The sequence below is a fragment of the Rhipicephalus microplus genome, chromosome 4, assembly GCF_043290135.1.
Source record: "Rhipicephalus microplus isolate Deutch F79 chromosome 4, USDA_Rmic, whole genome shotgun sequence".
NCBI lineage: Eukaryota > Metazoa > Arthropoda > Arachnida > Ixodida > Ixodidae > Rhipicephalus > Rhipicephalus microplus.
Genome location: NC_134703.1, coordinates 51,164,005 through 51,381,504, shown reverse-complemented (window position 1 = coordinate 51,381,504; position 217,500 = coordinate 51,164,005). Strand labels below are relative to the sequence as shown.

Here is a 217,500-nt window from a genome sequence, read left to right as displayed (position 1 = left end):
GCGCCGACAAAGTTTTTACGAGAGACAGAACTTGACAAGAGTCTATAAATTGATCCCAAGTTTTGCTTCGCCACCACCTTCCTTCTCATCATCAACAAGGCTTTTTTTCATTTTTTCACCCTCTCCCTTTTCTAACAATGATCAGCAAGTCAGAAAATGGATTCAGGCTAACCTCTAAGCTTTTCTGCCACAGTTAACATTTTTTCAGTTATGAAATATTGAAGCTCCTCTCAAACAAGTATTCAACGAAAAAAACTGTATTTGTTAAATACTAGGTTGCCATTTGCCAAAATTAGTCGGAAATAGTTGGTATCTGCGTAAACACACAAATTACAAGAGGAGTAGGAATGTTGTTTGACAGATGAGTGTCCATAGCCTTTAAAGCTTATCGGCAGATAATTGGTCTGCTCACAGCCATCAGGCTAAAATATTGCCGTGTCTATACTATCAGCCGCGCCAACACCCATGTCTTGCGTTTAAAACGTTGCATCGTATCACCAAAATAATTTACTTACAAATGCGATAACCTTGATAGCTTCATTCATTGACGCAGTTGCGAGTGCCCTGTATGCATGGCCACAAACGCCCAGGGTTCGTTCGTTATGCATTCATTTAGGACGAGTCGAAAGCTAAAGTCATCTTCTTTTTTACTTTCAGTCGACGTATCAATGCTGCCCTGCCACGCTTGGAAAGCTCTCTGTCCTATAACGGGGTTTCACACGGCCTTTGACATCGTCGGCACCCCACCTGGTTTTTGCTGGTCTGCGTGATCAGACAACCTTTGATCAAGCTATGATACGATGTGATCACGTCATCCTGTGAAAATACGTCACGGGACCTGAATGTGACAGTATGGATAGATAACAAATTTGGTGATTTGTGGCATTATCATGACGTCATCTCACGATGATGACTTTTCGCAACACTCGTACCTGACGCCGGACGCTGATGGTCAAATGTCATGTTTGATGAGCCATCTGAGGCTTTCCTTAGAAATGCAACGTAAACTATACATACGGCATGATTACAGGGACGTCCCTGGAATGCGTATTCTTGGAACACACATCCCAGTGTTCTTAACTACGAAAGTATGGGAATTGTACGAGGGTCTCGTTTTCTGAACTATGCACAACTAATGAAATGGCAAACAGACATATACACAACAAATGAAATGGCAAACAGACAATTATGCCGAGCAAATCAAAAAAGACATTATTTGTGGTTTCTTAACTGTAGTCTACTCATTCTGTCTAGCAAAAAAATATCATGAAGAAAAATCATCCCCTTCGTCTGTCGGATCCGAGTCAAGAACCTTGAAATTACGCATCCGACGCAATTACAAAGTGTCATTCACTGACCGCATGTAATTAACAAATAACAGGCATACTTATCACTCTCTTTGACAACAGAACGTGGTGAGGAAAAGTAGATGTATAAATAAATATAACAGAACCCATAAAGAAAACACTCGCAATCGCATTGTAGAGTATATTCAATTCAATTCAAGATGAGCCGCGCCAATTCAACGAATGTGAGAAACTGAAACAAACAATCAAGCAAAAGAAACTCAGATCACTATCGGGAAAAAAATACCTAAACGTGGAATGAGCTGAAAAACAGAAAAAAATAAATAAATGGGTTTAATTATAAAAAAAAACTACGATGGAGTGAAAGAAAAAAGATCTTTAGAAGAACGTCTGCAGTGGCTTAAGGAGGTGTCGGTAAGTAATAAAATAAAATAAAATAAAAGGGTAAATAAAACGGTAATCTACCCATAGATGAAAAGAAAATTACATGTGAAATTCACATAGAACTGCATACCACACCATCGGCTCGTTCAAACTCCTGTCATCCTGCGGTTCTGGGTAGTGCGCTCTCTGTAATGACTGAATCGTCTTAAAGGCCCCCACATTCCCGCCTTTCCTCTAGACCCCACGAATTCTCTGGAGCACTGCCTTCACAGACGTGGCTGATGGAATGCAACCACTGCTCCCCCGCAGAGCCTGAATAACTTTATTGTTCCTTTATTGATTTTTTTTACTTACTCTCGCACCGGTGTCAGGGCTGAGGCTAAGGTACGCAAGACAAATTCCGAATAATGAGATAGGTCTTTCCTCGGAATTTGTCCTCCGCATTCGGCATTTGAATTTTCTGTTTAGCATTAGTACAGGACAAGTGAAAATAACAGTATTGGAAATGAGAAGTCCCAGATGGAAATGTACAAGTATTCGGCCATTCGTCTTTCTTTTGATGCGTTATTATGATCAACAGGCAAACTACGAGCTGTTGATTGTTTTTAATTCTTTACGTTTTTCACACCAAATGTAATTTGGACAAGGAACTAAGTAACTTTTTTTACCAGAGGACCAACTTCATTTTCAGTGATCTATGTTCAATCTCTCACTGTCGATGATTTTGAATAAAGAAGAGAATTCACATTAGGTCAGTCATACACAAACGACAAAGGCTCCTCAAGTTTACAAAACAGAATCATACATAGTTAAACGGCTGCGTGCTATGATAAACTGAACGGTCTCCGTGAATAAAGAATAACCTAGAAAATGGTCTACTGCATAAATAAAAAAATGACGGCATATTCACGGGGTGAATGATGATGAATGGGCGAAGCTCCGGAGGGATTCATCGGTAAACTGTGAATCTTCCGTGTAATTCGCCCAGTTGATCATCATGTAAAGACGTGAGAAACGCTGTGTGTGTATATACACAAATCAACTTTTATTTGTTCTTAGACGATGGATGGCTTGCGATGTCCCTTGCCTCACGCGCTCGCACATCGGGATTCTGTCTGCGAGCGCGCGCTGCTGCCGCCTTGCGCTCTCTCCGCTGTGCAGCCTTATCCATCCGGCGACTCCGAGCGCGCGCCAACAGCGAACGGATTTTATTACAACGCTCCCCCTAGCGTACGTCGCCGCACTAAATCGAACGATTGCCTTCAACCAATGACACGCGCCGTATGTGACATCATTCCTATTTTATAAGATCTCGCGTCTTTCATCAACTACAAGTACCGCTTTCTAGTTTATAACATCTTGCATCTTTTCATCATCAGCTACAAGTACCACCATCTAGTAAACACTACAAGAACTAAACGAGAGGTGGCTACATACAGGAGATGGTACCGCCATCTAGTGAACACTGCAAGAACTAAACTAGAGGTGGCTACATACAGGCTACAGGGGACGCACAGCCCACGCCCTAAGGAGCTTCGCCCCTAAAAAAAGCTTACGTGGTACCCGAAAGCTTTCGACACGCAAAGTGGCGTTGCATTGTCTCTGGGACCTAGAAATTGGAAGACCTGATCGCCACACGTGATTTTGCAGCGCCTCGGGATCAGCTTGACTTTGCGCAGCGACAATGTCAAGTGATGACGTCATCACGTGGCGTCAAGTCATGTGACGTCCCAATGGTTTCATGAAGATGTCGCGGATTTTGGCAATTTGGGACGTCACGTCATATACTGACTACGACGTCGCAACATGATTTTTTGCATCACTCGTGTCAAAGTGCCTTTAGGGGCAAAGTTCTTGAGAGCTTAGCCTTGACGACGTTCGTCATGCCACACAAACACGAAACCGAACCTAAACACATGCACAACAAAAAATGAAAACATCTGCCTAAAACACCGAGTTTATGTGCACGTCTAGCAAGTATACGACAACACAACACATGATTACCTGCGCCGTCCATGAACAGGTCCATCCGTGCGTCCGTACGTCCATGTATGCTTCCTTCTTTCGGTCCGTCCGTACATCTGTCTGTCCTTTATACAGGTCGGTGGCTTCAGTGTAGATATTATAGACCTTACAACCTAGCATCGCCCACTTGTCATCATTCACTTTGTACTTTGTCGAGATGCGCGGATGTTTGTGTACGATGAGTCATCGAAAGCTTTCTTTGACATTATGACCGGATGGCTGTTTCTCAGATACTGCTTTTGGGTCCCAGACTTCATAGAACTTTAATTGAAGCAAACTGCGCATTGGTTGTGCTTCCCTTTTGATGTTACTGAGAAATGCTTGAGCACGTCATTATCATCATGGCTGGTGTTGTTGCCATCATGATTGACAAAACCTTTTTATTATAATTCTCTATCATGTCAGCTGCGTTGCGGCTCCTAACACCATCCTGGGCACAAGTTTTTTGCCCCACCATATCCCATAGTTCTGTGCTATCACCCACATAACACACTACTCTTTGTCTTAAGGGCGTTAAACCGCAGATGTTATTATTATTATTATTATTATTATTATTATTATTATTATTATTATTATTCCTTGCCGCTAATATCTCAGGTTCTCAACCAAAGTTCTTCGTTCTAATGTTTTTTTGATGTCGTTTCGTATTATGTTAATTTTGATCGAACGCAATGACGTTTTGTGCTTAGTAATATAAACAAATGGCGATTCACTTCAGTATATGTTTCCACACCTTTCTCATTCAAACTCTGCCTCACTAAAAGAACTTTCCTGATTCTTGTCTCGCTATACCATTCTAAGACTTCCTTGAGAGCTTCAAAAATTCAATTATCTAGTTAAATTATTATTTAAAAGTTGCCTCAAAGTATTTTTATAAAGTGATAATAAAACAGCCATTTATTTCATAGCCTTAATGTTAAACGTCGCATAGCTCCAAGCTTGTAAAAATAGCGCTTCATGAGAACAGCAACTAAAAGAAAGCAGTACTTTACATTCCAGCCTCTATGACTGCTAGTGGCTCTGACTAATGCTCCTCGTGTCACATACACTGAAATACACAAGCATTTTAACGGAAAACGAACACCGTTGTAGCACAAGTGGCAGTGAGATGCACGCGTAATTCGGAGGTTGTAGATTTGGTTCATACGAGTGCCAAGCTGTTTTGACCTCGACTTTCCTTTTAATTTAGTGCATATTTACTTCACTTTAACTAAAAGCTAAAGATTATTTAATCTGATGCTTGCCCTAGTGTGATTATCTGCTGTCTTCGTATGAATTACCCCGTTCTCTACTTCGTTGAGACAGTCAATGTATGTCAAAGTTGGAACACGTAGTGTGAGGATACCTGTGCGCGAGTTATATGTTTGAAACGAGCGCTTGTAACTACTCGAACGAAAATGGGCAGCAAGTTCTGCGAACCTCTCCACTGTCATGCCATGGTGATTTGTAGGGACGGGCCTGTTAGGTTTGGCCTGGGGATTCATCTCTCAATCCCTTCGGCGCCCAGTCTTACCGACGCCGTCAAGTATTTGAGTGATTATTCCAGACCAGGCGGCGGGCAGAGGCGAGTTCGCGTCCTTCAAAAGCGGACCTTTTGTCGTCGCTTCAAGCAGAAGTGGTGACTAATGGACTCGGCGACTCATCGGGCGACGGCAAAGCTGTCGTGGCCGGCGCCGGAGCTGACAGAGGAGCGGTGCTCCCTTTTGATCCCCAATCACCCAGCCGACCGGCCGACTGCCTATGCTCGTCATGCATTGTACGTGCTAGCCGGAGGGCGAGACGTCGTGTCGCCAAGACGCCGCTAACCATTCGAGAGAGGCCAACAGAGACAGCACCTTCCTGGAGGAGACCAACGGCCACCGCAGATTACTCCGCTAATTGAGCGAACAAAGTCTGCGGACCCTTTGAAGTATGCTGCCAGGATCATGGGAACTCTCGAGTGGCGGCACACACACGACGCGGAAGAGCCCTGCTGGCGCCACCCATTGTGCAGTGTTCACGTGGACCTTGCATGCTCGCCTCCCTCACCTGTGTGTGCGTGATTGGTGTTCAACTCTGAGAGGAGGAGCCCGACAGGGCATAAAACGACGAGACAGAGTGCTGGACAGCGCTCTCTGAACCTGGCTCTGAACTATGTAGTGTTCAACCACCACGCTCGTGGTTTGTTAAACCACTATCCCGTCTTTCCTGTAAATATGTGTAAATAATGTTATAAACCTCTGTTATGTTTCTCGTGTCCTCTGGTCAGCGTTCAGTTCCTCCATCCGAATGCCATCACCTGCAACATCTTCCTTCCCACCTCTTACAGGCCCTGCTTGAGATTTTCTGTCAAAGTTTGTGTCGTTTTGTCAGATCAGAATAGAGGAAATAACAGCGGTGTGTAGCATCCCAGAGGGAAAAAGGTGCACGATGGCTCTTCTCTTTCTATGACAGCTCCGAAGTGACAGGAAAAAAGCTGTCCCTTTTCTCAATGTGTTTAATAAATAGAAGCAGGTCGAAGCGAAGCACTGGCACGGCCGATTTTTGGGAGGAGAAAAGTGTGACAGAATGACACCTTGTTACTTACGGCTCAGCGACAAAATACTGACGAATGCCGTGATCTTACTTTTCTTTTGTTATAATTAATACCTACAATGTCTGTACGTCGTTTTCGTTGGCTTCAATGAGAGGATTAAAAAAACAGGTATTGGTATCTGTTGTTGTTGGAGGCTATAAAGATGATTGTTTGCTAATTGTCTAGACCTATAAGGTCCAGCAGACAGAAACAAATTGTGAAGTGGCATCAAAAAACCTAAATATAGAAAAAAGAGCAAAGGTTCTCGCTCGTAAGACACAGGGCTGACAACGCCAGTGCAACGGGAGCAAATGCATACCACCACAAATATTGAGTGCGCCACCACAACTAAATAGGGCGCAGTGTCGTAGACACTGCACTGTATCAACGCAGTACAGTGCTGTGAAGTGCCGTATCATGCAGCGATCGTCAGCGGCGAAACATTATTAGCAATGACAGGAGCTCGATATAGACGTTGCCCGCTTGTTTAAGCAGAAATCACTGTAGCACAGACGTAGGGAACGCTGAGTGACATAAACGTCAGCATTATCTGGGTAACACGCCGGTTGCCTTAGATACTATCACACCGCAAATCAATCAAAGTGTGACAAATAAACGAGTACGCTTGACCTATTTCCCAGCTCATCACTACTTTGCGCGGCAAAGAAGTGTTGAACCAAAAAAGCATAATGACCGCTGACCACAGCTCTAGACAGGGGAGTTATGTCTGCAAGATATATACTGACATGTATAGTGGGGCGTGCATCAAAGCGAAACCCGAATGGACGCAAACAGAGGCGCCTCCTCATCGTGAAATTCCAATCTCTTCTATTTATTTATTAGGTGCAACGCAGACGGGCACAGCGTTTGTACGACAGATGCATCCTTGGAGTGTCCTTATTAATAGCCCGCCAGAATAGCGGCGACCTACTGAGCACAAAAGGAACGGCAAGCCGCTCCTTGGTTGCCCGGGCGACCTCGCACAATAGGACGCGACTACAGGGTCGTCGATAAATAACATTCTTCGGGTTCCCCGTCGGGTTTCGTCGAATAGAATGCCCGCTCCACCCTCATCCACACGTCGGTGGCATCCACACACATTGCCAACGTTTCCGTTGTAAGACTGTAGATATAGTTTTATACGAAATCAACACATAAGTGGGAACGACTAAAAAAAAGCGTAGTTCTGCTGAACATAGAAGACATATGTGACGCAGCCACCTTTAAAGAAATGGCTACAAAACCGTCAGCCTGTCGTAAACATCGCCAATGAGAATCTTGATTGCAGTGAGATAGAAAACAGAAAGGGTGAAAGCATCTATTCATCTCCAAAGATTCCTTCCAAAAGAGATGCGGGAATAAATCAAGAGCCAATTGAAATTACCATTACACACTAGATTTTGTGTTTTTCTATGCATGAACTATGTTCCACCAGTGTAATGGGCTGCCTTTCATTTGTATATTTGGTAACTTTATGGAAACTTGAAATAGCAATATATAGCTTTCGCGCGTCTTCAAAAGAGGGCCAGAAACGCATAGCATGTGACCCACAGAAATTGGTTTGGATATACTGGATCTACATGAAATAACGAAAGGAAACGTTTGTCTCAGGTACCTTCGCTCCACACTTTTATGCGTGCCTCTCAGCACTCATACAATTCGACGATCAAGCACTCTCTATGCAGATGCTACTCGAACACCGTCCTCGCCGGCTCAAAAAGCAGTAAAAGCCGCCTTGTGCTTTTTGAAAACTACAGGCCTATATATGTGAACAGCTTTAACTTTTGTGTAGTGCCACCGCTGCCCATGCGTCAGCCCATTGACTGACAATGCTTTTTTTATCTCTCTTTCTCTTTCCTCTCTCTCTCTCACCTTTGTGCCACCCTTCCCATTCTCCCAGCATAGGGTAGTGAACCGGGCATGTGCCTGGTTAACCTCCCTGCCTTCTTCTCTCTTGTTCTTGTCCTCCTCCTCCCAGCACTTATGTGTGCGTGTTTGCATGAGCTGGAACTGCCACGATGATAGGTAATATTTATCTTCTAAAGAAACGGAACTTTATTTTTTCAAACAACCGCTGTAGCATGTTTATGTACAAGGGTAATGATTTGGTCATTATTTATTATATTGGTGATGCCTTCATTCTGTTCATTTTTACTAAGGTTCCAAATTTTAAGGACGCTTTTTGAAAACGAAGTTTCTGAGCAGCTTGATAGACAAAGAAAAATATTGGGGTGGATTTCAATATCCACCGGCTGTCAGGCTGTCTTGTAGGACGTGGAACGGCACGTCCGGAATGAACGTTCTTTTAATGGATCATAATTGAATGAAAAAGAACGAATGGCTTCGTGTCCTCGATTAAACAGCTCGTGAGGGGCCATGACGACGATCATGAACGACGTGTTCTGCGCTAGTCAAGACAAAGTTGCAACAGATTTGTCGCGGTAAGAACTTTCATATTTGGGGAGCCATGGTAACTACACCACGTGGAAAAGTAAGTGCCTGTTTTCAATAACACCCTAAGTGAATTCAAAACAATACCATGGCCTAGAGAAAGAGATGGGTGAGCAACATTTATTGCATGACACTTAACTCACGCCAGTGCATTCCTTAGTGTTCAGCTGACTTGCACCACTGCACTCCATTGACGTGATCCGCGAAGGGAGACGACCCACTGATATACCGCGAAGGAAAGAGAAATTACTTGAATCCCTCAAGCGGGATCGCACAAAGCGTAAATGAACGGGGTCTCCCTCCTGATTGGACAAGACGTATTTCCTGCCTTTGGTGGAGCACTGTGCCGCAAACGCTACCGAAGAACATATGGACACAAGTACAGAAGAAAATGTGGCGGCAGCGGGAGCCCCGCAAACGTCTTGTTTATCTCCTGCAATAACCGCCGGCAGCCAGACGCGCCTCGCCAAGAAAGCGGGCGGCGACGGCTTACTGCTAATGGCGACATTCAGCCGCGACAATGACAACATTCGTGCTCCCCGGTGCCCGGTGGCCGCGTTCCGCAGAGTCGAGACGTAATCCCCTGAAAACGATCTTTTCTAAGCCTCGCGATGTCCCCAAGCACGCTATCGCTTCCTGCCGCCGCAGGAGGGCGCCACTAGAGCACCAATGTTCGCAGGGAGTTTTTTGATAGTACGAAGATAGAGAGAAAAGAGAGAGAGGGAGGAGTGATGATCCTATCTCAATTTCCTACCCCATCGGGTCGTGAACTAAAGACACTCGTATGTCTGTAACATTCTTTTGTGGGAGCTAAGATTTTCATTGGCGTGCTCTGAAAGCGCTGAGGGCAACACGGTGATGCGATCTTGCTTGTGGCAGTTGCGGCGGTGTCGCGTCATTTGATGCGCGCCCGCAGATAGTGTGAGATTACTGCATGCCGGCAAAAGGAAACGGCAAGCACCCGCTTACAGTTTGCACACTGCTGGCGGTGTTGATTTATGAGCGGTGGAGAAGTAAAGAGCGATGCAGGGTGTCTACTGGGCAAGACAACACTGTCATGTCGCTATACAGTGCGGCGCATTGTTCTTCGCATCGTAATGGAAACCGTGCTGAAAGAAGCTGCTCTCGCGTGGCGCTTTGGCGTAACACGGTTGGAAGCCGACATATTTGCTCTGCTTTGATTTCCTCACCCCAACGCTTTTATTCTACCCATAAATCATTCGCTTGCGGTCACGATAATGGACCATTCGTTTATAGGTTTGGGTAGTCTTGCGCACTGGCAGATTCGTGCTTCAGTGCCCCGTACAAGTCTACTCTATCAAGAGAGTTTGATATTTCCCTCGCCAGCCACGTTGCAAGGTTGATGGGGCTTATTCGAAACACAGGGCTGAGCTGCACGAATGTCAGCATTACGGGTACACCGTGATGCGTTGTTAGTAAAGCATCAGACGCACAGAAATAACAGAGGGAGAACATTAGTGCATGTAACTTGGTCGATCGCTTTGTTGTCGTCTATTAAAAATGTGAAGTGCGTAGGAAACGCTTTATTGTCTTACCACACATTTAAACTCACGATAGGCCGTGTCCTTCCGGCTCAAGCATCCTGGTGGTGCATATTAGAATTACAAGCTTGAGTAAAATACAGAAGCGACTGAATGTGCGAGATCATTGTAATCTAACGCATGAACCAAAATAGTCTGTAGAAAGAAAGCAAAGCACGTGGGGAGTAGAATATAAATTGAAGAGGAGCATTTATATCTGAAAGAAGCACGCGAAAGTTTATCACGAGGGAGTACTTTAAGATGGTGGTGGTGGTGGTGGTGGTGGTGATGGTGGTGCTGCTGCTGCTGCTGCTTCAGCCGGTGCGGTTAGCCTGGCCTGCATGGCCGGCAATTGTTCCGCCTGAGCATCTCCTGAATTTGGAAATTGTCACCACGTGTCAGACAGCCCAGTGTCTCGCAGAAAGACCAACAAATTTCGTAGCATGTTCCTCCTAGTTGCCGCGGGTCCTTCAGGAAAGATGATGTCATCAACTGTCCAGTGCCTATGACAGCCTTTTCGCAAGGTGCGGATCATCGCTGCTCTTTGCACATCAAACTGTGGGCAAAGACAAATGAAATGTTCAATATCCCCGATGCCACCACAGAAGGCGCAGAACAGGGAAGCGTATCGCCCAGTCTTGAATAACCAGGCCAGGGTGTATGCGGAGCCGGTTCTTATGCGGTACAACAGCGTCGCTTGTTCACGAGAAAGTCCATGAATTACACATGCTTGGTGTGGAAACTTGTAGATCGCCTTGAAATGATTGCGTATCACATCTTTGTTGTTCTGGTAAGTTTTGGGAGTTCTTAGTTTTGGAACAGATGTACGTGCTTCGCATGCAAGGGCATCAGCCTTTTCATTGCCTTCAATGCCAACGTGGGATGGGACCCACTGGAACTTTATATTAAAACTCTTGCCATTTAGGTGTTTGATTAGTGCCAGATATTGCTTGGTGAACTTTTCTTGAGGTAGGCTACGATGCAGTCTTTGTAGCGCCGATTTGGAGTGCGTTAGCACTACAACGTCTCGTGCAGAAAAGGATCGCAATTTTCGCAAAGCCGCCGTGATTGCAGCGCTTTCTACCTTTGTGGATGAAACCACACGATCCAGGCGGCCCGACCAAGACACGCCAAGGCAGGGTATGCAGAAAGCCGTTGCGCAGCTATCCGTTTGTGTGCACACTGATCCGTTGGTGTACACTTGTAGGTGGCTGCGGTACATGGTGCTCAAGTGGTCCAGCGCAAAAAAATTTGTTTCCACGGCTAGAACGGCGCGCTTCGCTGGTAGATTGGGTAAGCTGAAGTTACACGCAACATCCACAAACGACCATGATGGGTCCATAGGGCGCCGTTTAGGCAGTTTCAAGCCTAAATATTGAAATGTGTTTAGTGCCGCGTTGAAATGTGAGCCAGTTCTTGCTCTTAGCCGCCGGAGGAGCGCCGTGCCTGCGAAGGACTCGCCCAGTCTTGACAGCTGCGTCAATAAGGCCTGACACGGCAAAGGCGGAGCGGAAGAGACTCGGCTTCATTGGTGACCTTCGTGTTTGAAGCCGCCTGAGGGACTCCCATCGTCAAGCGAAGACCACTGCCAACCGTGCACTGCCTCTAGGCGTTCGAACTGGCTTGGTGATGGTGATATCAGGGGCACCTGATAAAGAATGCGGCTTGTTATAAGCGCATCATTCAATTTAAGCATGAACATAGGATTGTTGCCCCAACGGACCACTGCCATGCGACGAAGAGCGTTGATCCTTTGCACTGATGCAGTGACTATACCATCAACCGCACGTCGCCATGATAGCTTGTTGTCGATGGTAATTCCCAGGAAACGGACACTTGTTGCACAACGAATTGAGTGGCCTCGAATATTCAGCGACAGACGAGTTGACTTTCGTCGCGCTCCAGGAAAGAGCATGAAGGCCGATTTTTCCGCTGATAAAGATAGGCCAAGTGTCAACAAGTGACGCTCAACGATTTAAATAGCGCTCTGTGCTATCCGGGCCAAACATTTGAGCTGGTACCCTGAGATTCAAATGCAGATAACATCGGCGTAGATGGATATTTTAACTACTTTTAGAGCTAAGTGCAGAGTGTCAGGAAGGCTGGCCATGGCATCGTTAAAAAGCAAGGGAGATAGAACACTTCCTTGTGGGACGCCGAGGGAAACGCGTCTCTTCGCTCGTTACATTTCCAAGCTTAACACGGACACAGCGGTCTCTGAGAAATTCATGTATGAACTGTAGAGCATTTCCCGAGACACCCATGGCTTGGAGCCCGTTCGCGATGCATGATTGAAGCACACAATCATAATCCTTGGCAACGTCCATGAAGACGGCGAGTGTCGAGAGTCTGCTGACGTGGTGGTGCTCGATGTGGATTAATAGGTCCAAAACACTGTCCTGGGCACTCAATAGTGGGCGAAATCCGGTCAGACAGAATAGCCATCGTCTTCCTTGTTCAAGGTACTAAGTTATACTTGTACATATTAATCTTTCCATCAACTTAGATACGCATGATGTAAGAGATAGTGGTCGATATGATGCGAGGCTCGCAGGATCCTTTCCGGAATCTAGGACTGGCACCACGCATGCTGTCTCCCAAACAAATGGGATCTCTCCCGTGCTCCAGACATGAATAAATATGTCCAAAAGGGCCCTTTTTCGCTCATATGGTGGATTTGTCAGCATTTGATTGCTGATCAAATCGGGGCCCACGGCACAGCGTCTTCTTAATTTGCTAAGTGCCATATGCAGCTCTCGAAAGGTGAATGGCGTATCCATCGGGTGAAAAAACTGGGGTGACAGAGGAATCGCTGCTACCTGCTGATCTTCCAGATGTGCACAGGTCTGCGAAATCCTCTGCAAGGGTTTGCAAATCTATCCCTTGTTTCAAAGCGAGTGCTTCGAATGGCCTGTGTGAGCGGATCTTCCCAGAAAGACTATTTATTACTGCCCATATTCTTGTCAAGGACGTAAACGTTGATAAACTCTCACAGAGTACTTTAAGAGTCATTGTTGACATTCCTGCGTTTCCTAGCCCGGGAACACAATTTTTATTGTTACAGGTTCCAAAAGTTTAAAATACGGCTTTCTTGTTCGTGAACCATTCAGCAGTGCTACACCAGCACTTGCAGTCTATAGAGTCCATTAGCAGTTCAACATCATCAATTTGCAGTTACGAGTGCAGCAGAGGGAACTACGGCATGCGCCAAGTCCAACTAGTTCTGCCAAAAACATAGGGCTTACGTAGGTAACTATCATAAGCATTGACAAATACGACAGAACAAAGAAGGACGTTCAAATTTTGAGATCTTCTCACGCCTAGAACCAATGACCTAAACAAGGAGCGGGGGCTGAGAATTTAGTGTTTTCCACAATTTTTCACTTCTATACGTGCATATGTACTCAAACACACACAAAGGTACGTACAAACATACGTAATGTATAGTGAAAATCCCTGCCTACCCATGTCCCCCCCCCCCCCCCCAATTTTTTTTGCTAGGCTGTGTTTGCGAGAGCAAAATCTGTGTCATGTCACGGAAGTTTATAAGAATGGTGAATACTGGATCTTTTCAGGTGCGTTTTGATTATGCTATTCGAGCCGATCTCCCTGCACGTAGGCTGCATGCTTTCCTACAGATAGGCGTTGCGGATGGGCATCAGAGTCTATCTTGCTTGTTGAGAAAACGACAACAAAGACCAGAAAACGAATGTTTGCGAAATACTCGAGCACAGTGAACTACATACCGACACGTCCGTTTGAGAATGGTTTTTATTAAATACTGTGTAGTGTGCGTATCCAGCCATGAAGAAAGAGTTTCGCGTTCTGTTGAGACAATTTTGTTGGTCAGGAACCGGAGGCATCGCAAGTAGTCATGGGTCAGTGTTTACACAAATCCGACCATCCGCGACCACAAGTACTGTACGTCGGATTCGAACTTTGCTGCTTAAGCAACGCTCGGCCTACACCATCGAGGCAGGGCACATCAGGCGCAAAGGAGCATGGACAGCCAGGATTCACCCGAGAAGGGTGAATACTTTCGGTCTTTTTGTTGCCAAGCCAAGTCCCGAACGAATCGAGACGCCCAGTCCAATAACACCGTTCGGTGGCACGAGAACGGGCTGGGTCTCTGGAAAGGAAATGAGTATAGAAACCCGATTACTCGACCCAAGCTTCTTGTTGCTCGGTGGAAGCTAGGTTCGAGAGTGCGGGCCCCCATCGGCAGGCCTATTCATCCGTTAATGGGGCCCCAGCCGACGTCGCCAGTTTTCTCCCTTTCGGGTGGCCTTTTCATTCCCCCTCTGTGCTCTCGTTGCACATGCGGGAAGGCGAGACTCCGCTGCCCGGTTCCTGTCCACACGCTTAACCGGACGCCCGAGACGCGCCAGGCAGAAAAGAACGAGGCGCTCTCGTCCCAGAGCTTCGTTCGGCTTATATACTGGCTGCTGCTGGCTCTACTTTATGAACGTAGACGAAAAAAAAAAGTTCTACACCGAGCGAGAGTTTGTTCACCTCGGTCGGTGGGCTCTTCTGCCTCTCACTACGCCGTCTTTCGCTGTGTCAGTGTGCGCGCGTATGTGTAGGCATTGGCGTCCAAGGTATACGCCAGGGTCAATTCTACTGATTGCTTTTCGTGGCCCCACTCTTCACCTGTGTGCCCCGGAGAGTGACCACCGGCGCGAGAAACGCGAGGAATGCGGGTCATCGGATTAGTTATTGCTTTCGTCGGCCCTATACTTCTTGCCGTTCGGTACATGAGATAGCGGCCGTGTTCGAGCGAGGGATCACGTGGTCCAGCTATCGCTTGGCTCCCGTTGCTGTTTACTCAGGACTTCGTTAGGCAATGTCGTGTTTCGTGCAGACAAAATACTAAATAAGAAGCGAGTGAACGAGATATAGCGATACCCTGAAAACGCAAAAGAAAGGGCAGCAAGAGCGGCCACTTAAAAGTATTGAGCTCGCGAAGGAGACAAACCAAGGGCTCCTCCTGGAGAGGTTTTGCTCAGTTCTAGAATGATTGATTACTTATATGCAGGTTTCTATATTACCTTGAGAAGCAGCTATAGCGGAGTTTTCAATTTCATCGTATTTTACAAATTTTCGGTGTTGTGTGCGCGCACATACACACATAGAAGGTAGTTGTACCTCTGACTGGTTCAGCTCTCAGACCGAGTGAAGTTTCGAGTTCTTCAAGCACTGGCACGTATCGTCCAAATAGCCGGATGCAGTATGCATGTACTAATATTACGGTATATGGAAGTACAATAACAAAAACAAAACAAAACACAACAAATTAAAGTATGGCGAATGATTTCATTGAAATAGCTGTATACTCGTTTTCAAATAGAACCACAAAAATCAATAAGTATTCATTCACTCATCATACAAATAAAGTTTTCTTCGTTGTATTTCTTCAAGACCAGTAAAACCGTATAAAACTCTGGCATAAACTAGGTACACGATAAAAGAGCTCACTGCTAACGTTGTAACAGTACGTTTCTTTTTCGATATTCATTCAAGTTTATTTTTATATCTGACCCATATAGTTCGTGCAATATCCGTTCCATTCTTATCTACTACCGTTTTTACTGACTTTTCTAAACATCATATCATTTGAAAAAGTTATCTCTTCGTCACTTCCCCGCTTCTTCGTAGCAGCAAATCCCTCTCCGTGATTGCACCACACACCTCCTTGTACAGATGAAGCCTACACGGCCAGTATGTCTAAGACGGAGAAGGCTTAGGAAAGGCATTAACGCCCCGTGAAACCCTTTCATTTTTTACCCTGGCCATCTTTTTTTAACCTTGGGTAATTCTTCCCGTCCTCAGTCAAAGTAGGGGGAGCCAGGGATCACCGTTCCCTAAAAGACACATTGAACGAAATGGAAAGACAGACTGGCGTAGAGTAGATATGCCGCTGGAAGCAAACGGGGTGAGGAAAGCAAGGGAGGGGGTAATGTGGAAATGATGCCAAATTGGAGAGCGCAATTCATTCTATAGCCGAGGAACCCTTCGTGACGAACAAGAGGATGAGACGAGAACGAAGTGGTGAGACGGATTGGGAGGCCGTAGGCGAGTGAGGCGCAATTTGGCAACTGCTCAGTGGGAATAGTTACGGACGATCAACAGAAGAGCGCGATCAAAACTAGAAGAAGAGAAGAAAAAGAGGGGAGCCTGTGAGACCTACGCTTGGGTCCGTAGGGAAGGGGCTTGAGGAGATTGCGGAAAGGGCAGCACCACGAGCGAGAAGGAAGCGCGAACGACTCCATTGGGGCGCATTTCGGGCGAATGATTTGTGCGCTGTTTCCTCCCCTAGTTGCAACCACAAAGAGCTGGCCATAATGAGAGGCTCAAATACAGCCTAAGAAGAGAGGATCACGCTTGCAGGCCCTCAATAGAGCCAACGATGTCGATGGGGAGAAGTGGGGGGTCCCTTGGTTTTCGCAGTTTCTTTCGCTTGGTATACACGACGAGGAAAAAAAAGAAGCGTACACAAGTGTTGCAGTAGAGCTGAGAAGGAATAAATAGACCGGTTACTTCGTCTCGACTACACTGATGGGCACATTCAGTAAACATGGCTTTGAATGGGAGCGCGATTATAAGCCGAATGATATGTTCAATGAGGAACATTTGGAGCAGCTAAATGATCGCTTGGGCTCTTGCCAGCTCCTGGTGAGTGAAAGTGGCTAAGAGACATTTGCGACGTGGCCTTTATACCACAGGCTTGTTTATTTTTGCGTCTTTCTACAGGCGTTCAAGGCCATTCAAAAAATTCTTGCTTCTATATTTGCAACAAGGTCAAATGCAGTGAACGAATGCTCCATATGAAAGAACTTGAACAGAAATTGTTACAGTAGAAAGCTTTGATTGTATGTTGCCGTCATACTGTGAAAGATTGCTTATTTTTTTCTTTCGTAAACCTTATTCGAAAGGAACATTGAAGAGTATTCTGACATAATTCTTAACTTGGCTGAATACTGTAGTTTCCCGCTATAGAGTGAGACTGAAAAAACAACGTCAGCTGAGATATGAAGGAAGTATGTGTTCTGACAAAAGCGTGCGGGCCCGGGCTGTCATGCTTTCACCACGCCGACACACGCACACACACACACACACACACACACACACACACACACACACACACACACACACACACACACACACACACACACACACACACACACACACACACACACACGTGCGCGCACGCACAAACACTCATGCACACGCACAAATACACCCACAGAGGGCCAAAGAATGCTTATTCGTCATTACCTGCCTTTGTAATAATGACCACTTTATATGTTGACACAACATGATTTAATGGAAACACTCCAGCGTTATTAGGCCTGCGTAACACTTAACTGCTAAAAACAAACGATAAAAAGGACACCTTAGTTGTTCCTGTAAAGGGTGCATTGCCTTGCAGTCCAAAACTTGCGGAGAAGCACAACAAAAATTTTGAAGCTAAGTTTTGTTACAGTCGCCTATAGTACAGTCAGAAGCTTTATATCAAATAAAAAAAAACGAAAAATAAAAGCATGAATAAATATGCACTATGTACCCACCTATATGCACACAATCAATCGCTGACATATAAGGATGGTATTTGGGGACAGAATCAAACACATATTTACGGCCACTCGGGTGTTAGCATATTGCCTACACAATTACCTTTCCTGCATTCACCTACAAGATAACTCTGAGATATATTTGTAACAATTAAGATATTATAATGAAAATCTTACTATTTATCAAACGTGGTTCTTTAGATTAGTATGCACAATAAATTATGAAGCGCGTCCCTGGTATCAGTTCTTGCGCAACCTTACTGTGTTTGTGGAGGCCTAATAATTTTATGTTGATCGATGTGCATAAGTTTCGCGAGGGGAAATGTCATCTAGATGACCGCTCCAAGGGTTACTTACCTAGACGCCAAACTTTTGTGGTTCACAAAAGCATACAACAAATTAACGAAAATTAAAACAAATGATTGATGTAAACCACAGCGCAGCAACAGTTCTAAACGCTTCCCCCTGGTTCCACCCTAGCATGCTCACACATACGCACCACTAGGCAATAATTCCGCGTCATGTATATTTTGTACTACGTACTTTGGACGCGCTATTTTGTTTTGCTATAAGCTAATGGTTCACTCTTTCAGAAAGAGCTTGTGTACTAGCACACACGCAACTTCTTGTATGCCACTATCTTGAACCTCAATTTAATCTATCTCGTACAGTTCTAACGGATGATTTTTTTTTAAATCGCACGAACAAGTAGCTATCTATGTTTTGCAGAGTTGAATTGACGTAGTCGTAAAATCTTCTGCGCATTCACACACATTGATTTCCAATGAAACCTTAAGTGCTTCTTTTCTAGAATAAGATAGTGGAAAGGTTAAGTCGATGGTTGCCCAGTCTCTTATATGGGGCCCGTTGAGGTGTGAAGCAGTAGTTTCATAGACTGTGCCGTAAAATTTCAGCGGGAGGGTTCCAAGCAGCGCACCGCAACGGTTGTTGGTGATCTCCTAATCTGTATAGCTGCATTGTGATCAGCCGGTCTCGGAATCAGCTGACACTTGAAATTACAGAAGCTGAAGCCATAGCAGATGTGGGAGGCTTGTGTATGAGTACGCCATAATTTCACTGACGGATAAAGAATTGCCGTATCTCGGAATGAGACCACGGGCAAGATGAGCTGTGTTTTTCCGCATGTATAAGATGGATGTGATGGACATGAAATAAATAGTCGGGAGATTAACGCCTACCTTTATTGATGTCTGTGTCGTCTTCTTTTTCTTTTCTTTTTTAATACGTTTTTCTTTTTTTAATACGTTTTTTTGTACGTTTTTAATACGTGAGATACGCTCAATACCGCCGAAGTTCGCCTAGAAATGCTTCGCATTTAGTAAGCAGCCCTGAAAGGCACTGGTGGTATATATAACAGTTTAACACATTTGTGTGCTCAGCAAAACACAAAAACAGAATTTTAGTCCTTCTACCTTTTTTGATTTCAAGTTTAGTACCAGTTTCAGTCTTCAGAAATAGGTAGCCATTTTTCTCGCAGAAAGATTTCTGGATCATTGGTTTTGTTTTATTACAGATAGCAATGGGCAAATCATCAATGTATTCAAAAAGGTAGTTTTCTTATTTTTATAATTCTGAGAGGCTACATAAACAAATAAATAACGATAAGGCGAAATGACCTTCTATCTTGATAAACTCAAACAATGCCTTTATAAACTTATGTATTCTGAAACCACGTTGATATTTTCTCTCTCCCCCTCCCCCCTCTTCAGCACAGTGTAAAATCACTACGCACAAAACGTCTACCCATATTTATTTCTAAGAATAGGAAAAGGAATCGAAGCGCATGATATGTGTGCGAGTAAGATTGCAGTCATCTCATCCGCATTGCAGGTTTCTGGCGTTAAGGTTCGCCCGTGTCGTATTGCATTCGATTTTCGCCGTCATATCGTATGTCTCGGTAGGGCCATTTGATACACAGTGAATAATGCGCTGAGGAAATTAATGGCTTTGTGAAGATAGTATGTTTTTTTTATAAACTGAATCTCGCTGGCTAACTCTAGGCAGACAGTCAAGGAAGAATTGTGAAGTGTACACTATCTCGTAAACACGGCGCTCTAACAGTCCATCTCGTATCAAAAAAGGCAACTGATTTTCGGCATGCGTAAAACCTCCTTGCTCCAGATATTTTCGGCGTCGACTATGTAAGCCCATTCGGGTAATCGTTGCTTTATTATTCTTCTTTATCACGATTATTAGCCTTTCTGTCATACTTGGTTATCACCACTTCTTTCTGAAAAAATTTGATCCCTTGTTGTCACAAATGGTTCGAGAGCACGAATTAGAGTTCTGCATGCGTCATCACTAGCAGTGCCTATAGCTATTAGTTAAATTCTGTGCGTCAGCTTCAAATCGTATCAATTAAATTCCTTTGCGCATGCCATATGTTTCAAGGTACGTATTCATGCAGAATGTGAAGTGATGATTTACCACCCCTTCCTATTATAGGCAATCTGGTTCGCAGGGCTGTCTTTTGCTTCAACACTATTACGTTATGCCATGCCACCGCGTTATTGCCACTCGAATATTGGTGCAGGGCCACGACCCAATTGTTACCATTAGTCTAAAACATTGAAGTCGTGGTTATCACGAGTGATTACTCATAATAGTCGCTGTTGATTCTTGTTTGAAATGGCTGAAACAGTAAGTGAATATTTTCTTGCAGAACTCGGCAAAAACTGCAGAAAGTCATTCGTAAACGCAAAATTAATCTCTAATGCACTTTGCATCTTAGGTAAAAGTTTTGGGAAAATAAAGCAGCGCTAAGCTCAGTAGACTACATTTTGTGAAGTTATGACGAAAGTGGTACACCTCAAAACGATAGTGATCCCGGAATTTTCTTCCGCTTTCGCTGATAAGTCGACCCTAAAAGTGGAGTGAGCGCAGAGCTGGCGTTCAAAGGCAGGCGAATAAACTTATCTTCCACAAGTGGGTATCAAACTTTGTGGTCATTATGTACATAAAAAGACAGAGCGTGAAGCTAGGAAATAATATTCAAGTCAACCAAAAATTTCTTCAGTAATGACACTACTTATCAATGATTCTGTATAATCATTATCAAGAATACATGAAGATTGTACTATGCTGCGATTGTCATCCCTGTCCGGACAAGGCTGAATCCGGTAACCACTATCGTGTCGTAGAGGCTAACAAGAGCAGATAATAGATGAAAAGATAAAACAAAGTGTCCGGAAGGTGGGTTCGAGAGGGAAGAGAGAGGAATTCCAGACGGCATTATGAGGTGAGTCTGGCCCGTAATTAATCAGCTTTCTTTCGAGGCTCCTGGCAGCGCCTATGGTGCCCACTGGGATTGCTTGGACATCGCTGCTTAATCACACTAGCCCTAACGACGCCCCCTCCATCGCTTCCTTCCCATCCCAACCCAAACCCTCTTGTTCACGGTCGTTCGCTTGCCAAAGTGGCAATTACAGAGCACACTCCCGTAATTGCGAGTCTGTGCCTCCTGTTCAATTCGTCATTCCGCCGCCCCGTACATTGCAAGCAAAGAACTCCTTCGTCTTTCCGATCCGCTTGTTTGATAGTTTTCTGGCACGGTGTTCGAACACATTGCAATCTCTGAGATTTCGTTGCGTGTCCTACATTTCATGAACCGAGAATCTTGGTCATCTTGTGTGATAACGTGGCCCGAAAACCGCAAGCATAAGACTGAAGGAGCAAGTTGTGCAGCCGAGCGAAGGTGTAATAACTTCCTTGCACACTTTTAAACACAGCATAATTGAGCTTGTATTTAATTTTTCATCTGGATGTTTCTATTCCTGACTCCATCATTCTCTCTTTCACTCTCGTCTGCAGTCTTTGATGTTAATGGTCATCAGCTAAGCGATTCAGATTTCGTAGAATATATTGAAGGCATGCCTTTTATATATTCGCCATGGAAAGATAATTTTGAGAAAGTACATATAGCTCACTCTAGACCTATTATCACTTACTAGAGCGTGTTGTTGGGCTCGTTGGTTCAAGCTGAATAAAGATTAAAGCCACTGCCCAAGGGGAAGAAAGAAGCAGACAGGATAGAGCGTTATCACGTGTCCCCCTTTTGTTAAATGCGAATGAATTTCTTAGTCGGGCTATGCCAGGCATCCGGCGTTGTCCGCGGTGGTGTCGACATGCCGGCAGGCGTTATCTCTCCGCTCTCAGTCCCTCTCCTATAGCAACAGCTGTGGACACGCCCGCTTATTTCTGGAGAATGTGGTGCGAAAGGGTAGGTGGAGTGCTTTGCCGCTCCTTCTCTCACCGTTCGCTTTCCTCCCTGCTACCCACTCTCCCGTCCATTTGCCCCTCTCGACCATTCGCTGGCTGGGGGCCTCTTAAGAACATCTGGAAATGTGTGCTCGAGACATCACTTTGAAACGCCAACACCGAGGTGAGGACGCTGGCGCTCCACTCTCCCGCCCGCTCGCTCATCACTCTCGACCGTTCACTGGCTGGGCGCCTCTCAAGATGATGGGTGACGTCAGTGAAGGCGAATATCTGACGGCAATGGGATGCCCTCTCTCGGCGCAATATATGCATTTGAATTTCATTACAAATACATTCGGGGAGGTGGGGGCATTTTTTGTTCTACGTGGCTTGCATCAATAACCTATTGTTCCATGATTGTGGCCGTCAACAAACCAGGACGCAATGCGTAAGGATTTACTGGACTAACTTTTGCCCACTAAATGTAATAATAACTCTTTGGGTTAACGTCCCGAATACACCATATGATTACACGTGATGTCGTAGAGGAGGGCTACAAAATTTAGTACACTTGAGGAAAACATGCCCCTAAAATCAAGTGCACGGGTCTCAAACATTTTCACATCCACCGAAAATGTGTCCGCCGTGATCGGATTTCGATCCCGCAACTTTTGTGTTTAGTAAGAGACTCGCCGCGGTGGTGTAGTGGCTAAGACACTCAGCTGCTGATCCGCAGGTCGTGGGGTCGAATCCCGGTCATTGGGGCTGCATTTTTGATGGAGGCTGAAATGCTCGAGGTGCGTGTGCTTAGATTTACGTGCATGTTAAAAACCCCCAGGTGGTTGAAATTTTCGGAGCCCTCCACTACGGCGTCTCTCATACTCATATGGTGGCCTTGAGACGTTCAATCAGCTAAAATAATAAAAGAAAAATAAAAGTACAAGCAACAATCGCTGTACATAATAACAGTCTCTGCGTCGGGCATCGGCTTATCAGCTCGTCTGTGAAATGCACCAACCTTTATACATGTCTTATCGAGCCTTGCAGCGTTATCGCTAGTGCTCACGTTAAATGAAGTGCACTCGGTTACGTGTGCCGTCCGTTTAACCGTAACAGAATAGTCTAAAACAATCACGACGTTTCTAAACACTGCTTAATATGAGCACAGATAACACTTCTTGAGGTAAAACACGAACTCACTAAAAATAAAGGAACAAGCGTATATGAAATGTAATACGATATTTTCCAATGTATAGTGCTGATATTATGCTCCCTATATTGATGGACATGACACGCCAAGCTTACTGGTTCCTATCCCTTCATATAATCCCTGCAGCCTCGGTTCAACATTTCATCACAGTGCTGCTTTCTATCTAAAAAAAATAAAAGCAACTTCATGTGGCGATTTAAAAATGCCCTCTCTGTTCCTACGCGCACAGCGACGCACGACTGCCTCTTAGAAACAACGCATGCAAACAACGGTCTCGGGTCTTTCGCGCATCGTCCCGGCGTACCGCATTATACACGCGCACTCTAAAATTCTGTTGCTCCGCAAAACACGGTACTTTCCTTTGCTCTCTGCAAAGGCTCTCGGCGGCGCTACATCTCAGTGCCAAAACCAAATAACCCCTTATCTTTTTCTGCATATCACCCTGCTTCCCGCACACCAAGTCGCTTCGCAAATACAAAAAAAAAGGCCGCTGCGTGGCTTCGACAAGCGAGTTTCCCCACAATCCACAAAGCCACTGACGAAGACGCCGACAACGCCGCGTTGCCAGGGCAGCGACGCGGCTTAAGTCTCCCTCCTACGGGGCGCGCTGGCAAGCAGCGTCGCCCGCCTAGCTCCGAAGCCATATATCAATGTGCAAGATAATCCCCGGGGGGTTATTCCGCTTCCCGCAGTCGCCTTTACCGTCACTGCTCTCCTATTCTAAACCTCTCTCCGCACCCCAATCTCCTATCGGGAATTGAGGATAGGGGGTGCGCTATTCTTGCACTCCACTGGACGTGCTTAAACTTCTGCGACCGCTTCTCTGGTGGTCTCAGTTTCATAAAAAAACAGACAAAAAATAGATAACCGCTCCCTGTGGAGCCAAGATTCTGAGTTAGAAAAAAAGTGGTGAGGTTCAAGACAGGTTTCATAGGAAGAGTGTGAGTAGTTGAGGTTGTTGGTCGTTCACAATGAATCGACGATACTTGACTTTACGCCACAATAGGAAGATTAACTTGCAGAGAAGTAACTACAATGCAAACCGGATTGCAAGCGTTAAAGCAATGGCGAAAGAAGCCGCACAGGATAAATTTATTCTGAAGTTATGGTAGAAATGTACGCAGGTAAGTAGACGTTTATATGCACAAATTTCTTGGGATTTCATTGTACACCCGTTAGAATAAAAAGAACGGTTGATTTCTTCAATAAGAGATAGAAACGCAGCTGTACAATTATCTACCAAAGTACATGGGACTGTAGCGACTTGTATGCAGATTAAGTTCTGATCTCTGAATCGAGACTGCACTTGTTATATTCAATTAATCTTTACTAGAAATTTACGGATGTAAAACATGATGCCCGGAGATAAGCACAAAGCAAGGTAGGTCAGGAACTGCTTGGTTCCATGTTAATTAAGGCATGCATGGTCAATAAGGAGTGAGGGGGAGGTATAAAATTTATATGAACGCGTAAGTGTGTTCAAAGCATGCACCTAGACCTAAATACAGCTCTTGTAGGCTCACTGATCGGCACACTTCAGTTTATTTAGCTTCGTTCTAAATAGCCTCGTTTGCAAAAAAACAAAGCTTTTCTTTGTTCTTCAGCCACTTTCGCCATACAAGTTGTTTCTTTGCTCAATAAGCTATAGATAATATAATAATATACTAGAGAAAGCATGTCATTGTGCTAACAGTACTGTGCTGGTGCCTTGTCTCGATTTTGTTCTTTTCATCCTGTAACGCGCAATTCTTCATTAGTATAACTTCTTGTGTGTATGGGTGTCAGCGTTTATGACATGTCACTAAGAATATTACTGCAAAGGCAATAACTCAACTGGGTATTAGCATTTACATATCATTTACGTAGGTGCTCCTCCACCACCACGCTTGTTTCTTCCACAGTCGAACATTGCGTGATAAGAGGCCAAATAGGAGGCAGATGAAGTTCTTAAGGCGTAGGCTGTTTCTTAGCCAACAATAATCAGCGTACCAACAAGGTTGTTCTTGACTACCAATGCTCTGATGAATGCACTGAAGGGAGGCGCCTTCCATTTGCATCATGTCCTCCAGATGCCAGTAAATGCAAAACTAAACCTTAGGACCAAGCAGAACATGAACTATCGGAATGATCAACCATTCATAGTGAAGCAATGTTATTGATTGGGTGCTCTCATATATGTCGCTTTCTTCGTGCCCGTAGACTGCGAAAATGTATGCACAATATAAATTCCACTGACCTTTCTCTAGCATAAAAAGGGGTATCGTGAATCAATGATCAGGGTTCTGATGTCATTGCTGGTTGCTTCATGTATTCCAAAGGAAGCCTCCGGCTTTAACGTCGCAGCCAAAGGCTACTTGGCTGCGACGTTACTCATTACTCATTAAGTACTCATTACTTAACCGTTAAGAAGATGAATAATGTAAAGAAAGTATGAAAAAAAAGCTTTACAAGTTGTTTTGACATTTTCGGTCACACCCCATTATTTAATTGAAGTAACTTTTTATGCTATTGTTTCTGTCTTAGAACTCCAAAAAACGCAGCTGTTAGAACGCTGGCAGAGGGATGACAAAGACTCGTTATGTTTGGAAATGGTTTCCTCCAGTTGAAGAATAAACATAGTAAAAAGACGACAAAATTAGGTCGTTGATGATTGATTGATTGATTTGTGGGGTTTAACGTCCCAAAACCACCATATGATTTTGAGAGACGCCGTAGTGGAGGACTCCGGAAATTTTGACCACCTGGGGTTCTTTAACGTGCACCCAAATCTGAGCACACGGGCCTACTACATTTTCCCCTCCATCAAAAATGCAGCCATCGCAGCCGGGATTTAAACCCGCGACCTTCGGGTCAGCAGCCGAGTACCTTAGCCACTAGACCACCGCGGTGGGGCGACAGAACTAGGTCCTGAAGTAGGTCTTTAAGCAGGAACAATATGAAGACAAAGTTGAACATGGAACAAAAATGGCTGAGCTCTAAATATACATAAAGCGAATCGCGAACAGCTGCCCGAACTATTGCACAATGTTGGAGATGGATGAGAAAAAAAACGGCGTGTATCTTCCCATTTAGGCCTCTCAGCGATGCTAAATTTGCTTTCGCTCAAGTGTCCCACATAGGGCGGCTTGCATCGGCAGCTTTGCAGAGAGAGTTGCGCTGCTTGCAGTGTCAACAGCCCACAAGTTCAGTTAAAACAGGCGTGAAAAGTACTTGCTCCTGCATGGTGCTAAAACGGCAGTTTTGTCTGGTTTTATCCCTGAAGATTCTTTTTTTTTTGTTGTAGTTTGCCTTTGGTGGGGCGCCGCAGACACAAATAATAAACAAAAGAGAAATCAGAACGAACAATCAAGGTACTAAAAGGAAAAGATTGAGTGCAGAATACGGCGACTAAGCTTTTAGAAAAAAGCTTAGTTTTTTTTCTACTTGTTCGCGACGAAAAACACTTGCTTCACGAATAAGCGTGCAAAAGGGCGTGAAAGGAATGCGTCTGAGCTCGCGAAAAGTGTGGAGGATCACAGACGCAAGAGTTTCGAAAACTTGGCCTGATGTGAGTTGATGTTTGTGCTCAAGCAACAGCGATAAGGTCGTTGCTGCCTTCTGCGTGGAAAGCCGGTCAGGCATAGTTACACTGTAGAAACTTCCCAGCACGTTTACTTGTCCATCTTGACTAAAAGTAGGAATAGCGCTTTGTCTTAAATTGAATGATATTAAACAATGTAAGTTCAACGAAAGCTCATTCAAATGCTTAGGAGCAAAAGAGCAAAGACAGGCCGAGAAACTTTAACCACGCAATAAAATAAGTGGTGCGGTAGTTCTGCTACCACAAAAAACAAGAATGGGATTACGAAAAGGTAAGTCATGTATGTTATATTACTGTATTAAATAGTATTTAGATCGAAATCTAAAACTCTAGCATCAAACGAAATTTCAGGCAGTACTGGCAAAGCAAAGTGAGGACGGCGTGTGTGATCTTGTTAGACAGAGCACGCTTGGAAGCTCTCAGCAACACCAGTGGTGCAGGTTGGCGTACGATGCATTATGTTCTTCCAGTTATTTAATTTATTAGTCTGTTTGTTAATATAATTAGCATCTTGCAATTTCCTAGGTTCAATCGGTGGTTTATTAAGGCGATTGAGCGGCTCTATAGCATATAACTTGTAGCGTTTTCGCACTGCAAGTGCCGCAACTCTTTCTGAAAAGCTGCCAGTGGAAGTTGCCTTGTTTAGGACAGTTAAATTAAGCGACAAATAAAACATCGCTTAGAGGCCTAAATGAAAAGGCACATGCCGTTTTTTTTTCCTTCTCCATCTCTAGTATGGTGAAATAGTTCGGGTGGCTGTGCGTAGTGTATAATCGCTGTTGAAGCCCGCGTAGTACCAAATAAACGTGCACTTTGGAATTTTCAAGTCACTGCTAATCTCATGGTTTACCTACTATATTGTAGTTCTCCAATATTTACACCATGCTTCTTCATTTACACCATGTTTCTTCATTTAAGTTTCGCCATTCTGATGGGCTTACGTGAACGCGTATCTTTTTATGTAAAGGCATGTACATACAAATTTTAATCTGCTTGTTACTACACATTACTGCACTGTGTGCGTAAGTGGGCGTGCGTGCATAAGAGCTCACAGTCAAAGACAAAATACCACGCCTATAATTTATTTCTTGAAAGGCGATAAAGGCGTGAAACACTGCTTCATGTAAGATACAGGCGTCTCTTGGTAATCATAGCGTATTAATAGAAAGCTGAAAAAAATACACTGACTGAAACACGCCACTTCATGACGGCTGCTTTAATCGTATACACTATGAACAATATTTTGCTGTATTCAATCGAGCATCAGTTATGCGATATGTTGCTCGTTGATTTCTCTTGCTGATTGATGTTTCACCTTCACTTAATCATTATCTTTCACGATGAATGTTTTATGTGTGTTTACAGTGATTGAGTGTGAAAAATAGAGTTGTGAATTTTTAATCAATCTTCCACTTTTCGTGCTACTTTGTAGTTTCTAACGTGAAAATGAATAAAAATTTAAAAATACGATAAAACGTCAAAGTAGACGTCAGCATAGACGGGACTAACAGTTGATCTTTAACATCCTTATTATTTTGCTTCATTTTTTCAGACGAGAAAGAAAACAAAAAGAAAAGTTCTTTCATATTACAAACTGATAAAGTATGTACGCTATTTCGCTGCTCCTTAATAAATAATAATGAATGAATAACGATAATCACGCACATATAAATAATGTGTTCATTTTGACGGCGACATTTAGTAAATGAACTGCTCTACAGTAGTTTAGGTAAAACTTTCGAAGCTCTACCTTCAAACGTTCAACCGTGTTTATCTCAACCGTGATGGACGTTCAACAGACAAGTTCCTCGTTGTTCGTGACTTGAAAGCATCGCACATTCATTAGCCGTACCGAGGAAGGAAGCTTCCGCATAGAACTAAAAGAAAACAGCACTATCTCAAAAGGACTGCGCAATATTGAATTTTGAGAAAAAAATCAGGGAGCCGCTTGAGTTCAATCCAAGTTTAAACTCTCACGTAGCGAGATGGGACTCGCCGAGGAGACGCGAAAATGTAAAAAAAAGGAAAGGAAAACTATCAATCGAAGAAAAGACGGCTACGCTGTGTACTGACGCGACGGATGAGTTGTCGTGAATGTTTTATGGGCAGCCGTGAGCTACCTGCGTGTACATCCGGCTGCTCCCCCTCCTTTCTCTTGAGCAACAGAATTTCAAACATGGCACACGTGTTTCGCTTTGAGAAGTAGTCGCATGTAAGTGAATGAATAAAAGCGGTCCTTGGACGCGACGTGGCCCCACTGATAAAGCTGCTGGCCGTGTATTTTTCGGGCTTACTTTATCCATTGTTATGGAGAAGAATATCAGAAGTTTGCAGATTTTTATCTGACCTCTTATTATAAATATGTATGGGAAAATGGAAATATTGGCAAAAGGGAAATGTTTTCTGTATTAAATGCTTCTTATTAGCCTTCTTATTAGTCAATGTACACAACGGAATTCGGATGCATGAGAAAACTTGGCAAAATGAAGAAAGTGAAAACATGAATGGTTTCGTTCCTTGTGTCCACTACATTCTACGTAATATTGCAGGGACGCATTTAACGTTTCGCGGAAGACGACTCGTACTTGCATGACACTCGTCTCCGACGTAATGTTCTTTGTCAAAGAAGACCGAGTATTTGCCAACTATTCGACTTCAGCACAGGACACTAACGTGTGGCCTTTACAGTGGACTCAGTAAAATAAACGATATGCACGCACTCAAATCTTTGGCCAGGTTTGTAACCAGGTTTTGAGACGCAAGTTGACGGTCAAAACAAAGCTAATACCCAGACATTGTGGAGGATGTGAAGTTGCATACATGAAGTTAGATTTTTCTATTTTATTTTAGGTGACGGGTGACGTATTTTTCTGTACTTTAATAATAATAATTGTAGAGAGGTTAACGTCCCATAATCGCTATGTGACTATGAAAAACAACGTTGTGGAGGGCTGTGGTAACTTCGACTAGGTGGGGTTCTGTCACGTGCAACCTGAATCTAAGTTCACGGGCCTCCAGAATTTTCGCCTCCATCGGAAATGAGCGTGGCTACCACAGCATCCGCGATTTGATTCAGCAACCTGTGGTAACCGCCAGTGAACGAGCGTGATCTCACAAATGGACCTTCGTTCTATGAAGTGAACCACTAGACATATCGTTTCAGCGTTGTTTCTCTTGTATGATAATCACCTCACTGAAGCTTCAATTTATGGCACAACTATGAGCATTAACTAAGTTCCTTACGTTATAATAACCGCGTAGAGACAGAAGCAAGCTGCACTAGTGCTTACTATAGGCCTTGCCAGCCCTATCGTGACAACGATGTTAATCTTCTCAGTCTGTACTCCCAGCCCTTGTGTTTGGCAAAACTGCACGCACTTGTGAACTTTTCGCGGCCACGACGACAAGCCACTGCATTGGCGGAATAAAATACAATAGAATTCTAATTCAGCCCACAAAAGTGATATAGCGAGCGCCATCTTCGAAGCGTGGGACGTGTGCGGAGGGATACTCCGTTTAATAGCACGGCCGCCTTGACCGCAGGCAGGCATTTCGCGATAACCGCTTGCGATTTTAAGAAGAGCAGAGAGGTGAGTGCGAAAAGTGGGACAAAGCTGCATTTTTAGACAGCATTTATTATCACATATATCGAAAACGGTACTCCCTTATAACGCGGACGTTCGCTGGGGCGGCATATTTATTGCCTCGCGAAGCCGTAAATTTGTCCCAGAGCGGGGAGAACCAAGATTAAACTAGGTCCCCGCTTTTCAAAAAGCGGTTAGCGACAGATATGAAGATGAATTCTTAGAGTGGTGAGGTGAAGAATGTGCGTTTTTGAGAACGAAGGTCCTCGTGCTCACTGTCGAGAACGGAGACAGAGGAAAGAATGTAAAAAGAGGCCACCATATGTGCTTTCACACAGCAGACCAGCAGGCTGCACAGCTCGCTGGATGCCGTTGGTTGACTGCCTAGAAGCCTGACGGCAACGTTGTATCATGGGACTTTTATGCGTCCTAGTTTCGCTGTCAAAAGAACAGACAGATAGTTTGCAAGTACTTTGAGGGCCCAGCGTACTTCTTCTTTCTTTCTTTTTGCGCGGTGTTCCATCTTGCCTGTTCCCACTTATATGTACGAGAAGTGCATTTAGTTTTTTCTAAATTATTTGTCTCTTCTGCATCTACACAAGAATGTCTCGCGAGAGCAAATTTTTTCGTCAAAATTTTCTTCAGCGTGTACGAAAGCTTGGTTATTTAGTCATTGACATACTTTAAGAAAAAGATTGAGTTTGAAAACACGCTGCTTCACAACCCCGCTCTCACTACTTACAACACGTGTAGAATGCGCATTCACACTCCCCAATGGGTCACCCCTATGACTTCATTGATGACGTGCACGTGCGGCAGAAGGCGCGCAATATGGTTCAAGAAGTGCTCGTCATGGCTGAGCTTTACGTTCGTTGATGCTAAAACTAGCATTTTCGCTAAAAGGCCTGAAAACGTGTGAGCAATGGCCATCTCTATTCAAGGTTACGGAGTAGGATGGTCCACACGCACAACCATAAACTTGAGTGACACTATCTTCCTTTTCTCGCGTTGTCCCGTTTGCATATGCCCGCATAAGACAGAAGAAGTACGCAAGATAGAAGTTCAGAGGAACATGGAAGCTTGATGGCATGAGGAATCACTGAACAAGGAAAGACCACGGCGTCGACATTTTGACAACAGGACCCGTCGCAGCTTTGACAAAGTTGCTGCCTTGTCAAAGACATTTTCACTTCTGAAAGCGTTGGTTTCAGTGACATTTCCTACGCTAAGGAATACTCGAATACACCAACGTGCATGGGCGTTATCATGAGCTGTTATGTCTCCTAAAAATACTACCTTGTGTGTGGAAGTGGACGATGTGAGGTCGCTATGTATAGCCAGCAATAGACTGAAATGGTGTATATCAAATATTCATGACAGTGCACCTGTACAGACAGTTCTGTACCCCCTTGTATTTATTCTTTCATTGCCATTTCTCCGTAGCTAGTACCACGTGGTAAACTAATTGTCCTTCGGAAAACCTGCATGTATTTCATTTTAGCGCTTTTTTTTTCCAGTTTCGTACTGCTACTCGAAGTCACATTGAATAAGCGCGAACGAGAAAATACAGGCATGCACTCAAGAGCGCATTTTCACCCTCGAATGCAGTCATAGATACATGAATTTCTAATAGCCGATGTACTTTAATATTGCTCTTAACTAAGAACAGGCTAATGTCAAGGGGGGGGGGGGGGGGGGTCGAGTGTATAAGGTGCTATGGTTTTTTAAATGAGGGGCTCCATGCATAGCCAGTAGGGGTATGACGATCAAGACACCGGATGAAACCTTGTCCTTTCCATTAAATACAAGAAAAAAAAAGATCAGAGGTACAGATTGGTTGCGGAAGACAAACTTTCCTCGTCTGCCGAATTTGTGAGGCCCCTGAAATATTACATTGTTGGTTCATTGACATCTGAGAGAAATTGATGGCTGCTCTAGAGATATTAAGGTTGAGGATTGAACAAGTTGGTTTGTGAACTGATGCAACGCAACTAATAAAAAAAAGAAAGAAAGCCTAGCTGCCTACAAAGAACGCAGCGCTGTTAGTTTTGGCCGGCTTGGCTGTCTCTTTTACTACACTGTACTATAACCTAAGAGCGTTCTTGCGAAAATTTTAAGCTACTCTTCAGTAAAACGTTGAGTACAATCAAGAGTTGAGCAATCTAGGCCCATCAACAAGCAACTGAGAAAGACATCACAAAGCAAAAATTCAAAGGTTATTGCTAAGTAGTACATGTGCGCCATCCACATACACAGCTTTTCTCTGGCAGCAGCCACCATCCAAGACATTTCAGAAATGGACACTATCCTCATGATTACTCGGCATCCATATTTTAGCTTTTGAGGCATTATAGGGCAACAATCTATAGAAGCTGCCTGTCTTATGTGCTGAATGCTTCCTATAAAATATTACGGTCATTTCCTTTAGACTCACTTTTCTTCTATACAGATTTTTTTTATTGCAAACAGCCGAAATTGCAACCGAACTGCTCGCAGACATCTCGGCGCCGATGTGTCTTGTATATTTTCAGTGTTCAGTCAAAGAGAGAGTTCAACTTCACTTTCACTTGCTTACTGAATTTCGAGATTCAGTATTTGAATGGGTGCTATCTACCACTTCTTCAGTGGTAGCAATAAATTCTACTCGGCTATGCTAATTCAATCCTTAGCCTTACGAGCACCACAATTTATTGCGGAGAATGAGAGAACTTTTTATTTGGAGATATAATGCGTATCATAATAAAGTAGGATATGGGGAGCTCAGCTATCCATGTTCCACTTATTCGGGGCCTACGACAACTACTTCTGGCCTGAATGCGAGAGGCAGGCCATTTTATTTATGGGCCCTACTTAAATAAGTCCACCAGCAGTTTTACGTTCACACATATCGAGCAAGTTTCATCGGTACGTTATCACATCCGTTATTTCAATCACACAGCTGTGTTCTGCAGTCTCGTGATATTTTTTTATTCATTTGTGCATCTTTCAATTTTGAATATCTATATTTAACACTGTTGGATTTTTTTCCAAAAGGCGCCACCTACGAGCAGTAGTATAATTTGTAGAAAACTTCATGCTTTGCATACATTTTGCAATCGTACAGTCAAAATTTTAATAAGCTTGTGCTTCCTTTCTGAGCACTTGAAGTCATCATAGACATTGCAATCTGCTCAGTGGTTTTGTTTTGTGCCTTGAAATTTGTAAAGTCTCTGAAAAAAACTAACTTGGAAATAATGAGTTTGTCCATATAAACATTTTGATTTCGTTCAGCAATAATATTTATGCTCAGTATTTAGCTCACAACGTTCGCTAAGCTTCACATTACATTGAGCGCAGGTGTAGACATCTACACGGCACAACGCTGCAAATTATAGGCACAGCGAGATGGACGACGACACAGACACTAACTGGTGTTATCGTTCAGCATGTTTATTTGTTTACGGGGTGATTGCTACGTTTCTAAAATTTCAGATTTATTTATTGAGTCAAAAAACCATTACAATGGTGAGTACAAAACAGGTAACAATAAAAAAGAGAGAGAGCATTCAACAAGATGTCCTGCAACATGCCAATCCTTGAGGATCTCTTAATAATGAAGAGGAGATCAAGGAATACACCGCTCGTGCAACTTGACGTCTTCTTATCGATATAAAGCAGTGGTCCCACTGGTTCATCTGTACCTCTTTTTTTTTCATTCCTACACGGTGCTGCTGTATGCATTTGGTAGAATGTTCAACCTGGCGAAGATAGGTGGTGTACTGTGTGGGACCACTATGACGCACATAACAAAAAGTCCGCATTCCCTGTACACCCACACAGGCGTGCCATATCCGCATCCAATCATGCCAACCTGCTTTCTTGTTGATGACCATACTTCTATCAGGTTAATATGAAAGTGTCCTAGAAAACTCACTAAGCCGTGATGTTCTGCAAAGCGGCTAAGAAACATCGTCGTTCGATATAGACCGCATCCATCGAAAGTAGGCTTGGAGGCCAAGCCTCTGGGAGCTCCTACCAAGTATGACATTGACAAAGGCAATCTCATGACTTCCAAAGTATGGGTATACCAACAAAAGATTCTAGTTCGCATAAAATGAGAAATAAAGAAAGAAGGAAAGCAAGCAAGCAAGCAAGCAAGCAAGCAAGCAAGCAAAAAAGAAAGAAAGAAAGAGAGAAAGAAAGAAAGAGAGAGAGAGAGAGAGAGAGAGAGAAAGAAAGAAAGAAAGAAAGAAAGAAAGAAAGAAAGAAAGAAAGAAAGAAAGAACATTCAGATCAGGAGAAAGCACTGACACCATAAGAAAGAAAAGACGAAAATATTGTCGACAAAGAAGCTTCAAAGGTGTACATTGTATTCGCCCTCTTCAGCCGCTCGCACCGGAGGTTCTCACAAGACTAAACCACGCGTGCTGTCGGGAAGAGACAGAGCGGCACAGAGGGTAGGCAGCAAAAGATCGGATGTGCCTTGTCATAAGAGGGGGTCTCAGCGTGCTGGCGGGGGCGGGGCGCAAGCCGGGGGTCACGGATGTACATCGCTGCAGACACGCGATGCCTGGTCGGGCACACGCAAGAAGAAAGTACTCAGTACGAGTAAAGAGAGCGCGGACAACGTGGTTGACAGCATGACGCAGTGCTCTGGGGAGCCGTAAAGAAAACACACCGGCACTCGAGCAAAAGGAAAGGAGCAGCAACTAGTTTCGGTAGCTACGGCTGGAAGAAGATGAGAGGAAGAGGGCCCTCTTTCCAGACCGTTTGGCAGCTGGCAGACCCGAAGCGGCACAACACGGGTAGTACGTGTGAATGCTCACCTCTTTGTTCGCATGAAGAGGAAGAGCAGGGTCTAGATTCAAGCTGAACTACGAAGACCTTCCAAATTTATCTCTTCGCCAGTAAGCCCTCGTTGACTGTCTTGCCAAGTGCACGAGAACAACCGTGTATTCCTCTAAGCCCCGTAGCGACCGTTCGTGCTGAGACGAGCGTCAGCGTACTAGAGAGATAAGATCATATCTTCACGGGATCTTGACGTATACTTGTGTGCCTAGTGGTGTTGGCGGTTCGCACCAGAGACGCATACCAGAAGCTACTCACTTCTCAGTTTTCACTCTTGCTAGTGCAGAAGTTCTCTCAGAGCAGTAGGTGTCTCCACGTAGCAGCGAACGTATGCAGTGACAAAGCAGAAAAAGAAATCCACGTAAGAAATTGTAATAATCCTAGCGCTACAAAACACACTGATGCCGCCATTAGTATTCCTTTGGCATTTATCGCTGCTCTTTTCAAACAATATTATTAGTAATTAAACTGCGCCGGAGACGAGACACCAGAGTCGAAGGCAGGGTTAACGCAGAACAACAACTTTAGTCTGGTTTTGTGCTCTCTTATACTGTGGTGTCTCGTCTAGAGCACAGTTGAAGCCCTAAAAGCCTAACGAACTGGCCACCCAGCACACACTCCTCACTAACGCAGAGACTATCTTTGACAGTGGCGTACGGTTCCTACGTATACAGAAGTCATGGATGTAACTTGGCTAGCTGAGACCCTCTCACTGGTTCCTGGTGCGTGCAAAGACGAACAGGCCAAGTGATCCCCTGAAAGAATCTCGTCTCTTAGCTTGATAGCTGCACAGAAACTCCCCTGATATCTCAGCGATGCAATGAGATACGAAACATTTGAAAGCAGCAAGCACAGCCAACGATCGAACCATACTTTTTTGGAGCTGTTCTGCGAAATGGCGTTCGATCAGCACATTACCTTCATTACTTTAAGGTTTACGCAACGCGCCAGTCTTCGTAAAAGAAATGAGAATCCTTGCACTGATGGAGTCAGTGGCATCCATATTGTTGATGGAGTACACGTGTTTGCCATCATCACAGTGCTCGAATCTGAGCTTGATGGCGAAACAAAGAGATGACAATAGCAGATACAGCGAAGAAAAAAAGAACTTTGTGCACGATTATACCACGCATTTTCCTTTGGCTTCTATCGCAATGTTGAATTCTTCCAACCAGTGCATTCTGGGAACATGTAGCGAATGAACTCATATCCAACTGCTTTCCGGTTTTTTAGATATCGCCTGAGATATCGAGTTGTTTCGTAACATCGAGAAACTGCGTCGCGAAGATTACAGTAATAGTGCTTCTCAAATTTATATTGATGATGATGGTGCTGTGTTTCCTAATCTGACGAATGAAACGCATAACATGCACAGTGCATGGGAATGAGCAGTCGCTTTTTTATACGTTAGGAAATATCATCAATTTATTTACTAAACCCAGATTACCCTAGAACTCAGAAATTCTTATTCATGATTTTCGGCCTCATGTATAGCATATGAACACCCCCGTTGAAAGAAACAAATAATTGAACTATATTTAGTTAAAAGTATACAGTTTCAGTGAGGCTAACGATAGCTTGCATTTTTGTTTTTACTGCATAGCAGTCCTGCGAGGTTATTACGCACAGAAGCTAGATTTTCACCTTCAATATTGTACGACTAAATTTTAATATATCACAATGATGCCTATTGAAAAACTTTACATCTTTTTCTTGTGACAGGTCTTTGCTCTACACTGTGATAAACGCATTGAAGCATTGTGGTCCAAGCAATAGTGAAAAAGTTGTTCACTAATGTTTGCTCCAAAATGCATACTTTATGACTTATACTTTTGATACATGACGGCATATATATTATTGCAGAACAGCGTGCCGTCATTGCTACATGACTTTTACTTCTCTATGAAGGAGTCCACGCTATGATATTCAAAGAAAGGAAAGTGATAGGAAAGATAAGTGATATCGACAGAATCAAAACAAAACGCACACTGTTCGAGCTGTATGAGACAATCTTTTTTTTACAGACTTACTCTTTTGTGAACAGCGAAAGCCCGGGAAGAAGCTGTTATTAGCGGCCTCGTCAGTGAGCCTTGGCTTCTAATGCTTCGTGCATAAGCCTCTTTCTTTTAAACACAGAAAGGTGCTAATGAGCGAGTTCCCACTGAAGGCATATGAAAAATCATCTCAAGACCGCCAGCATTAGATGGGCCTCGAGAAGCAGCCGACTTTTCTCTGCGGCAGAGAACCTTATGAAGCTTGAAAGATTAAGGCTTCCCGTTTTTATTCATCCATGCCTTTCGCGCGCGGGCGTTTTTTATCAACACTACTGTAGCACACCGTTCAACATCTATGTTGAGGTTATTTTTCTAACACTAAAAAAATGTACTTAGGTGTACACTCCCGAAATTCATCAAGTATTTCATTTTCCGAATCGAGTGCTTGTTTCATTTTTTTTGATATTAGAAACGGAAGCTTTTTCTCTTTTTCTTTCTCTTCATATCAGTTCAGTGTAAGGTTACTTCGCGATGTCTTGGCTAAAATGAAAGGGCCAATCATTATCTGTGCTTCGTAATGCTTAGAACAGACAATTTCGGATTTATTAAAATGAAGGCACTGAATGCAAATAAAGACTGCGGCAAGTGTTGTCTTTTCCTTTTTGGCGGGACATTTCTTCAACAGCACATCATGCATACCAGCCTGAAAATGAGCCCTTTGGCATTCCTTCGAGTTGTGAGGAGACGCTGTGATGCCATGTCTCTGATCAACGACGTATCTACAAGACCAAGGCCCACTTCTTGCCCCTAAAAAGAGTTTTGAAAATTTTAAGCTTTGTTGACGATATTTTTATATGTGTTACTTGTGAAGATCTTGACAAAAGGTGTGTGTTCTTAGCAATCAGCTTCTTTTCAAATATGCACCTATGCCTCACAATGTTACCTTTAAAGTTATGTGGGCTAGGTATTTTTACCAATACTAACAGGCTATCTTTCTACATGTCTACCTATGGCGTAGTGCAGAAAGTCAGGAAAGTGATACGTGTTTAATTTCAAACAGCCGGTTGATTGAAGAGGAAAGTACTATGGTGATATAAGAAATCTGATAATGAAAAAGCATTGCTTTAATAATATACTAAATCAAACATGTCTCTCAACAGCTTGACAAAAGTGAGCTGTGCCACTTTGAATATATTATGCGCATGGTATGTCGGCATGCTATGAGAAGAAAATTTTGAAGCTGCTTCCTTCGAACGGGCGTGGTTCCTCTGAATTCACGCAAATTCGGATTTTGTACGTCTATACCCTATATACATTCACAGATACACGCGCCGATTGCCAGTATTTCTGTATATGAAATGCTTCTGAATGACAGCATAAAATCTCTTTCCTTCTCCTCTTCTTTCAGGCAGAACAGCAACAGAAACGACATAGTACACCACGTCCCCATTGTAACAGAACATTCATATATACGAAACCTCTATAGTAAACAAAGTGGACGTGTTTGGATTGACCGCCTGTTTTCCTTTCAGCTCAGTACGGGAATCCGCATACATAAAGCACCCTATTCAAAACGCCTCAGAAAGGCCGAGCCAGCTCAATACTTAAAAAAAAATCGGCTGTCTTTTACCGTACGGTCCATAGAACTTTGAGAACTTCTATGTAGGGTCTCGCAGTAGAAAAAAAAAGCATAGCCAACACCAAGTTCGGACAGTAATGAAAGTGTACGCTTTATGCATTGAATGCATTCAATACGTGTCCCCTATTGCTCGTGTTTGGACAAGCTAAAATAGCAGCAAAACTCAGAGTTGAGAACTCTTGAAAAAATCATACAATGCATGTTAAAAGGACACGGTGCATGTGTGCTGGCTTTCCTTTTGAATAGCAGAAGTACTCACCTGCTTGTAACCTATTTTTTGCGTAGAAGTACGTTTTGTTAAAAATTAATTACTTAAAGTCAGTTTTTGTTTTCACTCAATACATACTACTCGTGTCATGAGTTAAAAAGACAGCTTACGTTTCATCTAGTTCCTTCGTACGGTCCTCAATTATAAGCACCGTCGATTCATGAGCAACGACATAACATTACGAGAAGCAGTGGACTTATGACAAGATATCCTACCAAAACAGAAGCTCTTAAATAAACTCGATTCATAAAGGTATCACTGCGGCTTTCTGTTTTAGAAAGCCACGCCTTCCGAAATTACAAGAGTGCTTACAGGCACGCAAATCGGTTTGTTTTGTTCAGGTAATCACTCAGCGTTTGATGACAGGAATCATGTGTGAGTGTAGCTGTATAAACGGTAAGGATGGACGTCCTAGACGAATAATTATTCCTTCGCACAAATTAAGTGAAGTAGGGCTTCATATAAACCAGAGAAATTCTGTAGTGGTGCCTTCACCAGCCGATTTTGTTACAACAGACGTGTTGCAGGAGGTTGGCGGTTAAGGATCTGTTCTTGCTAACGAAAACATCAATGTCCTCATAAGCGCGGTCACAGAGTTCTTCATTTAAGTAGGTGGGGACGACGTTCACCGTGGCTCCCATAGTGTCTCCGCCTCCTGACCCCTCTTTTTTTTGGTCGAGTTCGAAGTGCAAGATAAGCCGAGCTGGATGCTATGGATGCATCGCGTAATGGGGCGAAAAACTCAGCGACACAGTTTGTAGAGTCAGTATCATCTGTCTAGCCCACGCCATTCTGTTTTTTGGGGTATTCGACAACACAAGCTCGAATGAATGCAAGGCTCAAGCTGTTACTCTCTGACTGCTTCAAACAAGAGCCTACCCGAGCCCTGCGGCACTGCACGCAATATACCCAGAACGGTTCTCAAGCCCGGATTGTCCATTCTGTGGCGCTTATGCGGACTTCCAGCATGTCCTGCGGGGCCGGGCCTTTGCCGGTCCCCGTTTCCGACAACAGGAAATAAACAAGCTGATTGAGGCCCAGGTCCTCACCTCTCGAATTCTGGCGGTCTATAGGATCTTTACAAGCTGAAGTGCAGCAAAGGTAACAATGGACTAAGGGAACAACGAGGAAAAGCGTTTCAGCTAGTAAAAACATTGAACACCAACTAGCCTGCTCCCACACCTTGCGTCCTGAGGGCCCGCGTAAGGGTGGTCAGGTTTCACGTGACCATTTCCGAGTGGGCCTAGCCCTGCAGGTGACGCTAAGTATATTGTGGACGTAATAAAGTCATTTCACTCACTTCTCAATAGACGGAAAACTCAAAATAAGGCAATTACACATTGACCACATTGATGGCGGTGATGGCGTAGTGCTTAGAGCATCCGCCTCGCATGCAAGAGGTCCGTGGTTCAAATCCCGGTGCCGTGAAGTTCCCAACCGGATTAAAAAAAATCCGCGTGTTGATGGAACTGCATTAAGAAGCCTGGGGTGCGGCCTCACCGGTAACCACCGCCGGGAACGCACTCCCTCCCCAGAGAAAGATTGGCCACCCTGGTGCAGTATTTGGCCACTACCTCCCCCATGCATACGTCAAATAACTCATGGCTCTCAGTCCCCGGCAGCTGCGAAGCAACTGACCACGGCGGCGGTCAGATCTGCAACGCAGCAGAGGGTGCTAAGAATCTCTGGATCTGGACAGGCCGCCATTGGAACCTGAACTTGGCAACATTTAACGCTAGAACCTTATCTAGTGAGGGAAGTCTAGCTGTACTATTAGAGGAGCTAGAGGGTGTTAAATGGGATATAATAGGGCTCAGTGAGGTTAGGAGGACAGATGAGGCCTATACTGTGCTACAGAATGGGCACGTCCTTTGCTATCGGGGCTTGGCAGACAGAAGAGAACTGGGAGTGGGGTTCTTAATTCACAGAAACATAGCTGGCAACATAGAGGAATACTATAGCATTAATGAAAGGGTGGTAGGTCTTGTAATTAAACTGAATAAAAGATACAAGATGAAGGTAGTACAGGCTTACGCGCCTACATCCAGCCATGATGACGCTTCAGTTGAAAGCTTCTATGAAGACGTAGAATCGGCAATGAGTAAGGTAAAAACACAGTATACTATAGTGATGGGCGACTTTAATGCAAAGGTAGGGAAGAAGCAGGCTGGAGACCAGGCAGTAGGAGATTATGGCATCGGCACTAGAAACGCCAGAGGAGAGGTACTAGTAGAATTCGCAGAACGCAATAATTTGCAGATTTCGAATACCTTCTACCGAAAATTGAAAACCGCAAGTGGACATGGAGGAGCCCTAATGGCGAAAATAAGAACGAAATAGACTTTATAATGACTGCACACCCAGGAATCGTGAAGGATGTGGAAGTGGTTGGCAAGGTACGATGCAGTGACCATAGAATGGTACTGTCTCGAATTCGCCTAGACTTGAAGAAGGAATGACAGAAACTGATACGCAAGAAGCCAATCAATGAGCTAGCACTGAGAGGGAAAGTACAGGAATTCAGAGAGTCGCTGCAGAACAGGCACTCGGCTCTTAGTGAGGAAACCAATCTTAGCGTAGATACAATGAATGATAATCCGACGAGTATCATTACGGAGTGTGCAGTGGAAGTTGGAGGCAGGGTAGTTAGACAGGACACCGGCAAGCTTTCCCAGGAAACGAAGAACCTAATTAAGAAGCGTCAAATCATGATAGTCTCAAGTACAACAGAAAAAATAGAACTGGCAGAGCTTTCGAAGTTGATTAATAGGCGTAAGGTATGCGATGTAAGAAGGTATAGCATGGAGAGAATTGAACACACTGTGAAAAACGGAGGAAGCGTCAAAGCAGTGAAGAGGAAACTTGGGATAGGCAAAAGTCGGATGTATGCACTAAGGGACAAAGAAGGCAAAATATCTACCAATATGGATAGGAAAGTTAAAATAGCGGAGGAGTTTTACAGAGATCTGTACAGTAGCCGAGATAACCACGACCTTGATACTATAAGAACTAGCAGTAACCCAGATGACACCCCACCAGTAATGATAGAAGAAGTCAGAAAAGCTTTGGAGAGCATGCAAAGAGGCAAAGATGCTGGTGAGGATCAGGTAACATCAGACCTGCTGAAAGATGGAGGACAGATTGTGTTAGAAAAACTAGCCACCCTGTTTACGAGGTGTCTCCTGACGGGAAGGGTACCAGAGTCTTGGAAGAACGCTAACATCATCTTAATACATAAGAAAGGAGATGACAAGGACTTGAAGAATTACAGGCCGATCAGCTTGCTCTTTGTAGTATACAAGCTATTTACAAAGGTGATTGCTAACAGAGTAAAGAAAACATTAGAATTCAATGAACCAAAGGAACAAGCAGGATTTAGAACAGGCTACTCAACAATTGACCACATTCATACTATCAATCAGGTTATAGAGAAATGCTCAGAGTATAACCAACCACTATACATAGCCTTCATAGATTACGAGAAGGCGTTTGATTCAGTAGAAATATCAGCCGTCATGCAGACACTGCGGAGTCAGGGCGTAGATGAAGTATATATAAACATTCTGGAAGAAATCTACAGGGGATCAACTGCTACCATAGTGCTTCATAAAGAAAGCAACAGAATACCAATCAAGAAGGGTGTAAGGCAGGGGGACACAATCTCCCCAATGCTATTTACCGCGTGCTTACAGGAGGTTTTCAGAAGCCTAGAATGGGAACAGGTAGGGATAAGAGTTAATGGAGAATACCTTAGTAACCTGCGCTTCGCCGATGACATTGCATTGCTGAGTAACTCAGGGTACGAATTGCAACTCATGATTACGGAGTTACACAGGGAGAGCAGAAAGGTGGGTCTTAAAATTAATCTGCAGAAAACGAAAGTAATGTACAACAACCTCGGAGAAGAGCAGCGCTTCGAGATAGGTAATAGTGCACTTGAAGTTGTAAAAGACTATGTCTACTTAGGGCAGGTAATAACCGCAGAGCCTAACCACGAGATTGCAGTAGTAACTGGAAGAATAAGAGTGGGGTGGAGCACATTTGGCAAGCACTCTCAAATTATGACAGGTAGATTGCCACTATCCCTCAAGAGGAAGGTATATACCAGCTGTATCTTGCCGGTACGTAGCTACGGAGCAGAAACCTGGAGACTTACAAAGAGGGTTCAGCTTAAATTGAGGATGACGCAGCGAGCAATGGAAAGAAAAATGGTAGGTGTAACCTTAAGAGACAAGAAGAGAGCAGAGTGGATTAGGGGACAAACGGGGGTTAAGGATATCATAGTTGAAATAAAGAAGAGGAAATGGACATGGGCCGGGCATGTAGCGCGTAGACAGGAAAACCGCTGGTCATTAAGGGTAACTAACTGGATTCTCAGAGAAGGGAAGCGGGTTAGGGGGAGACAGAAGGTTAGGTGGGCAGATGAGATTAAGAAGTTTGCGGGTATAAATTGGCAGCAGCAAGCACAGGACCGGGTTAACTGGCGGAACATGGGAGAGGCCTTTGTCCTGCAGTGGACGTAGTCAGGCTGATGATGATGATGATGATGATGACATTGCCCACAACGCGCTGCCTTTGTTCTCCGTCTTTCGGGCGTCGGGAACGGAAGTAAACCGCTATTTGAATGCGATATTAATACTACTTGATCAACCCCATTAGGAAGGAAAAAGATTGCATGAACATAGTGCGGCGCGATAATAAATGACAACCCATGTCCGACTGTGTAAAATTGGGCCCTACTTGGCACCTCCCCTCCCCCTGATGATTAAGAGGAGAAGGGACCCACCCCGGACTTGTTATTTTGTACGCATGCATGTGAGTGTGACCACTGCGTGAATGGAAAATTAGAGAACACGAGGTGTAGCTGAAGTGACACACCACATTCACAATTTTTTTTAATCTCTTCAAGCTTATACCTTTCCCTGAGCTCCTGCCTCCTTTCGGTTGACAATAGCGTGTACGTATTTATCCTGCATATGAAATGAAAATCTACGTATTCTTAGTGGAAATCTTGTAGTGAACGCGCTTGTAGACTGTACAGAAAACGAGCGCTTTTTTTTTTTTTACACTTCGGTGACAGGAGATTCTCAAAAAGCCCTATGAGCCGAAAGGGAGTCGACAGAGGATAGAGCGACAGAAAAGCAAATTTAAAGACTATCGGAAGTTTTGCGAGAATGTCAGTGCCAGTCATGAGGTCAGAAGAGCGAAAAGGGAGTTATGTTCTCACTTGCCGTGCCGGCTATTTGCTATTAAAGATGTGCGATAAGAATTATGAAGAAACAGTGCCGGGGTGTGCGAAAAAAAAATATCGTCGTAGCAGGCCAGCTGAGCACGTTTTTCAACAACAACAAAAAAAAACAACAACAAAAAACACGAGTGTTCACAGTCTTAAGCAGAGAGGGGCATAACAAAATTTATAGAAAATTCCGAACCACCTGGAACCAGCGAAGAAACAAAAAAGCAATAAAATAATATAGACACAAAAGACAGATCGTATTTAGTTTTCTCCGAGGTTCATTTGTCGACGAAGCATGAACGCAGCCATTCTCTATAGCTCGCTGATCTGATGAGCCAGGAAAAAATATGACTGCAGTGTGTCGCTTAAAAAGGCCCTCATGGCAGTGATGCGTAGAGATGAGAGGACGCGCCAGATAGAGGAGGGAACAAGTGAACTGAGACAACTCCTTCAAAGTGTCCCTGCTCGTTCAGCAGCAGCATCGGATACGAGCATGGCGGCGAAGTGATGAATTTCTCAGTTGACTGGGTATTCTGAAAAGGGTTATAATGATAATATGTGTAGTTCAACGTCCCAAAGCCCTGAAAAAACTGTTTATGATTATTTCAGTGCAAAACCGCATATCTTTTTACTAACACGCAGATAATTCATTTTTGACTGGAATGATGAAAGTGATGGCTTGGCTGCGGGCAAAAGTGAATAAAGCTTGTCTTTGCTTTAACAATGATTCCTCCCTTTTTATCAATGTCATATATATATATATATATATGTATATATATATATATATAGGTATAGGTATGGGATATGGCACAACGGGAGCGTTGTCAACAAGGATAAATAAATATATTTATCCTTGTTGACAATGCTCCCATTGTGCCATATCCCATACCTTCACGAAGACTAACTGGCACATTGAATTCTTTATTACTTCCTATATATATATATATATAAGGGAGAGAAGTGTATACCTAAGGGCTCGTATTTCCGTGTTTTATTACATTATTAATGAGATATAACAGACAGTAATGCCAAGGAATGTACAGGGGAAGTTATTAGAACCAATGAAATGTAAATAAGAAGAAAGAAGAAAGAAAAGTGGATGAAAAAATTACCAGCTGTCAGCAGGAAACGAACCTACGACCTTCGAATAACGCGTTCGATGCTCTAACCACTGAGCTATCACAGCGGCTGTCCCTCCATCTACTTTTTGGGGTTTATATGTGAATTTAGAAGTAGGAGTGACAGTCAGCGCCATCTATAAGCCAAAGAACGAGTGTGAAAACACTCTTATTCGCATGTTTGGCGTCACGTAGCACGTGAACTTATTATGAGCGGGCAGCTGAATAATTGTCCCTCTTATACAACCTAAACACACCAAGTCTGCCAGTACGAGACCCTCGTTCAATGAAATAAGGGAGAGAAGTGTATACCTAAGGGTTCATATTTCCGTGTTTTAACACAATATTAATAAGATGTAACAGACAGTAATGCCTAGGAATGTACAGGGGAAGTTATTAGAACCAATGGAATGTAAATAAGAAGAAAGAAGAAAGAAAAGTGGATGAAAAAATTACCAGCTGTGAGCAGGTGGTAATTTTTTCATCCACTTTTCTTTCTTCTTTCGTCTTACTTACATTCCATTGGTTCTAATAACTTCCCCTGTACATTCCTTGGCATTACTGTCTGTTATATCTCATTATTATTTTATATATATATATATATATATATATATATATATATATATATATATATATATATATATATATATATATATATATTTAGTGAACTTCTGGCGGACGCTCATCAATACTTAGGGAAGAGTAAAATAATGCTAGTAATTCATGGGAAAGGTTGTGTGCTTTCCGCCACAGCCCCACCATAATTTAATGCACAACCATTGTGGTGGCCGAGCCACAAGCGTGATGCACTTTGACATTGAGCATGATCAAGAGCGCCGCTAGGTAGCATTTACACAGGAGTGCAATACAATTAAATCTTCAGGACCCCCAGGTAGCGGAAGCTGCATTTAAATGCCCTGCTCCGATCCTCTAAGGCTGCCACGAAATTAATCTTCATGGCCTAGCTACGTCTTGGGAGACGTTGAAAAGAGAACTTTGATTTGGCTTTACGTCAAGACGCCAGTTCATATTGTAATTGTCCCGTAACAGAAAACGACCAACGTGCATACGACTCCACTCTTGGGAAGTAATGAGAAAGAAATAGCTTTGTGTAAAAGAAACGCTTGCGCTTCCAAGTCGAGAATACGCGGAAGCCCGGGGAGGCTGCTGCTGTGGAGGACAATGACCTCCGGGGGCCACTTGCTTAAATGACTTGACAATAAAGCGGGTAGGGGCGAAACACAAAGCTCAATCAGGCTGACGTATTGGATCACCAAATCGATGCTGCTTGTATTAAACAGATGTGCCTCTAAAAGCATTTCGCGTAATGCAAGTTGTGCACCTATTCACGAACAGAGACATTTAAGTTCCATTGCAGGGAGAAGAGTCCTGCCGCGGATATAAATTCTACATGATTGTGTTTGCATGCGGCTTTCTCAGAGTAGTGAAGGCTTAAATCTGGTACAGCTATCTTCACACTTTGGGGCAACACCGAAACATTGCGATGCTTAGTTTTAGTGTAAGGGAACATGTGAAATACCTTACAAAATAAAAATCGAAGTACCGGTCAAAGCTTATCAATATGTTTAACTGTTGTCTTGAAGAGTCGGGCAAAAGAGACAGGACACCACTGTTACAGCGTGAAGTCGACAAACCGTAAACAACAGAAGTTGCCTCTATGAAGTTATCCCGTTGAGTTCTTGGTTACGTAGGGAAAAAAACAAACCGTATTTGGAAAAGCAGCAAAGAAATGAGTTGAAGACGTAATGCTAAATAGGTAGTACAACAACCACCAGGATAAAAAAAAAACACATTGGAGAGTAGACGAGCACGACATCGATACGCGTTCTGCTGACGGGATGCACACGATACGCGAAGCTTACGTTCTAAAGAAATCGGGATACGTCAGAGGGATCCTACTGCAACACGTAATCCTGCTTTACATAATGCGAAAAAGAAGACAATTCACCCGAGACAATAGCTTGCCTTCTTTTTGCAATAAAGTGCACCTGGTGCACGAGGAAACGCAATCACGGCCATAGTGATTTTTATTAGTATTTTGCGTAATAATTGGTTTCTTTTGATTGTGATTTATCACTTACCTGTTTTTGTAGTGGCTAACGATGCTTGTAATATCACTCGGTAGATTTAGTTTATTGTACTTAGTTTAAAAATGATATCGAGAGAGAGAGAGAAACAAGAAAAAAAAAGGAAGGCAGGGAGGTTAACCAGATGCTAGTATCCGGTATGCTACTCTACACTGGGGTTGGGGAATAGGGGGTTGAAAGAGAAAGGGAGAGTTAAAAAACAAATAAGAGAAAAACACCGACACACACGCACACACAAAATCAGTCCACTCAGAGGCGTTCCGACAGGCCAGTAGTTCGTAAGAAGCCCAGTAGCGCTTGCACGGCTTTCTTCTGTGACGATGAGTCATGACGATGGCGCAGTATACATTCTTCTGACAGCGGCTGGTCATCTAACCTGTTTAGTTTATTAGAAAGGTGTTGTCTTTCCAGGTTGTATTTCGGGCAGTCACACAGGATATGTCAAATTGTTTTTTTCATCTCCGCAGTGTGCACAGTCGGCGGTGTCGGCCATACCTATGCGGAACGCGTACGCACGGCCTCGTAATGATATCGTACCTCGTTTATACACAAGGCGAAAGAAATTCACCGGGAGGACTTGTGCGGCGATTGCTGTGCGCAAGAGTGAAAGTGTGTGTTCAAGTAGAGCGACGATTATCAGCTCTGTTTATTCTCCCGTTGCAGTGATTGCAGCAAAGCAGATTTTGAGATAGAAACTCAGTTTTACGGTAGCACAAACGTACGTGCGGTGCCACAATAAATAAGCCGCACGAGTCGGAGCACAGATTTGGCCTGTGGTAATCAGATGAGCTCGGAAGCCTAAAAAAAAATAAAGCACTCCACCACAAAATCAAACAATCAAACAGACAATGTACCCCCCCCCCTCCCGTTGGCTAAGGCTGCATGCCCGTGTTGCGATTTTCACCGGCGAAAACAATGAATATTTAGGCGCATTGCAGGTGACTGTAAATAGTGTTTCCAGTGTGGGGACTACAACGCATGCGCTACTTTTAGATGCGGAGCATCTAATACTCGAGGCTTGTAGTGCGGCGCCGTCCGCAAGCTTCCTCCTCCTTCTTCCACCATCTGTGCATCCCTTCCTCCTCTACACACCGCGCGCGCTTCACTCCTCCACCATCTGTGCAACCTTCCTCCTCTACACACCGCGTGCGCTTCTCCTCTTCACGAACATTCGCTAGCTGTATAATGTAGCGCGCATGCGCCGTCACGCTTCGAGAACATCGGCAGCTGACGCGCGCGCATGCGCCGTCGCGCTTCGAGAACATCGGCAGCTGACGCGCGCGCATGCGCCGTTGCGCTTCTCCCCCTTCTCGAACATTCGACAGCTGACAGTGCATGCGCCGTCGCGCTGTATATATACTCAAGGTCGGTGCTCGCTCGCTCAGTTGCCGCTCGTCGGTTGGTTTGTACGGCGCGTCGACGTCCGAGGTCGCAATGATCGACGTCCCTTCGACCAGCGCCGGCCAAAGTGTTGGCGGAACCGCAACCAAGTCGTCGTCCGAAGACAAGGCAGCGCGGAGAAGAGCTCGCGACGCCGAACATAAACGTCGGCGTCGAGCGGAAGATGCTCAACTTAGAGAACGTGAAGCCGCTGAGAGACGTCAGCGTCGAGCAGCAGCACCGGATTCGTCCGCTTTGAAACGTAAGCGTCGACAAGAGGACCCGGACTTTCGAAAACGGGATACGTGTCGTACGTGTTCACTCATTTAACACCCCTCCTACAACCACGTTAACCAATTTAGCCAGCGACCCAAGTAAGTCGCAATTTAACACCCCATTTCACAACCACGTTAACCAATTTAGCCATCGACCCAAGTAAGTCGCACTTTAACACCCCGTTAACCAATTATATGCTCCGCATCCTCCTCAGTGTTCCCCCGAGGGAAGCTGCGGGCAATTTTTTTTTCGATACACTGTGTGTGCTTCTGGTCCCGTCTGTGAGACCATGGGTGCTTGCGCTTGCACATTCTGCTTGTTCTTTTGGTCTAGCTTGCACACGCATACTTCAGCTTGAACACTCGTGAATTGTGGGTGAGCGTGCTAGAGAAGTCCCAACAGTGTTAAACAAACCTATCTGACAGAGATAAGCGAGAAAGTTTAAAATATCCCACTCACCGCAATAACATGCCATTGCAGCTAACGTGCTTAATGAATGCCTACAGATGACTGAATTATATTGTAACAATTGTAACAATACTGATTTACTGACTGGATTAGTATACGTGTAACCGTGTTCATTATGCTGTGGCAAAAAATTCGCGTCTTCTGGTGAAAGATTGCAAGATGAATCCTGTGCTCTTTCTCTCATGCACCCTTGAACGTACAGTTGTTTGCGTCATTTAGATAATCTACGAAATTCAAAATAAGGCAATATATTGTGTGAAAGACGCTACAGACAAAAAAAAACTCAATCAAACACGTGTTTTGTTGTTTCTAGGACTGTTTCAGAGTCTACCATTACAAAGGGGCCAAGCGTAAGAGGCTTTTGCCGACGCAATTGATATCTTATTTGAAAGCCGAAGCTATTCCTCGATTAGTGCCCGTAACGGTACCAGAAGTAGCATGGCCACTCGCACAAATATCTCGTTTCGGAAGTATCTGGGACAACAAATACTGCCCTGAAAGGTTTTTGCGCAAAGGAAAGTTTGTGAAAGAAAAGGAGCTTCGCGAAATGAGACACCCAAAGTGGGTGCACCGAATGGAGTGCGGTAAGAGATGTCAATTAGAGCTCTCACTTTCACGAAGAGAAAAAAAAAAACATCAAAGAAGAATCCCGCTTGTTTGTGTAAGAAGCTCTGCCTTTCGATACTTTCCCGTTCGTGCCTGGTATCGCGTGACCGTGTGCAGACATCGCGCCTCCCACAACGAAACAAGCTTTTCTCGCACCGGCTCCACTCTTTCAACCTGCGGCGGCTCCTCAGGGAGCACCTGTAAACACAGGCGCACATCAAGGCGCCCCCTTGAGAGCGCTATCCATCAAGCCAGTGGGAAGCCAGCAATGAACACTGACGCCTTCGCGAGCTGCTGTCAGGTGCCTCAAGAAGCAGAGAACGTGTTACTAAGAAATACACGAAGCGTGACTTCCGCATTCTTTGGAACTAGATCGTCTTTATACGCGCGTTACGCAGACGCAAGGGAAGTGTATTTCAGCATTATGCAATTACGCCTTAGATTGCACGTGTGCAATTAGGTAGAGTCTATTGGAGTGCCTTCCAACTAAGCATTGTGGCTGTTGATGGGATGATCGGCAACTGTTTTCTCCTTAAATGCGCTTTACGTAACAGGCCCCGAAGGCCCTCTAAAATTGCAGTTACTATAAGACCCTGTTTATATGTAGCTCTAGAACCATTACTCTCGAAAGCGCATGTCTTTTGGGGAGGCAAATGTCAGTTCTTCAGATCGTACCTAACCTGGCAGGGCACTTATGTGCTGTGCATGTATTAGCTGCCATCTATCTATCTCTTTTTCTGTGCATGTGTGTGCCACAAGACATTCACTCATGAAGTACCTCCTGCCCAGATGATGCTTTCGACACTCTTAAATAGTGGTTTAGAAGATCTTCTATACATATTTAAAAATTACTGTGAAATCACACGTTTTTCTATTGATGAAAAGGAGTAACCCATGAAAAGTAAATTTTGCGAATTGAGCCTCTGAAATTTCCTGCACTTTATTAGGAGCCATTCTAAAGTTACCTACTGTTTTCCTGTAAATGCATTTGTTAATTTCTTCGTTAGTTATTGATTATTTGTGGTCAAATTTTTAACACATTTGAGTGACATCGAAAATATGAGTTGTGTCCTAGTTGGTGACGTGTGATTTGTATTGGTTGTCTTTAATTTTCTCAGTTTATGACCAGCATAAAAGTAGTGATTTCGCATTCCACTTTCACTCAGGCATGGACGCAATCCAATACAATTTTTGGTCACCAAAACATCGTAATTCTTTTGCTGGCAGTCACAAGGCGCATGACGATGCAACTAACCTTTATTATATATATGAAGCTTATGTTTGCTGAGGAACCTTTCAATGTATTTACACTGTACTTCATAGATCACCGCTCTAAAGCGCCTGTTCATGGGTATCGCCTTGTAACCGAGTGAATGATTGGCGCAGGACGGGAAGGAAAGGGCAAAAGTGATGAAGAATTGTGAATGCAGAGCACAGAGGTGATTTTATGACAATGATAGCGAAACTAATGAGAAAAGGAAAACAGTAGAACATGCAGCGCAAACATGAAATGAAGTATAGCATGGTGGTAACAATGGGCAGCGTGGGATTCGGATAAGTGCGTATGCACTGTCCCGCCTGCGCTGGCTAAGGGAAAACAGGCGCGTAAAGTTAAAGGGCTCGAACACTCACAAAAGCTGGGAGTGGCCATTTTATTGCAATAGCAATTATATGGACACTCTCGGCCCGTTTTTCCTGTCTCCGTCATCATGCCCCGGTATAAAGTCTAAACTGATAAAATTCTCTCGAGCATCGTACCTTCTACCCGATGGTGGGGGCGACGAACGCGGCTTAAGCAGAAATCAAACGAGTCGGCCCATCTCCATCGCTCAGAACACGCGTGTTATAAAATGATGGCACTCGGCAAGCCTGGCGGTGGATTACATAAGAAACTCCCCGACCGTCTTTAACGAGCATGCTTGAGAAGACGTGAGAAAAAAACTTGGCCCCATGTTTGCATGTTTCACTGAATGTCGTCGAAATACGATAGTCTACCGTCTGGAGAGAGTGAATAAAACGTTTATTCGATGTTCTGCGCGAGAACACCGGTGAATGGAATTCCGGAGGCGCTGCGTGTGACGTGAGCGCCATCTGGCAGTAATCTTGAAAAAAAAAAAAGGCAGCATATTCACGGAGTGAATGATGGCGGGTGGGGGGACGCATCTGTCCATCCATTCGTTCTTGCTTCCGTCCATCAATGCGTCTGTCTGTGTGGCCACCCGTGCGTCCATCCGCCCGTCCACGCGTGCGTCTGTTCGTGCGTCCGCACGTCCATCTGTGCGTCCGTCCCTGCGTTCATCCATGCAACCGCTCCTGCCTCCGTCCATGCGTCCATCTATTCAACACTCCGACTACCCCCTATCCCACATATTTTCATCATATATTCCCCATATAGAAGCACCGCCATCCAGCGGACATTCCAAGGACTAAACGAGAGATGGCACACGCACACTTTCTTACGGCTTGCGCTTCGTGTCTACTTCTCACCTTTAACCACCTCGAGTTTATGGTATATACTAGTTCACTGTATTCATGGCACTGCGGCCCGACGCTCGCTAAACCTTTCTAAAACCAAGGAGGTTATGCCCAGCGAGTATAACGTAGCAACCCTTTCTTGTCAGATAGTGCTCAATGTACATGACAGTGGCTGCTAAGGGGAAATGACAGACAGGAGGATTCGGCTTTTAGTTAACGCGCACGCTGCGAATTTTTTATTGTTCAACAACGCACAGAAGAGATCTCTCACCGGCACCACCTTGGAGGTCAAAATGTGAGACTGGTTACACACTACGACTACTACTACAACTACGAGGGACGAACAAGTGCCGCTATAAGGACCTTCGCCCCTAAAACGAGAGTATGGCCTCCGACAAAGCGAGTGCGTGGCGTGCGCGTGCCATCTTGGAGGGCTATATTTGTAGAATGCAAAACCACGGCTAAGCGACAGCACCGCATCGTCTTGGCGAAGCGTAGGAAACACCCGCCTTTTCATGTATAGCATCGCAATTTACGCGTACAGTATTAAATGCTACGGTCCTTTGAATTACTTATGAACACCTCTTCTAGAATAAAGAAACACACCACAAAATATTGAATTGCTGATATTTTACCTCAGATATGTGCAATATTTGTTTTTTAATCGACAATGCACACAAGTATGAACGTTGAAACCAGATCAAGATTCATGGGCGTTGAGAAAGTTATTAATCTTTAGCCTTGTTGCTGAATTGTTTTGATTAACAAATAGACTAGTCGAGTGGCGAACAGATAGAAGGGTTGTTCATTTTAGAGGGACGGCTCAGTGCTCTCCCATAGTTGAGTACGGAGTACTCGAAATCGTTAAGCATTTTTTCTAAACACAGACAGAGAGAAAACGTTTTTGCGTTGAGGTATATCAAGATAGACTACCATCTCTCAAAAAAGGAAAAAGAGGGGGAGTGGGGACCTCATGCAGCAACTGTTAACTTTGCGCGGTCTCTATCGTTTGTGCGCGTGCTGTCTTGATATATCGGCAGCCTTCAGTGGGCGACTCGTGTACCCTTCTACGTGCTACGCATTCAACGCGAAGAGTGTCTGCAAAAAGTACCCCTGTAGCGGTCGTATTCTCTTAGACCAGCGTTTTGTAGGTTTCCGTGAGACCGGATCCAAGAGATTTAGCTGCCAGCCTCATTTCGTATTATTACTACTTGTTGCTATCGCCTTCATTGCTGGAAAACTGACTTTTTTAATAATCTAAACCATAAACAGGGACCTTGGTGAGTCATCGCAAAGTGCGCCGCTGCACGCTTCGATTCCATTCACGGAGGGCAGCGTCTCGCACCTGGTTTGACTTCCGATAATGTGACGTGTTTCCAATCTTTTCCCGTCTTGTAACGGCGGCTTCTTAGCACTTTCACAAATTTCATCTTTCAAAGGCGGCATTGCAACTTACCAAGGTACGCGTTGTCTCTGTTTTTTTTTTCGGGGGGGGGGGGGGCGATCACCAGATCAAAATTATTTCTACCTGCGTGCCTCACTAATACTTTGCAGAATAGTCGAGGTTTGGTAGCTAAGATTTTAGCTCCACATATTACTGCGGGTCTCACGTTATCGTGTAATTGACCTGCAGTATTGGAGGGTTGACCAAAGTGTCTACGATGTGCAAGGCAGAGAACCGCAGCAATTTAGCGCACACAGTTGCCGCGGTACGGTACCTTTCACCGAAGCGAAAACTGCTTTGGTTGAATACTAAACGTAAACAGCTGTTGCTACCACGTATCAATGCCATCAAGCTTTTCCTCTTTTTGCTTTCTCTCCATGTCATTGATGAACTACGAAAAATGCCAAATTAGCGCATTTTAACTTGTGGGTTAGAGCAAGGTCGTAGCAGCAAAAAATGAAGACAAGCTTTTTCGAAAAAGAAAAATAAATAAAAAAATATCATGCCTAAGGGGAAATACAAAAAGGAACAAATGAATATAAGCATGATGCAACATCGCTGTATAAAGATAACATCAATTCGCAATAACAGAAACTCGTCGGTAGCGTAGTGCACGATTGCTTGTGCGGAGCTGTCGCAACAGTCTTCGCCGCAAACGTTGAGTAAACTCACCTATGCCAGCCGCAAATGGCGGCTACCGAGGAAACCATCGTTCACTCTCGGGGCATTGCGCATCCAGAACACGCACCTGCTAATGCGCTACGAGTCGGTGGAATGTGTCAGACTGAACGAGAAGTGAGTTTTCCGAGCACCTTGACGCCGTGCTCTGCGGAAGCCAAGGTGCTCGGAAAACTCACTAAGTTGCGGCGCAGACGCTCAGTCAGACCGTGACGATGAGCCGCGCCCACCTAGGTCCCGCCGCAAAAACCGTTCTGCGCGGACCGCCCGAGACAGCTCCGATTAATTATCGCGAAATTGGCGCCAGGAAGTCGCCATCCTTTCCGGGGAGGCACCGGCCGGGAATCCATCAGTGACTTCCGCCGCGTTGCTCCCCGTGCTTCGAAGCACTTAGCTGGAGTGCCCGGCGGCAGTCGCGTAAGAGCGGGTGACCCGTAATTATGACGACGAAGGCAGACGAAGCCGACGCCAGAGCATCGTTTAACCCGGTCGCCTCCTTGTTGAGGGGAGAGCGCGACGCCATCGGCCTCCTCCGCGACTTTACTTTCATAAACTTGCTTTCCGCACTCTAGTGACGCGATGCTTCGACGAGTCCGCGGAGACTGTCGAAGCCTATCTCCAGGCATGTCTTTCATCCTCTGGAAGCGTTACAATTTTATGCGTTATGCTCAATGATTGAGACAACACTGCCGCCCTGCCATGCACGAATGCTAGGCGTTGTCATGTTTTCGCGGTGTTTTATTTAGTGCATGTGGCCGTGACGTTGCACATGTCAAACAATAGACGACAGTTGGCCTTTGTGAGTGTTTTTTTTTACAAGTATACATGACGACAGGTGAACTTTTATTCAACAACTATTGCCGACAGTGAAGCCATGGAATCGTGAATATATTACGTCAACGTAGCATGTGAGAGTGTCCGAAGAGAAAGGGCCGTGAAGTGAGTGCGCGCACGTCGTCTTCATCGTCCCTCATGAAGATGTGGAGTCCTGTCAATGGGTATAGGGGTACAACTCAGATTGTAGGGAAGTGGTCGTTGAAAGGTGTGGAAAGCCTGTTGATCGAATGCCAGTACGACTCGATAACCAATGGCCCTGTGCAGAGCTAGATAGACGGCCCAGTGGTCGATTCTCGTGCAGGCATGACAAATTTGCTAGTGGAAGAAATACGCCTGTAGCGTAAAGGTTGGCTGTGAATGTGTGTATAGAGCCCAAACAGACCATACTACACCGTACTGCAATTATCTAATAATGGCTACTAATCTACTGGAGCGAGCACATGACAAAAACCGCAAATCCCTCACAAGATTTTTGTCAAGATGTCACACACAAAAAAAAAACCCGAAAAAGGCTTGGACAGATAGTTCTTCCCTTCTATTTGTGTTTCTTTTAGAATTCAATATATCAACGACACAGAAGGATAAAATATGTTGCATGAGGCACAATGCCGGTTAGTTGAACTATGAAGTAATAAGTGTACTTAAGTTAAAATATTGCACACGTTTTCATGTTTAATGACAGTTACCTTAACGCCAGTTACCAAAACGCCTCTGCTAAAATGCACTAATTTTTGGTAAAAAAACGCAACTTCCCGATGCCTTGCATGGCATGAATACAGTGGCCCCTGAGGCTTTGCTTATAGGGAAATTCAATTCAGCTTTCCCTAAGGCATCCTAAAATATCCTTTTTTAAAGAAACTTATCATTTACAAAAACTATGCTGCACATGTTCTCTACATGAATAAAGTGCTCAAAGTACACCGACAATCGTCACCTCGTAGCGTTCGCAGCTAATGAATTTGTTTAGTGACTCGTGTTCTGTATGCCACTTCCGCACATCATTCCCATTCGTGCCAACGAGCCTATGGTATAGTTGTCTGAGACGAGTCACACGGCCTCACATGGGCTGCGCAGAGTCCTCTAAGACTTGCATCGGGTGCCCCACTCACGGTGGAACGTGATGAGATGCACTAGTTTTTGTTCGAGACTTGAAACAAAGAGATTGGCCGGTGTGAAGCTTTCGTTGCACTGAAAAAAAGCGTGAGCGAAAGAGGGGAGATCACATGCACACACAAGGTCACACATCTCATAGCTAAGATATCGCAATCGGTTTGTTACCACCGGTGCGAGTTTGTTGAATCAAAATATTTTAGCAGTGCCTTCACTCTCTTCCTCCGCCATAACATCCTCCGCCATAACTTGCTCCCAACTTCCTCATTGATTTGACATGTCACTTCTAACGTCCTAAAACCACCATATGATGATGAGAGACGCCGTAGTGGAGGGCTCCCGAAATTTCCACCACCTGGGGTTATTTACCGTGCACAGAAATATGAGCACACGGGCTTACAGCAGCCGAGTAACTTAGCCACTATAGCCCACTGCGGCGAGGCACCACAACTTCCTCGATGTAATGTCAGCCTTTAAGTTTACGTGACCGTGTACGGCGTTACTGCTCATTTACCACTATTGCCATCGTCGTCGCTGTTTGTGGTGCACTCACGAACTGACATCATGCGATGCCGTTGCACATATACTGAGTGATGTCTGCACAAGAGACCAGTTCGTCCGGAGAAAGTAGCGGTGGTTGAAACTGGCGCAAATGCTGAAAACTGGCGACGCGATTTCAGCGTATTTAGGTACAGCTTAAGGAGAGGCTTCGCTTTTATCACCTTTCCTCGCCTACCCTCCCCCCTATCCCGTGTCTCCCAACCTTTCGTTCGCACGCACACACACGCAAGGCGCGTTCGCTCGCTAACGAGCAGTTCGCCTGAGAGTTGACAACTCTGCGGTATCGTGCCTGCGGCTTCGCTGTCACGCCAGTTTACGCTTCCCTGTGCGTAGTTTCTCCCTTTTCACCGATGAAATAGTGAAACTTCAAAGATAAGAGCCCCATCAGCGCAGTTTCAAAAGCATCTTCGCGTCTCTCCAAGCCAACGGTAACACACCGGAAGCGTTTCCACGTCTCTAGGTTAGAATGAGAGCGAGAGAGAGTTTTGTGTGGGTACCTCGAAGGCGTTGCGGTAGAGGGACGCTGAACACTCCTCCTGCCATGATTGCCGAAGATAGCGGAATCCTTTCCTCTTTCCCGGGAACCGCTGTATACCCTGTGAAAAACAGAAATTGAGAACGCCGTTGCAGATAGATTTCGAACGTTAAGAGATGAACAGAAGCACGTAGAAACTCACGCATGGTCCTAAGTTTACCTAAAGTGCTTAGATAGGCAGTCGATAAAGGCTGTCGCGAAAGCTAGACCAAAATAATTTCAAGAATGTTAGCTTTGAAACTTCAGCAAACAGCTAATTTTTTTTTTGCTACAGTGGTACCAGATATTTTTGCTGTGCAGAATTTTGTGTCCACAGAAACCAAGGCTGAGGTTGAAAAATAGTTTCAACATGTTTTAAGAGCAGCTTTATAGAGCTCTTTTCAGTGAGGCACAGTGTGGCCCTCAACTGAGACGTGTTGTTACAGCTTGGTTTTGTGGAAGGCATAGCGTTCTCTCTTACAGAGTACATAGAGCTCAAAATTGTGAATCATTTTTTCTAAACACAAAGCAGTTGTTCCTTTCCAAGATAGGGATGGCAGTCGTAATTACCATGCAGAGGCATTCTTTAGTATCTCATGACGACAGTCCATGCAAAGCCAGCGGCTACAAAAGATAAGATGTCACAATCTACTGCTAGCAATAGATGGGCAAGAAGCCGGGAATTGAGTGAGAAGTCAGTTTGCTGACGGTAACAAAGATAGTCGCGAAATTCACATAGTGATGAAAAGTGAGCATAGGGCGCTGCTCGTACACGTTTTAGAAGTGGTTATTTATGGATACACTCTCTGCGTGGGACGAGCGGCTGCAGATGAACCCAGAAAAACACTTTCAGTTTGGGCACCCTCGTGCGGGGAAGGAGAGTGTGTAGTTATTTTCTGTTATGAATGCGCTAGGAACGTCAGGCCACGATTTAGTGCACTGAGCATCCATCAGTCGTCGAATCATATTTATTGTCTCGTAAAGACGTCCATTGACGCTTGCATCAATTTTCTTTCGTACTGCATTTTGTTTTGCAGGTTGCTTAAAAAATACGAACCATGATATTGTCAACATGGTCTTCTTCCGTTGTTTTAAACCTTCCGTACTTTTTTGGCCACATATATATATTTTGGTAATCGTTTTTTTTTTCTAACCAACAGTATATATTCCTTCGTTAATCTCCTTATTCTTCCTTTGCTTTCATTTTTCTTTCACAGTTCCTAAGGTAAGATCGAAATGAGTCTCAGATACTCATACATACAGGGCAATCCACTTATCTAAAACGCGAATCGCAATGACCAAAATAAACGTGGGCCAGCGATGCCTTAGGATTGCTGTCGTGAAACTTGTATAACATACCTAAGCGCAGTACGATGATTAAGGAAAGTACTTGGGGAGTGTCCATCGTAAAGCCTACTAAACTTACAACTGCAATAGCGAAATAAAATCTCTGACAGTGTAATTGCAAAATCGAAACCTCGATACCGCACGGCTTCTCTAACGACTCCATGATCGCTTTCCAATGTCTATGGCTTTACCTCACGCTCAGTTTCTTTGGATTGGTTCTTTCTGCAGTCATGATAGCAGCCATCCACTGCGTAATAAAAGCTTTGCATTCTGTCTGCATTATCGCGTGGTTCACCGCAATAGTAGAATTATGGCATCTGTTCATTTCCATTTTTTTAATAACTACTGTAAAAACTGCATTTGTTTCCATCGAATCTGCGTAGTTGGTAAGGTATGTAACCTTGAAGCATAATGGTTGTGTGCATTTGAATAGAGCAGCACGTTACACGAAACCATCAAAAAATGTTCATTTATCTACATGCTCAGCTGGTGTATTGTGCTTTGAATATTTTAATAAAAATAAAGCAGCAACTGGCAACTTATGGGAAATAGCTTTACCACATATTTGAATACGTCATCTTGATTACTTTTGCTTCTGAACCAGAGAGAAAAATGATTCCTTATGTTTAGCGTACAAAATACACGCTACGGTTGTTAGCGACATCGTAGAGTATAGGGCTTCAGAGGGAGCATTCTGAAGCTCGCCTAAACATAAGGGCGTGTCTCTGATTGCACTTCATCTTCCTAGAATGCTGTCTGCTATACTCAGGCTCGCTACATGTACAGTGTTCCTGACATATAACTGAAACGGGAAGGGGAGGGTGGGGGGCTTGTAGCGAATATTGTAAACAGAACCTTCTAAAAACAACGCACCTGACGTTCTCGTGCTGCTTCAAAAAACACGCGTATTTTTTATTCTTATTTCTATGTCCCTTCTGTACGCTCGAACTGACGCGTTCGTATATTAGTGTATCCTAGCTGTGCGCAGTACTTCGTTATTTTGCAAGCAGTTTCTTCAGAGAAGTTGTTGAATTAGTGAAAGAATGTTCACACAAAGTATATGCAGCAGCCAAATGAAGTGAAGTAAGGGGAAGTATAGAAACAGATAAAGTGAAAGACAGATTGAAGGAAGAACTGCAATAGAAGCAGCACCTGTACATTTCTCGCAGTTCAACTGATGCAGGTAGCGCATGCTTCATTTCTTTACGTCAGGACTGGCAAACTACGAACCGCACTATATCTGTAGGGCGTCGAATGAATCTAAAAGCACAAAACTACCATTCGACGCTTGAAGCGATTGGCACGCATCGCAAATGAAACACCTGCCCGCTTATACGTTGAACCGTGCAATTTCCAAAGCAATTTCATATATATGCACTGAACCGCAATGTAATGTACCGTTGCTTATTGTACAAGATAAAACAGCTACCTCTAAACAAGAATGAAAGCAGGAAATAAAAAGTCAGTAAGCAGAACTCAGAAATGCCTACGACAAAAAAAAAAAAAAGAGCAATTCCGAGCGGTGTACTGGGTGACGCCCGTAATGCTTTCGCTTATAGAAAAGGCATTCCCGTGCGAGTAGAGTGCCCATAAGGTACTTAAGCGGCAATTCACACACACACACACACACACACACACACACACACACACACACACACACACACACATATATATATATATATATATATATATATATATATATATATATATATATATATATATATATATATATATATATATATATATATATATATATGAGCAGGAAAACAAGCAAGAGCAAGTACAAGAAACACGTAGACAAATAAACTGTCAAACTAGCTAGCGAGTAAACAAGCGCCATGACACTGCATTTACGTAGCATGAGATAGGAACGTTCTGCTTAGGACAGCCATCGGCCTCTAGAGAAAAACGGACCGAAATGGATTGTCGACACCTCCGAGACAACGAAGGCAACACGCCCGCCGGAAAACTAACGGATCTTCGGCTCCGAGGCAAAGCACTTGGCTGAAGTTGTTGGCGAAGTGTCAGCTGCTTCCGTCGCCTCCGGTCCGGGCGAGCTTTAGCGGTGTGTTTCCGTGGTTGCTTAGACGAGTGAGAGTCTAATGGTTTTGTAATCCGCGGTCAGTGAGCGTGCACCTTGGCCCAGCATTAAGCTAGTCTCTTCGCCCAAACTTTGTGCGAACAGGTAGTTGGAAGTGGAGCCGACTTTCGGGGGTGTCTGTCTGAATGACGTTGGTTACAGTGGCACCAAAAATCTTGGCGGAGAAATTAATGACTGACTACCAGTTATAGATATCTCCACTTTGTAACGTAGCGCCGGTGTGTTATCCCTTGTTTCTGTATTCTCTACTCTAGTTCAGCAGTACTGGTTTGTAAACAATGCATGTGCCTTTTACAGGTTTTGTCGAGTTAGGCTTGTGCTTCTTAATTATGATTCAATGTTTGCAGGAACTGCTGAAATTTGATCACTTATTATTAGCATTCTTGTATGTGTTGTGTTACACATCCAGATGCTTACCCAGTGTGAGAGTGTGTGTTCTTATGCTTCTTGCACGAGTATTTCCTTTTATTATGCTGAAATTATATTTCTACAGTAGTTAAATTGTACTTATTAACAACTTAAGTACCTTCCTGAGCGATTTAAACAAAATGTGGCACCTTGTATGGTGTAATGTAGGATGTCACTGTACGTTAAAACACGTAGTCAAATTTATCCGGACCACTATCCCACCCGATCCCACAACGGCTGGTCTCATTATCATATCGTGGTTTTGGCACATCAAAATTCAAAAACCGAATGGTATACCTCATCGCTGTCGAAATTGTATTTTCTAAGAATTTAATTTTTTGTGCGCATCATTCATGTCATGTGATGTTATGTTCTTGGTGATATAGGCGAGCGTGCGGTGGTAATAAACACTATGTTGGAAGTTAGCGCCTGTGCCGTGTGTCCTTCGTCTTGTGTCCCCGTTTCTTAGCGCTATTTTCAGTCGGTATACCTCATGTATTGTACACCGTACTGTACTTTTTAGGCAACATCAATAACTCTGTAGGCGGCAGTGTCAGCTTATATTGAGGGTACTTATGATCTTGGTTTAGCCCTCTCAAATGGGGTTGACTAATTCAAAAGTGCTCCAATCCGTCCTCCCACTCCCTTTTTTTATTGATAGCAGGGCAAAGCGATGAACAATAAGGGTAATTTAATTTATAGGCCGACGAAATAGACAAGAATAACGGTGAACGCTTAAAATACATATCCTAATGATGATGTGTGCGCTCTCATTGCCACGTGCATTAATTAACAAAAGCTCATTCTCTGGCTGATAGGAATTAGCAAGACGTAATTCTGCCGGATTAAAATAAAGCGAAACGAGTCGCTGTTGCACTTCACCTCAACCAAAAGTGTCCTTTAGATTGAGCAATATGGTGGATCGCGCATTTAGAATTAAAACGAGAATTTATGAATGAACACTTTTTCTTGTTCTCTTTTTTAGTTTTGTCATTCAATCTCTCTCGCTTTTTTTCGCCTTGTCTTGTTTTCCGGCATTTTGAACGCAGCCATCTACGCGAATCGAGAACGATGCAACTCGAAGCATAGTTTCTCCATGTTCACTTCTGATCGTCGGAATTAACGAAGCTTCAATGTCGCAGAATAAGCTCACCACAATTATTATTGCCTTTCATTCATGAGCGCACCTATCGCTACTGTGAGTAATAAACACACGCTCACAAGTTGCGGTGTTTTCAAAGGGTGCGTGCTCCTTCATAGTATACTGTGACCCCGAATAGTAATAGCTATTGATTGAAGCATTGTCATTCTGTGTGGTGTCGTTATTGATATGACAAACTAAAAAAAAAAACGCATGTGACCTGTAGTGGATACTTCCAAACTTGACAATAATTATGACTTAAGGCGTAGTGGGCACCTTGAAACTTTACTTGCAAGGTAGCCGCAAGAGAATTCACCGAGGGCTCTTGAAGTTCTGCTTTTCCAGCTTTCGCCGTGACTGTGCGGCCCTTCCCATGCAGGCTTGGAGTTTTGTAAACTACCTTGGTCATAAAACAAAAGAACCCGTCTGTTCTCTACAAATCTTGCAATAAGCAACACAGTCCAGCGTAGAGAAAAGAAATCTGACGTCCCCGCTGCGTACAACATCTAAAAATGCACGCTGAATGTCATTCATAAACAGCGCCGACACTATAGGACCAAGGAAGTCGAAGATTCCCGCACCTGACGAGCATGAACTGTTGTATTTAAAAATTTGGAGTCACTGTTTACACTGATGCCAAGTTTTCTCGCCTACAACCCGCGCCTGCAAATAGCCTGCCCTCACAAATACAAACTGCGAAAAAAAATTAGCTAAAAACATTCTCGCGTATTCAGATAAGCCCCTTTGCATTAATATAAAGCAGCGCCGTGAAACAAGCTTGTGCATCAAAACTCGCATCGAAAATCTGATAAATTCTTTAAAAGTGTTTTTTTTTTACCGTAAGCTACCCTGGATGAGGTTGAGTAGTTTGGCGTGGTTTACGGTGAGCAGTTTTGCGCAAGTGAGAGCAGCAGTGAAGTCACGCGACACACAGCTGGCGTGCCGGAGAAGGCCTGGAAGCTCCTAGAGTGATGTGACACTAATTAGCTGGCGCTTGACTCATGTGAGTTCACTCGCTCGTTTTCCCATCCATTAATCCATGCGTAGCTCACACTACGCATAAGCTGGCATAGCCGAGTGAAGCCACTGCTAAGTTTTTATCAAATTATAAGATTTATCTATTGCCTGTTTTTAGCGAGTTCGATATATGCCAGGTCCACTGTACTTAAGCAATCACTAATTAAAACATTCACGGTACATCTTACTGTGAGAGAATGCACTATGAATACTTATGTGTGCAACAAACAAATCAATAACACAAAATCTCTGTGTGCCAAATAGGTGGCCTTTTTTTAAATGTGTTTATCCCAAATTTTACTGTAGTTAGACTACAAAAAGAAACCAATAAATTGAATGCCAGATGGCCTGCACATAAAAATGACCAGAAAGGAGGACGTTGATCTCTTATCTACCAGGTGCAGCAGCAGTTACTGTAAATTCAGTTGGCTCTAATCTTGTATTCCATCAGATGAATAAACACTACAAAATAAAACCTAGAACACACAACACAAAAGATGACCCAAAAGGCTAAAATTCGTTGTATCAGACAATTTTCACAATGTAAGTGCTGGGATGGTTAGTGAAATGGCAAAGGAATATAAAATACACAAAAGAAATGTAGTGATTGCCATCTTAAAAGTGGTACCTTTACTTAATCTGCTTCCAACTTTTTTGTTACTGTTGTTCCTTTATACACTGTATTTTTCCTTTGCCCACAGGGAAGGGAATGAGAGACTGTCTGGCTATGTATTCGGGCAACAACAATTCTAGCCAAAAACTAAATATATATACAGAAACTCTTTGATGTGAAAGGGGGACGAAGAGGGAAATGATCTTGTCGCATAAAAGTACCAGACGGCTCTAGGAAATAGCCGATTAGAGAGGAGCTTTGTGTGAATTGTGGCGGCGCTAGTGTACAATTGAACAGGTGGACACAATGCGAACGATGCTCCCGCCCTGCGTCTGCACTTTCAATTGCCCCACGAGTAGCAAGAGGACATTGTTCTATTTCATTCTGTTGACGTCCTCTATCATTCCCCCAATCCGTGGTTCTTATCACGTGGCTCCGGGAGTCGCAACCACACTAAGTGGGTGGTTCGCGAACAGATGTGGGTGCACGTGCCAGCCCCCCCCCCCCCCCCCCAAAAAAAAACGAAAAAAAAAACAACCTGGGGCGATGTTCTCAGCTTTTGTGGAAAGCCCTGCTCTTTTGTCGCAGTCTTTCCCTGCCCTTGCTTATTTTAATGTTAGGTCTTATGTGCCTATTAACTCGTGCATGTGGTTTTTCAAGTGCAGATATAACATCTTTTTTTTTAGTCGTTAATCTTGAACGCATTTTGCCAAACAAACACAGCCATCGCCCAATGCGCAATCACTCAGATAGCTGTCTCGTCTCAGTGTCATTTTCCCACAAACACTTCTGACTAGCGCAGCCTTCAACCCTACAGTATTATTGCGCATACGTATGGTAGGCAGCGCTTCACAACAAATACACAAGTAACAAGAAGTGAAAAAGGCATACAGCGCTTGTCTTCTTCTCTTTCACAGTGTATTTTTTTGTCTAGCATTACCGTACTCGAACGTCAAACTCAAACCGATTTGGTAACCTTTCCGCTATCTTACAGCATACTATAGCGCCATCTTAAATATACGTACTGTTTACGGCCGTTAACAAAAGCATCGTTTGAATATATTGCCACGAACGTTTCTTATTTCGCTCTTGCTGAATTCGGTTTATGCCCGCAAAGACTGTCAGCGACCGTCAGCGCGAACCGGAACTCAATGTTCTAGAAGCTTCACCATTTTGGTAGGTTGTTTTGTCAAGATTATGCACACAACGCTAACATTGCAGATTCTTCTAGAACTTACGCGGCCGCTATAACGATAACGCTGGAATGTTCGAAGGCACATGTATAAAAGCAGACGAGCGTCACCGCTTCTCAGTTTATCCACAGCCGACTCCCTATTCGCTGCTATCAGTGCCAATGCGTAGGACTGTAATATGGCTTTTCGTTTATATAGAGGCCACAAGTTCAGCCGAATAAGCAGGTTCATTTTCAACAATCTGTGTCTGCCTTCATCAGCGTCACGACCCCGTGGCAATATTAGGTCACATTTCGGAAGACACTGTTCTTGAAAGCTTCCTTTGTGACAGTGAACCTGTATTTTCTTCAGTTTCTTGAAGCTGTAAAGGAAATGAGCTCTTATAAAAATGAAAGAAACCACGAAAAGAAAAGGTAGCTCAGTGGTTCAGCCTTTCGTGGCACAAACCCGAGTGCGAGTGAACTTAAAAGTGTATGAAGTTAGGACTCACCAAGTTCTTCGAGGACGCGGATTCCAATTCATGTGTCTTATTATTTCTGTTCAATTGGAGTTTGCATATGAAGCGGGAACTCCGACTATAAAACTCTCTATTTTCTTGTTTTTTTGTTTTGCAACACCTTTAGGATTTGCTGAGTAAACGAAGCGTATAGGCACACATTAGAGCTGTACAGTAGAAAATTGAGCCAAGGTTCAAGTGAGCGTAGTGCACTGCTCACTCCTCCAGTTGCGTTGTTAAGAGCTGCTCGGCGAAGAATGGAAATAGCAACGTTTCCGTCACGTCGCTGCTAGAAGCATTTTAGGCGCGCTCGCGAAAAAAGCTTTGTAAATATAGGCAGTGCTCGATTTTTTTTATGCACTAGGTATACCAGTGCACGCCCTTTCTATATTCTATTTCAAGGACTTCCTACTTAAAGCACAGCTGAGGAACAGCTTTCGCTTTTCAGAAACATCTTTGAAGACGAGGCCTGCTTATGAGCATTCCTCTCAATGTAAACCCGCTGGCATCTGCGCTATATCGACAAGCTTTAGCGATGGTGCAGAGCCAAGAATGACGACTTCGTGCATGCTTTAAACGAGGTAGTGCAGGTCTAACACTACAGAAAGCGGCGAGCAATCACTCTCGCTTTCTTTTTCATTTTGTTTTTCTTTCTTCTTTTTTTTGCGAAATCAGCCTTATGGAAGGCGAAGTGATACGAAGTTTCTGCCTAGCGATTGAGGGAATCAGAGTCACGTTGAAAAATCGTCAGTGCTTTGTCTTAGCGAGATCGAATTCGCTAGAAGGAATTTCAGTTAGGTTCTGTGCAGCGGGCACACACAGGCACTCGAACACGAAATAGTTATCAGCGAGCGTTCTACTCAGAAAACTTACTTAGAAGTATCACGAAGCCCATGTACGCCCGCACGTCACAGGTGTGGTACATTGCTAGAGCTTCAATGTTGCCGCTTCCAGAGGATTGCTCTGTACTAAGAACCAATATCTGGAGGCACATTTCGATCTGCAGAGAAACGTACCTCTATCGTGCCATGTATTGCATACGTTCTGCTACACTTGGTAAAAATTCTCTTTTTATCTCTCTTTATATTCCTTTCTCTCTTCTTCTGCATATACATACACGGAAACACTCTGTCAGCGTAGCTGTACTTAAGGCAAGGGGGGAGTTGCTGTGATTCAGGTTTCTAAGTTGTCGCCATCTTGGTCGGATTTGCTCCACATGCCAGTACAGCCATGTTTTTTCGCTATGCATAACACTATTGATAAACCACAGTGTAGTATAAAATGATCAACGAACCTGTCAATATAAAATGCATGAAAGTGCTGCAAAACAAAATATATTGATAGTTGGAGAATGTGATCCTCTCGGCTTGTATAAAGTTATAAGAAGACAGGGTAACCATGACAAGTTGGTGACAGAAGTCACAGCATCGTAAAAATGCAGCAAAAATCCAAAAAAAGAAACTTGTTGCCACTTTCCACGAGAAAATTCCTGCATCTATATGGTTCGAGAAGTACCTTTTGTTCCATTGCTCAATGACGACTTATATAAAGGAAATGAAAATTTGGTAGCACACCATCATGTTTGTAAAGACTTATCTTTTCTCGATCTTTTGAAGAGGATGTGTGTTTACTGACATCCTTGCGTCAACAAACGTGCTTATTTTATATAGATTTGATTCACGTAATTCTTTCTTTGATAGACTTCCTTTTTCGTTGCTTGCTATCTTCTAGTCACCACTGTTTGCTCTTCTCTTTTAAAATGATGCAATACCATTTCCAGAGACATTTCATAGATTAAGTAAACGAGGATAGATTGGGGAGGAGAGAACTGAGCGCTGGAGTTTTTTGCACAATAAGCCTTGCGCTTCAATACTACAGCGTGTCAACCTTAACTAACCCGTAAACTGAACTGCGCGCAGTGTCTTCAAAACCAAGTGAAACCGAGCTTTGTAAGCTCTTTTTCGTCCGAGTTCAATTCTTTCCACATCCTTCACGACACTTCAAACTACGTCACACGCTAGGATGAAGTTAGTAAAATTCAAGTTACACGTATGACAAAACGAATTCCCCTGAAATGGTGGGGCTGTTCGGATCGTTCTTGAATGCGGAAGCAATGACAGGTCTTCCTTCATTCATCATACTCGGCTGCACAGAGTACACGCACTCGCGCTCGGCTCCAGTTAAATCTCGGACATGACAAATGGAAGGCGTGAGGACGCGGAGTTTTTGTGAAAACGAAATGGATGGTATTGACGACTCGCGGTGGTGCCGGAACACCCCCGTTCGCTTTCGTTTCATTAGCCCGCTTGCTCGAGTCCCAGTAAGCAAATATACGCTTGATTAGTTCTCTTCGCGGCAGTTCACTTCGCGAAACCTTGAGGCGCAGCCAAACTGTCGTCCGGCTCCGATTTTAGGCTTAATAATATCGTTTTACAGTTTGTGGAGATAACGCGAACTTCAGCTTCTCGGGAGAGAGAGGTGATTTGCAGCCATTCAGAGAAAAAAAAATGCATCAATGTCTTCAGTAGGAGATTCAAAGATGAAAGGAACAAAATAAATTCTTGTCTTTGAGCCTGTAGGTAAAATGTTTATTGCATGAAGCAGTGATAACAAACGCGACGTGACAGACCAGATAAATGCTCATGTTTGTAGTCACTGTAAGTCTAATCAGCCTTTCTTGTCTCGTTTGCAACCGTTGTTTCTTTACTGATTCGATTGGGCGGCACTACACTCTGACTCAGATTGCAAAATTACAGAGCCTGCTCTTGATCTAAGCCAGAGAGCGGGTGTCCGAGCAGAACATTCTGCCACTCTCCAGAACAATCGGATGCCAGAAGAAGATACACGTCAACACATCTTCAGTTGCAAACAGGCGAGGACCAGAGAGTCACGGGATCATAATTCAATCCGAGGTCAAAGTGAGTGCATGTGCCTCAGAGCTCGCCGAGTCGGAGCGTGGGTCTCTGAATAAGCCAGCTGAACGTATTTAGAGTGCTTTATTGTGACCATCCGAACGTTACGTGCGTCACGAGAGAGCCCTTGAATTCTCCAAAATGACGATGACAAAAAATAGGAATCTTATAGCTCTTTTTCTCGGGACGAGACGTCATATCTTCGACTCTAGACAGACTGTATGCAGACACACCGAACCTGTGATAATTTGTGCATTTATTTGTATTCTATCTGTGCTTTGAAGACCTTGCGAGAGAAGTACACATTGTGTACTATTTTGCTCCCCGCGTAATAAATGTCATAATATTGTTAATATTTATTGCTGTGTTGATGATTTCGCTTTTTTTCTTGCTCCACGGTTTGGCACTAAAATCAACTAGCATGGCTACTTTTCAGTACTTTTAGCTTGAGTTGTGCTACTTTTTCAAATCAGAGCAGTCATTCCAAGCCAATCTGTGCTTTTTGATGCCGTATGAAAATCGCTTCCACCAAGGCAGAGTAGATAGCACTACCAAGAAAAAACACACACACACAAAAACAGATAAGCACGAAGAAGATCAATATGTCTTCATGGGCAAACAGCTTTTTCTCTGTAATAGGGGACCATCGATGGTATTACGGCAGTCGTGTCACTTCTCCTGGCGGCATTGCTATTAGGTACGAGGCTAAGAACTACGATAAATTATACATGCAATTTTTTATGTTTTCTGTGCGTGTAGAAGGAAGATGGAACGGGAAGCAGCAAAGGGACAGGCGGAAGCGGGGGCTAACAGGAGCCTATGATCCGGAAGGAAAACGGAAATCAATATAATGCTCCGAATTAGCCGGGCTTTCAATGAGGCCGGCGAATGGCTGGGCCTTATTTTCTCCGACAAGTCGCCAATGGCTAACGAGGGGCACAACTTGAGCACACTATGGGAGATCTTATCATCGGTCAAAAATGACCATCGACGGTCATTCATCTACTTCCAGCTGCGGCGTGTCTGGGTGACAGCATGACTTCTTTTCAAGGCACTGATGCCTAATTTGAGAGAAGATCATCAGAGGTTCTTCGCAGTGATATTCCTTTAGGTACCAGTCCAGGTGAGAGTGTTATATATTAGATTTACGCAACCACCGAATGACTGGTGACTAGTCACTGATGGTGAACAAAACATCACACTGATTTTCGAGATAGGGGACAGCCTTCGCAACGAAGGTTATTCGGGACTGGGAATAATGCTTTCGACAAAATCTATTGATGTATTCTGTTAAGCGTGATAGCTATTAGGAAAGCGTAAAGATGGCATTCCTTGAATGTATAAAGGCTTGCGTTAATGGGCCAGCCGATTTATTTAGGTTGATTATACCTAGTTAACTGACACTTTCGTACCATGAACGTCGTCTGTGCGTGTAGGATACTGCACAAAAATTGAGGTGGATGCAGCAGCCATGTTTTAAAGCCTATACTTGAAATTCACGCCATAATTTCATGTGCAGGACGCATTGCGGGAACACCACCTCGAAAATTTTCTGAAACAAGCAATTGACGAGAATGCGCCACCTTTACAGTTTTACGCCTGTTTTAGGTAGTTTGGTGCAGTGATCATTTAAGAAAACTGATACCACCCCTAATTCAGTTAATACCTCCATTCAAACATTTATGAAACGCTGGTAGTCGAGGAAAGCTCAATACTTAATGGGTATAGCAATATCTAAAACGTTTGGCGCTTACTTTCCCGCATCTGCGAACGTCACTTGCATATACGGCATGAAGCACCAAGTTAGAAACAATGACTGCTGTCTTTTTCGGACATGAGGATTAGTTGAGAGTTGTTCCGAAGTCGCTCACTTGAGCCACCTACTCTGTCATCGTCACCTTTGCGATGTCACCGTCAATTTATGTCGGCGATCTACTGATTTATTACTCGTGATGTGTTACCAAAGTAACGACGTTGTAGTTTTGTAAACTACCACATCAAGTTTCTTATGATGCCGGTTCAATAACGTCTTATGTGAGCGTTATTGCTTAGTTGAGACCTATGTATTAGACTAATTCAACCATTTGCTTGTGTTTCTATTGTATATCCCCAAATTAAAGGAGAAATCAACATATATGTGTGGTTAACATCCAAAGAGTATTAAGTGTATTTTTTCATGTCAAGTTCTCTAAACTCGACCAGCCAGAAGTTCTGCAGCCAAGAAGTTTGATGAGGTGGCCTAGACAGCTGTATCAAAACACCAATATTGTAGCCTAATGATGAACACGTCACACCACTTTCTTTGCTATGAAATCAACTCAGTACTACAGAAAGTTTGCCAATACTTACGTACAGAGCCAGCAAATGTATTCTTCGGCTGCTTCTTTAGCTGCCCGACAAAGCTTGTCGATAAAAGCGACTATCACTGTGAAACTTGGAAATTTTGCGGGATTCCTTGACCAGTGCTTCGTATGCTTGAGCAAAACAGGTAGCCAAAAGGGGCGGGTAAAACAAGCAATAATTACGACACCAATCAACCAAGTGCTTATCAATGACCAGTCAACTTATTGTACTCCTGCTCAGATGCATCCACCAGGTTCAGTCCCAGTCCAGCCCACTTCTGTGTGTAAAGGGAACAAGCAGCCGCGTTCGGTGTTGGGAACGACACCCTGTGGTGGTTCAGCATTTAGAAGTCGTATGCACTATGGCACGCGCGTCGTATGTCGTAATAGACACGTAGACCTGCTTTACAGAAGTGACAGCACTTGATAATAATAATAATAATAATAATAATAATAATAATAATAATAATAATAATAATAATAATAATAATAATAATAATAATAATAATAATAATAATAATAATAATAATAATAATAATAATAATAATAATAATAATAATAATAATAATAATAATAATAATAATAATAATATTATTATTATTATTATTATTAATATCTGGACTTTCAAGGCCCAAAACAACAATGTTGTCCCGACTGTCGTGACTTTCAAGAAGGCAGCACTCGGCGGGTTCAAGATGAGACTTCGTATTTAGGTTAACTACGGCTCGGAAAACAGAAAGTATAACTACAAAAGTAAAACATACTGATAGCAGTTAAGAGAGCATCCATTGTCGGTAACCTTGCAAGGGTGTAGAACACATCAGCTTTTAAACGTGTATTACCAAAGATTCCAAAGTTATCGCTGGTGGGTAAACATTTCCCGAACGAACTAGACTTTTCCCGTCCTGCACGCAACCTATAAAAATTCAAAACAACTCGAAGCTTCTCAAACAGTGTGGCCTTGTCAGTGGCGAGCGTCGCTATTTATCTCTGCGTGTAAAATCCGAATACACCAGTATTTTAAAAGACGCGTGAAACAATGCGATTATGAGTGATGCCGCAATGGAGGGCGCCGGAAATTTATACCATCTGGTGCTCTTTGACGTCCAGTGTCATCGTATAGTGCAAATATCTCTAGCACATCGCCTCTATCAAGATGCGATTTCCACTCCAGATTTGAACCCGCAACCTTTTCGAAAAAGTCGAAGCATCGTAACCGCTACACTTACCCCAACGGATGTTCGAATCGATTGATTGATTGATATGTGTGGTTTAACGTCCCAAAACCACCCTATGATTATGAGAGACGCCGTAGTGGAGGACTCCGGAAATTTCGACCACCTGGGGTTCTTTAACGTGCACCCAAATCTGAGCACACGGGCCTACAGCATTTCCGCCTCCATCGGAAATGCAGCCGCCGCAGCCGGCATTTGATCCCGCGACCTGCGGGTTAGTAGCCGAGTACCTTAGCCACTAGACCACCTCGGTGTGGCCCTTCGAATCGATTGAAATGCGTCCTCTGCAGTCGGTTTTCAATCGCGTGACGTTTGGATCAACATGCGAGGAGTACAAATTGGCCATTGTGGCCTGTTTGTATACACTGAGGTGGACAAGAGTGGACGTTAGCGGTAAGTACACGAGTGAAATCCAATAAAGCCCTCATGTGACTACATCCTTTGAGGAGAACTCAGCAAAAAAACCTCGCGTCGACGTTTTGTAGCCGTATACGCGAGAAAAAGAGCGACAGAAGCCTGCGCAATCCTGCGCAATGTTGGGTGGAAAAGCAAGCAACAAATGGAATTACCCCGTTCTCTTTTATCTTCTTTAGGCACGTCAGTCGTGTCTGGTCGGCAGCCTTATCTCGTGGCAAATGGTCGAGTCCAGCGAAGAAACCAAGAACCCCTGCCCATTTTCATCAATCTTTTCGCCAGCGTGACTTTACTCTCGAAGGGGAGAGAGCTTCCCTTCCCTTTTCTCAGCTCTTTCATGGTTGGTAGGAACCTCTGACTTCTCCTTGGAAGCAATGTATTTATTTTTGTTGTCTGAATTCACTGGTTCATTCAGCTAATCGTGGCCTTGTTTTATCTATGCCTCACTGAAAAGTTGTTGACGCAAGACATTATTGTGTTACTGCCATGCCGCCATGCCGGCTATCTCTCAATCACCAACATCTTTTTCTGCTGTTTTATTTCACCGTGAAGTCGCTTCTGGTTGACCATTCAAGATTCCTGCATCGCAATGTCGCACAACTTGTTTCTGAACCCCACGATGCGCTGCAGTCATTGCGTCAATTCACATAAAATGTTATTTATAAATCAAGGCATATTTTCGAATAAATTTGTTCACACTAGATTCTATTCCGATGTGTAAATTGCTCGTGCTGTTGTCGTGTACTTATTCAGAACGTAAAACCGTCATACGAAGCAGCTGAGGCGCCCACTTTCACGGTTCTTTTGAAGTTGCATGTCTGAGGTGAAGCCTTCCAGGTACAACTGCCTAATAGCTCCTTGTGCTTTGAAGGTGAGCTGCCTTGTCCGGCAATAGGTGGTAACAACTACAAAGATTTACCAAAACCAAACTGTGGAACGTGCAGTGAAATATACCAATCAGGTTCGCGGAACCATTTGATTGTAAAAGACTAAACAAAAACAAGAAAAAAATTCAAGTGACTCACTGTATGTTGAAGAAGTGCATACGGGAAAATACACGTGAAGAAAACAACTAGGAATTGGGTGAATGCGAAAATTCTAATGCTCCGGTGTCGTGCGAGCCCAACCACACTGCTCTTACATAAGCTGCACACACACACACACACACACACACACACACACACACACACACACACACACACACACACGCACACACACAGACACACACACACACACGAACTGATTGATAATGCATGACATTGATCGCCTTTGTGCTTTGAAGGCAATGATGGGATCCAGGCGCTGGGTTTCTGACTGAGCTTTTAAAGGGAGCCTGAAATGGATTTTGGAAGTTTTGGGAACGTTTTTGCTAGAGCAGCATGAAACCATTGGCACCACAAACTTAGCGACATGCCGAGTAGCAAGGCTGGTACGGACAATTACATCATACTCTCCTTCTCACTCCTGCTTTCTCGCCTCCGCTCGCGAGACCCACTGGCATCACTAGAGAACGCGTATAGCTCTCATCAACGCAATCGACGAGTCATGATCTCCAAGACTGCATGCCGACAAGCTGCGCACAGTCTCAGAGGCCATAGCCGAAAGCGCCCGGCAGCACGCACGCCATGGCGCGAACCAATGGCGCCAAGCTGTAACCGTTAGCTGAGTTAGCGTTCAAACTCGCAACGTTTTGCTAGCAATGCCAAGGTTTTTCTACAGACGTCAACTTTTGTCTAGACTTGGTTACAGTTGCCCTAGACACGTCACGTGAAGCTGCAATTTAGTCACGTCACGTGACTAGCAGTTTCGTTGGTTTCAGCGGTAACACGTCACGTGAGTCGCTGTTACACGCTTTATGGCGGAAACATGTCCCTAGACCAGCTATCACGCGATGTAGTGGGATTTCATTCGCATGACTAAATGTCGCGTGATCCTTAGAAACATGACTAGTTACATATTGTTACTTGAATTTTTAGCCACGTTAGTGTTACGCGAAAAATGGTTATGTAACAAACTCCACGATCACTACACTCCATGATGGACAAGATGGTGCTTGTCTCAATAAATTATACAATCAATTCCAGGCCGATCCCCCCGAGTGAGTATGATCCATGTTGGAGGATTCATCATCATCATCATCATCATCGTCGTCATCATCATTATCATCATCATCAAACGCGTAGTCATTCATGCGGTTCGCTTTCACCGGCGCAACGAAATGCTTCAAGAGCTACGCTCTTTGAAAAATACCGCCACAGCTTCTCTACATTACTGGACGTTGCTTCAAAACACACGAAGGCCTTAGCCTGTCGGGTGCTACTGGAGATCTTCCGAAAGCACCATAATTAAAGAGAAATGCGGAGGAGCGAAACATTGCTAAGAACAAAGCTGACACATTGTCATTATGTTCACTTGTCGGAGAAAAAAAAAAGACTGCGTATAACCAATAATAAATGTGTGCGTGTGTGAATTTGTGCATGCTACTTTTTTAAGAAAGGCAAGCTTCACGCTTCACGCTTGTCTTCGCTACAAGTAATACTTGTACTTGGTAAGAGTGAAATATGGCCACGTGTGCTGGCTGAGATAAGAAAACACGAAGCCTCTTTCTCGTGCGACACATTTTTTTACCCGCTTTGCCTGTGATTTCAGTTTTCTTTTTCGTTCCTTCGTGCATAATGTATTTTGGAAGCTCCCAACATTGCTGTCACATGCAGAATGCATTCGTCGATATGTCCTGTCGCTCCTGTTCGAGTACTCTCTTTTTTTTTTTGTTCTATCAAGTCCTTTACTTACCCTTCACATATTGCTCTGCCAAGCGTCTTCGTTCACTTTTTCTATATTTATATTATCACTTCCCTTTCTTTTATTCGTTACTTAATTTTATTTTCTCACACACACAAAGTACGCCAGGATGGCCACCACTAAAAAAACAAAAACAAAACAAACGTCGCACATTTTGTTACGTACCCTGAGCTCTCCTCCCTCTTTTTTTTCCACCAGTGAAACAGCCTTGTTTTGCTAGTCTGTTCATCACGTGCAGTTTTACTTTTATCATGGACTTTGTATCAAAACAGAGTTGAATAGAATGGAGGAGCATAGGAGTGTGTTGGGCAGCCTTCAAACTTACATGGGTATTCGTTAACTTTCCGGAGCATGTAACATGTTGTGGACTCGCATGCATCGGCTACGTTTGTTTATTTACTCAATAGATAGCGGGCAGTGTTTCGCGGCCTGGATTTCACGCTGATGCAGCGGTCTTCCACTATTCACGCACGCAAAATGGTACAAAATCAATGTTGTGCGCATACTCAAGGCGTCGTGCTTCTACGGAGGAAGAGCTCACGCAGTATAGAATACATAGAACATCTATAGTGATGTTTGGTTGTATGCGAAGAGAGAAACAGGACAATTCCATCTCGCTTAAGCACGTCCGGCCCAACGCAAGCATAGAAGTATTGCGAAAAAAAATTGAATAAATATATACCTCGAAATGAAAATCTCATGTTATCAGTTCATTTTCTCTCTTTCTTTCAGAGTTTTTTGCTATGATAACAATATGCTCAGTTTGTTTGTGGCGGAATGAAACAAACCCACGCATAGCGCTCCGCGAACTGAGCTTTGTCAGTGCATAGGGGCATCGACTCGATTTCATGCCAGGTTCATTCCCTGGCCGGATAGCTGTTTTGTGTATCAAAGTGGAGATGCATGTTGCATGAAGCTTGTAGCTCGCGTCTATGTTCGTGCATGTTTGTGCGTGCCATCGCGAGAGAATCGCAAAAAAAAGCAACCGAGCGTAGACTGGAACGAAGCGTGACCGGGTAGCAGCGACAGCGTATAGGGTACGTAATCGTAATCAATGAATACGCTTTCGGCTCAATATAAGCTGGATGACTAGGCTCGTGGCAAACAAAAAAAAAAGCAAGCAAGTAAAAGGGCTAGGCGTGCTTTCTCTGTCGAGAAACCGCATGGCGTCGCCCTGTTTGTGAGCTGTGTCCGGGCCGCGGAGGCTAAGTAAGATAAATGGAAGGGCACGCAATACGAACCACACAGTAGGCGAAGAAGAACAATAGCACAGATGCGGTTTGCCTGGATGGACTCTGCTCTATAGAAGGACCTCTTTTTTTGCTCACTTTGTGGTCGCAGATTGTGTAACGAAAGCCTTCGTTCTTGGAGCCGTTACATTTTGATCTGTTTTATGTATTAGATAATGCATGAATTTGTATATATTTTCGTTGTTGTCATTTGTTTTTTTGCTTGTCGACCCCTTAGAGGCATCCAAAAGAGCTTAAAAGGGTACGTCGCCTACAATAAGCATGACGAAGGAAAAGACATGTCATTCGTTGTAGGAAAAGTATTGCCCGTTCAAGGCAGATAGCAGTAGTTACAAAAACAACAGGAAGAAAACAATGACAAAAGGTAAGAGCAGCATGGTGAGCTTCATTTTTCACAGTAAATGCATTCATGAAGAAATGGAAATTTCAATAAAGAAAACTTTAAGAAACACTGATTACACAAAAGAAATGAAACACAGGCTCAGGAAGCACCGAGTAAACACAAATTTAATTGGCGGCCTTAGTCTATAGCATATATACACGTGCAACAGGCTCACGAAACAATCACTGTACAGTTTAGTTATTGTTACGGTGAATTCAACAAATAAACAGTGGCAGAATTGGGAACTTAATTTAATACCTTTTCACTGTAGTGTAATATATTAACCTAAGTTAAAAGAAATACAGAATTATTTTACGAGAAATTACCTTTTTAGGCGGTTGGTTCTAATCCCACCTCTTAAAAAGGCGATTTTTCTGGAGCTTCAATTCTTTCCAGCTTAGGTCAGAATCATCACACAACAGTGAAAAAAAAAACGACAAATAATGTCGGGGAAAGCAGTAGGCCAGGAAACAAAGATATCCGTTGTGGGGATCTAGTAATTATGGCGTTCGACTGCTAACCCGAATGTCATGAGAGCTACTCCCGCAAGCGGAGGCCGCGTTTTCGACGGAGGCGAAAATGTTAGAGGCCCATGAATTGAGATTTTGGTTCATCTTGAAGAACTTCTGGTGGTTGCTATTTACGGAGCCATTGGATCATATTGTCACTGGGTCGTGACGTTGATGAAAGCTGCCGTGGTTGTTTTCAAGAGCAAGCTTTACTTCTGGTTGACCTGTGCCTCGAAAATGAACGTCACTCTGCAAGCAATACACGTCTTAGACTGATGTCGGTGAACAGAGCGCCGGTCGTCTATAACCTGTCAAGCGGTGAAGCGCGTAGGCATTTACCATCTGCCACCGAAGATTCCAGCGTTATTGTTAGCGGTCTCATAAGCTCCAGAACAAACTTAATGTTCGCGCTTTGCGCGCAATCTCATAGGGAGGTTCTAAGGTCAACTAGATGGCTCCCAGTCGATCAGGCGAGGCTTGCACAATGCCGCTTTTACACGTGTAATAGGTGAGTAACATAATAAACGAAGAGAAACGAGCGCGTAAGGCACTTTTGTGGTTTTGGGGCGTTAAACTGCAGATACTAATATTATGAGAAAGAAAGAAAGAAAGAAAGAAAGAAAAAAAGAAACAGACAAACAAACAAAGAATGTGTCAAACTACCACGCCGAGCTTCGATTGCCCCCTTTCCCGGTAGGGCCACAGCTACTGAATTTTTTATACGTATATGTGACAAGCATAGAACGTGGCCCAGCATAACAAGTCCATTACCGTCCACGTGAAGAAGCTGCCCTATCTTCCCTCATACCGGTCGTGAGTGGTATTCGTTCGCGGTACAAAATAAAGCGAGCCACCAATCGATGTCGCTGTTCTTTCCCTTTGCTTTTTTTACTTTCATGTTCCAAAGAACTTTTGTGTCCCAGCACTAAGAACAAACCAGGCGCCGCGATGCCCGAAAAAGCTGTGCTACGCGGATATAATTGCGAAAGTCGTTCAACAGTGAGGTGAATGTTAGCTTTTCTTGCCCATGGCCCCACAGGTGAGCGGCACGAAAATGAGCGTCAGCACTGCGCTGTCAGTACCACACGCGAAGGAAGCTATGAATGTAAAAGTGTTCAATACTGATTTTGTTCAAGCATTCAGAATAAGGGGAAGTTTTGTGTGTAAGGTGTCATGTAGTTTGTTCGCGACAACAATTCAAGTGAAATGCGCGGCCTTGATTATTCCGCATATGCTCACAACATCGTTATTACTGCGTCAACAGTTTCTTCCAAAAGGGTTATGCTCTTTGCATTAGGATCTATTTCCTGTTATTTTATAATATTTAAAAAAATCAATAATTCATTTTATACAGCGGCGGACAGCTGGAGTTACGCTGAGCTTTCGTACTGACGTAATGAATTATCCCTTTTTATACTACGGATGTCTTGCCTGATTGCAAGGTTTTTCTATGTTGAAGCAACGAATACGAATGATTTATGACGTGTACAGTCACATAGACAAAATAAAGTTTCATTCAAGGGAATTGAAGTAGGCAGTCGGGCAGTTTACCAGGATATTGACCAATTAGTGGCGAAATTTACATGTAACACCACATTTTTCAGGTTAATTTGTTCATACTGAAAGATTAGGTCAGCATTACAACGCATGCCGGCATAAAAAGCAACGTAAACCTGTGTATTCCTTATTACAGTAAAAAAAACATCAATATGGCCCATGATGAGAAATCACTAACTGGTTATTGTTGCCCACGATTGATATTATACATGTATTGGGTCATGTTTTTGGACTAATTATACATGTATTGGCCATATATTGGACCAACTGGGCCATGTTTCGTATATATGGCAGCTTTACAAATGCAGACGCTTGTAAAACTAGTTGTACTATGTCAGAGGTATAAACGTTCGGTGAATAGCAGCTGATGGTAAGCAACAGCCTGAATAGTGGTCGCACAATTTAAAGTTGTTCCGCTGTACCTGTAGCCTCGCACTCTTTTTATAAATAGCATTATACTTATTTCTATTTTTAGGAAATTCTGGGACAATCATTGCTGTAGGGGAGAGTTCATTGATTATGCGTATGCATGGCAAAAGATGGAAGCGTGAAGGCTACAAAAAGTTTTTGCGTAGAGATAGTCAAAAATTTGGTAGCATGCGTGCTAACCAAAAAGAGTTGTATAAGCCACCATTTTTCATAAATTAAAAAACCGTAAACGGATGTCTTGCTTGAAAGCTCACCTGCATATAAATGGAGTGTTTTAGTCTGCTGTCAGCCTCAAATGAACTTCACATTTGTGCTTGCGACTCTTCATGAATTACCTACTCTCGTTGGAGATAATACCATAAATATATTAACACAACACTCATTTGACCACTTTTGCGTTGTACAGAGTTACTATGAAAGCGTTTCAGGTTACGGCCTGTGAGAAAGAGACTATTTATAGAGTATAACTAACTTTAACTTGTATAAAACATGTCGTACTTATTATGCGCAGTATCATATGACACCCGCCAATGTGTGGCGAAGTGAATGACGTGTCAACTGTTATGTACACACGAGCGAATACTTCTCCACAAGGACCAGACGTGTGCTCTGCTGTTGTGTGCTGGTTTGATCGAATGTTAATGGGGGACATTATCAGAGACTTCATTCGTTGACTTTCAAACATTTCCTTATTATTATTTTGTGGTATGTGCGTATAAGTGTTTTTGCATATGTTTGCTAGAGTGTTCTATTCTCCATGCAATGCTTTGTATGTTTTCTTTCAAAATATGTGTTAAACTTTTACTAGAGGGCTGAGGAGTAGCCGGCACCATACTTGTGCGGCAACATCTCCTTATATAACATATGAATAAAAAGGGATAAATGGATTTTTGCCGGCGTCTGTATAGCACTGGCCCGCTACAATATAGGCCCCATGCTTTGGCACTATTTAAGAACAGTACGCAACCTTGTTCTAAACTATTGCTCTCGATGCCGAAGTTACAGCTTAAAGCTCTGCCGCTGGATTTCTCCCGCCGACATCCTTTATAGAAGGAGCACCTCTCGCGAATATTGAGTAAATAAACATGCGCTACGTTTAGAGGCCAACAAGGAAGCCAAACATTGAAATAAATTACGGTGTACCTGAGGTTTGACATACCTGGAGAGCATTTGTGTCCTCATGCTTAGCTGCAAACAACTGCAGTATATATATTGTACTACGCGACGAGGCTGGGATCCAAAAAGGTGACGGCGATGATTAGCGCAGGTAAAGAGTTGGCTGTTCTCACCCCACGTTGCTTCGGCTATTTTAGGCTCTGTGTGTGTTACGAGCGCTGACGGAGACGAAGCCTATAAAAACAGATTGAATTATGTTTATTGCCGGAGAAGCAGGGTGCAGACGGATGATAATTGCATAGGCGCGGCTACAACATCCCTCGGCCTAGACTAATTACTCCTCCGTGTGATAAGTTTGTGCCTTTCATACGCATACACGGTGGTCCAGTGGTCGAAACGTCACTCCAACGGTGAGAACAAGATATTGAAGTACTAGTCGGGCAGCCTTTTCTGGCAGTGAACGACTGTTGCTTAAAGCCGTGCATACAGTACTCGTGTCTAAGAGGGAGTGACACAGTGAAGAAGAGCCTCTCGCCGAGTATTTGTTCCCCTTTCATCTAATTCTCATTATGGAATGGAAATCGGGTAGTCAATTCCGCAATGAAGGATTTTCTTCAGAAAGGGAAGGATTAGGCACGGCAGTACGTGACATTCGGCTTTCGACAGAGGGACCGTTGGAGCTTCCAGCTTTCTCGCTAGTCGAAGAGTGCACAGCATATATTTTGGAGCTACACTGAAGAAATGAAGTTGTAAGTAAAAGCCTGCGTTAGTATACCTACGCGATTATAAACGTTATACAAGAAGCCCGAGTTGCAGCAACAACTTAAAAATTCTGCCAACAGGTATACTTTGCAATCCAAATGCCGGGGTTTTGACATAGTGTATGACATCCGTTCACTGTGGCAAACAGGCTGGGACAAACGTTAGTCAGCTAGCAGAATTATCGCATTTAGTGGATCATACATCCTCAGTAATATACTGTAATTCGCCTGACATTACAAGAGGGAGCCATAATGCGGAACGAAGAAGCTCAGTGACGATAAAGGAATACCTGCAAACAACAAATGGGCAAGTAATATACAAAATTATAGGGTCTATGATGCCTACATACCTTTGATTTATATGTCTTGACATTAATGCACCTTTATAGATCCGTTTTGTTTAGTAAAGCAACAATGTAACACTTTACTGTTATACGTATTGCAGGCACATCTAAAGTCTAAAACTAAAAAATGATTAAGTTAATACAGCAATCATCTGCGATATCTCTATATATAAGCTCTTTTTCCGCGACAGCAGCTAACTAGTGCAGTAAAACCTCATAAGTAATTATTTCTGTCCAATATTCTTTATAAGATTTCTCATTTTCCCGCAACAATAACCATAACTATTGATGCTGGTGCGTGGTGATCGAGATTCAGCAATGTACGCTCGGTTGTTTACCAACATCCGCAGCACTGAAAACCAAGTGCTCGTGGTACATTATACTTACGCCAACTCAATAAAACAGGAGCTGGACATGAACGAATAATCAGAAGAAACGTTGACAAGGCATCGCTGAAAAATAACAGGTTGCGCATGCCTGGTCATTTTTCACTGGCATGTTCTCTATATTCCGCAGCTTAGACGCCCATTCTGCTGTGCTCTTCGCTTCCACGCATGGATGTAGGGGCAAAGAGTCGCATCAGCTGAGGCCTAAGTCTTCAACAGCGTCACTATACCAGAAAAGAAAGCGGTGATCATTTTCTTTGTTTCACTTGCACTGACATTTCTTAGTCTTTCAACCTGCACTAACACTTTCAGAACCTTCTGACTCAGACCGGATTCCGAAGTTCGAGTCAAGCGTGACTTATCACCACTGGACCCTTCTAGTGGTCGCCGGCTGCTGAATGGAAAGATGTCGTTAAATCATATACAGTGCACAGGCCGGATGCCATTCTTCGTCCAACAGTTCCTGCATCTCAACACGTGGCTTTGGGCGGACGCACTCACCAGAATAAAGAAAGATGGCGCGATGCGTGCACAATTTCGGAAACGTGCGCAGGCAATCAGGGAAAGAGAAGAGTAGGGCTCGAAAGCTAAATCCGCTCACTGGCCACGTGCTCTTTCGTTGATTATAAATGACGGGGTGATCGGTGGGCGTGCTTCAATCTCGACCGCGCTGCGCTGGTCAAGACGAGAAGGCGAGCAGAGAGGGCGCAGTGAAAGTGGCGGGGCACAGCAGCGGAAACGAGGCGACAGACCCTCTTCCATTGCTCAGCGATGAATGAGACCCTATTGTGCGAGTTGATGAACTGGTGTGCCTGATTGTGAGATGGTTAGAAGCCTCAACGAAGTTCAATCCACCAAAACCAAACTTTTGGGGATAGTAATGCAACTTCGGGTATATGGTGATTTCTCCGTAGACAAGAAATTGCATATTTTAAAAACAAATACAAGAATGTCTAGTCATATGGCTTTTGAAGTCAAAGTTAACAAAACGCTCACAGCATTTTTGATACCTTTGCTTAAGATGTGTAAAAAGCGAAAGACAGCTTCTCTTCCCCGTTTGTATGCTCAATCAAGCATATTGATCCCCCTGTCACAGTAAACATAGACTAACAGCTTCGTGGTTGTCCCGGTTCATTATTGCGAGGACGGGCAAAGTAAAGTTACCATTCCACCTGTACTACTCGGATCTTAGCTCACTATATGCATGTATTTTATGTGCAAAGATTTTTTGCTTTGTGGCATCATTTTTTTCAGAGGTGTAGGATTTAGACTAAGGAAGCGGGAGAAAAGGAATTTGTAAAAAAAAATATTGAAAAGCTTTGGTGTGTTCCAGTGCTACTTGTCCAAAAAGAAGCTTCGCAAATGGCCCCGCAAAGCCCTAACTAAACCAAAGTAGCTTTAATAGCCTATAGCACTGTGCGGATTACAATAGAACGCACTGTAAACTCTATTGCATCACGGATGTGCAAGCAATGAGGAGGAAGCCGATTCAGTAAGTAGTTTTCAAACTTTTAATGAAAGCACCCAAGAAGCACTTCTCTGCGCCTGCCTCTATGGAGTGCTTAAAGGAATAAGTCGACAACGAGGCCACCGATCAACGCATGTGGGCATAACTTGGTGAGTCAACGACACTGTGCAAGCTAGCGCAGCTTACTGCTTTCATAATGATTAGACTGGAGTAGAAGCGAAGTAAATTTCTCACACAAGTTAACTAAACGTGACGCAAGACTGGTCGATTCGTTGGTCAGAAAAAAATCACAAGAAAAAGTAGATTAATTATCGTGACAACAGCCATTAGGTGATGTAAACGAGAAACACACCGTTGCCAGTGAGTGGGGTGGGTGGCTTGGTTCAGGCGAATGCCAAGAAACTAAGACGCAGCCATGCTGGAGCAACTTAGCGGGAATCTAGCTTGACACAACGCAGTTTCTAAAATAGGTCTAAGGTAGCCTTTAGTGTTCCAAGTCTAAGTTACGTTTCATATTTTGCGACACGTACAGGGAAACGATCCGGTAACTTCATTGGGCAAGTCTTCCTGAGAAGGAAAATTTCTCAGTGTGCGAAGCTCTGGTAGTTTAAGGCCGGCTTGTAAGGTCAAATGATGAAAAGTAGCCTTCATTCCTCGGCTTCTTAAACATCGGTGTTTTTATTACATAGTCCTATTCAAGGGGGTCTCCTGCTATGCGCATTCATTGCTTCACATGGTGCTGCGTTTCTTTCTTTCTTTCTTTCTTTCTTTCTTTCTTTCTTTCTTTCTTTCTTTCTTTCTTTCTTTCTTTCTTTCTTTCTTTCTTTTTTTCTTTCTTTTATCTTTCTTTCTTTCCTTCTTTCTTTCTTTCTTTCTTTCTTAAGAAGGATGCCACCTATGCAACGACGCACGGGAATGATAAGGTCAATTACATATCATCATTGTATCAGGGGGCATCAAAGAACTCCAAAAAGTTTGAATCTGTCTGTGACGACACTGGTGCTGTGAATGGGCAAAAGCAAACTGTCTCATTTACTTATAATTACTCATAGTTTGTTTGCAGTATCGCGGTGTTTTACAAATTCTTTCAATAAATTGAGGTGTTTCTACGATTGCCCATTACATATGCAAAATTCAAGGTGCTTTACTGTTTAAGTAATGCTGAGGCTCAATCCTAATGAATAGTTAAAATCACATAACACAGTCATATATGTACTGGTGTAAGGTACTACACTAAATCTCATAAACACAAGAATGTTCCATGATAAAGGAGCATATATGAAAGACCATCATGGTCAGGGTGGAAAATACGTTAAACATCAAATGCTTCAAAGCTCGGTGATACATTGCAGAATGAATTCGACAAATCAGGTTTAAATTTGCCCTTAATAAAGACCCGCCTTCTTGGTGACACCCATTAGCCTGAATGGTTGTTGTTGAAGGTGGCAACATGTAATATGTTAGCTGCATTGTCTGTTGTTCATTACTTTGGCCACATCGGTCTACCCCTAAGCCATGTTGGTTTCATGTTTATTTCGTTGAGTGGTTTATATTTCAAGTCGTGGCAATGTTTGTTGAGTCGGTCCAAAAAGTTTGCCAGTTGATAGAGAATAGCAAGCGGATATGAAAGATGGTGAAGTACCACGCCCACCCGGTACGTATGTAAATCTGGCATGGTATTGAGAATTTCTCTAATACATGGCTGCAATACGCTGTGAAGCCCACTGTGCAGGCGCCCTAAGGTACACTGTACGTCACACATAATAAACCATGGCTGAGCATGTTGAACTAATTGTTTCAAACCTCATTTTGTACACCACAGTAAATCATCGGAAATTATTCAAACATGCGTGGCTAAACAATATAGTCGAGCGTTGGGTGTGTTTTGCACAGAAAATTCTACAGGCTTTGGTATTTCGCGGTATTTTTAGTGAGTAGCAAAAGAAGCAGCGTTGCTGATTACTGTGACTCAGTTGAGACAATTTGTCCTAAATTGTTTCTAGCGCCGAGTCACAGAGATCGCAATGGACACAGGCTACCACTGAGCAACCGTCGCTTTCAATTTCTTTTCGTTTTCAACAGGAATCCGCGAAAGTAAAGAAAACTGTCAGAGTAGATTACCCTAGCTGGGTCATTCACCCTAAGATCGCAGTTGCGTGAAAAAAAATGGAATATTGAACGGCAACGACTAATTTGCGGCACATTCCACTCTCGCGGCCAAGCGCCTAACTTAGGCGGTCGTAGTGGACGACTTTTCCCCAGAAAGCTAGGCGCAGACACTCGGCGCCTGGTGGAATTGACCCAATCGAAAAAGCTCGTTTAGAAATTTAATATCTCACCACTCTTCTCCACTTTATAGCGCGGAATCCAGCCGTTATTCAGGAGTTATTAATTACGGCAAATCCTTGAGACATATTAGACCCAATTTGTTCTTACCTTCTCTTTTTTCCTTATTTTTGTCTTTGTTCCACTTGTTCGGCATCGGCTTGCCAGAGAGACCAAGTGGAGCAAGCGCAATTAAGGCCTGACGTGTAGGGCGGACTTCTTGACAGCTTCTACCACGACAAACCCGACTGGGCTGTTCTCGCTCATTTGCACAGATAATTTCGTAATATTATTTTCTTGAAGGTGTTTTTTTTGTATGGAGAACGTCTCAGGCGGCTGAGATAAATTGAGGGGAGGGGGGCTGAAAGTTGCACAAGTATGCATTCCACCATTGCACTGAGGCACGTTTCTGACCAATGTTTATATTTTGTGTTCGTTGAAATAATGTCCATTATGTATGCTAACACTCAATGTGAAGGTTATTTACAGCAGCCGAAAGTTCTACATCTGATTAGAAATTTCAAGTTAGTGCCACCACAATGAGAATTTAGCAGAAGAAATGTGTTGTCCATTGCGAAGAATAATACACTGCTTGCGTTAAAAAAAAAGAAAAGAGTGGCAGTAGGTGGTGTACTTTTAACCACAATTGACATCATATATATTGCCTCTCGAGGAAATTAGAGTTACATGCTGTTAGGATGATGCTTTAAGAGGCAGGTCCAGAGCATCGTACACAGAACAATGGAAGGAAGAGTACTGTACATGCACGATAGGCTACAATGACTTTAGCTTCATTAAAGCATCCCGTAAGAGAAGGTTTGAGTGCACAGAGAATGCAAAGCTGCCGAATCCACTGACACACAGATCTCGAGAACCTACGCAGCTACAAGACTTCGTTCGCTTGTACGTAACATCACACTGGCATAGTGATACTTGATGTAATTCATGAACTGTCGCCCGAATAACTGAGATCTAGATCTCAAGCCTCGTCTTCCGTGAGGAGTATTCAAGCTGAAGAGGCTTTCAGTTCCACCTGCGGCTTGGCGTGGCCTTCACGAATGCACACTTTTTTTCTTATTGGATTGGTCAGCACCTCTACGTCCAATAACTGCAGCTGCGAAAAAACGATCGCCCACCTTCGGTGTGAGTGAGCCTGTTTCAATGCGTCAAGACAAAAACTCACCGAAGCACTAGATAGACTCCATTATTGCCCTTTGTCGAAAAAAAAAAGATTCTGGGAATTAACGCAGTCCATCCTCGGCCCAGAAAGCTTTGAAAGCATTGTCACGCTTTTTTTGTGTGAAAAAATAGCCTTAAACACAGACATTTAGGCACTCTCGTATAAACCTTTCTTTTATTTTTTCATTCTTTCGCAGTCTTTTTAATTTTTTTTTGTAACATCTCTTTTCTATGATGTTTTACCTCTCTTACCATCTTCTCCAGCACAAGGTAGCCACTCGGTTTAAGTACTGGCTAACCTCACAGTACTTCCTCTTAATTCTTTCTCCTCCTAAGCTAGGTTTGAAAGAAATGCAAGCATTTTAGTTTGGTCTATCAAACCTTCGAGGAACACGTGGTAAGTCACTTGATTTATAGCCATGATGCAGCTACCTAGGAAGTATATTTGCTTAGAACACAAAGCATGTTTTATAAATGCGAGTGCGATGTCGTATATATATATATATATATATATATATATATATATATATATATATATATATATATATATATATATATATATATATATATATATATATATATATATATATATATATATATATATATATATATATATATATATATATATATATATATATACCGTCGAGTTTCACAAAGCATCTTGGCTCGAAATATCATCTGAAACCTGCCGATTTTCTCTGGCAACTCATGTTATAACTTGGCTATATTTAAGCACATAATTCTTTGTTTGTTATTAACGTGAGATTAACAAAAGATATATTCGGACATATGTACATCCATGGAGTTCAGGTAACATAGCTGACAACACTAGTGGGTTGTATACAAAGCCGTCATAGCCTCCAAGGAAGTAGCGCTTTATTGTCAAACACTTACTTATATCTTCATTGCGTGAGTGGTTTTGTTAAGCGCAAGGCAAGGACCATGGCTGCCATCGACTGAATTTCGATTTGTGGTTGCATGGTCGGTTCGGTCGATCTCAAGGCAGAGGGGACTCTTTGTCGTTGGCTTGGTGCAGCATTACAAGTCTAGTCATTTCTAACTGACCGGTTCAGTTTGATCAAAAGTCTTCTCTCAAAGTAATTTCCTTTCCCACTTCAGCTTGTTCGAAACTTTGCCCACAGCGCTGTTTAAAACACTCTCCATGCCCTTGCTATTTAGAGTCAGCTGAAAAAAAAAGAAACAAAGTCTTCAGGAGAATCTGCGTTTACGTTCAGGCAAGTGCGCTTGTTTTGGAATAACTGGCAAACGTTGACACCTCTTAAGGCGAAACCCTTAGGAGTCTTGTCGAGCGGTAATATTGAGCGAAATGCGGCAGGCGAGTCAAGTAACACGAAACATCCAAGTGACATTCTCTGAGCCAGAGGCGAGTAGAGCGGGAATCGATGACGTTCCATCGTGACCTAATTGTAATGTAATTGCAGCGAGATGGTAAGTTGGTTCAGTTGGATTGCGTTTATAATTGGTACTTCGTTGAAGTGCACCAAAAAGACATGGGCAGAAGAGCACGGTCCTTGTCAGTCTCTTCTGTCCGTGTGTTTTCTGTGTACTTCATCAAAATCCCAATTATGCATGTATTATCATTGATTGCCAAAGATGTGGAGGTTATCTGGACGTCATGTCATGACGTAATCAGAACACAATGTCGCCTGGTCAAAGGAAACCCGATTCAGGAGGTAAGGGGAATGCCACGTGAAGTGCGAAAACATTAAGGCAGCCGAATGAACAACGAGATCAACTGGGAATAGCCGTGTAATTGTACGCGCGTACTTCACACTCTTATTCCTTATGTCTTACGAAAAGTCTGGTATGAATTATTGCATTACGAGGTGTATCATACAGTACAAGGAGTAAGCTCTAACCTCAAAGTATTCAGGATCATCATCTTCATCCTGACTACGTCCACTGCAGGACAAAGGCCTCTCCCATGTTCCGCCAATCAACTCGGTCCTGTGCTTGCCGCTGCCACTGCATACCCGCAATCTTCCTAATCTCGATCGCCCCCCTAACTTTCTGTCTCCCCCTAATCCACTTGCCTTCTCTCAAAGTATACAGAAAGTTTAACATGATAACATGAGCCCTAACTTTTTCTTCATTCGAAAGTTTTTTTCTGCTGGCTTAACATAAAGATACTGGCATTACAGAGTGCGCGATCTATCGAGCCCGGAGTTCTGTATGATTCACAAGCAAATGATGTTGCCAATATTTGCATGTACGCTGCTTTCAAATATTTTTTTTTGATAACAGAAGTCGTTGAGAAAGCTTTCTAAGCTTATGAGCAGCAGCTAAGGCTCCTTAGGTGCCCATCAACTGCAGTTTCTCTTTAACACTGCGCCTTCATTGCAAGCTACAATGTTTTTTTCCCCTTCTAGTCATGCATAGTTGCAAGAAAAGAACTACGCCTTGTTCGATTAGCTTGCTTTTTAATTACGCGCCATTCATTTACCCATCTATTCATCTATCTAAAAACGCCTTATTAACACAATCTTTATGTATAACAACTTATTAACATTATTATCCAATTTCTTTGTAACACAATCATCATGCCACCACCTAGTAAGGAAGCAAAAGCTGTTGTGTGTACGAGGGGCACCCTGCTATTTCCCTTCCGCATGTTGTGGCGGCCATTCCTTAAACCTAAGCAACAGCTGAGTTCTGTTCGGGAACCAGCGAAGCCTTTTTCGCCCATCTATACCCACAGCCGGATAAGCCCACGAGACGGGACCTCGTTTGCGGGGTCACGCGCATGTCGACTTGGCGCCTTGACGCTAGAAAGCCAATAGAACGAAAAGCTAGGCTTAGCCCTTCGCGTAGGACATCCCTCGGGGCGCAAAAGCAGTAGTGGAAGTAACCCGCACGTATTTCGCCTGCGCGGCCGAAAATGAGACGGCATGCCATGTTCGAGAGCAGAAAAGCAAAAGCGATGTGATTGGTGAAGCAAGGAATTAGGAAGAAATGAGAGAACCATTCCGAATATTTGCTTTTTTACGTGACCAAGACTTTCCTTGGTTTGGCTCGTAAGGAAAGAACAAAAATAACCTTTCTCGCTTCTTTATTCGTTTCAGATATGCTGTGCAAGCAAGTGCAGTACCAGTTTGTCGCATAGTAAAGGAATATGCCCAAGGCTTTACATTCATTAGAGAAGACCGTCTTTTATCGACCATATTTTCAAGGCTTGGCGTAAGAACATGCAAACGTTTTCGCTGAAGATGAATTTATATAGCACTGCATCTAAAAAAAAACGCATTAGCGCTATTGAACACCGCTTTAAATACTCTTAAGTATAAAGGGAGCTTACACACACCTCTGTGTGGAAAGAGTACATCGTATTGAACGCTAATTTTTCTCGTCCTAGAAATCTTATAATCGCACTACTATTACTATAAGATATTAACTTATTGCAGCACATGGTGCCAGAGAACACGAGAGAAAGAATACAAACATGAAAAATAGGGGGACCCTTAAACTTCGCCTTCAAGAGTTGAACGCGAAAGCGATATTCTGTTCCTAGTGCATGCTTCAAACACTTTGTGTTTAAAATCTTTTCGATCTTGGTATGAACCCACTACGTAGCCTTAAGGGTGCAGTAACGTGTGTGCTTTTGTAGTGGGTGAATAGCTTTGAACTATGAGGCTATTATGATGATCCCAGGCTGTGACACCCGATCGAAATGTAAGCCGCATTATTACGCCAATACTTCATGTTGTATTGTGAAGCATGTATACAAGACGCATGTGTATGTATAAAGCGTGAAGGTTACTTTCATTGCATTTCCAAGAAGAGAAAGTTATTTTCACTGGTCTCACAAACAGAGGCGTGGCTGTGTTGCAGAACACCCGCTTGCAACGCTAAAAACCCGGGTTCAATTCCCACTTAGACACAGAAATGTTTTCATTATGATTTTAGTTTGCATCTTTCGCAATTTTTCGGTCACACAAAGGTGATGGTTTTTCGCTCACAACCACCGACAACGACAACGACACTTACGCCAAAAATTCTACGAAACGGTCTTCTAACGCTGTAGCGTTAAAACTGTCATGTACCTAGTGGTTTTCCCAACAGCTATACATGTAACTTATTTCTGTGACCACGTTTACTGCTGCAATGGATAGCAGAGGCCCTGTTCGTATTCCAGCCATTCGATGGGGAAAATGGAGCACATACACTGGTTTATTCATAAATATAGGCACACGTTAAAAACGGCAGATGGTCAAAATTAATTCGGAGTTCTTCGAAATAACGTTTCTCATAATCATATTGCGGTTTTGGCACATAAAATTGCAATTGCTCATAACTTTGTTTTATCAGTCAACTTCAATAATGCAAAAATGTTCAAGAACAGGCTATGATAAAAACTCATAACAGCTCTTTCAGCAAAAAATGTCGCTAGAGCCGACGAATGTAGGCATGTGTGCTCATGTTCCTCAAGGCAGCAACCTTCCAACCTGGAGTTGGACGAGCCCTTGTGTAGAAACGTCGGCATTAGCATCAGTCCCCATTTAAAGCTTTTCATAAGTTCAAGCTCCCATCTTCACTTGAACTTATATCGAGTTTGTATTTACAAGGAAGATTGTTGTACGCCCTCGCGAGTGACCATTGACGCTAATAAACGTTTCTTTAATATATGGGCGTTTCCATCATCAACACGCAAATAAAATAAGACTGACGACCAGCCCTCAGTCGTGACTTTGTGAAGGATGCATAGGTTGTTACCATCGTAATTAGTTTACCAGAGAATTGTGAAAAATTCACATGGTCTCCTTTGCAATCACAGAAGACGACTCGAAGACGACTAGTGTTGCTACTCAGTAGTTGTATTGATGCCTCCCAGCCACCCGTCAAAAGCTTGATGCACATAGCGTGGTTTAGCGCTGCCTCCAATATCGCAGGTACCTGACTTGGTTTTGCGTTGCCTCTGTTGTCGGATCACCTTTGACTAAGCTACGATGATCTATGAAGGCTTCATCATGTGACGTGACGTCATGTGACGTCGCTGTTACGTCATAATCACGATGTAACGAAGTCACGAATTTCGACGAACTGTGAATTAATATGATGACGTCATCTCGTGACGATCACTTTTTGCGTCGCTTGTTGGCGACGCCACCATACGCGAGGTGCCGCTGTCAGATTTCACGTTTGGCGAAGCACGAACGGTGTTCGCCTTAATACGCTGCTCCGACACGGCATGAACCTGGACTCGTGAAGGAACTAAAATTTAAACACTATATTTGTAAATGGGGAAAATGTAGCGAATAATAAAGAGCGCATGCCGATTGGCACACGAATCACCATGTGGCAAGACTTTCAACACACATTTTGCGTGGATAACACGGCTACAACAAAGACAGGAACATGATCAATGGCGGAGCATGGGAGCGACCTTTCCCCTATAATGGGCTACTCAAGCTGATGATATTGATGGTACTATATTTATATTTCCGCGTTATTCCGAAGGAAGCATGCTGAGAAATTTGTTAATCATATCTGTATAAATTTACTGCTTTTTTTGCAGATTATTATTTCAAGATGTTTACGTCTTCTAGGCTTCACAAATATGAATAAATCTCATCCGTTTTTCCGTTCCACTGTCCTTATGCCTTCTGAAATAGGCTGTGTATAAGCAAATGTAAGTTCAAGGTGACATTGGGAAAACCTAACACAGTAAACTTTAATAATTTGAGAATCTACGCGAGCGTCTAAAGTTGACTCAGTGAATTCCGTCGGCGTTTAAGCCACGCTTCTGGAAGCTTCACCGCGCGTCATGACCCACTTATGAAAAAGTTGCACAGTTCAAACTGTTTGCTGCATATTGGAAATTTTTACTGTGCTTGAGAGCTTGCAAACAGCACTGTTCATGTTTTATTACAACATACAATCTTCGAAAAGCTTTCGCCTTTTCTAGGGCTGATTGCGGGACCTCACACCACTTCGATACTTCTAACTCTTTTTATAATAGTGCTATGATTGATACATGACTTAAACACGGATGTAAGCGCAGGCTTTCCTTTGAACGCGCTTCCGTCACAGCAACTAGGGAATGCGAACTCAGCTGTTCTGAAAAGAAACTGTTAGAATAAAGTCAACCGATGCGCTGATTGCAAACGAAACATAAAATCTTTAGCGTTCTCCAGAACTTTTTGTAAGTTACAACCTTGTCTAACATGAGCCATACGCCTTATTTATTTATATATACTGCCACCTCGTTGCGAGACATTGCAAGGGCTCCATTGCATGTTTTTATCTTTTATTTGTGTAGAAAAAAACTTCAAAATAGCATCACATTTCCATAGGTCCTAAGCAACCCGTTATAATCCCACTACTTTAGCTGGTTCTATAGTCTTCAGCCAGCATCACAATACTCACTTACTAAACATGTCCCCAATTATGCGGCGATTTCTAGGACAGTCAACATTTCTTTGAGCTGAAAAAACAAATATTGCCGGCATATTTTAAGGTATAGTATCAGTGGTACAAGGGGGATCATAGAAAATCGGTACGAGGAAAAAAGGTCACAGCTGAAATAAACAACAAAGAAACCGACTGAATCCTGAAGCGCATTGGAATGGTACACCTAGGGTCCAGAGGGAGCGACCAATATGATTGAACGATTCGTACTTGTTTTTTTATTCTGAAATGGCATTTATTTCATTCTTATTCTACAGCGTTGTGCGGAAGGCTGTTTTTAAACAGAGTCTCAAAAATTTGCATTGGGAGCAGCGACGAATCTGAATCACAAAACATTTTTTGCAAGCTCCTGGTTGCTGTTCCTCAAGCGCTCTTTTTTTTTTTTTTTTGCAGCCGTGGCAGAGACAATACCTTGTATCAGACTGGGGCCAAAAATATAGAAACAGTGTAATGTTGGTTTCACAGAAATAAGCTGGGGCAACGGAACACAGTACGAGTGTTGTTTTTGCTGCTCGTGTGAAGTGACCTGTTTAAATATACTGGCATGCTGGGTGGTTTCACACAGAGAGTGCCTGGGGTGTGTTCGTTGCAGTTATGAGTTCTGGCTTTCAATCTCCAGATGTCAATCTCCAGAGATCTAGGCTCCCGATTCGGTATCTCGGTAGCACACGCAGGCAACTGGTCACTTGTTGTGAATGATTTTTAGAAAAAAATAAGAAAGGGAGGTATTGCGGGATACAAAAGAGGAATTACCCTGTAGAAATACCAGTGAGAAACTCAGACAGAACATTGGTCCGTTCAAGTAGCAATATCTGACGTACCAGGAAAGTAACGTAAGTAAATCTGTTGCGGGACTTTCGAGACGCACCATAATATGTAACGCAACAACGTCTCAGCTTATATACGACACTATGGACGAATAGTTTAGCTTGCGTGTACTTACCAGGTGGTTGCGAAGTTGAATTTGTGAGTGCAGCGCTATAAAGAGAAATTATGTTGGTTTGACAGTGGAGTTGGGAATTATACAAAGAAAAAAATTACTGTCAAAGCACTCCGTACAAGTAGTTAACCAGCAAAAGCTGAAACGGGCGGCCCCTGTGTTGAGCAGTGGGTTCACTCGACGTGGCACTGAAGCTTTTCACAATTATTTGTTAGATGTTCCTGCTTTTTAATGAAGTTAGACACACGTTTGACTTGGGTCTACCATAGTCCTAATTTCACTTGCCCCACATTGTGTCTCGCATGATCATGGTCATGGAGTACTGTAATGAGCTGTTAAATACATTTCGCAACACTCACAAAATTTGAGCGAGTACTGCAAGAGCAGAGGAACTGTGTTACTCTCCTCAGAATTTTTTTACTTCGTGGGGGAGTAGGGCAGAGTTGGCCGCAGAACTTAATCTTTCTTTGAAGTGAGAGTAAAAGAGACTGTAACGCCCTGCTACTCAGGTGGAGTTCCCAACCTTTGCGACTCTCATGCAGAAGAGGTGTGAATGGGGTCTGGCACTCCGTCCTTGCTGACGGAGTAAAATATAGCACTTGCTAGATTGTAGAATCTAGCACTTATCACCGACGCCGCAAAGCAATATAACCGTCTCTTAACCATACGCCTCTGAGCATAGGTGCCCCAGATGTAATTTTAATGCGTCAAGTAATAGGATAACATTTAGTGATAACAAAAGCATGGTTGTGAGATAATGAGCATTTCGTTCCGGAAGTGTCAAACAGCAACACCTTCGAAGCAAGAAACAGCAGCAACATCTAAATCGTCGCCGAAAATTAGTTTATGGCACGAACAAATTGCTACTAGAGTAAGGTAGAGGCTTGACACATATAGTTAAAAAAATACAAAAGAAACTAATAGCGGGGTTCAAACTCGACGAGTCGGGTACTCTATCATTACGGCACGTCGCGCCATGCTCGCTCCTTAGTATTTTATAATGGCATTTACCAACATATATTTTTGAGATCATGCGTGACCTTGGGCCGCTAGAAAGACGACTTCTTCAACAGCGCAGCATCAAGCAGAGGTCGACTGAATTCATGTTTTAAAAAAAAAGGCTCCATTTTGCTTTATCGAAATCAGCCACTAATAGTGCCCTATTATCCAAGCATTATTCTGGTACTTTGCGAAAAATAAATAAAAAGAGAAAATAGCGTAGCTTGCACAGGAGGCGCAATGTTAAAATGACAGTAGAGCTGATGGACACTGTGTAGTATTGGTTTTTGCGGGTTTTCAGACGTTGGGAATCTTTTTTATGGGCGAAGCTTCGTAGAGTGCGGGTCGTTTCCTCCTCTGTAGTAATATGTTGTAGTAGCCGCTTCTAGTTATTTTTAAGGACTGCTCACTAGATGGCGTTGTGTGTATATGTCTTAGCAATTATTATCACTAGGGAGCTTTAGTGTTTTTCGCATAGAGGACAAATAAAGAGGATAGATGGCACTGTTATAATAAGAAATTCACAGCATACTCACGGAGTGAATGATGAGTGGGGCATCCGTAGTCCATTCGTCTGTCGTCTGATGCGTGCTCTAGCATGATAGGAGTGTACGGACGGACTGATGGACGGACGAATGGACAGACAAGCAGACAGACAGACAGCAGACACGCAGACAGACGGATGGTTGGGAGGACGGACAGACGACGGACACTTCGCCGCACCTATCATTAACTACGTGGGTATGATGTGAATTTATTTTTCTCTTCAGCTATTTGTTTTTTCTTCCTCTTCGCTCTTTTTAAAATGTATTTTTGTCTTTTTTTCTGTTTATGTGTTTTTGAATTTTTTCTTTCGAACACTCAATCTTTTTTTATTCTCTCTATTTCTATTTTTTCTATACTTCTTTCGTCTATCTTTATCTTTCTCCATCTTTCTATGCTAGGCTTAACTTTCCCCCTCCCCTTTTGCTCCTTCCTCTTTCACATAACCTCCTTAGGCTCAAATCGCTTTCCCACTCTTTTGCTACACTATATTAGAAAAGGCTATGTCCCGCTAGCGTGCCTCGACAGTCGAATGATTAGGGCGCACGCCTTCAGATGGAACGTGCGCGGGTTTCAATGCCGCCTCGTTAGGAATTTTTTCCACCAGGAACGTCTCTCTTTCTGTTTCTTTTCTTCTATATCTCTTCCTCACTCTCTGCACTCTCTGTACTCTTCCTCTCATTCTTCATGGTTATTGCAGGCCGAACCAGAGAAATCGACGCGCGTGTTCTTTGTGCATAGCTGAATAGTACGAAGTTCAAGTAGTGGATGCGCGGAGCACTTGTCGGTTTATTGTGATGATCATGTCTGCTTGCGACAGGCAAATACGGTGAGCTTAGACGACTTTGCTGTTAAAGAGCAGCCTTTGTGCCGTATACTTTGCTTAAAAGGTAGAATGTCTAATTAACGATGCTTCGGTGTAACGAAGGAACTTACTCATTTTAGCGACATAGTTGAACACCGCGGTCATCTAATGATGACGGTACTCGACTGAAGATCCGAAGGTCGCGGGATGGAATCCCGACCGCGGTGTACGAATTTCGGTAGAAGCTACAAAGAGGTCAAAATTTCCGGATCACTCCACTACAGGATTTCTCGTAATTACACCGGGGTTTCAGGACGTTAAATCGCAACAATTACTATTATTGTTGTAAGCGACCAGATCATGTCATGGTTCAACTGGATATTATTTAATGTGCTTGGGATATTTCTTCTTGGTCCGCGATATCGTGCCTCATTACGCAGTGGATAGGAGTGAGTGCTAACGCAAAAACACGAAGCGTAAATTAGTTTTGGTTTAGTTCTGCAGTTCAGGCTATCGCGAGCGATGACTCAAAATATTTGCATTTTATGCCAACTGTTATTCATTACGTGGGCCTCATGGAGATCGCACTTTTTCATTGAAACATTTCAAGTGCTGAAATTTCCGGGAACAGTTTTTTTTTACGTTTGTTATACGCGCCTATTGGCAGCTGCTTATTCTGGCAGCTGGCATATTTGTATAGTGGGACAGTTTCTTTTATTTATCATTTATTCTAACAAACGTATACAGTGACATGGGCGCATACATAGTCAAGCAGTCGCAGCGGAATGGCCCGCGGGCGAAATGAGATTGGCAGAAATGAGTCCCAGCTTCTGGCTGTCTGTCAATACTTATGTCACGATGCCAGATGGTAATCGCGCAAACAGAGGTGGTAACAAAAAAATAAATAGATATAGTGAGAATATGGCCCCACTATACGACACGAATGACAGTTTTGTTCTGACAGCGGGACAGACGTTCATTTTCTCATTGCCATTAATGGAAGCAAGTCGGTGGCACGTTGGCTTGTCAGTTATATCGGATGAGAGGAAACTGACAGAATGACACTTCGTCGCTGTACGGAAGCGAGCACCCAATCGCACGCCGCCACGACTTGTTTCAGCACCGCCCTACGAGCGATTTCAATGATTGGGTGTGCTTCGACAAAATTCGTGAGTAGGAGCAAGAAAGTCGTTTCAAATGGAATACATATCTGAAAACAGCTCTCCGATTTCAATTTCAATATCTACACAAAATATGTCCCAATAATTTAAGTTTGTTGAACTTATCAACGTTTCGACAATTGTTTCTGTTGTTCAACGTATCGGAAGCATAAAGTTTGTCCATCAGTTTAGATAGGTCGTAGAGGCGGTTGTTAGCAAACGTGCAAGTTCCAAGCTGCATTAACGCGGGCGGGAAATCAATAACGTATTTCGATGAACAGTTTCTGGCCTGGTGATCTTACTCTAAGCTAACCATCATTCGCTATAAGATATCAATGATGGGTACCGATCTTACCATCGTGGTTTGAGAGAAAGGAACTCGATTTTTTATCTGAAAGCCATATTGCGGTACGTCGCATGTGTTTGTAAGATTTTGGGCGTTGAATAAATGCATTCAATCAAGAGAGCAAGCCCTTTTTCTAATGCAAAAATTGAGTTTCAATTTACATTTCATTCCGTTGCGTCGTGGCGTTACTTAGCACTTTGATAAGCAACCTCCTACCTGCCGTTCCATTCGAGAATCCCATTCGTGGCGGCGTACCTTGGATCTCCGCAGGTAATCTGTAATGGAAGTAAAATCGAATACGAAAATGTCAATGCATGACAAATATGCTATTGTGCAGAGCGAGCGAAAAATGAATAAATGTCTTAAGACGCGTTGAAATGGCACCTTACCTAAAACAGCACTCACGGTGCGCAAGACCCCATCGGACTGCTTTCTTTGAATATTAACACTGACGTTTCCATTATCGATCCTCGCCAGAGGCAACGTGGGCTGACATGGCATTTCAGTGAAATCGAAATGCATGGGATGCTGCACGCTTCTATTTTATTTCCATCATTTATATTTTGGTGCCTTCTTGATTAAAAAAAAGTAGAGAACCTGCTGAACATACTCGATCAAAACGCTTTGATATTTTTTTCATCTACAGATCCTGAACGCTCATTCAAATCAATTACTTTTTTTAGCTGATAGACAGATGCAACATTCCTGAACTTTCGTTTCATTGCTGGTTTAGAAGTTCTTATTTATTTATCTATTCAGCCATATACATTTACATTTTTCAGACTTTGTAAGTCACTGCCTATATATACTTTTTTTAAATGTGATAGCAAAATTAATGAATAAAATTCACCTACGATTATTACAGCATAATGCGAATTCCAGTCACAGTTTCGTTTTGCGGCAAGGCACACTGTGTTTTGAAGTTCTGGCTTTCCACGAGGTATCGACTACACCATTAATTTTAATATATGTGTAGTAGGACCACGCCCACCGCGCCATTATTCGTCATTCTTTGGATAAGCGAGCCACTCGCTACACATGTCATCTCTAAAGTAATATGTGCGATTTGTTGATACTGCGTCTGGCTGATGACGCCGATAAATTATGGCTGGGCACTATGTAGTGTGGGAGGCGTCAATCCATATGCCCGTTTCTTAATTAACATTTTGTGCCAACGGTTGGTTTTATGTTGCCCTTCAGCTGCGACATATCACATAGGTTAACGCGATTCTTCGCCCGACGTGACAGCTGTATTGTTTTTTTTTGCGAATGAGTTTCGAGCGTTAGAATACTCGGCTGCCACACATAGCACCACAGTTAAAATTCTACTCGATAGTAGGCATTCACTCTATTTTTTTTTCTCATGTGTATTGGCTACACCACCGACAGTGATGGTGTTGGCAACGGCCACGAGGACTCCGTCCGACGCAGGAACATGCACCTAAGAGCTGTTCCTTTAGAACCTAGAACCCCAGACTCACAGACATGACCGAATAATGAAGGCAGATATTGTACACAACATTATAAACACAATAGTTCAAAGAGCAAGGAATAAAACGACGTGAGAATAATTGAAACGCTTATAATGCATTTTTGATTGGAAGTGGTAGTTTTAGAAAGCAAGTACAGATACTCTTGAGACATGAAATTCTGTTCTTGTTGGTTCATACAATTTTCGAAGGCTGGCACAACGTGAAGTGTTGGACAATTCATATTCAAATAATGTCATTTCCAGTATATGAGACTACCACGAAAGCACTGAGACGCATGTGGTTAGACAGGTAGACAGTTAGAAACGGCCAAGCTATATTAGGTTAAAAAAAAAAAAACCGACATCACTATCTCACCCTCTGCAGGTACATATATTCATGAGCTGCAGCCGCAGCTTCATACGTTTACTACAGGGCAAGTGCCTCTTTCGTGTTCCGTCAATCTACCCGGTACTGTACTTGCTGCGGCCACGATAAACTCGAAAACTTCCTAGTCTCATCTACCCCCCTAACAATCAGTCTACCTTTGACGTGTTTGCAGAATACAGTGTGTTACTCGTAATGACAGCGGTTATCTTGCCGAACTACATGCCCTTCCCATGTCCACTTTGTCTTTTTGACTTCAACTGATATGTCCTTCACATCCCTGTTTTTTTTTGTCTCCCCCTGCTCGTTTCTACTTTTTCAAGAATACACGTGTCATTTTCATTCTCATTGCCTGCTGCATTGTCTTCAATTTAAGTTCAACCATCTTTGCAAGCCTCCTGGTTTCTGCTCTGTAGCATTCAAGCTAGAAGAACTACAGTTCTATTCAATGTACAGGCAGGTAGCATTACGTGCAGTCCACTTCATGCACCCTAGTTTGTTTATTTATGTATATCATCTACACTGAGCTAACTAAAATATTGTTAGAGAAAATAAATAATATGTGGAAGGCATGTAGAATAAATATATAGTTTGATAGCCTACTAGAATTTGATGACTCTGCCATGAGGTGAGGGCAAACACTAAACCACGAGCTGAAACGTACAAGATGCGACAAGGGTGACTTCTAAGTGACGCCCTAAAGAAATTGGAACCCTCCCAGGAGAGAAAGTGTTCTGCAACGAAGAAAAAGATGGCGTACAAACTAACTGGGCGAAAAAACTGCATCCGCTGACAACACGAAATATCCGCTGTTACCAAATCGAAGAAGCTAGGGAACAAGTGTGGTAACAACATAAAACGAAGTGAAAGTTCTGCGAGACTGATCTGCCTGTCGGTCTCGTTGAACATACAAAAACAAAATGAACGATAGAAGGCTGCGAACACAGTGTGAGGAAGTGAAGAAACTGTGAAAGGCAATGACAAGCAAAGAACTGAGTTGGGATGCACTTTGACGATTGATTTACGCACTGCTTCTATATTCTTAGCCTTACGCGTCAAAGAAGACCCGTGATGAGCAGCTCAAATATGATCCACATGAAGGTCCTCACGATTCGTTTTCATAGACAGAAGTAGCGAGAAAAGTTGACCGTCGGGTTTTCCTTTTCGCTTTTTTTTTTACATGCCGCTCTTCAATTCAGCAGTCGAGGTACCCACGGGAGGGATAAACAACAAGAGGGAAGGCAGGGAGGTTAACCAGGCACATGCCCGGTATGCTACCCTATGCTGGGGGAATGGGAAGGGGGCATAAAGATGAGAGAGAGAGGAAAGAGAAGAGAACGAGAGAGAGAAAAAACAAAAAGGAGGATTGTCAGTCAATCGGCTGGCGCATATGCAGCGGTGGCACTACACAAAAGTTAAAGGTGGTCACGTAGGCCTGTAGTCCTCAAAAAGCACAAAACAGCTTTGACTGCCTTTTGAGCCGACGAAAGGCGATGACGGTGTTCCAGTAGCATCTGCACAGAGAGTGGCCGATCGTCCAATTGTCGCAATGCGTCCGAAAGCTTCTGTCTTTCAGAGGCAAATCGAGGGCAATGGCATATCAGATGGTCGATGTCTTCTTGGTGCAGCAGACGTCGCATTCCGCATTGTCGGTTAATCTGATGAGGGTTCTATATGATTTTGTGAAGGCAACCCCCAAACAAAGGCGACAAAGAAGTGAAGCTTCACGTCGACGAAGTCCGGATGGAGGTCGAAGTTCCAGTCGAGGGTTTATTTGGTATAGTCTCGTATGTAATATGCTTGGGGTGTTCCACTCCTGCAGACTCAGACTACGTGCCAGATGACGAAGTTGCACTGCAGCGTCAGTCCTTGACAAAGGAATCGGAAGGGTGTGCTCTTCTTGGTGTGATGTGCGAGCCGCGTTGTCTGCGGAATCATTGCCACTGATCCCACAATGGCCAGGAAGCCACTGAAACTTGACCTCGTGGCCTGTTTCTGTGACGTGGTGAACAAGCTTGACAACTTCGTAAGTTAATTGTTCATGGCAACCTCGTCGAAGGACTGACTGCATGCTCTGTAGGGCTGGTTTTGAGTCGGAAAACACAGCCCATTTACTCGGTCTTTGGGATTTGATGTACTCTAGGGCGCCACGCAAAGCCGCAAGTTCTGCCGCCGTAGACGTAGTGACATGTGACAGTTTGATTCGCATAGTGATTCCTCTAGCTGGAATCACCACCGCACCACCAGAACCAGATGCTGTGGTTGAACCATCGGTGTATATGTGCACGTGGTTGTTGTACATTTCGTGCAGACAGCTCAAGCTCAATTGTACCCACGCCTAAACATAAAAGAAAAGAGACAAGGCTGGGACAATATCCGCGGCCCACTTCGTCTTTGTGACATTAATCTAATGCATTTAGCAAACACATTCATGAACTGGGCAGAATTCGTGATACCAGTTCTCTGTGAAGGAATGATATTCGACTCCACTCACACTCTCTCTTAGGTATATGTCAACTCGTCAGTTACTGAGTAGGGCGCATACATATATGAACTTTCTGTTATGTTTCTCTCCGTCCCGCTTTCATCAAACTTGGTGTTCGTGGACAGTCTCGAGACCTTGTGCTATGTCATTTGTTTTTTTTTTCTGTTGTACTTAGTGTAGCGGATGTATACGCAGAAGTCATAGCTTATCCCTGTCGTACATACAAATGGGTGCCACAGAAAAACTCATAGTGTAACTTTGTATAAAATTTATAGTGTGATAGTTTTGAATATAAACTCAACAAACATGTTCCGTTCGTTAAAACATGAATTCTTATGAGGGCTTTTTCGTGCCAAACCTACGATGTGATCACGAGGCACACCATATTGGCGGATTTGAAATTATTTTCTACCCCGTCTTTTTCCTGTCCACGATGTGTTATTCGTTCACTGTTAACTTTAAGTAACTCTTAGAGCCAGTAAAAGTAAAAAGTGGAATGTCAGTAAAAGTGGAATGTCAGGACGAAATAAGAGATATATCAACCAAAAATTGAATAGATCTGTTAGTTTCCTTCGCAAATACATGCCCTATCGTCCTGAGAAAATGCTGTTCAAGTCTTCTAACGTTTTTAACTTGAAAAAAAAACAACTTTGGATTTCACCATATGATTCAAACAAGCATCAAGCTCTTCTAAAAGCTAGGGCGAATAGTATGACTCAATATTTATTATTCAGTGCCTAAATGAAACTATATTCGATATTACCATATTTATTACAGCTCTCTGTCATTACATTATCCTACACAAAATATCCTTACTTGCTTGCAGCCCCTGCAAAGTGTGCACAGCCTTTGAATTGGCATTTTTGGTGATGCCTACTGATGGCAGCTTGTTAAACTTTCATTTTGTTTAGGCTAGTTGGTACAATGTTCTTTTTAGGGCGATAGCCACGATACCATATATTACAAAGGTCACCGCTAGAGTCAGATGGGGATTTTGATAATTCGGCGTGTCGAACAGAAACTGCTGCTGCACCCTGTTGTCAAAAATCGCGGGTTGGGGGGTGGGAACTTGGTTGATTTTGCCATGTCAACACGACCTCACAGGTCACCTAAATTGTTGACGTTAGTTATCAAGACATGATGTCGTCTTCAGATAATATTGTCACTTGGTCAAAGTCGATCGATCCCGAATGCCGTGCAGGACCACACGAGGGGCAGGAAGAGTGAGAATGGGTTGCGGCTTGGACCCGAAGAAGAGTGATTGAATGGACAGAACGAAAACAAAACGCAAGATTCAAGTAAACATTATATGTGGCGTGGGTGAGGAAAACGTTGAAAGACGGGTTCAATAAAGGTCCAAGAAAGGTGAAAAGGCTTTCGCTTTGTTTATTAAAGGGCCAGTAAACAACCCCAAGGTTCAAAATATGTTATAAAGAGAAATATGTGCACTTTTACTTCGTGACCATGCTACCGCAAGAATAATGCTTATACGTGCTATAATAAAGAAGTTACAGGGGTAAACACATAGCTTTCAGCTGGTTTCAAATTTTCGTGTAGCCTTGCCACCCTTCTCCCTTACATGGAGGGGAAGGCACAGTCCGTTGTAATGACACTGCCCACTTCAGCGACGTGACACGACGTCAGCAATTCACGACATCGGCAAACTCAATCAGTCGCTATGCAGTTCCGCTTGCTGCGATCTCTGGTTGTTTACTGTTTACCAGGTGCCGATGGTTCCCTCAGCCGAGTCACCCGATCTGCAGCCGCAACGGAGCAACGCTTTTCCCCGTGTTGCTCGTGTCGAGGATGATGCACGTGCGTGCAGGCGCCATGCTGAGCTCTAGTTGAGCGACGCGCGACAACTGCGAGGCCTAAACTGTATGACCACAGTGCTAAGAAACAAGGGCCAGTTTCGTAGATGCAGAGTTATTTAATCACACCAGCTGCGAAACAGCGTTCCAAAACCCGGAATGGAGTTGGTCCGAATTTTCTGGAGTTAGTGATGTGTCGCCCCATCTGGGAGAAACAACAAAAAACACAAACAATGCGTTTCATTGTGGGTGTGCTGATCAACAGGAGGCGCGACAATCTGCGCACTCCCAAAAACTGGGCCAGTGACGTGGCTGGATTGTGATACACGGGGCCTATACAGAGCTGTGCAACTACTATGAATGAATAACGCTGTCGTAGCTGTGGATGGGAACAAGAACAGTCGTTGACTTCACTACTGTTTGTTTATACCTGATTTAGACGAATGGACAATCTGCCTGCTGCGTCAAGTCGCCCATCACCGACTTTGCATCGCTGCGCTTGGAAGAAGGATTGGTCAGGCGTAGGAAAGAAGCGCGGGAACTGTTTTTTGAAATGGAGGCCTTGCGCGGCGCGCGCCGCTGTAAATTTTGAAAACGTGATTGCTGCTGTCTACTCTACGGATTACCGAGCTTGTTTGGAATTAAAAAAAAAAAAGCCGGAGCCTGTTGACGGGCCCTTTAAGAAGGACGCTAATAATCAACTTTTTATATCAATGAATAATATTCATGCTGTATCAGCGTACACGCATATATATTTCACTGTACGTCAGATCACTCACGCATCATATATGCCGCTAAATACTCGTATCTCATTGGAATGGCCAGCTCTCCTACATGCACTTACTGTAGCTGCGAAGAAACCATCGCGCACCTTCCGTGTGAGTGCACCCATTTCAACGCGCAAAGATAAGAACTCACTGCAGCTCTGGATAGACTGGACGATTGGCCTTTGTCGGAACAAATGATTCTGGGTCATTGGCCGAGCCCATCCTCAGCCCAGAAGGCTTTGAAAGCTTTGCTGCGCTTTTTGCGGACAACTGGCCTCATAGACAGACTTTAGTGTCTTACACTCTTTGATGTTGCCTTTCCTCTGCCGCATTTTTTTTGTAATTTCTCTCTCCGTTCGCAACATTTCTTTTTAACATCTTTCATTCCCCTCACCCCTTTCCCAAGCACAGGGTAGCCAGCTGGTCTAAGAACTGGCTAACCTCCCTGCCTTTCCGCTTAAACTTTCTTCCTCCTCCTCCACTTGTATCAAGCTCTCCTTACTGTATTCTGGTGCTCCCTGTAAAATACTGATTGGAACCAAAAATCACTTGAATGTTTTGAATAGTTTCGCATGTTCCAAGGTGTACCGCACGTTCCTCAGCACAAGGAATTTGAGCTGGACACAGTTTAGAAATCAAGGCAACGATTTGGGATGGGTCAATTCCAGCCGTCCATGCGTGAGCCCAAGTAATTTCTGCACAAATAACACAAAAACGTCTCTTTGCTAATTGCAGCGAAAAAGGGTAAGACCTTAGCGATATGGTTGTACGCACTTATATACTATAATGTAACAATAGGTCATAGCAGTTGGGAAAAACAGAAAAAAAAGTTCAACATATAAAAGTTCTCCATCTGGTGGCAATAAATGTAAGACTTTACTTGGATGCTGACAGAACTTGCTTGCTAAATCCTTGCACGACATAATTCTTTGACCATGTTTTCTTTCCGTTGGGCTAGTGAGGCAGTCGATGACATCAGCACGAACAAAAGAAAAAAGAAAACCGCTTTCACTGATCAGCAGAGCAGGGGCTTAGGTTTCCCATGCGGCATTATGAAGTTGCTCTAGACCGCGATTACTTTTTCTTTTCTGGTGTCCTTACGGCGAATACGCTGTCACCTGGGATTGCACTAACATGGCTGTGTAATCGCGCTAGGCTACACGTCCCATCGTCTTCTAATCTCTTAAACTCTCTCTCATTATACTTGGCTAATTACACAGTGTCTCACTAATTGTCAGTAACATCCAATTCAATCCATAATTCCTGAATTTTCGAAATTGCCTGCAATGAGTGCTATCAGGCACTTTCTCTAGCTATCCTCTTTTTCTCACGAGGATCTCCAAAAACTGAGAGAAACCACCCACATAGTTTACGATGTTTCACGTTATCATTTTCTATACCTTTTCATGACGTAGACATACCACTGATGGCAATATAATAGGGCCATGATATCGAAGTACACTCGCAAGACATCTGAAAAATTAGCCGTTGCACTTGCGACACCCTTCTAATAAATCATACGAAATGTCCGCCGGCATTGTGGTTCAGCACTCTTCAGAAATGTACACAGCTTGCGTGCAGCAATTGTTTCTTGATGTCGGCCACGTCATGTATTTCCCATCAGCACATATGACACACCAGTTACCGATCGAGCCCGCCTAACAGTGGCATTTATTAAGCTCACCTCTCCTCTTGACGCCTTTGTTGCACTATTTTGCGTGCTCTCGTCATGAATACTGACACCTAGCAGCAAGCACTCGTAACATAACGCAACGGCTAATGTAGGAGATGAAAGGGTGCAAGCCAACTAATGTGCCCCCGTCGCGGGCAATTCTTCTGATAAAATTCTGCCTGTGTTAGGGTTCTGTGACATGACACAGCATAAAATACGATTGAAAGCAGTCGGTATTTGGGTGCGCCTAATGAAACTTTAATTCGCTCCCTTGTACAATGTCCATTAGAAAGCACCCTGATGTGTTCCCAATCTGCTTATTGGAGGCTGTAGTTTTTTTAATCCGCAATCATAAAACATCATTGCACACAATTTTACATCTGACGCTTGACAATAATGAATCAAGTCCATGGCGGTAACTATTGAGCATTTATTTTTGGCTCACTTCAAGACTGCACTTTAAATATGAAGGTTACATATTAACAGATTACGAAGTAAGAATACTTGGTTAAATAGGACCTTTCTCGCTATTGAGTATACTGCGCACGCACAGCACTCGGTGTCTCAATAACATCAAACAATTGATAGCAGGAACATAAATTAGAGCACGGTCTAAAACAGGAAGACCAGAGCACGTCGAATTCCAGCGCTTATTATACTCCCGGTCATGTATGCACAAAGCAATGTTCTTTGATGACTTAGCGATTGATATTCTAAGCTAATTTTAGAGACGTGCAACTTTAAGCAGAAAATTCGAGCTGCACAAAACTCATCAACCATAGCTGATGATCGCCCATGTAGTCAAAGCCGCCTCTGTGCTGTACTGCCGTAGATGTCCCGGGTTTGTTTAAAAGACGCGTTTGCCGGTTTTCCAAAGGGTCTGAAGTGGAAAATAGAAAAAATGAAGAACTCATCAGTGCACGTGCACTCAAGCTTAAGTCAATGCACTCACACTCTAGAACACAAGCCAAGCTTAAGCACAGTGCACTAGCATAAAATTGAGTGCTTAAGCACTCAATATAAGCTAAAGAGAACCCATGTGTTTAAAAAGTTAACCCGAACCTCTCCAATGACGCTTCTATCACAGCCATATGTTTGCTTTGAGGTGTATGTAAAGCTCCAGGAATAATTGAAGAAGTGATAGTTATGCGTGAGTTGGCTAGCAGTTTGCCAGCAGATTAAGCATACAACTTTTATTGCATGACGCAAGATATGAAAACCAGACCATTTTGTTATTTGTCAAGAAGAAGCTAATTTGAACGAATATTAGTCAACCCCTACCATCATTTATCACGCACTAGAGACCACGGGGAAAATTTTAGTTAACGTTAGGCAGCATTAGGCATCATTTAACGAACATTATCAAATAAAAATTCTAATCAGTGAGGCTGTAGTATGCGAGATTTGAAGTTACATTACGGCATCTCTGTTTAGAAACATCTTGCCATATTTGGGGGAGTGGGGGGCGGAGGGAGTTACTGATATATAAAGCTAAAGAAACAGCATACCTAAGTGATTCTTTCAACCTTGAACTCAATATGACTGTGATGTTCATCGATAATCAAAGTCATTCTGTCAAGTCACTCATTCCCCGAATCGTTCCTGACCTACTACGGGTGGGACGTATTGAGCAGGCGGAAAATGTAATCAAACGCAAAAGAAGAAGAAAATAGTCAATAAGGCCAGGTCGCGCAAATGGCTTTCTCCAATCGCAGTAAAGGGCGAGAATTGATTTCGGCTCCAAGGCGAGTCGTCAACGCCAAGTCTTTCTAATGACCACGCCGACGCAATGTTGCGCCAATATTCTTACGAAGACCACTGGGGACCTGCACAGGAGTGGGACAGTGCTTGCGCAATGCCACACTAACAAGGCTGACATCGACTACGCTAATAACAGCGCCTGTCCACCGTCTTCTGCTGCTCATGTCCTGCTTGACTTTCGGCTTGGAGTGTCGAAAGAACGTTCTTCACGCAAAGTGCAGCTTTTTATTTTTCACGACGCTATATTTTGCTTTTACTAATGACATCCCCTCGCGTAGGCTGAAGAGAAGGTAAAGCAATCTAGCTTCACGTTTCTTTGTCTATTACATTTGTCCCGACGTTGTGACTTTTCTTATTATTATCCCCGTCGTCGTTGCCTCTTTTCATGCGTGTGGTGGTATTTAGATAAGGGAATCACTAGGCGCTATCTAAGATCATGCCATTTTACATTTATATGTGCGTACGCGAACATAGCAAAGCGTACATAGCAGAACCGTGGCCTCAGCTGGTTATGTATATTAAACACGACTGAACACCTTCAGGGTCTCATTGACTTACGGCACATCATTGACTTACGGCACATCCACATCACGCAGCTTTTCAATACAGATAGATGAATGTACAATAAAAGTGCGGTAATTCACATATGCTATTGGAATACTTTTTATGCAGAGCTGCATAAAAAAGTATTTTTGTACCATACGTTTTCGCAGAATACTTTGCACTGTCTTATAAAAGCAAGTGGTTTTTTTTCTTCTTTCTAAGTGAGGCTTGAGAAAGCCAAACTGGACGATTTTGAAACCTTATATGATTGCGTCTAGGTTGTTTTTATAGGCCCTAGCTAAGTTATGCATGTCGTTTCTTCGTTCATTCTCAGCGTGGAGAACGAAAGGAAGGGAAATAGGAGGAAAAGAACGGCAGGGAGGTTAACCAACCTATAGGCAGCCGGTTTTCTACCCTGCGCATGGGATGGGGATGGGGGAGATGAAATATAGAGAAGAAAGAGGGAAGAGATATAAACATAGAACATTCGGCAGCACACGCGCGCTCAGTCAGTCATAGTCCAGTCTTGTCTTTCGCGGTGTGTAACATTGCTGTTACAAACGCTTGTTCAAGTCCGTGTCGCGTAGAAATTTCGACAGAGCTTTTGTCGCCTTCTGTTGCAATGTCTCCTCTCGGGCACTTGAAAGAATAGTGTACACAGCCATTTGGCTGTTGTCGATGCGTGCAAGAACGGACGCCAGTGACTGTCTCTGGATGTCATACACCGGACAGTCGCACAGGATGTGGTGTAGCGTCTCTTCGCTACGAAAGGCATCGTAGAGAGCGTTTTCGACCATTCGTAAGACAAAGGAATAAGATTTTGTAAATGCCACTCCTAGCCATAAGCGATGATGAATTGTGGCTTCTCTTCGGTCGAGTCCGGTGGGCATGCAGAGAGCCATCAAAGAGGACAGGTGGTGTTGACGAATCGTCTCGTTGTTTGGTGGGTACCATAGTGAAAACGTGATGCCACGCGCAAGTCGTCGAAAATGACTGGCAGCATCGGTCCGCGAAAGTGGCATGGCTTCTTCTCGTGTTTTTTCAAGAGCTGCCCGCGTGGAAGTATCGGGCTGTTCGTTCCATATGACGCCGCAGTGACTTGACAGCCACTGAAACGTCACATGATGTCCTTTCTCGTGTGAAGTGTGGAGAAAACATCGAATTTCAAAAACAAGCTGTTCGTACGGCCCGCGACACAGTGCTGAGAGCACAGATTGTAGGGCAGCCCTTGAATCACTGAAAATTGACCATTGTTGAGGTGGTTCCCGATTGACCACACAAAGTGCAGCGCGCAAAGCAGCTAGTTCCGCTGCTGTAGATGCCGTGGAGTGGTCAGTCCTAAAGCTGACGGTAACACCTCTTGCTTGGACAACTACTGCCCCTGACGAACACTGGTGGTTCATGGAGCCATCGATATGTACACTGTCTAAATATTTCTCGTGCAAAACAAGAAGAGACAGTTGTTTCAGCATGGGCGATGCAAGCTCAGATTTCCTCCGGATCCCTGGTACACTAAGATTCACTGTGGGTCTAATAAGGCATCAAGGGGGTATCGATGGTTTAGAGGCAGGAGTGAAGCCCAAGGGAAGTTTCTCGCTGTACTTCACAATCATTTTAGCGAACGATGCTTGGCGCCTCTCTGAAGGCAACAGTGCAAGGTGGTGACAGGGAGCACGTGCAAAGTTTCGGATGCTCAGCGCGGACAGGTTTCAATTGAACCACTGAGAGTCAGAGTCTGGCACAGACGCCCGATTTCCAGTGACAGAAATTCACACTGAAACCAAACTTTCGCACTTATCAAAGCTCTATGGACGCGTCGTCGTTGACGTAGGCCTTTCATCGCTTCGAAGTCTATACAATAGCAGCCTTCATAGCCTTTACTGTTCCCTAGAATCCTCTCGTTGTATACCCAAGTGCTCGCGGTCTCCGTCTCTTCCGTGGCACTTTTGATTGGGCTCACTGTGGCCCTCTTCAGTTTTAGTGAACCTGTGTCGAGTGGTGGGATTCATCCAATTTTTGTGACACATACCCGTTCATGATGATGGTTTTCTGATAGCGCGCACACACGCATTATGACTAGCTTTCACAGCGTTGCTGTTAAAATGCTATGCGACGTATATAATACGCATCAACCTTGCACGCCTTATGCAAGCCTAAACAAGCGATCACTCTGATCATAAGTAACGTTCAATGAGGCGTAACATTTACTTCACAAGCATGTCATAAATGGTGAAAAGACAATATTTTCATCCAAACAGAAGAAAAGAGCCCGCAAAATAAACAAAAAAGCAACTTCTTCATGTTATTGTTGGGTTGCATGCCAACTTCAACGTGGTTTTTGCATTGGCAACCAGCCCAATTCTATGCCTTCTCGAGGGTTCAGCATCTTCACATCTAATGAGACAACATTGCTATGGCGCAGCGATACATCACGTATTATTGACGAATACTTTATTATCGAAGCACCACGCGCTTACACCTTCAAAGTCTGTACAGACGCTGATATCCTACAAAACAGCAGGAGGACCTTCATTTTTAGTACTATACGCATAATTTTCTCAATAGTCAGCCACGTTATATGCTTGTGAAGCTAGTCAGAAGCTAGTCCTCTTATAAGACAGAAGCTAGTCCTCTTATAAGAGATCTTCAAGCTATTCATCACGCAGTGCGGCATTCCACCTCTAAGCTACCTACTAATGAACAAATTGACTTATCCAATCATTTCTTAGGAGCTATCTTGGTGCTGGACAAAGTTCACAAGGCTATGAAAGCCTGCGAGGCGATTCATAAGATGAACAGCAATACAGCTACTTGCGTCAGTGTAAACTAGATTCAAGACCATAATGTTAAGCTTCAATATAATGCTGCTGACCAGCATACACAATGCCCCCTATTACAAGCCTGCCATTTATTCCCCCTCTACCTGAACCCCTAAAATCACTCCGTGCCCGTAAAAATATTCTCCAGCTGGATACACGTGCTCTTATTCCACCGTGCGTCTGCACTCTTCCCCTCCACCATACTAGGCAGAGGAAGCCGCGCTTGGGAGGTTTCAGGCAGCGGTGGCCCTTACACCGGCTGTTACGTTTACCAGTTGGTGATAAGTGTTCATACTGTACCGCTTCAGGTATGTCAGCAGATGCATTCTATCTTTTATGAACATGCGGCAGGTTACTGTCGGGACTGTTTCGTCCCATCTTGCAAGCCAGCCTTTGCTACAACAACACAACGAGTTATGACCGCTGGATAAACGACAACAGATTCTAGAAGACACTTCTTCACTTCAAACACACCACTGGTCTTACAGTGAACACTTAATACACATATCCGCGCAAAATAATTGGTCTCAGGAGCAAGTCTATGTCGCAATAAAAATAATTAGGAAACGATGCTTTCCCGGGTGTTTCATTGCGTTTGCGTTGCTTCCGAAATGAATAACCGGTATTTTCGACACACTAGTACGCGGAAAATCCATGCAGATGTTGTATTAACCTGAAAAAAAATATTCGCTATAGAATAAGGAACCGGCCATAAACTGGAAACGCCGGGGAAAACGGGGCATGGTGGAAGTGAAACAAAAAAAAGAAAGGAAGTCGTTTATGTGTTCTCTAGAGACATTTCACCGTTGTTTCATTGGGCGTTCTACGTTCGCTACGTGACTCCTGCGTGTTAGTTGTCAAAGTGTTTCATTAAAAAGAAAGTTTGAGGAGATGGCACACACAGCAATCAGAGGGTGTTCGAGTACAATATCATGCAACTCACGTCCGCCACAGCAGTTCTCAAAAAAAAAAAAAACTGAGTACCTCATTGATGCGCCCATGCCAAGTTTTATAACGTTGTCTTTTTAATTCAACGTTCGTAGTTCTATTGTTCCCAACAAAGCTATTAATTGTTGGTTTTTTACTAGTTTTTCTTTCCCGGGCGGCATTTCTACAGTGTATTTTCAATTCTACTTAGTTAGTTTTAGAAAAGAGAGGAATAAAAAGAGATATGAGAAAGAGACCAAAAATAAACGTATAGGAACAAGAGTACAAGAGCTCTTCATCGGAAGCAATGCACCACTCACTGTCACACTTATAGCGTCTCCACATGTTGTGGCTTTCGAGAGCGAACAGGATAAATATTGAAAGAAAATGAGTGTTTTCGTTTTATTTTCCTTGCGAAATACAAAATACGTTTGTTAACACAGAGTGAGAGACGTTATGCCTGCGTGGCTGTAAGGACAAGGTATAAAAGTCTATCGCACATTGCGTTTCAGTGCAACATGCAACTGCACATTACGCCGGTAGTTTATTTGTGTTAACGAAGCTTTCCAGTGTAAGTTCTGTTGTTGGCTAGACTTGTCGACGTAAAACTTAATGTATTCAAAGAACATTGTTGCATAGTGCGCATTGTAATACATGAACACCAGCGAACGATGAGAATAGTAGAACGGTTTGAAGCATTAACAAAACCCCCTTGAAGCATCATCTGCCATGGCGAAAATCCAATCAGTCTAATATAGCAACATGGGTTACCAAACCGTACAGATAAAGCAAAATTAAAACGTTTGATGTTCTAGTCCTCTCACTGGTACTGTTCATCATTTTGTCAGTTGTGCCTGCCATTGTACGCCATGCTTTTCTGCACGCCGACACAAACAATTAGGCAAGCAATCCGCCGCATATTACAGGGCATGGTCAAACTGAGCATACAGTACGTTTCAGATATACGTTCCCACCGGCAGAGTTATTGGGAAATATTCCTATGCATAGAAGTTTTATGCATTATCGCAGTTTTTCCGCGCGCGCCATAGATGACAGCTTTCAACTTTGTCTTGTGAGATTCGAACCATACAACATGAACGGCAAAGACCGATTCTCGGGAGTATCTGGATGCTGAAATTATGGCTGGCTTTGATATCAACATGGTAAATTAAAGTATATTGCTCACATCTTCTCAGAAAGTTCATGTGCTTTGTTAAAATATTTTAGACGCACGTGGATTGGTTCGCTGAATCTGTCCTACTATTCGTTGATCCACTTTTTTGATTTATATTTCTCTCTAGCAGTGTTGTCTTCGCAGTAATATTCTCCAAATTCATTTTTGCATTGCTATTTTGAATCGCAAGCCTGCTCACACTCTGCAGAATTGCAATGCCATACACGCAGTCTTTTTTTTTTCCTGCTGGGACTGCTTGTTCCATAATATACATAAGCTAAACGTAAATTGGAGCAACCTTTTATTTCTCGAGTAACACAGCCACGTTTAATTTACCAAATAAAAGGGCTGCGTTGCACAAAGCGTAAATCCTACAGACAGCGTTCCACGGAGTCTGTTGCTCACAGTCGTAAAGGCAACAGCTTTCGCGAAGGAAGTTAAACCTTTCCACTGGCGCCAACTCGCAACACACTTCGCGTGATAGGAACAGTATACATGTCACGTCACAAGCATAAGCTTTCCACGCCATTGCAAGGCCGTAGCGCTATAACGAAGCAACGCGAAGTAGAATTCCCGAGGAAACGAAAAGAGAAAAGCCATACCAGTTATTTTTATCAATCAAGGAGTCTTTTACGCTGCGGACATTTTATGCTTTCCGCTATGAACAATAAGAACATTGAGAAGGAACGACAGGGACGTGCTCGACACCAAATAGGAGGGAGTGCGCTGCTTTAAACTCTCGGTGCTGTTTGCAATGTCCTGATCACAAAGGTAAACAGGCTAAGGGCTTTAATACTGATTGTTGGCCTAGTTGGTATTTACTTAATGGCATGATTTGGCCGCAAAAGAGACACACACAAGAAAAGGAACACTCAAACGACAAGCACAGGCGGCTTGTCTTGTCGTTTGAGTGTTCCTTTTCTTGTGTGTGTCTCTTTTGCGGCCAAATCATGCCATTAACTAAGGGCTTTAACCTCCGTTTTAATTACTATCGTTTCATATTTATCTTTCCTACACTATTTTACGCTCACTCCGTCACTGTGTCTATCTCTCACTCTCTCTCTTTCTCTCTCTCAAACACGCCACGTGTATTCTGGCTGCTCTGTCTCCTTGTCGAAAGTTTTCGTTTAAACAAAGTGGTGAAGACTTGGAGAAATCAAAAGAAGACCACAGATAAGGGTCAGGCCACGGGTCTGTATGTTTCTTTTTTTACTATGCGCCTCAATATATGTGATGGCCCGGAAGCAGACAGACCACCACAGTATTTCCCTGCGGCTTGCCGTTACCATGGCGACTGCTTCTTTATTCCCGTTTAGCCTTTTTCTCTTTGCCCATTCTTCGATCCAGTTTACTTTTCTGACCAGGGTCATTCCACGTCAGCCCGCGACGATGTAAACCCGGAAGTCTCCCAGGCACCAGCGACATCCACGAGAATGGTAAAATGCGCCAACACATCGGTCGACAGTAAATTTCTCCGCCACTGAGCTATTATCGTTGCGAGGCGTAAAACACGCCCATCTCCAGCGATCGCTTGATGATCTCGAGGTTCCTTTGTGCATTCAATGCTACCTTTTCATTGCTGTTGTGTAACTGGAACTCGCTCTGTTTCTATCATTCGAAACCCCGTCCAAAACAATGGTAAAAAAACACGTTGTTTGATCGGTATCCTTCGAATCAGCCTTGTGTTACTGTGAGAACGTTATGGCATTTTTCACCCCATATGTTTTATCTTCAACTGATTCAAGAGCTAAGGAGTAGCCGGTGTTTCTGTCGTGCAACAACATCTGTGGAGTGCAACATCACATCCATAGGCATGCACATGGAAGAACAAATGAGGAAGACAGGGGACTAGTCACACAACAGGATGTCCTGAAGGTCTGTCCCATAGTTTTATCTAATAAGCGGAAGAAGGGGGGGAGGTAAGGTGTAGCCGGTGTTTCTTTCGTGCAACAACATCTGTGGAGTGCGACATCACATTCATAGGCATGCGCATGGACGAACAATGGGGGCCGAGGAGGGGACTAGTCACATAAAAGTGGGTCATCAAGATCTGCCCCATAGATTGATATGATAAGGGAGACGGTAAACCTTGCCCCTCACTCCTGAAAGGAAACCCTCTGCACTACTGAAAAAGAAGGCCAACGTGCGTCTTTATTATGGATGTTTGCCATGATGTTTAACGTCGAAACCATCAGTTAGGTAAAATACGTTGCCACTCGACACTACAAGCTGATCTAACTAGAAAACTCGCTAATTGAAGGAGAAGGCTTTAATTGAGGACATATGACTTGTGCGTGTGCACTGAAACCTTGATCAGATCGTCTGTTTAACACAGCAGTGGTCGAGGTTTGAATATATAGTTTTTTTTTCACGATTGAAATACTAAACTATAAGAAAACAATACGTACACCCTCACAACACCTCTTCTTCCCACCACATACAAATAACTCCCCAAAAACAGCATACATTTTTATAGCGTAAGTAGACATAGCAAAGGGCAACGAATACAAGTAGAAGGGACATAAATTAAGCCTACTACGCACCGTAGCTTGGGAGCTTCCTTAACAGGAGATGTTTAATGATGCCGCTTTTGATTAATTAAGGCAGCTCGAAGTCATTCAGAGCTATTGTGTATTTGGGCGCACTACTCATTTGTTTCTTGCGAACAAATAACTGGAGTCAAACCCATCATGAAGAAGGAGATCATTGGCCACAGTCCTGAGCACAACCGGACGTAAGATTGCAGGAAAGAGAACAAAAAAACAACAAATGAGACACGTACACGCACCTCATATAAGGAAATAATTACTGTGAAGAGATAACGCTGCTGCTGCTGTTCCCTGAAAGATTAAACAAAACTCCTCGAGGCATCTTGAGGCATCTCGGACTGTACGCGGTGTGCATAGCCGACCCCGAAAGAGGACTCTTCTTAATGTAAGCACGTAGAACCGAGCCAGAGAGTAAATTACTCAGCTCGTCACCGGCCCGAAAATCACAATTAACCGTGCTAACCCCCTCACGCTGCTTTTCTTCCTCTCGGCGCTGTCTCACCATCGACTGCTTCTGCTTGAATAGCGCCGGCACGAAGCAGGGTGTACTTTGGTCCTGTGATAAAGAAGAGCAGGGGAAAGGGAATGTTGGACACTGATGACACGTCGTTGCCGCGCCCTGTCCTCGTTAGGTAGCACCGAGTACGGGAAAATCAGTTCAGTGATGGGCAAGCAAAAGTACGAGAAGAGAGAGAGAGAAAAAAAAACGGAAGTCCTGCTTTGCTCGACCAGTCTAGCAGTGCGTTAAGCAATGACAATCTTCTTCAGTCGAGCACTTTCTTGGTGCCTAAACGAACAAGATAAATAAGTCCGAAGTGCTAATTTTTTTTTCTCTCGCTTTTTTTAGACTTCGTTGTACAGCCACAAGGCGTTAAGGTCGGATAGAATCGCAATAATTATTGGGGTTTTACATTCCAAAATCATGGCATCATTATGAGTGACACCGTGGAAGAATGGCCCGAAACTGTTGTAGCCCTTGATGGTCGTCCTGGATTCGGTAGTATTGTAGGTGCCCAAGTGAAGTGGACCAGCGAACGACCTTACGTTTCAGCCGAGAACCAGCCTTCGTGAGGGCATACACGCGTACGGCTGTAATGTAGCAGACTGTAATGCGTACGTCTTAAATAAGTACATGTCCTTATTTATGACGGTATGTGCGTGTACGTCCTGACGATGGCTGGTCCTCGGCCGCAAAGTAGGCAATGAAGAATCGTTTTTCTTTCCCTTGTGCACTTCACTTGAGCATGTTTATGCGTAAAATTTAGGATACGTGAAAGTATAACATAGGTGGTGATTGTGATGGAAAGCTAGTCTTCAGAAAGTAAGCCGCCATTAGGCTACTGTGGCGAGCATCTACCAGTAAACGTACTTCGGTATAATATTATATCTAGAAGATATTAAGTCTGGAAGTATTAGCAAAATGCCCTTACGGTCAAACCAGAGTGTCTTCATTCCAACTTGTTTTTGTCATGCTTGTTTTCGTGCGCTGCTAGAAGAAGATTGTTAGCCTAATTCATTCTCACGCCCCATTCTTTCTTCCTAGCTTTTAGCCTTACCGAACGTTCCCTCAGTACAAGAAACTGCGGCCACTTCAGCGAACTTCTCTCTGCACCTACTTTCTCAAGACACGTCACTGTTTCGTGACGCGTGCAAGAAAGAATGGCTTCGGAGATTGCTGGCGGGAATGCTACTTCGTGTGGGCACCGATGGTCTGGACAAGGAGAAAAGGCACTGAGATTTCGAGAGCTTCGATCTTACATACAGTGCCTCCTGAGGCAATGGCCCAGGAGTGGGCTTGCGAGAGTGGGTTATTTTGCGAAATAGCCCTCGATCAGCACGATCACCCCATTTCTTGGGTTGCACAAGGCAGGGACGATAGTCTGTCGTAGAACGAAATAGCCTTGCGGTTGAATCGCACAAATTCGTCCCCAGGAGAAGTACACGTGCCCTGCACCATATAGCTCTGGATATATAGAATGACATCATATACAACAGTGGTCTTGTGCTTCTCCTCTTCTGTTCTGTTTTGAACAGAATACGCTTAAACTTCAGATAAATAGAAGCGGCATAGAAGACACTATCGAATTTGTGAATAATTATTTTGATGCTACCGGGTGTTTTTCAAGGCCCTTTGAACCAATATAATAAAAAGGACAGAAAGTACAAAGAAAAGTCAGCCCCGCAACTATCTGCAGCCGAGTGTGACAACTCAGCAGTAACTCACAAGGAAGGGGATAAAGAGAGATTAAAAGTGTGTCTGAGAGAAGTAAAGTTTGAGAGAAAAAAAATGGCAGCATATCCACGGAGTGAATGATGGAGAGTGGGGTGAAGCATCCATCCGTCCATTCGTTGTTGCTTCCGTCCGTCCATGCGTGCGTCTGTGTGGCCGCCCGTGCGTCCATCCGCCCGTCCGTGCGTGCATCTGTTCGTGCGTCCGCACGTCCATCTGTGCGTCCATCCCTGCGGCCGTCCATGCGTCCATTCGTCCGTGCAGCCATCCGTGCGTCCGTCCATGCATCTGTCTGTGTGTCCATTCGTCCACCTATTCAACACTCCAAGTACCACCATCTCGCATCTTTTCATCATATATTCCTCATATAGAAGCACCGCCATTTAGCGGACATTCCAAGGACTGAACGAGAGGAGGCACACGCACACTTTCTTACGGCTTGCGCTTCGTGTCTACTTCCCACCTTTAACCACCTGGAGTTCATGGGATATACTAGTTCACTGTATTTATGGCACTGCGGCCCAACGCTCGCTAAACCTCTGTAAAACCAAGGAGGTTACACCCAGCGAGTATAACGTAGCAACCCTTTCTTGTCAGATAGGGCTCAATGTACACGCCAATGGCTGCTAAGGGAGAATGAGAGACAGGAGAATTCGGCTTTTAGTTGACGCGCACGCTGCGAATTTTTTATTGTTCAACAACGCACAGAAGAAATCTCTCACCGGCACCACCTTGGAGGTCAAAATGCAAGACTGGTTACACACTACTACTACTACGACTACGAGGAACGAACAGGTGCCGCTATAAGAAGCTTCGTCTCTAAAAAGGTGGGGACACGGTTGAAGGAGTCAGATGACGGGGCACCGATAGGCGAGAGCTACATGGCGCCAGGCGATCGCGGACGCCAGCCACAATCGTTAAACGGAAAATCCACCGAGCGAGTAAAAAATCGGTGTGTATTGAGGTGCCGAATTTGTCTTTCATATCTTCTGAACATAGGCGGCAGTAGGATTTTGTCTTGGGGGGTGCAAATTCGTCATGCATCACAGCCTGAGAAGTGTTGAAAAGCGTGCAACACTGGTGTAGCGTGGGTATGAGCAAGTAGAGTTACTGTATATGACACTTTTACGTAGCATATACAGTAAGGGAGCATATACAGTAACTCTAGGAGAAAGTGGGCATGTGGCTTGAGGGGGCCCCTCTCCTTTTGCAGCCACCTTTCAACACCCATGTAACCAAAAATTTAATCTTACAATCCAAGGACAACACGAGTCCTGCAAATGTATGCTGGCGTATGCTCGAGAAGTGTTAGAAAGATACTTTTTTAAAACAGTTGCGTCCAACACTGGCACCCAACCAGTCTGCAGCAACGTACCGCATGTGCGGTCACGTATAGCTCGTTTAGAAAATTGTGAAATTGGGTAACTGCGAACACATCGTATGCGTGCATGCCTCATTGTACAGACAAGAAAAGACGGTGAATAAATCAAATTTCAGCGGCATTGATTACAAAATCGAAGGTCTCAAATGAGGTACGTTCTGTCTCACTAACGAGATCGTGACTGGTTTTTGATGTCCTGTGTCAGACTTCTCGTTCGAGCTCGGTACTTCATTTTGGCAGATGTAGGCTGGCCGCCACGAAGATGGTGTATGTCTCTAATGGCTGCTTCCGCGATTCAGATTTCTTTGTGTTCGTATGAAAAGATAGATTTTATCATTTTAAACTGGAATAGGTGGATACAATTTGCACAAGGGACATACATTCGCAGAAACCAAGAATCATTTTTTTTTCATTGAAGCTGAGAAAATCTTTGACATTTGCATGGCTTTTTTTTTTTCACTCTAGAAGAATAATTTTTCTGTCCGCAGCGCTTTTCTTTTTTGTCTCTCCGAAGAATCCAACCCACCGTTTTCTCACTATTTTTTTCAAATATAAATTTTTAGAGATTCGCTATCTGTATTTTTCTTTGTCTTTCACGTAAGTGTTCTAACAAAGCTGGCGCACTCTACCCTGTCTATAATTATGATTTCCCCTTTGTCTCTGTGCCCTGTAACGTTCTTTTTGTTCACTCCTAACTCTCTATAAAGGTTGATGAAGCGAAGCCCAAAGTTTCTGTGTCATTCGACACCTCTGCAATCAGTCAAACTCTGCTTCTCTTTCTGTTAGGAATCTGTTATTAAGAATAAGATTGTTGTACATAATGCCCATCTTCCGGGATGCTTTCTTCGCTGGCATTCTATATATCACATTGTTTAAATTTGATATTTCTCACGGCGCATAACTCTCAATATTAGTTTTACGTCATCGCCTTCCCGCATATTTTTTCAATACCAGTACTTTGCAAAGAACAAATATGCTACGTTATCGAGAATAAACGGGAGCCCCAGGATGAAGAACGAAAGAGGCATTACGGTTCATTCATCGCCCAGAAAACAATAAACATCCATTGTGTATTCACCACGTTGGGCTGTCATCTGACTGCTGTGCATTAAAAATGCAGTCATGATAAATGGAAGTCGCATGAATGGCGGCGCCAGGGCGACCATAATTAATAGCATGGCCGTGTCATGCCTTACCCACCTTTCTGTTGGTCCTGATTTAGTACGTTTTTTAAGTTCATTTCTATCGCATCAAGCGGTACGACAGTTGAACTTCGGTCTACAGGATCTTATAACGCGTTAGTAGTTTCGGGCAGAACATTTACATATATATCAAAAACAGTAAAGAACAAAAAAATGTAAAGGCTTGTTTTTTTTAGATCCCGAATAAAGTGTTCGATGAATACTGTGCGAGATTGCAACATTTCCTTCTTAAGAAATACTAGTCTCACCTATATTCGGGAAAGTTTTATGGACATGTGCCAGCATCAATCAGGTGGGCTTCCACGTTCAGATAACCACTTCTTTTGCCATAACTCACATATGACAAAGCATGACATAGTGCATCCCTTTCTTGCTTGTTTCCTGCATTTATAATGCGGTTCATTTGCCCAATGAGCAAATATATCTTAAAGTACAATTAAGTGTAGAAGACTGACAGGTGTAAAAATAGGACGAAATTGACGCTGGTAATTACCCTTTGAGGTGAGAATGAATTCATCAAATAGATAACCTTAAGTGAAATGGGTGCTTACTAAAGTTACCCATGACTTCATCGGTGGGTGACAAGCTCCTTCACATATTGTTTAATAAACCAAAAAGTACTCCAAAATGCAGCACAAAATGTAAATTGTCGTTTCGGCAATAATGAGCCCTTTCTGTGTCAGATGTAATGATTCTAATGACTTGTTTACTTACAGCTATGTTGCGTTCCTGTGTTGTGATAGATTGTTTGAACTCTAGGCTTATAATAGCTCGTAAAAGTTCGGAAATGAGTTAGGGGACTGTTGTCTTTGTCACTTCTAGTTTTACCCTTTCTCACTGCTCTAAAACACGCATGCTTGAATGATGCTACAGTCAACATTTTATAATCACATTTTAACGTCGACGAGAGAACTTTTCGCCAAACCAGCTGAAGCTAGAGAGCATGTTAAAGATTTGATTGCTGCTTGCTTTACCTTTGTTTTTTTATTTTACCTTTGTTATGCGTACATGCCTGCTAAACATCGCATGGTCGTAACACGACATAAGAATAAGTAATAACAATTTCTGGTCAAATGTCTTGCCTCCTCAAACAAACCCTGTATTAATTTCCCCCGTTGCGTATGTTCTCAAGCCAATGTACCGTGCGCGAATTCACCATTCTACCAGTTCTGATTTCATGCCTGTGGTGACATAGCAGCAACACACGAAGCTCATAGGTAACAGGAAAACAAGAAGTTGAACCAAACCAACGGTTATGAACTACGTAAGATTTGGCAACCATCAGCACTTCGCACTTGCTCCGCTGCAGATAACTACCAGTTCGTCAGCACATACCTGGAACAAGGGAGCTGTGATAGGCAACCATGGATACAAAATAATATATAGCCATTTATGCATGTTGGTGAAGCGAATGAACACAAATGTGACAGCTGAAAAGATAAAAAATGGCAGCATATCCACGGGGTGAATGATGGAGAGTGGGGCGAAGCATTCGTCAGTCCATTTGTTCTTGCTTCCATCCGTCCATGCGTCCGTCTGTGAGACCATCCGTGCGTCTGTTCGTGCGTCCGCACGTCCATCCATGCGTCCGTCCCTGCCTTCGCCCGTCCATGCGTCCATCCGTCCGTGCAGCCATCCATGCGTCCGTCCATGCATCTGCCTGTGTGTCCGTTCGTCCATCTAGTCAACACTCCAAGTACCACCATCTCGCATCTTTTCATCATATATTACGCATATAGAAGCATCGCCATCCAGCGGGCATTCCAAGGACTAAACGAGAGGTGGCACATGCACACTTTCTTATGGCTTGCACCTCGTGTCTACTTCCCACCTTTAACCACCTTTTGTTCATGGTATATACTAGTTCACTGTATTCATGGCCCTGCGGCTCAACACTCGCTAAACCTTTCTAAAACCAAGGAGGTTACGCCCAGCGAGTATAACCTAGCAACCCTTTCTTGTCAGATAGTGCTCAATGTACATACCAATGGCTACTAATGGAACATGAGAGACAAGAGAATTCGGCTTTTAGTTAACGCGCACGCTGCGAATTTTTTATTGTTCAACAACGCACAGGAGAAGTCTCCCACCGGCACCACCTTGCAGGTCAAAGCGTAAGACATGTTACGCATTACTACGAGGGACGAACGGGTGCGGCAGCTTCGACCCTAAAGAAAGTAAGATGATGCAAGAGCTACCTAAATGTTCGAAGAACTGGCCAGGCTCTGTTCATCTTCGTTAGTCACGTCTGAACGGAATCAATGTCTTCAGGCCAAGCTCAGTGGAAAAATGAGTGTGACTTCCTATTTTGTTTCAACTCCGGACTGACTTCTTTCGTGCCTACAAGATACGTTAAGTACTTGATATCTCTCTTCTGCAGCTGCCCGCTGAACAGACCAGCTGAGACCACTCGCAACTAGTTGCCATATGCATAGGTGTCCGCAGAAATCTCCAATACGTGAAGTTTTAGTTTTTTTTTCCGTCTATTTCCCCTTAAACGGAGGCTCTTACAATCGCAACGCAATGCAAAGATGAGATACTGTGGTCGACCCCTTTAATGCGCGTGTATCAGGCGTTTCCTCATCCGCTTTTGCATCTTCCCTGTAATGTCTCAATTATTTTCGTTAACTCCCCGAATGTATCACCCGTACCTTCTTGGTCAAGGCACGCAACCATATCATTACGTCTTTCTTTTTGTGTTGCTATAAACAAAACTGCTAAACCTTGTTTCGATCCTTTCTAATAAACTGCACTGCACCAAACCCAATGGTTCGTCCACGCCATTCTTTTGCCAACCGGCAGTACCGGCGAGTGATGCGCAAAAAAGAGAGAACACAGAGTGCTTTAGTATCCTGTGTGCTTGTATGACCTTCCCGGCACTTGCTCGCAGCAACATTCTTTATGAATGAGGCAGGAACAACATCCGAACGATGAGACCGGGACAGGCTAGCGTCCCTGAACGTGCATATGTTGTCATGTTATCACGTATATATGGTCATTGCTTCCTACACACCCCATAGACCCATGACACGGGCTGTGTAAACAAGTTTATAAGGCTACATGTCAGACGTATCTTGTACTCGGCCAGCAGCTGCTGTTTGTTTTTGCTGGCACCGGCAACGCTCGTAGCTAGAAAGCAAGAATAAAAATAAGGGCACCAGAATATAACATGAACACTTTGTCTATCCGCGTATGTGTTCTTAACAGGGACGTACGATATAGTTTGTCAGTATATGAGCTTAGTAACTACATCGTATACAAAGTTTTGCAATTACTCTCAATACACACATATAGAAACAGTGGCCTTCTTCGGCGATTTACTATACGCAGGCAGGCAGGCAGGCACAGAACTTTTTTTTTACTTTAGGAATTGTTGTTGGTTGGGTAGACAACGCAATTATAAAAATTAGGCATCTTCGCAGTCAATGTTCTTTAGGTGTTTGTCTACACTTGGTAGGTCTGTGTTCACTTGTTCTGGGACGTCGACGCACTACAATTCAGGTTTCATTTGCTGCACAAGGCCAGCCCATTTTCAAGTTTTTCTAAGCTATGCTTCCAAATTTCTAATTCTGTAAAACGTCATTATGACTACTCCTTGAAACAAAATGCCAATGGCACGTTTAATTCAGTGTAAAATATCCATATCTGCGTCGTACTTAAGTCATATTGGAGACGATGCCTTCCGAGGCCTCTTCCACTCACAATGTATAAAGGTACACATGAGTGACGTACAGTGTTCCAGATCTGACCAACTTATACAGCGATAAAAGGCAAAAAACTGCAAAGTACTGCAAAACTAGCACAATGAATCACTTCTTGTCTGCTCTGTTCTTTTGGTTTCTACTTTTGAGCTTCTATTTTACTAAAGCTTTGTACTTTCTGTCCTTTATTTCACTTCGTTTTTTTTCGCTTCCGGTTTCCACTAACGTTCTCCTAATTAGAAATACGGTGCAAATGAAGTGCAAAAAAAAAAAGAAATACAACATTGCCTTCGTTTACGTTTCGACCCAGTTATTCACCCGTTCGACCCAGTTATTATGAAAATGCACATGCAAATAATGAAAACAAACAAACAATAATGCCAGGTATATACGATGTTCTTGGTAGTGATCATGAAGTAAATGAAAATGAACTAAAATGTACGAAAAGCTTACTTGACGTTGGCTGGGACCCAACCTGCGACTTTCGAATACCACGTCCGATGATCCACCGCCTGAGCTACAGCTGTGATCATCCCCCATCCGCTTAGTAGGGTATACATGTGCCCTAAAACCTGGAAGTGCTAGTCAGCGCCACTAGTATCTAGGACGGCGTGCGTGGGACATTTTCTTTTTCCAGCCTGCTGGCGTCACGAAGCACATGATCTTTTTACGACCTGGCTGCTGACTTATGAACTATCACGTACTTCATGCAAACACAAAGTCTGCCAGCATGGAACCCTCGCTATAAATGAATAAAAGTAAGGATAACTCCGTAGATACAGCATAAGATGCGTTATTCGTAGGTCAGAGGTTCGGCCTCTGCCACCATCAAGTTACCTTTTCCTCCACACCACTTTTTTTCTCATTTACATCATAATTACTACAAAAAAGAACATCATCGGCACTTAGCTTCGTATACCTGTCTGATATTTTATTACTGTATCTAACAAAGAATAATGAGCCCTTAAAATATCATTTCTTTTCATCAGTTAAAACAGACCTAAAGCATTTCTAATAAGGTGTTACTTGCATGTACCCGCTGCGTAATGAATTTATGTACAGCATTTGACTTAACTTTTGTCTCTTCTTGGACTCCGCGTTGCAACATATTAATGTGTTAAAAGTTCACGTACACCAGACGGCCTCATGTATTGTCAATACTTGTCCCAGCCCGAAAAAAAAAACTCTGCTCATAATTTCCTCAAGATATGACTGATTAATGTTCACTTGAAGTGCTTTCAATGTATTTTTACATGCACAAGCTTAAAAGGATCAAAACTCAACATTTGAAAGCTTATGAAAAACTTCAATGTTCTTACACGATTTGCCAAGATGTTGTGATCGCACAAACTTTTATTTTTAATTGACGGCATGATATCGAAAGGACTAGATGTTTTATGAGTACCACGATTTTTATTCATTGTTGCTGTTAAGACATCGTAGCAGACAAGCTTCCTGGAAGCATAGTTTTAGATATTCATGTATCTACTCTGTACATGAATGTGTGTACTGTGTGTAAATGTACTTTTAGTGTGAGGTAACTTCTGCGTTGGCTGCGTAATTATAGTCCGAGCCCTCGAGTAGGTTTCGCTTGCAGTGTAAGTAGAAGTGTGGGTGAATATGTGGTACTCTGCAAGTTTGAAATATAGATTGTATGATCCGCGAACCCTAATCCGTCCTTTAGTTTAGGGCTGTACCTAGGTATATTGAGTACCATCGCTTCTTAAACACCTCTTTCGTGGTCCTCTTTCGTTAGCAAACACGTGTCTATCCACATCTATTAAAATGTACCAGCCTATTAACAATTGCTGATATACTGGCTTTGTGTCGTCGCTAATCTCTTTCTGAGATAGTGCTCTTGAGCAGTGCTAATTAGAACACTCCTTTGACTAGCTTCTTTCCTAGCCAGCAACCTTGGAACGCCGGAAGTTTAGACCTTAACCCATCACACAAATTGAAAGGAGAAGGGTTCAACAACAGCAATATTATACATCGCCTAATATCCACAAAAGGGGTTGGCAAAGAATTTGTTTATTATTATTATTATTATTATTATTATTATTATTATTATTAATATTATTCGTAACGTTAGTAAAAACGGGATGGGTAGGTAGTGACATAAAGGCCCTAACCAGCTTTCGCACACGTTCTTATCCTCAAACTTCCAACGCTTGTTCTTACATAAATGGTTTCCTTTATAAGCATTTAAAAAGCATACACCACGAGATGGCGTGTTCTTAACAAAACAAGTCTCACGACAGGAATTTCATTGTAATAGAGCTCGTGGATTTAAGGCTCTCAAACCACTCTGACGCCGCACCAAGAGAAGCATGCCAGTCTTCGCATCAGTATACGTGGACTCGGGGACGAAACTGACACTGCCTTGGGGGACTAAACCATTGAAGCGGAGAGAGAGAAGCGGACGCAGCGTTAGACAAAGGCGTAATCGTGAAAGGAGAGACGGGCACGCCGCGTGGGAATGCTGAGCTCATTTGCACGTGACTCACACAATGGACCCCCTCTTCCTATTTCTCTATCACGAACAGACGCCGCTCTCAAGCTGGAGCAGCGCGCTCGGGTGCGGGGCACATTCAATCCGGTTGCCACGGCCGCTACCAGGAAGCGCTTACCACGAGCCTGAAGAAGCGGCGCTGGTGTCGCAATCCCACGAAATGACGAATACTTCTTCGTTCATTCCCTAACACTCTGTTCCTCATGTGTTACTGTGCAAGCGTGTCCTATAGTTTCCATTTGCAGAACATCTCGTTACTAGAGCGACACATTTTGCAACAGATTAAGCCGATTCTCTAAACTGACAGAAGACTATAGGAGCAAGCCGAAACTCAGAATTACGACTAACGTTGCAACTCGAGGATTCGTATGAACATTGGCGAGTCTACAACGGAGTTCCCCCTAGATTATATATTGCGTAACAAGGGCTCTCGACAGCCTTTAGCGAGTTCCTCTCGAGACACGCGAGTAATGGTGTGTAAATGCAGCCAAAGTTCCTGGGGACTACATTGCAACTTTACAATTCCTAAATAGCGTAATCGAATAATGCTACATCTTCATGTGAGGTGTGATGGCATTATAGACGTGAATAAGCAGTTGATACGAAAACACTTGTTAAATATGGTCTGCATCAGCCACATCGACATTGTGCGCATGAATTGACAGCTGTTTTTCAGCGGCTTACATCACTGTTCTAGCGAAATGCAATCAACTGCGAGTTGTATAGCTGTTGTATAGCTGTGTGAGCAAGTGTGCGTGTGCGCGAAGGTGCACACGCAATTTAGGGGAAGGAAGGAAGCAACAAAAGGGAGAATGCAGGGAGGTTAACCAGAAAGACATCCGGTTGGCTACGCTACACTGGGGATAAGGGAAGGGGACAAGAAAGATGAGAAAGAGGGGAGAGAATGGAAATAAAGGAGAGACTGACAGTAATTTCACTGCAGCGTGTAGACGTTCACCGCAAATCAGAGGCGTTCACACAAACCAGTCTTTCTCAAGAAACACAATAGGGCTTTCACTGCCTTGTGGGCTGTCGAGGGATGTGGACGCTGCTGTAATAGTGCCTGCACAGAAAGAGGCCGATCATCCAGTCTCCGCATTGCGTTGGCAAGTACTTGTCTGTCTGAGGCAAATCGAGGACAGTGGCACAACAGGTGTTCAATAATAGTATTAAAAATGGTCCCCATATCTGAATGCCTCAAGTTATCCTTATATTGCTCAAAAAGGATCAAGAAGCTCAGGATGAGCAAGGGCACAGTAGGGCGCGAGTGTTCCAAGCTTTTTTTTTTTGTTTCATTACGACTTTTAAGCGACCCGTCCGTTAACCTGTACAGAACGGAAAGCAGCTTTCCGGCAAGTTTTCTTCGATGTGAGGTGACCCTGAATCATTTGCCTTTTTTCTTTAACGTTTTACCCTTTCAATGTGACATTTAAACATGTTTATGGAAGCAGATTCAAGAACAAACAATAACTACTTATAGTTTGCGCTCTTTTCTGTCTACATCGTTCTTTCTGTGTTTGTTCGTTCTTTGCGCAATGTATCTTACAATAAGACATGCATCAACTCACCCAGCAAGAAGTTCTAATTTGTAATACGACTTGTAGTGCAGAAGTTGTATTTGTTGATGATGTATTTATTCTATTCTTGTCAGTGTTACCAGAGGTCTATGTGTGCGTAACCCATGCCGTTGCTAGTGCACCTATCGTGTTTCACGCTTCTCGTGAACTTACACATGCCTTTCAGGCATCCATCAAGCACCACAGAAAGCGTGCTGAACAATTCTTTTTGTACAACTAGAATGCTTAAAAGAAAGGTATCTTTGCACAAGTTCTCTTTTGCGATAAATGCTCTTGCATGTTGCCTTATTGCTTTACCCGACTGTACCATCACTGCAACAAGCCTATCGTGTTGTTTGTGTAGAATGACGTGTAGTTGTTGAGCATGTTGGCTTTATCATATCAGTCATCGCACATTCGCGCTGAGCGTCCCGTGTAGGGAAACGCTCATTTTCTTTAGCGGAAGAATGTGAGAAAAATAGTGCAATCAATTTCAGGCGTTTTTCTTTACGCGAAAATTTCAGCCTCTGTTTAAACTGACATAGGCCTTCATATGCACTATCGAACAACATAAGCTCTCCGCTTACGCTAACACGCATGACAATTGTGGTAAACATAGTCATGTGGCCTTCAACTGAACGTGAGTTAGACGAATTCTACACATTCTATGGCCCGGAATCCCGTTTACAGGCAAACTATAATACTTGTGTATGTTTCTTAAGTGCTATCACGTAGTCAGGGTCTGATTCAATCCTGCATGACTGCTGATCCTCAGCATAATTACGAAGAAACCTGGCAAGGAGCACGTCGCCTGTGAACGGCACTATAGAGTACACCGATCACTTGGGATCCAAAAAGGGCTGCAGTGAGCAATTGTCCCTAATCCTGCATTATCTGCTCATTAGATGTGACAGAGACTGTAGACGCCTTGTGCAAACGGTACTAAGGCGTCACCTTTAGCAAGAAAAAGAAAAACCGCACGAAAGTTGAAATGCATAGTGCACCTAAACTGGAGAGCAAACAAAACAGCCCAAAGTTACCGGAGAAGCGAGCTTAAAGAAAACGTAATACGGCCGCTCACAGAAACTGCTTTCTATGAGTACCTGCACTTTCTGGTTCCCCTGTCATCATTATGAAACAGTTGGTTGCTACATTCTATCAGCGAAGTTTTGAGATTTCCAGAATTTATGAGACACCTGAATATACTGGCCTGAGGACCTCCTTAAGCTCGAATACCGTGTTGTGATCCACGAGATTAAGTGACGGCGCACGTATACAGAATATCCCTTTCTAATCATAGCAAAAGTGCCCCCTCAATCGCTGCAAAGTCCGACATAAGCTGTAGCTGAGTGCTGCTGTTGGCGCAACAGGGCGGTGTTATGTTTCATTCAGGTAAAATGAGCTTTACGAGCTTGAAGATTCTACTTCTACTGCTAGAAATGCGCTTAAGGTTGGTTGTCAATCGACTCTTACAATATTTAGCTGCAGTGAAGAAAAAACAAAAAAGAAACACAATTCAGCGACAGAACATGCACTGTTGGAAAACGAGATATTGTTATATTGTTAAAGAATAATGAAGAACCAAACAACGAGAGAGAACTTTATTCATAAGTGTAGGGGACAAGTTTGATGGGTTGGGCCCCCTGCCCAGGGCTCCACCGGCTACCGCCGTCTGTCGGACGTGACCCAGGAACTCAAGCTGTACCTCAGAGTCAGAGCTGGCAAGCTGCGCCTCCTATTCGGAAGTATTAGAGAGATGGTACTGACCTAAAAGGGCATCTAAGTTTGCTGGTCGAATTGTGATAGCGAAATGTGATATAGCGATGACGAGTCGTGACGCCATGAAAAAGCGCGCTCATACACGTGTAAAAACTTCGTTTTTTCTTTCCTAAACGAAGAGTATGCAATAATGTACGAGTGGAACAATTCATAATGAAAAGACTTGCACATACCAGACCATAAACTAAAAAAAGGCAGAGCGACGTCGCAGCAGTGCGTTGTTCCTTTTCTGCTTTCTCTTGAATGGATAACAAAGCATACGTGAAGATAGCACCCTTCAATTACGTTTGCTAGTGCATGGTGGTACCTACAGTAGTCAATAGAGACGCAGATAGAGGTAGGGAAAACACACCGTACTTGAGGCAATCTAAGTTCTTGCATACAATATATTTCAGTAGTCTGTTGGAAGGCAACAGCGTAGGTACTAAGAATAGAACGAGGTGCTGTTAGCCATAAACGACATGATAGCTGTGGCAACTTCATTATTCTTGCAATGGATGAGCCGCAGACCTCTCTTACTACCTTTTGCTCTGTGTGTGTTCAAAATAAATCCCGAGTTTCTCACTCAACGACTTGCTTCACAATCATGATGCGGTTGGTTCAACTGATTTTTTTTCATTTTTTAACACTACTATTTTCGCACCACAGCCCCAATCATGGCCACAATGAATTCAGATACTGAATCGGAAATTTTGAATTCTTCGGCAGCAAACATAAAAGAAGATAATTGTGCTTTGCGATCTGCACACAGTAACTTGGAATTGATTAATAATTGTAGTACTCTTGTTGGCGTGCATGTATTTCATTGCTCTTTTGTCAGTGTAGCAGGACATTCACATGTAACAAATAAAACGTTATCTTCACTATAAACACTCCTACTTCGGCGACCAAAAGGTTGTTGGCAGTACTAAACAACTTGAAAAACACGCTCTTTACCATGAAGCCGAATAGAAACTATAAACGCGCATAGCACTCACGAATATCTGGGCGAGTTTCATTAGATTCACATTGCTCGTCATCCATACCCCCGTTGTGTTCTGGTTGTCATCAGCATCAAAATGCATGCACCTGCACAATCGTTATTGATTGTGGCAGGTATTAGGCGGCCGAGGCAAAGTTTGAACGAAGCCTATTCCTGTCTGCAAACAAACACGAGAACTCGGGTTTCTTTACGAAGCCGCTATCTAAACACAGCAGCGTGATAACACTGCTACGAACCATTACACGAATTGCCTGAGTCGTGTCAAAGAACAATATTTCTTCCTAGATGACTAAGTTCGGCTTATCTGGGCGTTTTCACTTTGCTAAATTGAGAAGGAGGACTGAAAAACAGTGTAGATAAAAACATAATACATAAAACCGAAGAATAAAGTTTTGAGCGCAGTCATTTTTCATGTCAGGTCCTATCGATCTCCTTGTCCACCAACTTGTGGAGATTTAATGGACTATAATATTGATCGAAACGGGCTTTACCACGGAGGTAATCATCTCTCAGGCCAGTAAGCTCACAACTCCGGCTGCGAGTTCTTTTAGGAGTCAAATCAAAATAGGAGTTTCAAGTAGGTAAAGTGCATCGTGCCTCTTACAGTTGTTATGGACCATTCTGAAGCTGTTGCCAGAATCAAGGCAAACGCTTGCAGAGAGCCTACGGAGTCGCTTGTGAATGAACTCTTTTTCTGTTGTGTAGATTCACTGTTCACATTGGGGTATAGTACATATATCATTTTAATGGGTTAACATCCTGCAAGATGCATTCACCTGAAAACAATGGGGCTAGAACTTAATTCAAATGCGTGCACATAGTTAAGCGGAAGGAAAGCAACACATTGGACGAAAAGCAACTTTTTGCGAAACAGTAGCAGTGTGACATACGCTTGTTTGAGAGTACTTATAGCGGATTACAAAAATGTACGGGGTCTAGCATAAGTTTAAACTTTCGTGTAGCACTGGCTACTCCTTACCAGGATAATGCTACACGCATAATGACAGTCTCTGGGACAATGCGCATGCGCATGTGTAAAACTCAATTTTAAAATATATCTGGTGTACAGGCATCTCGCAGCAGTGAAAAAAATATACATAAAGGAGCAGCTAGGCAGAATACTTGCAAGTCTAGTCAGAAAACAACTCGAAAAAAGGGGCACTCTTGGAAGTTAATGACAGAACCTTTTAGGCTGACTTCATGATCATAATTTGTCCTGATCATGCAACGTTTAGTGTCACTTCATACGAGAACTCATATTGCGTCCCCGTGACTTGACATCGCCGGTTTCATTGTTGGAACGTGCCTGGAGCTTATATAGTGCTATGTACAGTATATACGGTACTCATCTAACTGCATTTTAGGTTAACTATAGTGCCATGTGACTTATAGTGGATTCAGATAACAGGAGCCAAAAATACCATAACTTGTCGCAGTTTACATCGTCGTAAAAAGCAGAGCGGGGAAAAATATAATTGATGGAGAAACAATATTTTTTTATATTAGCTACAAGAAAAATGGCCACCTAGTGATGAGCATGAAGGAAAAGAAGCTTGCCAATAAACTTCAATGACAAAACACGGAGGTCAAGCTCGTTGATGCCTGGAACAAGCATCAACGCCAGCCTGCAAAGCCAGTCTACAAAGCCAGCCTGCATTGCTAAACTGTGATCTTTGATGACCTAAAATAGCTATTCAAGGCTCGAGGTTACAATCTCACAGGAAACAATTCAGCTTCCTCCATTCTCGTGTTGGATCCTCGTGCGCTAGGACCCCAGGTGGTCTAAATTTCTGGAGTCCTCCACCACGGCGTCTCTCATAATCGTATGGTGACTTTGAGAAGTTAAACCCTGCGTTTTTTTTATTCCTTCATTTGTGCAACAATGCCAGATTGTCATGGTGCTGATGGCAAAAGGTGACGTTAGAAGGAACATCACCTGACTAGGCCTACAGCACCATACACGCACTCACTGCACAGAATAATCCCGTGTGTCACGTGCGTGTGGTGAATAATTAACCAAAGTACTAGCACGCATAAACAGTAGAAATTACATGTAGACAGTGGCGGAATTGAATAAAAAAAAGAAGTGCGGCTGTAACTTAGTACGAGATATATCACATACACAATAATATAGACGGAATGGTAGGAAAACAGACTTACAGACATATCGACACAATTTATAATAGCATTGCAATGCACAAATTACAAAGAAAGAATAAAGAAAAATATAAACGTTAACTAAATGAAGCTCTTAATGAGTAATTATTGTTTACGAAAATTCACGAGCGTCACCGTCAAGGAAACATTTCTTTGACTGTTTGCGGAATTTCGCCAGCGTCTGATGTGTAGTGATAAGGGACATATCAATCAAATCCTCATGCACTATCTGCGTCAAGTGATAACCGAACAGCGGCATGCCTTCGAGATGGTATAGTGCACGCCGTCCACTTATCACCAAGGACAGGCACGCATATATGCACAGAGCTACCAAACAGGATGCACACCATGGCCAGGCATATGCGAAGGCTTGCTGCTCCAGGGTATTTTTTTTTGACGCTGACAGTACGTAGCCTCCTCATTTTAACGATGTGTATGTGGTTCAAGGAGCTTCTAGTATGTCTCTGAAACTCCTTGATGTGGTCCCAGAAAGCGTTCCCTTTTACATTGTCGTATGTAATCATCTGGTGCTTCGTAAGAAGGAGTCTTCAATAATTTCAAACAGAGATGCCAAACTGTTTATAAAACTTTTATTAGAATTTTCCGCGCTCTTGACAAGCATGGACACAGGCAAGTGTGCTTTGCAACGACTCTATTAACGTCGCAAAGCGGTATGCGTGTCACTATTATCATGTGCACCCAGTACTTCAAAAGGAAAAGATTGAATACGAGATACGAGTTACCTTAAGAAAATGAGTGCAATTCATAACAGACATACAGACAGAAACACAGACAGACAGACAGACAGACAGACAGACAGACAGACAGACAGACACACACACAGACACACAGACACACACACAGACAGACACACAGACAGACAGACAGACAGACAGACAGACAGACAGACAGACAGACAGACAGACAGACAGACAGACAGACAGACAGACAGAAGGACCATCAACTTTAATCGATCCATAACAGAGGGGGGTTTCTTCTGGATAATTAAATTGATGCATGTTTTTTTTCTTGTCCCATAACAACAATTATATTATTTGTGGTTTTACGCCCCAAAACCACGATATGATTATGAGGGACAGCGTAGGGGAGGGCTCCGGAAATTTCGATCATCTGGTGTTCTTTAACATTCGCTGACATTACACAGCACATGCTCTTCTACTATGACGTCTCCATGGAAATGTTACCGCACCAGCCGGGATCAAAACCATGACCTTCGGATCAGCAGCCGAACACCTTAACCACTGCTCCACCTCGGCGGACATCCTAATGTGCCTTGATTCCCAACAACCTGACGAGATTATGTTATTCCCGAAAAAGACACAATTTTTTCTCCTTCCAAGAAGTGTTCATACGGTAGACTCCTGGTTCTGGCCATCGAGTGATGAACTGCTCGTTTTCTCAATTTTTTCTTCCTTGGTTACAAAGCTTGTAATCTCGTTCTTCTTTTATACCTTTTATATAATGCACGCGTGAACTCAATTAAAACACTTACTAGCATCATTACAAAAGTAGCTGCCCAACCTATCTTCCTCGTTCTTGCACTGTACAGAATTAGTGAAGCAGTGAGTGATTTACTTTTGAATATGTGGCGACAAATACAAAATGAGGACAGTTGGCGTCAGTGTTAATTTGGTCAGCTGAGCTTTCTTAGGCCAAAGATAAGCATATATATTTTACTCAAACTGCAGAACACTTAAAACACATGATCTTTATTGGTAGCTTTATTCATAAAAGTATTTTGCTAAGAGCACCAAAAATATCAGAAGGTGCTCTTCTTATAGCTTTCTTGCTGAGCAACATGTATTTTATTTATTATCATCTAATCCACACGGGCTTATTTATAGCATAGTGAACGTTGGTTGAAAAGAAAGCTGTTGCTGTTACACCAGTCACGTCACCACCCCAGCCAGTGAACATCCAATAATGCAATGCCAAGAAAGAGCTGCGAAAAAATTAAAAAAAATTGTGTCAGCAATTTTGCTAGTATCCATCTTTGGAGTACAACATAATTATTTTGACACCTCCGCTCTCTGTTTCAGACAGGTGGTACTCCTGCAGGCTAACGAGATAGCGGACGACAAGACAGTGAGCGAGAAAGGAACACGTTGAGATTAAGAGGTTAGGAGACGGGGGCATTTTCGACCAGCCTTCTTATGAGGTTCGTCTGGTCGTAATTAATGACTCCTTCACATTCCCAGCAACGCTTGCCGGGTAAGTACTGCGATTGCTCAGACACGCCCACTTAATCACACCGCAATCCTCTTCCTTCGCTTGCTTTCATTCGAGCCCGTCCCATACAGTCAGCCTCCTCCACCAGTCCACTCGCTAGCTGCTGCAGAAGTCGCGATGCGGCATCCTAATTGTCTGCCCCCTCTGTCCATCTCTACGCCATCACCAAAATTTACTGAAGCTCTCGTCGGCCTCTTCTCAGCCGGCTCCATTCTGGGTGACACAATCTGAACTCATTGCGAGTGAGCCCAATCTTGAGTGGGTCCTGTGGTATAAAGACGGCGAACTTGTTCTTGCGTAGAAACGGAGTAGAAAAACTGAAATGCTCTCTCGTAGGAGTTTATTCAGTTTAGAAACACCAGTTCTAAAGCAAGAATTCTTCACCAATTGCGAAAATCACCCTTTGTGCTAGCGGCACCATCACAGCTGACAGAAAAAGTCCCGTGGTCAGTAATTACAGCTTGATTACGTTATTATGGCGTCATCGTTACAAAACAGAGCACCAGCACCAAGGAGATGGACGAAAATGACGAAAAAGCAGGATGGCCAATCAGACACGCTTCTGGTTTGCCATCTTGCATACTCTCCAAAAGGGAGATTCCGCAATAAAAAATGTAGGAAATAAAAAGAAGTGTGCATACAAAATTCCAATTAGAAACTTGAGCAACTTTACTGCGATTTATAGTAACGGACTCAAGATCTACAGCGGAACGTGCAACAGGTCACCGAAATTTGTGACTTCGTTATGACATAGTTACACCATTACTATGACCTCAGACAACATGACGCTATGTGATCATATCATCACACAAAATCTTCACATGGTCGAAGAAGAACTGATCTCGGAGGCAATGCAGAAGCAGGTAGCGCGCAGAAAGCTCATAAAGTCTCTGATATTAGAGGTATTGCAAAACCATCTAAAGCTTAGAGAGATTCGGGGGTGATGGGGAGCATCAATTATCTAATGAGAAGCAAAAAAAATTGATGGCTTTCGTCTGTCTTCGACTCGTCTGAGGAGAATTCTTAAGAGGCCCGGTAAGTTTTTTACCAGTTGCAACATGTTGCTAAGTCAGTTCACGTAGGAAACAGCACTTTTAAATAAGAAGTATGTGAGCCCGGCGCAGTGGTTAGCGTGCCCGGCATCGGTTGTTGTTAACCGAGGGGTCATGTGTTCGTCTACATTTTTTTATCATGTGTAATATTTGAACTCATTTCTGTGACGGAAATACATCACTCAAGCCTTGGTGTATCCCTGCGTAAAACACTTTCCTGTTAAAACAAGGAGCAGTTTTACCATCTTTGTCATTCACCTTGTGGACAACGCAAGTGCCATGGTATAGTGTAGTGGCTACGGCATCGCACTATATAAGAAGAAAGTGCGTGTTTGACTCCAGAATACGAAGATCGCATATCGAAGGGCATCAAATTCAATAACACCAGTGTGCTTGTTGGTGCTCTTTAATGTAATATGAAATCATTAAGCCCTAATGTACCAAAACCACCTTGCGATTATTAGGGATACCATACTTTAGGGTTCCGGTATTCTTTACTATCCGACGTTCTTTTACGACCACCTAAATCTCTTTAAGGTTGATTCGAATTTACTTCTCATAATGATAGTGTCATTTTGACACTTCACGATACAAACTTTGTGTTAAATATTATCGTAAAGAAATCACTTCGATTAATCTACTTTCCGTGCGAGTAAAGATAGGACACGACGTTGTTTATAGGTTTTCACCTAATGGCTACATTGTGCAAATTGTCTTGGTAACTTATGGATTGCTTGAACTTACGGTTTTGTACGCGTTGCACATCCAAAAGATAGCAAAAACGTCAAAATGAAGAACGTTTAACCTTTATTTTATAATTTACTCGCATCTAAAAGTGACAATACAGGTTACAGAGTTTTGAGTGTACATACAGACGTGAGGATAGAGAAAATCGCATATGACATTCGATCTGCTCTTCCGAAAGTTCCGTGAAGAAAGTTACCTACATATTAAAGTTGGCTCTAATAACCAACCAAAGGAGACACGTTCTAAGTCTTTATGAAGTAGCAGGCAAAAAAAAAAGATTGTCATAAAGTACAAATAAGCATTTGACCCATGTCTGCAAATTGAACTTTCCCACACATATTCTTCGATGAGCCCGAGGAGGTGCATAACGGACTGTTCCACGTCCGAAAGGATATCATCATTCACACACTGATGCAGAGCCAACTCTTTGCTCATATAAGAAGGCTATGCCATGGCGAAGCAATACGTGACCACAAATATGAGAAGAGAAGAATTTGCTCGCGCCACGCTGGTCGGGGTACTTCTTTAAAAAATGTCCGCCGATCAAAAGGCGAGTGTTGTCAAACTGGCATGAAATTTCTTGGCAGTCACAATTGTGGGCACATCTTGAAGCGGATGATCGGCCACTTCACTCCCGGCAATACGCACATGGGAAGGTATTCACTGGCAAATTAGGGACGCTCCACAAGAAATAATCTTTGCGGCAAATTTTGCGATACTGCATGTAAGGAGGCCTTAATAAGCTAACCACCAAAATCTAGGTAGTGTTATGCCTTGGAGTCACAATCGAACTTAATTGCTTCTGCAAACGCAACCAGGGTCAACACCAGCGAGTGAGCCAGGCTGACGCAAGGGCCAACGGCGTTCCTGATCGGAGGCTGCGGACGTTAGGGATCCCAAGGGCCTAGAGAAGAACGAAGTGGCGCGACTACGAGCCTCCGACGATAGCGTCAGAGCAGATGATAGCACCAGAGCGTCCGAAGACTTCTAGGCTCTTCGAGTTTTTCTAAGCTGTCGGCCCCAGTGCCGGATATGTAACACCTCTGTTTATGCTGTACATAAATCTTGCCTTAACTCACCGTCCGTTTGTTCACTCCACCTATCAGCTATGCGCAGAAGCAGCCGCGAGTTTAGACAGGTGATACTTCTACCTCGGTATGCATTAGGTGGGCCGGCCCTTGCAGGTACATATTTAACACGCTAATAGGGGTTAATCGTCTTAATATTCCGGCTCAGGTACAACTTGTGAAACGGATCCCCTGAATGTCAGTGCAAGAACATTCTTGAAGATCCAAACTGAAAACCTTTCTTGTAGGCGTGAACCACTCCTTCACAGCGAATGGCTCGTTGAAGTCGCTAACATAAAAGAAAGACGCAGCTTTGCCGCAAAGGCGATGCGATGAACGCGATAGCAACAAATTGGAAAGTCACCTCAAGAATGGAAAGCAGATCACAACGTTCCCCACGTTTCTCGCGCACAAATGACGCACAAAACGTACTATGAGGTACAGATGAACGCGAATAAGCGCCTCAGTTGTTAAAGTGCGGCCGTTTCGATCTGCTTGCCTTTCTCAGCGTCACATTCCAAGTTTTTGCAATCGCATTCATCGCTTCGCCCTAGCGGCGAAACTGTGATTGTTTCTTTCTTGCGTTTATATATATATATATATATATATATATATATATATATATATATATATATATATATATATATATATATATATATATATATATATATATATATATATATATATATATATATATATATATATATATATATAAGGTGCACGTGAACACATACGGTAAATGACGCCGACGTTGCAAAATTCAGCCGAGAGTGTTCATATAATCGCAATAAAAAAAAGCTTTAAAAACAGGCACCCTTCACGATTTTGAGATAGAATGCTATTGCGTGTTCACGCTTCACATTTATTTCACAGATAGGAAATATTACGGTGTTGCGAAAGATGCAGCACAGTATGTTGTCCCTGTGAATGCTTAAGTGCGCATTTTTAATTCTTTTTCAAGGAGCCTATGTAAGAAACAGTGTGCCACCGGCTTGACCCTTACTTTTCGTTGCTTGCAAAATGCTCCACCGGTCGTTGCATTATAATGGAGCGCTGGCGTCGGATTGAGTCGTGATTTCTCGTATTATTACGAATAAAAATAACTACAATGAAGGCGCATTTCAACAACTATTTCAAACTCAGAACACCCACAACTGAGTCGAAACAAGCAAAAAAATATGATAATCAAGGATTCTCCTAAAGCTGGGCATTCGCATCTGTGATGGCTCAAAAAAAAAGGGGGGGGGGGGTACAGAAGTGTGGTATACAGCCGACTCTCGTTTCATGGCCGATCCCCCGTGGTGCGCCGCACCACTTTGATAAGGACCGACCAACCGACCGATCGATCAAGCAACCAACCAGTCAAATTCTGACAAACAATGTAAGGCAGGTTAAATTTTCTTTTCTTTAGTCACATGTTGTCAGCGCACTTGTTCCCCAGTACTGAAACGATAAGTGGAGTTTTTTCTTGTTTTATCTATGTGAATTGAGGCGCCTTGCAAATTTCTCTATATCTTGAAAAGACTACCAATTGCATATTTCTTTTTTTCTGCATGGCGCTTCTATCTATCTATCTATCTACTATCTATCTATCTATCTATCTATCTATCTATCTATCTATCTATCTATCTATCTATCTATCTATCTATCTATCTATCTATCTATCTATCTATCTATCTATCTATCTATCTATCTATCTATCTATCTATCTATCTATCTATCTATCTATCTATCTATCTATCTATCTATCTATCTATCTATCTATCTATCTATCTATCTATCTATCTATCTATCTATCTATCTATCTATCTATCTATCTATCTATCTATCTATCTATCTAGTTGCCTTCGTCTCGATCATCTCGTGATCACCTCCTTAACTTGGGGTACACTAAAGTTAGTATGGGAAGGTGAGAGGGTCTCCCTATTATGAGTCGCTTGTCGTGACATGAATAATGCCGCAATCCCGTCGCTTACGTCGCCAAAACATTTTCGTCAAACGTGTGGCACATACCCACGGGTGGTTATGTGCCTCGGATATGCGTATATGTACCAAAGATGGTCGACATTTTATATATAGCCAGCAATGGTGAGAAGAGACATGGGTCTTTTCAAGGCGTGAGCGTTAAGAACACAAATCACAGCATATCTACGGAGGGAATGATAAATTGTGGGGCGAGGCTTCGAAGGGTATTATCGGTAAACAGTGAATCATCCGCTGGCTGCGTCCATCCGTCCATCCGACTGTCTGTCTGTGTGTCTGTCCGTTCATCCGTCTGTCCATTCATCCGTCTGTCTGTCCGCATGTCCATCAGTGTGTATGTCTGTCCGTTCGTCCATCTAGTGAGCACTCCGACGACCGCCATCTCACATCTTTTCTTCACATATGCATCGTATACAAGTACCGCCATCCAGGTGACATTCCAAGGTCTAAAACGAGAAGTGGCTATTACATACAGGAGACGCACGACCCACGCCTTGAGGAGCTTCGCCCCTAAAAACTGACATCGGCAGCGTTAACCTGACGAATGCAAAATTGCGGCGAAGGCGGTTCGGAAAGTGCCGCTAGCAGAGAAAGTTCGAATTCCCTCATTTTGTTCTGTATAGCTGTAGGTTTGTAGAGCTGTTGTAAATTCGAGCCCAGGCAGCGTTTTGCTGCCTTGGCTCGAATTCACGTGACTGTGCATATATTCACCCATAACGTCAAGAAAAACTTTACATTCATGTAGGCTCCATGATTCGAGGTTGCATCAATATAGCATGTTCTAAACGATCCACCACCTGCAAAAAAAAAAAGGATTGCATTACAGTCGTATTCCAAGCGACATGCACTCACGGCAGGCGCCCTGCAAATGAGTCCTCGCTTTGATCGTGCAGGTATTTTTTTTGTAAGCGTTGCACTGTAAACACGTGCGTGCCGCATACGCAGAAATAATTCTCGTGTGTCTAAAATTCAGCTCGTTTTAGGCTTTATTTTGTCGGCTTCCTAGCATTAGACATTCAGCATTTGAAGAAAAGTTTGAGTGGACATAAAAAAGCTTATGTACGGAACCAACACTGAAAGGATGAGATGTTTAATTTTCTTTAATTTATCTATGAAGAAACATGTAAAGGTAAGCTGTATTTCATCCGGATATTTCATCAACATTATTGTAGTATTACACAAGCACACAAAAAGAAGAAAAACAGGAAAGTATAAAAGCACTAGGAAAGAGAAAAATAATCAGAAGCAGCCCTTTACATATTGATTGATTTGTGGGGTTTAACGTGCCAAAACCACCATTTTGATTATGAGAGACGCCGTAGTGGAGGACTCCGGAAATTTTGACCACCTGGGGTTCTTTAACGTGCACCCAAATCTGAGTACACGGGCCTACAACATTTCCGCCTCCATCGGAAATGCAGCCGCCGCAGCCGGGAATCGAACCCGCGACCTGCGGGTCAGCAGCCGAGTGCCTTAGCCACTAGACCACCGCGGCGGGGCGGCCCTTTACATATTGAATGGCGTTATGCTGAAAAGAAAAGAGCTGAACCGACGTTTAACCTCATAGCACAGATGAAACTTGAAGTTCAAGGAAATGACTCGGTCCTCTGAAGCTTCAGATATCTGCCAAACTACCGAAATGACTGCTCTTCAATAAATGCTTTCTACCCCACTGAATGGGAGTGTTGGCGCAATCCATCACTACCACCCATCATAGAGCCGGGCGTCGAGCGGTGTGAGGCCCAGCTAACACACTCAACCCTTAAAGACCAGCGACGTGCGGTGAACACGGCTTTGCTGTCAGCTCAGGCCAACGACCTTTTTAAATATGAACGCCGCCCACCTTGGACGACTCAACCAACGCGAAAAGCAAATAAATATCTAGTTCATACTCTGAAGTGAGCTGTGGGGCCTACAACACCTTTTCGATTCCCTCCGGGCACGGCGACAATAGAAAACGTGGTACGAGATCGATTTCTGAAACAACCTTTAGGCATGAATGGTCGAGTATGTACACCAATAGACTGACCCCCACCAAATTTCTGAGATTGAGCGGAGAAAAGAAATTTCGCGCTCCACTGCGTAACCATTCGAGTCCACAAAAGAGCAGTCATGCCAGAAACGAGCTTTAGGCGAAGGGCTAGATCCACGATATTGACGCTTGTGTCGATGTGGCCGTAGAGCGGTCACTTTCCCGGTAGCCACTATTGCGCGTCCGTCTGTCGGAGGGTAGCACCTTCCATTTATTTTCTTTTTGGTTTGAGATAACTCAACCGGCCGTTGAAATATAAAAGCCTCTTCAAAGCCTCAAAGTCTTTTCAAGTTTTTGAGGAAGAAAGCCAGCTAAACTTAATCATATATGCATTGCTGCCTGAAGTACACTACACTCTATAAAATGTGGAAAGCCGGACTTGATAGAAAGCAAGCACTTGTTGATTTCACAGTTGATTTATTTCTTTCGCTTGAGTTGCGATGATTGGATCAGCTTTCGTTTATTCGCTTTTTTAGGAGCGAAGCTCCTTAAGGCGTGGGCTGTGCGTCCCCTGTATGTAGCCACCTCTCGTGGCTACATACAGGGGACTACATACAGTGGCTACATATAGTGGCTAGCGTAGTATTACGCTAGCCACCGCCCGATCTAAAGGGTACAGCCATATCCATCCGTCCATCCGTCCATCCGTCCGTCCATCCATCCACCCATCCATCCATCCGTCCGTCCGTCCGTCCGTCCGTCCGTCCGTCCGTCCGTCCATCCATCCATCCATCCGTCCATCCATCCATCCGTCCATCCGTCCGTCCATCCGTCCGTCCATCCGTCCGTCCGTCCATCCGTCCGTCCGTCCGTCCGTCCGTCCGTCCATCCATCCTTCCGTCCGTCCGTCCGTCCGTCCGTCCATCCGTCCATCCGTCCGTCCGTCCGTCCGTCCGTCCATCCGTCCATCCGTCCATCCATCCGTCCGTCCGTCCGTCCGTCCGTCCGTCCGTCCAAAAGATGCAAGATGTTATAAACTAGACGGCGGTACGTGTAGTTGATTATGAAAGATGCGAGGTGTTATAAAATAGGAATGATGCCACATATGGCACGTGTCATCGTTCGATATAGTGCGGCGACGTACGCTATGGGGAGCGTTGCAATAAAATCGAGTGGGCAAAATGTACGGAGGATTCATGGTTTACCAGGTTTACCTCCGGAGCTTCGCCCACTCATCATCATTCACTTCGTGGATATGGCGGCATTTTTTTCTCTTTATTTTGAACCTCTAAATATAAATAATAAACTTGAGAGCGTTGGACGTGCATGGCAAAAAACAATCAAAAATAATCTCTGAGTGCGTGTTTTTTCTATGACGCTGCCGATAATACTTCTGGTGTGCTCACAAACTTCAAATAAAACTTGAACAACTCACTTGAAATACTACTGTTAAAGTGCAAACATCTGGAAGCGAGTATAGAGAGAATGAAATAAAGGACGCTAATATCATGTCGTTCGACTTTCATATAGAAAACATGAAGGACGAAAGCCTGCTTGGTGAAGAGTCATAACCAGTCGTGAACTCCAGCTAATATGTCTCCATTCTGCGACCCAGTAAGTCAGAAGTGTCGCTTTTTTTTTTCTTGCAGAAGATTACATCCTCTTTCGGCCTTTGTTCCGATTGGAAAAGGCGAGTTCTGCAAGAAAATATGTTTCAATGCAGTTGACACCACCAGTTTGATCAGAGGCGTTCAGTATAGGCGCAAAAATTGTCGGAAAATATATATACCCCACACAGAAAAATATTTCCTTTTCCTTTCCCAGGTCATGGTCTCGCTTTCAAATTCTGACGCGCCACACACGTCGCAATTATACGTGGGCTATTATAGTTTGTCAGCTCAGATTCATTTAATGTAACTCATGTTAGCTCACGCTTAAACGTGAAAACCCGCTGGTTCTGCGAATTTTTAAAACAATAGAAAATTCTTATCAATAACAATAGTTCACATGTGAGCTTAAGAGATGCGACATTCGTGAACACGAGGTGTCGCCTCAGCGAGCGTTTATGTAAGCGGACTTTCCTTTTTCATGACTGCAATTTGAAGAATACAAGCCCAATTGTCGAAACGACAGTTCCTGCGACAAGCAGTGTTCACGAAGTTTGCGTCTTTTGTAACACGGGGTATTGTTGCACACTTTTTATGGCCTATACTATGTAAAACCCCCCAAAAATACCAAACTTCTGCCATGCCACATAATTCAGTGGCAGAGTTCACATTTGAGGAGTAGACATTTTGCACTTTTCAAGAAAGCTGAGAAAGCTTGAAAGGATAAATTAAGTTTGCTCCACGGGACTATACGAGTCGACCTTACACAAAACTCTGGCTGCTTGCTGCTGATGGTCGACCGCACTTCAAAATGAGCAATCGACCTCTACTAACATATTCTTGACTTCTCTCGTAAAAGTTCACTGCATATTTGTGTTTTCTTGCGAGTTGTAGACCTTGAGATCCATAAACATTGCCAGCAACATAAACCGCGGAGAACATACTTGCAGTTTTACCGGGTGCGCTAACCAGACTTTCTTTACTAAGTACGACAGATTCGAATGCTTATTTCTCTTTTCTGAAAAAACTTCAAGCTTTATAGGGTTAACGTCCAAATGACTCAACTATTAACAGCAAAGTTGTTCAGCAAATTGTTCTCCGTACCATCACCCCATACCAAAAAACTTTCATCATAAGCGACTATGCGCCACAAAAAAACTGTACTTCTCACAACATACTACCGGTCCACTGAAAATGAAGAAGGCAACGGGAAGGTCAAAAAGGGTTATGTGCCACATAAATTAAGCAAATCCCACTAATTACAACTTTCACTAACAAAAAGAAGACAAGAGTTAGACAAAAAAGAATGACTGCGAAGCAATGGCGGTGAGCCGAGGACCCCAAGCACATACAACGAAAGCGTATACTAGAGAACAAGAGAGGCAACAGTGGCTGCAACACGACACCGAAGCGATAGAAGACTTATGTCAATTACGACATGCTCGTGTCATGTCTGCGATTGTCTGTGCTCTAATTCGAACTTATCTGCGTTTAAAATACACGTTTTAACAATCCAGCATCACCAAGCTAAAGTCTAGCAGCGATGTAGAAGCAAACTAGAAACAATCTGCGTTGCATAGCTATGACCTAAGAACAAAGTATAGAAGTAACGAGCCATACTCTTCAGAATTGTCCAGTTTCGCAGTTTCAGAGCTTTGGCGGATTAGTGCGGGTTCCGCTTTTTTTTTTAGTTCCCTAAATGTTTCCAAAAACCAACCAAACATTTCTTTCTGAAACCACTCACTGAAAGGCTACTGCGAAGAATCTGAGTTATGTCCACCGAAGATGCCACTTACACCACTTATATCAAGCCCCAACTAATATTCTAGGGGAACGGTGGTCTGAAGAAGGGTAGGAGTGGAATCCAGCAGTCACAGCACGTCTCTGCTAATGGAATGCATGCATATAAAACACCATAGCTGAGAAGGCTAAATGTTACTTTTGGTAGCACCTTATGCCGTGCTGGTAGCCGTGGAAAGTTGTTGGCGATTACAGCTTATCTGCTAGGTCCAAGGAAGCTCGCCCCTAGATGAAGTTACTTCATCACGCCCCGTGAGCTTTTTATGTACGCGTGCATACTTTGCCAACAAACTGCTCGGGAGCACTCTGCTTTCATTTAGGCAGGAACTTACCTCGATTAGTTATTGCCGTGAGTAGAGTTAGGGCCCGTAGCGGTGAGGGAGTTGAAGGAGTAAAGTTTCTAGTACAAGCAAGGGTTACCCATGATCCTGAGAACACATGAAGCAAGCGTCACAGAAGAACATAAACAGGGTAGCGCATATCCGGTTCAGGGCGAGGCGTTCGTAATGTTGCTGTCGTCTATCCTTCAGCATCGCGAAACGTCATTTCGGTGATTGCACAAAGATGGCAGGAACATGTAGCCATCGTGCACACTTGAAGGACGCATTCTTAGTTAAAGGTAATTTTTGGCAAAAGTGCAACACCGGAATAAGCTTAGATATCAAATCGCTATTGCAGCAGAAATAGGGGGGCGAGTTAAGATAAGATCAAAACCTAGGTCATGGTCACCATTCCCTAGTGGGATTAAACTTACTGTGGGCCTAGGCAACAAAGCCTTAATAGTGGTTTCGAAGTTAACTTTGTGGAAAAAAACTATTCGCCTGATATATATATATATATATATATATATATATATATAAATATATATACATATATATATATATATATATATATATATATATATATATATATATATATATATATATATATATATATATATTAGCGGTGAAAAATGCTTTTCAGTCAACGTCATCATTTCTTACCTTTGAACGCGCTTAAGTAGAAAACAGTGCGTTACTTAATAACTGTGTTTGTTGCCCTCGAAGAACGAGTGATAATAAATTTTATATATGAATGATATTCTTTACTAGTTTGAAATCTTTAGAAGAAATAAATCCCAAACACGGTAAACCACACAAAACACCTGTATTCCAGGAATTTATTGTGACAAACCCCAGATAGAACTTTTTTTCACATAACTAACTTCGAAACCTTTATTCTGGCTCTATTGTCCAGGCCCACAGTGAACTTCATCACAATCGGAATTGGTTATCAAGACCATGGTGTTCGATCTTATCTGGGCACGCACTGTCGCACTATTTAACCACTTGGTTCATATTAAACTCTCTCCTATTCTTTACAGCCAAACTTTTTTTCTTTATTTAACAAGCTCGTGCAATAGGTTCGTACGTATTTTTTCCTAGTAGCACAAGTGACCTCATAAAAAGAAAGTGTCTGGTCAGTAGTGGAATAACTACTTCATCATAGAGCAGCTCAGGCCAGCGTTCTAAAGCTATACGCAGTACTATTCATCAAAACTTCGAAACACTTGGCGAGACGATCACTCACGTTCATCGTATGCATATGACACCCATAGTGAAGGAGAGAATGCACGTGATTCAACCGAGCCTCCTTGCAATCCGTGATAACTTTCTCCATAGGCTGCAAAAACAAGCTTATCGTTCTGTACGTTATTATTCCCAGCAACCACCTTCGTATTCCCTGAAAGAAAGAAAACGCGCGTTTCTTCAGCAGGCACGCTCGTCACCCGCAGACTCTCGAAGGAACTAGGAATATCTCGCGTCGGATAACTCTCGTCATCGGGATCTGCTACCATCTGACAGTGAACGCGTCTCTGGTGATCAGTGGCGCACGCCAAGAATGGAGAAGGCGAAAAGGCGTGCGCGCGCTGGTGTAGTTGCTCGTTTGCGCCAGACATGCGAAAACACGCGTACACGCACCCCTCATTTTCCAGAAGCGCGGTGCGCCGCGGATATGAGCACAATGAAGTGAGGCGTCGGAAAGGCGCGGCACGAGATGCAGCCGGGCGTCCGCGCCACCTGATCAGCATCGCAAATACAGCGCGCGCGGCGCGCCCATTCCATCGTGGATTCAGCTTCGTTGCATCCTCGCCGAGCTGGGCGTCTTAATGCGCAGCTGTCGGCTGGAACGGAGTGAGAACAACTCGGAAGCAAAGAGCGAAGCAGAGGACGGCCGGCACGTAAAGAGAGCAGAAGCGCCAGCAGCAGGAGAACCTACAGGAACGGCGGTTTATGGTTTAGCACAGAAACGCCCTGATGAGGTGCCGCGAATAGACGAAAAAGAGAGGATGCTAATGCGGCGTGCCCTGCTGGCGATGCCCTCCGCGCCCAGTGGCGTAAATGCTACGCGCAGAGACCTCTTCACGAGGGCAGGCCGAAATGTCTTGAGCAGAGTTCCGCGGCGACAAAGCAAACACGTCCGCGGGTCGTATAAGAAGATATAGGCGAAGACGCGGAGGCATCGGGAAAGTGGCCGCCGCCAGCCGATCAAGCCGTAACCGATATACGGCGTGGTGAGCGTGTTTGCGCCAATGGGCTCTCCTGCAGAGGGCCTGGACCAAATTGAATACTAATGCTTTTATTATCCGGGGCCCCGCGAGCCTGACACTGGTGTCTACGACCCCTGCGCCTCGGTGATAGGGCTCGCTTGCAGGCGCTGGTGGAGCCGGTTGCCAGAAACGTGCGAAAGGTGCAGCGTTCTCCCTTCGCGACGTGTTAACGAGAGCCACCAGAAATTACCCTCTTCACCATCTTTCGTGAATGACTAGGAAGGCGGACGCTGTTAACGAGTGCCGGAGTAATGGCTTCTCACGAAACGAAAATCGACACTGCGGCCCGCTTTCACCGAGTTGAAAAGGCTGGCGTTCGACTGACGAGGGTAAAGGAAGACTCACTGTGCAGCTGTAGGGTGGTCGCCGTGGTTCCCTGTTCCGTAAAGGATCATCAACGAGATCTAATCCTCCGTAAATTCTGCGGAAATGGATAAGAAGCAGTTTTGTTTCGCAGTATAATAACATGTAGTTTCATTGTCTGTTGTTAGGGACTTGGGAATCAACTTTATGAGACACTTTACATCGTCGAACTAGCTTTGGTGAACCTGTAGAGACAAATGGCTCTACAGGTTCACAGGCTCTACAGGCATTTAAACTCCACCTGAGTTTAAATGCGATTCCTTCATGCTCATATATTCTCTCTAATATTCACACCTCCGGAGTCTTAAGGCTACAATGTTCCGCTTTATCTCCATTTAACATATATGTCTTGCAATCTTCTACTTTACACATTATTGTAGTCTGCTAATAATATTTGAGCTTTACCTTTCATTCGCTTGTGCTAGTGAAATTGAGCTTTATCTACTACCATGGTTTTATAAGGGGAAGCTCCGAGGATGCTCAAGTTCTTCAGTGATACGGTGCTTCATGGTGCAAAAATAAGTCACGAGGTCAGTGTGCGAAAGCGAAATAAGATGGATGTCTCGTTACATTTCGCACGAACGTTCAAAGCCAGCCCTGTTGTAATGCTTCGATCATTGAGTTGCGATGCATTCCGAGGCGTAACGTCTACGGGCAGCCTTTGTAGGGCTAGTTCAGTGCGCAACTGGATTACACGTTGCTTCAGAGGTTCTGATAACTTGTGGTGCTTTCGATGCAATTGCTCTTTGCTCGTTTTTTTACATGACTTCGGAATAAAAATTACAAATCTAATTTTCTTTCAGTCTGTGGTGGGCAAGTGCAGACGTACTTACTAAACTGTTCTTCATAATAAACCACGCATTTGGCGCCATCGCTTTCTTGGCCCACGCTCATCAAGAGCTCACGTGACCCTTTATAGTTTCGCCTAAAGCGACTTAGATGCGAAAACCACCTTCCCTGAGTCGATTGTATACTGAGGCTTTATCACTCTGAGCTTTGTGCACAATCATTTGTACTGCCACCAAGATTAGAGGCATCGCAGTTTTGTGCCCCTCACGTGGTTTCGTAGCACTGCCTCCGAGATTGTGGTCTATTCTTGCCAAGCGATGATGTCGCGCGATAACGTCATAGGGACGTCATGCTGACCCTCATTGTTACTGCACACATTTTGGCGATCGGTAACGTCACAAAACAGTAATGGGTCTTTTCTTTTGCCATTTCAAGCAGTTCGCGTTGATGCCGACGCCCGCGACGGTTTCTATTTGTATTCGATGAGGCGTCAAACGCCTTCAATTATTAAATATCGTCACGTTATATCGAAACAAAGACCTTGAACTAAATGTACAGCAGGACGTCTGGCTGGTCTGATCACTGGCGATACGACTTTGTCGTCTTCTTCGCAAACTGGTCTTGATCATTATTTTTCAACAGCGGCACATACAAGCCTGCCGGTAACAATAGCGACAATACTAAGCGATTCTATACTAGTGATCTATACTAGTGGTCTATACTAGTGATCATAGTTTCAGTCACCTCCTTTCACAGCGTTGTACCAAGAACGTGCAGGCAGCGGTATCCACTAGGTTTAAAAAACAAAAACCTTAGCCCAATGGTGTCGCTTGGTTACTTTGATTGTAAACACAGGTCGAAGCACGTTGTTAAAATTGAGTGTATGCGAACCCGGCTATACAACAAACGCTGTGTTACTCCCAGGCATTCTGTGAATCGACGGTTGGCTTATGCCACTAACTAGCTGTTTTCCTGCGAAACGTTTCTTGCTTCTTTAACAATGCATGCCAGAATCGATTACTACACCAACTTTTCTTTATTTTGTTTTATCTCAGCGTCTCCCCTACTCGCATAGTCGTCATAAGAACGCAGCAATAGATCGCGTACAAAGGCAGTGACGTGATAAATAGTTCGTATCAACTGGTTGCTGTGAACATCACAATGGCGACGAGGTCAGTGCCCTAGCGCATTATTAATGCAAGACCGAAGGTCTCAAACTACATCCACGCGTTTGCAACGCTGTTCTTATACACTTCGCAATAAGAGTTGTTTTATGTGGCGTGCACGTATTGATTATCGCTAGTATTATAAGTTATTCACTTCATCAATATTTCCGAGACTGTATTTAGACGTGAAAGTATCAAAGCGACGAACAGATTTTATACAGTTCTTTTGCTCAGCACTTAGATCTTGCTACACCAGTTTTTTTTTTTGCTTGCTTCAATCAAGCGTTCTTTGATACTCTAGAATAGTTGCTATTTTTCTATTTTATCAATTTGCTTGGTACTTACATTTTAAATGACTTGCAACTAAAGCCAGAGGACACACATTAGCACTCATTTTTTGCTTGCTTCCTTGTTCTTGTGTTCTGGCGTTTACCCACTAAGAGGGATTGGCCAAGAAGTCGGCGGAAATTCAAGTGAACATAAAGACAATTATAGCAGGATAAAAGAAAAGGGGTTACTTTGTTTTTAACAGCGGTCTTTTTTTAAGGAAACCATGTCTTCTTTTCTTTTATTGAAAACGTCAAGCCATTCCTTCACGCCGAAGTAATATTTAAAATTTCAAAAATGCGAAAAAAAATCTACCAGTTGAGGATGTGTACTGTCCATCTTAGAAACATATCACGCTTTCCAAAATGACCTAGGCTAACTAGAAAACTTCTGCCACCTATTTTCCACTCCTTAATATATAGGTGTATTTAGGAGGCTGAATCATCCGTGAAATCATGACGAAGCTGTCAGGTGGGGTCAGTGCACATCTTTCGAAAAACATGAAAAGAACCACTAGAAGTTCTAAAAATTGTCAGCTCTGTGTTTTGTCGAATGTGTTTTCTTTTGTCCTTTGTCTTTGTCCTTAGCTTGCGATACCAAACCAACAAACCTGAATTGGTGCCCTCAACCAAGAAGATGCCTATGAGAAGTTTACTATCTAAAAGTTCTGGCACATTTCATATAAATGAGCGAATTTTGTCATAAAAGGCAGTGAAGAAAGAAAACTAGAAAAAAAGGCAGGACAATTACGGGAAGACCGACGACTTTCGAGTATCCGGTAAGTCGAAGAAACAGCGGTTGGAAAGATGAAAGAGAAAGAGAAAAAGAAGCGTAAGTGTACAAACCTTTCTTACTACATGTCCGACCTCATAGCACCTATATGTCGACAGACAGGCAAACAATTGCGTCTATTTCTCTGCTCGTTATTTTGACATACGTCAAAATAACGAGCAGAGAAATAGACGCAAATAGACGCAAAGATAACCCAATTTTGTGCTTGTTATTTTGACATATGTCAAAATAACGAGCACAAAATTGGGTTATCTGGCCACGATAAACAATGCGATAACGTAGGTAATCATTCTGGCCGCGAGTTTCTCATAGCACATCTTCCTGTACGAAAACCCTTGCACTTTTATCGCGCGCACATTGAAGTACCTTACGCAGTCAGAATCCACGCGGAATGTTTTAATGTTTCTTGCATCACATTAATAACGTGATTTGAACGTAAAAACTGAGAAATCTCATATTGACACAAAATTGTTTGGGTCGTGCCCGCGAAAAATTCAGTGGAGTGAATTCCATCACAGAAGTCACACCAATAGCCACCAGAACGTTCTGAACTGATCGATGGCGTCAGATAAGGAGGATACAATAAATAGTGTTGCACGCAAGACGGGACAAAGGAAGGGACACGATGGCACACAGCAATGTCTTGACGGTGCTCTAGCCAGTGGCCCAGTTTGTGTGCCTACATGTCTTTACATAAAGTCAAACAAAAATAATAGGGTACGTCTTATTGCGACGTCACCATGACGTCACCGGTCACGAAAGCTGTGCACTCATCCTGAAGCTATCTTGATGTCGTCACCTGTCTTCTTCGATCGGTCAAAGGTGGGCCGATCCTGGAGGCAATGTGCAACGTCAAGGGACGGGCAGAAAGCTTCACTGAATTGGTACGAGATTTCGCGAATGTTTTGTTACACAATTCGAGTCCAAGCGCTTTGTTGGCTTAGCAGTACGTGGCAAGTATGGGTCGATCACGCATCGTGAGTACCTACGACTAGCAGCCAGTACTTAGCTCGCCAATACTTTGGGCAAGTTTAAGTCCGAGTGAGTCCAGTTAAGGCAAAACACAGAGAGCTTGCGCCCGAGTATGTCTGCTGGGGTAAAATTTTGGTGAGCTTGACCTATGGCTGTGACAGTCCAAAAAAGACACTGCGTATCTACGAAGTGAATGATGATCAGTGAGGCGAATCGTTCGTCTGTCCTTCCGTCCATCCATCCGTCTGCCCGTCCGTCTGCCTCTCTTCTTGTCTGTCTGCCCGCCCGCTCCTATCACACTAGCGAACGCACCAGACGGATGGATGCTTCGTCCCACTCATCATTATTCACTTTGTGGATATGCTGGCTACGCAGGGCGGAAGGACGACCGACCAGGTAATGCTATAAGGAGCTTCGCCCCTTAAAACCAATGCCTTTCGTGGCGTGGTATTTAAGGGCCTGGACATGTTTTGCACCCAAGGCCGTATCCAGGAAAAGAGAGGAATTGAATGTGCTTGGTCTGCATCTGCCTTCGTGAAACACCGGATGCATATTTTTTCAACAGAGGTGTAATTTTCAGTCTGTCCTTAGTTCATTTAGGTAGGCTGGCTGTCTGTCTGGAACAATCCGTTGCGCTCGAGCCCCAAGTGCTCCACGATTTTCCTTCCAGTTCTACTTCTCAAAAGCATTTATCGCTGTGGCACATTGGTAGCTTCTATGACCTCATCCAAAGTATTGGAGACGCTCAACCCAAAAAGCTTTACTGTAGAGGTGTTTGAGGGAAGCCGTAGAATGTAGTTTTGATGTTTTTCTTATAATGGCTTTAGTTTTGTCTTCATCTGCTCTGCCCAATTCAAGATAAGGGACAACGTATAGTACACGGCTTATCACGAAAGCTTGAACGAACCTCAAAAGCTTGGCTTCTTTCGTCCGGCATTCTTGGTAGAAATGCGCTTAAGCAGGCGGCACGTCTGCTTCTCACCAGCTTCGAGTCTCTGGATTGCTATGGACTTGTATAGCCAACCCTTAGATTATAGTACTGTTTACGGTTGTAATTGCATCGCCAATCACAACCCCTTCCGTTGGGATTGTTTTTTTTTTGTGATGGGAGAAATTTCACGAGTGCAAATAGTAATCAACTTTCTGCAAGCTATTGTGCCAGTCATCGTCTGCATGCCTTCTCGTAGTTCTTTATGCTCAGATATGCGATCGTGCTTCCAGCTAACATGGTTTACCAACTCATCCATGATATGTGGCGCTAACGTCTAAAAACCACCGTATGAATATGAGAGACGCCGAAGTGGAAGGCTCCGGAAATTTCGACCACCTGGGGTTCTTAAACGCGCCCCCAAATTTGAGCACACGGGCCTACAAGGTTTTTGCCTCCATGGAAAATGCAGCCACCGCAGCCGGGATTCGATCCCGCGACCTGCGAGTCAGCATCCGAGTATCATATTCACTATAGGCCACCGCAGCGGTGCGACCAACTCATCTACACTTTAGGCATCTTATTGGCAGAGATTGATACCCTCCATTTGACAACTCATTATTGTGCGTAACCGGTTATTAGACCCGTAGAAACAACGGAAAAAAAAGAGTGCGTAATTATTCAGCATTTTATCTTATATGCTTGCGCAAGTATATGTTTAATGATATACCTACGCAGAAAAGGTTACTTCACGACATATCACAGACAGCACTAAATGCCTTGAACAGAACCATTTCCCCTTTCTCCACGGTATCTTGGACAGTGTCACAGTATCTAGCAAGCGAAGATCCTGCCATCAAAGTCAGTGAGATTCAGCACGCGCAACCGAACAACAATCGCAGCGCACGTCTTCCGTTTGGCAACAAAGCGACATACTTCTACATTACTACCAAAAAGTTGCGCCGTTAGCAGTTAGCTGCGCAGCAAGACAGGTCTTCTTTTCTTCTTTTTTTGCTGTTTTTTGCTGAAGATGTGTTGAGCAATGCCAAGAAATAACTGCACTGAAGGTCGTGCACTTATGCGCGACACTTTCCATGGGCACTGCGATGCTAGAGATGCCTGCATGGGTGACGATCTTGACACCACGATATGCTGGTTGATTGGCGATTCAGATTCTACGCGTTAGGATCACGCGTCCGGCAACGGAAGTGTGTGAGGTCTGAGAGGTAACTTTTTTATTAGCACAGAAAGCACAAGCCCGAATTGGCAGGATAAACCTCCACAACGAGTAACTTCTTAAGCTCTATGACGACGGTTTGATTGCCGGCCACAGCAACCTCCTTTCGATAGGAACGAAATTATGCAATGCTTTTTTGACCAGATTCATTATATCTGCACGATAAATACCTCCATGTGGTCGACATTAATCCAGAGTCAACCCTCTCTTCTCCCCCCTCCCCTCATACACAGCTTGCTGATAATCACATCAGTATTTCGGCAAGCGAAGCTGGAGATTTCAAATTTAGTTAAGCGAGGAACTCCTCAGGAAGTTGCTTGGTTCATCACTGACTTCCAGCCGTCGTTCAACTTTACAAGCTTTTTATCGGAGCAAAATGTTTATATGTGCTATCTCCTTCAAATATTCTGGTCCACAGCGCTGAACCTTTAAGTCGTCTATGCGCATCTGAAAACAGCACCATTACCTCCATTCATTTTGTTGCACTACCGTTTTACTACTACACTGTGGCACTTGAAGCACGAGCATGCAGTATAAGCAGAGCCCACATAACCACATTTGAAATGACAACATTGAAATGTACAATGCGTAGACAGGAACAGCACTCGCTTTTAACAACCTATTCAGATGCGACTGAGGACGCTGTTATCCGGTGTGTTACCAGGCTATGTTAAGTTTAAGTTTGTATGCATCGGAGATTCGGGGACTGGACAATGATCGTTATTGATTGCACTAGACCGGATCACGCGTACATGCTTCTGACGCTCCAACGGCAGGCATTAAGCAGAGGCCAGCGAAAACTGCGTTTGTATGTAGCAACCACTTTTTTTATTCGGGCTATTATCATGATGGTGGGACAATACAACCAGTGTACCATCTCCACTTATCGAGACAAAAGCTGGCGAACTCGTCGCTTTAACAAGTGTACCGAAGCTATAGGAGTTCACTCAGACAATCATTGCGCAGAGGCGGATACAGCCTCTCTGAGAGCTTGACGTTATCTCCTGTCCATTAATTTACGCGCGCAGCGTTTTTCGTTGAAACGCTCGAACCTACAGTAAGCGCAAAAATTAAACCGACGCGGCGGTATTTGTGAGTGAGAAAAACAATATACCTCGAACGTTGAATGGAAGGTTCGCGCAAGCGGACAGCACAGCAGATGTGAAAAGCATTGTAATGGATTTGGGGCCCTCTCATTTCCGTATCCTCGTATAGAACGGAAATTGTGCCGTCGCTTCGGAGAACTCTGCAGCCTTTTCAGAGCGAGTGGTTGGATTCCACCTGACAGTGCAGGACGAAAGCTTGGCTCCTTGATTGAGGGCCTTCCGGAAATTTAAGCTGTTTCACCCCTCTTCCGTGGAGCGCGCTCTCCAGGGCAACTAGTCTTGCAATAGAAGCAAACGATTGCGCGGGCGGGTGCGAAGGAGAAGGTGGCACGACGAATGTATGCGGGAAGACAATGGAGCTCGGCATTTTGGGGCTTGTGCAGCTTTGAACGTAAACTAAGCCCTTCAGAAAGAGCGGCTATTTATATATTAATAACGTGGTTTTCCCGAGGCAAGTGGCATTTAACTATTTATTTTATCATTTATGTAGGAATGTGTAGGAGATACCCTAAGAAATAATCGAAAAATCGGCGAGTCTTTTCACGAAACGTGGTGACCTACTGTGACACTTATACTGTTCAATAAGTAATATATGAGTTATTGTTCTTAAACAAGGGCGGCGCCACTTCTCGTGTACATAAAATTACCATCATCATCATCGTCATCATTATCATCTTAATAATAATAATCATCATCAGTCTAGGGCAAAGTTCTTGTTACGCCAGTTAGCCTGGTCAGGTGAGTGCGGCGGCTACCTCACACTGCCACACCACTTAATAATCAATATCACAGACGTAGCGCCACGGAAAGTGCGCCCCTGTACGATTCCTCTACTTTCCCCTCAAAGTTGCTTGATCAGGTTGGTCTACATGGCTTACTCTTTCAAAGCAGCTCAGGTAATGACAGACGCTGTAGAGGAGTGTTCTGCATAATTTCGATCACTTAGGGTTCTGTGAAGTGCACTAACATCGCACGAAACCCAAACCTATAGCATTTCACCTCCGTCAAAACGTGACCGCCATGGCTGAGATAGTATGTTTTCGGTGAGCAGCTCAGCCCCGTAAGCATCTGGACAACGCGGTCGCTTTCCTTAATGACTCTAAATCAAAATTTTGTTTATTTATTTACAAATACTGCTGTCTCAAGTTGAAGAATTCGCAGGAGTGCACAGAATTGCTCAGCACAATGAAAAAAACATGGAACGTTCAACACAATCAGGCAAAAGTACAGTTTAACGAAATGCATGATTACGCAATCTTTTTCAAATTACTAAGCATTGAGTCTGTGCAGAGACGCATCCGGCTCATTTCATAGATCCAAGGTCTGTGAAAAAAAAAAGAAAAACTTCAAACAATCAAGATGCAACTCTAAAGCGCATAACATCTAAAGGATCGAAATGTCCTGTACGGCGTGCAGTAGATGCAACGAAAGCCCCGCTGCGGTGGTCTAGTGGCTAAGGTACTCAGCTGCTAACCCGCAGGTCGCGGGATCGAATCCCGGCTGCGGCGGCTGCATTTCCGATGGAGGTGGAAATGTTGTAGGCCTGTGTGCTCAGATTTGGGTGCATGTTAAAGAACCCCAGGAGGTCGAAATTTCCGGAGCCCTCCACTATACGGCGTCTCTCATAATCATATGGTGGTTTTTGGACGTTAAACCCCACATATCAATCATCAAGATGCAACGAAAGAAGTGGGCGCTAGAACACTCAAGCTGGTGTGAAGTATCATATACAGGAGGATCGATTGATTGATATGTGGGGTTTAACGGCCCAAAATCACCATATGATTATAAGGGACGCCGTAGTGGAGGGCTCTGGAAATTTCGACCACCTGGGATTCTTGAACGTGCACCCTAATCTGAGCAAACGGGCCAACAGCATCTTCACCTCCACCGAAAATGCAGCCGCCACAGCCGGGATTCGGTCTCGCGACCTGCGGGTCAGCAGCCGAGTACCTTAGCCACTAGACCACCAGGGTGGGGATATGCAAGAGGATGACACGGTCGCACCGACGTTCGAGAAACTGCAGTAATAAATCATACCCACGTGAACTAGGCGTAAAGTACACAATGATGTAGTTCATCGTTGTATATACTTTTCTTTCAAATAAAAAAATACCTTACAGTAGTAAACCTCATCACCAGCACGTCTTAATCGGCAATAATCTATAGCAAACGTGGCGAAAGTTACTGACCCTAATGTTAAAAAAAATAAAAGTGTGTGTGTGTGTGTGTGTGTGTGTGTTTTGCTATTATTAATTGGTTCAACAGAAGAGAAGCATTAGAATTAGTGAACTCATACAAGTCCACGTAATTTGCGTTTTATAGCCTGTTTGAAGGGCACTTGCATTGTCAGTTACGCAGACGAGGTTCCTGAATGAATTGCCCGCAGTCGTTTAATTAAAACTCCTCTCAAACGTCGACGTCCTTCGCATTTTCTCCGCAAGGTAAACAAAACGAGGAAAAGATACAGAATAACGTTTGCATAAATTGCATGCATGCACCTATTAATTAGTGAGCCTCACTCTGCAAAATGTTAAAGAACAGTGATTCTCGCTTGCGCACAGTTTAGGCAGCCAGTAATACGAGCGAACGCGAAATCTCGACGCTGCCACATCTTTACTAAATGTTGCGCAAGTCAGATTTCGCAATGAATGGCACTGCTCCGGAAAGAGTGGGAGCCGAGGCAACAGCCGCGCAACAAAACCATAAAATATAACGGTAATTCAGCAGAAATAAAATGCGTGTGGTGCAACCAACAGACAGCTGCTGCCTCAGTTTTTTTATTCTGTCACTCCCTACTTCCCTAGGACTGCCAAGCATATAAATCTATACATACGCACTTTAAACCATGCGTGACACCTACGCTTGACGACTAATTGAACGTCGTTTATCACGACCACGCGGCACGCACTAGTTAAATTTAATGGCTTCCGCTTAAGCCGAGTTGCTATGGGTACACCGGAAAAAACGAAGCAAAATATTGTCAAGCTGACAAGTGATATTTTTGCGTGAAAATGCACTACCGGGTAAGGAAATTGAAATTCCTTAGGTTCATAAGAAGGAAAACTAGTTTATTTTGCTTTCGCTGCTTCTGAATATTGTTCTGCCGCTTAGGCCGAACCAATGCGTTGAAAAAGTCTCCAACTTCGCTGCTACCGTTTCTTATACTCTTTGTTTCACTTGCATTTTGTGGCGTCTGAAACGTATACGTGCGTACGTGGTGTGAACAGCACACGAGGAATTCATGAAGCTTGTATTGTTTCGGCGAGAAACCGAGTAATGAACAGCGCTATGAATTGAAAAAAATTTAAAAAGCCCACTGGCAGCAGTGATTAAAGAAAAAACCAAGCATGCCATTAAATTGCTCGCATGCTGCTGAGTTCCCTGTGGTCACCGATTTGTCGTTGTCGATTAATTTTGAAAGTGTGGACATTTTAAAAGTAGGATTTCTATTTATTTGAAACTCCGGAAAGCCGCCAACATCTGGCACCGAGAAGTTTTCAAAGACCAATTTTATACTTTAAGTACAAATTACCAATTAGGAAGTATTAGCGAGCGTAATCGAACAATGTACATTGTGTTCTTGAGTTACTTAGCTTTTTTTAACATGAAAGTGTTTTATTCCGGGGATCTGATGGATCAGACAGTGCATCCAAAGATAGGAGCCTCCCTTGCCACAGAGATATGTGTACGGGCGTGCGCTACATAGCACGGCTACAAAGAAAGGAGTAGTTATCATATTCAAGATAGAGTCGCACTGGAGAGCTCTCGACATATAACATATTTGATATCTCAATAACGATCAATGTGAACGTCTAATTTAATTATTAATAGAGATTCCTGAAAAAGCAAGGTCAGCATTTTTTGCTAGATAGCACCCTTTGAAACCTCTATTAGGCGTCGAGTAACTTCATTAGGGGCGTGCAAATATTTCTGGTTCTGATGACTCTGGTGAAGATTAATTGCAGGAGTTTACTTTTAGGGACCGCTATGCTCTTTGCCGATGGTCTAATGAGTTTGTGCCTCGGTTAATTAGGTCAGCCTTCTACATATATAGATGACTATGTTATTGTTTGTGTTATAGTCACAAAGCAGCATTTGTCCGCAGTGCCTACCTATTTATCAGTAAACCGATTTGATCAATTTTATATTCATTTTATTTCACAAAATATCAACAACCTATAGGGCTTTTCAATATATATATATTCCCTGATTATTTGTTCTGGAAACTGGAGGAAACTGTTTTAATGAAAGGTAGTGGCCTAAATGTTTTTCGTACATGCTTACATGCTTAAAAGTAGACCTTCCAAAAAAATTAGTTTTTATAAATTTAGAGGACACGAATATCTCGAAGAAACGGTAAATGTTAGTGTGTCTTGAAATATACCTAGACGCTGTAAATTTCGCTATGTCTTCAATTATTATACCTGTTGTGATGACACGTGGTTTACATAATCAGTAACTTTCTTAATGTTGTATAATTATTATGAATTATAGATAATTTATTATGACTGTTTAAAAGCATATGTATACTTGTGGACTTATACTTGGGACTAATAACCTGGCTGTTTGTTTGGCGATATATAAATTTTACGACAGCCTTTGCAACCAACCTTCTTATCGCACCAGGTGTACCGCATCTGTTTTTTTTTGTTGTTCTTGAAATGTTAAACTTGCTTCGTTGGGTCGTTATCAATGCCAAAAACTTCGATGTACTTCCGTCTGTTTGGAGCGTTCAGTGCGTCAAATATACTATTCGATTTCGAATACTTCACTTTGAAAGGAGCTTTTCTTTTCTCCAACGATGCTAAATTGTCCGCTGTTTATTAAAAAAACACAACGCTGTTTTTCTTCTCGCGTTATGAAGTCCAGCAGCTGGCACGCGCATCCCCACGCCTATTAGGCATGCGTCATTCGTCGAACAACGTGGCGACCGGATAACCCCTGTTGCATACTCATATATCATCGTGCTCTTCCTCTCTACGTGCTCCATTCTGCCCGTTAGCGGTGCCCTGCAACGTTGTGTCAGCGATACGTAGAGAATGCGGCTCTTTTTACATTGCGTGCATGTTTTGTTGTCTCCACCCTATGGCATCAGCCTCCGTTCCGCATCATCGTATAATGACTTGTTGCAAAGCCAGGCCATAGGCTTGCGGTAACAGCCAACACAGAACATGCTGTTCCGGGAGCTGCGAGTTTTGCTTGAAAAAGAAGCGGGTGCAATTCAACGCTTTTTAGAAAAAATGAAAAGAAAAAAAAGAACAGAAAAAAATGTTGCACGTAAAGCGTGCGCGGCTGCGTGTGCGGTTTCGCGGAGCGGGTGCATAAATCAATGTTTAGGAAGAGTGCTGTTTTCCGTATACCTCGCCGCAGCCGCGTCCTTTTGCGCCCGAATTCGTCGCGTTTTGCTTCTTTCCGCGCCATTAAATATGCTATACGGTGTCTCCTCCATAGTTTCTTTTTGTTGCAATCTTCAGTGTGTCTTTTGTACTCGGGCGTTCAACATAATTCACTTCGGCTGAAACACACGCGCAGCACGTAGTGCGTTCAACTCGGCTCCTCATCGCTACTCTTGCTCTGCACAGACGCGGGTACGCACGTAAAACTTAGCTCCTGTTTTCCCTAGCTTGGCTCCTGTTTTCCCTACTTTCGCTGGAAAATGTTTCTTCCTGCCCAGGCACACGAAAAAAGCTGCTCTTCATCGCCAAAAAAAAAAAATGGGTGTAAAAATAGAAAAACACTTTGTTATCCAAACACAAGACACAAGAGACGTTTGTTATCCAAACACTACGACACAAGAGACGTTTGAATTGACCCGAAATAGAATTGATTGATTGATATGTGGGGTTTAACGTCCCAAAACCACCATTTGATTATGAGAGACGCCGTAGTGGAGGGCTCCGGAAATTTTGACCACCTGGGGTTCTTTAACGTGCACCCAAATCTGAGTACACGGGCCTACAACATTTCCGCCTCCATCGGAAATGCAGCTGCCGCAGCCGGGAATCGAACCCGCGACCTGCGGGTCAGCAGCCGAGTACCTTAGCCATTAGACGACCGTGGCGGGGTGACCCGAAATAGAAGAAAAAATAAATGGCTCCTGCAATCATTTGCCCAACTATTTTTACCAACAGCTAAACCATCGTATATTGAGATATGCCGCAATTTGTGACTCTCGCACTGTTGCCCTGAAACGTAAATTGGTACTCTGAAGTTGTACACGAGGGCGCAGTATGAAATGCGGGTAAGCGGAATGTGTGCAAATTGTACACGTGAACACAGCGGGAAAAAAAAATATAAACCACCAAATTTGTGCGTGTTTTTTTTTTCTCCGTGCTTCAATATTTCTTTTACTGTGCCCTTGTGCACAATTTTCGCATACCTGCGCGACAGCGCGGAGTGCAATGAGTGCGCCGTCGATGAGACTATTGAACACCTCATATGTTACTGCCCGACATACACAACCGAGAGGCTTCACCTGCGCAGTGTCTTAAATCAACTGGACAGAAGTGATTTCACTGTCGAGAAAGTATTGGGACCATGGCACTGCCCATCCCAATTCCGAAAAGGAACGAAAGCACTGTTGCGTTTTCTCAAAGACACCGGCCTGTTTTACCGTTTGTGATGTGAAACTGTTACGCGTCGGCCCAGTCGGTGACCTTTTTTTCTCCTCCTCTATAACTTTCCTTCCCTCTCTCCCCTTCCCCAGTGCAGGGTAGCCTACCGGGGCTCAGCCCTGGTGAACCTCCCCGCCTTTCTCGTTCTGTTCTCTCTCTCTCTCATACCTATTCTGCCTTTAAAGTACAAACCAAATGGGCCAGCGACGAGTTTTATTGAACCTTTGTTGCTTTGTTGGGTGCGGGCACTGGTGCAGGGCTTAACTTAGCTTTGTGAACAGAATAAGGCTAAGGCGGGTGCGGAATACGCATCGCGATGTAAGCTCGGAGCTAGTGAACCACGTATTCCTTCACACCAGCTGAAAGCTAGCAATATTTTCAAAGGTCAGCAACCCCTAATAATTTTATTTGAGACAACACCCAACGTTTGCAAATGTTGTAGTTGAGCCTCTGGCTTTTGTAAAAAAAAACTCTAGTGGATGTTGCAGTGTGTTACATTATTCAGTACTGCAGAATAACGATGATAGATTCATCGAATATTTACCAAGTGCACCTAAATGTTCCAATAAGAAACTGCCAAGCAGCTCAAAATCGTGATCACCACCGAAACATACACGTATTTTCCTTCTGTCTTTGCCGCTAGCAAAGCGCAATCAATGGTTCGGCCCGCAGGCCTACAGAAGACAGCGACGAAGAGTTGGCGGATACATAAAACAAAGATCGATATGTAGAAGCCACACCCAATTCGATTAGTACAGGCGGCAACAAAGGAGCCTGGGTGCGCGCGTATGGGATGTGGTACGTGAGTCAGAGCTATGTCGATTAAAAGAACAAGAAATAAGGCGAACCGATCCCTCTAGGAACTTGCAACATAAAAGCAAGAACGTGACCAAGAAAGGTAACTGAGTGGTAGTACCAGAAATAGAGAGAGGCTGTGGCGAGAAAGGCTGAGGGCTCAGAGAGCGGGAAAAGACGAAAGTAAGCCTCAGGAGGGCTTCCCAGATGAACATGCCACCCGCACAGTCGAAGAGGAGATTGGCGGCCGCGGTGCCTCCCAGTCGGCTCAGACGATCTCCTGTCAGCCTGTGGTTCTTGCTTGGTGCACTCTTACTAACGGCTGGATCACCTCAAAAGACGGCCCGATTTACCGATGCCCGAGGCACCTGACACACGAAGCCGCTGGCAAACGAGCACCACTCCCATTTGCTCCACTTGCCACACAGACTGGCAAGTGATTATCCCTCAGTATCACACCGCTACGGAAACATGTCTGAAAAGATCTGAAGACGTGCAGCCCTGGTCAAAATTTCGCAGGCCACGCTTCCGTAGAAATACATTGGTTAGTGGCCTGGAAACTTTTGATCCCCCCCCCCCCCCTGTGCATAAAGAATTGGACAATATAATGCCACGTACATTACAGCAGAGGTGCAAATGACACCTGCTTAATTCTTCAGAGTCCTTTCGCATTCATCCGCGTCCATTCGCGGACACAAAAAAATACAAACTACGAGACCTTCTCCAGGCGAGCAATGACGCCACATAATAACATCATAGTGTGACGTCATAATGACGCCAAAGAATACCAATATTGCTACCGTCATTGCGGCGTCACTACATGAAGTCACATGTCAACTTCGTCAATAGAGCTCTCCCTGTTTGCAAACAGCGTGACGTCACTGCCCCGTCCACCATCCCCTCCGTCGGAGCAGGTGCTGGTTGGCAAGAAAGTTCCGTCGGCGGGATCCTTCTGCATGACAGCGCTGCATGTGTATGCATTCCTTCGACAGAAATTTCTGTGATTTGCTATTCTCTCATGAGTGAATGAATGAAAAAACTTTATTTCTCTCTATTCTCTGAAGTAACATCTTTTAAAAAAGAAGCGTTGCTGCATATCGTGCACAATTCTGTTAGGTTTACATGTGCAAATTTGCGCGTCGTATTTGGCAGCACTACGCATAGTACAGCTAATGTTGCCACTGTGACATGACGTTCAAGCTTTGAAAAAGAAAAGTAAACTAGCTCCAAACACCGCGCTACTGTACCACGCTCAGCCACCAGTGAAACTGTCTTGCCAACCACCGCCTTCATGTGCACCGGTGACGTCATGCTGTGACGCACCCCGGTAGAGGTCTGTTGACGTCGGGGACCGGTAAAAGGTAGGTATAATATTATTACCGCTATGGGATTAAAAAGAACAGAAACAATTTGTAATACCACATATCGTAGTGCCAGTGGACTGCCAGTGCTATAATCGTAGTGGTTGATACGTTACAATTTTCAGATGGTACAATATAGTACCTTCAGTAATGGTATAGGCGTAGTGGTCAGTTTCCTTAACATGGACGAAGTGTATTTCTGCCGAACGCTGCCTATTTCGTTTGGTGTTTTTTGTGTGAATTTACGTTCTATCCGAGGATCATCGCTCTCCTGCGGGCAGTGATGGATCCAGGCCCCACCGTACGCAATCCGGACTTGGCGTCACCTTCGACGTCAACCTCAAGGAAGCGCAACAGCCGGGAGGACGACAGCACCAGTGACAGCACTGAACTGTACACGGCGAGTAGTGAAGACAGCGACGAAGATTTCATCCCTGCAGTGAAGCGTAAAGCTAAAAGAAGAATGGTCGGCGCGTCTTCGCCAGCTAGCGTCTCTACCGTGAAGGCGGCGTGCAGTTCTGAACGCCATACCATACTTTTTGTTCCTGTCGACTCTTCGATTAACCTGAAGAACATGAACAGGCAAGTGGTATCAGCGCGTCTCGAAGCTATCGTGCCTAATGAGATAAAGGATATTAGGCTCAACCCACGGAAGAATATCCTGGCCATAGACGTTGAGCACCCGGCTGCGCTACATACCCTGCGAACTGTCACTGAGCTTGGAGGCATCTATCTCAGAACTTACATTCCGCAGGATAGTGACACGACGACAGGCGTCATTTATGACGTTGATGTTTCCATACCGAACGCAGACCTTCCTGTACTGATAAAGCCAGCTACTGGGGCAACGGACATATTGCAAGTATGCCGGCTTGGCAAATCCCGTTGCATCAAGGTGACCTTCAGAGGTGATTGCATCCCATCACATGTAAAGGTCGGTCATTTTCGTCACGTTGTCCGACCATACATCCCAAGACCACTACAGTGCCACAACTGTCTAAAACTGGGTCATGTTAGTGCTGTGTGCAACAACAAGCAAGCATGCCCACGTTGTGCCGGACCCCACAAAGCAGAGGCTTGCCAAGCAACTCTCCTAAAATGCAGCAACTGCAACGGGAACCATGAGACCTCGTCCAAAGACTGCCCAGTACTGAAGAAAGAGAGGAGCATTCTGAGACAAATGGTTAAAGACGGATCATGACGAAAGGAAGCGGTAACGGTTGTTCAACGACGGCGTTCCCGTCGACGGCGGTGCTCAAAGAAAAGAAAAAGCAGTCCTGTGCCGAAGGTGCCTTCACTAACGCCGCCACCGCCACCACCACCGCCGCCACGACCACAGAGACCTCCCCCGCCCCCGCCACCAGGTGGGGTACGTCCAGAGGTGCCGGAAGACACTGTGGCGCTACAGAGAACATCCGGCTCTGACTGGCCCACTTTACCGCGGGTACACGTGTCTACGGAACCACAATATCGACAGACAACAACGAATATTCCCCCAGCAGGCAGTCTGTCCGCCCAAGAGGTACAAGTCTTTTCTGTATTGAGGTCGTTCATGAGTGTTATTCGCACTCTATTGGATAGTCTACAGATCCCTGCCGCTAAATGCGCGCTGCAAATCTTGGACACACTAGAACCAGTTCTTGCCGGACTTCAGTAACAAGATGGCGCACCATAGACCGCATCAGCCTTTCCGAGAAAAAGTCAAGCGTGCTTCCATAATTCAGTGGAACGCAAGAGGTCTACAGTCAAGAATGCCTGAGTTCCGACAATTCATTTTCGAAAATAAGTTTCCCCTCATCATCATTTGTGAACAGCATTTTTCAAAAATACCTCGTCTGTCGGGCTATGAATCGTTCGTTTCTTCAACGTGCATTGAGCGAAGTCAAGTTGCTGTGTACATCCGTAAAGAACTCACTTACGTTCTCCAAAGAGTAGAGTCTCACAATGAAAATCACTACGTCTGTCTATATGTTAAAAAGAAGAAGTTGTCGTTTACGCTGATAGGCGCATATATAGCGCCGTCAGGTCGACTAGATCAACAGACATTGAATGGTGTATTTGCAACGACTCCAGCACCTTGGATATTGATGAGTGACTTCAACGCCCATCATCCATTGTGGGGAAGCATCAGGACAAATCGAAAAGGCAAAGACCTAGTTGATCTCACATCAGAGCACGGGCTTCAGGTGCTAAACGACGGCAGCCCTACTTATCTCCGAGGAGTAACTTACAGCAGTTGCCTGGACTTGACATTAGTGTCGCATAGCATTGTCACGAAAGTCCAATGGTTCACAGATATTGAAACACATGGCAGTGACCATATCCCCACGTACGTGACAGTCAGAGGTTTGGACGATTCTCCTTCCCCTGGACATTCAAGACTTATTGACTGGGAAGAGTTTCAGATATCAGTGGAGAGCAAGTGCATACACGAACCACCGGAATCCATTGAAGAAGTGATTAGTTATGCAATGGAGACTTCCACGAAGATATGTTCGAAAGAATCGAGGCGCACGGCACTCGACCAAGAGTTGGAACAACTTCGAGCGGTCCGCCGACGTGCCGAAAGACGATACAGACGCACGAAATCTATCTCTGACCTCAGAGAATCCAGACGCATTCAGAAAAAAATCCAGCGTCGAATGCACAAACTTCATGAACAACGGTGGAAGAATTTTTGTGACTCGCTAGACCCTCGAAAACCCTTGTCTCCCGTATGGAGGACTCTTCGAGGTATTCACTCGCATCCACAACAGCGTCACCCCTTCGCCGCTCTGGCGCTACATCAACGTCGCTCACAGCTTGATGTTTCTGGGGAATTTTGTGCAAAGATCGCCGGCGACATCTCTATACCGATCGATCTAATGCCACAGGATGTTCCAGTCGCACGAGATCAGCAAATGGAGGTTGCATTCACCATGGAAGAACTTCATGCGGCATTGAACACATGCAGACGCTCATCGTCCCCAGGTCCGGATGGAGTGACCTATACTGCCCTACGTCACCTAGGCCCGAAGGCACAGCGCTGTCTCCTGGACATTTTCAATAAGCCTTGGCATGATGGAATGGTGCCTGATGAGTGGAAGTGTAGTCGCCTGGTGCCTTTGCTGAAGCCCGGAAAGTCTCCATTCGACTTGGCATCATACCGGCCTATAGCACTAGCAAGCTGCGTTGGTAAGGTCATGGAGAGGATGCTGCTTACACGCATGGAATGGTACCTGGAACATTATAACATCTATCCTGATGCTATGGCTGGTTTCCGACGAGGTCGGTCCTCAGTTGATAGCGTTATTGACTTAGTGACCTCTGTTCAGCATCAGAAAGCTCAGAAGCGGCTGTCGGTAGCTCTGTTCTTAGACGTGAAGGGTGCCTATGACAATGTGACCCACGAGGCTGTTCTCAATGCTCTTGAAGCAGCTGAACTTGGAGGTCGTGTCTTTCGATGGGTAAGAAGCTACCTCACAAAGAGATCCATGTTCGTTTTAACTGAAGATGGGTCTACGAATAAGTATTTCACAAGTCGTGGGGTGCCACAAGGCGGTGTTTTGAGTCCAACACTTTTCAACCTGGTCCTCGTGGGGCTCACTGAAATGCTGCCACAGACGGCTTATATATCTCTCTACGCTGACGATATCTGCATTTGGGTGTCCGGCATGACACGCCCTCAAGTACGCGCAAGAATGCAGAAAGCGGCAACAATGACATCGACATACCTTCGCCAGCAAGGTTTGACTATCGCCACAGAAAAATGCGCAGCGGTGGCGTTTACACGCAAACCGATGTCTTTCTACTCATTGTGCATCGATGGCAGATCAATCCCATATAAGAGCACTCATAGATTCTTAGGCGTCATCGTAGATCGTGACCTAACCTGGAGCCCGCATGTCACATACCTAAAGAAAAAGCTCATTGGCATTGTGAATGTATTCAAGTTCGTCGCCGGAAAGTCATGGGGCCCATCCGTGCACTCCATGTTGCAGCTTTATACAGCCCTCTTTCTCGGAACTCTCCGGTACAGCCTTCCTGTCCTGTAAACACGTGCAAGACTAACATCCGTGCACTGCAAAGCGTACAAGCCCAAGCACTTCGGACATGCCTTGGCCTTCCAAGATGCTCATCGACAGTGTCAACTATTGTTATTGCACAAGAACAACCGGTCACAACGCACATCATTGTCGAGACGCTGAGAGCGCACATTCGGCATTTATCACGGCTACCGTCACATCATTTAGCGTGTTTGACAGCTCGGAGGCCCCATTCTTCGTACTGCGGTATCGTGACAAAACATCAGGACATACTACCGCCTGGCTTCAAACTTGCGATGCATCCAGCAACTGCGCCATGGAGTCTTCGTCAACCTGACGTGCGCTTATCAGTTCCTGGAATCTTTAAGAAGGCACGCATGTCAACGCTAGCCCTGAAGCAATTGACTTTGCGTCTGTTGGACGAAAGATACTTCGACCGCATACATGTTTACACCGATGGCTCCACTAATCCCAACAGCTCCACAGGAGCAGTGGTTGTTCCATCTGAAAATGTGTTGCTTCAGTACAAGTTTTCTCACACCACGACGTCGACAGCAGTAGAGCTCGCAGCACTTCAAGGTGCAGTAAAGTACATTATTCGCCAGCAACCTAACCAATGGGCCATCTTTTGCGACTCCAGGTCAGCCTTACAGTCACTACGGTTTGTTATGCAGCACGGGCTACATGAACAATCAGTATATCAGATAAGGCACGACTACCACGAAGTGGTCGCGGAAGGTCACGATATTGTATTTCAGTGGTTGCCGAGTCATTGCGGAATCGTCGGCAATGACCGCGCGGATGAAGCTGCTCGATCGGCTCATGACCAAGACCAGCGCACGCCCATACAACTCTTGAGAACGGACGCTGCAAGGCTACTACAATCACTTGCTCGCCGTATATCTCTCCTACAATGGAATACGCAGGGTTTCTCCAACACGCACCTGTACTCGATCGACCCAAACTTGCAACTTCGTTTGCCATCCGGGTTCCCACGATGCGCTGAAACTTTGCTGTGTCGCATGAGGTTGGGCGTGGCATTTACGAATTCGTACTCTCGTCTCCTTGGAATGGCGAGCACTTCGGCATGCAACATCTGCGCCTGCGAGGAAACGCTTGAGCACATTCTATGTCATTGCCCAGCATACCAGACTGAACGACGTATTATGGAAGCCAAGCTCTGTCAGCTGGATTCACGGCCGCTTACAGAAGAGAAGATCCTGGGACCTTGGCCGACGGCTTCCCATACGCGCAAAGCCACGAAAGCCCTCTTGTACTTTTTAAGGACCACCAAACTTCACGACCGCTTGTGAAAGAACTGTGCGAGGCCGTGCTGTGTAGTCTCGAGCTGACTATTTATGCTTCTCTTTCTTACTCATTTTCTTTTCTGTCTCTTTCCGTTCTATTATTCCCCTTTTCCCCCACCCCAAGTGTAGGGTAGCCAACCGAGCCAAGCTTGGTTAACCTCCCTGCCTTTCCTCTCTATTTATCTCTCTCTCTCTCTCTCTCTCTCTCTTCCCTAACATATTTTGAGTAATTATTGTACAATCTGATAATTATTTAAGTACCGCAGCGGCATTTTATTCACTGCATAATAACTTTTTTCTGATGCTCTTGATGAAAAAGAAACCACACTTGTATACGATCGTTCAAGCATAATGGCTATATTGGCTGTCAAATAACCTGTCCCTGTTATATCAGACCAATTTGAGAACCATCAATGCACGCGCAGCCAAACTCATTATGTCATACCATTTCATTGCAGTTCCCGTTTCGTCTACCGAGCTTTACTATATTGCAGGAAGATGAGCAAGCCATACCTGCCTTACTAGGAGAGCAAGTACTACGACATTTCATGGATTAGCATTTTTCTTACGACTGTATTCGGAGATTCTAGAACGAAATGCAGATCAGATATGTGCAAGTGACGTTTCTTATTACAGTTTCATTTTTCTCACACGAGCATGTCATTATTCTGGCGCAAACGTCCAACGACATGTGAAACCCAGAGAACAATGAGCAAAGCATCTGTAGCTCGATTTCGCACGACAGAGAGTCTACAGACTACCAAGCTATGTCCGTGTGTTCAGTGGTCTTGCGGTAGCGGCTTGAGTTACAACCAGCGGAAAATACAAGACATACATATTGCAGTAGCACGGCATGCCGGGCGAGTTCGTTAGAAGAAAATGAAAGGACGCGTGTAAAAATGCAGCACCCCCATGGCTGTCCCAGTTGGGGTGATGTGAGCACCGTGCAATTTATTTGGCACGTGCTGCAGAACATAGACGATGCTATCATAGAAAGGAAGTGAAGTGGACTGTCACCGTTCATTTTTTTTATTTCCGGGATATTACGTAATTTTGTGCGGGCAAGAGTGGGTTGTGGTAACAACTTGACAATAGAAGCGATTTTTAAACTCGCAAGTTCTCATGACACGCTACGTAAATTACACGCTCAATGGCTGCAGTAATGAAGCCTCGCGGACTTTCAAGTTAATTTTTGCGTCTAATGGCATCTGGGCCTGGGCCTCCTGTCGGTGAAGGACATTTATCTCCATTAGAAATTCTCTATATGACAAATAAGTCTTGTTTTATAGCGTCTACGTGATGTCGTGAATCGCTAGTATTATGACATAAGTCACAATTACGAGGCGTTTTTACCGCGACGGGTGATCTTTCCCCCTTTTAAACAGAAGCTGCGAAACACGACATCGAATACGCGCACACGCTCACTGAAACGTTATTGCTAGTAGCTTTGTGATGCTTGATTAAGGGAAAGCTTCTGATGTATATTTGTGCAAATAGGGTATAGGTATTTTACCTCGTTCTTGTACAATAAACTAAAACACATATTTTACATGAAGATAAATAAAATTATGCGACCAAAAAAAGTGTTTCGGTATTTTTTTCATTTTAAGCTGTGAGATATATTACTAGAAGTACTTTAGTTCAAATAATGTACAAAGAAATACAAAAGCCTAGGAATTTACCGACGGCCAAAATTTGAATAGTCAGGACTGGATAGACTATAATTAGCTAGTACTTTAGAAAAAAAAAGAGCGCCGTAAGCTTTAGATTTTCAACAGCAATGCGTTTAACAAAAATACAACATTACACGCTGCACAAATAGTGACATTTGAGCATGAGGTTTAACATTTTCGAAAATGGTTCGGCAAGGAATTGCATAAATTAGCACGTTAATTATCCAAAAGAGCTCACAAAAGTGAATAATTGTAACGCATATGGCACCAATACTGTGTTTCATATAAGAAAATTTTAAATAAGCTAGTCTCGCGAGCCAATTCAAAGTCATGTTGGTAACTTCGGAGCCTTTTTGGAACGGAGAATCATATGAGAAATTCTAATACATAAAACGTGTGAATTTCCTATGTTTCCAGCACTGGCAGCATTGCGCTACTAAATTTTCATTTTCTCATGTTAATTGCACTGACTGAGATCACCAGAGTAAATAAGAAAAACAGATGACACTACACATGTGCATGACATGTGCGCTTCATCGGTCATCTTGTCGTTAGGATCAGAATTTTGTCCAATAAAGGTTGAGCGACGTTCATGCTTACTTAATTTTTGAAGAAGTCGAAATCGTACGGGCATCTTCACTCTCAAAGCTTCTGGCATAACAACTGTAGGAAACTTTCTTGGCTTCAAGCGATCTGGCATGCCACCACTAATGTGCGCCCCTTATGACATTTGAGGATTGAAACTTCATATCGTAGTATTTTGTTATTTTGGGGGGGGGGGGGGGTTATAAAGTGCTATCAAGATTCGCTCGGTAACTGTGTCATGTCGCTGCAAACATTGCTATATAATATCATAATAATATCTTGAGTTCAACGTCCCAATCCCACGATATGTTTATGAGAAACGCCGTAGTGAAGGGCTCCGGAAATTTTGACCACCCGGGGTTATTTCACATGCACTTATATTCAAGTACATGAGCCTCGAACATTTCACCTGCATGCAAATTAGACGCTGAAGGTAATGTTCGCTATGGTGTAAGTGCTGCATTAAGCGTTCAGCCGATATTGCCCGAACTGTAGGCGTAGCAAATGAAACTGCGTGCATTAAATATACTTATCCATAAATTATCACGTTTCAAATCGTGACAACTCTACCTACAATGTTTTATCAACTACCCGCTAAATTATGCCGTCTCTCACGTGTGCAAGGCTGCACGGGGAGGCGATTATATGCCCTTTTGCTAACACGTATGCGCTACATTGTGCGACTATGTTCGGCGCGTCCTTCAGTAAGCTTGATAAAACAAACAAAAAAACAGAGCTATGGCCACGGCTACTTACCAGTGACGCCTTTTCTTCTGGGAGGTACTGATATGGCTTTGTTCTCTGCATTATGGCGATGGACGGCCTGATAACATTTCAGAGACCCCTTTGCTTTCAGTGCGAAACTCCGCTGTGACATGCTTTTTCAACTAGAACGCATACAGTCATGAGCGAAATTCTCTAGACCATGGGATCGCTCTGAGAACTGCTTCGCTGAACCTTCTGACAGCTTCACAACTAACATCAAGAGTGTGCACTGCGCACGCGCGTCCTTCCGTGTCTTCCGTGCCTTCTAGTGCGCGCTCGCTTCAACCGCGATAACACCGTAGCACATAAGACGATGAGCACGGTGTTATTTTCGCAGTGACGTGAAGTGCCCCAGCAATGATGTCTTGACGAAATCGTCTCGTTTGTACGAATTAGAAGCCTCTATGGTCATCACTCGGCGCTTCCGCATCGACCGCAGAAACGACAGCTCTTCCGCTCTCCGTTACGTGAGCGCTCGAAGAAAAAAACTGAGAAGACTATCGTGTAATAAAAGAAGGCGTGCGTGCAGTTGTTTTGATTGATATGTGTGGTTTAACGTCCCAAAACCACCATATCATTATGAGAGACGTCGTAGTGAAGGGTTCCGGGAATCTCGACCACCTGTGGTTCTTTAAACATGCGCCCAAATCTGAGCACACGGGCCTACAGCATTTTCACCTCCATCGAAAATTCAACCGTCGCAGCCGGGATTCGATCCCGCGACCAGCGGGTTAGTAGCCGAGTACCGTAGTCACTAGACCACTGCGCTGGTGCACGTGTGCGCTGTACATGCTTTCGTATTTAACTCATGGTGAAATCATATCGGTCGTGAAACTTGGAATCAATAGCTTTCGAAAAGCTGTTGCCACAGACATCAGCGCCCGCCGTAGGATTGAAGCACGACTATGTGAAGAGGGGGAAAATTAGAGAAACTGACAACTCAAGGCAATTTTCTAGTGCGCAAATTTTTATATATGCCAATTTAAACTAGATATTTGGTTTACGGATTCTGACACTTGGATAAATAGTTGATTGCCTCAATTTTCGGTCAAGTGCTATAAGTTGGGGGCCCATATAGACAGGCAGTCTGCCATCAGGGCTGGTGTTAGGTGCATTGTCGTGTCAACGAGCCATCGCTAAATTTTGCGTGGGGATTTTGTGCGTACCTTCAATAGTTTACTTATTCGCCGTTGTTCTGTTTACTGGCGTGGTATTTCAAAGCTTGACTATCTCACAAAATGAAGTCGAAAATTGGACGAAATTTCATCTGGTCGGAAAGTAAGGACATTGTAGAAAGAAAAAGACAGGAGGCCGACCAAGAGGGTGCAAAAAATATTAAAAGACATTTCGGCTTCCCCACGGAAGGCTTCTAACTAAGCTGAGAGGCCGAATCTTCCAGCTTAAATCCGCTAAAATAATCGATTGGTGCATCTTGCATACGTCAGAGGTAGATTGCCGGCGCTGAGGTTAAGCGTGTTCCTCATTGTCTGGATAATCAAAGATTCCAGATAGTGCCGTTTTGTCCAGTTCTTTCCTCGGGCGATAACTTTGACTTTCCAGACAACGAGGAACATGCTTAACTGCAGCACCGGCAATCAACGTCTGACGTATGCAAAATGCCCCAAGCGATTATTTCAGCGGATTCAAGCTGCAAGCTTCGTCGCTTCCGCTTAGTGAACAAGACTTCGTGGAAGCCGAAACGTCCTTTATTATATTTTTATCTCACAGAATATTTAGATAGCTGCTCCCCTGACTGCCGACTGACTCTTGCTGGCGCAGGTCTGGCGTGCCCTCGCCTCTACTGACGATTAATGAGACAAGCTAAGCAGTACAACGCTGTACTCTAACATTGGCAAAGTGATAATCTGAGTGCTGCATACTCGCTGCTCTGGTTTTCCATGATTGGGCGACGTGAGCTTTCGAACTATTGGGCTATTGTGCTCGTGACCAGATGTAAAATAGGGTGGGGTAGAATGAGACACGGGGCAAAACGTTGCATTTCGACTTTGCCGGCTTCTGTAGCTTGCACAAAAAGTACTTTTCTTTGTTTCTCTTTGCCAGTGATAAGTGCTGGTACTTGGCTACTTGATGATCGCTCGCAGCGTTCGTGCGGGAAAATTTACGCGGCTAGCGGTGGTGCGTTAGTGACTCGTCGAAAAGGAGTGGAATTATGAGCAACCAAACTTTCGAATCCATGTATAAAGCTGCTTCAGGTCAGTACAATGAGGTGTTTATTTTGTTCAATCATATATCTAGCTACTCGGCACGCAGGTACGTGAGATTTGCCGAAGTTTTTCGAATTCAGGCATGTGAGAAGAGCAAAAGGTGACAAAAAAAGACATCAAGTTACCTCGGAGAGCGTCTCATTAAGTGAACCATTTACTTGCAACAATTTACTTGCACCAAGTAACAGGTAAAATGAAAATATACATTCACTATTTTCAATCTTTGTGTCATTTTATTCCATTCAATATTAACGCAATTTTCTCATCTACCAAGTTTTTGGTGCAGGTTGCACGTACATAATGTGGCTAATAAAACAATCTTGATTCCTCAGAATTTCAGATTAGTTTTCCTATTCTCTCGCGCACTCAATCGGGAGTCATAAAACTGCAATAAAAGCGCTGATTTATCGAAAGGCATGTGAAAGGTCAAAAATTTAGAAAAATGGTCATTTCGCCACCTGTAGAGCAAATGCGCGCCGCCATTACTGCTTCTGAATGTGACATAATATATATATATATATATATATATATATATATATATATATATATATATATATATATATATATATATATATATATATATATATATATATATATATATATATATTCGTAATGTTAGCTGTCACTTTCCTACGTAGGTGGTAAAGGTGGCAACGAGCCGCCAACTACTGGATACATGGGCTTCTATTAAAGTTACGCTACCAATTTACATACAACTCGCTCCTCGTACTTTCAATTTTCAAAAATGCGCTGTGATGCCATTGGGCGCACGCATCCGTGGTGTCTAGAATTTTCTTCGTGACTGTACGAACATCACCAACTATACGCCCACTGCAAGAGCCAGAGCATTCAGTTTAGCTTTCCCACCCACGCGATCCAATAAATTGTAAATATATGAAGTATTCCCCGCTGGCCATCAAACTACGTCACTTGAGGAGGCCCAATGAACAATACCGTTGCTTCCCAGTAACGCAAACTATACAATGGGCCTATTGTTCTCGGTAGCAATATGCCGAAACTGCGAGCCGCATCCTACCGAAGCGAGCCTGTTCTAGAGATCGATTCATCGAAGTTACACCACCGTCTTTTAGATCATCCACTCATTCGAAGCTAGTCGTGCTAGCTAAAGAAATACCATCTGCCTTTAAAGTTTGTTTGCAAAGTTTAGCGCCCAAAACTACTCAGGCTACGAGAAACACCATTCGCATTTAAAAGACAGTGTAAAGTCACAATTTTTAGCATACAATGGGCTGTGACTGCCGGCTCATCTTTATCTTTTTGTAGCTTTCGCAATGAAGCCCACGTCTCGGCTAATCCATACTACTATTCCGTACTACTAATCCGTACTGCCACATATCATGGTAATGCATGGCCTTCTAGTTAACAAATATAGGTCCACCAAAGACAAATGTTTCACGTCGAACGCAGCTGCGGACACTGCGGAGACATGCTCATGTGTTTACACACTGTCCACGTGTCCAGATACTAGCAAAGTAAAACAAAATCAATGCAACTGAATTCCGCGTAGACGTATAAGACTCCGCGCAAACGCTAAACAGTGGGAATGCAGATAAGAAACAAGAATTCCCGGTGTAAAATGCATGGGTTCGCTGAGGACGAGGCTAAGGATGTGCGTAGGCCATCTTGCTGCAAAGCACGCGCTTTAGCGTACGTCCGTACGACCGTGGATGATGGAACGACAGTCACGTACGAGGCGGTAGCCAAGAAAGGCAAAGGAAGTACAACGCACTGTTTCCTCGGGGCGGCCGAGAAACGAAGCCACAGAGACGGCAAACAAACATAGCGGACCCAGCCCGCTATTCATGTTATTGCACGCAATCTCCTTGGGTGGCTCCAGAGCACGCCACGCGGATACGACACGGGGCTATCGGAAGATGTGATCCTATCTTTGTAACTCCGTTTGCAAAACGCATTCGATAAACAGGGGGAACAAGAGGCAGGAAATCGGGGGGCATATTTCACTGTTTGCTTCATTGAACCTATCTCTCTTTCAGCTTGAACAAACGTTAAGTGTAAAAGCAGAATTTTACGAGAAAAAAAAAGCAAGAATAACAACCAATTCTTGGCAGAAGCTTTCATTTTACCCAGCGCCGTATCCCTATCCTCGAGAGAGTGTATTGAGAAGACGATCTCGCATTCCCTGCAGCCGTTTTTCTCTGCTTTATACCCACGTGCCACGCGGGTTGGTAGAGCGCATTGTTCAGCGGAGGGACTTAACGTCCTTGGAAGTCACGATCGCTGCGCTCTTTTCGACAATGTTGTTCCCGTTTTTTTTGTGTGTGTTTCTGCACACCGAAGTTTGCTGTTGTTGTCTTCTGTATGATTTTTTTCTACTCGACACCACCGTAATTCGAGAAGAGGACACTTCACTGACGTCCCCAAAGGTCCCAGATGCCACCGACGCTGTCTGCAGCGTTGTAAACCCTTCAGCTGGCAATAAAAAGGGATCACGGCGCCTGTTTTCCCGCTGTCAAGTTGCGCGTCGTTGTTTGGCGTGTCGCGGCCTGAGACATTCACTCACTTGTTTCACGGTAGTGTTCGCACGGGCTCCCACTATTGCGGCCCAGTGCTTCAAGCGGCATCAGCGCATGCACATGGCTGGAGGCAAAAACTATTAAAAATAAATGAAATTAAATATACGGGTTTCACTTAAGAGTACAAACAAGATTTACAAAAGACACAACTTAAGGGTAAAGAAAGGTGGTAGAATGAGGTAGACGTTTCAATATACAGCCAGTGTTTCCAAGAAAGCATGCCAGGGAAGGTTCTGAGACGCTCTCTTTTTTTTTTGGTAACGCTTCTCAAATGAATATGATCACTCGAGATCTCTGGATGCGATCTGAGGTTTGGAACTACAATGTGTTCGTTAGAAAGTCCCATATTTAACGAAGAGACAATGTTTAGCTTAAAGTACTTTTTGTTTACCTTGAATACAGCCAGTAAATATACGCAAGCAACACTATTATTGCCAACCAGTGAAAGCATACATCATTTTCATAACCTTACACATAGTCATTCTAACAAGCCAACCAATTTTTTTTTTGAAATTATAAATAATTAATGAAAAATTTCTCTTTTTTTCGCCAATGGCCTTCTGGAGCTCTATTTCTACACAAATATTGCGTCATCTCGTGGGCTGTGTAAATATTAGTATTGCTCCTTTCAATTCTGGGGCCGGATTCACAAAACTCACTTACGAAAACATTTTTGGGCAAGAGAAATTTTGTTGCGTAAGTCGATTCACGAAACGAAAAAACGTCGTAAGAGGCCATCGTTGTCACATCGGCCGCTGCAAATAAAGCGCGCTGTGACTGCCCGGGAACATGTCAGCGATGGTGATGCAGTTGCTATATTTGCTTACGTCACCGAAAAGTGCTCGTAAGTGGATTCACGAAGCGAAATTGTGCGTAAAAACAGCATGGCTGAGAGAAAATCCTAAGAGTGGTCCGGACCACTCTTAGGAACAATGTGGCTACTTAGAACCTGCTGCCGCGGCGGTATACTTTGGCGCCCTGGCTGGTTTTGAGTAAAATCACGTTCATTAAGGGCTGCCTGATGACTGCTGGTGCGTTTTTAATTCTTTCGGCGCTTTGAGCTTCGCGTGTTGTTTCCCCTGCACGCAGTGGATGGTGTTGACAACCACCATCGTCCAATAAGTTTGAAGTCGCAGTAATTGAAGAATTCTATTGGGCGTCAATGGCATAAAACTACGCATGTAAAGATTTGTGGTTGGATGAAAACCAATGTGATACGTGAATGGTCGGTGCATTCGAACGCGGCATGGCATAGGATCAACCTTATCTGTTATGTTGTTGTGTTGCGCCCCATCTCATCCAATTAAAAGTGCGACTCGAGATCCTTGCCTCATTGGTGGAAATTACCACCAAAGAGGTTAATGGGAGCACATTCGTTGCACGCTATTGAAAATAAAAATGAGAGGAAGTTTTCAGTAAGTGGTTCATAAAGTTTGTGCTCTAGTGTACTTTCATTGGCTCTAACTGTTCAATGGTTGCGATCTCTGAAATACAGCTGTCGATACACTTTGGGACGATCTGGAACAAAGCGTACTTTGTAAACCAAAGCGTATTAGGGGTGCGCGTGATTACGCAAGGAACTACAAACAAATCATGCATCTTCACCCTCACTGTTCAGACACCGATATGGACCGTGATAATATGGCAAGCAATCGGAATGAAATGACCCTAGTAACTTTGTATGACTCCGAAAATATGCAATTCCTCATGATTCTGGAGCAAACCTTGGCTGAATTCATCCCTGCGTCAATTACCAGCCATTTAACTTGGCGCACGAACATCATTCAAAGGTAGAGCGAGCCACTGACATGTATTTTGTGCGACGCAGCGGCCACTTGACCTGAGAATAATAGCGTTGCAAATGCGAATCCCCTGTCGCATGCTCTGATCGAAGCAGACGACAAACGCGAGCAGACGACGGCATGGCCGACAGGCACAGCTTGTGATTGGTTGTGAAGCAATACCCTCTACATCAGCTCACTCCGTGACGTTGCCAAAACACTTCTTTCATCTGGCACGCCTGTCCTGTTCGTCATATCACCCCCCTCGCACATAAGAGAAATTTTTTTTACGCCGTGAAAATAGTGCAAGAACTTTCTAAGAGCTCTCTTACGTGCGGTGCAGTTGTCGAAAACAACATGGCGTCGTAAACAGCATATCGGTCGGTGCGACTTTCAGCAAATGCTTCTCGCATGAGTTACTTCAGCATTTGACCGGATGTGTTGTGATTACAGCAGCTCTTTCGGTGCGTGTAAGCAGGGCGGGAAGCTGTGGCAGTGCAATGGTGTACGGTGAAGCGCAGCGAAGCCTGTGCGTCGGTGTGGTTATCCAGCGGGGATCGGCGTCGATGTATCGACGGCAACTAGCACTCGAGAAGCCTGCAATGTGTGTTTGTGTGCCGGTAACAGCTCGTTCGCTTGACTTTCCAGTCTCTCAGTTGGGTACTGTGCGACATATCGGATTGACAGCGTTTTGACGCGTTACTTGAGTGACCCCAAGTACGTACGGAAACGTATGAACTACGCGCTCGGTTCTTGCTTCGCCACTAGTTAGCCCGTACGCTTCTATTTACTTGAGAGCAATGTACTGTTCGGGAGTGAAACGATGTTCGTTGTAAACAGTGGTGCTGCGTTGACGTTCCAAGACTTGTGAACAAGCTGTGCTCGTGTGACCAAAAATTGAAAGACAGCGTTGATAACTGTTTTGCCCTGCAAAGTTGTGGTGGGGAAGCTTGGCGCTTTTGTTTATTAAGTCGTCACTTCTCCTTTTTGTGATAACCATAGTCCTAGCGCTGTGATGTGATCAACCAAAACTGTGAGATGCTACATTCTGTTGTGGATCGTGTTACTTTGGAAGCGCGCCTAGACTGCTCTTCGGTAACAACTTGAGAGTTCTATGTGGCAGCGAGAGCCCGTGAACGTCAAGCTTCCCTCCGGCCCCCAGACCTAGCGCTGTGATGTGATCAACCAAAGCTGCGAGATGCTACATTCTGTTGTGGATCGTGTTACTTTGGAAGCGCGCCTAGGCTGTTCTTCGGTAACAACTTGAGAGTTCTATGTGGCAGTGAGAGCCCGTGAACGTCAAGCTTCCCTTCGGCCCCCATAAAAAGCAAAGATTTCACCGGTGCCTTGCTTTGGATGAAGTTGTAGGCCAATATCGCCTAACTACAGGTTTCCGAGTTCGTCTGGCCATCGTTTTGCACGGCACTAGAGCCTTGACAACAGCCGGTCATGGCCAGTTCTTACACTTTATCAATGGACGTGCATGCCTGGCCAGCCCTTCATTTTTTTATTTTATTTATTTATTTATTGTACCCTCAGGGAATACAGCATTATAGAGGGGAGTGGGTATAGAAGACAAAAAATACAATTGAAACGTGAAAAACAAATCACATTCAGTACATGCGTACAACACTCGAGAACAACGTGTAAATGACAACGCTTACACAATATCTAAAAAAAGAAAAAAAAAGGAAGCACCGCGACAAATCAAACAAGGAATCAAAAAATCAAACAAGGAAGCACCGCGACAAAAAAAAATACCGTAATCATTGCTGTCATTGGCAGCTTCCAGTCTGCGGATGCCCTTTGCCTGTTGGCCGTACTTGGTTCCTCATGACACCGACGGCTACTAAATGCTGCCATCGGTGAGTTCACCTTGCAGAACTAAATTTCACCGGTACTATAATTCACGCAGTTCTATAACGTGTGCAAGTTTTTAAGCCCATCGGATGTAATGTTTCTCTATGGTAAGTTGAAGCATGAAAAATTTACTACTACTGTTATATACTACATATATTATGGAGCAAATACATAAAACGTTTTTTTGTGATTTGATACAAGTGAGCTCTTGTTTGATTATGAGGTTGGGCCTGTCGATTGACTACGTTTGATAGTTGGAAATTAATGTGAATTTATTTTTCAGGAGCCAGGTTGCACTTAAAAAATTTATGTTATTTTGGAAAATTAGTTCTTTAGACGATTACCACTGTGGTAGTACTATACTTCAGTAGGACATATATATTGCGGTACGTAAATTTTACATGAGGCTTCAGTTTATTTCAAAGTGATTATAGCAGATTTTGGTCACTTTAACGAAGTGATAGCTTCCTCAAATAAGTATTAGAAGTGAGTGCTTTTAATGATTCTTTTTAAATATCTCGTTTTTGGCTCTTCACACATCGCAGAGATTGGTTTGTTATGGTCCTGTGATGCATCGGTTGCACATTCTGGCACATCAATCCTCATCATTACTTGGAGCACCTGTACAAAAATAGGAAGGACACGTTCTCCCTAACTATGCAAGCCTATGTCACTGCCGGGACTGTTATTATTCCGCGGATGTGGCGTGGAAGCATGCATGGCAGCCTCATCTGGAAGGACTGCGATCTGCTTGGGAGCTTCGAGGGCACAAAACTGCCTAACGGCTGGCTGCAAGGTTAGTTTTTCTTTAATACATACGATTACGTGAACACCACTTACTGTGCACAGCACAAATTGAAAACCCAAGCATGGTTGCTTTCAGTGGATACCTGTAATATTCTTACACATAGTTCTTATTCAACATTTATAGAACTAAATTGCAAGATAATTGAGAATGTTTAAAGCTGAAAGCCTGCAGCTTATGAATGAAACTCCAATAATCTGAGACTCAAAAGCTTGTGCTTTGAAACGAGCACAAATACTTTGATTCCTTATTGAGCTCTCGAGCTTGTCACTCCCTCTGTGGATCAAGTGCTCTGGAAAGAAATAGCAAGTGGGGGAAAATTGCCTGGCTGTTCACAACTTGCAAGGAGAAAGACCTATTGAAGAAGCCTCAGATGACATAGAGCCAGTAACTGCATCTTTTACCTAATGTAGCTTTTTCTCTCTCTGTGCTGTTGCTTGTGTTTCAGCCGAACATGTTCACCACGATTGCATAGTGATATATATTCTTCTACAAATTTTACCTGACCTAAGTATGCATTATTGATCTCTAAAGGTGACGTTCAGTGTGTTTCAAAGCCATGGCTTCTCATTTATCTGTCTGTGGCTAGCCTATTTCAGCAGCAGAGCGATGCAGCTAGCACACAGGCAATCCAAGTCATGGAGCGCTCCTTTGGTGTTCTGTGCAGGACGCAGCATATCCATCCGGCAAGACACTGGTATCAACAATAAGGGTGAGTGTTGGTGGCACCTGTAGGAGCCCGTTGTGTTTGTTGCGTATGATTATTTCCCCTGATGAAGTGCATTTTTGAAAGGTTTTCTTCATTTAGAATAATAGATGTCAGCAACAAGCACACTCATAATCCACAAGTTCTTTGTGTCTTCTAGACTGCCCGTTTGCTCCTATACGCAGTACGGTGAGCTGGCTATGTTAGACAGCCTTAAAGTTATGAACATTGTCTGTTGTGTTGTAATGCAGTCTAACTTGTGTTTCTTAGTGAACTTAATTGTGGTCTGCTTCTCGCACCTAGTGTAAAGTCAAAATAGAAGAAACTTTATTGGCTTTTTATGTCTGGCAGAAGTTTCATGCCTTCATCTATAACATTGTAGTTTGGCTCTTGTATCATATTAAATATATTTTCAGTCTTCACTGTTTGTGTGTGTGTGTGTTGAGGCTTGTCATTGGCTTCTGAAAATACAATATCTGTAAATATGAGCACATAATTGACAACTAAACACTCTTGCATGTAGCATGGTTGTAACAATGATCTGTATTTTTCTAAGTTCTAGCAGTAACAAGGGGTTTGGTGCTCCACGGTCAAGTACAGTGTATCAAGAACAGAGCACAGAAGACCAACAAGTATAAAGGGACTGCCAGTGACTGTTCTCCTGCTCAAAGTTTACAACAGCAGAAAGAGCACATTGTGATGTCAGGAGCAGCTGCTGCTTAACACTTAGCAGTGCATTTTTCAGCAGTTCATTTGCTTGCATTCGAAATTATTTAAATTTTGCATGGAAGATACCTAACTATGACACTAATTTAAAGGCTGCTGTAGTGTTAGTGGGCAAATATTTTTGAGCTGAAGTTTTAACATGTGTGTTAAGTGCCTGCGTGCCTCTACATTTACATGCCAGAAATCACAGCATCCATGGTCGCCAATGGTAACTGTGTTTGCATTCTTTGTAGTACAAGAAGTAAAGCCATGGATGCAGTAATCATGTACTTAGTCGATGTAATCCTTCAGTGTACACTCATTTGTATAGCACCAATGATGCCATGAGTGTATAAGCTCTGGGAAGTGAATCTATGTGGATTATTTTATTTGGAAGGAAGAGGATCATCACTACTCCTAGTATATCTTAACAGTAGATTTTAGTGCTTGGGTATTATCCCACTGCCTGTCCGTCCTTCAACAGTCTACTTATCTACTGTGTAAGTGTAACTTTTTAAATGTATACTTTGCTCGGATAGGTTTGTTCATAATGTAATGCAAGTGACTTATCATCTATGCAGCTCTACTCAGACTAGAAATAAAAGTATTTATTTTTATATGTATCTATAGCATGCATTCAATTGTGTTTTTCTAGGTGCCTGTACAATTGTTTAGCCCTACAAAAGTGCTGGTATACACTAATATTGAATCTGGCATCTTAAAATAGCTTGTTAGTGGAAGTAAGAATGTGTTCACAACCAATATTACTATCCTCAGATGAACTGTGAAAGCTCTGTGGAAATTTATTTACATTTTTTGAACTTTGTGAAGGCAAATGTTGTTATGTTCTTTTATTGTGGTCCCTGTTTCATGCAAATGGCACATAATTACTTTGCAGTGGCATAGTATTAGTTGTTATTTTACACATATGTGCTGAGCAACATCGCAGTTGAGGCCAGCAGCAAGACATACATGCAGTGCACTGGAGCATCACCTCACATAGTGTACAGTCTTTGCCCACCAGTAAACTCAATATTTTTCAAGCAGACTAATAGACAGCTGTATGGGAACTGTGTTGATGTGCAAACTTTGAAGTCTTCTTGAGGAGTGTTTTTCATCATTTTTGTCCAAGTGAAGTAGCTACCCAAGGCCACAACTGGTGGGAATGTGGTGGTTTCCTCTCTCCAAAGGCACTCTTACCAGCTGCCTCAATGTTAGGATGGGGTGAATTCACGAACTGGAAAAATAATTGGTCATTGTTTTCTTGGCCGAAAGAGTCGCTTCCACCGTTGAGCCACCACGACGCGCCAGAATAGAAACTTTTAGCTAAATAAAGTTGATTCTACTTTTGAGAAGTGTTTTGGGGAAACGAAATGGCACCTATAGCTGTCAATATAAACACTGTTTGCACCAAGGAGCTTAGTAGCTTACAATTGTATTATTCATGTTTTGTCTAGAATTTACTCGCGCTGTGCCAACTTTCAGCCCAAGTGTCCTAACATGCTTTGTTAGTGGGTTGTGAATGAGCCAAGCTATGTAAATAAACAGAGTGATATTGCAGACATGTACAAAATATTGATGCACAGCCCTTTTCTTTAGCATGACATTGTCAAGGGCTTTATTCTTGTGTTTTTTATAAAAACTGCTTGTCACTGGGCAGCAGCGGAAAACTATGCATCAAGCTTTTGCGAGATGGTTCGAGAAACACCGTGTTCAGACATAACAGTGCCGGTGGATTTCTCTCGTATGTTACTTTCTGTAGTATATTCAAAATGAGTGTATTAGAATTGTTGTTTTATAGTCATTCATTTTAATATTTACACCTGAGTGTATGTATGTATGTATGGGTGTGCATATGTATATGTGTGTGTGCGTGTATGTATGTATGTATGTATGTATGTATGTATGTATGTATGTATGTATGTATGTATGTATGTATGTATGTATGTATGTATGTATGTATGTATGTATGTATGTACGTACGTACGTACGCACGCACGCACGCACGCACGCACGCACGTACGTACGTACGTACGTACGTACGTATGTATGTATGTATGTATGTATGTATGTATGTATGTATGTATGTATGTATGTATGTATGTATGTATCTTTTAAATGAGAATTCGTTTATCATTGGTGAGTAAGTTTGGTTATGATTTGGCTGAATTTGTTTGTAGTTATTTCTCTTTTGAGCCATTATACATTTCAATTTGTTTTGTACTGCATAAAAATAAATGTAAGCTTACACAGAATATGTGTGTTCGAAGAAGTTGTTTCATTTACCAACCTACAGTCATGGGCAAGAAATTGGGTAAAATGGAACGAACCTGCGAAGATTAGTTTGGAGCATAGCTACTCTACATGGCATATCTCATACACATTGCGTTGGTTGAATATGTCGATTTCAACCTTTCAATTTTAATCAGAATAAGCAAGCTTATCACAAGTGGTTGTATATGTGTGTGATATTTATGCATACTGTGATACCGGTTCGCGATTACAATTAAGGTCACAAACCTAGTCAAGCTGAATACACGAATTTTGTCCATGCACCTTTCATCTGCACTGGAACTGTTGTTAATAAAAAATAAACTTCAGTTTAGAAATTTATTCTAGTAACCAAAAGCAGGGTATCTCTTTATCACACAAATCAAATTGCCATTGTTCTGTTCCATTCTGGACAATAGGGGACCCTCTCAGCAGAACTCGATTAACTGCTATAGTTCAATTTAACCATTGACAGCGACATTACACTGAAGCGCGCAGCATGGCAGATAGCGAGAGAGAAGGCACAAACTAATCACTCTTTTTGTGTCTGCTCTAACTGTCCATGCTCTTTGGTCTTGCTGCATGTGGTGATGCCCACCAAATTAGCACGAAAGCGTGTCCCTACAAAGGCAGTCAACATGGCTGCAAGCAGTTAGCTCACTGCATGTGTAGATTTTCTTCAAAACACCGTGAATACTGATTGCTGGTTGAATATGCAAACACGTGAAAAGTAATATACCAGGTATGATATTGGTATTTCAGCACTGGACACTTTTGCGATAAGAGAGGATGGAGGAGAAAATTATGAACCCTGAATTGTTTAATTTTTGAAGGAGCACAGTACAGCGCTTTTGGGTCAAAAGGGGAGTGAAAGAAGCAAGTGCGAAAGCCTACTTCTCAAAAAATTAGTACCCGCCACCACGCATAATGTCAGGCCGGGCAACCTCTTGAAAAAAAAAGTGCTAAGTGATTCTGCGAATCGAACCAAGTACCTCCTAGATTGTAGTTGAGCGCTGTAACCGCTTGTCCGCTGCAGCGGTGCTTGCATTCGCCCTATTGCTGATATATCGTAATTCCTTCGAATGAAGCCAAATGCAAAAACGTCCGGTAACACTTTGTCAAAAATAGAAAAAATAGTTAGAATGCGTTTGCCCAAGGTTACTAGAAGATAGAAACCGCCACGTGTGACTGTATAACCGTGCGCTATTTATTCTTGTACATTACTGCCATGACGTTGGGATAGCCGGCTCTAACGTAGGCTACCTTCTCATAGTTTGCCAAATATAAATAAGAAAATAAAAATATATATCGGCCTGTGACAACGCTACTCAACTATTATGAGTTCACTGTCACTAGTGTCACTTTCACTAGATGAATGCTCAGTTTGCTTCCATTATCGTTATTTAGGAAAGTTTTGGCTCATTAACTCAACTCTCCTAATTAGCATTGATTCTCACATCTAAGGACAGTCACACTTCATCTCGCTTTCTGAGTAGCTATCGCTCCCATAGAACGCGTACTCCACTTTTTCATGCTCTCCGAGCATCTGACGCTGGTTTGCGGAGACTTTCCCTGACGTCTGCTGGGCCAGAAAATTGTCTTTGTTATCTATCAATTTCAAGCTTTCGCGAAGGCGAAACGAGAGTCTCTCTCTCTCTCTTCATTCTTTTCGCACGTGTGATAACGTCTATCGACCTCAAGACTCGTATACACGTCCCTTGCTTTGTTTGCGCACTAAAACAACGCTGGACCAAATATTTGCACCGTGTTTTGTGAAAAGCATTAGCACTGAGACACCTCCCGACGAGTCTCCCTCATTTTACGTAGACATATACCTAAGCGTAAGTGTATGCACGTTCTCGCATTCCGGCTTTACAAAAATGCTGCAGTGCATGGAACCAGCGAAATTGCGCTCACAATTTCATTTGATTACTGCTGTTATCTATTTCCGCACAATTCGTCTGCAGGCACCAAAGTCGCTCATGTGTCTTGTAATAAGAATATTGTAACAAAGGCTACCTTTGACTATAGCTACAAAACACCCTTACGTTCACCACTATACCGTGCTAGATTGCACCGAATTAGTTAAGTAGCAGCGCAGCTTCAGTGAAATGTAAGGTAACTGGTCGCGTTAAATAGGGGAAGACATTCGAGGCACATTTTCAAACATTGCATGCATCGAGTTATGTGTGGTTTCATTTATGTGGTGCACCTGGAGTGTTGTTTACTTGTACTTGGCGAAATAGTGCATAGATTGCTCGGTGGCTTAAGGCCATCGAGCAATTATTTTTTTCAGCTACAGTCGTTGATTAAAGGCGAGTGCTTGGCTTTGCACAGCCCACCAAAACGTCTATTACAACGTTCGCGGCATCCCGTAAGCGCAGTAGCAGACGCTCGCGGAACTGAAATTTAGATGCAGCAAATCATTCGCTGTCGTCGTATACTCTCGATGCTAGACGCTTTGCGTGCTACCTTGATATTATCGGCACACACTTCTTTCTTTCCTTGTCGTTTCATCGGCTATCGTGTGTTCTCCTTGCCCTCTTAAGTGCCGAATAAGTTAAATTCATACCCGCGCTATAGTAATCCCTCCAGATAAGAGAATTTTTGGCTAAGAAAATGCGTAGCCAAAGAGAAAGCTTTGTGAATTCGGCCCCTGATTACGTGTGAACGCACAATCACGAAAATGCCTTCAAAGCTTTATATATACCAGTTGAAATCAACAGCCCACTACAACCTCATTTGCTTACTGCGTTCTCTTGTCTTTTGTTTGTAGCCCCCAATAACGTTATCGTTTAGCCGCATTTGGTTCAGCGTCTGTTATATGCTAATGAATGAATGAATGAATGAATGAATGAATGAAATTGCTCAGCTAACTGGCTTTGACTCGCGAATATGAGCATACAGCAAAATTTTAGACTAATAGCAAATCTGCGATTACGCTTCGCAAAACTAGTTCACTCGAGGCACTCCTTTTTTGAGGATGATATCTTAGATAGCTTTATACGTCAGAAGTTTTGCGTGAAGCTGCGATAAGTCCGACCTCAAGAATAAGGTGAGAGCAGTGAAGGATTATCACAGTTTTTTGTATCTGTCTTACAATTAGATGAATATTTATAAGAAGACCTTTAAACTACCATTTTTTTGTGTCAATTTCACACACCTAAACGACGGATTCTCCCGTCCAAACGTTTTCTAAAGTCACAACATAATGAAGGATTGAGCTCCACTAAGACATTGTGGCATATGTCGTATACACTCTTCTGTGTTTCTTTTTCTAAGTGAAATTTCTTATCATTCCTTCGAGTAAATGAACATTAACAGCACATGATTAGACCAGAGACATTTTGGAACATATTTGCATATAAGCAATCCGTGAGCGGAGTCCTGCGTATCGATCACTTTCGCTTATGTTGGATAAGGAATAAGTGAGAAATATTACGCCAGGTTAAACGTTTCTGAAAGAATATTGAACCCTCTCTATCCCTGCTTAAGGTGATTCTTCGCTTGTGCCAATTTCTTTTATGAATGGCTCTTCAAAATTTTTGGTGAGACTTCGGCTTCACGCACACACACAAAAAAAAATACGATTCCTGGAAGCCCCATTACAAAAAACAGTGGTAAATGTTGCAGTAATTTCAGTACTCGGCCACACTTCGTTAGGTTACTGCCACAGAAATGTTTGTTCTACTGGGTTTGACTACATCAAAGCAACAAAAAGAGAACCGTGTTAGTCTATTTTTATTTATTCATATTCTTAGTTTGTGATTCGTCGTTATTGCTATCAGGAAACAGAGATGGTCTGGCCGCTTGCTCAGTGAGCATTTTTATTCATTGAAAGTTTCATCTCTGAACTGATTTTTCATGTTGAATTTAGTTTCACAGTTTATTACTCTAGGCATCTTGCCGCCCGGTTCTTGACCCCTGCACATTTGTGCGTGAGTGCCACCCCTCTGAAGTCACCATCATCATCAAAGCCTAGACATCGTGCGAAATTCCGCAGTGTATCCGCATCGGTGGATCAGTAGCTAGGGTGCTCGGCTGCTCACCCGAAGGTCGCGGGCTCGATCCCAGTCAGGATGATTGCATTCAGATGGACGCAAAACAATAGAGGCTCGTTTACCATGCGGTGTCACTGCACGTAAAACAACACCTGATGGTCGCAATTGCTGGAGTCTTTCACTACGGCGTCACTGAACTCATGCCATAGTTTAGGGAAGTAAAGCCCCATATTGTTATCAAATTCCGCAGCGTTTCTACGTTTCTGTTTGCGTTTTATCTTCCTCACCCAACCAAAAAAAAAAGTGGCTGAATCTTGAAGACTATTGTCAATAACAGAATAAGACATTACAAAGTAGCACTTCTAGCTTGGATGTATAAATGAGCGCTGAATGGTGACTAGTAAATTTTCTAAAGATTAACCTGCGAAGTGTTTTTAAAAAAGTGCTTAAAGACTTAGGCTCGTATTCACAAACGCTCCTTCACTCAAGGGCTCCCCTCGACTTGACGAAGTCAAGTTGGAGCGTGCTCCTCCACTCAAGGAGCCGCTGCATTTCATGAACGCTCCTCCACACTTTCTTCGCCAAGGGAGGCCTCGGAAATGCTCCCTCCACTTGAGTGAACTGCATGAGCCGAGAAAAGCGCCTGATAACGAGAGTATTCGCAGTTGCGGTTAAGAAATGCCTATCTTTGTATAATAAATGAACGCTTTTTTTACTCATTCTTTTTTTATAAATTGACATTACAGGAAAGTACATGCATTTAGAGTGGTAGCATGGTTTCTCTAAGCCTTGAGCCGGTAGAGTTAGCGAAGCCCCCACTTCAAATCTGGCAACAGTTGCGCCCATGCAGCAGCTGATGGCGTTTCGTCTGCTGCTGAACGTTTCTACGTACTTAGTTTATTTCGTCTCGTGTGCGTCTAATAATTGCAGATTATATTTACGGTAGTGTCTGAGTGGGTGTTTGAGGCCCTGTTTTCGTCGGGGTGACTAACGAACTACGTGAGTGATGGCAGGAAGCAGAACATATGGTTTGTTGCTTTGTTTACTTTCGCTTTGCTGAGAGCCTTCTGATCACTAGTGTAGCCACCGAACGTGTAACGCGGTGGAGTGAGTAATTTTTACTTTATATAACATTAAATTGGTGTGCTTTCAGAATTCACCTCCGACAAAGATTACTTGTACGTGAATTTGTTTTCGCTGCGGGAGTACGTGAAGAGTTCCTGATTTTAGGGGACCGTGTTATGTTCATTTTTCTCATTTACTGCGAATTTTAACGTGGCACTTTCCTAATTATTCTTCTGCATGTAATAGAAATTTTGGAAGACAATGCTCGCAACTTCTATTCAAGGTTACACTAGAGTAGCGTTGATTTGATTGATTTGTGGGATTCAACGTCCCATAACCACCATTTGATTATGAGAGACGCAGGGTAGCGTTAAAAAGTAGGCATGGTACACTTGTGGCTGAGCGTTTGAATTAGACTGCTATGCAAATTAAGAAAAGCGCTCGTGTGCCTTTCTTCAACTAATGGCGAAAACATCATTTTAAAGTTGTCGTTATCTTCAATTAGCAGCATATATTGTCGGTTAACAATGCGGGTTTGTGTTTTTGTGTTTCAATTTTAACATTTCAATCTTCCAAGGATGCCTGAGTTAGCAGTTATTTTTTTCCGTCTTCTTTTCGCCCTGCATTTGTGGATGCTCTAATATGACAGACTCGAATAGACGTAACCTTTAAATCTCTGTAGCTTCCGTCTCTAAGTTCACACAGCGGCCCCGTTTTAAAATTGTTGTCCTGTCTTCTTTACCTGCAAGCTCAGAACCACATTCGTTAATGCAGGAATGACCTTTGCACTTATGTTTTGGCTGATATTTTTAGAATATTATTGCCGGGAATACCTCTTGAAAATGATCGTGTTTTCTGTGCTTCATTCTAAAGCCTCGGCAGTGCATAATTTATAGGAGATGTTTTATTCTTTTGGAAATAATAAATTGAAGGCGCTTCTGACTTTTGGCGTTGTTCTGTCTTAAAAACGACCGTGGTGCTTCACTGAACCTTGGATAAGGTGTCGTGAAGAAGCAGAGTATTTTACTCTGCTGATTTAACGAATACCAGTGCAACAAAGTGGTAAAAAATGCTCAAGAGTATCGGAGACATCGCGGATATATCTGGTCAAACCCCTGTAAATAAAATATCCGCTATTGTTGCAAGATTAGCATGTCTACACGCTGGAACCACGCCATCTCAGGTTCATGGAAGGGGAGTGGTGCTGGTGTATATAAAACAAGCTTGATTTTTGTGGAACTGCTCTCCTGTAGAATTGGAGAAGAGGTTTTTGTGATTCTGCCTCATCTTGAAAAGACGAACATGACGGTAATTATGTATTCAGAAGTGAACAAAGTAGAAATTGCGAATGGCAAAACAAACCTTTATTACATTTGGCTGATGAAGAGCCATGTGGCGAACACAAGCATGCAACTGCAAAGTGTGCATCAATTAAGCATATGCAGCTGACACACTGTCGAAATAAATTTCAAGATCATAGGATATCATAAATAAGATCAAGGTAGTAGACACCATGGCGTGTCTTATGCAGTGCAGCCACACGCATTCACTGCAGATTTTGTCCTTTTGTAAACAGTCGTCCAAACTCTGCAATGCATTGGGAATACGGCACGTTTTAGGAAACCTTTCCTCTCTGTTCTTCCGTCGGCAGCCTGGCCCCTGCACAAAAGAGGCAATACATATTAGAAAAACGTAATAGCTAGAACACCAAAGCCGCATTTTTTTATTTCTTGGGATGCACCCATTCATTTTATTTTTTGCGTTGAAGAGCCGACATGGTTGAGTTATTGAGCTTTGCCTATTTTGACACATGTTTGGCTCAGGCACTTGGGCAGCTCACCAGGCATATGGTTATGTAATTCGATAACCTGATTGCACGAATCAATGGCGTAGCCAATAATACCTCTTCGGAGGGAGGGGGGGTTCAACCATAAAAAACAATCTTATAATGTATCTGCTGTATTTCTATTTCATATGTTTGCGTTTTTATACGACACTCCATGCATTCTTGAGTGCGTGTGCACGTTTCACAGAGCACGAGCCTCTGCTTGATTCAGTAAAGCTGGGTGTGGTTGTACATTGGTATTGTGAGCTGCATAGACACTGTATATTGAAGCTATGTTTCAGGCGTAGTAGCAACAACAGCACACTCATTGGGCCCAATTGCATTGTGTTTTCTTCTGTCCCTTGTGTTTTGAACTGTCCCTAATAGTGATCTGACCTGAGCAGGGGGGGAAAATGAACAAAAAAAAAGAAAAAAAGGAGAACTTACCTTCTCGTAGATACAGACTATCACCTAACCAAAGTGTGCTTCGCTGTATATTTCGGCTAGGGTAGCAAAGGTTCACCGGAGAGGAAGCCACTCAGGAGTACGGTGAATGCAGCACATCGAAAGTTTGCTATTACGTTTCCTCTCAGCTTGTTTGTCAAGCTTTCGAGCCACGCTTGAAATGGTGTGGTGTGCAAGCTTCATCGAAACACTTGAAAGCACTGGCATCCGCAGTAAGTCTTGGAGCACTCGCACGACGAGTATACGCACGCCCGAAGGCAGGTAATCATCTGGCTCATGCACGAAACACAACACATCATGGCACTGGTGAGCGCTCCGATTGACACCCCGCCCGCCTGTCCCGGCGCCACAGTAGCCGTTGTCGAACCGCTACAAGGCATTCCGTAGTGAACGTGCACCGTCACTGTTGAAAGAACGCGGCGGTGGCAGCCAAATTGATCGATAAACAGTGTCAAAGCGAGACAGGCTCCGCCATGGACGCGATGTTGGCGCAGAAACTTCACTCGAGGGACGATTCAAGGTAGCACGATCACTTCCTTGACAATCTCGAGGAAACGCTCGAGATTTTCTCAAGTGAAGGAATCGTTTCAAGTGAAGGGCAGTTTGTGAATGGGAAAACGCCACTCAAGGAGCGTTTCGAGTGAAGGGTCGAGTCGAGGAGCGTTTGTGAATACGGGAGTTAGAGTACTTCGTACTTTACTTAAAGGAGAGCTTAAAGCAGTCCCGTGGGCTTTAACGATGTGGACAAGTTAATGGTCGATCGATTGGTCGTAGAACACGGCATGTCGTGTCAACTGTCTCTTCACAACTACTTCTATTATAGCTGTGGAAATGAACAAGTTGGAAAGTTATACGTTCAGAAGCAAACAAACCTAGAGTGATGACTGTAGTCAACTATTATTCCTAAATGGCTCAACGACGCAGTATACGTGCACTTTTATATTGGACAAACGGCTAGTCGGCATCCCTCATTTCCATCTTGGAGTAATAGGCTGAGTATCTGAGCATGACGGCAATTATAAGGATAGTGTGCACATTTAGCATTTGTTTCGTACAAACCAACCGCCACCCAGTATATCTGGCCGAATTCAAATTCCTTTGAAATGAAGCTTATACACCTAATCTCTTCCCGGCACATGTGAACTTTTGAGATTGCGAATGTTTATTGCACACTTTAGATTCAAGACACTGAATGTGTCATTTCTGCAGTGCCTTTCTTTTTTAAAGCAAAACAGGAATATTGGCCGCGAGGGCCTCTACTAGAGAGGCCAGTGATGCGATCGTTTGGAAGTCACAAATAGGATGCGTAGTTGTGGATTACGGCATCTTTGTGTTCGCCACACCACTTGCATCGGCCCCCATGGCTGCAACCGTTCCTAAACACGATTTTACGATGCTAATTAGACACTAGAGTGACACCGAGGACAACGATTGGTAGATTGATTGCCCGTATTATCAGGTCATACATCTTCTTTAAGCACTGAGCTTCAAAACAAAAAGAAGCACGCACGGTGTCCACAAAAGAACTGCAAGAAATGCGGTGTTCTAGCAAACAAAGTCAACCCGGCATCCTATGAGTGACGTCATCACGTAGGTGGCGCCACGGTATATCCTCGAGGCCAATAGACAAGCTGCACAGGGTGTTAAACGTTCATGACAAAAAAAAAAAAAAGAAGAAGAAGAAGACGGAGAAGAAGAAAACGAGTAGTTCCTGAATAGCAGGTTGGGTAAAAATATGGGAAACAAAATCTGTAATGCCGATTTATTCCACGAAAAAAAAATGGCAGCATATCCACGGAGTGAATGATGGAGAGTGGGGCGAAGAATTCGTCCGTCCATTCGTTCTTGCTTCCGTCCGTCCATGCGTCCGTCAGTGTTACCGTTCATGCGTCCATCAGCCCGTCCGCGCGTGCGTCTGTTCGTGCTTCCATCCCTGCGTTCGTCCATGCAGCCGCCCCTGCGTCCGTTCATGCGTCCATCCATGCATCTGTCTATGTGTCCGTTCGTCCATCTATTCAACACTCCAAGTACCACCATCTCGTATCTTTTCATCATACATTCCCCATATAGAAGCACCGCCATCCAGCGGACATTCCAAGGACTAAACGAGAGGTGGCATACGCACACTTACTTACGGCTTGCGCTTCGGGTCCACTTCCCACCTTTAACCACCTCGAGTTCATGGTATATACTAGTTCACTGTATTCATGGCACTGCTGCTGAACGCTCGCTAAACCTTTCGAAAACCAAGGAGGTTACGCCCAGCGAGTATGACGTAGCAAACTTTTTCAGTCAGATAATGCTCAATGTACATGCCAATGGCTGCAAATGGGAAATTAGAGGCGGAGAATTCGGCTTTTACTTTCTTACGGCTTGCGCTTCGTATCTACTTCCCATTTTTAACCACCTCGAGTTCATTCATGGTATATACAAGTTCATTGTATTCATGGCACTGCGGCTCAACGCTCGCTAAAGCTTTCTAAAGCTAGATCGGCCGCTAGGGGGCCACGGTGTGCGGACGCGCGTCGCATCGGCTCCGCAGATTTTCTATGGTTTTTCGGCGATTTCTGGTTGTTTGAAGTGCATCGGATTCGTGAAAGTACAGCGAACAGTGAACGTCGAATTTCAGCGGTGAGTGGCTGTTTTTCGGTTTTCTGCAAGCTGAAAACTTCGAGGCAGCGACCGTCGCGCCCGGCCAGACGCACCGCCGCATAGCGGCTTCTGCGTCGTGGTCGCGTCTCAAGCGTCGGCGGATGGACGCTCTTCAGGAAACACCGAGGTCTCCTCAGGAGCAGCCACTGATTCACACAGATGAGGAGTCTGCTACAGAAACCACTCAAATGGACGTTCAGACCTGGTCACCGCAGGGTTCGTCCGAAGAAGTCGACAATGTGTCTGCAGGGGAACGCCACGATGGTGCCGCATGGACGGAGGATGGCTGGCACACGGTTTTGACACGCCGGCAAAAGAAGAACCAGAAGAAAAACCAGAAAAACGCGTCAGAAGCTGTGGAGTGCAACGCCTCGTCAAGCAGCCCACCGAAGCAGGGAAGTCAGGTGAAGCGCCGACGTCGTACGAGAAGTCGCCGTCCGCTCCCGCCCCTGCCAAAGGACGACATAAAGATCATCCTTAGGCCTCACAAAGGCCTCGCCGTAAAAGACATACTCGGCTACGAACTTTCCACCGCTGTAATAGACGCTTGCCACCGACACTTCGACGGTGGTAGCTTCATGCTGCGCGTCCACCCGGGCTCGAATATTATCATCGTATCGACGCCCCACGAGCATGTAGCCAAAGAGCTGCGAGAGATCACGCATCTGAATATCAGGGGACGAGTGCACTCATTCAACTCGTATGTGGCGGATCCTGAGGACGTCCTACGAGGCATAGTCCATGGTATTCCGTCGGGGACTTCTCAAGCAGAACTCATGGCGAATCTCCGTGTGAGAACACAGGGGGTCAAGATTGAGCGGGCACGCATGCTCGGATCTACGAAGACCGCCATCATTACCTTCACGGGCAGCACACTGCCTAGGTGCGTCTATTTCATGGGAGCGGAAGCCATCTGTTATCCCCACAAGCCTACGAGGCAGGCTTGCAAGGTATGCCACTCCACAGGGCATCGAACTGACGTGTGCCCAACGCCCGACGCCAATGTATGCTCCACGTGTGGAACACGTGAACCCGCACAAGGACACGCGTGTACCCCTAAGTGCGTGATATGTGGTGAGGACCATATGACAGGTGACAAAATGTGCAAGAAGAAGCTTAAACACGTTCCGCCTAGGAGGTCCCGAGTGGATCAGCCAAAACGGAGGCACCATCCACGCTGGTTCAGCTCCGAGCGGGACTCGTCAGTGGAATCACGCTCACGTTCAAGATCCAAGTCACGGGCTTCCTCAAAGGGTCGAGCCCAGTCTGCGTCCAGAAAACGACTCAACAAACAGCCGCATCAGCAGCAGCACCAACAGCAGCAACAGCAGCAGCAACAACAACAGCAGCAGCAGCAGCAACAGCAGCAACAGCAACAGCAACAGCAGCAGCAGCAACAGCAGCAGCATCAGCAGCAGAAGAAGACAGCGCTGGTACAAATCTTGACGCCGCCCAAAGAGGGGACGGAGGCAGCCGCCTGCCAGCCAGCAAACACGGTGAGCTGGGCGAGGATTGTGTCTCCATCTGCTCCCTTAATTGAGAATCCCGAATATCAGAAAATGGTTGCCGAGAATAAGCAGCTTGCTTTAGAAAACGAGAAACTTCGATGCCAGATTAAGGAGGAACGCCGGGAGTTCCACAAAATCATATCATCTTTAGAAACCAAACTTGAAGCCAGGCTTAACGCCTTAGAGGCGAACAACAACGCCACTCATGCTATCTCCAGGGCAACCGTAGCCCACTCTTTGGAGGGAGGAACGGCGAAAGTAGACATACCTCAGAGGTTTAGCGAGGAGGCCCACGTTAGCCAGTTACAGATGGGGGAACAGTTGCAGAGCTTGCGGAACTTAATGCGAGAACTCCAATCACAACAGCAACGAGCAGCGTCTGAACTCCGAGAGCAGATGATGCAGCAAATGCATCAAATGTTTTCGGAGTACAGGAAAGAGTTTGCAGCAGAAACGGAACAACAAAGACGATACGTTAATGACTCAGTTGTAGGCATTCAGCGTGCCATCAACAAGCGGGTCAGTGTTACCTCCGCGAGCAGTCCACTACCGAAGGACCGTCGAATCACGGAGAAAGCAGACACCCCCCAATAAAGGCAGTAGTCACCATGGCGCGAACTAATTCCACGCAAAACTCCGACCACCTAGAAATCTGGCAGTGGAATTGTCGCACGTTCCACAAACGAGCGGCGGCATTGCAGAATTACATCCATTCGGCACTAATCCCACCTGATGTAATATGCCTGCAAGAAGTTGGGAACCGTCCCGTCAAATTGCAGGGATATTACACATTATACGATCCAAAATACCCCCGCGTTGCAGCGCTGGTGAGTAACTTCATGACAGTCGCGCTAGACCATTACGATCAGACTGACATTAATCACCAAATTATCGATGTCTTCCCACAAAAACGAGGAAAAGTACGAACGAAAATTTTAAACATATACAGTCCTCCCAAAAACCGGAAAGACGACTTCGGCCCACTCCTAAACGAGGCAGTTCGAGCCGTTGGCACCAGAGATCAATTAGTGGTGGTGGGCGACTTTAATGCTCCGAGCACCGCTTGGGGCTACGTCCGGGATTCACCCAAGGGAGTGTTATTAGAGAACACCACGTCTAAATTAGGTTTTACCCTTATCACTCTGCCAACAGCACCCACCAGGCTTGGTAATAGCATTAGCAGGGACACGTACCCTGATTTGACCTTCACCTTCAACATTAAAAATGCCACGTGGTCAAACCTCGATGAAAACCTTGGTAGTGACCATTATATTCTTAGCACCTCTATAGCATCACCAAAAGTTCGTCGTGTCGCTGGTGACGTTGTGATGACAGACTGGGTGACCTTTCGAAAGCGCCCTCTGCCGGAGCAAACGCCCTGTGATGTCAGTGGGTGGGTTGCTTTCATTCGAGAAACGCATGATGCCACCTCTAAGAAAATAGCGCGCACAGTTGAGGCGCCTGCGATAGACCGGCACCTATTGCACATGTGGGATAGTAGGCGACGCCTGATCAAGAGATGGAAAAAACAACGCCTCAACCGCTGCCTCTACAGGCGAATCGCTGCTCTGTCGGAGGAAGCGAATGAATACGCAACGAAACTTGCCACCGATGGTTGGGTGCAGTTTTGCGGTTCTCTCCGCGGTACACTAGGGACTAGCCAGACGTGGGCGATACTGAGGTCCATGCTGGAGCCGGACAAATCTAAGTCCTCCATGAACCGCATTCTTCAAAGAATAGTACACAGCTACCCCGGCACCGACGGAGAGTTGATCCAGGCGCTTAAAGACCGTTATATCGGTACTGATGTGGTTCCGCCATGTACATTAGAGTACATCGGCAGCGAGAATGCCACATTAGACGCCGCAATCACGAAAGAAGAGGTTTTCGCGGCAGCCCAGGCAGCCAATCGGAACTCTGCGCCGGGGTCGGATGGTATAACAAACGCTATGATAAGAAACCTCAGCACTGAGGTTCTTGAGCAGATAACGCAATTTCTTAACGACCACTGCTGGTCCCAAGGTCACGTTCCTCCGGAGTGGAAGGAAGCCAAAATAATAACTATACCAAAGCCCGGTAAAGCACCATCGCTCGGAGCCCTGCGGCCCATTTCGCTTACTTCGTGCATGGGCAAGCTCTACGAGCGAGTAGTACAGACACGGCTTCAAAATTACATTGAAAAAGAAAATCTGTTTCCCGCTACCATGATTGGTTTTCGCTCCGGACTCTCAACCCAGGATGCCTTCCTCCTTTTAAAAGAAGAGGTCATGAGTTGCGTACCCAGGGGAGGCGAACATTTGGTCTTGGCCCTCGACCTCAAAGGGGCCTTTGATAATGTTTCGCACGAGGCCATTCTCTCTGAACTCAACACAATCGGCTGCGGAAAGCGTACATTTAACTACATTAAATCCTTCCTCTCTGGGCGGACGGCAACTATTGGGATAGGCGACACGAGGTCGGTGCCGTTCTCGATGCCAAATAAAGGCACACCGCAAGGGGCAGTCATCTCCCCCTTGCTCTTTAACATAGCTATGCGCAGACTTGCTCACGAGCTCGAAGCAATCCCGCACCTTGGATATACATTGTATGCGGACGACATCACACTCTGGGCTACGAAGGGTTCACTGGCGCTGAAAGAGCAGACCCTCCAGGCTGCTGCGACAGCTGTGGCAGAGTTCGCAAGAAAAAGTGGGCTGAGCTGTGCGCCTGAAAAATCTGAACTCATAAGAATACACAGTAAGTATTACAAAAGTAACGGTGACATAAACTTACAGGTAGACGGCCATGCCATAGCCGAGGTTACTCAGGCCCGTATACTTGGCTTCTGGGTCCAAAGCAATGGCAAAGCCAGTCACACGATAACCACCTTAAAGACTACGGTTAAACAGATAGCTAGAATGATCCGTCGCATCACTTATCATAAAAAAGGCATGAAAGAAAAGGATACTCTCCGGCTTGTCCAGGCCTTAGTTTTGAGCAGAGTGACGTATGGCCTACCGTACCACTCACTCGACAGAAGTGAGGAGAGCCAGGTGGATGTGCTCATTAGAAGCGCTTTTAAGGCAGCACTTGGTCTACCCACCAGCACACCGACCGAGCGGCTCCTAGCTCTCGGTATACATAACACTTATGCTGAGCTCAGTGCCGCAGTCCTCATGTCTCAGAGGAATCGTCTAAGTGAAACTTCAGCAGGCAGGGCGATACTCACTAGAATAGGAATTTCGCCCCACCCACAGCACATTGATGAGGAGCTGGTCGACGTAGCCCAAGAGGTCCGCAGGCGAATCTCAATCGCACCGGTGCCCAAAAATATGCATCACGACTTTCACGCTGAGCGACGTACTGCGAGGGTAAACTGGCTTCGAAAGCAATTCGGCTCAGCTTCAAATGTCGCGTACGTCGATGCGGCCAGTTTCGATTGGCAGAGACACATAATTACTGTTGTCGACAACAACATGACGCTGCTAACGAGTGCCTCCGTACGCACGACCTCGGCTACAAAGGCGGAGACGATGGCCATAGCCTTAGCCTTAAGGTTTCAGGAGCGTAGAGGGGAGCCATCAGTTATTTTATCCGACTCCCAGGAAGCCTGCCGGCTCTTTTTAAGGGGCCGCCTTCCAGCAATGGGGCTGAGGCTGCTAGGATCCAAACTCACTCACCACCATCGCTTGATCTGGTGCCCGGGACACGCAGGTCTCGAAGGCAATGAAAGGGCGGACGCTCTAGCTCGTGCGTTTTGTAACCGAGCGGAGAATCCATCTCTTTCATTGACCATGCCAATTTTACCTAGGGAGATTCTAGCTCACCAGCGCTTCACGCGTCAAAAATGTGGAACACCTCACAGATCCCTTAATGGGGAAGAGGCCACTGACCTTAGAAAAATTCAAACGGATGTATTTCCGCACCTACTGAAGTTACACGCGATACATCCAACTCTTTACCCGGCTGTATGTCCGTGGTGCGGCGGAAGACCGACTCTCTACCACATATCGTGGGGGTGCGATCGTAAACCAAGCGACATAACCAATTTTCTCGGCGAACCTTTAACACCTAGTATGGAGCAGTGGGAGGCACACCTCGCTAGCTCGGACCCAGGAGTGCAGCTCGCACTACTGGATCAAGTCCGGCGGGCGGCTAAGGCCAGTGGAGCCCTGGACGTAGGGCCCCAACCATAAAGGCTCTAAAACGCCCCTCTCCCTTTCCCCTTCAATAAAGTTTTACTCTCTCTCTCTCTAAAGCTAAGGAGGTTACACCCAGCGAGTATAACGTAGCAACCCTTTCTTGTCAGATAGTGCTCAATGTACATGCCAATGGCTGCTAATGGTGATCGCAGCCTGCGCGTTAACTAAAAGCCGAATGCTCCTGTCTCTCATTCCCCATTAGCAGCCATTGACATGTACATTGAGCACTATTTTTTATAGTTCAACAACGCACAGAAGAAGTCTCTCACCGGCACCACCTTGGAGGTCAAAATGTTATACTCGTTACATACTACGGGGGACGAACGGGTGCCGCTATAAGGAGCTTTGCCCCTAAAAAAAAAGGAAACGCTGGTGCTTCAGCTACGATTTCTTTCATTTCGACGTCACCCCAGCCATTGCGAGATCTCGTGCCGTTTTCTTGGTGCTGCCAATTGTTTTTTCTGCGTGCTTCGAGAAACGCAACAACAGTAAAAAAAAGGCTCTGTCATTTCTACAAACATCACTGCGAATGTCCTTATAAAAACATTTTTTGTTTATCTCTTTAGAGCTCGATCCTTTTAGCACGTTCCTTACGGCAATATCCTACGGTGGGAGTTTGAGAATGACGGTGTCCTGAATCTGCAAGTAAGAGACACTTTACGCTCTTCATGGCTTACTTCTTTCCCAGTTCTTTCGTTTCTGCTAGATACGATAACTTAGCTTGGAAAAGGGGTACTTGCGTCCAAGAAGAAAACAGAGCCGTGGCGACAGAATAAATATTTGCCTAGACTGGGAGAATAAGTTCTCTGTCAGAGATGCTGCCTCTCGCTCGTCTTCATCGGGCACTTCACTCTTCAGTATGGAAAGCCAGAGTTCGTACGTACAGGCGAATGTGTCTACTCTTTCGCTCAATTGATTCTCCCAGATGCGAGCATTTTCACCGCGGCTCCAACGCTATCTGCACGTCTGCAGTAGGCGCTTTCTTTCTTGCTCATTTACGGATGTAACACTTTCATTAATCGATATTAACGCTGCAGTTAGATGGGCGCAACAGATATTTAGGAAAACAATTGAAGCTTGGAGTGATCAGAAGCCACGGAATAACTCATCTTCTTTTTCGCCATAAAGATACAAACAAACTAACACATGTCACCGGAGTCAACATCTATAGTCAATTAATAACCACGTGAACCCACTGCTTCTTGCCTAAACGATGAATACAGCGGCACTCACTGTTCGACGATTTCTAAGACAAATATTTAGTTACACCCGGGGCTAATTATGTCCGCTCAGAATTCCCCCTCCCTTACCAAATCTGCAAAGAACGGTGGTGCACTTGGTTCAACATCGCTGATTTCTTTAGGGGCGAAGTTCTTTAAAGCGGCACCCGTTCGTCCCTCGTAGTAGTGCGTAACATGTCGTATGCTTTGACCTGCAAGGAGCTGCCGGTGAGAGATTTCTCCTCTGCGTTGTTTAACAATTAAAAATTCGCAGCGTGCGCGTTAACTAAAAGCCGAATTCTCCTGACTCTCATTCTCCCTTAGCAGCCATTGGCATGTACATTGAGCACTATCTGACAAGAAAGGGTTGCAACGTTATACTCGCTGGGCGTAACCTCCTTGGTTTTAGAAAGGTTTAGCGTGCGTTGGGCCACAGTGCCATGAATACAGTGAACTAGTATATACCATGAACTCGAGGTGGTTAAAGGTGGGAAGTATAAGCGCAAGTCGTAAGAAAGTGTGCGTGTGCCACCTCTCATTTAGTCTTTGGAATGTCTGCTGTATGGCGGTGCTTCTATATCGGGAATATATGATGAAAAGATGCGAGATGGGGGTACTTGGAGTGTTGAATAGATGGACGAATGGACACACAGACAGATGAATGGATGGACGCATGAACAGACACAGGGGTGGATGCATGGACGAACGCAGGGATGGACGCACGAACAGACGCACGCACGGACGGGCGTATGGACGAACAGATGGTCACACAGACGGACGCATGGAAGGATGGAAGCAAGAACGAATGAACGGACGGATGCTTCGCCCCACTCTCCATCATTCACCCCGTGGATATGCTGCCTTTTTTTTTGCTAACCTAGCATAAGCTTTTTAAGGCTACATCAGATTTCTTTTTTTAACGTTGAGACTGTACGTCAATTGTATACGATGCAACTGTATGGGACAATTTCACCGTATTGTCTTAGGGGCCTGAGACAATACGGTAGGGGCCTAAGACAATCCAACTTCAAAAGCTCGAAGAGCTTGAACAGGAGGGCATCGCACTCATGTTGTAAATTCCATGAACAGCTTAATTTTATCCGCATTTCAGCTCATATATTCTATCCCGCCTTAATGTGTCGTCGTCAAGCTTTTCGTCATTACGCATGGAGTGACAGGAAAGCTATCACCGTCGTGAAACCGTGCGTGCTCTCTTCGTCCTCATCTGCTGCTTTGCTTCCAGGACAGGTGCACCGACTCGCCTGGCGTGCAATGCAGCAGCTGTGATGGGTGAGAGAACAAATACAGCGAGAGAGAGAAAAATGGATAGGAAGACAGGGAGAAAAAACGAGAAAAATGAAGAGAAAAAAATTGAGAAAGGAAGAAAAATAAAACAGGAAGATAATTACAGAGAGGAAGATAAAAGAAAAAAAAAGATGGAGAGATAAAAACTGTGGCAGAGAATGGAATAAGTAGAGATAGAAAAAGATTGAAGCAGGCACAGAAGATAAATCTAAAGAGAGAGAGAGCTAGTGAAGGACAACAAGAGGTGGGAAATGAAAGTGTTAGTGAGAAGAAGAAATTGGGAGTGGATAGGGCGAAGCATGGCATAACAATGCACAGTGTACAGTAGAACCTCACGAATCTCACGGGGCACCGATAATAGTTGTATCACCCAAAATCCGTGTCCCCACAAAACAGGGAAAATTAATACGCAACAAAAGAAAGCTGCCTCATGTTTGCATTTAGGGCAGCAGCGACGTCATGAACAGTTCTAAATTAATTGCCAGTAAGGCATTTAGATGTAAACGATCACATTTGTACTTGTACGTATGCGGTGCCTGCTCTGCCTTGTAAGTAATGAACTTGCTGTGCTGTGACTCGCGACCGCTAGTAGCCCCTTCTAAATGTAAGTACTTTCTTTTCTTTTTTTTAGGGGCAAAGCTTTTCCGGTTTTTGCCGCATCATCGGGAGGTTGGCTGACCATTTGGAAATCTGCCGTGCCAGTCGTAGAGTTGGAAGGTGTGAGCGCCCCCAACAGACGTGCACGTAGAAGCTGCTAGGCTTAGCTCCTTGTCCAAGACTGTCAGGTCCCTCTTTCGGTCCTTGACCACCTGTGCTAGTCCTGGCCTTGCATCTACCTGGCAGGTTCATGGAAACACAGCCCTACGACACCGCTTCAAGCGCAGCAGCAAGCGTCGATGTGCTAAAAAATGCGATGCCAATAACATTTGTAATCTAAACGTGAAAGTACACGAATACGCAATAAGGCCTTCCGAATTAGTGCGTGTAATCCACGAAACCACGACATGCTGCTGATGTTCTATAAACTGGCGGCGCGGTGCACATGCCCGCACCTGATTGTCCTGTCTTTTACGACAGCGCGGGCAGTGTCTGTTCGTGCCTGTGGTTTGTGCGTTCGTATCGAACGTGACGGGTTGAAAATTAGTTGCCAACAACCGTAGTTCATTAAAATGCTGGTTGATGGGTCTTGGTCAGGATAATAGAAAAAATCGTATCACAACAAAATTCATAGTGTTGCCCACAGTTTTTTTTTAGTAGTGACACTGAAGTTGGTAGCTACATTGAAAATTAGTTTTCAAAGACAGAATTTCAAAGACAGAATAGGGAACATGAAAGACATAAGAATGGGAAGACAAAGTGTTCCAGTATTTGCATCACAGGAGGGTTGACTCACAGTTGGTCAAAAGAACTATAGGAGACTGATCAGGAAGTGTACGGAAGGTAGTGCAAGCCATATGGTGACAAAGAGCGTTAAGCGATACAACAGAGAGGTGAAAAATATATTGCACGGCAGTTATGAAAAGAAATCCAGTCCTGAGTGACGACCGAAAAGCTAAAGGTAAAAAAAGCAAGGATACACTTTACGATAATTCAAAGGAAGGTGCTTTGCCGTTCGAAGTAATGTCGGGTTGCCTTAGTAGCAGAGTTTCAAAGCAAGACTTTGAGAGAACAAGAGAAATGGGCATGCGTGGGGAAGGTGAAAAAAAGACAGATCGCATTTAACAGAATGTGAAGACATAGTTCACGTACGTGTCAGGGCACTAGCCTGCCTCAACTCTTCGGTGTTAGGGTGACTGTAATGATTGTAAATGTAATCAGGTTGACTATAGAAATAGGTAAAAGATGACGGGAAGATTGCTGGCGGAAAGTAGGTAGATAACAATAAGGAAACAAGTAAACTAACGTTAATGAATCAGCGCCAAGACCCAGAACGTCAGTCTGTAAATTTATATGGTTTATTATAAGATCGCAGCCGTAATTAATCTCAAAAGTTTATGCCGTAATATATTACTACTACTACTACTACTACTACTACTACTACTACTACTACTACTACTACTACTACAACTACTACTTTTACTACTACTACTACAAATAATAATAATAACAAATAATAATGATATTATTATTATTATTATTATTATTATTATTATTATTATTATTATTATTATTATTATTATTATTATTATTATTATTATTATTATTATTATTATTATTATTATTATTATTATTATTATATTAAGCTTCATGCAGCGCAGGCCCCAATGTAAAAGGGACGCTTCTTCACTTACTTACACTGCCATTGATATAACTCCCATGGTCTCTTTGCACTCACCTAAGGTCACTGGAAGGCAAGAACAACTTTTTCATTTTCTCCATCTATTGAATTAATTGCCCCGCACTCGAAAAATTGTCGCATTATTTTTAGCGATTGCCCTATGATGATGACAGACGAATTAGGACATCTCGAGGTTTTCTCCTTTTTTTTTTCAGTGAAATATATACTTTTCTGATGTGCTTAGGAACGACATCGGGAATGTCGTCCAAACTGTCCACATTTTTTCACTGATTGATGACGAGCGAAAGTTGAAAATTATTTTACGCTTACAACAACGAACTTGTATTACTATCCTACTACAATACGATGCGCGAAAATTTCCGAAAATTGTAGTGTAATTAGCCTACGGTTGGTAACCCAGAATTTGGCGAGCCGTAATCGTATCACCGAGGTTCAACTGTAATATGACAAAATCTGGAAAAGGATTTGAGGGGTTAAAGAAAGGAGGGCATCGCAATCAGCTCTGCTGTCTCTTCAGTCTTTGCGCCAATAATAGCACCTAGCTGCCGTATTCTGGCAACTCTCTCCGTATCTTTGTCATTTATGCACCAAGCAAAACATTCAGCATGTGCTCTTTCTTTGCATACTTGTCGACTTGACAGCTTTTCCATCTGCTTGTTCGCTTTTTCTGGTAGTACAACCTTCATCTATTTAAAACATCCATCAATGCATGTCCGTGGCAATAAGCAGCAGATAATAGAGAATATGATATTACTTTCGTGTTGCTCGTAAAATTTTGTAGTCGCAAGAGAAACTATGTATTTCAAAAGCGTAGTCACGATTAGCATATACATCGTGATTGAGCACCTGCCTCCTTTACTAAGTAGTGTGAAAAGTCTTTCAACGTTTACAAATCATTTCTCCATGGTAGCGCCAGATATTTAAGCAGCATGCAAAAACAATGACTTCACCGGTGTCTTCAGCGTGCACCCAGAAACGTTGTAACCAACATGTCAGTGGAAATTTTGCTATGATTCAATATAGTCTTTCTTCTTTTGGTACGGCACTTCGAGGCGGGGCAGACATGTTGCAAAAGTTCCTATTGCTACACATCCTTCAGAGAAGACATCCGCAATGTGCATTCGGTAAGCTGGTTTAGGGTTCAGCCGCGAAGACATCAATGTGTTCACGGGGTTGCGACGTGACTTAAGCCTTCCTTTTTCGTAGCTTGGGACTCGCTCCCATCACATCGTTACCATAGATTCGAAGAGGTCGTATGTCAGTGCGGGAGATAATCCTGAAAAGGAAACGAGGTCATAGGGGAGGGCTCTGGCGTTGCCTGCTCCCGCAGCAGCACTCTCGATTCCTCTTAGTATTTTTTTTTACACCGCGATTCCTTCCCAGCTGGAGTTCGGGAATCAGTAATCCTTGCGGGATGGCGAACACGTCGTGTGCCAACTGCGCTCGCCAGACGGCATTGCGCAGCTCTCCTTGGGTGGGCATGTCACAGGGAAGACGGTGCAGTGAGAAAACAGGGGCACGCTGTTGCACGCTTCGAAGACACCATGGTGCCGAATGCTACTGCGGTGATGTCCTAATGCAGGGAACGTGGACATTACTTATAATGAACGGTACGTGCGCAGAAAGTGAACAGAACGCGCTCGAACGCACACACAAACACACACAGAGACACACACACTCACACGGACACACACACCACAGACAGACAAAGAGAAAAAGAACAAAAGCAAAGTACACAAGCAGTAATAGAATTGGGAGGGTTCCTGAAGTATCTATGTTTAGTCTGGTACACTTGATGGTTCCCCTTGTCCACAGAATATTGTTAAATGAAGTGCCATTCACATTCACTTTCCTTTTTAGATAATATGGATCTGACACAAGATGTATGTATATGGCCACGCTGTTGTCTGCTTCAACATTAGTTTAGGCTGAGCTGACTGACGACCGCACTCTGTGAGCAGGGTCGCAACCGGCATCAATTTGAAATTTTCGCTCATTTTCATTTCCTTCATGTTACTATATTTCCATTAAAAAGGGGGGGGGGGGAGAGCAGAAGGCGAATGAAAAGCAGAGAGGTTAATTATATTGTACCTGGTTTGTTACCCCACACTGAGGTAGGGAGAAAAATAAAAATTGACCAATACTTTGTGAATTGCAAAGTGTGTTCTGTGAAAGCCTGTGCCCGTTCAGACGGGGTCGGTAACAATGAATCGCGGTGCACGCTTCTCCCTTCTTGCATGAGTGGACCGATTGTGGTCAAGTTATAGGGGACACGCGTGTGCGTGGGAGCCATCACATTACCTCGGCTTCTGCTAAGAGACACCTGACGAAGGAGCGTTGCCGCGCACACCGCTATGCCGTCACGTGATTGCTAAGAAACGGTAAGGGGTTAAGAGCCGGAATACCCTCAGCGCCCGAGCATTAACATTACTACCGCTGAGAACGGGACCTTTTCTACCCCTACCCTTGCTGCCGGACTGCTGTTCGTGCCGAAGACGTCTGTGCCACTCCACCTCTAACTTTTTTCTCTCATATGCCATCTTCTACCATTTCCCCTTCCCACAGGCACTGCGCCAGGCTCCCTACCGGGGCTGCTGAAATTAGGTGCCTCCTGCTTCTTCTTCTAATCGAAACCACCGCCACCATTAACATGTGGCCCCAGTCATAGGGGCGAAGCACCTAAAGGTACCTCAAGAGCGAGTCTTATCCGGTGCACGGCTTAATAATATGGGACAACGTTCAAGTATCGAAACATAAGTGAGACAAAAATTTAACAGTACGATAATATCAATCATACTTGTGACAGAAGAATATATAGCATCAACAAGCACAGACTCTTTATACTGGTGGGTGACTTCAACCTACAGGCTGTGGACCTTAGGACCTACCTTTTCGTCGACTCTTTATGTAAATGTGTCACTTTGTGTCACTTTATGTATATAAGTTTACATTATATGAAGCAACGCTCGGCTAACATACGGTATACTGAAAAGATAATCGAGACACAATAAAGGATTTACTAAAAGACTAATATCAATCATAATTGTGACATATAAATAGAAAACACAAGAAAAAACCATTTTAATAGTCGGCGACTTCCACGTAAACACTATGGACTGTAGCACTTAGCTTTGCCGTCGACTCTCTTTCCCTTAATGTCACTACTTTACATAATACGGGGCAGCACTCAGGTAAGATACTTGACAAAAAAAAAGAGGTTTAACTAATACCAATTATAACTTCCCAGAACAATGTAAAACAACTCTACAAGCACAAACCTTTCATATTATAGTCGATGACTTCAACGTAGACATTATACGCCTTAAGACCTATGTTCGCCCAGTCGTCATGATTTTGTTCGTGAAGATGCGTGAATTTTGTTATCACGGCCCGCGATTTACCGAATCGCCTTCTGTTGGAGCTTTTGATTTTCTCCTCACTATCTTCAAGAAATGTGTGTTTTACACTCTGCGTTTGGTGACGTTAAGTTAGAGGATATCAAGCCCATCTAAAAACTGTTTATGGGTGATGCTTCATGATGCGGTTCGTAACATCCCAGCCTATACGTGCTGACAAAAACTACCGAGAAGTTATAGAGCAAGTGCGGATACATTTAGAGGCCGCGCAGGCTAGCATTTAGGGCACGTACGGACGTACGGACGCAGCCGGTCACCGCGAGTATGATGCAGTGAAGGTTTTTTTTTTAATAGAGAAGGAAGGGAAGAAACAGAGAACAGGCGATGCTATTATCGCGAGAGAGGGTGACATGAGACGATGCCTTGAAGGCGGCCGACGGGGCGGTGCCGATCTCGCCTCTTAGTTCGTATATAGGGCAGAAGCGGAGCGGTGGCGGCTTCCAGCGGCCCGCCAGGCGTGTGAAGTGGTTCTGTTGCTCGCGCAGCTAGGCAGGAGCTGTGCGAGAAGCGTGGTGTGATGACTGAGGAAGGATGATGATAATGAATGGCGATAATGATGATGCTACAAATATATATGGTAATACGTGCACACGCATATCGACGTTCATCGCACACGCCCAGACCATCACAACCAACCTTTGTGGTCACAACCAAGAAATATTTGAGATCGGTTCCTCTGTGATTCTCTAAAAGCGGGCTGCATACCAAGATGTTAAATATGGTTTTGAATAACTGATTATATATAAAGCTCGCCATAAGGTTTCCTTGTTTTAGCCTCATTATCTGCAGGAAGGAATAAGACGCAAATGAGACGAACCTCCAAAGTGACATGGACGAAGGCGTTCATTCATGTCACTGTTGTGTTCAACTCATTTGTACACGTTATTCGTTTTGTTAAATATGTACCAACTAGCCCAACAAAAAGGCAACTTATCTGTTCGCTTTGTGTCATTCTATTTAGCAAAAAGGCCACATCGATGGATTTTCTATTTTTCGTTCGTCAAATTAACGGTTTTTCTAGCAGATGCATTGTCACTATTTAATAGCGCAATGGAAACGGGCTTTGCCGTGAACACGGGCTTTGCCGTGAAGCCACAATTGATTTCCTGAGTGTATCAGCCTTGCGAAGTTTCTGTATCACATCATTCGACAAAAAACCGAGAAATAGACAGAAACACCAATGCCCCGGTCAAAAAATAAAGACAGAAAAAAAATTATAATCTCTACACTCGCGACTTGACCACAATGCGTATTGCGTGGCTATCTCAGCCTCCAGGCGGGCTGCATTTTCACACTTTGGCAAACGGCTTAAAATGAGGAAAGCCTGGTATATTTCTTCCCTATGATTTTATTATTTCAAGTTGTCTCGTATACAGTCTCGCTTGGGTCTCCAAGAATGATAGCGAACCACACTATGCGCCTACATTACAATGCGGCTTCTGTGAACGATTTATCTGTCTTATACTGGAGCACCGCTTTCCTTCTATGTTCTCGAGAAAATTTTGAGGCTCACAGAAGCTAGGTTAAAAATTGAGCGAGTTTTGAACGGCAGTGGAAATCCACAACGTAGCTGAAGAATAATGCCGTGCTTAAAATGCAGAGTAGCGCCTTAAAAAAGCGGGCTTCCGGGAGCGACTTTTCATATTCTAGCTTCACATTATAGTACTAAAAACACTGATCAAACGGCTACAATGCATTCATATATTCCGCGTTTTCTTTATGGCAGTTCTCTGAGCCCAGCTTAAGAGCCAATCCATGGTTATTTTTTTAGCTGAGGAGCACTTGCCGGAAGCGCTTGGCGAGCACGCAAGACACGATACGTGGAATAAAGAATCGTTGAGAATTCCTTTCGTATAGGGAGCCTATAGAACGTAATTTACAAAGGTTTTGATCCAAAATATTTTTTTTGCGGACAAAGCATTGAAGAATTAGCAAACAACCTAAATGAAGCAGCTCCACACACACACACAAATACACACATACACACACACACACACACACATATATATATATATATATATATATATATATATATATATATATATATATATATATATATATATATATATATATATATATATATATATATATATATATATATATATATATATATATATATATATATATATATAGAAGGGAAAGAAGTGTGTACATCAGGGCTTGTTTTTTCATGTTTTTACCCAATATTAGTGAGGTCTGACAGGCAATAATGCCAAGAAATGTATAGGGAAAGTTATTAGACCAATTGTGATGTAAATGTGAAGAAATTAAAGCGGGTAAAAAGATATCTTGCCCTGAGCAGGAAGCAAACCTGCGACCTTCGAATAACGCGTTCGATGCTCTACCACTGAGCTGCCACGGTGGCTATCCCCCAGCCACTTTATTGGGTATATATGTGAATTTAAACGTAGGAGTGTCAGTCAGAGCCACCAGTAGCCATGGCAGCGAGTTTATTAGCCTGTTTGGCGTCACGTAGCCCGTCAACATATTACAAGCTGGCAGCTGACGAATAGTCCCTCGTATACAACCTAACGGCACCAAGTCTGCCATTACGAGACCCTCGTTAATAAGGAAGGGAAAAAAGTGTATACTTAAGGGCTCGTTTTTCCGCGTTTTGACACAATAATAATAACATCCAACAGACAATAATTGCAAGGCACATATATATATATATATATATATATATATATATATATATATACATCAAGCGAGTGTCTTCTGTGAATCCAGTGATGAATAGAAATTGGCTTGAGCGGACAAACGTGCGAAAACTTTTATTCCTCCTACGTTTCGGCCGCGGGTCCGGCCGAAACGTAGGAGTAATAAAAGTTTTCGCACGTTTGTCCGCTCAAGCCAACTTCTCTCTCTCTCTCTCTCTCTCTCTCTCTCTCTCTCTCTCTCTCTCTATATATATATATATATATATATATATATATATATATATATATATATATATATATATATATATATATATATATATATATATATATATATATATATGTGTGTGTGTGTGTGTGTGTGTGTGTGTGTGTGTGTGTGTGTGTGTGATGCATTGAATAGGAGATTTTTATAAATAAAGCCAATGATTTCTGTTGGTCAGTATTGAATGCATCGATTCCCGACGTTGCGCATGCAAACGTCTTCATAGCCGCTAGTTGAAACTGCGCCATCAAATGCATAGCTTCGGCTAGTCACTTCGGTGACGCGTTTTCTAACAGTGCAAAGACGTTTTCGTACGGATAATAATGCGCTTCGTTAAAAGGCTGCCGTCCTGATTATTTAAAACGCCCACAATGAAAGGAGTTTTTAGGAAAAGTTTAGTGAAGTAAAACTTTAAAAAACCTATTATTTATGAACACACACGCTCGTGTCATCACAATCAATACACAATACGATACATTTATACGAACAAAGCATACTATGTCAGTGCACGTTAAAAGAAAATTGGCAGCATATCCACAGAGTGAATGATGGAGAGTGACGCGAGGCATTCGTCCATCCATTCGTTCTTGCTTCCGTCCGTCCATGCGTCCGTCTGTGTGACCGTCCATGCGTCCATCCGCCCGTCCGTGCGTGCGTCTGTTCTTGCGTCCATCCCTGCGTTCGTCCATGCATCCGCTCTGTGTCTGTTCATGCATCCATCCATGCATCTGCCTGTGTGTTCGTTCGTCCATCTACTCAACACTCCAAGTACCACCATTTCGCATCTTTTCATCATATATTCCCCATATAGAAGCACCGCCACTCAGCGGACATTCCAAGGACTAAACGAGAGGTGTCACACGCACACTTTCTTGCGGCTTGCGCTTTGTATCTACTTCCCACCTTTAACCACCTCGAGTTCATGGTATATACTAGTTCATTGTATTCATGACACTGCGGCTCAACGCTCGCTAAACCTTTCTAAAACCAAGGATGTTACACTTAGCGAGTATAACGTAGCAACCCTTTCTTGTCAGATAGTGCTCAATGTATGGCTGCTAATGGGGATCGCCGCGTGCACGTTAACTAAAAGCCAATTGCTCCTGTCTCTCCTTCTCCATTAGCAGCCATTGGCATGTACATTGAGCACTGTTTTTTATTGTTCGACAACGCACAGAAGAAATCTTTCACCAGCACCACCTTGGAAATCAAAATGTTATACTTGTTACATACTACAACGGCTACGAGGGACAAACGGGCGCTGCTATAAAAAGCTTCACCCCTAAAAACACTGTATGGTCGAAGTTTTCGCAGCCCATTACTTCGGCGTCCTTCAAAATCATATCGTAGGTTTGGGACGTATAACTCCAGCTATTATCACTGTACAAGCAAAGCAAAATTTATTTGGTTGAACTTTTGGAAGTGTTTGAAATACGAGAAATATGAACGCCACCAAGAACACGCGACAACCGATCAACTGCCTGTCCTGAATCTCAGGAAGTGCATCACCCGGATGAGTGCGCTAATGAAACTAGCAACCGCAAAGAAATGCGTCCCGAGACGATGCTAAAGAGTTTAAAGTTTATCTTGAACGTGGTTACACAACCATTATCTAAACAAAAGGAAAGGTATTTGCCTCATCGAAAGGCAGCGGCTCTTGTGAGCACAAAATTAAACAACTCAAGTTGACCCATGCATGTTCATTACTGATAAAACTGATAGCGGAATATATCATGAAAACGCGTAGGGGATGATGCGTCGATGCGGTATAATGACTCATCGCTAACTCGCCAATCTTTCCACGCTTTCGAACCTATATCTCGCGTCCTCTATCTTAGCAGTTCTACGCAGTGCTAGCTCTCAAACCAAGCGAAAGCTGGCCACACAGCCTAAAGGCAAAAACGTGACTGAACATTTGCCTTTTCCCAAGTTTCTGTTTTCGTCTCTCTATTCCACTTGAGAGAACGCAATAACAAGTAAGCGTCTCCACAGCCTAAACATTTGGAATGCCGGGAAGAAGAAGGTTTGTCAGGGAGCACGTTTGCCCCACTTTCTCTGCATTCTCGGAAGTTGACAAGTGTGCACCGTTTCCACGTCGAATGCAGGTTCTCAGCGTGCGCCGAAAACACTCGCGCGCGTGTCCGGAATGCGTTTGCTTCAAAAGAGATGCAGTTGTCTTCACACAGCAATGACGCCGAAGCTAGTGGAGACGCGGTGGTTTTCTGTGGTCTTGGAATCCGTTGTGAGTTGGGAGCATTCGGCTGAGAAACTACAGTCTACGCAAATACTGACAAGCTCACTTCGGAACGCCGCAAAGTGTGGTACTGCGCTCCTTGTCTTCTTTGCTAAACCTACGAGTTTTGCAGTGTTATTCAAGGTATGATTGAATAACGCTACAAGGTTCATTCCCACAAACACCTCGCCGGACCTGCGGTTGGCTCATTACAGTTGGTTTATTGCTTCGCTTGAGCTAGATACCGCATCTGGGATATAGATTGTTCTCAACGGCTTAGATCACAAACCTGTCGGTTGCATAGGAAGTACGTGATGGCTTATAAAGAGGCCCAAGTAAAACACATCATGTAATACAACCTGTTTCATCTTAGGCCACGTTACTCGTCAAAGTAGTCCGTTAAAATTCTGTAATAATAGAAACACAGTATGTCTGCCTATGTTAACGCTTTAAGAAAGAAACGGTGCATATGAAAAATTTACGAGTGTGAGGTACCATGTTATATCCTGTCAGTGCATCGTTTTCCTCATGAAGCTACCATTTTGCTGGATCTCGTTGCTAGTCTCATTAGTCAAGGAGCATGACAGAAATGCCATGAAAGTGTCGAAATTGTGGCATAGAGTCGTGAAAAAAAGCCGAGGCTAAAAGGAGACACTCAGGCGAACATGACACGCTCGGTTAAGCAAAAATCTACTGTCGCAGTCAAATACCCACATGAGGGCGCCAGAGACCGATTACGCGTTACAGTAGACCGAAGGGTATGGAAGTGTTTCGGGTGTGAAGGTTGCTTAGCAACATCATCTCAAGGTGACAAGAAGATGGCGCTAGCTTGCTAGACAAGTGTTACTCC

General features: G+C 43.9%; 1 protein-coding gene across 1 annotated transcript; it reads right to left on the bottom strand.

The window, feature by feature from the left end:
• Positions 1–57,763: 57,763 nt before the first annotated feature.
• On the bottom strand, positions 57,764–174,712 carry LOC142813907 (uncharacterized). Its single transcript, XM_075891865.1, has 4 exons — positions 174,642–174,712; positions 142,609–142,670; positions 99,166–99,185; positions 57,764–58,046 (listed from the first exon to the last, which is right to left on the bottom strand). The coding sequence occupies exons 2-4, from the start codon at positions 142,612–142,614 to the stop codon at positions 57,764–57,766; spliced, it is 309 nt and encodes a 102-aa protein (XP_075747980.1). The 5' UTR covers positions 142,615–142,670; positions 174,642–174,712.
• Positions 174,713–217,500: the final 42,788 nt, after the last annotated feature.

Coding starts and splice junctions, on each gene's coding strand:
- LOC142813907 (XM_075891865.1), bottom strand. Junction 58,047..99,165: donor ATTACCTGCGGAGATCCAAG/GTACGCCGCCAC, acceptor TGTTTTTCACAG/GGTATACAGCGGTTCCCGGG.